The 288,358-nt window shown below is 45.7% G+C and overlaps 4 protein-coding genes across 8 annotated transcripts in view; 3 read left to right on the top strand and 1 right to left on the bottom strand.

Annotated features, from left to right (window-relative positions):
• The first annotated feature begins 50,842 nt into the window (after positions 1-50,842).
• FCHSD2 (FCH and double SH3 domains 2) lies at positions 50,843-191,371 on the top strand. Of its 5 annotated transcripts, none has more exons than XM_081909754.1 (20): positions 50,843-51,159; positions 56,157-56,254; positions 79,861-79,906; positions 113,905-113,981; positions 116,448-116,592; positions 120,928-121,061; positions 121,352-121,406; positions 122,460-122,588; positions 143,504-143,626; positions 145,908-146,003; positions 157,875-157,991; positions 160,224-160,328; positions 170,601-170,762; positions 178,593-178,727; positions 180,399-180,482; positions 180,648-180,825; positions 182,767-182,987; positions 185,859-185,988; positions 186,733-186,818; positions 189,253-191,371. In XM_081909754.1, exons 1-20 carry the CDS (start codon positions 51,139-51,141, stop codon positions 189,331-189,333), a joined length of 2,223 nt encoding a protein of 740 aa, XP_081765880.1. In that variant the 5' UTR covers positions 50,843-51,138; the 3' UTR covers positions 189,334-191,371. The 5 variants fall into 5 exon arrangements, with proteins under 5 accessions (XP_081765880.1, XP_081765879.1, XP_081765878.1 ...); XM_081909753.1 differs by having other exon boundaries at positions 186,727-186,818; XM_081909752.1 differs by lacking the exon at positions 50,843-51,159 and adding an exon at positions 55,911-56,013 and having other exon boundaries at positions 180,399-180,476; positions 186,727-186,818.
• An 18,454-nt stretch (positions 191,372-209,825) lies between these two features.
• RPS3 (ribosomal protein S3) lies at positions 209,826-218,179 on the top strand. The gene is made up of 7 exons (XM_081910160.1): positions 209,826-209,977; positions 211,327-211,457; positions 213,286-213,379; positions 214,608-214,702; positions 215,435-215,622; positions 217,220-217,416; positions 218,107-218,179. The coding sequence occupies exons 1-6, from the start codon at positions 209,948-209,950 to the stop codon at positions 217,411-217,413; spliced, it is 732 nt and encodes a 243-aa protein (XP_081766286.1). The 5' UTR covers positions 209,826-209,947; the 3' UTR covers positions 217,414-217,416; positions 218,107-218,179.
• A 3,625-nt stretch (positions 218,180-221,804) lies between these two features.
• SERPINH1 (serpin family H member 1) lies at positions 221,805-236,667 on the bottom strand (the record flags this gene model as incomplete). The annotated part of the gene is given in 7 exon segments (XM_081909902.1): positions 221,805-223,256; positions 224,575-224,807; positions 226,301-226,399; positions 227,594-228,246; positions 236,336-236,463; positions 236,466-236,516; positions 236,518-236,667. Coding segments are annotated over 7 exon segments (1,617 nt in total). The 3' UTR covers positions 221,805-222,953.
• A 42,235-nt stretch (positions 236,668-278,902) lies between these two features.
• Positions 278,903-288,358, top strand: part of GDPD5 (glycerophosphodiester phosphodiesterase domain containing 5) — a 168,276-nt gene continuing 158,820 nt past the window's right edge. Inside the window, exon 1 of the mRNA XM_081910244.1 lies at positions 278,903-279,697. The gene's annotated coding sequence lies outside the window, so the exon portion shown is untranslated. The remainder of the gene's footprint in view (positions 279,698-288,358) is intronic.

Here is a 288,358-nt window from a genome sequence, read left to right as displayed (position 1 = left end):
AGAAGTGAATATTGTTTTTATTTGGCAAACAGATGAAGAACCTCTTATATCTCTCTTTTTATTTATTTTCCCTTTTCTATTTCTCTGCCTCCCACTTTCGTGTTTTTATTGTATGTATATAAAAGCCTTGGTTTGGTTTTAAAAAGGGAGAAAGATACTAAGTTTTGTGTTTTTCTCTGTAAACATTAATAAAAAAATGATTAAAAATTGGTTGCACCAAACTGGATTTATTTTTTTTTAAATGGGAAGAATACTTTGGAAAACAGAAAGAAACCATTCCTAGCGGTGCTTGATCTATAACCTAGAACTCCACTAATTTATAATATGATCAGGGGATGTCCAGGTAGTTTAAAGCAAGGCTGCTATATAAGAGCCTGAATCATTCCCAAAATTCTGCGGGTGCAGAATGCCGCAGCGAGACTTATGGGGTCTTCGCTGCGAGATCACATTCATCCGGTGCTATACCAGCTGCACTGGCTCCCGGTGGAGCACAGGATCAGGTTTAAGATGCTGGTTTTAACCTTCAAAGCCCTATACGGCCCAGGACCCTCGTACCTACGGGACCGCCTCTCCTGGTATGTCCCACAGAGGAACTTACGGCAGTGGCGTAGCGTGGGTTGTCAGCACCCGGGGCAAGGCAAGTAATTTGCACCCCCTAACCCGTGGATTTGCGCCCCCTAACCCATGGATTTGCGCCCCCTAACCCTAACCCCCAGATGTTGCACCCGGGGCGGCCGGCCCCCCTGCACCCCCTACGCTATGCCACTGACTTACGGTCTTCAAATAAAAACATCTTGAAGGTCCCAGGCCACAGAGAGGTTAGGCTGGCCTCAACTAGAGCCAGGGCTTTTTTGGCTGCGGCTCCAACCTGGTGGAACGCTCTGTCACAAGAGACTAGGGCCCTGTGGGACTTGACATCTTTCTGCAGGGCCTGCAAGACAGAGCTGTTCCACCAGGCCTTTGGTCAGGGCACAGCCTGACTCCCTCCTTTGGCAATCTTTACAAAACTTTAGTTTATGGTTGCCATCAATTTTGATTTTAATTAATTTTTATAATGTTTTTATAATGTTGCACTACTTTAGTGTTGTTAGGCGCCCTGAGCCCGGCTTCGGCTGGGGAGGGCAGGATATAAATAAAAAATTTTATTATTATTATTATTAAATGAGCCTCTTCCATATGTACCTTAAGTATGCATACAAACTCAATCACAGAATTGTAGACTTGGAAGGGACCCTGAGAAACATCTACGTAGTCCAACCCTCTGCAATACAGGAATCTCAACTAGATCATACATGACAGGTGGCCATCCAACCTCTGCTTAGGAAGGAGAGTCCACCATCTCCCAAGGGAGACCATTCCACTGTGGAATTGCTCTTTACTGTCAGAAAGTTTTTCCTGATGTTTAGTCAGAATCTCCTTTCTCGTAACTTGAAGCCATTGGTTCGATTCCTACCCTTCAGGGCAGGAGAAAACAGGTTTGCTCCATCCTCCATGTGGCTGCCCTTGATATATTTGTAAATAATAATAATAATATTTATACCCCACCCATCTTGCTGTGTTTCCCCAACCACTCTAGGCAGCACCCAACAGAATATTAAAAACACAAGAAAACATCAAACATTAAAAACTTCCCTAAACAGGGCGGCCTTCAGGTGTCTTCTAAAAGTCAGATAGAGTCATACCTCATGTCATGTCCGCTTCATGTTACGTTCTTTGAGGGTACGTCCCGCGGCAACACAGAAGTACCGGAAAGGGTTACTTCTGGGTTTCACTGCTCGCGCATGCGCAGAAGCGCAAACTTACGTCATGCACATGCGCAGAAGCGGCGAATCGCAACCCACGCGTGCGCAGTCACGCTGCTGCAGGTTGCGCTCTTTTCATGTTCCGAACGGGCCTCCGGAACGGATCCCGTTCGCAACCAGAGGTACCACTGTAGTTGTTTACTTCCTTGACATCTGATGGGAGGGTGCCGCCACCGAGAAGGCCCTCTGCCTGGTTCCCTGTAACCTCACTTCTTGCAGGGAGGGAACCGCCAGAAGGACCTCAGAGCTGAGCCTCAGTGTCCAGGCAGAATGATGGGGGTGGAGATGCTCCTTCAGTCTACTGGGTTGAGGCTGTTTAGGGCTTGAACGATCAGCACCAACACTTTTAATTGTGCTCGGAAACGTACTGGGAGCCAATGTAGGTCCGGTGTTATAAGGTCTCAGCGGCCACTCCCAGTCACCAGTCTCGCTCTCCAGTGTGGTGAGAGCCAGTGTGGTGTAGTGGTTAAGAGCGGTAGTCTCGTAATCTGGGGAACCAGGTTCGCGTTCCTGCTCCTCCACATGCAGCTGCTGGGTGACCTTGGGCCAGTCACACTTCTCTGAAGTCTCTCAGCCCCACTCACCTCACAGAGTGTTTGTTGTGGGGGAGGAATGGAAAGGAGAATGTGAGCCGCTTTGAGACTCCTTAAAGGGAGTGAAAGGCGGGATATCAAATCCAAACTCTTCTTTTTCTTCTTCTTCCTATCTCCTGTCAATCTTCTCTTTCCTAGGCTAAACATATCCAGCTCCTTCGACTGTTCCTCATCAGGCTTGGTTTCCAGACCCTTGATCATCTCGGTCGCCCTCCTCTGCACACCTTCCAGCTTGTCAGAATCCTCCTTAAATGGTGGTGTGTCTCAAAGCAATACCGTTCACACATTTCAAGAGTTGCCATATCATCTATCCATTGATCAAGGGGTGGGGAATGGTATTGCCCAGGGGTCAGCAACCTTTTTCAGCCGTGGGTCGGTCCACCGTCCCTCAGACCTTGTGGGGGGCCGGACTATATTTCGAAGAGGGGGGGGATGAATGAATTCCTATGCCCCACAAATAACCCAGAGATGCATTTTAAATAAAAGCACACATTCTACTCATGTAAAAACCACGCTGATTCCCGGACCGTCCGTGGGCTAGACTGAGAAGGCAATTGGGCCAGATCCGGCCCCCGGGCCTTAGGTTGTCTACTCTTGGTATTGCCTTTCCAGGGAATCATAGAATCATAGAGTTGGAAGAGACCACAAGGGCCATCGAGTCCAACCCCCTGCCAAGCAGGAAACCCCATCAGAGCACTCCTGACATATGGTTGTCAAGCCTCTGCTTAAAGACCTCCAAAGAAGGAGACTCCACCACACTCCTTGGCAGCAAATTCCACTGTCGAACAGCTCTTACTGTCAGGAAGTTCTTCCTAATGTTGAGGTGGAATCTTCTTTCTTGTAGTTTGGATCCATTGCTCCGTGTCCGCTTCTCTAGAGCAGCAGAAAACAACCTTTCTCCCTCCTCTATGTGACATCCTTTTATATATTTGAACATGGCTATCATATCACCCCTTAACCTCCTCTTCTCCAGGCTAAACATGCCCAGCTCCCTTAGCCGTTCCTCATAAGGCATCGTTTCCAGGCCTTTGACCATTTTGGTTGCCCTCCTCTGGACACGTTCCAGTTTGTCAGTGTCCTTCTTGAACTGTGGTGCCCAGAACTGGACACAGTACTCCAGGTGAGGTCTGACCAGAGCAGAATACAGTGGCACTATTACTTCCCTTGATCTAGATGCTATACTCCTATTCAGTCTCAACCTTTTGCCAGAAGTAAGGGCTCAAAGAGCCCTTCTACGTCGACCAGCTGTCGAACCCCATATAATTGGCATGTGGTTTCGGATGTGACATTAATTCCACATTAATAATGTAACCCTTTTAATGTGCAACCGGCTTTCTATTCTTTGGACACCATCCAGGGATCGTTTATCACAGGAACAGGAGTTTTAATTTCCCAGGAGCCTCTGCAAAAAGCTTCCCAGCATCTCCCACCACGCTGGCAGAGGCCTCTGCAAGAACTGTGGGGCTTCCCGCTCCCAGAATCCTAAATGTACTTTTGTGGGTTGGAGGGGGGAGGTCAGTCTGGATGACGTCCTGAGTCCCTTCCAATCCTTGGAATCCTTGCCCCAGCAAGGGTTAAAATCTAAGAGAGGAGGTTGCTGAACTGCTCAGACAAGTTTGTGCACAGGTCAGTGACCTTAGCTGGCCCTTGAGTGTCCTCTTCAGAATGAGCTTGGAGGCCTAATAATAATAATAATAATAATTTATTTATACCCCACCCATCTGGCTGGGCCTCCCCAGCCACTCTGGGCAGCTTCCAACCAAATATTAAAATCCAGTAATACATCAAACATTAAAACCTTCCCTAAACAGGGCTGCCTTCAGATGTCTTCTAAATGTCTGGTAGTTGTTTATCTCTTTGACATCTGAAGGGAGGGCGTTCCACAAGGAGGGTGCCACCACCGAGAAGGCCCTCTGCCTGGTTCCCTGTAACCTCACTTCTTGCAGCGAGGGAACTGCCAGAAGGCCCTCGGAGCTGGACCTCAGTGTCCGGGCAGAACGATGGGGGTGGACGCTCTTTCAGGTATATTGGACCGAGCCCATTTAGGGCTTTCAAGGTCAGCACCAACACTTTGAATTGTGCTCGGAAACGTACTGGGAGCCAGTGTAGGTCCTTCAAGACCGGTGTTAGTGGTCTTGGCGGCCGCTCCCAGTCACCAGTCTAGCTACCACATTTTGGATTAGTTGTTGTTTCCAGGTCACCTTTGAAGGTATCCCCATGTAGAGCACATTGCAGTAGTTCAAGCGGGAGATAACCAGAGCATGCACCACTCTGGCGAGACAGTCTGTGGGCAGATAGGTGCTCATGAGTGATGGTGCTCACAATGAGTGAGTCCCCTCACCTGTCCACTGGGTAGAAGAGCAAGGGCCAGAGTTGGGTGTAGGGGCTGAGCTGGAAGCGGCCCGGAAGCTGGAGACACAAAGACCTGCTTGCTCTGTGCTGCATCCAAAGTTGTGTTTTTAATATTTTTGTTGGAGCAGTCCAGAGTGGCAGGGGCCGCACTGTAAGATGGGTAGCATATAAATACAGCGGCACCTCGGTTTCCAAATGTAATCTGTTCCAGAAGACCATTCGAGTCCCGAAACGTTCGAATAAACAAGGCGCAAAAGGCCTGCAAATTTATTTGAGAAAATTGAGAAACGCTCAGCGGAAGCCATTCAACTTCCGAGGCCCGTTCAAAAATGGAAGCATTCCTCTCTACATAGAAGTATTCCTCTATGCGACAACAGCTGCCAGGATGCTCATAGCAAAACATTGGAAAGGGAGAACAATTCCATCAATGAAAGAAAGGCAAATTAAATTTTGTGAATATATAAATCTGGCAAGACTCAGAGCTTTCATAAGGGGACAATCGGACCAGAAATTATTAAACGAATGGGGATGCGCTAAAGAGTATATGAAAAAACATTGTTCTGGAGTAAGCATTTCGGTATATAATGAATGATGCTTTGCAGGGTTAAAGAAAGAGAAAAATGGTGTAAAAAGTATGAAGATAGAGGTAATCTACAGTAGACACAACAACTTAAAAAGAGTAAAAATTCTGAGGTCTTAGAACAAAGGAAGGAAATCAATGTGTATATGTATGTAATGACGAGATTAGAATGATGATATGGTTTTATTTGTACATGTTTGTTTTTGTTTTTTGTGTTCTTTTTTCTCTTGTGTTCTTTTTTTCTTGTTTGTACTGTTTTATTTTGGATTCAATGTTTGTAATTTTTGTTGTAATTTTGCATTGAAAATAAAAAAAATAAATAAACACGGAAGCATTTACTTCCAGTTTTTTGGTGTTTGAATTCAGAAACATTTGTCAACAGAGACATTTGAAAACCGAGGTACCACTGTATTATCATCATCATCATCATCATCAAATCAAATATCTTTAATACGGTCAATGACCAGAAAGCAATCCATAAAAAATATGACATTATAAGTAGTATTGTGCTACAAATAACAGTGGAAATATCGCCATTTCACTGAATTGGTGCTTATATTTATGACCAGGTTTCGACTTTTAAGGTTTTAAGAATTCAATTCAGGTGTCACTACTGTTTATTATCGTTCCTTCGATGTTTACAATTTGAACTCCGTTATTGACATCATTGCTCGTCTTATTCTTGTTGCAATGTAACAGTACTTTGCCACAGGCCTGTTGATTTCGGGCTCTTTGTCAGCTAAGAGGTATCTGATATAGGTGTCGTCTGTCATCATCATCATTGGTGAGGGTCCACCACAGAGAGAGCCCCTTCTGGGGGACAGATATGGAGAGAGAGAGAAAGACAGACAGACAGACAGATAGGGCAGTAAGCAGAGAATGTGGGGTAGCTCCGCCCATCCTTAGTTTAGCCCCACCCACTTTTGACTCCGCCTCTGCTGGCAGTGCTGCCCCCTACAGGGCACCCTGATGCAATGCAGCCCCCAACAGAGAAATAGATGTCCACTTCTGCTTCACACAAAGGTTACGGGGAGATAAAACGCCTTCTCCCTTTTCTGGCAAGTGGTCCGAAAGTGGAGAAAAATAAGAATTAGAAACTAAAACGGGCTAGTTGTGGGTTTCCCCCACATATACTTCCTGGTTAACCAGCAATCCAAGGAGGATAGAAGTTGCTTTTTCTTTTCTTTTTTTTCTTTTAGGGACTTTTCTCAGGAAACTACAAATCAAGTAGCCATCCTGTTTTGCTGGTTTCAAGATTGTGGCAGTTCCTGTTTCTATAGGAGTCCTACAACAGCAATGAATTTGTACTGTGTGAGTTGGGAAACAAGGACTGCGCTAACGGAGCGTGCTCCTCAACCAGGTCAAGTTCAGCTCATCCAGAGTTGTAAAATGAGAAGCACACGTCATGTGCTTTGCAGTGGGTTAGACTAGATGACCCCTTGGGAACCCTTCCAAGTCTATAATTCGACGAACACCTGTGCGTTCATCTTCGCCTGGCTGAGATGTGCCCTTGGACTTGTGCCTCTTGCTTGTCCGGGGTTGTTCCAATGAAAATCCTCATTATTACCTATTTCACATGGCTGTTTATTTCCATACATTTACAATTTTTAATTTATGGATGTTTTGGCTTAAGACAGTGGTTTTCAACCGGTGTGCTGTGGCACCCTGGGGTGCCTTGAAGGATGGTCAGGGGTACCACAAACAGTGGCGTAGCGTGGGTTGTCAGCACCCGGGGCAAGGCAAGTAATTTGCGCCCCCTAACCCATGGATTTGCGCCCCCTAACCCCCAGATGTTGCGCCCGGTGCAGCCGGCCCCCCCCTGCACCCCCCACGCTACGCCACTGACCACAAACAACCCTGCCCCTCTTTCCTTCCCTCCCTGCTGTGATGGCCTCCTCGTCTCTGCCTCACAAAGCCACTTCCGCCCTTCAGAGGCGGAGTTGCGGGCTTCATGGCCCCACCAGGTGTGTGGCGGCTGGAGCCCAGCCCCTGCACGATTGGGGGAATTCCTGTCCGTGTCACCCCCTGGTCACCCAATAGGCTGGCTCTGGGGGCATGGCCTGCCCTATTTAAGGCAGGGTGCAGCCAGGGATCTCCCTCTTTTGCCTCCTACCAGCTGTTCCTGTTTCCCACCCTCCCTCCCTATAAGGTTTTCCTTCCTTGACCTTGCTATGGAGCTTGGTTGGTCGCCGTCGAGGGGCCTGGTAGGAATTTTTCTAGCCACTTGGTTTTTGCCTAAGAAAGGTAAAGGTAAAGGACCCCTGACCATTAGGTCCAGTCGTGGCCAACTCTGGGGTTGCGGCGCTCATCCCACTTTATTGGCCGAGGGAGCCGGCGTACAGCTTCTGGGTCATGTGGCCAGCATGACTAAGCCGCTTCTGGCGAACCAGAGCAGCCCACAGAAACGCTGTTTACCTTCCCACAGGAGTGGTACCTATTGATCTACTTGCACTTTGACGTGCTTCGAACTGCTAGGTTGGCAGGAGCAGGGACCGAGCAACGGGAGCTCACCCCATCACGGGGATTCGAACCGCCAACCTTCTGAGCGGCAAGCCCTAGGCTCTGTGGTTTAACCCACAGCACCTCCCGCGTCCCATGGTTTTCACCTACCTCGTAGCAAATCGTCACAACTTTATTGGTATTGGCGGTTAGGCATTGGTATTGTTCTATAGATGGAAGAGGTGAGGTAGCACCATCACCTGCCCCACATATTGAAGGGTAGTCCGATACAGGATTCTGGTGGGCATGGCTCTGTCCGAAGCCTAGGGAGGTGAGGGCCTAAGGCACGCCCCCTATCGGTGTCCCCGGGGGAGTTCCTAGTTAATGTGCATCAGCAGGACTCCCCCTACTGGTGGTTAACCCTTCCCGGATTTCAAGCGGACGGACTGAAGTCGGATATAGTCGGTTAGGGCCAATGCCTAAGCCAATACCACTCATCACCTGTAACCAATAAAATTGTGACATAATAATAATAATAATAATAATAATAATAATAATAATAATTTATTATTTATACCCCGACCATCTGGCTGGGTTTCCCCATCCACTCTGGGCGACTTCTAACAGAACACTAAAATACAATAACCTATTAAACATTAAAAGCTTTCCTAAAAAGGGCTGCCTTCAGATGTCTTCTAAAAGTCTGGTATCTGTTTTTCTCTTTGACATCTGATGGGAGGGCGTTCCACAGGGCAGGCGCCACCACCGAGAAGGCCCTCTGCCTGGTTCCCTGTAACCTCACTTCTCGCAGGGAGGGAATAGCCAGAAGGCCCTTGGAGCTGCACCTTAGTGTCCAGGCTGAATGCCCTCCCAGCAGATGGGTCAGTTATACTGGACCGAGGCCGTTTAGGGCTTTCAAGATCAGCACCAACACTTTGAATTGTGTTCGGAAACGTATTGGGAGCCAGTGTAGGTCTTTCAAGACCAGTGTTATGTGGTTTCGGCGGCGGCTCCCAGTCACCAGTCTAGCTGCCACATTCCGGATTAGTTGTAATTTCTGGGTCACCTTCAAAGGTGGCCCCACATAGAGCGCATTGCAGTAGTCCAAGCGAGAGATATCTAGAGCAGTGTTTCCCAACCTTTTTTGGGCAAAGGCACACTTGTTTCATGAAAAAAATCTCGAGGCACACCACCATTAGAAAATGTTTTAAAAATTAACTCTGTGCCTATATTGACTATATATAAAGTAACTCTCTTTAATAGGAATCAAATAAACACAAAGAAAGTATTTTATAATTACTTTATTATGAAATAGTAAGTAAACAGAAATATGAAAAATTATAAAATACTTTATTCATTTACCTTTGAGGTTTGTCTCATGAAAGTTGCCTGTTTCTCCGTGTTTTCACGCAGGCGAACAAAATAGTCCGCATTCTGGTTTTGAAGCGAAGGGTGTTTCGTTTGGAGATGGCGTTTAAGTTTGCTTGGGACCATAGCACTGTTAGCTAGCTTTTCACCACACACCACGCACAGTGGAGTTGGTTGGTTTGCATCTCCGGTGAAAGTAAATCCAAATGAAATATAGCTTTCGCTATATTGCCTTGTGCCAGAGAATTTGCTTGAGCTAACCATCTTTGCTTTCTTTTCATGCCCACTCATACTTGGGCTCTCATCTGGCTCCAAATTTTGTTCAGAGTCCAGTTCTTTTCTTTTCAAAAACTTTTCCATCACTGCAGTATCCGGCCATCCAATTGCCACTGACAAACGGATACAGACCCCTTTTTTTTACAGCACAGCTCGCACAAATGTACACGGAACACCCTTTTCGAATTAAAACACACAGTCTCACGAGAGCAAGGAGCAGCGATTTTATATTTTACAAAAAGAAGTCACTAGTCCTCATGGTGACAGGGTGGAAAATATTTAAAAGCAGAACCACCTTGAGGAAGGTGGAGCCATATCACATCCGGGCAGGAGGCCTAAATTGGTGGAACGCTCAGGCCCCACTTATTCAAAGAGGACACCAGGCAACGTCTCAGGGTATTAAGAACCCTGAGCTAGATTAATGTCCCCAAACGTCATGGTTTGTGCCAACCTACTGACACTCCACAAAGCTTCTTAACCATGTTTGTATGGGAAAAAAATGGGGTGCTGCGGCTCTCCCAACCCACTAACTACCAGCATGCTTCAACACAATGCCGCGCGCGGCAAGAGCCCAGGCTTTCTGATCCAAGCCGCTTTCCTTAGCGCTTCCGGGCAAAGCCGAGCACATACTACGAAGCGCCCACACGTGTACGAAAAGTCCTGGCTCAGCCGCGAGTTGGCGCAGGCAGATGCCGTCCTGGAGGCAAAAGCTGTCATGTGGGGATTTTCTTCCTCCCTCCTTTAAATTTGGAACGTACGGCGCGCGCTCCCTTCACGCCTAGGGGGATTCCCCCCTCCCCTTCCCGCTCTCTCTCTCTCCCTCCCTCCTTTGGCGCGCGCTCCCTTTACGCCTAGGGGGATTCCCCCCTCCCCTTCCCGCTCTCTCTCTCTCCCTCCCTCCTTTGGCGCGCGCTCCCTTCACGCCTAGGGGGATTCCCCCCTCCCCTTCCCGCTCTCTCTCTCTCCCTCCCTCCTTTGGCGCGCGCTCCCTTCACGCCTAGGGGGATTCCCCCCTCCCCTTCCCGCTCTCTCTCTCTCCCTCCCTCCTTTTCTCCACCCACACGCCTCCCTTTACGGCTGCTCTGCGCGTGCGCGTTGCTGCGACGCTCTTCCAGTCTTTCCCTGCACCGTGGGAGGTAAGTGCTGGCTCCTGACGCGGGTGCGTGCGGCGCCCCCTCCCCCCCGACCGCCTTCCTCCCACGGCACACCAGGCAACGTCTCGCGGCACACTAGTGTGCCACGGAACACTGGTTGGGAAACACTGATCTAGAGCATACACCACTCTGGCATGCTAATTATTTAGCCCATTAACCTTAATAATTGTGTCATTTGTCTTTATTTCAACTGGGGAGGGGTGCGGGAACTTGTCACGCAAAGGTTTGCACAGCTGTTTGTTGCAGCAGCCCTGGCTATAAGCCCTGCAGGTGAAAGGTGCCTGTGGGGCTGGCTTGGGGGGTGTTTCCCAGGCCCCTGTGGGGCAGTGCAACGAGGCCTCTCTCTTTGGGACGGGGCGGCAACTGTGGCTTCCCAGAGTACACCCAGGAGAGGGGAGAGGAGGCTGAGGGAACCCTCCACAAGGAAGGGTGTTCGGAAAGGAGTGAGGGGCTGCCAGCTCTGCAGGCAAGGGGGGGACAGAACTGGGTTCCTGAACCCCACAGGGGTGCCGCAGAAGGAATGTAGTTGGTCAAGGGAGCCGTGGACCAAAAAAGGTTAAAAACCTCTGGCTTAAGGAGACAAATTGCTAGGTGGTTCCCCACTTCATTTTACAGCCAGAAACAGATTTGCAGAGATATGTCAGCAAGCAGAGGGCTCAATTTGGTGGCTCTGGGTGTGGTTTCTTTCATCCTGCCTTCAAACTTTTGTTTCCCTAATTTGGGTTTGATGCAGAAGAAAAACCCAGGGTGTGAGGTTTTTAGAGGAAGCGTCTCCCAGCGGAAGGGCAAGTGGGTAGCGGAGAAAGGGGTCCCACTTCCTCTTTCCACCAGCTGCCAGGGAAAGAAGAGGCGCCGGAAAGGAGAAACTGGAGGGGGAAATTCAGAGGAACGTCCCTAAGTCATGTTATTAGCAGCTTTGTGCCAACCACCAGAAAGCCAGGCCGTCTGCAGAGTTAAATCTTTTCTCCATCTAGCTCAGTGTCGTTGAGGGCTTTCAAGGTCAGCACCAACACTTTGAATTGTGCTCGGAAACGTATTGGGGACCAGTGAAGATCCTTTAGGACCGGTGTTATGTGGTCCTGGCGCCACTCCCAGTCACCAGTCTAGCTGCTGCATTCTGGATTACTGGTAGTTTCTGGGTCACCTTCAAAGGTAGCCCCACGTAAAGCGCATTGCAGTAGTCCAAGCGGGAGATAACCAGAGCATGCACCACTCTGGCAAGACAGTCTGTGGGCAGGGAGGGTCTCATCCTGCAAACCAGATGAAGCTGGTAGACAGCTGCCCCGGACACAGATTTGACCTGAGCCTCCGTGGACAGCTGTGAGTCCAAAAAGACTCCCAGGCTGCACACCTGGTCCTTCAGGGACACAGTCACCTCATTCATTCAGGACCTCGGATAGTGGTAGTAGCTGACGACAGTCTTATCCATGGGTAGGCAAACTAAGGCCTGGGGGCCGGATCTGGCCCAATCTCCTTCTAAATCCAGCCCACAGACGGTCCAGGAATCAGCGTGTTTTTACAAGAGTAGAATGTGTGCTTTTATTTAAAATGCATCTCTGGGTTATTTGTGGGGCATAGGAATTCGTTCATTATTTTTTCTTTTTCAAAATATAATCCGGCCCTTCACAAGTTCTGAGGGACAGTGGAGCGGCCCCCTGCCGGAAAAGTTTGCTGACCCCCGTTTATTCTTTGTGAATTTCCCTTATCCTCTTAAAACCATACAGGTAGACAGCCCTCACTGCCTTAGATTACTTTGCACTTTGTGAAGAAGTTCTTTCTGTCGTCCGTCCTGAATTGTCAGTTTCACTGAATGTCCCCAAGTTCTGAGAGATGGAGGAAAACTTCTTGCTGTCCACATACTTCTTGTCACTTCCCTTTACCCTACTCCTCTCTTTTTTTCTAAACCAAAGAAACCCCAAACCTCAAATGTCATAACCTTCCCCGCCCCTCATAGCGGGATTATTCCAGCCCCTTGTTTGTTTGTTTTTTGCTTTTTCCTGCCTGCCTGGGAGAGAGAAAATGTGAGTATGCTTACAAAACAGTAGAGGGGCCATTGGACAACAACCTTAAAATAACCATAATTGGCCCCTGCGAAATGATGCGTTTGTTTGTACTCATCCATGACAGGCACTCATTCCAGGCATAAGTTTGTTTGTCGGCCTGTTTGCTTGTAATTTGCAACAACACCTGGAACGTCGAGGTGCAGGATTGAAGTCAGATGAGCATGGTCACGATACATTTCTCCACACCAGTGCTGGATTTACATATAAGCTAAACGGGCTACAGCTTAGGACCCCACTCTCTTGGCCCTCCCCCAAAATTATACTTCTTCTCAATAGTATTTCACTGTCAATACACCTCTTCTTAATTGTATTTCAGTTCAACAATTACTTTGATAAAATACATATTTTGTTATGTGCAAATGGCTTGAGATACCTATTCAAGGTAAAGCACGTAAAAGTCAAGTAGATAAATAGGTACCACTCAGGTGGGAAGGTAAATGGTGTTTCCGTGCGCTGCTCTGGTTCCCTGCTCAAGGGACCCCTGACCATTAGGTCCAGTTGTGGCCAACTCTGGGGTTGTGGCGCTCATCTCGCTTTACTGGCTGTTCTTTTTGTTCTTTTTTTTAAATATATGTGTGCTTATCTGAAATATATATGTATGTATGTATTTGCAATATTTTGCTGATATTTTGTAAGAATTATGTTAAATAAATTACATTTTTTTAAATTAAAAAAAAAAAAGTCCAGTCAAAGTCGACTATGGGGCTTTCAGGCCGAGGGAGCCAGCATTTGTCCACAAACAGCTTTCCGAGTCATGTGGCCAGCATGCCTAAGCCGCTTCTGGCGAACCAGAGCAGCACACGGAAATGCCGTTTACCTTCCCGCCGGAGCAGTACGTATTTATCTACGTCCTACGGTGCGCACCGACCCCTCTCGCTCTCCAGGCTTCAGGCAGCTATCCGCAAGCCTTCAGAGTGCGTCCTCAGCCCCGCAAGCTCCGGGAGCAGCGGCAAGGCTGCATGCAACCTTGCCACCACTCCTGGACCTGTTCTGGGGTCAGGGCAAGCTCGGGTTTACCCTGCCCCAGCCCTGTGGGTAAAAACGAAGCCAAGACAGCGAGCGGGATCCATCCCGCTCGCTGTCTTGGCTTCTGCCAATCCGCGCGCAGCCTTTCCCGGCTGGAGAGGTTGCGCGCGGCTAAAGAGGAAGCCAAGACAGCCAGCGGGATGGATCCCACTAGCTGTCTTGGCTTCTTTGCTCTTTGGGGCTGGGGGGGGGATAACATTTTTCCTTTATTTCTCCCCCTAAAAACTAGGTGCGCCCTATGTTCTGGTGTGCCCTGTGGAGCAAAAAATACGGTAAGTTGAAAGTCCTGCTTGTGACCCCGGAGAGCTGCTGCCTGCCAGTGTAGGCAATGTTGGACTAGATGGACAAATAGTCTGACCTGCGACAATAGATGTTTCCATGTTGGGGAGGCAACCGCTCTGGACGCAGTAGGCTCCTGGCTGGATGCCGGACCTCTCTCCCCAGTTAAAAGCATCAAGTTGCAGGCAGGGATGAAGGAGAAATCTGATTCGTTTCACATTTAAAGGTGAATCTACCTATGCACTTCCTGAAACAAGAGGTGAGCCCAAACACAGGAATCCTTCAGTATCCTCACTTCTCTGATTTTTGCAAGGCAGCTCTCCAGCCAAGTAATGTGTGCAAAAATGCATATGCACCAGGGTAAGGGACACAGGGGGTGCTGTGTGTTAAACCACAGAGCCTAGGGCTTGCCGAACAGAAGGTCGGCGGTTCGAATCCCTGCGACGGGGTGAGCTCCCGTTGCTCGGTCCCTGCTCCTGCCAACCTAGCAGTTCAAAAGCACGTCAAAGTGCAAGTAGATAAATAGGTACCGCTCCAGCGGGAAGGTAAACGGTGTTTCCGTGCGCTGCTCTGGTTCGCCAGAAGCGGCTTGGTCATGCTGGCCACATGACCCGGAAGCTGTACGCCGGCTCCCTCGGCCAATAAAGCGAGATGAGTGCCGCAACCCCAGAGTTGGCCAAGACTGGACCTAATGGTCAGGGGTCCCTTTATCTTTACCCTTTAAGGCATGCATGCAAATAATAGAATCATAGAATCTATCAGGTGCTTAATTTTGGGGTTGTGAGTGTTAGAATTCCAGCCGGTCTCAGAGGTATGTGCCTATCTGTTCAGGCACCGGCTGAATTCTTTAGACCTCCCTCCGGCGACTCCCGGCAGGAATAAGCATACGAGGTCCGTTCCGGCGATTTTCCTCAGGCTGTGAGGAAAACACACCAACTGCTTCTCCTCCTCCCTGTTCCCTGCATATCCCCAGGGAGGGGAATCAGACACAGACAGAAACGTATCTACATGTCTTTATTTGTGTCTTTTAGCAGTCATACAGTAAAGATGTCTGCTCTCTTCAACAAACAGAGAGAAACTCCACCCATGTACTTCCAGCACAGGTCATATGACAAACCCACTGAGCTAACATCCGGTGCTCAGTACAGAATGGACTGCCCCTTTGTTCCCATGGCAACAGTCACAAACTTCCTGTTTGGCTTTCCAGCCACAAGCAGCAGACTTGGCTGCTATAGCCTTTGCTTGCTGCTGCATTGGTGCTTTAGAATAACATACTCCCCCTAAAGTATCAATGCGTGCAGCGAGCAAAGCGTCATCCAGAGAAGAAAACAAACAGTTGTTATACTTATAACATTCCCCTGTTGTTTCAGTTCCACCCTTGGAACTACCCGCCACTGGTTTTACCAATGTACCTCTCTGGTTGTGTGACTTCCAAGGAATGAGTGCTTCTGCATTACCTTGGTTAACAACTCTCTGTTGTGCCTTTGTCTCTGACTCAGACACAGCTTCAATTTGACCTTGGTCGTTTACAACAGCAACAGCTAAGTTAGCAAACTCTTGTGAATACCTCTTTGGTGGTACACCCTTCGTTGCTCTCTCAGACCTACGTAAGAGGTGCTGCTCTTCTTTGATTTCTGGTTCAGCCTCTGAACTCTCTGAAGAACCAGTACTAAGCTTAATCAGTGGTTCATCCTCCTCTTCTGAGGGTTTAGTCATTATCTGAGATTTCCTCTCAATGACCGTGACAACTGAGCTGTCTGAGCTATCGCTGTCATCATCAGTACTACTGAACTCAATAAGATCAAACTCATCATCATCATCATCAGAATCATCTTCACCTCCTGTGGGAAATGTTTGAACAATCACTCTCTCCTGTTCAGGAGCACTCTCTAGACATTTTGTGAGAATCACCTGACCAGATTCAGACAAAATTACTCTGTAGAGACCCTTTTCATAACCCACAAAAATGCCTCTGGCATTCTTTACTCCACCTGGAGCTTCTGTTCTCACATGAGACCCAAAAACCTTGAAATGGGCAACAGAAGGTTTTCTGTGGAACAGTTTCTCAAAAGGAGAACTTCCCAACTCTTTTGAAAACTTTCTCAACCACGTGTAACAGAATGACATTAGCGACTCAGCCCAGTACTCATGTGGCAGATGTGAACTAAGCAATTGCGCTTCCATTCCCTTTTGCAATTCTTTGTTCACCCTAACACAAACACATCTGTTCCAAGCTTCTTCGGAACTAGCAATTTTGTGTCTTATCCCTTTCTTCTTCAGGAACCTCTGGAAATCCTGTAAAAAGAAAATTGGCTTCTCATCTGTGCAAAGACAATCTATGTCAGCATCATGCATATTTTTAACCTTTTCACAAAATTCTTTAAACCTTTCTAAGGCTTCTTTTGGTCTCTCCAAGAGATAAATCCAGACAAAACCTGTAAAAGAATCAACACATATTAGGTAATACTTTGCATTGCCTCTAGACGGTGCTAGAGGACCAATCACATCAGCATACACCCGCTGAAATGCCTTGTCGACCCTCGAGGTCACCAGCTTGGTGTTCTTCTTGGCTACACCTGTAAAAGAGATCATGTTAGAATCACAAGAATTACATTCCATGTAATCACTTTGATCAAAAGTCAACAAATACAGTCCATCTTTCTCTTTGGCAGAAAGATACAACTCTCCATCTTTGTAGATCTCGCAGTTCTCATCATCATAGGACAGTTTTAGTCCCTTCTTGGCAATCTGCGAAACGCTGAGCAGATTAAACTTCAACTCTGGTACCAAATAAACATTGTTTATAGTCAAGTTCAGACTTTTAAGATACACAGTTCCAATCCCGGTGGCTTCCAGCTCTTGACCGTTGGCTAGTTGCACAGCGAAGCTTTGCTTCTTAAACGTAGAAAATAGTCCTCTGTGTCCTGTCATGTGAACCGTCGCGCCCGTGTCTAGGACAAAGAAGTTTCCCACCTCTGGTGTGGCTTTTAGCGACATCAAAGCCTTTGCAGTCTTAGCCTTTGGCTTGGTGTGACCTTTGTCTGACGCCTCAGACTTTGCGGAGCTCGCCTTAGCTCCTCTGTTCTTACGTGGCTTCTTGCAGTACCGCTGAAGATGCCCAGTCTGGTCACAATTGTAGCATCGGACAACGTTTAAAGCTTCGGCGCTTTCTCCAGTAGCAACAGCAGTGGGGGCGTTAGAACTCCGTTCTTGGCTCCCCCTGTCCTTGACTTCCAGGGCGGCAAGTCTGTCATGTTCATTCAGCACGACGGCAAAGACCCTCTCCGACGTGAGATCCGCTGCTGGGAGAGACCCCAGCTGACTGGCAACCGTTTTGTAAGTCCGATTCAGGCTGTTGATCACCATGAAGCAAAACACTTCCTCCTGCAGACGGAAATTGCGTTCCACCATCTGTTGACGCAGAAATTTCATTTCCGCCAGGTGCGCTTGAACATCTCCATCAGGCGCAAGCCTCAGGTTGGTCAGCTTCTCAAAATACAGCAACGCTGAAGAACCTGCATCTCTCTGATGTGTCCTTCTCAGCGTGTCCCAAACATCTTTCGCGTGGTCTAAATCTTGTATGTGGATCAGCTGCGAATCTGACACGCACAGAATTATAGCAGTTCTGGCCTTCACATTCTGTGACTCCCAAGCACGCGTTGGTGCTGCAGGGATGGGGTTCTCAATCACCCCAAACAGTCTCTGATTCTGCAGCAAGGCCTTCATCTTGATTGACCAAGATGCATAATTGTCACTGGTCAGAAGGGGCGGAGAAGGCAAAGCTCCCTTCTTTGCATCCATCTTGAGTCCTTGCATTGACTCTCAAACACAAGCCTCTAAAATCCAATAGCTGGCTTGTTTACACTCTGTGCCACCTGGCAGCTCTAACACTGGCTGCTTTGGAAAGTCCCTTTCCAACAGTTTGTTTTGGGCCTAAGTCATAACAAAACCTTGTTTTTGCCTCTCCGAGGCAAAAGCCTGACTTGTCCAGCCCTCTCGTGAAACTGGCCTTCGTTGCTAAGCAACAGCATTCCTTTTCCTTGAACAGGAAACCACAGGAATGTTTGGAATGGAGAGCTCTCCTCTCTCAGAGCTGTTTTTCCCAAACGTTTCTCCCTCGAAGCAGAGAATAACTCAATCTGCATTCACACTTCTAAGCCCGAAAATTTCATACCTGGGCTCCGTTGCTTGGCTTTCAGATTCTTCTGGTCAGCGTCTGGCTGCAGAGAATCAGCCTTCTCACCTCAGGCTTCCATGGAGGCCACTTCTTGATGCAGAGGTCGATGAAAACAGCAACCATCCTCTGCTACCACTGTTAGAATTCCAGCCGGTCTCAGAGGTATGTGCCTATCTGTTCAGGCACCGGCTGAATTCTTTAGACCTCCCTCCGGCGACTCCCGGCAGGAATAAGCATACGAGGTCCGTTCCGGCAATTTTCCTCAGGCTGTGAGGAAAACACACCAACTGCTTCTCCTCCTCCCTGTTCCCTGCATATCCCCAGGGAGGGGAATCAGACACAGACAGAAACGTATCTACATGTCTTTATTTGTGTCTTTTAGCAGTCATACAGTAAAGATGTCTGCTCTCTTCAACAAACAGAGAGAAACTCCACCCATGTACTTCCAGCACAGGTCATATGACAAACCCACTGAGCTAACATCCGGTGCTCAGTACAGAATGGACTGCCCCTTTGTTCCCATGGCAACAGTCACAAACTTCCTGTTTGGCTTTCCAGCCACAAGCAGCAGACTTGCCTGCTATAGCCTTTGCTTGCTGCTGCATTGGTGCTTTAGAATAACAGTGAGTTCGAGTCCTGCGTTGGGCAAAATACTGTAAGAGCCTGGGAGAAACCAAAACTCACAGATTTGTACATCCTTAGCCATGTGTCAGCTTCCACTATGGCAATCAATCAATCAATCAATCAATCTTCCTCCTGTTCCCCCTCATTTTGAGCCTGGCAACCCCTCAAGACTCATGCATGAGGCTCTTAATCTCATACTGTCTCTACACCTTTTCACATGCAATCTTGCCTAAGATGCACATTTTTTCCACAACACATTTTAAAATGCCATTTTCGCAAATACAACACATTTTTAAATGCCATTTTCGCAAATGCAGAACTGGATTTGAGGTTGAAAGGACGAAAAATGGAGAGAGAGGCTGCATACCCTCCAAATGTCTGTGATGAAAATAGGGACGTCCTATTCCATCATCATAATAACATTAAATATTTAAAAACATTCCTTCACAGAGCTGCCTTCAGATGTCTTCTAAAGGTTGCATAGTTACTTATCTCCTTCAATTGGGGTCGCATAACCATACCCTCCAACATTTCTCAGATGAAATTAGGGACGTCCTACCATACCTTCCAACATTTCTTTGTTAAAAGTAAAGGTAAAGGTACCCCTGACCATTAGGTGTAGTCGTGAATGACTCTGGGGTTGCGGCGCTCATCTTGCTCTATAGGCTGAGGGGCGTTTATCCACAGATAGCTTCAGGGTCATGTGGCCAGCATGACTAAGCCGCTTCTGGTGAACCAGAGCATAGCACAGAAACACCGTTTACCTTCCCGCTGGAGCGGTATCTATTTATCTACTTGCACTGGTGTGCTTTCAAACTGCTAGGTTGGCAGGAGCTGGGACCGAGCAACAGGAGCTCATCCCGTCGCAGGGATTCAAACCGCTGACCTTCTGATCGGCAAGCCCTAGGCTCTGTGGTTTAGATCACAGCGCCACCAGCGTCCCCTTGTTAAAAGTAGGGACATCCTAAGGAAAAGCGGGACATTCTGGCATCAGATCAGAAACTGGGACAGCTTCTGTAAATCCAGGACTGTCCCTGGAAATTGGGGACACTTGGAGGGTCTGAGATTGACCGATTTGCTCATTCCTGATTGCAGGGATCCCTGCTTGAGAACCTAGAAAGCGAATATCAGAGAGCAGAGTAAACGGGTGAGATGGTCTGTCTGCAACCTATTTTGCTCCTAATGCGACTGGCCTTCCCTGTGGTCCAAGCGAGAGCCATTCCCATGTTTTCTGCCGGCTGGCTGCCGCTGCCTTGTCAGCAACGCAGGGGAAACAGGAAAGCTGTACTGCTTAGTAAGGGTCCCGCTGGTGGCTTCTGCTGCTGCTGGCAGGCGCCGGCCCTGCGATGAAATCTGAGCCCTTTGCACATGGATTAAATCCACCAGGAGGCTGCAGAATGCTGTTGCGTCATCCCATTGACTGGCAGGGCCTGATGGTTCCATGCCCTGCGCTGAGGTCACTACTGTTTGTTTGCTTGAGCAGAGGGGCCAGATTGCTTCGCATTTTCACATCCTCACTCGTTTTGTTCCCTCCAGCATTTTGGCGTCGTCCGACATGTCTCCCCCAAAGCCACAATTAACTAAATCAGGGGTCAGCAAACTTACCATCGGTGTCTCCAGCACTGATTGCTTGGTGGGCCAGAGACATAGCTGTCAACGTTTCCCTTTTTTTAAGGGAAATTCCCTTATTCCAAATAGGATTTCCCTTAAAAAAAGGAAAACGTTGACAGTTATGGCCGGAGAGCGGAGGAGCGCGTGCTTCTGGGTCGGAGGAGCACTGGAAATAGCTTGTTCACATGTGCACGGGCCTCCTCTGACCCAGACATGCACCAGAAATAACGCTTGCACATGTGCAAATAATGCTTGCGCATGCATACAAGCTATTACCAGCGCTCCTCCAACCCAGAAGTGGGCAGCCACGCAACACAGCACTGGTAAGAGCGGGCAGCGGGGATCGCCGCTGTCAGGGGTTCAGGAGTGGAGGCACAGGGGAAGGAGGAAGCGGAGAGTGAAGGGGAACAATCCGAGGGCAGTGTAGGTGAGGAAGACAGTGGGGCAAGAGATTCCATGAGCCTGTCCAGTGATTCGGAAGATTCCCAGAAGGGGGCACCCATAGCCAGAGCAAGGGGGTTCCCGGGAGGGAGGCACCAGAAGCAAGGAACCAGCGGTGACTCCCAAAGCAGCAGCTGGAGATCGGGACCAGGTTCTCCACCAGAGCGTAGCGGGGGGGAAGAGTCCCATGTGTCAGGACCGGTTTCCACTCCAGGGGAAAGAGAAGATGAGGCAGGGCTAACCACGCCCCTGTCGCTGAGTGAGGAAATAGAGGGGAAGTCAGATCCAGCGAGCCCCCCCGAAGGGGGAAGCAGTGACAGAAGCAGCGTAACGGTCAGGAGGAAAGTTGCCGGCTGGGCGCACGCGCCAAGTTCAAATGCACAGGCGTGTGTGACAGCTGGGAGCGAGGATTGGGAGCCAGGTCCTAAAGCACGCCGGAGGCAGGGGGAAGAATCCGGGGACTCTTCAGCATCAGAAGAGTCCAGAAAGGGCAACACCCCGGCGGGCAGACGGACCCAGAGGAGAAAGGAGCAAAGGAGGAGGTGGAGCAAGGCTAGGGTCTTGAACTGGTGTCTGGGGGGAGGAGATTCAGACGGAGCTTCAGCGGTCTAGGGTTGAGACGTAGAGCTGCGCGCCGCAGCTTTGGAATCGAAACTGAACCTTAATAAAGACTTTTGTATATAACAAGAACTGGCGTTGGTCCTCTGTGAGCTGGGACCTTGGGTGACAGCCGCGAACCGGATAAATGAGTCCCTCGGGCCTTATCCGGCCCTCGGACCTTAGTTTGGGGACCCCTGAACTAAATGATGAACCCAAATGCACAAGTGGTGCAAGCTGGTTCACTTTTAAACCCAAACAAGGATTGTAGAAATCACACTGTGGGAAAAATTCTGGGAAAGGGACTTGAAGTTTACAGCATGTTATTCTCTGAAGGAGAACTACATGAAAATGATTCACGGATGGTATTTAACGCTGAGGAGGCTTGCTAAGATGTACAGTGGTACCTCGGGTTACAGACGCTTCAGGTTACAGGTGCTTCAGGTCACAGACTCTGCTAACCCAGAAATAGTACCTCAGCTTAAGAACTTTGCTTCAGGATGAGAACAGAAATCGTGCAGCAGCAGCGGGAGGCCCCATTAGCTAAAGTGGTGCTTCAGGTTAAGAACAGTTTCAGGTTAAGAACGGACCTCCCAAACCAATTAAGTTCTTAACCCGAGGTACCACTGTATAAGACTGGGGGAAATATTTCACACAGAACTACGAGGGTGAAAGTTGAACAGACCAGTGGTTGTAAAAATAAATGAAAATTAAATGAAGAATTAACATCGGAATGCTTTATTGACTAATTAAGAAATGCAACATGATACAGTGGTACCTCAGGTTAAGTACATAATTCGTTCCGGAGGTCCGTTCTTAACCTGAAAGCACCACTTTAGCTAATGGGGCCTCCTGCTGCTGCTGCGCCGCTGCTGCACGATTTCTGTTCTCATCCTGAAGCAAAGTTCTTAACCTGAAGCACTATTTCTGGGTTAGCGGAGTCTGTAACCTGAAGTGTATGTAACCTGAAGCGTATGTAACCTGAGGTACCACTGTATTAGATGATCAGCACTTTGCGAAATTCAGAGTATGGGAAGTCACCTAAATATTTGGCATTTATATTTGGCTTTTTTGATTGCATTGTAATTTGGAATGTTTTAATGTGGTTTTTATTGGATTATTAAAATGAAAAACTTAATAAATATTATTTCCCAAAAAAAGATTTATAAGACTGAATCAGATAGGTGCTGGAGATCCAAAGAGGTGGAGGGAAGGTTCTTTCATATGTGGCAGACTTGTAAAAGGGTAAAAGAGCATTGGGGAATGATCCATAATGAATTGAAAAAAATGTTTTAAAGTACTTTCCCCCAAAAACCAAAGTCCTTTCTTTTGGGGATAATTCAGACTGGAATTCCCAGGTGTCAAAAATGGTTCTTTATGTATGACACTAATGCAGCCCGTGTTTTGTTAGCCCCAAAATGGAAAATGAGCGAGGTCCTAACCAAAGAAGAATGGCAACTTAAGTTGACAGAATATGCACAACTTGCAGACATAACATATAGAATGCGAGAACAAGAAGAACACACATTTAAAGAAGATTGGAAAACATATACTGAGTATATGGGAAATAATTGTGTACAACTGAAAACAATGGCAGCATTAAGAGAAATTCAACAGTGTAAATAAGTTTTGATGGATGCAATAATGGAATACTGAATGGTGTAGTTTTTTGTAAACTATTCAGGGATTTATGATATGCAAAAATGAACCATGGAAAGAGAAGAAGGGAAGTTATTGATATCTTCTTGTTGTTGTTTAGTCGTTTAGTCATGTCCGACTCTTCGTGACCCCCTGGACCAGAGCACGCCAGGCACTCCTGTCTTCCACTGCCTCCCGCAGTTTGTTCAAACTCATGCTGGTAGCTTCGAGAACACTGCCCAACCATCTCGTCCTCTGTCGTCCCCTTCTCCTTACGCCCTCCATCTTTCCCAACATCAGGGTCTTTTCCAGGGAGTCTTCTCTTCTCATGAGGTGGCCAAAGTCTTGGAGTCTCCGCTTCAGGATCTGTCCTTCCAGTGAGCACTCAGGGCTGATTTCCTTCAGAATGGATGGGTTTGATCTTCTTGCAGTCCATGGGACTCTCAAGAATCTCCTCCAGCACCAGAATTCAAAAGCATCAATTCTTCGGCGATGTGCCTTCTTTAGGGTCCAGCTCTCACTTCCATACATCACTACTGGGAAAACCATAGCTTTTACTATACGGACCTTTGTTGGCAAGGTGATATCTTAAGGATGTAAAATGAGTATTTTAATTGTAAAACAGAAAATTTAATAAAAATTATATACAACAAAGTAAATAAAACAGCCGAAATCACAAAGTTCCAGGCTGCTTGAAAGTTGGCACACAACCGTGATGTTTTCCGGTTGGCCCAAATAAAGATCTTGTTTTGCTATTAGCAGAAGGAAGGATGATTTAGTCACCTCTAGAGATGCACTCAAGCAATTTCCTGATGTGCAACTTGGGAATCTTTCTGGGACTTGGCAAGGATTGCGATAATGGTGATGATTTCAGCAACACCTATGGGAGGGAGCTCCATAGTTTAATTGTGTGACCTTTCTTTTATCTGGGCTGAATCTTCCAACCTTCAGCTTCATGGCATTTCCAGGAATTCTAGCGTTATGAGAGAGGGAGGAAAAAACGCTTTCTCTGCCCATTTTCTCCCTACCATGTATAATTTTATAAACTTCTATCTTATCAGCTGTTACTCGCCTCTACTCTAAAGTAAAAAGTCCCAGACGCTGTAACCTTTTTCAGAGAGGAGTTGCTGCTTCCCCTCAATCATTTAGGTTGCCCTTTTCTAAACTTTTTCGGACTCTACAATATCCTTTCTGAGGTGTGGCAACCAGAACATTACACAGGATTGCAAATGCGGTCACGGCACAGATTTTCACAACGGAAATGCGATATTGAGAGTTCTATTTTGGCTGAGCCTGGGTAGCTCAGTTGGTTAAGAGCATAGTGCTGAGGTTGCAGGTTCGATTTCCGTATAGGAAAGCTGTGATTCAATTATGTTGTTGTTTAGTTGTTTAGTCATTTCCGCCTCTTCGTGACCCCCTGGACCAGAGCACGCCAGGCACTCCTGTCTTCCACTGCCGCCCTGCAGTTTGGTCAAACTCATGCTGGTAGCTTCAAGAACACTGTTCACCCATCTCGTCCTCTGTCGTCCCCTTCTCCCGGCATCAGGGTCTTTTCCAGGGAGTCTTCTCTTCTCATGAGGTGGCCAAAGTATTGGAGCCTCAGCTTCAGGATCTGTCCTTCCAGTGAGCACTCAGGGCTGATTTCCTTCAGAATGGAGAGGTTTGATCTTCTTGCAGTCCATGGGACTCTCAAGAGTCTCCTCCAGTACCATAATTCAAAAGCATCAATTCTTCGTCCAGCTCTCACTTCCATACATCACTACTGGGAAAACCATAGCTTGAACTATATGGACCTTTGTCAGCAAGGCGATGTCTCTGCTTTTTAAGATGCTGTCTAGGTTTGTCACTGCTTTTCTCCCAAGAAGCAGGCGTCTTTTAATTTCGTGGCTGCTGTCACCATCTGCAGTGATCATGGAGCCCAAGAAAGTGAAATCTCTCACTGCCTCCATTTCTTCCCCTTTTATTTGCCAGGAGGTGATGAGCTCAGTGGCCATGATCTTAGTTTTTTTGATGTTGAGCTTCAGACCATATTTTGCAATTTGATTGTACGATGGCCCAAAGGTCTCATTCCTGGTCCATCACCGGGCCCCATGACTTCTAAAGCTGCTGGCGGCTCGAGTTGATTGGGAGCTGTAGCACAAAACATCTGTGGAACTCCACGCATGTAGAATCATAGAATCATAGAGTTGGAAGAGACCACAAGGGCCATCGAGTCCAACCCCCTGCCAAGCAGGAAACACCATCAGAGCACTCCTGACATATGGTTGTCAAGCCTCTGCTTAAAGACCTCCAAAGAAGGAGACTCCACCACACTCCTTGGCAGCAAATTCCACTGTCGAACAGCTCTCACTGTCAGGAAGTTCTTCCTAATGTTTAGGTGGAATCTTCTTTCTTGTAGTTTGGATCCATTGCTCCATCTCCGCTTCTCTGGAGCAGCAGAAAACAACCTTTCTCCCTCCTCTATGTGACATCCTTTTATATATTTGAACATGGCTATCATATCACCCCTTAACCTCCTCTTCTCCAGGCTAAACATGCCCAGCTCCCTTAGCCGTTCCTCATAAGGCATCGTTTCCAGACCTTTGACCATTATGGTTGCCCTCCTCTGGACACGTTCCAGTTTGTCAGTGTCCTTCTTGAACTGTGGTGCCCAGAACTGGACACAGTACTCCAGGTGAGGTCTGACCAGAGCAGAATACAGTGGCACTATTACTTCCCTTGATCTAGATGCTATACTCCTATTGATGCAGCCCAGAATTGCATTGGCTTTTTTAGCTGCCGCGTCACACTGTTGGCTCATGTCAAGTTTGTGGTCAACCAAGACTCCTAGATCCTTTTCACATGTACTGCTCTCAATGTTTTCAGAGGTATGTCCTTCATTCCACATCTTTCAGAGGATGCTGAAGACGCACCTCTTAAGCCTGGCTTTTGACACTTGAGGTGTACATTTTTAGAAATCACCTTATTTTTTTTAATTATTTTAAAATACTTTTTCAAATAATGTCACCCACCCTGCTACCCTACGGTGAAGGCAGGTAATAAAAAAATAAATAAGTGGTATGTATGAGGACAGGTCTCTGTTCTGATGAATTAATAATTGTAATAATAAATAATAATTTTTTTTATTTATACCCCGCCCTTCCTGGTTCAAAAAAACCAGGCTCAGGGCGGCTAACAACAAATTTAAAACACTTAATTGATGCAACAACAAAAAACAGCATAAAATATAGTATAAAACGTAAGTAACAATAAATTCAGAATTCAAAAATCGATTTAGGGGGGAAATCCATCCAATAAACATTAGATGATCACCAGGGCTAGCTGGCTAAATTTGTCCTATTTGGGCCAGCGAGGAGACCAGGGGAGAATTAGCTGTGGGATCCCAGAGCGGGGAATCTTCATAAAAAGGGCAGGGGGAGAGAAGGAAGGGAAATAAAATATCAGGATAAGTTCAAATTGAAAGCCAGGCGGAATAGCTGTGTTTTACAGGCCCTGTGGAAGGAAGTTAAATCCTGAAGGGCCCTGGTCTCGTGGGACAGAGCATTCCACCAGGTCGGAGCCATCACTGAGAAGGCCCTGGCCCTGGTAGAGGATAGTCTGACTTCTTTAGGGTCCGGGACCTCTAAACTATGATTATTCATGGACCTTAAGGTCCTCTGCAGGGCAGACCAGGAGAGGTGGTCCTGTAAATACTCTAATCCCGTAAATAATCTAAGTATATTAAGTCCACTGATCATCACGCCCTCTGGCTCACCCTTTGGGAATGAATGATGATATTGTGGGTTTGGATGATGCCCTGCCTCCCTCCCGAAACTTGGGCTCCTGTAGTCAGTGAAGAAGAGGAGTTTGGATTTGATATCCCGCCTTTCACTCCCCTTAAGGAGTCTCAAAGCAGCTAACATTCTCCTTTCCCTTCCTCCCCCACAACAAACACTCTGTGAGGTGAGTGGGGCTGAGAGACTTCAGAGAAGTGTGACTGGCCCAAGGTCACCCAGCAGCTGCATGTGGAGGAGCGGGGAAGCGAACCCGCTTCACCAGATTACGAGTCCACCGCTCTTAACCACTACACCACACTGGTGAGGGTCAGAATCAAATAAAGCAGTTGTTCATGACTGGTGGTCTGCATAACATACCCAGGGGGTCTGTGGCACATACCCGTCAACTGTCCAGGACATCTCATTTGCAAGAGCACGGCACCCCAAAACAGGCGAGATTGCTGCTAGGCGAGCATCTTGCGTGCATTTTTGGGGCACCGTGCTCTCGAGTGGGTCATGCAACTTACGACGATGGAACGCGTCTCAGTTTTGCGCTAGGACACAAATTGGAGGGTAGGTGGCACCGTGAACATAACAAAAAATACCACGGGGATACCCACATATTCAACAGTAGTGGGTCCATGGCTTTGGTTTTTTGAAAAACAGGGGGGCTGCAGTACTTAGCAAAGTGGGAATAGAGGACAGGGGCATAGCACTGTTTGCCTGTGCCCGGGGCAGATGTGTCTGCATGTGATCCAGGCAGGGGCAGAGCTGGCCACTGAGGTAAGACCTCTCATCAGCTCCCCAAAAGAATGAGCAGCCACCCAGGTCACTTTGTGTCTTCCCTACTGCGGGGAGATGTATTTCCATTCAAATTACAGTAAAGCCTTGGTTCTCAAACTTAATCCGTTCCGGAAGTCCGTTCCAAAACCAAAGCGTTCCAAAACCAAGGCGCGCTTTCCCATAGAAAGTAATGCAAAATGGATTAATTCGTTCCAGACTTTTAAAAACAACCCCTAAAACGGCAATCTAACATGAATTTTACGATCTAACAAGACCACTGATCCATAAAACGAAAGCAATAAACAATGTACTGCAGTCACACAATCAATCCATCAGTAGCTGAACTGTCACAAAAACAAAACAAAAAAGCCACAAAAACGCAAAATAAATAGCAAAAACAGACAGACCTCAACGTAGCACTCAAAACGGAAGTGTAACACTCAAAATGGAGCACGTTCGGCTTCCAAAAAAAGTTCACAAACCGGAACACTTAATTTCCGGGTTTGCAGTGTTTGGTTTCCGAGTTGTTTGAGTACCAAGGCGTTTGAGAACCAAGGCACCACTGTATTGCAATTAACTTCGTGGCTAAATATACAAACAACCATACGCCATTGATAATTGCAGACCTCTTTTTTTCCAAATCGGGTGGGTGGGAGGGATGGAAATCCTTCTTTTGTGACCACCCACCCCCTGCCTCGCTGTCCCAACCTTGAGTAAACCTGACTTGATAGGTCCATGAAAGACTTAGTAGGACAACTCCCAGGACTGGAATGTAGCAGCTGAAGGACAGAACCTCTTTGGAAAAAGAAAAGGAGGGGGGTGTGCTGCTTGTCAAAAAGGCATATACACCTGCGCAGAAATCCCAGAGGCCTGCAGTGAGCATCTGGGTGAATACTACACATGAAGGAAGAAATAAAAGCATTGGGCATCATTTGTGCTGGGGTCAGTGGCGTAGCGTGGGTTGTCAGTACCCGGGGCAAGGCAAGTAATTTGCACCCCCTAACCCGTGGATTTGCGCCCCCTAACCCTAACCCCAAATGTTGCACCCGGTGCGGCCGGCCCCCCATGCACCCCCCACGCTACGCCACTGGCTGGGGTTGTGGTCCAAAGAATGTACAGAGCCCCAGGTTGCCGAAGGATGGTGTAAATGACGCTTTCTTGAAACAAATTGCTGCTGCTTCTTGGGAGTTGTGTTTTTTTTTACTATCTATTCTTTATTGATTAAAAGATTTGCATGTCTATACAAACATTATGCATCACCTTGCCAACATAGGTCCATATAATTCAAGCTATGGTTTTCCCAGTAGTGATGTATGCAAGTGAGAGCTGGACCATAAAGAAGACTGATCGCCGAAGAATGGATGCTTTTGAATTCTGGTGCTGGAGGAGACTCTTGAGAGTCCCATGGACTGCAAGAAGATCAAACTGATCCATTCTGAAGGGAATCAGCCCTGAGTGCTCACTGGAAGGACAGATCGTGAAGCTGAGGCTCCAAGACTTTGGCCACCTCATGAGAAGAGAAGACTCCCTGGAAAAGACCCTGATGTTGGGAAAGATGGAGGGCACAAGGAGAAGGGGACAGCAGAGGACGAGATGGTTGGACAGTGTTCTGGAAGCTACCAGCATGAGTTGGACCAAACTGCGGGAGGCAGTGGAAGACAGGAGTGCCTGGCGTGCTCTGGTCCAGGGGGTCACGAAGAGTCGGACATGACTAAACAACTAAACAACAACAACAAACATTATGTACTATCTCTTAACAGGTAAAAAAAAGAAAATTATAGAAAATAGAAATCTTATAACAAAGATAAGAAACAAATAAATCAATTTTTTTTTAAAAAAGAGACAAAGTTATTTACATAGTAAATATACCGTTTGATATAACATTCTTTTTTACACAGGTTTACATTGTATAATAGGACTCAGCTTCTTGGGAGTTCTGTTGTAAACAAAACCTGGCCTTCTTCCCTTATGGGGTATCCAAGAGCCCATATAGAGTCCTTACGTAGGTTCCCTATTTGTAGGAGAAAATAACAGAGGCCAACCAGAGAATATTGAGAAGCAAAGCAGCTAGTAAGCCTGAACTTTATTAAAGCTGTTGCAAAAGGGTGCTCCCCTCACATGCAGGAGAAGGAGGAGGACCCAGAAGAAAGGTGTGCCTGCCCTTATATAGACAATTTAAATTCCCTGCCCTGGAGCTCAAGACCACCCCTCCATACATCATACATGCATGACAGAAAAGGTGGTCTACAACAGAAATTTGAACATTGTTTTTCCTGTCTGCCAGGTTATCTGAGAATGCCTTATCTGATTGCCTTTCCTGGTAGTCTGCCCATTCCTTTAAGATGGTGATTACCCAATTCCTGTAACAAGGAAGGTTTTTTTACCTCCTCCCTCCTTGCAGAGAAACATTTGGTCGGCTTGGGAGTCAAAATGGTTTCAGGACTATCTTCCTGTGCTGCTTCAGACATGTGGTTTATATATTTATGTACGTGCTTGCATGGTACATTTATGAATATTTACTATATATCTAGGGACGCGGGTGGCGCTGTGGGTTAAACCACAGAGCCTAGGACTTGCCAATCAGAAGGTCGGCAGTTCGAATCCCCATGACGGGGTGAGCTCCCGTTGCTCGCTCCCTGCTCCTGCCAACTTAGCAGTTCGAAAGCACGTCACAGTGCAAGTAGATAAATAGGTACCGCTCCAGCGGGAAGGTAAACAGTGTTTCTGTGCACTGCTCTGGTTCGCCAGAAGCAGCTTAGTCATGCTGGCCACATGACCCGGAAGCTGTACGCCGGCTCCCTTGGCCAATAAAGCGAGATGAGCACCGCAACCCCAGAGTCGGTCACGACTGGACCTAATGGTCAGGGGTCCCTTTATCTTTACCCTTTAAGGCATGCATGCAAATAATAGAATCATAGAATCTATCAGATGCTTAATCTCGGGGTTGTGAGTTCGAGTCCTGAGTTGGGCAAAATAAGAGCCTGGGAGAAACCAAAACTCACAGATTTGTACATCCTTAGCCATGTGTCAGCTTCCACTATGGCAATCAATCAATCAATCAATCAATCAATCGTCCTCCTGTTCCCCCTCATTTTGAGCCTGGCAACTCCTCAAGAGTCATGCATGAGGCTCTTAATCTCATACTGTCTCTACACCTTTTCACATGCAATCTTGCCTAAGATGCACATTTTTTCCTTGGCCAATAAAGCGAGATGAGCGCTGCAACCCCAGAGTCGGTCACAAGTGGACCTAATGGTCAGGGGTCCCCTTTACCTTACTATATATCTAAGACCTTAAAATTCTTATAACAATATGTATGAGCAGTAATGGGGCCTTCCAGCTACCCTGAGATATGCTGGAAAAGAAACTCGGCTAAGCATGGATCCTGTAACAAATTCCTGACATGCCTTGCAAAACGACCCCCTCTTTCAGCAGGTGGAGAAAGGAGAGAGGGGGTCATTCCTTGATTGGACCCAAAACAAGTAAGGAAGATTTGGGGTTGACATACTGGCAACAGCCGGGTTGCAAAAAGTTACAAACAGGAATGCGACGCATCTAGGGCAGTTTTGGTGTGCAAATCTTCGCAGATGCTTCACGCACAATTAACTATGTGAAATATGCTTCTGGAGGCGGGGGGGGGGGGAATTCTCCAGGTGCTACTCAGCTTTCGTTGCACCAGCTGTTTGAATGCGGAAAAATGGATCCTCAAAGTGGAAGATCTCCAGTTCTTGGGCAATGTGTTTAGTATCAGCACAGGAAGTTTTGCATTGCCATAGTTACGTAATAGGTTTACACCCCCACCCACAACGTATTTGTTCTGTCTGTTGTAAGGATCCCAGAAGTCTGCTCCGTAAGAGCAGGATGAATCAGTCTTTTCCATGAGTGTCTATTTTATATTGTTGGTGTTTTGACCATCATGGTCATATCAAAGTGTTGGTGCTGACTTTTAAAGCCCTAAGCGGCCTCAGCTCAGTATACCTGAAGGAGCGCCTCCACCTCCATCGTTCGGCCCGGACACTGAGGTCCAGTGCTGAGGGCCTTCTGGCGGTTCCCTCGCTGCGAGAAGCCAAGTTACAGGGAACCAGACAAAGGGCCTTCTCGGTGGTGGCACCCTCCCTGTGGAACGCCCTCCCACCAGATGTCAAAGAGAACAACTACCAGACTTTTAGAAGACATCTGAAGGCAGTCCTGTTTAGGGAAGCTTTTAATGTTGAATAGGTTATTGTATTTTAGTGTTCTGTTGGAAGCTGCCCAGAGTGGCTGGGGAGGCAGAGAGTATAAATAATAAATTATTATTATTATTATTATTATTATTATTATTATATCAGCCATGTCACAGTCCGGTCTACGGGAGATCGAAGTCCCAGCTGAGGATGTTGGGACTGGGGACAAGATGGCGGGGTGGGAGCAGGAACGAGAGTCCAGAAGCCAGGGGTCCGAAGGTCAGGAAGCAGGGAGTTACGAAGTCAGGGGTCCAAGGGTCGAGAAGAAAGGAGTCACGAAGCCAAGGTCCGAGGATTAGGAAGCAAGAAGCCAAACGCAGCAAGGCAGGAAGCGTGTTGCTGTGGCAAAGAGCCCTAGGGAAATGCTGACCTTATATCCCTTCCCGGCTCTAGCCACCAGGTGCTGTGAGTTACCAAGTGGCCTCACCTGTGCGCCTTGCCTCTCCAGAACAAACTTAGGAAGGCCCTGGTCCTGCGAAGCCCTACTGGTCACAGGGCCCGGCTCCTGCATGCACTCTTGACAAGCCACAGAAAAATAACAACATATACCAGTGCAATATTGAAAAACAGCATTTACCAAAATGTCATCACATTATTAATAATAATAATAATAAGGTTAAAAAAGAATAAAACAAACCATATATTAAAATGCAAACGGTTAGGAGAGCTAATACATTTAAAAGCATCCAGATAAATTTGAAAATCAAATGATCCAATTAAATCAACGCAATTTGGCACATTCGTCTCAGCAAGATTTATCCTTCGCTCTTGGGCTACCCCTGCAAATCTTGTAATGTCGTCTGTCACCAGTTTGTCAGAATCAGACAACAAATACGGAATGTTTGCTTGATCATCAATATCAGGTTTCTTATTTAACAACTGCAGAATAAACTTTGCCTGTGGTTCAGAATGCAAGGGACGGTATAGTAAATAATGATAAAGATCTTCAACTGCATGGGCAGCACATAGGTGCTGTTCTACCAGATTCTTTCCATCAAGTCCTTCTAAATATCAGTTTTCCTGCTGTTTTTCATGTTATTGGTTGATGTTTTTTGGTACATCGCTTTGAGACAATTGTGTAGAAGGCGGTTAATAAACGGATGGTGATTATCACAATAAATTCTGATCCTAGTTTATTTGCCACAGAGGTCTGGCGAAATGTAGCTTGTGTAATAAGCCAAGCAGCTTACAAGACGCTCTGGCTTCTTCCAACAGCTCAGGGACCTATACAAACCCAAAATTCTCCAGGAATGAGGAAGTTACTGGAGGAGGATAACGAAAGCTTTGCTGGTAAACATTAGGATGAGCGTGCCGAACCTCTCTGCAACTACTGTACTGGAATCATCATGTTAATTATTCTTTCCAGGCCATGTCTGAGATAGGAGTTTGCACCAGGGTCACAGTCACAGACGAAGCGGTTTAGTCCTGCTGGTCACATGATCCGGAAAAGCTCTCTGCAGCCAATAAAGTGAGATGAGCATTGCAACCCCAGAGTCGGTCATGACTGGACCTAATGGTCAGGGGTCCCTCCCCCCCCCCCCAAGAATATTTATTAAGATTTTCAATAATAATACAATAAAAGTCAAAAAGTAAAAAAAAAATAATAATGACAAAAATACAAAAATAAAAATAATAATTAAAAAAAGATAAAATTTCCATTTACTTATTTTTCGTTAACTTATTTCCCAGACCTCCTCATACCTCCCTTTTTTGTATTCCAATTCAAATTATTAGTTCAGCAAATCCTTATTAATAAATTTTAACCTATTTCTAAATCCTTCCCCCCCCCCCATATTTATCTTAAAGCATTGCAGCTGGAAACCACTTAATTTCTATCCGACATCCTTCTAACATTCATTAATTTTGCAATATTTCTGTAAATAGTCTTTAAATTTCTTCCAATCTTCTTCCACCGACTCTTCTCCCTGGTCTCGGATTCTGCCAGTCATTTCAGCCAGTCCCATATAATCCATCATCTTCGTCTGCCATTCTTCCAGAGTGGGTAAATCCTGTGTCTTCCAGTACTTTGCGACGAGTATTCTTGCTGCTGTTGTAGCATACATAAATAAAGTTCTATCCTTCTTTGGCACCAATTGTCCGACCATGCCCAGGAGAAAGGCCTCTGGTTTCTTCAGGAAGGTATATTTAAATACCTTTTTCATTTCATTATAAATCATTTCCCAGAAAGCCTTAATCCTTGGGCACGTCCACCAAAGGTGAAAGTAAACAGGGGTCCCTTTACCTTTACCTTAGGGTGGACAGCACTGGCGACGAGTTTATGGAACCAGGAGGGCAGTGGCCTGAAAAGGCTTAGGAAACCACTGCTCTAACATTTAAGTGATGTGCCACTAAACATGGATGGAGCAATACACATATTACACAAGGCAGGAATCTTCCTGCGCTTGTTAACCATGGCAGGTCGCTGGCGCCGCAATGCCATTTGCAGACCGAATATGCCACCTCTGTTTCTCAGTGGATTAATAAGTAACAGGGAACTTGTTGGGGCAGATTTCTCTGTTGTTAAGGAAAGGTTTGGATGTCCAGGCTGTTGTTGCCTGGCCAGAGATTTTTATAATGCTAAACATCAGGCAGAGATGTCTCTAGCTCACTTGCAGTACATGTGAAAAGGATCTAGGGGTCTTGGTGGATCACAAGCTCATGAGTCAACAGCGTGATGCAGCAGCAAAAAAACTTAATGCTATTCTAGGCTGCATCAACAGGAGTATAGTGTCCAGATCAAGGGAAGGTATAAAGGTAAAGGTAAAGGGACCCCCGACCATTAAATCCAGTTGCGGATGACTCTGGGGTTGTGGCGCTCATGTCTTTTTTTTTATAATAATTTTTAATGATTTTCAAAACAGACAACAAACAAAACAAAAAAAACAAACACACCTCAAAAGACAAATACATACAAATAAAATTTGACTTCCCCTTACCTCCCTTTAACTGCATCCTTATTTTACCATTTTTTAGCAACCCTTCAATCAATTCTAATTAACTCTCTTTAGATTTTCTTAACATTATCATTTACAGCTGTAGTTCTCTGTTTCTTACCCCTTAACATCTTATCAGTCCACAATTTTACAACAATTTTTAAGATATACTTTAAATTTTCCCCAATCCTCCTCCACTGTCTCTTTCCTCTGGTCGCGGATTCTGCCGGTCATCTCTGCCAGTCCCATAAATTCAGTCACCTTCGTCTGCCATTCTTCCAGAGTAGGTAGTTCTTGCATCTTCCAATACTTTGCCAACAGGATTCTTGCTGCTGTAGTTGCATACATAAAGAATGTCCTATCCTTCTTTGGTACCAATTGGCCGACCATGCCCAAGAGAAAAGCCTCTGGTTTCTTTGCAAATGTCCACTTAAGGACTTTCTTAATTTCATTATAGATCATTTCCCAGTAGGCCTTAATCTTTGGGCAGGTCCACCAAAGGTGATAGAAAGTTCCTTCAGATTCCTTACATTTCCAGCAATTATTATTGGGCAAATGATAGATCTTTGCAAGCTTGACTGGGGTCATGTACCACCTGTAGATCATTTTCATTATGTTCTCTTTCAAGGCACTACATGCCGTAAACTTAATACCGGCGGTGCTCATGTCGCTTTATTGGCCAAGGGAGCTGGCGTGCAGCTTCCGGGTCATGTGGCCAGCAGGACTAAGCCACTTCTAGCAAACCAGAGCAACGCATGGAAACACCGTTCACCTATTTATCTACTTGCACTTTGCCGTGCTTTTGAACTGCTAGGTTGGCAGGAGCAGGGACTGAGAAATGGGAGCTCACCCCATCGCGGGGATTCGAACCGCCGACCTTCTGATCTGCAAGCCCTAGGCTCTGTGGTGTAACCCATAGTGCCATCCGCGTCCCAAGGGAAGGTATAGTACCACTCTATTCTGCCTTGGTCAGACCACACCAGGAGTCTTGTGTCCAGTTCCGCACAACACACTTTAAGGATATTGACAAGCTGGAACGTGTGGAAGAGGCAACCCAGATGATCAAGGGTCTGGAAATCAAGCATTATGAGGAACGGTTGACGGAGCTGGGTATGTTTAGCCTGAAGAGACTGACAGGAGATATGATAGCGAACAGATTGAGGTTGAATCCTGACAGGACAGAAGTATTGTTTTTGGGGGACAGGAGGCGGGCGGGTGTGGAGGACTCCCTGGTCCTGAATGGGGTAACTGTGCCCCCGAAGGACCAGGTGTGCAGCCTGGGAGTCAATTCTGTGTCCAGGGCAGCTGTTTATCAGCTTCATCTGGTACGCAGGATGAGACCCTCCTTGCCCGCAGACTGTCTCGCCAGAGTGGTGCATGCTCTAGTTATCTCTTGCTTGGACTACTGCAATGCGCTCTACGTGGGGCTACCTTTGAAGGTGACCCAGAAACTACAACTAATCCAGAATGCGGCAGCTAGACTGGTGACTGGGAGCAGTCACCAAGATCACATAACACCGGTATTGAAAGTCCTACATTGGCTCCCAGTAGGTTTCCGAGCACAATTCAAAGTGTTGGTGCTGACCTTGAAAGCCCTAAACGGCCTTGGCCCAGTAGACCTGAAGGAGCAGCTCCACCCCCATCGTTCAGCCCAGACACTAAGGTCCAGTGCCGAGGGCCTTCTGGCGGTTCCCTCCCTGCGAGAAGCGAAGTTACAGAGAACCAGGCAAAGGGCACCCTCCCGCCAGATGTCAAAGAGAACAACAACTACCAGACTTCTAGAAGACATCTGAAGGCAGCCCTGTTTAGGGAAGCTTTTAAGGTTTGATGCATTACTGTATTTTATTATTTTGTTGGAAGCCCCCTGGGTGGGGTATAAATAATAAATTATTATTATTAGTATTATTATTATTATTATTATTATTATTATTATTATTGCCATCTTCAAATATCTCAAGGGCTGTCCCATGGAAGACTGAGCAGCTTGTTTTCTCCTGTTGTGGAAGGCAGGACTTGAACCCATGGCCTCAAGTTACAAGAGAGGAGATTCTGGCCAAACATAAGGGAAAACTTCCTGAAAGTAAGAGCTGCTCAACAGTGGAATGGTCTCTCTCTGGAGGTTGTGGATTCTCCTTCCTTGGGGGTTTTTAAGCAGAGGTTGGATGGCCATCTGTCATGGATGCTTTGGTTGATATTCCTGCATTGCAGGGGGTTGGACTAGATGACCCTGGGGGGTCCCTTCCCACTCTGCAATTCTATTAATCTAGAATTTCTCCTGATGGGAGCAAAATGATTCATTTAAACCTGGGTTTGCTCCGCTCATTTGGAAGGGCAGGGCTCATGTTCCTGATAGTGCTGTGCTAAAATACCTTCCTTGTGTTTCTTTCTACCGTTCTCCATCAATGGAAGACAAAAGAAATTGCATTTGAAAACGATCAAAGCTAATATAGGCTTAGAGTTGACAATTGCTGGAGACGCGGTTCAGTTAAAGCTGATTTTATACGTATCTCTTGTCTGCAGCTCCAAATCTTTTGGAAAACAGTGTAGAATTATTTGATGTCATATACCTTTGGAACCTAAAGCCTTCCTGCTTAGATATCATTTTGGAAAACGATTTATAAATAGCAATTAATCTTCTGAAAGCTTCAAGAATAATGACTGCTAAGACTTGGGGGAAGGCATACAGAATACGAATTGCTTAAAAAAGGTCTGGTCCATTGTAACACTGATTAAGTTAGAATACTACCAAAAAAATTCATGTAATAAGTTTATAGAAAAATAGGTGCTCTTTGTAATGATTAGTTTAATGACAACATTCAGTCCTGTGTGATTTTAATCTAGTCTAATGGTATCTTATTTGACAAACAAGGTTACTTTTTGATCTCTTCGATGTATTAATGGTAAAAGAAAACTATCAAAGGGAAGAAGAAAAGGCTGGTGAAATTCTCAAGCGAGACATGCAGCAATCGTAACCTGCATTAGGCTCAAAATGCCAATTTATGCAGCTCTGCACATTTTCAGTGTGCTTTGCGCTCTATCCTGAACTTGACAGCCACAGAATGAGCACAAGGGGATGTAAGCTGGCAGTAGGAGTGTCTCTGTGCTGTGTGATCTGAAGGAAGCCACAGTTGCTCCTACAAACAACGAGCCTTCAGTGCTGGCTGACTCAGACAAGGGGAAAACCCAGGCTTTTGTGCTGGGAGTTCAGGGAGCCCATTCATCCCACGCAGAAGCCATGCCAAAGCATTGTACATTGCAATGCACGATGCCTCCTGGCAGGGAAAAGGATGCAATTCAATCCGACTGAAAATCGCAGGGAGGAGGAAGAAAAGACGGCTTCCTTTGGGAGTATTGATTGGAGACAGAATTAAAGCCTTCCTTTTCTCTGGGTGTTTCTTTGGGGTTTGAATCACTTCTTCTAGGAACGCATTGTTCATCATTGGACAGCCTTAAGAAATATCCCCCCCACACACACACACAACAACAACAACTACCAGACTTTTAGAAGACATCTGAAGGCAGCTTTTAATGTTTGATGCATTACTGTATTTTAATATTTTGTTGGAAGCCGCCCAGAGTGGCTGGGAAAGCCCAGCACAATGGGTGGGGTATAAATATTATTATTATTATTATTATTATTATTATTATTATTATTATTATTATTATTATTACTGCTACTACTACTACTACTATTATTCTTACAATGTTTTATTATTTATACCCTGCCCATCTGGCTGGGTTTTCCCAGCCACTCTGGGCAGCTTCCAGCAAAATATTAAAAACACTATAATTAATCAAATATTAAAAGCGTCAGATGTCTTCTAAAAGTCAGATAGTTGCTTATTTCCTTGACATCTGATGGGAGGGCGTTTCACAGGGCAGGTGCCACCACTGGGTGGCTCCCAATCAAGTGTTAAAAGCAATACAGCATTAAATATTAAAAACTTCCCCAAACAGGGCTGCCCAGATGTCTTTTAAAGATAAGATAGCTGCTTATTTCTTTGACATCTGATGGGAGGGTGTTCCACAGGGCTGGTGCCACTACCGAGAAGGCCCTCTGTCTGGTTCCCTTTAGCTTTGCTTCTCGCAATGAGGGAACCGCCAGAAGGCCCTCGGAGCTCGACCTCAGTGTCCGGGCAGAACGATGGAGGTGGAGATGCTCCTTCAGGTTTACTGGGCTGAGGCTGTTTAGGGTTTTAAAGGTCAGCACCAACACTTTGAATTGTGCTCAGAAACGTACTGGGAGCCAGTGTAGGTCTTTCAGGACCGGTGTGATGTGGTCTCGGCAGCCGCTCCCAGTCACCCGTCATTCTGGATTAGTTGTAGTTTCTGGGTCACCTTCAAATGTAGCCCCACGTAGAGCGCAAGCGGGAGATAACCAGAGCATGCACTCAAGGCCAGACATGGCTTCCCCCAATGAAGGAGCCTGTTGTGGGGTGCCTGGTTGCGCCCCCTAAAAAAAATGCACCGGTGGCTACGGCTCCCAGCCCTGCAAGCTACGCCAGTGGCTCCGAGGGAGCATCCCATTTGCTCTCCTTGGCTACTGCTGGCGGCCTCCTCCCTTGGGCAGCTCATAGCAGCTGCTGCAGAGCGGACAAGGAGGAGGAGAGGCTGGCAATGCCAAGGCCCAGCCCTGCGTAGAGCACCGGCTCTGAGGAGCAGGCAGAGGGCACAGGAGGGCCGCGTTTGCCTATGCCTGCTATATATATATATATTAAAGATTTTTATTAAAGTTTCAAAAATTATATAAAAACAAAACAAAACAATAATACAAACAGACAAAAGTAAAAACAAGTATAATTTCAATCCCTTATTTTCTTATAACTTACTTCCCCGACTTCCTCATACCTCCCCTTTCTGTATTCCAATTTCTAATTTATTAATTCAGCAAATCCTTTCCTTTAATTTTCATTTAATTTTTGGCCTTTCTTTTCTTTTTCCTTATCCATAACAGCTGGAAACCACATAATTTCTAAACCAACGTCATTCTAACATTCATTAATTTTGCAATGTTTCTGAAGATAGTCCTTAAATTTCTTCCAATCTTCTTCCGCTGTCTCTCTCCCCTGGTCTCGGATTCTGCCAGTCATTTCTGCCATATGGCAGAAATGCCTATGCCTGCTTTAAAACAAAACAGTTAAGAGTTAGACTTCTGCTAGCATCGCAGTTCCGTCGGATTTGGCTCCCTGCCCACTTTCTCTGGAAGTTCTATACAGGGCCGGATTTAGGTTTGCTGAGGCCCTAAGCTATTGAAGGTAACGGGGCCCTTTATATGTCCAGCTGTCCTTTGTCAGCAACAAATTGTCGCTGTTTTTGATGTTGAATATATGCTATACGGTAATGTATGGAACTGATAGCTATCTAAAGCATTTGCACACAACAAAAAGTTTTTTATCTTACATTTTGGAAATGTACGTCCAGTTGTTTTTTCCTTTGATTTTTTTTGGGGCCCCCCAAGAGAGTGGGGCCCTTGTTTAGCTTATACATAAATCCCGCCCTGGTTCTATATCTGAGTGAGGAATGGCAGCATCTCACCGCCAGCACGCAGCTAGATAAATGCACGCCACAGCCTGCCACTTCACGCACCGCAGCCACCCGTGACATATTGTGAACTGCTGAAAGCATATTGCATGGCAATTACACCGTCTAGTATATTTTTAACTAGAAGCAGCAACACCCTCTCGGCTCTTAAATCAAGGCAGGGTGTTCCACACCAGATGCATCATCGCGCAACAAGAAAGAGCCTGTAGGAATGGGAAGGAAGAAGAACGTGCCTGCAGTTGCTGATGACGTTCGGTCTCCGAGCTCACAGTATATTTTCATCCGCATGCCAGTGTATTTTCATCCATGAGCTTACGCCATCTCGCACGGGGAAAGGTAGATGCAAGACGAACAAGTTCCTTGTGATCTTTGGGCCAAATCTCACAGTCCTTTGCATCCTGGCCAAGGTGCCTTATTATGCAAGCAATTATTATTATTTAGAATTTTTATTGCAAATACAGTGGTACCTCGGGTTAAGTACTTAATTCATTCCGTAGGTCTGTTCTTAACCTGAAACTGTTCTTGACCTGAAGCACCACTTTAGCTAATGGGGCCTCCTGCTGCCGCCGCGCCGCCAGAGCACGATTTCTGTTCTCATCCTGAAGCAAAGTTCTTAACCCGAGGTAATATTGCTGGGTTAGCGGAGTCTGTAACCTGAAGCGTCTGTAACCCGAGGTACCACTGTATAGATATGTGTGTGTGTGTGTGTGTGTGTGTGTGTATATATATGTTTCCCCTTTTCCATTCACGAGGTCATTCTAGACACAGTCAATTTTTTACATTAGAACTTCATCTTTCTAAATAACCATTCAAGCATTTCCATTCCTTCTGGACTGTATTCATTGGCTTTAATCTTATTATATCCATCAATTTGGCCAGTACCAAATATTCACATAATTTACATAACCATTCCTCTTTGGTCGGTACCTGGTTACCCTTCCAGTACTTAGCCACCAGGATTCTCGCTGCAGATGTCTCGTACAGAAAGCATTTAGTATTTTCTCTAGAAATATCACTATTCAATATTCCCAAAAGGTATGTTTCTGGTCTTTAACTATGTGAAGTTCTTCGTAACTTTTTTATTTCTTCATGGATCATGTCCCAGAACTTTCTGATTTCTGGACATGTCCACCACATATGGTAGAAGGTTCCAATCTGCTTTGTGCATCTCCAACACTTATTACTAAGCAATGTCAGGGATCCTTTACCTTTACTGCACACTTTAGCATATGCATTTTTTAAAACATCACTTGTGTGGGGAACAGCATTTCTGAAAAATGCAAATTCCACAGGACAGCTGTCTGCCTGCTCACATTTCGTTTGGGAAAGTGTTGATTTGGCAGGTTCGCCTTTTAAATGGAAACTTTCTCCTTCAACCCTCAAGAGAAGAATAGCCGGGCAAATGCCAGGCAGGACGTCACATTCAGAGAGGTGAATAATAATATTATTAATAATAATAATAATAATAATTTTTTATTCATACCCCACTCTCCCCTGCCAGAGTCAGGCTCAGGGCAGCTAACATCATAAAACTAACACAGTATACAAAGAACATAAAAAAGGCAATCAATTAATTAAATGCATCTTAAAACTAGTTCAGAACAAATTAAAATCTGGACAGATGGCAGTCCATGGGTAAAATTGAGAGTGGTTAATATTCTCCAGGGCCAAATGTGAACCAAAGAGATAGTCCACCTGATCTAGGATTCTGTTTTCATTTCCCATCTATCTGCGGTTCTACCTCTCCCAAGCCAAACATTTAAAAACCCATGAGAGATCTACGACTGGCAGCTGGCGCTGTGTTGCAGATGTTTCCCATGGAGACTAATCCCGCTACCAACACCCAAGGAACATAAATATTATGAGTCAAAGAGTTAACAGCCAAGCTAGCAGGACGCATGAACGGAATTGCTGGCACTCCGGCAGGCTTGAAATAGTAATAAAGAACAAAGGGGGGGCTTTCCAGGCTGTTAATATTTTCGGGTGAGATTCCATCGCATGCCGGCAAATTTGGTTCCTGCAATTATGGTCTATGGGGTGTTAGGGTTGGGGGGCTCATCAGCCTGGGAAGGTAGCCCAGATTGTACCCAAGAACACCTGTTGTTGTTGTTTAGTCATTTAGTCATCTCCGACTCTTCGTGACACCCCGGACCAGAGCATGCCAGGCACTCCTGTCTTCCACTGCCTCCTGCAATTTGGTCAAACTCATGCTGGTAGCTTCGAGAACACTGTCCACCCATCTCGTCCTCTGTCGTCCCCTTCTCCTTGTGCCCTCCATCTTTCCCAACATCAGGGTCTTTTCCAGGGAGCCTTCTCTTCTCATGAGGTGGCCAAAGTATTGGAGCCTCAGCTTCAGGATCTGTCCTTCCAGTGAGCACTCAGGGCTGATTTCCTTCAGAATGGATAGATTTGATCTTCTTGCAGTCCATGGGATTCTCAAGAGTCTCCTCCAGCACTACAATTCAAAAGCATCAATTCTTCGGCGATCAGCCTTCTTTATGGTCCAGCTCTCACTTCCATACATCTCTACTGGGAAAACCATAGCTTTTGCTATACGAACCTTTGTTGGCAAGGTGATGTCTCTACTTTTTAAGATGCTGTCTAGGTTTGTCACTGCTTTTCTCCCAAGAAGCAGGGGTCTTTTAATTTCGTGGCTGCTGTCACCATCTGCAGTGATCATGGAGCCCAAGAAAGTGAAATCTCTCACTGCCTCCATTTCTTCCCCCTGAAACATACCTTTTCCAGGAACCGCAGCCAGGGTTTTTTTCCTTCTCAGCCTCAGTTTCCTCTATGTAAAATGGGAGCAACAACCTAAACCACAGCACTGAGGAATGTGGCAGAATGGCTATTCGAGCACGTCATTCTTTCTGCGTCCAGCTGACATGTCGACACATTTTTTTATGATGGTCTCCCCCTTTATTTAAAAAAACACCACCAGGCAGGGGTCATGTGATGAGAAGCCATCCCAAAGGTACAGATTGTCCTGCCGTGGATATGAACAGGCAGCAATGGTTTCACCTGATGGATGCCTGCCTGTTAAAGAGATGCCTAAGTTTGCAGTGGTGTGGAGACCACACTAGCATCAGAAGAAAGTTGAATCCGTAAGGTTCAACACTTTCCCAATCCAGTGCTCCTTCAATACGATCTCATTTTGCCCTTCGGAAATATACTTTCCTGGCCTTTGGTTTGTGGGAGCAGCTCTCCCTCGTGTGGCGAGAACCAAAACAACAAGGAAAGAGATGGGGGGGGGAGGGATGCGGAGCAGCTTGCACAAAACAGCAAACCATACTTTGGGCAGAATACTTAAGCTAACAGCTTTCCCAAATCATCATCATCCCACCATTGATCCAAGCAGTTCAAGGTGGCATACTTTTGTGTTTCTTTGGCGATCCCTCGTAGCCAAGTAAGATTGTCTTCCATAAACACAGTCTTAACAGTGAGTCCGTAAGTGACTGTGGAGGCCAATTCTGGATCCACACGTCCTTCCACAGTGGGGACATTGGTTTCCTGGCGGGAGTTGATCACGGTGCGGGTTTGCCAAGCGTGCTTTCCTCTTACCACGTTTCTCCCTTGCGTCCTGAGTTCGAGTATCTTCAGAGCCCATGACACCTTTGGTAAAAGCTGTTCTCCAATTGAAGCGCTCGCAGGCCAGGGTTTCCCAAATAAGTGTTTCCCAAATGAAAATAATGAATGAAATAAGTGTTTCCCAGATGAAAATAATGAACAGAGTTGGGGCAATAACACCACCCTGTTTAACACCTGATCCCACTGTGAATGGTTCACTTTGAGAGCCATTGTTGTCTGCGATTGTTGCTGTCATATTATCATGGAGGAGCCGAAGGATGTTCACAAATTTATCTGGGTAGCCAATTTTCAGAAGGACAGTCCACAGGGAATTACGATTTATAGTGTCAAGGGACTTAGTCAGGTCAATAAACACCATATACAAGGCTTGGTTTTGCTCTCTGCATTTTGCTTGAAGCAGAAGAAGAAGAAGAAGAGGAGGAGGAGAAGAAGAGGAGTAGTAGTTTGGATTTGATATCCCGCTTTATCACTACCCAAAGGAGTCTCAAAGCGGCTAACATTCTCCTTTCCCTTCCTCCCCCACAATAAACACTCTGTGAGGTGAGTGGGGCTGAGAGACTTCACAGAAGTGTGACTGGCCCAAGGTCACCCAGCAGCTGCAGGTGGAGGAGCGGAGACGCGAACCCAGTTCCCCAGATTACGAGACTACCGCTTTTAACCACAACACCACACTGGCCCTCCAGTGTGAGCGCACATCTCCCCCAATGTGAGATAGTGTTTTGCCTCTCCTCTATCTGAGCCCGTTCTAGGAGCGCAGGAAGCTGCCTTAGATCAGGTCAACAATTTGAAACACTAAAATGTTTCTAAAATGATGATTTAAAGAGAGACTGGGCCCCTCCAGATACCCCCTTTATTGTGCATTCATGAGGATTTGCACTCTTGATGGTCTAGGAGCCGGTTATACATGTTCCCGCTTTCAACACATCTGAAAACATCTCAGGGCGGACAGGCTCCTGACCATTGCACACCCTATAGCTGTGACGTCAACATATGAGAGTTCTGGAGGTGAAATAGTTAAACAGGTTACCCAATCAGAACCCAGGGGGTGGAGTCAGAGGGACTATAAAACCAGCTCTGGGAGGGGTGAAGGGGGGAGTTCGTTGGGAGCTGGGTGGTTGGAGTGGGAGTGAATTGGGATAGAGTCTGTGGGTAGGTTGAGTTAGTGTAGAGAAATAAGCTGAGTCAGGAACAGTTAGGAGCTAGGAAGACGAGTAAATATCTGAGAGGTGGTTTAGTGAGTGAGAGCAGGTAGCGGAAGTTATAGGTCTGGATAGGCACCCCATAAATGTAATTGACCGATACCGTTTATGAAACCACATGCTTGTTAAATTGCAATAAATAAACAGAAGTTTATGTTCCAGTTTAAACCCTGACTGGACTCAGTATTGTACCAGGTAGGGCCTGGGTGGTGGCAGTGAGAAATAAAGTGGTGGCACAGGGATCAATAGACGGTGAAATGTCCAGGGACCCTGTGTGATCGCCACAATAGCTTCCTGCTGAATCCTGCAACTTCTCAAAACACAACTGCCCTGGTTTACGTTTTGTCCCGTTTCTGTTTTGCACTAGTGTAAGAGCATCCCTCGGTATGCAGGTGGCACTGTGGGTTAAACCACAGAGCTTAGAGCTTGCTCATCAGAAGGTCGGCGGTTCAAATCCCCGCGACGGGGTGAGCTCCCGTTGCTTAGTCCCTGCTCCTGTCAACCTAGCATTTCGAAAGCACGTCAAAGTGCAAGTAGATAAATAGGTGGGAAGGTAAATGACGTTTCCGTGTGCTGCTCTGGTTCGCCAGAAGCGGCTTAGTCATGCTGGCCACATGACCCGGAAACTGTACACTGGCTCCCTCGGCCATTAAAGCGAGATGAGCACTGCAACCCCAGAGTCGGTCACGACTGGACCTAATGGTCAGGGGTCCCTTTACCTTTAAGAGCATCCCTCCAAATAGAAACAACACTGGAGAAGCATCGCAGAACTAATAAAGAGGAATGGTGTGTGGACTGACCAGTAGAAATCCACCATTCATGAAATGGGTGACATGTTGCAGACTCTCCCCCCTGCAAAAAATCCCCACTCATCTAGAGGGGCTCATCTTTGGTGTCTTTTCAACTCCAGACAAGATCCAACCAGTCTAGCCTGTGACTTGTTCTTCTCCTACACCTAAGAAGACACAGCCTCCAGCCAGGTGAGGAGGGCAAAGTCCGCTCCTCCTTCTGGAAGCCTCACTAAGTAAGAGGTTCACTCGTCACACTGGAAGCGACTGAAAATACTACCTTTTTGCATACACAAAACTGCACCGTCAGTGTTGCTGTGTTATAGCAGCCGTGTGGGTACAGCTGCAGGTGAGGGTACAGATGTAGTGGTGGGGCTGGTGGCAAGGCGGTGCAAGAGCAGGCACAGGATGAGGCAGGGGCATCAGGAAGTTTTGCTTATAGTGCCAAAATGCCGCAGAGTGGCCCTGGTAGAAATCCCTGCCTTTAGAGAGCTGGCATGTAGCCTGCACAGGGAGAATCATAGCACACAACAATAACTACTAGTTATGGGGAGGCCATAATAGAGTTCTAATAGAGTTCTGTCAAGAGAACGAGCTGGTCCTCACAAACATGCCGATGTTGAGAAAGATGGAGGGCACATGGAGAAGGGGACGACAGAGGACGAGATGGTTGGATAGTGTTCTCGAAGCTACCAGCATGAGTTTGACCGAACTGCGGGAGGCAGTGGAAGACAGGAGTGCCTGGCGTGCTCTGGTCCATGGGGTCACGAAGAGTCGGACACGACTAAATGGCTAAACAAGAACAAATGGGGAGGCCTCTTAACTTTTTGCTCAAGGATTACTGTTCATTAATAATCAAAGTTGTTTTATGTGTGTTAAATCAATCACAGTTGTAATTCTACTTCGTCACATTCCCATTTTGCAGATGAGAGTGCAAGGCACTGGACCTCAGGCAGAGATGGGACCTGAAACCAGGTCCATTCCTGCCTCCGCCACTTTCCGCTGGGCTACAGCAGCTTTTTGGAGGAAACAGCCCGTTCTTTATCCATCTTCCCACTCCTAAGGAACAACTTGCCCTTTCAAGCCAGGGATTGCTTTAATTGTGTATAAAACCATCAATTGATCTGTTGAGTCCATTATCTTATGGAGTTGCTCTTCGCAGCTTTGCCAGCAGGCAACTGAGGATTCAATGCCTCTTATTGTATTTTATCATTGGCTGGTGATCTACAAAAGATTCTTTAAAAGGCTGCCAAACAGAAGTCTACAAGCCACCGCGGGCAATGACGGGCAGAAATACACAAATACAATCATTTTTGTTTTGCTGTTAAGAGAAGAAAAAAGACATGGTGGGAAATTCTGACAGCTAGCAATTTTGACGACGAAACCAAAGAAATAACCCTGGCAACACATGCCCCCTAGTGGCAAAGAGACCAAGATGATAAAAGATCTGGTTTTGTTAGGCAAGGTTGGAATAAAACAGGGGTCAGCAAACTTTTTCAGCAGGGGGCCGGTCCACTGTCCCTCAGACCTTATGGGGGGCCAGAGTATTTTTTGGGGGGGGGAATGAACAAATTCCTATGCCCTGCAAATAACTCAGAGATGCATTTTAAATAAAAGGGAACATTCTACTCATGTAAAAACACACTAATTCCCAGACTGTCCGCAGGACGGATTTAGAAGGCAATTGGGCTGGATATGGCCCCCGGGCCTTAGTTTGCCTACCCATGGAATAAAAGGTAAAGAACCCCTGATAGTTAAGTACAGTCACGAACGACTCTGGGTTTGCAGTGCTCATCTCGCTTTACTGGCCAAGGGAGCTGACGTTTGTCTGCAGTTTTTCCAGGTCATGTGGCCAGCATGACCAAGCCACTTCTGGCACACTGAAACACCGTTTACCTTCCCAATTTATCAGTGGTACCTATTTATCAACTTGCAGTTTGACGTGCTTTTGAACTGCTAGGTTGGCAGGAGCAGGGACCGAGCAATGGGAGCTCACCCCGTCACAGGGATTCGAACCGCTGACCTTCTGATCGGCAAGTCCTAGGCTCTGTGGTTTAGACCACGGCACCACCCGCGTCCCATTAAGGCTGGAATAGTCATTTATAATTAGTACTTTGTAAGAACTGGATTACCTATCCATTCTTAAGGAAATCAGCCCTGGACAGATCCTGAAGCTGAGGCTCCAATACTCTGGCCACCTCATGAGAAGAGAAGACTCCCTGGAAAAGACCCTGATGCTGGGAAAGATGGAGGGCACAAGGAGAAGGGGACGGCAGAGGACGAGATGGTGGGACAGTGTTCTCGAAGCTACCAGCATGAGTTTGACCAAGCTGCGGGAGGCAGTGGAAGACAGGAGTGCCTGGCGTGCTCTGGTCCAGGGGGTCACGAAGAGTCGGACATGACTAAACAACAAGAACTGGAATGGTCAAGTCCCATTTATAGTTGCCAGCTCCTAGGGGCCGAGATACTTGCGCCCCCCCCCAATAAAATATTTGAGAGAGCTGCCCCAATAAAATATTTGAGAGTAGATACAGCTAAGGTTGCACTGCCTTGTTTATTTAAAGAGAAGGACCATGCATGCAAAATCCTTGACATCGTCATGTAGGGCTGGGGATTCCACTGCCTTAAAATCTGAAAGCCACTGTGGTGTAGTAGTTAGAGCAGTGGTTCTCAAACAAGAAGCATATTGGGAAACAAAAATTAAAAAACACCTACTGCTTGATTTATATCACAGAACACAACTACTTTATAATATGATCAAGGGACATCCAGGAGGTATAAAACCATACAGCGACATAAGAATATGAATCATCCCCCAAATATAATTATAAATGAGCCACTTGCATAATGAAGTATGTACACAAACTCAATGAGAGATGTGAGCTTTCTTTTGCAGGGTAATCTCATTTATTAGGTCTAATTTTGAGACAAACACACTCCTATCTCCTCATCAATACATAGAAACCTTTCTCTTTTCTGATCTTTCATATTTGTCAGAGTTGAAAATCCTTGTTCACAACAATATGCTGTGGAGAACTGTAGAATAGGCAATGCTACTGCTCTCATTTGAAAAGATATATATATCCATATTCTGCAAATTTATTTTTTTCTTATACTATCCTATATGACACTGAAATGTTTCTTTGGTGGTCCTTGAATCTTCCCACCACACTTGTCGTTCTCTCCTGCCACACCAATGTGGCATGCCATATTCTTTGAGAACCACTGGGTTAGTGTGTGGAACTAGGAGCTAAAGGGACCCCTGAGCATTAGGTCCAGTAGTGGCTGACTCTGGGGTTGCGGTGCTCATCTTGCTCTATTGGCCGAGGAAGCCGGCGTACAGCTTCCAGGTCACGTGGCCAGCATGACTAAGCCGCTTCTGGCGAACCAGAGCAGCACACGGAAACGCCGTTTACCTTCCTGCCAGAGCGGTACCTATTTATCTACTTGCACTTTTACGTGCTTTCGAACTGCTAGGTGACAGGAGCAGGGACCGAGCAACGGGAGCTCACCCCGTCGCAGGGATTCGAACCGCCAAATTCTCACTTTGCCTTGAAGTTTGCTGGGTGACCTTGGGCAAGCCTAAGCTACTTAACAGTGTGGTTGTGAGAATAAAGCGAGGGTAACTATGTACACCACTATGAGTTCCTTGAACGAGCAATCTAGAAATACCGTAAGAAGCCTTGGAGAGCAGGCTGTGCACAATCTGTTCACTCTGCATCCAGCACACCTCCATCACTGGTTTTGGGGTGCGGGACACATGTACGTTGGCCATACCCCATTGTTTCTTATGACCTACTGCATTTTTAAAGCGTTAACCCCCCCCAATCCTCAGCTCTGATCTGAATTACGAAAAATAATGACTTTTATTTTAAATTGAACCTGAGTCTACAGCCTCAGTATAAGGCAGCTTGCCATGAACGCATCAAGGCTTACTACTACGCACCGGATGACCGAATTTCCAGGCAATTGCTCCAGCAGCGGGACCCCAATCCGACCACACGTGCATATAGGATCTGCAAATGTATCTCGCTTGCGCCTCGACGCATTCGCGGCGTCTTTCCGCTAGGGGGCAGCAACAGCTAAGCCGGCTCTCTCTATTTAAGCACGCTCACACGCGCCAGCCAATAGGGAGGCGGGGCAGCGTCGGCGCGCGCGCGCCTTCACCGCCCACTTAATCCGCCTGTCAGTCAAATCAGAGCGCCCCGCTTAAGCCCCGCCCCTTAAGACTCTCCCGTGTTTCCCCGCCCCTTTCTCTTCCCCGTGTTTAGGTGGTCGTCTGAATAAGCGGGATGCGGGGCTGGCTTGGAAAGACATCCCCCCTTTTTGGGAAGGAGAGAATGAAACGGAGACGGAAAGCATTCGCGTTCTCTCTATCCCCCCGTGCCGCCATCCCTCCCTCCCCCCACGTTGTCACGGATGTGAAGCGCGGCGGGTTCTCCTTCACACGTGCGAGGCGATGAAAAGCCGGTCCCGCCTCCGTCACACCGATACGCGCGAAGAGGCCACTCCTTAAAATAAATAAAAAACCTATTTTTTTGTCCCCTCAGTGAGGCGGGCGGGAGCGCGCGCGCCTCATTTCCCGCCTGTCAGGCCGCCGCCGCCTCCTCCTCCCGCTTCCCTCACAGTCGGTGAGGGAACCCGTATCCCGCTCCTCGCCTCTTCTCCCCCGACAAATCTCTCTTTCTTTCTCCTCACGCCCCCCCCCAAGCCATTACTCGCTCCCCTCAGGTCCACACGGAAAGGAGGCGCGAGCGCGCGCACTCCGTTAGCTGAGCGGCGGCGGCGCCTCAGTTAGAAGACCCCGTCGCCGCCGTCGCCGCCTTTTATAACCTCGCCTTCTCGTGCGTCTCCCGCGCGCGCCCCCGACGCGAGGTCTTTCTGCCTCGCGCCAAGCTCCTCCCACCTCTCGCCTGAAAGGCGGCGGCGGCGGCGGCGCGGGAAAGGGAGGGCCGAAAGCCGCGCCCCCTTTTCTTCCTCCCGCCCCCTCCCCGGCGCCGTAGCCACGCCCACCGCTCGCCCTCCCTCTCTCTCCGCCCTGGCCACGCCCACCCGCAGCTCCCTCCCTCTCTCTCTCTCTCTCTCGCTTTCTGCCTCTGCCGCAGAGAGAGCGAGACGCGCCGGGGACCGAGCTGGGCCGGCTTCGCCTCCTCCTCCGCCTCCTCCTCCTCCGCCTCTCGCGCCGCCGCCGACCGTTGCCTGCTCCCCTCCCCCTCCAGCTCCCCTCAGCAGACCCGCCGCCGCCGCCGCCGTTTGGGGCGGGGAAGGGATTGATGTGGAGGCCGAGAGCGGCAGCGCCGCCGCCTCCGCCATGCAGCCCCCGCCGAGGAAGGTGAGGAGGAAAGGGGGGGGGAGTTGGAGGGGCAGGCCCTGCGGGGGGGGGGGGACGGGACTGAGGTAAAAATGAAAACCGGGGTGGGGGGGGAGGAGGAAGGAGGAGAGGTGCTGCCCCCTCAAAGGCGGGGGGGGGGGAAAGGCTGAATTGAGGGAGGGGGCTCTGAGTTGAGGAGGGGGGATGCAGAGAGAAAGACAGCCTTGGTTGCAAAAAGAGGGGGGGCGGGTGCGTAGTGATGTGTGGGGAGGGAAAGGGGAGCGAAGGAGGGGGGTGGTCCGTGCTTTATAGAGGTTTAGCGTGGGGGGGGGGAAGGAGAGGGTCGTTGGAGGCCCCGTGGGGGGGGGGGTGGTTAGGATTTTGGGAGGGTGTGTATATGTGTGTGTTATAAATGTGTTGCATTTGGGGGGTGGGGGGTGGCACCCACCGCAGCAGGGGCTGCAGAGGTGTCGCCTGCGGAACTGGATTTCAGGGTGCGGGGCATGGCAGGGTTGGCTGTGGGGGGTGGAGGGGGCAGCAGACAGGGACTTTTGATGGTGGAAGGGGGGGTCTATTAGCTGTCAGGCAGGCTGCAGGAGCCTCTGAATCGGGATGCAGGTGGAAGGGATGCTTGGTGTCGTCGGCTGGAGTGCAAAGCCATAGGCTTTCTATTTTGGCGGGGGGGGGGTGGCATCTTGGGGGAACAGGAAAGGAGGGTTGCAAAGGTGCTATTTGTGTGTCTGCTTGGGCTGCAGAGCTTCTTGTGGCAAAGGTAGCACAGGGCAGGGTGGTGCAGAAGACAGGCATGTGGTTGGGTCTCTTTCCATGAATTGAGGCTTTTTTTTTAAGGGGGAGGTACAGTGCAACTTGTGAATGTGAGCAAAGGTTGCTAGATATATTACTGAGGACCAAAGGGGGACTGGTGGAAGGTAGGTTGCTGTTCCACACGAAGCGTTTTGGAGGTTGGATTCAGACTGCAGTGGGTGGCGGTTGGTAGCAAGTTGCCCTGGGGCATGGAATTAGTGGGGCCCAAGGGTGCTGTTGACATGCTGAGATTTGGGGTGTGTTGAGTGTCGGATGGGATAGTGCCATGCAGGCTACCTAAAGGTAAGGGGCCGTTGGCACAGTGAAGGGGGCACGGGGCTTTGCAGCAGTGCCACATGCTTGCAGCAGAGTTGGTGGAGAGCAGTGTGTAATTGGGATGGTTATAATGGCAAGGGAACTCAGTACAGGCAACAAGCAGTTATGGGGTGCTGAAGAGGTGGAGAAAATAGTTGCAGTGAGAGCTGTAGGGATTTTGAGGGTAGGTTGCAGAGGAATGGGAATCGTGGCAGAATATGATTGTTAGGGAGGCAAGTTTGCATCAAAAGTGTCTGAAGGCTGTGGTGGTCAGCTATTTGGTCTGTTTGGTGAATGTTTGGGGGTCAGGTTGCTTGTAAGGGGGCAGGTGGCCTGCCTTGGTTAGATATGGGGCTAAGTGCAATTTCTGGTGGATGCTGGCTGTCATAGGAAGTTGGGAACAGACTGGGTTAAATAGGAATGATCTGCACTGCAGAGAGCAGGGGGAGTGGAAGGTAGGATTCTGGTATAAGAGGACTAAGATCCTGATCAAAATAGCTATATGGATGCTTGATTTGCTGTGAGTACTGTGAGATTGGAAGGCTGCTGCTGTTTTAGGATCATGTGGGATCACACAGACCGGGCCACAAAAAGCTGTGCAGTGGATGCTAGCAGGGGTTGTAGCTTCGTTGTAAAGCACCTTCATTGCATGTGCAAGGCCTCAGAAGTTTGCTTACAGGTACCGGTAATTGGCCAGGAGGCCTGCAAAAGACCTTGGACAGCTGCTGTTCATTTGAGAGCATATGTACAGTGCCAAATAGACTAGCAGGATACCGAGGCAGCTCCTTAGGGATATGGGATGCATGAGCAAAGTTTGGTGACTTTGTGGTGGCGGGGAAAAGAGGAACTGAGTGTGGATGACAGCATTAGAGAATAAAGAATCATTGTGGTGTCAGGTGTCCTAAAGTTGACTTTGACTACATTGGGATGTTAGGAGGTTGGTCAGCTGTTTGCATTGCAGTCATATGATTCAAGAGCTCTGGTAGGTCAGGACAGCACCATGCTAAAGCCTCTAAAGAAATAAGAGAGGGTTGTAGATTCCTTTCTTTTGTAGTGCTTTTGCAGCATCTCTGGTGTTGACACCCAGTGGTGGGGATAATCACTTTGAGAACCTGGGCAGTGAGTTACAGAAGGACTATTAATAGCAATTCAGTCTACAGGACACAGATGAGGGTGGGTGGAGTTAACCATTTGTGATATAAAAGGGGGAATGAGTAAGTCTCAAGAACTTAGGAGCCTGGATAGATCAGACCAAGACCCAATCTAGTCTAGCATTCTGTTTTCACAGAACTATGCACTGTGTGAAGAAGTACTTCATGTTGTATATCCTGAATCTTGATAATCAGCTTAATTGCAAAGCCCTGAGTTCTGGTATTATCAGACAGCATGTTTAATGTGATGCATGGGATTGCGGATAAAAAAAAATTCAAATATTGCTTTTGGTAGTGTTAGGAGTGGGGTATAGTGCTGTAAGAGTTGAGGACGTTACCCTTGAGATCTCGGGGCCTGTTTACTAGAACTCTGTAAAGAGCTGCATATATATGTTTGTGTGTTTAAAATGGAACTTGGATGCGACCGAATATATTGGAGAGTGTGTGTGTGTGTGTGTTTGAACTGTGTAAAACAAAAAGCCTGAACTCCTCAGTGCATCAAGATAGCATTTTACGTTTGGGGGAGGGAAGAAGGATGCTTTTCTCTGCCCCTCTCTGTTGTTTTGAGGGTGGACTTGGCCAGGAAGCAGAGTTTATGTTAAAGGCCATTCTAGTTTCCACTCTGTTTATATTGCATGCAAGTTTATGCATTGTGCACTGTGTTTCAATTTCACAAGGGGATTTTATCTCCATTCCATGGGTTAAGGCAGCTATGCTTGATGAATTTATTTTTCGTGCTGTTTGGATAAAATTCAAACATGTTCAGCTTTTTGGTTTTTTTAAAAAAGAATACTGGATTCCCCGTTTGTTTAAAAGTACTAAGTCTTGGCTAACTGGGCATAAAAGCTTGCCTCAGTTGTGTTTTTCTAGGATTGGGGCATTCTTGTTGCTGGGGGAATATTTTCAGGGTTGGGATTGCCAGAAGAGGGGGAGGTGAGATTTCTGTTGCCTAGTGGATAAGATGGGAAGATTGCTTTTGCTTGAGGGAAGGTCCGTTTCCCTGTTTTTGTTCTTTTTCTTTCTTTCAGAAGAGTTGTGTTTTTTCTCTATATAATGATCTGGCTCAACATGATGCTAAAAGCAAAAAGGGTTAAAAGGTTTGAGCCTGTGTCTTTTAAAAAATGTTTGTGAATTTCTGTGGTGATGCCTGTAACGAGTCAGTCCAACCCCTGTCATGCTGCTAAGCGGCAGCTTGAAAAACACACGATCTCAACATGATGTATTGTTACGACACAAAGGTATATTTGACTGCTATATTCAGAAAACATCATTAAGGATGTTGGACTCTCGACTGAGATAACTGCATTTAAAGGTTGATGTTACATGGAGTCAACCAATGTGAACTTTAGTTGCATCAGTTGCACTGTTCCACAAATCTAATTAATAATAGTAATAATAATATATCTCTGAATACTAGTTGCTGGGAATCACAGCTGGGAGATATGTTAAACCCACATCCAGCTTGCAGGCTTCCCAGGGGCATCTTGTCAGCTATCCTGAGAACAAGATGCTGAACTAGATGGACCATGGACCACTGGCCAAGTTCAGCAGATTCATCCTGTGTTCTGGTGTTCTCCTTAAACATCCTGAGTTTGGGAGTGCTTTGCCTCTTTCCCCTCAGTATTTGCACTCTTGCTCCAAGCACTACAGAGCTGAATCTCTTGTTGCAAGTGGGTCCGTGCTTCGATGTTTAGAGAGAAGTGAACATATTGCTTGCAGTAGCAGGAAGCAGTGAGTGGCTGTGGGTATGAAAGTTTAAATTCGATACAGTGTTTAGAAGAGAGAAAAAAAGGACTCACGTAATTCACATTATCTGCATTTTAAGAATAATTTTGAGAAATGTTTCAGTAAGTTTTTTTGCACCTTGGAATTCTGAGCACCCTCTCCCTCCTTTTTTGTTTTTTTGCCAACTTCATGTGTGACCTGACTGCAAGGTGACATCTCAGTAGCTCAAGAGACTGAGTTCTCTTGATTGTTTGACTGTTTAGCAATCTGAAAACTTTGCTTGCGATACCATCCAAAGGCAAAGTTTTTTGCATTGTGCCAGCTTGAGATATTCAAAATAGGATATGCAAATGACTTTACTTTGGCAAATGGTATGAATTTAAAAACTCGCCGATGTTAGTTTGCTACAGTTGTCAAATTACAAAATGAGAATATTGTGGATTAGGGATCCATAAATTTTAGGTTGGCTCACTAGTTGGCCATTATTTGCCTTTACTTCTAACTTGTTCTCAAGCTCCATAGTACATCCTGGGGTAGCTTGGCTGAGTGGGAGAAAAGATTCGGAAAAAGAAAGAGGGGAGTTTTCTGTAATACCAGATTTGGGTAAAATTGTGAGAAACATGTGCCTTTCTGCCTTCTTCAGAGCTCACTGCAATAGAGAAGTGGCTCCTACTCTTCCTTAGTGGTGGTGAGGTGCTTTCCATGCTAACATTTGGTCTGCTTGCTTCAAATCTCAGCATGACATGAGACCTCCTCAGAGAAAATTCAGAGGGAGGGGTATGTTTGCTACATGGTGCCTTCCAGGAGTGTAGACCATATAAACAGATTGGTGGAGGGCATGCTGCCTATTCTACAGAGTTTGGAACTGCAGTGTTTAGAAGTAAGCAAAAACATGTCGCTGTTCTTGGAGCTTGTAATATGAAATAACATGTTCCAGAATTTAGCATCTTGAGAACCAACTTTACAAGAAGAAAACAGATTTTAAATTACACCTTTCGCTATATGTCTTTTTTATTTTTTAAGGTGAAAATCACTCAAGAGCTCAAACTTATCCAGGCTGAACAGATGACAAAAATTCAAGCCAAACATCAGGCAGAATGTGACTTACTTGAAGATATGAGGTAAGGCTACAACAAACACTCCCAGATTCCTTTCAGAGCTCCTTTTTGGAAGAACATTTGGGTTACAAAACTCCGGGAACTGACGATGGAATTTCCTCTTGGATTTCCTGCTTTTAGACTCTTAAAGCATTGACACAGCTGGAAATTATAACTGGAACTAACACAATGCATACTTGCTCAGTTTGAAAGAGGGGTGGTTATAAATATGTGTCATGAACAATCCAGGTCCTTTTGGCAATCTTCTTCTTATAGAAAGCTCTCCGATGCTTCCTAGATTTACCTTACAAATGTTTGGGTGTGGTAATTCACCTAAATTGCATTTAACTAACTTTTCTGAATTCAGCCTTTATGCAACTGTCCTTTATGTTGATCATTACAAAATTCGTTTATAACCTGATCTTAAAGAGGAATTTCTTGTTCTTAGTGTTTATGCATTTTATTGTCAAAGCAACTATGGGGAGTAATGTGTATCTGAGAAGCATCTGGAGAAAGAATCAATGGCTCCATTTAGAGACCATTGATTTCTAGGATGGACATGTTGAGGAATATTTAAATGTCAATAAACCTGTAGCTGCCCTTTCCCTCTCAGTACTGTGTTTCACTAACTGCAAATTCAAAAAGATTACCTAGGCTTACATATCAGCACATAGAAAAGGTGGAAGAGACAGATTAGAAAGTGTCGGCTTGATAAAGTCCTATAATCTGACAGTACTTCTGTATCACTGAAATTCTTCTAAAAAGCTCCATAGTCTATGAAGATCATTATCTTAACTAGTTAAACTTGCTTTTTATGGGAAAGATTGCAGCATATGGTATGTAAAAATAGCGAGTATGCATTCTTGGTGAAATAAAACTTTAGTTAACCACGGTCAGGTTGATTTGAGTAGGTTGTTTATAGGCATTACACTTTATGACTGTGGCACTTGGTTGCAAGTCCAGGAACTCTTCTCTCAATACTTTCTATAACATGACACTGTAAAGTTGTGATATCTAGAATATGTAATCATAGGGTCATCTAGTCCAGCCCTTGCAGTGCCGGAATCTTTTGTCCAAGGTGGGGCTTGAACCCACAACCTGGGAGTCTCTGACTGAGCCATCCCAAGCAAATATGTCTATTGTAATATAATATATAGTAAGTAATTGTTAAGACCTGAGCAGGGCAGTCTATAGTTTCATGAGGGATGTAGCTGCAACTACACTACCACCTGCAAACAAATTCTCTCCTTGGGGGGGGGGGGTCCTCCACGTTTTACATGGAATGGCTGTGTAGAATTTCTAATATGATAAATTGGGGTAACTTGCATTCAAAATTTCAGATATGCCCCTAAAACCTGGGTATTTGTAAACTCAGGCTTACATTCTGAATAGTTCTTTTCTATGTTAGTTTCTGAAGCATTGCAGTGCAAGATAAGGAGGAAGATAACAGGTGCAACTACATAGAGAACATCTGTAATAGAGAATTCTTTACCAGTGCTGATCTGCAAAGTTTTTCAGTTTTAGTTTATGAAAAGGATGTGCAGCTGGCCTGCCGTTGTGGTGGTTGGAGTTTGATCTCTTCACTATAGCAATCAAAGGTTCAAGGTTCTTCGGAAATAACAAGACCGTACAGCATAGGATCTGGCCCCTTTCCAGTTTTGCTCGCTTCAAAAGCCTTCGGCAGGTTGAAGAAATCCATCCAGCATATGAGTGTTGGGGAACCTCTGACCTGCTGGGTGCAGCAGCAGCTAATATTCTTCCAATATTTGTCAACCATCCTTGCCCTCTTCATGTGTTATAACTAGTACGCATCTCTTCCCCAAGACTGAGGGACAATCACAGTCAGTCAAACTTGCACAATCTCATACAAATCCAGTTGTGAAACTTCTGTAGGGAAACAAGTATCCTGCCTAATAACTGCTAGATCTTACAACAATTCATGCATTAAAGTGAAACAGGCAGACACTAACCAAATGGTTCATCTGCTTTAGACTGTAGCTACCTCTTTAAAAACAACAGCAGCAACAACAACAGAGACCTGGGCAACAGCAAACCTTGTCTTTCTGGTGGGTAGAATCAGATGCCCACTGGAATCCAGATGGGGTGATTTAGTTATATTTTGAAGTTCTCTTAAGATTCACTAAACTTTAGAGTGTACTGTTAATTAAGTGCCAGCACACTCTCCTCTTTTTTTCTCATCTAACTTGTTAAATATGAGCTGAAAAATCTGTTGTCTGCCGACAGCCAATTTTAAGATTCTGTTCTGTTACTGTTGAAAGATATTTGTAAATGCCTGAAACATAAGTGATCTGATTTTTCCAACTGTGCTTCAGTTGTTGTGTGTTCCCATTCTGGCTGTGATAATGTCCATTCCTGATCATAAAGTTTTTGGACTGCTTAAAAAAATTATTTTGTAATTTTGGTGTCAAATATGCACTGCAAATTATTGCAGAATAATTGGCACTTCTACACTTAAATGTAACTAGCAATTCAGAGTCAGCACTGATTATTCAAAGCAAGTAGAATTAAGGGGTTCTCTTAGCAGAACAGAGGTACATGGATGGACAAAAGCACATATCTGATTTAACATACAAAGGACTGTTCCCTTCTGCATGTGGTAGTTTTGTTTCTACAGTAAGTCTATTGCTCTTGTTATTATTGGGTTAATAATTAGGGGTCATATTATACACAGATGGTGAATGCACAAGGGTTCAGGTTCATTCTTGGGCTCTGGTCATTGCGGCCTGGGTTCGTGTTTGGGCTCTGGCGTGGGCAGTCTGGGGTCCGTTTCAGGCTCTGGCATGGGCGGCCTGGGTTCAGGATCTGGCTCTGCCCTAATTTCTTAATTTGGGGTTCAAGAAAATAGGGATTGTTGGTATTATTCATGGGGGCATCTTATACATGGAAAAATACGGTACCTAAAAATTAAAATTCAAATAGCTCCTAATGAATGGATTTCTGCACCTATTGAGCAATGGAGGGTGATAATTTATGTTCTTCAGCAACTGAGATAGCAATAGAGGTGACAGAATGTTGCAGCGTGGATAGTATCTTTTCTGGGTTCCTGCCATTCCGTCCCCCCTCCACCCAGTTTTATGGCAAACACTCTCCCCCCCCCCTGATTATTCAACAGGCTTTGGCTGTTGAGCTGGAGTGGGGGCTTTTGCAAATTTTGAAGTTCCATTTGTGTGTGTGTGTGTGTGTGTGGTGCCATTTTTGACTACATAAGAAGTGGCACTTGGGAGAATTGGGAGCTCTGTTATCATAGATGATGTGCAACTGAACTTGATAAATGAGCTGTGTTCTTAAAACTGCTATACAAGTTACTAATTCGTGCTTTAGCAAATGTGATTAGTAAGACAGAACATTCTACAAATGTGCACACTTTTTTTCTTAACTCCTGCAATTTGTTTGGGGAAATGGAGGTCCCTTCAGAGGTTACAGATCTTTTTCTGAACTAGCTTCTTTTGCAGTTGCCTTCTATAATGTAAATACACAAGGAAAATGTTTTGTTTTAAACATGAATCTTAATTTACTGTGCACTGTAGTTTGCAGGATTTTTTAGTAACTAGCCACATGGCATATTGTTGTGGAATAGATGACTTCTTTTGACTCTTACTGTGCTGTCCCAGATTTGACTTGGTGTTCAGAACTGTGTTTGTAAAAGAGTGATGTTTATTTTTAACCACCTTGCTTGTACAAAAAGTGAAAGTAATCTGATGCTGGAACTTGAAGTGATACAAGCATGGAGGTGTGGATTTGGCAGGGTGGCTCATCTTCACAGAGGGACAGAAGGTTGCTTGTCTCAGGAGTATGTGTCATGGCTTGTTTATAGATGAGCCAACACTCTCTATTATGCACTAAAGCTCGCATTTAATAATGTGCTCCAAGATGAATTCAGTTCCTTCTAGCATTTCTCAGCGGCCACTTTGCTGTAAACCACACCCAAATTAAAAACACAAAAAGCCCACAGATTAATATATTAAGTCCCCAGCAGCTTCAGATCACAGTTAAAATGTATAAATTAGAATGGGTTACCCATGCCATCCGCCGGAAGAAAACGTCTACTAAAACTGCCATGTCTTCAACAGCCGGTGAAAGAGCCAGGCAGACCTTTCTCCAAATGCATCCTAAAAAGTGGGGGCTTTTTGGGAGAAGACCTGGCCTGAGCGTAACTGCTTGAAAGAAAGGCTGGAAAATGAGGCCTTCCAGCTTTAAATAAGGAGGTGCCTTCAACAGGTGGTATTCCTTTAGGATACGCAGGCCCCGCAGCTTAGTCCTAGCATTTGCTCTCTCTGCAAGGCTTGGACCTTTAATAATTCACTATAGTACAGTTGCATCTTAAGTACTTTTAACTTGGGTGATTTCAACCATATGTGGTTGAAGGCTGGTGACTGAAAATCCCACAAGTTAAACGCAATCAAGGCAGAGAGCTTAAAAGCTTTTTTGTGCTGGTAAAACCTGATGCAGAAAGAGCTTTTTAGCTCTCTGCCTTGCTTTGAAGGACAGGGAGGGAGGGCAAGGCCTTCTCGGCGCGCTGCCTGCAGCTGCCCCAGGATGCTCACTGGGGAGTCCCCCCCCCAAGGGTTTAGATATACATTATATAATTTTATTTGTATGCTGCTTTTCCATGGTTCAAGCCATGCTCAAGGCGGCTTACAACATGAAGAAGCACATAATTACAACATAAACTATCCAAAAACACACAACCAAATTGAACAATTTCCACATAAATCATAATATCTAAAAAAACAAACAAACATCAGTAACAGCAACAAACTTCCCTAAGCAATACCTGAGTCCAAGAGTCTGTTTATCGGCCTGTGTTTTGTCACTGGAGTCAGTCTGGGTCCTGCCATATGCATACTCATAGCCATATGCATTTTTGCATATAAGTGCAACCCTTGGAACCAAACACCTGCATAAGATACTGCACAGTATTCTGTCCTTGAACACTGAGATAAAACTAGTGGTGTTGGCTACAGCCACACAATTAAGAACTTGCCCAGCATTCTGTTTCCAGCAGAGGCAAGCCAGAGGCTTCTGTAAGTTCATCAGATTGTATGAAACTGATAACTGTCTCCAGCATCTGGCAATCATAAATTAAGCATGTTACCTTCAGAACATTAGGGTTCTTTTCAGCTATCCTGGCCAGAGCTATTGATAAAAAGACACATCTTCCATTGATTTCTCTATTTCTTTTCAAAACAAACTGGCTGACTTAATGCCAACCACTGAAATCCACCCACCACTTCCTGAAGCTCTCCTGGCTTTACCATGTCTTCAGAGGAAGGGAGTTGGTAAGCACGAAATAGCCACATGAAAGACAGAACACACCCACTGCAAATAAGATTCACTTCTGTACTGATTCTTCATGAGGCATTGCCTGAACAGAGGTGTTATTATTGAAGCTTTCTTACTGATAATGTGTTGTTTTTTTTACCACTGACTTACTGCCTATCTTTTTCACTCTATGAATTGAGCTAATGGGGGGGGGGGTTTGGGTTGCATGTATGTGTTTTGCCAGTACTGGAATTGAATAATAGTAAAATTGAAAGGAACCAAGGCACAATTTGGCCATCCAGTTATGTAACTTGTGACCCATCACACCAAATGGAAGGTAGGGCACACGGTGGGTCAGTAAACATTTTGTTCTTGCTGCCCATCTGGAACTAAAATGCCAGGGGGATTGCCAGGCATCTGACACATAGCCCAATATACGGCTGGCTTGCAGCTTGGTAGGTGACAAATTGTGTAAGACCCACCTACCGTACCCTCTGCCCAAATGCAGGGCCATCCACCCACCAGCCTAATAAAGCTCAGCTCCCTTACCATCTTTCCACTAATTTTGTTGGCATCCATCTGTCTCCAGAGAGAATGGAGTGTACTTTGGGGGGTGAAGTCAAACCACTGCATTAGTAGTACTGAAGTGACCTCCCCGAGGCACAAGCTTGGGCATTGTGTCTGGAGGTCCTGCGAGGCCCAGACAACAAAATCTCCCTCCCAGCCTCGCTGTGTGGTCCAAAGCAGAACAATACATTTGGTACCAGCTTAGCTGCAGGAGTTGCTGGAATGAGGGGTGCAGAAACCACCTTCTTGACCATTGGACCCACTATCGGTCTTGTCTACGCAATCCACCAGAGCCTGTCTTTGAATGCAGGGATATTCCTTAACTCACTGAGGGTTTAAGATTCATTGGCTACACTCACCTGGTTTAGCCCGCCAGTCAAAGCTATAATTTACTATGTACTAAGGTAAAAGGTAATGGACCCCTGGACAGTTAAGTCCAGTCAAAGGCGACTATGGGGTGCAGCGCTCATCTTGCTTCAAGTCGAGGGAGCCAGCGTTTGTCTGCAGATAGCTTTCTGGCTCATGTGGCCAGCATGACTAAACCACTGCCAATCATTCTCAAAAGACATAAAAGCTTGGTGAGTTATCCTTCCATCTTTTATGTCACTGCAAAAAAAAAGTGTAGATAAAGAATACTTGGTTATGTGGTTTCTATCCAACAAATATCTCAGTAGGAGGGAGGAATAGGTTAAAGTAGCGTATCTAAATTTGGGAAGAGGGAAGAGCTTAGTCCTACAGAAGTCTGAAATTATGGGGTGAAATCAGAAGATGCTACATACTGTTAACTCAGGTATTGTAAGATAGTTATTCTAGGGCAGCAAATCATGTTTTGATTATTGGGTATATGTCTTAAATTGAATAACTGAGTATAGCCTGTCATTGATGATGTACCTACCAAAACATAAAAGCATCAAAGCAGAAACATTATTTCATTACATTGTTGTAACAATGTGTTAGTTAACAAGTGACACAGATTCCAAGCACTAATTAGAGAAATATGTTCAAGAAATAGACTTCAAAATCAAGATGCCTATTTGACATAGACTGTGGCATTGTAGAGACTCAGCATGGGAATAAAAAGTTATTGAATTCAATTTTCTCTTAATGTATAGAAATTGAAGAACAGGGCGAGAAAGGGGTACTTGGAGAAAAACTCCGACAAATAAAATGTGCTTTGAATAACTGTAATTCACATCTTCTTTAACACATATCCTAGCAGCTACAACTTGGTTTACCATGTGAAAAGGATCAGAGGTGAACATATAAGGTCTTCTGCTCTTTGAGTAAGGTAAAGGGACCCCTGACCATTAGGTCCAGTCATGGCCAACTCTGGGGTTGTGGCGCTCATCTTGCTTTATTGGCCGAGGGAGTCGGCGTACAGCTTCTGGGTCATGTGGCCAGCATGACTAAGCTGCTTCTGGCAAACCAGAGCAGCGCACAGAAATGCCGTTTACCTTCCCGCCGAAGCGGTACCTATTTATCTACTTGTTTTTTTGAACTGCTAGGTTGGCAGGAGCTCTTTGAGTAGATGTTAGTAAAAAAGCAACTCTTTCCACTAATCAAAGTCATGGCTCTAGAAAGAATTATTAAGACTGATCAGATTTCTAGGCTCTCTTTGCACTGAAGGTTTTTCAAATACTATTGATGTTTACCTTGTCCTGTTTCCAGACACCAGCAATCTAAATTTCCTTTCCTTTTAAACTTTCCAGTTACAAGAAAAGCTTCTGAGTCTGCCTTCCAGCTTTAGCATTTTTTGTTTACTGTAGAAGAGACTGCCTTGTGTTCGGAATGCACCTGAGCATATAGTGGAAATCTTAAAAGCAAATACGTTCAGCTAGCAGGCACAACTTAATGTCTTGCGTGAGCCATAGAATACAGCATGTACAGCAAATATGATAAACCGGGATCTGTGATCAGGAATCTGGTTAGAGGAAAGAGGGAGGAAATTGAGAAATGCAATACTTAGTGGCTGAGTTGTGAGACTATAGCTTGCTGTTTGATTTGCATCTCTTTCAAAGCAAATGCTTTAACAATATTGAGCAGGGGAAATGTTATATAGAAAGGACATGAATGCATAGTATGGACAAAGCTCTGGATTTTGCTTCTTTTTGAAGGAATTAAATTCAAAGTGTTGGTGCCTTTCAGTCGTACTCTTATTACAACAGACAGGTAATTTTTGAAAAACAGATAATATTTCCTAGGTTTCTTTCCTTGGGGGCACCTAATACAGTTTCTGCCACTCCTTCATTCTCCACCATAATTATTTTCTTACTAATGCCAGGTCTTTTTTTAAAAAAAAAAAAATCCCAAAACACTCTTGAAAGAAAATCCAGCTACATCTAGCAATTAATCTTCATTAGAGTTACCAGGCTATTTTATATTGTAAACCACTTTGTGATCTTGGGATGAAGAGCAGTATAGACATGTAATAAACAAGCAAAGAAACAAACATTTTACTTATTTGCTGGTAGCCTCTAGACTGTTCTTTGTGCCAGAGTTTGTGAGTCCAACCGCTTTCCCTACTAGCCGTAGGATATTTGGAACAGTAGTAGTTTCAGGGGTGAGATCATCCAGCATTTCTTTCTATTATTACTAGAACTTTCTAGCTAAGGTCTTATAGACACATGCTAGTCACAACCCTCCGTGTAACTTCAACACCATTGGCATCTCAAGTTCTCTGAAAGACATGTTGCTAGTTTGCTTTTCATGAAGCTGTTTAGTTTTGAAATGGAGCAATATTTAGATCACACATGTTGCCATTTGTTTGTTTTATTTATTGATTAAATTAGTATATCACCCTTCATCGGCAGATTCTCAGGGCTGTTCACAGCGTAATGCAATATAAAAGCACAAAATACACAATAAAAACAGGGACAGAAAAGCACAAACCAATAACCCCTCTCCCCTCCACCCATACAGTATGCATACTGGATCCGTTTCAGTCGGGACTTAGGCCTGGGTTTGGCACAGAAACTGCTTTGGTCATCCTGTATGATGACTTCTGTTGGGGGGAGACAAAGGAAATGTATCCCTGTTACCGGTAATTCTCCTCAACATCTCAGTGGCTTTTCATACCATCAACCATGCTATCCTTCTGGAGCAGCTGTCCTACTTTGCAGGGTTGTGGGATGGCACTGTGTTGTGGTGGTTCCAGTCCTACTTGGATGCCCATTTCCACAGGGCGACGCTTGCCGAGTGCTACGTGGCCCCATGGAGCCTTCAATGTGAGGTTGCTCAGGGTTCAGTTTTATCCCCCATATTGTTTAACATCGACAAGAAACCGCTAAGTGGGGTCATCCAGAGTTTTCGAGCCTGTTGTCAGCAATATGCTGATGACACACAGCTCTGCTTCTCATCTACATCTGAAGGGGGGCAGTGGAAGTGCTGGACCATTGTCTTGTCTCAGTAATGGCCTGGATGAGAGCCAACAAACTGAAGCTCAATCCAGAAAAGACTGAGGTACTGTTAGTGGGTAGTTCCCTAGACCGGATGGATGGGAGGTTGCCTGCTCTTGATGGGGAGCAGATACGTAGTTTAGGGTACTTTGGGATCCATTACTGTTGTTTGAGGCACAGGTGGCCTTGGTGACATGAAGAGCCTTCCATCAGCTTTGGCTGGTGGCCCAGCTACGCCCCTATCTGGGCAGGGATAGCCTAGCCTCTGTCATCCATGTTGACTTCTAGGTTAGATTACTACAATATGTAATATGTGGGGCTGTCTCTAAATACAGTCCAGAAACTTAGGTTGGTGAAGATTTACATTAATCTTGTCTCTGGAAAATTCTGTATCCCCTAATACAGTGGTACCTTGCAAGACGAATGCCTCGTAAGACGAAAAACTCGCAAGACGAAAGAGTTTTTCGTTTTTTGAGTTGCTTCGCAAGACGAATTTTCCTATGGGCTTGCTTCGCAAGACAAAAACGTCTTGCAAGTTTGTTTCCTTTTTCTTAAAACCGTTAATACCCAGGGTGCATTGCTTGAAGAGGTGCAGTTCCGTGCTTCGCAAGACAAAAAATTCACAAGACGAAAAAACTCGCAGAACGAATTGATTTCGTCTTGCGAGGTACCACTGTATAGTCTTGGGAGATTTAGTAGATTAACTTTGAATGCAGTGACATTTTAGCCAATATTTCGAACTATCGGTTGGATCCCAAGAACCATGAGTGGCATTCCATTTGTGAATGAGGCATCCCTGCCCCTTCCCTCCTGGCTGTACAAATATGGGGCAGCATTTTTGCTAGTATGTACAAGGGTTAATGCTCAGGTAAGAGGATTTCCTGTTCCCCCATTAATTTCTCTGGAGGGTTTTGGGGGAACCACAGAATTATTTTAAAGGGGTATCGGGGGATGAAAGGGGGAGATAATTCCATTGTCGCACCAGCACAAGATTTTTCCTTCACAATCTGCTGAGCGCTATATTGAATACAACCCATGGTTTCAACTAGCATGTTAGATTTTCTGAGTTGAGTCCAAACCGTTGCCCTGGGGATCAGTGAATAAAATAGATGGCCTTGGCAACCTGGCACACAACACCCTCCAACCTGGCACACAACACCCTTTTTAAGAAAAGATATACATTTACTTTGACGTGTATAACTAATATGTCATACGCATCGTTAACAATGATGGGGTCCAACCCTTCTTACTGGCAAGTTTAAATGTTGGTTGCAAATTTCCATAGTGGATATTACAGTGTTTCTTGCTATAATTCCTATAGATTTTTATCTTGCTTTGACTACAGAATACCAAAGAGCCAGCCTTTTGTTTATCTGTGACATAAATTGGCACCATGTGGTGTAGTATATCCATAAAATGGGTGATGTATAGGTGACATGTTCAAAGATTATGATAACACGAGGGGACAGATATCACGAGGTTCTGCTTTTTCATTGATGTGTTTGTGAAGCTTGCAGCTGCTTCAGATAGAATTGTGTGTCAGGCTAAAACTGCACCATACCGGTATGCTTTTGGTATGTGCCATGGAATGCTTTGACTTCATGAAACAGTACCTTCTTTTATCATCTGCAAATCCAAACATCAGTGAGCACTGTGACCTTGACTGCGTGTCTTAGCTGTAACACCTTTGCAAATATCAAAATTCAGTTCTATGTCCATACAACTGTTCTTTCTTTTCTAAAGTCATGTGACTCCACCAGAGTACACAAACATTGGATCACGAGTGTAAGCTACTGCAGCTTAAAATTTCCATTCCTCCCAAGACCTGAACAGATATTGCTTGGTTATCACTTTGCAAGCTCATACTTCTGCTGTATTGTAGATCTGTGAGATATAATGTCCAGAAGGGGTGAGCAATGAGGTGGTCAAGTTGTGGAAGACTCCAGATTGTTTGTGTGGGCAATGAACACAAAGGGATTTCATAGAGCTCCAAAATGATCTCTTGAAACGCTGTGAGCAGGCAGGACAATGGCAAATGTCATTCAGTGAAAGCTTAATGCGATGCACACTGGGACAAAAATTCTTCTTGCAACTATACACAGATATAGACTGAGTTGATGGTGGCTAAGCAGGAAAAGAGGTCTTGGGGTAATGGGAACAGCAGCTGTGAAAGGCAGATTCCACACTGAGCATCATTAGCAAGATCAAAAATAAACCCACATTGCAATGCCTTTATATAAAGGTATATCATGTTCACTCTTAGAATATTGTTTACAGTTCTGGTTGCTACACCTTGAAAAGCTTGAGAGGGCTATCATGCTCATGTCCTGCTTTTGGTTGGGTGCTGAGAAGAAGATGCTAGACTGCATACTGTGTTATTTTTCCAATATTCTTCCCACCTATGCTTTCTGGGATGGCAGTGGATGTGTTGTGCATGCAAAATCCTCCAAGTTCACAAAGTGCATCAGACCAATGCTCCACGTCACCCAGGTTCGGTACAAGAAGCTGGGTTTTGCTTTATGAGCTGTCAACCCTTTGGGTCCCTCCTATATTTGGAAGCTGCCCTCCTCTATGTGTTCCGTTGTGATCTTGACCTCTCAACTTTGCATCAAGCTTGTATTATGGGGTATCCTGCAGTTCTGGCACTCCTTCTGGAGATTTGCCAGTAAACTCAAGCACTTCCCAGAAGTGCTGCAACACATTTTTATTTGCACTGGCATTTATAATTGGAAGGTCATTCTAATTCTGATGCTATCTTAGTACATTAATAGGTGTATCTGATGGTTCGCTGTGGACACAGGAGGTTCCTGAATCACAATGAGTGATGACATTACTTCCTTGGAGGAAAGAGCTGCTTTTATGCTCGACTCAGAAAGGGATACAGGAGTTTGCGTGCAACTCTGTTCCAGGGTTGCAGGTCTTCACTACCAGAGGAGGCACTTGATAGTTTGACCAAGTAGTCAGGCAGCTGTTGAATTCTCTGCTGGAACTGGTGAGATAGTGGTTGCAAAATTCACATGCTTGCTCAAATAAACTTTATATGTTCTTAAGGATGCTCAGACTTTTTGTTAACTCTCAGGATTGAGTGGAGCTTTAACAGAAAATACCTCTTCAATGGTTTTGCCAGTTAATAAAGGCTACCCAGTGGCTGTTTTCCACTGTTAAATATGTTGGTGGTACATGAGTCTCCAAGTCTTGTAGGGTACAGGTAGCCTACTTTGGAGTCCAGACATTGAGTTGAGTTCATCTGGTGATATATATATATATTCGATATGTGAAGAGATAACCCATTGGATTGTTGTATCAGCATTCTTGTTTAGAGGGACAGCACTAGCTATTGCCTGCTAATTCCTGGAAATATGAAAGAGGATTGATTTTGTAGAAATTACTTGTACTACTTTTGTTCTTTGTTCAGTAAAAAATTAATTAAAGGGTAGCTTAATACTGTCTAGACCAGTGGTGGCCAAACTTGGTCCTCCAGCTGTTTGGGACTACAGTTCCCATCATCCCTGACCACTGGTTCTGTTAGCTGGGGATGATGGGAGTTGTAGTCCCAAAACAGCTGGAGGGCCAGGTTTGGTCATCACTGGTCTAGATGAAGTAATTACCAACAGCAAAAGCCAGTCAGGGCTTTTATGATGTATTTCTAGCATATTTGTCGTCGTATATATAAAATCGTATATAAAATTGAGCACATGTGTTACTAGCAGCTTTCATTTTAATGCAAGCAATTCTATGATTACCTTCTTCCATAGCTACCCCGCCCTGCCCCTCCCCCCTGGGAAAAACCACCAGTCTTGGTACTCCATTGTGTCTAGGATGAAATGTTCTTCTAAGCATTTGATGTACTCCAGTGTCTTTCTGACGAAAGCAGAATTGCTGCCTAGGATTTACTACTTCTATTGCTAAGGGAATTCTAGATGCCCCAATCTGATTTTTTTTAAAGCTTTGTTGCCAATAGCAACACATTGTAATCCTTTACAGTATGTGGCTTTTCCATTTTTAAAACAGTTACACAGACTAGAATATTTTTCCTCTTGGTGTCTACATATATATATTCATGCTGCTGGGGTTAAAAGGTTTTATATAGAACTTACAAGTCCTAAATAGTTATGGTGTCAGGACAATAGAATCTGACTTCTGCATGCAAAATCTTGGGTGACACAGTTTCTGTGCTAAAACGAGACGTCGTTTAATTGCTTCTAGTAAAGCTATAAAGCCAAGTTTACAATTTCACAGTGTCGTAACTGACTGCCACCTGTCCTGCATTGTTGCATATGGCTTTTGGTCAGTAATAAATGACAGCCAGGTAGGAAGAATAGATGTTTCGTACTGGTTGAACCTTTGTGTTAAACCACAGTGTAAAGACAATGGTTAGTGAAAGAGCTGTCAGTCCCCATGTTAATTGACCATCTTTAGTTTTATTTTTCCAAGGAACTAAACGGGAAACCCTCCGTGGCAGAAAGATTTACATAATAGCCTTTATAGGGGTAGTTGCTTTTTAGAATTTGGGGCAGTAGAGTGAACACAGTGTGTCAAAGACAGGACTTCATTTCCCAACTTAAGATGTAAGTGGCTGGACCTCTTGAAACTAGATGGTTTTTATTATGTATAATGGTCTAATACTAAATTATGTATAATGGTCTAATACTAAAACAAAAAAAATTCCTTCCAGTAGCACCTTAAAGACCAACTAAGTTAGTTCTTGGTATGAGCTTTCGTGTGCATGCACACTTCTTTCGTGTGCATGCACACGAAAGCTCATACCAAGAACTAACTTAGTTGGTCTTTAAGGTGCTACTGGAAGGAATTTTTTTTGTTTTGACTATGGCAGACCAACACGGCTACCTATCCGTAACTGGTCTAATACTAAATATCTATAGGTAATCAAAGGAAAACAACGTATCTTCCTCTTGGCAGCAGAGAAAGCAGCTGCGTGCACTATTAAAGTGTTTTATTCTTTGGAACCTGAGGCAGTCTAGGTTATATAATAGTCCTTGCATAACAGAACATGAACCAACAGGAAGGAAATATTATTTCTCAATGTAGATTTTTTGTTTGCATTTACAACCTGGCAAAACTTTACATATGAAAAATCAACATGACCTTTGAAACATAGGACCAGAAGGAAAATAATTTTCTGCATTACGTTTAAAGCTTGTCCTGTGCCTCTGAAGAATCTTGGAAGCATTTTCAAATGTTAATGGCGTAAAAGAATTAAAGAAGCAGAATCTGCGCATTCAAAAGCGCAGAGGGTGACATCCAGAAATGAAGCCGCAGCCAAGTGGTAAAACAGCAGGCTAGAGGAATGGCTGCTTGTCAGCAGTGAGATTCACTTGTTCCGGTTCCAGGCAACCGGAAATATTTTGCCAAAACGTTGCAAAACAACAAATAATCCCAAAGTTTGTTTGTTTATTTGTTTTAAAACTGCCTTTTGCTTTTGGAGCCTTGAGTTTCAGGCGTTCTCTGCCCTGCTAACCTTTTCATAAGCATAAGCTGAAGTTCCCAGGCATTTTGCTCAAGCTGAGAGCCAAGGGCTTAACATTGGAGAAGTTTCTTGTCAAATACTGCAACATTCATGGTCAAATAATAGAAACTGACAAAAAAAAAACCAACACTGTTTAATGTGGGGGTGTAGCAAAACGCAATAGTGTGCAAAGGCTTTCCTGCAGAAATGGTTTGTGGGTGCCTGTTGAAACTTGCGCAGTCAATTGCATATACATTCGTTGAGGGATACAGGTGAGCTGCACTGGTAGAAACAGCACTTTTGAGATTTAAGGACCAGTTCATGCATGCATACCATGTCTTACAGTCAGAGCTTGAAGGCTTGCAAGCCAGCGTGTAAACTCACGCCATCAAAATACCGCATCTGATGGTGCTGTCTCTGCTGTCTGTTTTGTAATGGCTCATAAGCAGTGCTTTTTTCTGGGGGGACACAGGGGTACACATACCCCTAAACATTTTGTGAATCTAAATTTGGCCTCATTGAGGGGGCAGTGTTTCAGTATGAGTAGGAAAATGAGAGTACCCCTAAACACTTTTTTTAAAAAGAAAAAAAGCACTGCTCATAAGCAAACTCAGGTCATCAAATGACGTGTAAAGTAACCCTAATAAAGCTGGAATAGCCCTTGGTGTTGTATTCAGTGGTCCACAATTTGCGGTCACCTAGATTTTACTCCTCCCCAGCTCAGTTTGAACCCTTGTGCCTGCTCTACACAGCGTGTCACATCATTTTCATCACATCAGTTTGGTATTGGAGAATGGCTTAGGATCCCAAGAATGTTTCAGAAAGTGGAGGCATCGTCAACTATAAGGGACGATGTGGCTCTTTATTAGGCCATTTATTTATGGATTGAGCATATATCTCTTCCATGCGGTTTCTTGAAAATCTGTCGTGTGGGGGAGATTGCAGGAAGTGGGAGGCAGACTGAAAAAGACCGTGTCAGGGCCTGCCTCAGTTGTACTGTCGTCGTCACCCCCCAGCAACACAGGGGGATCCACCATCTACTACCATGTGGGGCAGATCCTGCTATGTCCCCCCCCCCCACTTTAATATACTACTGTTGTGTATATAATTGAATGTTATTTGAAAGCTGTCTTGATTGGATTTAGATTCAGAAAGGCGGGAGATAATGTTCATAAATAAGGTTTTAAAAGAAAACTTGGATAAGTAGCTTTTAAAGTGCATGATGAGAGTGATGGCAGAATGGCAGCTAATGTTGGAAAAATTAGACCTGGAGACTTTGAGTCACTGGAAAAGCTTCATCCTTTTGAAAACAAGTGGCAGCACAGATATAGGAGAAGCTTCTCTTTGCTAGCAAGTCATATATTTACCCATGTTTTATTGCCGTACAATTGTAAATGAAACAAAGGTTTTTTTCTTCAGTTTCCTTCGTTGGATGTTATAGTAAAGCCGGGTGGAAAAGTCCACATGTCTTAAAAGAATAAATTCCTTTTTATATTTGCTGGACAGGTGTAGTACTTACTTTTCCTGAACTCTGACTCAGAGCATTATGTACATGTGTGATAAACTTTAAAAAAGACTGCCTGCACTCAGCCTTGTATAAAAGTCTTGAGGGACCATGGAGAATAACTAAAGGGGAAAAGTTACAGATAGGTAGTCTGTTGGTCTGCCATAGTCAAAACAAAAAAATTCCTTCCAGTAGCACCTTAAAGACCAACTAAGTTAGTTCTTGGTATGAGCTTTCGTGTGCATGCACACTTCTTCAGATATCTCAAGAATTGTGCATGCACACGAAAGCTCATACCAAGAACTTAGTTGGTCTTTAAGGTGCTACTAAAGGGGAAAAGATAGCATTGGACAACTGGCGAAAACTGTGAGCAGACTCCGGCAGCCCCAGCAGGTATTTGACACTGGACTGTACAGATGGCTGTCTTGCATTCACCAGTTGAATACAAAACTAGAATCAGATTGTGTACCAGAGCACTTGAAAGATTCTCCTTGTCCAATGAGGTTCTTCCACACTGTTAGTATACCTGAGAAGATCACCACAATCACAATCTTGTTCATTTTGAAGTCTGGGTACTCTGCTTCCACGAACATGCTCCTTTCTATTACCATTCAATGCCTTTATTAGCTTTTGGCCCCCGCTCCACCGTAACTTTCTAAACCTTTACCATCCCAGCCTGCTTCCTGCATTGAATTTCAGTTTCTCTTCAGTTTGAAAGCTACAAGGGTGATAGAAAGAGGATGTGCTGGCAGGTGTGCCAAATTTAGTTTGAGTCTTCATGATCTTCTGAGAATCATTAGAAGAAGTCTGTTTCTCTGAGTTCAAATGCACCAGCTCCCTAAGATAATGAGAGGGTTTAATCTGACTCCGTGCATTGACATAGGAAAAGGAAACAAAGTAAAGAATGCAATTGGTAGGCACTTAAATACTTTTTAAACAAAACAGGTAGTATTTACATATCACAATCTACTTTCACAATTATTGGCAGCGAGAACTGCCAATGGTACAGTCTTAGCTTGGGCTTTTTTTCCTGTGCCACACATGCCAAAAAATAGTTGGCCAATTGTGTTATGCGGTAAATGGTAAATTTAAATAGTAATTAGTAATTATTTTAAGCAAAACAAAATCATACTGCCTTTCCCTCCTGCAGTGTGAACTTCCTTAAAGAGCCTTTATAACTGTAAATTTTATAAATTATAACTTGTGACAGTTCTTGGTACAAGGCAGAAAGCTGATTTATAAACGCTGTATTAAAACAGACTCAAAGCCACAAAGCTGTCATCTAGCTCTAGCTCTCTGAAGCTAGTCTTTTCTGTTCATTTAAGCAACACTTTGCTGCATCTTGACTTAAGATCTTGCAGTGGCATTGCTTTATAAAGGCATCCATTTCAAGATGGTGTGGAGAATATTATTTGTTAATCAGGGCTATAAACTAGCTCGCCAGTTGCAGCAAACAATATATAAGGAGGCTACATACTGTCGGCAGTGGTACGTTTATTGCAGATCTTCTGAAACTGGAGCTGTTCATGAACCTGCCAAGTTCTGTCAAGTGTGTGTGTGTATGTACGTACGTACGTACACACACACACACACACACACACACACACACTGCTTGCTTGTTTTGGTATAAGGAGGAAGAACTCTTTTAAAAGCCAGACCACATAATACTAGTTTCCTCCACAGTTATGTATAGAGGAGGAACTAATGTATCCCCCTCTCACCAGCTTTAGGTGATTCCCATGGGTACTGTTGCTAGCCTTTCTGTTCCCCTGGAAAGTCCAAAATGTATATTTGAACGTATAAACTACACTTATATGAAGCATAGTGCAGCTAGCTAGCAGCCCTTAAAAGGAAGAGAGAGAGAGAGAGAGAATGAATTGTTGGCTTCCATCATTCCATTCCCATTGGATTGAAAAAGCTTCCCCTAACTCTTGTGTATGCTTTTTCTCAATGCTTCCTTTGTCCTTCCCTAGTATTTTATTTGTAGAAAGAGGCAGGGGGATCCAGAATAATGAATGGTGGGGACAGCAAGAAACTTTGGGTCAACCATCTTATTATGCAACAGATTTTTAACCAATGTCAGAAATTCAGATATATAAGCTTGGCGCCAAATAGCTCCTTAAAACCAGTGTTATAGTTGCCAAAATGGAACACCTAGTTGCCATTTTTGGGCCAGAAGGCCCGAAAACCGCGTATTTCAATGCAACTTTTTGGTTCCTGAAATTCATTCTGATCATGCAGATAAAATATGATGGATGGAATTCTACAGGATGTGTTGCTAGTGTGTGAAAATAGTCAAAATCCGAGGATCCCCAGGCATGCATCTCCAGATGGTGGAGACTTCAGGCGACATCTTGGTGCCTGGGCGTCTTCACTTGGTCGCAAGTGACCAATAGCTGCGTGCAAAATGCGCCTGGTGAATTTCAAACACTGCTTTTAACTGCACATTAGGAAGTCATCCAGTGTGAATGGGTCTGTTGTTAATTGTCTGTCTGGACGCATGCATAGATATCTCCCTTTCCCAATGTAATAGCAGGGACTGGTTAGAAGTGCACCAGAAATGTCCTGACTATTGTGCTCTCTAACCTTGGCTCATGCCTTTTTGCTATCCCCTATGTCCATTCTACACCAGTCTCCTGACATGGCTAATACTTCTACCGTATTTCTATCCCCACCCCTTCCCTTTTATTGATTCTAGGAGTTCCCCTGGTTTTGAAGTCTTTGCTGCTTTGAGAAGAGAGCATGGTGGAATCTCCCTTTTAGGGCAGAACTGTCAAACTCATGGCTGCCTGTTTTCTGTTAGCAACCAACAGAGCGCACAAGACAGAGACTCAAGCTCTTGTTTTGAAGTTTACCTGGGGCTACATAAATTATATTTACCAAGCGCTTGGCAGGCTGCAGTACAAGACCGGCATGTTACAACTGAGGCCCCGCGGGGTTCGCTGGCTTGGCAGATCTGCCCCAGGAGCCATCCTTTGTCTAGCAAATCTTAATGGGGCAGTAACAAGAAGGCCAAGAACGTGACAGTCTCACTTAATTTCAAATGAATGAGTTGTATATTAAATGCCCATCTGAAGAATTTGCAGAGGAAACCAATTTTGTACCAAAAATGACATCTCTCCCCAACCCCTGGTTGACATAGGTTAACTGTTACACGTATTCTGATTCCAAAGTAAAGCCTTTTAAAGCATTTACATGTTTGTTTTCTATCTTGGCGAGCACTTGAGAGGCAGGTGGATTGTTGGGGGCAAGAAAAGATGCATTGCGGAGTCATGAGGACCTGATGTACCGTAACTGTGGGAGAATATATGGCTGCTGCACATCACCCTACCCAAAGGCCATTGCTAATTTTTGCCCAGCCCTGATTCCTGTGTGAGCAGCTTCTTCTGATGTCTGCATATTGTCACATTTTACTCTGCACCCAAGAAACCTAGGAGGTTGCTTTTTAAAGGAGGCATACGACAGGTACATGATTTTTATGCTCGTGCAAAGGTGTTTCCTGGCCCTGAGTTTAGGAGGATAAATGTGAACTTAAATCAGCATATAAAAAAAAGCATTTTCCCCACCTTGGTCATCTAAAACAAAACCTTTTGCTTTTTCTATGTGCTCTTATAGAAAAAATGAAGGTAAACATTGGACGCATGCTGCATAAATACCTCTGATAGGACAAGGTTTCCTTACTTGAAAGATTTCTTGAAAACACCAGCTTCTGCCTCAGAGACAAGGTCGGAGGGAATGCAGTTTACCATCTTTAGCCTTCTTTTGTAGCAATTATTAATGTCTAAGTCATGCATATAAAACAGCAGTTATGAATACATGTGCGTAATGCATAACAGATGGGGGAGGGGGTTGTGCAAGCAAATAGGCTCTTTCCAGGATTTTAATGAGTGCTACAGAAGGCTTTTGTTAATATATAATGCCAAACATTCACTACTAGAATGCTGGTGAACGAACAAGCCCCCTCCCCTCTCTTGAATTAAACTGTTAAATCTGAAATTCTTGACATTGTACAAATGTGGAATGTCAGATTACTCAAGATAAGACAGTAAATGTTTTAGATCAGTGACTTTTTCCCCTACTGCTAGCAGAGGTTCTTTACTCTTGGGAAATCTGACTCTTTAAATCTTGTTTCTCTTGATGTCTGGTAATAAACGTCTAGATGTCATCAGAGGGTTCCTGTATAAACTGTCCTGAGGTGGGGGGAAAAAAGCTTTGTATATGTCTGTTTAGGGATGTCAGTAACACAGCTGGAGAGAACACAATTCCTGAAAACATAAAAGGCTGGTACTGTCAATCTCCAGTATTGCTTCTTCCTAAGTCAATTCTTTGCAAAGAGAGAATAAAATGCAATAGCTAGTTCATGCTGCAATTAAATATTGGGGGCGAGAGAGGCTTTTCCTGTACGTTAGAATAGCGTTGCTATAAAGCAAGATTTCTAACATACTGCTTGATAATGATCACAGGGGACAAAAAGAAAGTTTTTAATCATTGTAGTGCGTTCTGTGCAACTTAGTGTATCTGCTGTCACAAGAGACAGGAGCCTTTTATTTGAACTGGGTGCAAAGCAAACTAATTTGAGGTTGCTTGAGGAGTAGAGAGCCTATTGCTATAAAATGGATTAAGATGACAAAAAAAATCAGTTTCTGCTTCAGCTGTTGACTAATTTGGAATGCAGAAAAAAATTAGTCTATTTGTACAACATAACTTAGTTTTGTTTTTGTTTTTTACTCTGTTCTGTAATTTTCGAAAGGTAAAATGCTGCCTTTATTGGCATTTCTAACAGATGTTGGCTGTTCTGTATCTTAAAAGCTGCTTGACTCTTTCACAAAGTAGCATGAGCAATGCTCATAGTTGCTGTATTCGTTCCTGCAATAGAGCTTCAAGTTATCTTGAAGGGAGTATCATACAAAGCAGACTTCTATGAGAGGAAGCAACTATGAATTGAACTTATGTTTCAAGTCAGCTTCTTAGGGGGAAATCCTCAAGGCTTTATCACTACTGTTAGTTTATGCTTGGGGGGGGGGAACAAAAGTTTTAAGCTAAACTGTGAGCCATAGCTTAATGCAATTGCACAAATTTGCATATTTCTGCAACTCCTGCTCTCGCATAATTTATCACGGTTTTGCTAATCAGAGGGAGGGGCAAGGGCTTTGAAAAATTTCACAGATTTTAGCAGTCAGAAACGTGCTTTAAAAAAAAAAAACAAGCCGAGATTATGAATAATAACTCCATGCTAAACACTGTATTCTGTACGCTTGCAGAATTGCAGGAAACACACGGCCTTGACTAAAGCCTGAATGTGTACACCTAAATCTTCTTTAAAAATGAACAAAGGGAAACATTTTTATTTAAAGCTAATAAAAATATTGGAAAGAAAGAATTGGTTTGAATATTTTCATTTGAAGTATATAAAAAGGTAGGTCAGTAACTTACTTGGTTTGAAAAATTGTTAGTATAATTACAGGTGACTCAGAAGGAGTTATCTAAATTTTATGTGGTTTAATGGAGAAGGAAAAGAATGAAAATGCATTATTTGAAAGCCGAATGATCAAATTATTGTCAAGTAGTGATTAATGAAAATATAGAGAGAAAATTTTAATAATATTAATTTATTATTATTATCAATACCCGCCCATCTGATCAGCTCCCAACGGAATATTAAAAACACAATAAAATATCATACATTAAAATTTTCCCTAAACAGGGCTGCCTTTAGATGTCTCCTGAAAGTCCGATAGTTGTTTATTTCCTTGACATCTGATGGGAGGGCATTCCACAGGGCGGGCGCCACTACCGAGAAGGCCCTCTGCCTGGTTCCCTGCAACCTCACTTTTCACAGTGAGGGAACCGCCAGAAGGTCCTCAGAGCTGGACCTGCGTGTCCGATGGGGGTGCAGACTCTCCTTCAGGTATACTGGGCCGAGGCCGTTTAGGGCTTTGAAGGTCACCACCAACACTTGAATTTTGCTCAGAAATGTACTGGGAGCCAATGCAGGTCTTTCAGAACCAGTGTTATGTGATCTCAATTAAAAATCTTAATCTCAACATGACTAAGTTAAATAAATAAGGATGCACTTGTGTTAGAGATGTGCTGAACCAATACCATATGGCTTTCCAGGTGGGCATGTAGAAATATTCAACAGCTCTGAAAGAAATCTGTCAAAATTATTAAGAATTGCCATGTGTGAATTTATTAATACCATTAAGGCTATTACATGGTTATAATGAGGACCTGGTACCTAAAAGATAACAAATTCCTACGGCTTGAAGAAAGCTTGTGTGGAGCTGAAACACATCTGTTAAAAATGGAATATATTTTCATGGAAATAGTGCTCTGTTGGTAGAGCATGAGGCTCTTAATTTCATGATTGTGGGTTCAAGTCCCATTGCACGGGGTTGGACTAGATGATCTTTGGTCCCTTTCAACTGCAATTCTGTGGTTTTAAGTTTCTGGTATAATGTAATATTAATGGGTTATTTTATATAGAGCATATGATTTATAACCATTATTGACTGACTAAAACAATAAGAAAATACTGGGGGGGGGGTTTAATCTCAGTTTTCAGTTACATGGTCTTTATGTTATTTCTCTATTGAGAGTTTCCTTTTAAGTAGATTATATATATTTCATTCTGGTGTTGCTTTTATGACCAAGAATTTTTAAATATATCTTGGAATGTTCAGGTTATTACTTGACAAAACCTTTACTGAATTTGCTGAAAAGTAGAAAACTGATAAAATAGACACCAATAAGGAATGAATGTCTTTTCACCTCTCAACTAGGACTTGTTCATTACAAGGAATAGATTTGTAAATTGACATGCAGATTTTCAGTCTGCATTTAAAGAAAGCCGTCCTGATGCCCTAGAGAGTGATTTAATTTATTTTAACTTGAAACCTTTGAAATTGCTAGGCTTGCTTGATATTTATTTGTAGTTTGCTACTAATGAACTTAGGAAATGGAAAAAAATCCTCAGAAAAAAATGAAGCACTGGGAAATTTTCCATTTCACTTCACTGACAGTAAGGGGATCTATGCCAATGTGACTGAAGCAGGGCATTTCTTTGAGAGGGGATGAGAGTCTTGCACTTGGAAAAACTGGCCAAACTTGCTAAGGATAGAACTGGAACAATTCCTTTCAAAAAGCCTAGGTGTGGCTCAGCTGGGCTGGTTGAAATATCTTGTGGCATCCCCAAGAACTGTCCTCCACTTGAGACTGAAGTGCTTTTGAACCCATAAGCTGCAGTTGCCCGATAATGTTTTAACCATTGAACAGTTCATCGTCCGTGTGTTTTCTTGCCAGGGCAAACCCACAGTAAACTGAGCTTATGCAGAACTTAATTTTAAAGTGCATCAGTTGCATTTGCCCTCTAATACTCTCTGTTTTGATGACATTTCCTTCATGTTTCTTGTAGGATATTCAGTCAGAAGAAGGCTGCAATTGAGAGAGAATATGCCCAGGTAAGTCACAGAATAACTCTGTGCTGATTGTCTGAGGACTGGCAAAGTGTCTCTTTTCCTCTGCTCTAAGTCTCCTGCTCCCCTCCCATCCAACCAAAAAAAGCCCGTCCTGGTGACATGGCCACTGCCAACAAGGCAGACCCAGAAAAGGTAGCAGCGGCCCCACAAAAATTAGGTACAGTGGTGCCCCGCAAGACGAAATTAATTCGTTCCGCAATTTTTGTCGTCTAGCGAATTTTTCGTCTTGCGAAGCACGAAATCCCATAGGAATGCATTGAAAATCAATTAATGCGTTCCTATGGTCAAAAAAGGTCTAAACAAAGCCAAATTTGGTACAACAACAGTTTATTAACTGCTCTTTAAAGTCACACATACTGTAAAGAGCAGTTCAAAAACTGAAGGGAAAATAAATTAACTTTATAAACAAAACATGTCTTTGTTTTTAGACGTCGCGAGACGTTTTCGTCTTGCGAAGCAAGCCCATAGGGGAAATTCGTCTTGCGAGGCAAATCGAAAACGGAAAAACCTTTCGTCTAGCGAGTTTTTTGTCTTGCGAGGCATTCGTCTTGCGAGGTACCACTGTACAGAGAAACTTAACTAACCTCCACATTCCTGGCAGTAGGAATGTTTTTGTTGTATACAGGGTCTTGCTGATGATCTGTTCCCTCCCCTCAGGTGTGAGACATTTGGGGTTCCTTCTTCCAGTGCACTTAAGACAGGGATCGGCAACCCAAGGCCCATGGGCCGGTAGCTGCCCACAAGGCTCGTCTAACTGACCCATGGCGACCCCCCTGCCTGCTCTTACCAGTGTGGTGCGGGGACCAACTTCCGGGTTGATGGCGCCTGTGCGCACGAGTGCTCCTCCGTCCCGGATGTGCACCGGAAATAGTGTGTGCGCACACATGCGGGATGGAGAAGCGTCTGGCGCCCGTGCGCATGTGCACAGACTATTTCTGGTGCTCTTCCAGGTCAGAGTAGCTCCGGAAATAGTGTACGCGCACGGGTGCTCCTCTGACCCGGAAGAGCGTGCATGTGCGCACGCTCCGGCCCATCCTCTGATGGACGGAGCGTCAACCAGCCCACCCTCCGATTAAGGTTGCTGGCCTCTGACTTAAGAGCTGGGAAAGAGACTTGGGAGTCTTTGTGCTACAAGGCTGGGTTTGCATAACGCGGCCCTGCCTTCAGTGTTCTGCACATTGTACTCTATTCTTAGTACACTTATTGCGTGATCCAGTGTGGTGCCATTGAATGGCTTTGGACCTCTGAAACCTAGCGATAAATCTCCTTCACCGTGAAGTCCCTAAATAGCTTTGAGAAATGCAGGGTCTGCCTCATTAAAACAGAAATAGGGGCACTCTTCTCAGGCTCTCTTAAGAAGATGAAGTTCATGAGAAATTGGATATCCTTTGCACATTATATCCCACGTGAACAATAAATAATACCAACAGCATTACTAAAAATGCTGCACGGATGCACACATTTAACTATTCTGGTTTAACTTGGTGCAACAGAACTATTCATGTGCCTGCAAGTGTCTGTGTTTCGCTGGCATGCTGACCATCAGCTCGTTAGGCGAATTCGGACACTAAATAAAAACATTTTCTATTCTGTCTGTCTGCAACATGTCTGAAATTCATTTTCATTATTTCTGACAAGGAATACATGTATAATGCCTGCTGGTCGCAGTTCTGTCAGACTTGTCACATTTTCCCCCCTTTGTGTCTCCCCTTCTGCTATCTTACGGTCTGTCAATTACCAAACATTTATCTTCAGTTGTTGGTTGTTTGAAGGCAGGGGAAGAGTTATTGAGGGGAAATGTAGCTTGCCAATAAATTTTGAGTGGCATGTTGAAGACCACAAGCAGCGAAGAACAGACCTCATCGTGAAACATTTGGCTTCAGCGAGTCCCTCTTACTGCCCCTTCCGCCGGACAGAATTAGTAACCTTTTTTCTTGCTCTTCAGAAAATGAAATGGTACAGAAGAAATAAACTGCTTTGTGTGAGTTCTTTGGTGCTGTGCCAACCGTGTCTTGTTGGAAACAAAGAAATGACAGTGTTTTGTCATTTAAGTCCTATAATAAAACATACTGAATTGCAAAGGCTGTACTCTTTTCATGGTCAAAAATGTGTCGATTGAAGGAACATGCGCCAGAATTTCTGAGCAGTAGGAGACCTTGAAGCGGATTGAAACATGAATTGGATGGAATAGGTCCATCCTTCAGGCATAGGTGTTTGTGTATAGTCCTGCTGGGGCCCTTTTCTGTAGCAGTAGTTAAACTATAAAGTTGGCCATGGTTACCATACATTTAGTACAAATTAAGCCAGACTTTTATTGACCATCCTAAGGACGCCCCTGATTTAGTGAGCAGGACTTTACAGGAGACCCCACCAGATGCATTGGGCGGCTTTGAACAGTGCTTTTTTTCTTAGTCTAGGGAATATAAGGGGCATAGTGAACTCCTTAAAGCCTGTTTCCACTCACTGCAGTGCTAGAAGCAGTGCTTTCAGTTGCAGAGAAATCCAGAAAGTGTTGACAGCTAAAGAAAACAGAGAGAATGTTTAAGTTAAATCTGTTGTAAATGATTATTCAGTGTATAAGGTCCTAAGTGTACAGTAGCTGACTTGTTTGGCTTCGAGCAGATAAAAAGCCTTCTATCAGCCCAGCTCTCCAGCCTTACCCTCCCAAGGAAAGAAAGGGGGGGAGAGCGGAAATGTAAGGGTGGCCAAGTCGACTCAGGAAAGTGGCCTGTGCCAGCTGCCAAGTAATAAAAAGGCAGGCTCCTAATTTGACAAATATTTGCTACCTGCAGAGAGAAGTTCCTGTAGGGCCAAAGGTAGCGGGTTATATTTGGCTGACCATCGTGACGGCTGCAGTGCTGCATCTGCCATTGTCATAATTATCTTAAGCAATTCAGGTTCAAATTCCCATTCCTCACCTGAAGTCTAAACATTCACTTGGATAGCCTTATTTCATTAACGAAGCTAGAAACCCCCCCTTTTTTTGCAATTAATGCTGGAGGGAGCATGCAATATAATTGAGATCTGAATCCACTAGTGTGACTTAAGGCTGCAAATTCTACACAGTTCCTAGGAGCTTTTCTTATTGGGAATTTCCTCTTGGTCAATGTGCGTGAGATTATAGTGCGAGGCAAGTTAAGACCTGGGTTGCTGTCCAGACAAGAAAAATACTTACTGAATGAAAGTATTGGATTTAAGTTAAAACCCACCTTCTGCATCTTTCAGTTACAGGACTTTACTGAACTTGTTGGCATAATGGTAGTGCAGCCCATCATGTCATCTCAGTCTAGTAGAACTTGCATTCTCCAGCTTTTCATGGATCCTTTAAGAGTGCTTTTACAGGATAGGTACACACATCCATTGCCCAGTGATCTGAGGACCACTCGGCCTTGGCTTTGTTTGAACATATTGCATAGAGTGGCATCAATTTCATGTGGATACCCATTTGGACATCTAGAAAACTTAAAAAACTCATATATTTAACTTAAGATGCATGTCCTGGTGGTTACTGTATCTTTAATGTGAACTGATTATAGTTTTTTTTATTACTGTTAGTTTTATTTATATTTTATATATTTTTTCTTTCTTAAATTTCCAAATAATAAAGGGGTGTGTGCTTGGTGCTTAATATTATAAAATTAAAAGTCCAAATTCTGTGCAGTGGGGTGTTACATTTTTGCAGCCTGAACTATTGTGTCTTGCCTATTGGACACAAGTTTGTCTTCTGCTAATGTCACAAGGAACAAAACAGAGCATTGCAGACTTCCACTAGGACCTGTTTGGCGTGTCCTTCCCCAGGGTGTTCTGAGATTTCACTAAGCACTTTGAATATTGTCATAACTTTCTCTATAGCCTTAAGGTCCTTCTTTTTTCTTTTAAAAAAGATTATACCCTAATTTGAAGGAGTGCTGCATTTAGTGATAAGGTTTAAACTCCAGTTCAGATGGCCAAAAGACTGACTGCCGTGAGCAATGCGATCTTATTTAGCCACTACAATGGGGTAAAGGAAATATGCTTAGATTTTTCCTCCCCTTTCGTAATTTCTGTGCTATGAAGTCATCTGTTAAGGGTTTTAAATTGTGTGTGAAAGATCATGGTTCAGATTCCAGGGACTGGTGAACTTCCTGTGCAAATGTTATTTTGTTCAGTGTAAGAGAGATAACATATAGCTTAATGTCTCCTGCACTAAACAAAATATTTCATACCAAATTTAAAACCCTTAACAGATGATTTCATTATAACTCTGCTGGTTAATTGCAAACTATAGAGAAAGAAATCATGCATACACTGACTTTAGGAACGACTGGCTGAAAGTCACACATTCATTTCACAAAATGATAAGCCCTCCCAGTGGGTTATTATTTGGGTAAAAGCTGACTGAAGTTGGACTCTAGCGCCGTCCAGAGGGCCAAAGGTTCCTCATCGCTGACATACAGTGGTGCCTCGCAAGACGAAATTAATCCGTTCCGTGAGGCTCTTCGTTTTTGTCTTGCGAAGCAAGCCCATTGACAGCTTAGCGGATTAGCGCTATTAGCGGTTTAGCGGCTTTCAGCGATCAGCTGTTAAGCGGCTTAGCGGCTTAGGAAAATGGGGGGGAGGGGAAAAAAACCGCAGGAACTCGCAAGACATTTTCGTCTTGCGAAGCAAGCCCATAGGGAAATTCGTTTTGCGAAGCGTCTCCAAAACGGAAAACCCTTTCGTCTAGCGCGTTTTCCGTCTTGCGAGGCGTTCGTCTTGCGGGGCACCACTGTAGTAAGTTGCGAGCTTAATGTATATGTAATGACCAAAACAGTTCTTCGATTTTAACTTCAGCGTGCTTTTTGCTCATGAGGAGTGAAACACATACAGTGGTGCCCCGCAAGACGAACGCCTCGCAAGGCGGAAAACCCGCTAGACGAAAGGGTTTTCCGTTTTGGAGGCGCTTCGCAAAACGAATTCCCCTATGGGCTTGCTTCGCAAGACGAAAAAAATCTTGCATCCCCCTGCGGGTTTTTTTTCGCTTTTTTCACCCTTTTCTTAAGCCGCTAAGCCGCTTATCAGCTGTTCCGCTGATAAGCCGCTTAACAGCTGATCGCTGGAAGCCGCTTGACAGCTGTAGCGCTAATCCACTAAGCTCTCAATGGGCTTGCTTCGCAAGACGAAAAAACCACTAGACGAAGAGAATTGCCTAACGAATTCTTTTCGTCTATCGAGGCACCACTGTATTTTAAAGAGTCACTTTATATGTTGCATGTCGCCCTTTTACAGAAGTCAGAATGGCGCATGTAAGACTTCCTTTTCCCTTCAGTAGTGCCCAGTCTCTTCCCACATGGAGAAACATTAATGGACTAATGTGAGATCTGAACTTCCAATAGTGAGCAAACTCCACTCTCTCCGAGTAGTTTGGTTTTGGCTTATTGCTTTGACAGAGCTGTAGGGAATCTGAAATATTTTCAGTCTCTTGGTAACAAGACACCGGTTTAATTACTCAGGTTTCCTTATCCACAATGGCTAGATAACAGTCTTCCTTGGCGATGAGATATAGAAGGTAGCCTCAGTTCCAAGGTTTATCTTGTAAGTTCACACTCAGCTTTGTACAGGAAGAAGGGTTCGATTTCCTTGTCTCTAAAATGTAAGGCCCTTAGTACAATCACGGGAACACCCTTGCCCAACAGCATATTATTATTATTGTTGTTGTTGTTGTTGTTTAGTCGTGTCCGACTCTTCGTGACCCCATGGACCAGAGCACGCCAGGCACTGTCCTTCCAGTGAGCACTTGGGGCTGATTTCCTTAAGAATGGATCGGTTTGATCTTCTTGCAGTCCTTGGGACCCTCAAGAGTCTCCTCCAGCACCATAATTCAAAAGCATAAATTCTTCGGCGATCGGCCTTCTTTGTGGTCCAGCTCTCACTTCCATACATACAGCATATTATAGGACAGGACAAATCTGTGATGGAGAAGCAGGGCGTGCAGGCAAAGTCCCCTCCTGGAGATCTGTCTCTTATCAAAGCCTGTGTGTTGTCCTAAGCCGGGAGAGTACAATTGCAAATTCACACCATCCCTCAACGGAGGAGATGGATAACTATGACATCTCACTGATTTTAAAAGCCTATCTGTGGCCTTCTGTTGGCATTCAAGCTGCCACTTCTTTCAAAATCACCCCATTGCAACATCTGGAAATTCAGCAGAAGCTCAGTTTGTGTAATGAGATTCCTTTAATGGCAGTTGAAGATGGTAACCAAGTTATTGAGAGAGAATCAAGAGTGAGTAGACTTTAATTAAATATCACATTGGCCACAAGCCCAGAAGCAGCGCTTGGATAAAAGGAGGTGTGTTTGTGAGATACAGGCTGAGTGAATACTTATTTTTTTGCTTTATTTATTGCCATTGGCTTCAAGATACTCATGCAGTGCAGATGTTCAGTCTGTATACAGGTACAGGAGGAGTATTATTGCCAATTATTGGTATCGGTTCTTCTTTTTAAAAGAAGTTTGCCCTGAGGTTACTTTTTTTTTTATATGGAGGAGACAAAAATCTCCATACAAGCATAGCTGTATAGACAAAAAGCTGTCTATCCCCGTGTGTGCATGTTGTGTGGACTCTGCACAGGAAAATTCCTGAAACCCCCTGACAATTCCTTAAGGGCATAAGAGGTAAGGAGAAAACGTGACAGTTCCCTCCATTGCCACCTGCTCACTTCTTGAAAAAAACGGAGTGATGCAACACTGGAGTCATATGAGATTGCAGATCCTTCTTTATGAAGTGGAAAATTGAGTTTTCTATTCCATTATCATCCATTAAATTTCTGTATTGCCCCTTCATATGAGGATCACAGGACCATTTGCAATATAAAAAAACAGAAGTACCGTATTTTTTGCTCTATAAGACTCACTTTTTCCCTCCTAAAAAGTAAGGGGAAATGTGTGGGCGTCTTATGGAGCGAATGCAGACTGTGCAGCTATCCCAGGAGCCAAAACAGCAAGAGGGGTCGCTGCTTTCACTGTGCAGCGATCCCTCTTGCTGTTCTGGCTTCTGGGATTCAGAATAATTTTTTTCTTGTTTTCCTCCTCCAAAAACTAGGTGCGTCTTGTGGTCTGGTGCGTCTTTTAGAGCAAAAAATACAGTACATAACATAGTAACAAACAGAAACACACGTGCACACAAAGTTTAAAAGGCCACAGATTGTTTAATTAGCCAAAGGCCTGGGAGAAGAGGGATGCTTTTGCCTGGCACCTAAAGATATGTAATGAAGGCACCAGGAGGGTCTCCCTAGGGAGAGCATTCCACAAATGGGAGCCATTGCAGAAAAGGCCTGCTCTCGTGTTGCCGCCCTCCAGGCCTCTTGTGGTAGAGGCACATGAAGAAGGACCTCCGATGATGATCACAGGATCTGGGTCAGTTTTCTAGCTCGTGTAAGAAGAGCTGTGTGTCTGTGTTTTCCTGAATGCTTGAGGTTACTATGTTCCAATCATGGGATGAGTTTTCTCAGAGTGTGTCCCAGCAAACTGTTTGTAAGGAAATGGTCCTCAGATTAGCTTTCGTAGCTTCCTTTACTTTCTCCATTCTATTGACAAATCTCTGCAGCGCCCTCTTCTCCGTTTAGAGTCTTCCCATTCACAGTTTCCTGTTATTGATGGGACTTCTCTATCACACTGGAGTGCTGAGCTAGTGACTCAGGGAAGGAAGTGGATAGTGTTGTCCTGAGATGATCAGTGTAAGCATATACAGTGGTACCTCAGGTTAATTTGTTCCGGAGGTTCGTATTTAACCTGAAACTGTTCTTAACCTGAAGCACCACTTTAGCTAATGGGGCCTCCTGCTGCTGCCGTGCTGCGCCGCGCCGCCAGAGCACGATTTCTGTTCTCATCCTGAAGCAAAGTTCTTAACCTGAAGCACTATTTCTGGGTTAGTGGAGTCTGTAATCCTGAAGCGTATGTAACCTGAAGCGTATGTAACCTGAGGTACCACTGTATTTAGGGAAACCACTAAGTGTGCTATTGGCATCAGCAGCTTGGGAATCTCTGTTTTGATTTATTTCAAGGCAAATTTCTAAATCTTACAGTTGTAGTGATCTATTTGAAAATCTTTGGGCAATACCAGATGAAATCTCTGAAGTCAGAAAAGTGATTCAAGGACATGCCGATTGAGATACAGTATGTTCCAGTAAAGGAGGGTAGCTGAATGCAAAATTTCCTTATGGATTCATGTCCGCATGACCTAGTGACAGTCAGTGGCTTAGACCTACCCTCCATGAGTCAGTTCTGTCAATCATGGAGGCTTACTTGATGCTTGTAATGATAGGGGCTAGTCTGAACTTTCTACATGCTTTATTTCTATGGATCATGGCATTTGTGCACCCGGCATGAGTTTAATATAAAATATACAGCTCATGAACTATATGCGACTTGACCTGGAAAGAACAATTAACATCCTGATCCACAATAGTTGCAAAAAAAGAAAAAAAGATCAGCATACTAATCCTTGTATGTTCCAGAAAGGTTTAATTATCACTCTCCTGCAAGCAGAAACCGGACTTCATAGAGATAATGAAAACGTTTTAAGGTGACTTAGTGATTCAGGAACTGTAAAGGTGAAGTTCTGGTGTTCACAAAATTAAGGCCATGTCCTCTTCACTTCAAACTCACCTTACTAAAGACAATGGTGAGCTAGAATGAATAAACAACAGTTCCAAAGACGTATGTGTTACGTTATTCTCTTACTAAGAAACCCCCTCCCCTATCCATAGAAGTTAGAGTCAAAGTAAACCCCCCCCCCTCCATTTAATAATTGCTAGTCAGCACACAGACAGAAGCTACCTTTGAAGGGGACCCGGAAACTACAACTAATCCAGAATGCGACAGCCAGACTGGTGACTGGGAGCGGCCGCCGAGACCATATAACATCAGTCTTGAAAGAGCTACACTGGCTCCCAGTACGTTTCCGAGCACAATTCAAAGTGTTGGTGCTGACCTTGAAAGCCTTAAACGGCCTCGGTCCTGTATACCTGAAAGAGCATTTCCACCTCCATCGTTCTGCCCGGACACTGAGGTCCAGCTCCGAGGGCCTTCTGGCGGTTCCTTTGAGAAGCCAAGTTACAGGGAACCAGGCAGAGGGCCTTCTCGGTAGTGGCACCTGTGGAACGCCCTCCCACCAGATGTCAAAGAGAAAAAACAACTACCAAACTTTTAGAAGACATCTGAAGGCAGCCCTGTTTAGGGAAGCTTTTAATGTTTAATAGGTTATTGTATTTTAGTGTTTTGCTGGAAGCCGCCCAGAGTGGCTATGGAAACCCAGCCAGATGGGGCGGGGTATAAATAATAAACTATTGTTGTTGTTGTTTTGTTGTTGTTGTTGTTGTTGTTGTTGTTGTTATTATTATTATTATTATTATTATTATTATTACTACTACTACTACTCTCAGCCACCTCCACTCATACAGCAGAAGGCAGCGATAGCCTAGCAGGCTTTCAAAGAAGATTAGACAAATTCATTGAGGTGAGGGCTACTTGCCATGATGGCTACACTCTGCCTCCACAGCTGGAGCCAGTAATGCTTCTGAAATCCAGTTTCTGGAAACGGCAGGAGGGGAGTGGGCCCTTGTTCTCAGATCTAGCCTGCCAGATTCCCACAGGCATCTGGCCGGCCACTGTGAGAACAGGATGCTGGACAAGATGGGCCCTTGGTCTGATCCAGCAAACCCTTCTTATGTTAAGATGTGACGAAAGCTCTAAATGAAATCTATAAGGACTCTGACAATTAACTTGGCTTTTTTAAAAGAAAAAAAACAAATCTGAACTTAAACCTGCCTTGGGGTTTATTTCCCCCATTTCCTGCCAGCCATTCTAAGAAATGTGTTTTCAGTGTAATCCTGGAAATACTTTGTTTCCTCCTGCTTTGTAACTTTGAATAAAGGAGCATGAGGCTGTTAGAACTGCGGACCGAAAAAAGAAAAGCCCGGTTTTCGTGAAACAGCCTTTGTGGAGAGAAGAGATTTTCCTCCTCTTGGCACATCTTTCCGGGAGACGAGACACTGTCTGGCTTAGCAACTGCTGCTGGCTGTTTTTGTTAAGATGCAGAGCTAGTGTAGTAACTCATGAGCGGAAAAACAAAACCCAAGTGAGAGCTGTCCTTCAGTTGCTGTGTGGTAAGAGCTAGGTTGCATGCCATTAAATTAAACTGGTAATTTGCTATTTCCCAAGTGCCGTTTGCCCGTGAAGGAAATTGTCTGGGGACACCTTTCCTTTCAATTCCTTCTTGCGGCTTCTCTGCCCAACTAGGCATTCCCCTGTTATCTTCCCATATTAGTTATGGAAGCCTCAATTCCAAAGACTTAACCGTACGAAGAGAGTGCAGCTCCGTCCAGAGCAGCCCATCTTCCCACCTTCCAGACTCATAAACGCCTCTGTAGTTTCAGGATTCAGCTGCAGTTTATTGGTTCACATCCAGCCCATCACCACCTCCAAGAACTGGTCTGGCACTTCAACCTCATCTCTTGATTCAGTTGGAGTAGAGAGAGAAATCTGGTGTCATCTGCATGTTGATAATACCAGATCTCCTGATGACAGCTTCCAGTGGTTTCAGGTAGATGTAGAATAGCATAGGGGGCAAGACCGAAGCCTTCAGGATCCAACAGACCAGTTTCCATGGCACTGAACAGTCCCACACACACCACATGCCCCTTGGGTGACCAAGGCTTTTCCTGTGCAATGACTGGGCATGAAGTCAGACTGAAACTGTTTCAGATCATCTGTTTCCTTCATACAAGCCTGAAGCTGGGCTACCACCACCTGTGCCCTCCAAAGAAGATATTTGTCACACCCTCCAAAGAGGATATTTGGCATTTCTGGGTTCAGAGAAATTATCTTAAGGAGGGGACGTGCCACCACCTCCTTCAAGGCAGATGACACAGTACCTCTGTCTCCTCTAGTGAAGCATCACTCACTCCCAGGACCAACCAGTCAGTCCCCTTTGGCTAGCTCTAAGAAGTTGCCATGGGTCAGGAAGGCAGGTGTTCAGCTGCACTTCCCAACATGATGTTGTCGTTTAGTCGTGTACGACTCTTCCTGACCCCCTGGACCAGAGCACGCCGGGCACTCCTGTCTTCCACTGCCTCCCGCAGTTTGGTCAAACTCATGCTGGTAGCTTTGAGAACACTGTCCAGACATCTCGTCCTCTGTCGTCCCCTTCTCCTTGCGCCCTCCATCTTTCCCAGCATCAGGGTCTTTTCCAGGGAGTCTTCTCTTCTCATGAGGTGGTCAAAGTCTTGGAGCCTCAGCTTCAGGATCTGTCCTTCCAGTGAGCGCTCAGGGCTGATTTCCTTCAGAATGGATCGGTTTGATCTTCTTGCAGTCCATGGGACTCTCAAGAGTCTCCTCCAGCACCATAATTCAAAGGCATAAATTCTTCGGCGATCAGCCTTCTTTATGGTCCAGCTCTCACTTCCACTTCCCAACATACCTCTGCCATATCCAAATATCTTGGGGGAGTTGAGTTTTCAGAGAACTCTGTTTTTTAACAAATCCTGCTCTCCACCTTCAGAAAGATTTTGAATTGAAATTCCATTTAATGTCAGTGCTATAGAATTCTGTTTGCGTGGGAATTTTGAAAATGTACAGTTTTCCTGTTTTCCAGTATGAACTATATTAAATCTTGTCTGCTAAGCTTGATATTTCGAATTTGTGGGTGATAGTCATTCCACCCATGTGTGGAACAGGCATCCCTGAGTGGGAAGAGTTCTCAAGAGTTAAGGAACTTTCCAGAGCAGAGGCAGGAAAGTCTCATAACAGGTGTCAGAAAAAGATTTTTTCCTTCTTTATTCAGGGTAGGCTTTTTTGTTTAATTTATTTAATATTGGCTGGAGTCCAAATAATGGAGCAACTAATTCTGTACTCGGGAGGGGCAGTTGGACCTGTGTGTGGAATGTTTGATCTGGTGTGTGGGGCTCTTGTGGCATTGAAATCTAAAAGTCCTCCATTTTCGCACCTGATGATGACTGGCATTGTAGTCTGTTCTTAGTGAAAGGGCTGCATATATATATCAGCCAAAGGTACTTAAGTTTTTACACTGTCCTTGAGTGAGATCCTTCAGAATTGGCTCTCAGCCACTGATTATCATAACTTCAGTTTTGTCATCATTTACTGGAAATTCAGGAAATTAAAGAGCACTTTGCTGCTTTTACTGCTGACCAGTAATTCATCATCTTAAAAATCAACATGCCAGTAAGCAGCAAAAGATTTCATTCAACCTCCTTATTTTACTTTTATTGACCAATGCGTTCTCTCTCTAGGCACTTCAGTTTGTCATTTTGAACATGGGTTTATTGGTTCCTTTTATTTTTTTTTTTGCCAAATTATTTTGTGCTTGTGTGCTCAAATAATACTCCAGGGTATCTGGTTTCCTATATAGCATTACAGTGGTACCTCTGGTTACATACGCTTCAGGTTACATACGCTTCAGGTTACAGACTCCGCTAACCCAGAAATAGTACCTCAGGTTAAGAACTTTGCTTCAGGATGAGAACAGAAATCGTGCTCCGGCGGCACGGCGGCAGCAGGAGGCCCCATTAGCTAAAGTGGTGCTTCAGGTTAAGAACAGTTTCAGGGTAAGAATGGACCTCCGGAACGAATTAAGTACTTAACCCGAGGTACCACTGTATATACTTCTTGTTGAGAAGGCAAGTCCAGAGACTCCTCAAGAACACAGGAAGTTTTACATTTGAGTGTACACCATTTATCAGTGATGACTGTGTTGGGTTCCCCGAATTAATGCGGAATACGTTACAGTTGCATTAATACAGTTACATTAATACAGAATTAATGCGGAATACGTACACCTGGGGGACGCAGGTGGCGCTGTGGGTTAAAGCCTCAGTGCCTAGGACTTGCCGATCGAAAGGTCAGCGGTTCGAATCCCTGCGGCGGGGTGCGCTCCCGCTGCTCGGTCCCAGCGCCTGCCAACCTAGCAGTTCGAAAGCACCTCCGGGTGCAAGTAGATAAATAGGGACCGCTTACCAGCGGGAAGGTAAACGGCGTTTCCGTGTGCGGCTCTGGCTCGCCAGAGCAGCGATGTCACGCTGGCCACGTGACCCGGAAGTGTCTCCGGACAGCGCTGGCCCCTGGCCTCTTAAGTGAGATGGGCGCACAACCCCAGAGTCTGTCAAGACTGGCCTGTACGGGCAGGGGTACCTTTACCTTTACCTTTATACCTTTACCTTTTACGTTACAGTTGGAATTGGTAGGCTTGAGAATAGGTTGACTCTGCAGAACTATTATGTGTCTAGGTCCTTGGGCCTTTTTCAGCCTAAGGGTCATATTCATAGGAAACTTTTCAGGGGGCTGAATGCCTTTGGTTGGACCACAGGTAAAACTGGAGACAGCAATGGATGGGACTTCTGCCTTTGTACATTAGGCAACATTCCTGCCACTCCAAAATGTCAGAGGGCTGTGCCATTCAGATATGCCATGTGCATGCACACATATATCCAAGCAAGGAGGAAGCATCACTGTTCAATGACACATACCAGCCAGGCAAAAGTTCCTTCTCCTCCTCCTCCTTCATACCCCCCCCCCCCATGACTGGGTTGCCGCAGCTACTCTGGGCAGCTTCCAACATATATAAAATAATAATAATAATTTATTATTTATACCCCACCCATCTGGCTGGGCTTCCCCAACCACTCTGGCCGGCTTCCAACAAAATATCAAAATACCGTAATGCATCAAACATTAAAAGCTTCCCTAAACAGGGCTGCCTTCAGATGTCTTCTAAAAGTCTGGTAGTTGTTCTTCTCTTTGACATCTGGTGGGAGGGTGTTCCACAGGGCGGGTGCCACTACCGAGAAGGCCCTCTGCCTGCTTCCCTGTAGCTTCACTTCTCACAGAGAGGGAGATCCTCGCTTCAGGATTTCATTGTCTGGGCTGGATGATAGGGGTGGAGACGCCTGGAGGACCACATCTAGGTCGAAGGTTCCCCACCACTCTTCTAGGATATATATGCCTGTTGAAAATGTGAGCAATGATAGTGATATCTGCAGCCTGCCAGTTCTTGTTGCTCCTCACATGTGGCCTGACAGACACTGGCATACTCATAGAGGCTTGGCAAAATTGTAATTCTGAAAGGAAGGCAAGTAAGGGAGGAGTTGAAATGAACCAAAGGAAAATTGTCCAACCCCCTGCCAGGCCAGCCTCCACAAATAAACCTACACACCGCTGTAATTACCAGATAGCAGGTAACGTTGCACGCATTTATATTTTTGCATCACTAAGCATATGCTATAAATATTTACATGTTGTTTTGTTTAGTCATTTAGTCGTGTCCGACACTTCGTGACCCCATGGACCAGAGCACGCCAGGCACTCCTGTCTTCCACTGCCTCCCGCAGTTTGGTCAAACTCATGCTGGTAGCTTCGAGAACACTGTCCAGCCATCTCGTCCTCTGTCGTCCCCTTCTCCTTGTGCCCTCCATCTTTCCCAACATCAGGGTCTTTTCCAGGGAGTCTTCTCTTCTCATGAGGTGGCCAAAGTATTGGAGCCTGAGCTTCAGGATCTGTCCTTCCAGTGAGCACTCAGGGCTGATTTCCTTCAGAATGGAGAGGTTTGATCTTCTTGCATTCCATGGGACTCTCAAGAGTCTCCTCCAGCACCATAATTCAAAAGCATCCATTCTTCGGCGATCAGCCTTCTTTATGGTCCAGCTCTCACTTCCATACATCACTACTGGGAAAACCATAGCTTTTACTATAGGGGTTCCTAAATTATATAAAATCTTTGGAAATGCTCTTGATAATCATGAAACAGAGCTTTCGAGATGTGTAGCAGAATTTGTTTCCCGCAGCTTCAGCACCACTTTTGACCTGTATTAACATGTCTTCTAGAGCAGTGTTTTTCAACCACTGTTCCGCGGCACACTAGTGTGCCGCAAGATGTTGCCTGGTGTGCCGTGGGAAAAATTGAAAAGTTCGAAAGATTTAAAAATAAAGTATTTTATAATTTTCCATATTTCTGTTTACTTACTATTTCATAATAAAGTAATTATAAAATACTTTCTTTGTGTTTATTTGAATCCTATTCAAGAGAATTACTTTATATATAGTCAATATAGGCACAGAGTTAAATTTTTTAACATTTTCTAATGGTGGTGAGCCTCGTGATTTTTTTCATGAAACAAGTGTGCCTTTGCCCAAAAAAGGTCGAAAAACACTGTTCTAGAGGTAGCACATCTTCTGTTTTGATCTCCCTCCCTCTCCCTCTCTTGCCCACCTCTCTTTCTGATTGTGCCACGCTGCTGGGGAACAGCAGGAGAAAGGGGGACTTGGGGAGTGATTTGCGAGTAAGTTAATTTTGCCCTCTTACACTTCGGCACACACGTCGGCAGGCAGGCCTGCACGCTCTCTTCCCCTCTCTCGCTCCTTTCCTCCCCTTTGGGGGAACAGGCAGAGAGGGAAATCCTGGTTTGTTTTTCCACATGACTGGGAAACAATCGCTCTTTCCACATGGACCCCTTCTCCCATTCCTGGGAAAATAGCAGGGAATAGTGGCTATTTGCATAATCGTCTTTAGTACTATTGTGGGCGGGCTCTGGGTGCCAGTGTGGAGGAGCAGACTGGCCACCTGTCCAGAACAAATGAACTTAGCCTTTGTGCAACGTTTATCTCTGTTTCCACAGTGTTATTTCTGCGTAATGAATAACTTGATTAAAATATTATAAAACTAATCACTCAGTAAATGCTTGTGTTGGGTTTTTAATCCCCCCTTTCAAGGGAGCGAAGGAATTTCCTACTTCTATGCTAACACAATGATATTTTGAAGGTCCTCTCTGACATAGTTTTATAACTGCCTTTGTGAAATTATCCTCATGAATATTAATTAGCGGTGTGGGAATTGTGGGGGGGGGGGGAGAAACCCCTCCAAACTTCAAAATGTTTTCTATAAATTAAATGTTGTCCAGTGTCCAGTGTTTGCTAATGGTCCAGTTCACCTATGCAGAACAATTAAATGATGATGATGATGATGATTTATAATAATAATAATAATAGAAAATGGGAAAAGAGAAAGTTGCTGGTAACCAATTATGGAAGATGATAAACTTCACTGATACTTCATTGCAGGAAGTTACATGAACCTCAGAAAATGCTGGATATGAATAAAATTTCTATTTAGAAAATAGAAATAAAATAGAAATAAAAATACCTACTAAATGCATCCATTTATTTATTTTTTTTAACCTCCTTGTAAGAGGCATGTGTAATGTTCCCCATGTGCTTATTTGGCTAAGAGTGGGCTTACGAAGCTAGATCCGTTTGTACCTCTTTATAAAATGTAATGTATTTTGATAAAGCAATATTTGTTGTTAGTTGCTTTGTGCACGGTTTTGTTGTTGTTGTTGTTGTTTACTGTGGGGGGCGCATTAAAATAGAAACTATACCATTTGACTGCATGGATTTTCACCGCATCATTCTGACCTCTCTATGTAGCCCCTGTTTGGTTTAGTCATTAACCCTCTTAAGAATGATAAAATGTTGCTGATCTTCAAAGCTGAATAACTGCATTACTTCTTGCCAAAGTATATTAAGACATCAAGTTGAAATCCAAATACAAGGACTGTTTATATTTAAAGAGGTATACTATAATATATCTAGCCAGCCCTTTCTCTCACATTAATATAATTTTATCTGTGTGTACATGTACATGCACATGTAACACCCAGTATGTAAGGGTTAATTCATGTCACTAGATTACACTCGTTAGCTGACTTCCTATGAACTGACTTCATTAGTAAGTATGTTGGAGAAGCTCTTGAAAGGACACAAAAGTTCTATCTAATGCATGATGTTTTTGTCACCACTTCCTGATATAATTGTGGAATGGTTATGCCTTGATGTGTCTCAGGTTAATACACTTTTATGATAAGGCAGCTTTTTAAGAGCTGCCTTTTGTACTTAGATAATGAAGGGTTTGCAGTAGCATAAGCAATTGTTTGACATGGTTCCTACAAATGGTACAGTGTCTCCCACTTTTTCCGATAAAATTGCTTCATGAATGTTTAAATAGAACATCTCTTTCTGGGATATAGATTTTTGTCCTTGTTTCTGGCCTGGAATAACAGAGCATCCAAACTGAGATCGTTAGAGATGCAGGAGATAAAAATATAGGGGTCTTTGTATTATACCAGGATTCAGGCCAAAGAGTTGTATACTGGATCTGACAGCGATCAGGATGGCACACTTTTGGCAGGCAGGGGAAAATATTACTGAGAGAGAAGCTCTGTGGATCCTGGTTGGTGACAAACCAATGCTTTGAGCAGGAATAACTCACTCAGTGCCTTCCAGATCTTAGACTACAGCTCCCATTAACCTTGACCTCTGTGGTGGCTGGTGCTGCTGGGACAAACCTGGAGGGCACCATGTTGACTACCCCTGTTTTAGAATCAAATGATTCCATCCAGCTGCTTTGTTTAAAATTCTGGCAGCTAATTAGAAGCTTCTGAGTCTTCTCCAAGAGCTCCAAATAATAATAATAATAATAATAATAATAATAATAATAATAATATAATATATTATTTATACCCCGCCCATCTGGCTGAGTTTCCCCAACAACTCTGGCTGGCTTCCAATCAAGTGTTAAAAACAATACAGCGTTAAATATTAAAAACTTCCCTAAACAGGGCTGCCATCAGATGTCTTTTAAAGATAGGATAGCTGCTTATTTCCTTCACATCTGAAGGGAGGGCGTTCCAGAGGGCGGGCGCCACTACCGAGAAGGCCCTCTGCCTGCTTCCCTGTAACCTTGCTTCTCGCAATGAGGGGACCGCCAGAAGGCCCTCGGTGCTGGATCTCAGTGTCCGGGCAGAACGATGGGGGTGGAGATGCTTCTTCAGGTATACAGGACCGAGGCCGTTTAGGGCTTTAAAGGTCAGCACCAATACTTTGAATCGTGCTCGGAAACGTACTGGGAGCAAATGCAGATCTCTCAGAACCAGTGTTATGTGGTCCCAGTGGCCACTCCCAGTCACCAGTCTAGCTGCCGCATTCTGGATTAATTGCAGTTTCCAGGTCACCTTCAAAGGTAGCCCAACATAGAGCGCATTGCAATAATCCATGCAGGAGATAACTAGAGCATGCACCACTCTGGCGAGACAGTCTGTGGGCAGGTAGGGTCTCAACCTGCGTACCAGGTGGAGCTGGTAGACAGCTGCCCTGGACACAGAATTGACCTGCACCCCCATGGACAGCTGTGAGTCCAAAATGACTCCCAGGTTGCGCACCTGGTCCTTCAGGGGCACAGTTACCCCATTCAGGACCAGGGAGTCCTGAATGTAAAACACATTGCCGCAGGAGGAAGTCAATGTGGTGCTCTCCAGCCTCTGGAATCCCTGTCTATTGAGCTGCAGAAACCAACTCCTGAGCATAGGAACATCTAGCTATAGTACTGTATTTCTGTCTTGTTGAGATTTAGCTTCTGCTTTTTGTTCCTCACCCACCCAGTCCATTTCTGAACACAAGCATGTTATTTAGGGAGGTCTTCAGCAGAAGAACTTCTCTTCTCAGGGTGCATATGTTTTGGTTGTTTCCATTTTTTTGAGATTTGAGAGTTGCTCTGTGTTGCTTTAGGAATGCTTCTGCTTTTATGAAGTGGTATTTTCTGGTGTGGTTTAATAATTTTTGTGAATTTGTTTTGTATCTTGTATTGTTGCAAGGCGCATTTGAGTTTTTTGGGGGGGATGGGAAGTAAGATGCAAGTTTTAAAAATAGATATAGTTAAGTAAACAAGTGGCAACTGAGGACTGGCTGACGCATAAGTGAGTCCGTAATATCTATGTTTGTCTTTAAGGTGGCACAGGACTCCTAGTTTATTTGCCACAGTGGAATAACCTCGATATCATCTTCTAGAAACGGTTACAAATTGTTAGATTACTTCCCCAAAGGTAAAAACCTGGCTACCTGGTGTGCGCACATTCAGGGACTAGAAAAATCTGAAAGCGGTCATCTGAGTATGTCTCCCTTGAGTACCCTGAAGACATAAGAGATTTTCGTGATATCTAAAAATCTGACATTTCCTAATGTTTTGCATGAGGAATGACTAATTTTCTGAGCCTGGATGGCTGAATTTTCCCCACCTCTGTCATGATGATATTACCCTCTCTTCCCAGCATTCATCATCATCGACTTTTGTTGCACTAGCCATAGGCCATGGCATCATTCAGAAAAAAATAACAAAAGGAAAAACAGCAATAACCATAAAAATCATCAGGCACCACACATACAATATAAACCACGGTCACAACTACTAAGATTGTTTGTTGCATAAACTAGAATAGCAGAAGATTCTCTAGTAAAATGTGCCAAATTAAATACCCAAATCCCCTTTGCAGTTGATCACTATTTTATCTCTCCCCAGCAGCTTTTCCAGGAAGACCCTGGAATTATCCCAGACTCAGTACGCTTACAGTTCATATAATATTAAAACTGTAGAGTTGGAAGGGACTCCAAGGGTCATCTAGTCCAACCCCCAGCAGTGCAGGAATCTTTTGCCTAACATGGGGCTTGAACCCTTGACCCTGAGGTTAAGAGCCTCAGGCTCTACCAGTTGAGCTATCACAGTTTGTTTAGCCAAGGACCATCAGATTAAAAACTATGCCAGGATTCTAAAATGAAAAGCCGTGTACATGTATGCATGCTGGTTTCAATCCAGCAGGCGTTCTTTCCTTTGCAAAGTGAAATTTACCCCAGAGGCCTTGGGATAATCTCTCATTTTTGAATGGGAGAAGTGCCCTTTAAGGTAAGTGAGCACATGCCTCTTCTTTGACTCTGCCACCCCAGATTAGACTTTAGCCCTCTTGGTTCCTGATGGGAGGGAGCCGTGTCAGGTAAGAAGCGGTGCAGCTTGATCTCCTATTCTGGGCTACAGAGGGATGGCAGGGGCCAAGGTAACCCAGAAGGATGCATAATGTGGCCCCTGGGCCTGAAGGTTACCCACCTTGGGACCTTAGGGTGAAGGATGGGCACAAAATAGAAACATATTCATAATCCCAGAGACATCACTTTGCCAACAAAGGTCCGTATATTTAAAGCTATGTGATGTATGGAAGTGAGAGCTGGACCATAAAGAAGGCTGATCGCCGAAAAATTGATGCTTTTGAATTCTGGTGCTGGAGGAGACTCTTGAGAGTCCCATGGACTGCAAGAAGATGAAACCTCTCCATCCTGAAGGAAATCAGCCCTGAGTGCTCACTGGAAGGACAGATCCTGAAGCTGAGGCTCCATTACTTTGGCCACCTCATGAGAAGAGAAGACTCTCTGGAAAAGAACCTGATGTTGGGAAAGATGGAGGGCGCAAGGAGAAGGGGACGACAGAGGATGAGATGGTTGGACAGTGTTCTCGAAGCTACCAGCATGAGTTTGACCAAACTGCGGTAGGCAGTGGAAGACAGGAGTGCCTGGCGTACTCTGGTCCAGGGGGTCACGAAGAGGCGGACACGACTAAACGACTAAACAACAACAACAATTCATAATCCCTGGTTTAGTTGTCTTTTAGGCTTGCCTCTGTTATTAAACCAAACGCCAAGCAAGAGCAAGCCAATATTTCCAAAACAGCCATGAATGCAAGCTTAAGCTGTGCAAGTGTGTTCTGTTGTAAAACTAGATTTCGTAAAAGGCGAAAGATTTATACAATAAAACAATAAAAGTGATATATAGGTGGTATTTAACTCCGAGCAGATTAGCAAAGAAGTATAAATCTGAATCTGAGGTGTGCTGGAAATGCAAAGAAGTAGAAGGAACATTTTGTCATATGTGGTGGGCATGCAGAGTAGTCAAAGAATATTGGGAAATGATATGCAATGAGATGAAAACAATGTTTTAAAGAACATTCCACCCCAAACCAGAGGCATTCAACTGTATAATGTGTAATAAAGAAATAGGATTGGGGGAAATTAAATTAAATGGGTTGGGTTTTTTCAGAATATGCAGAAACTATGGGAAAATTAAAAGAACCATGGAAGGGGAAGAAGTGAAGTCAATTAATGTGGATATTTAATGGTGGAAATGTATATTCTAAAACTTTTTTAAATTTTTAAATTTTTATTTTTGAACTAGAGTTTGGAAGCATTGTTTTCTATACAGCTTAAACAAAAAGCACCTTAGTACTTTCAAAAATAATGCAAACTTTGTTAGGTGATGAAACATATAGCCCAACACTGATGGGTTAAATTTGACACCCATATGGAAAAAATAAAGGAAGGAAATCCACAGTTAGAGCAGGGTGTTGTACTTTCCTCAGCCACCAGCTGTGGAAAGCATGGTGGTATCACCCTTTCAGCTGTTGCTTTTTATGCCATTTAATTGTAAGGTCAGCTTTCTTAAAAAGCACCCTATGGTCAGTTCGGTATGTGAATAAAATGTTATTTTGATTTGTCTTTGCAGTTAGCGCAGAGCGCAGCTGACTTTGCAACTTGAAATGATAAATATTTTCAGACACACTTTGCCAGTATTTTGACACCTAACAATTCTATATCCTTGGGTGTTAAAGCTCGTTACCTTTGGAACTTGAATGCAAACACATCTGCAGTGATTACAAGTCTATCAGGTATTCAGTAATGTGGGGAAAACAAAGGAGGCATTTTCTATTTTAAGAGAACCTCAGGGTTGCATTGGCCACAGCTCTTTTAAAAGGAATCTTTTTAAAGTTGCTCAACTCTCGCTTTGGACTAACATAGCTCAAATACTTGAGCTGTTACAGTGTATTTTTATAAGCACGTCCTCTAATCATGTATGAGATGAAGGGAGCTTTTAAAGGAGCTTTTAAATATATTTTAAATTTGTTTCAGTGGAATTGGAGGGGAAACACTTGGGTTTCAGGGGGTGTATGAGATGCCTTCACACCGTTGCTTAGACATATTTGTCTAGAAAGAACGCAGATTAGAAAAAGCACAGATAAAAAGGAGTCAGTATTTTAAATATCAGAGTCAAGAAATAAGTGAAAATCTTACGCAAATGGTTAAGCACAAACTTCATCTAATCCAGTGTAAAGCTCCAATTGGGTAGCATATAAACATCTGGCAAACAACAAGGTGTCAGCCTTTACTACCTGAATACCACCATCTTTTTGGTAATATGTTGGCTTGGTTAAAAATCTCTCTCTCTCTCTCTCTCTCTCTCTCTCTCTCTCTCTCTCTCTCTCTCTCTCTCTCACACACACACACACACACACACACACACACGAAATGAGCAGCTTTCCACATAGTATTGATTTGTGATATGACCACTTTAAGGTATGGCATGAGAGGCTGGGTGTTAGGATTAGCAGTTCTCCCCCAGTATGAGGAGGAACCATCCTTTCCCTGGCCATGGTTCTAGGATGATTTGATGGGCATCCACATCAAAGATGGTTCTGATGCTTTCTAGTGTCCTGAATCCCCACACTGAGCAGATACCAACCTGTAAGGCATGGAGTACCAAAAGGAGAAAGCTGCTTTTTGTAGCATTAGGTTGACATTCTTCATCAGTCCCCTATGAAGTTGCTCAACAATACATGTATCTGCAGTTGGACTTCAAATCAATATACCGTGTTTTTTGCTCTATAAGACTCACTTTTTCCCTCCTAAAAAGTAAGGGGAAATGTGTGTGCGTCTTACGGAGCGAATGCAGGCTGCGCAGCTGTCCCAGAAGTCAGAACAGCAAGAGGGATTGCTGCGTTCACTGCGCAGCGATCCCTCTTGCTGTTCTGGCTTCTGAGATTCAGTATATTTTTTTCTTGTTTTCCTCCTCCGAAAACTAGGTGCGTCTTATAGAGTGAAAAATACGGTACTTCCCTTTTTTACTTGCTCCTTAAAAAGGAGGGAGCAATGTATGTCACAGCAAATGATTCATCTAAAGGAGTTGTTTTTGGAGGATTTGAGAGACTTTCCATGATTTGCAAGAATGAACTGGAGGACATTGACAGGATGATTCCTCCCTCTGGATCTGACAGGTATGGTCTTCAGAGACTTCTGCATCCTAAGGGAAGGGGTTGTCCCACCCTCTAGATCTGATCTGATTTGCCTCTGTCTACAATAGACTGAGTATTTTATTGCTGTGGCTTAGTTTGGCCACTGTGCGCAGGACTTAGGTTAGTGTGGATTCTGTTCGAATTCTGAAGCAAGAATATTACTGTTCTTCATTAAATTTATGTATCGTCCTTCATCCGAAGATCATGTCTGATACCAGAAGCAAGAACAGAAGTACATTCAGAACATAAGAACATAGAGACAGGGATGAAAGGATGGCCAGCAAACATCAGCCAAGCAAGAGGACAGGCAGAAAAGAAAGCTAGGAAAGTCGGTGTTAAAAAGAAATGTAAAATACCATGCTGATGAAAAACAGAAGCTAAGGGTTCCTTTCACAGGCTAGCAGCAAGTCTTCTCTGAAGGCAGAAGTGGTTGAGCCATCTAAGGGGTAGGAGCTCAGCTGAATAGGATGGAAGAAGGAATGATTCAATATTCTCAACAAAGTCTCACTCACCACTGCTTAGTCCCTTGATCCTGACACATACTTCTGGGAAACTGCACTTCATCTTTCCCCCCTTTTTGGTAGTAGTTTTCATTTAATTTAAACTAGAATTTAATTTAAGACAGAATAGACTTCCATTCTCATCTGGGTGGGCATTCTGAGGTGCCTGGAGGAAGGGTGAATTCTGAGGCAGTTGAAAAGTGTGGAAAAGTAAAGGCACTGATGACTTGATAAGGGATTAATGCTCAATGTGTGTCATGTTCTGTGTCTGGCCTCAGTTTCCCATCTGGCCAGAAGATGTGGCTTTACCAGAGTCCTTAGATGTGGAAGGTGCCCCCTGATGTGTTCCTTGCCCTTACACACTAAGAGACAGTGACTGCAAAATTGGGCAATGGCCCTTAGCTGGAGTGGGATTAACTCCAGGTCCAGACTAGCCAGCTTTCAGAAGACAACAGCTCTCTTTGGGGAGTTCTAGCCAACACCTGCCACAGTTACCTTTGTATCTATTACCTTGCCTGTTGTGATCTGGCACAGTCTATTTTCACCATGTCACTCTTATCAATGAAAGGACACTAGACAATGCTGAACGGATTGTCTCCATTTGTACGCTTGCCGACACTCTCAAAGAAACCCTAAAAGATTACAGAGGCCAGAATTACCTTTGCAGAAGCCATGCTGTTTCTGCCTTGGCAAGGCACTTTCTTCCATTTGCTTCCTGTGTCTATCCTTAATCGTTCTTTCCACCCATTTTCCTGGAGCAGACATTAAGATAACCAGCTGGTGGTTTCTTGGATTCCCTCTGGGTCCCTTTATCAGAAGGGTATCACAATGCCCACTTTCCAGTCCTCTGGTCCAGAGACTGATCTTAAAGGCAAGTTACTTTTCCCTCATTTCTTTATTTTCACATTTTAGGTCTTTGAGAACTCTAACCCAGACTCAGGTTTTAATTTGCCAGCAAAGCCTAGAACTTCATCTCTTGCCACCACTCCTTGCCTCAGTTCTGCAATACTTTCCTTCCTGAGAAAAAAACAAAAAAAATTCCTTCCAGTAGCACCTTAAAGACCAACTAAGTTAGTTCTTGGTATGAGCTTTCGTGTGCATGCACACTTCTTCAGATACACTGAAACAGAAGTCACCAGACCCTTCTATATAGTGAGAAGGTGGGGAGGGGTATTACTCAGAAGGGTGGTGGGAATGGGTGATTGGCAGATAGCTGTGATGAGCCTGTTGACGACTCTTAACGACTGCAATAGGTCTTACAGGAACAGGAAAAAGCAAGGGGTGAGAAGGTGAAAAATGGCTTTGTCATGTATAATGAGATAAGAATCCAATGTCTTTGTTCAGACCAGGTCTCTCCATGGTTTTAAGTTTGGTAATAAGTTGCAATTCAGCAGCTTCTCTTTCCAGTCTATTTCTGAAATTCCTTTGTAGTAAAACAGCTACTTTGAGATCTTGTATAGAATGTCCTGGGAGATTGAAGTGTTCTCCTACTGGTTTCTCTGTCTTGTGATTCCTGATGTCAGAAATTCCTGATGTGAGAAAGTTAGTTCAATGCCAGGAGTACAGTGGTACCTCGGGTTACATACGCTTCAGGTTACAGACGCTTCAGGTTACACACTCTGCTAACCCAGAAATAGTGCTTCAGGATAAGAACAGAAATCGGGCTCCGGTGGCGCGGCGGCAGCAGGAGGAGGCCCCATTAGCTAAAGTGGTGCTTCAGGTTAAGAACAGTTTCAGGTTAAGAACAGATCTCCGGAACGAATTAAGTACTTAACCCGAGGTACCTCTGTATTGTTCTTGATGAGAGGCTGTGTCTAAGACAGTGGTTCACCTAAAGTCACTCTCTGTTCATGGTTGAGGTGCTAGTTCAGGGGTCAGCAAACTTTTTCAGCAGGGTCCACTGTCCCTCAGACCTTGTGGGGGGCCGGACTATATTTGGTGGGGGGGTGAGAAGAAAAACGAATTCCTATGCCCCACAAATAACCCAGAGATGCATTTTAAATAAAAGGACACATTTTACTCATGTAAAAACACCAGGCAGGCCCCACAAATAATCCAGAGATGCATTTTAAATAAAAGCACACATTCTACTCATGTAAAAACATGCTGATTCCCAGACCGTCCGCAGGCGATTGGGCCGGATCCGGCCTCCGGACCTTAGCTGGCCTACCCATGTGCTAGATGAACCAGGGACTTAGTAGCATGTGTCTCAGTTGCTACACTAAACCTGTTCTGGGAGAATGTGGCCCCACATGCATGCAGCACATAGGGATCAGAGCTCCCCTGGACCAGTCAAGGATACTGTTAACCAAACCAAGAAATAACCATTAATTTGGCTAGCTTGTATGTACTGTGTGATACAGCAAAGTGTTCAGCATTTAATGATAGGTATTTATCACTGGACTTTGGAACAGCACACAGAGTTACAGCAATGCTCTCATTTAATACAATGCAAAGAGAAGACAAAGCAAAAAATATTCCACCCACTTTTATATTTGTTTAGGGCTATTATGGAAGCAGTGTCTTGCAGAAAAGGATATCCGGAAAAGAAGTATGGAGGGGGAAATCTTCTTTATTTTGCAGTGTAGATGTTATGTGAGAGATCTGGAGCACTTTATAATAAAACTTTAAAAGGTTTCCCTGTGGAAAGGCGCAAGGCCAAATGTATCAGATTTATAATAGTTGACAGCATGGCTATTTTCCAAGTCTTGTTCAATGACCTTCCCACTGCCCCCCTGGAGAGGGGCTTGTTTTCCTCACACTACCATCAAAGCTAACTCCCCCCTTCATATTCTTTAATAAAAGGAATGATTGCATTTGGAACCACAGCGTGGTTCACCTGTTCCATTTTCATAACCCATATTTGGACTTGTTTGCATTTTTAAAAGAACTGCCCGTAATGCGATCAACTGATTAAGACAATCAACATGGCTGGATTGGGTAGCGCAACAGTACAACTCTCTCACTGGTTCTGCCCCTGGCATTCACAAACTAAGAGTGGCTCCATGTGGTAGCATCCCTTTTGTTTTGTTTTTTAAAGTAATATTTATTAAAATTTCAAAAAAATACAAAAATAAGAAAAAGATAATAAAACAAAAAATACAAAATACTGAAAAATAAAAACAATTAAAAACAAATCAATTTTCCCATAACTTATCTTTCATTTACTTGTTTCCTTGACCTCCTCACACCTCCCTTTTTTGTATTCTAGTTCAGTTAGTTAATTCAGCAAATCCTTTCCATCTTTGTTTTTATCTTAATCATTTATCTTAATATATTGTAACTTTGCATTCTCACCTGTTAACAACCCATTTTTACATACTCCTTTATAACATTACTGCTAAAACCACATAACTTCATTCCAGCATCCTTCTAACATTCCTTAATTTTACAATGTTTCTGTAGATAGTCTTTAAATTTCTTCCAACCTTCTTCTACCGATTCTTCTCCCTGGTCTCGGATTCTGCCAGTCATTTCCGCCAGTTCCATATAATCCATCACCTTCATCTGCCATTCTTCCTTGGTGGGCATCCCTTTTGAACCCAGGTGCAACTATGAATGGACTTCCTTGGAAGGTGGTGGACTCTCCTTCCCTGAAGGTCTTTAAACAGAGCTTGGGTGGCCATTTCCCAGGGATTCTTTAGCTGTGATTCTCGCATCTGCAAGGGGTTGGACTAAATGGCCTCTGGGCTTCATTCCAGCTCTACCGTTCTCTGTGTGCGCATCAAACAAAAAGCCCAGCCCGTGAACTTCTTAAGTGGGACCATTGGAGCTCCAGTCCGTTTTCGTGCAGCTTCCACCACCATCTCGTAACTCTTTCCTTTTATTACCTGCCTTGGTCCTACTTGCAGAGAAATGGCGGGGAGCCTGGGAAGATAAGCTTGAAATCATAATAGGCTGTGACAGGAGGGCTTCTCTTTGCAACAGCAGGTATGGCTGGAACCTCTGTCGGAGAACTCCAGGGTCTAGACATGAGAGGCTCTCTTGCTTAAGAGTTTGGCTGTGCAGTAAGCCTGTTCCTGGCAGTAGCAGGGCATTGAGTGGAGCAAAGCCGCCAGTCTGGTGATCCTACTGGTTCAAGCACACTGCCCAACCCCATCTAATTAAACAGCTCTGTCAGGGGCAGGGGCCTCAGCATACAAGACACCTCTAGTTCTTGCACTGCCCCACTTCACTGAGGATTGCATGATGGAGTTCACCTGCGTGCCAATTTACTTTCAGCAGAAAGCTAAGAGTCCTGGCATAACTTTTGCCTTCAGTCCTTGTTAGTGATGCATTCTCACAGCTATGCAGCTACATGCAAAGGAATACGCAGTTAAACACCAGTGCTTTGCTTTTTGTGGACACGGGTGGCGCTGTGGGTTAAACCACAGAGCCTAGGACTTGCTGATCAGAAGGTCGGCGGTTCGAATCCCCATGATGGGGTGAGCTCCCGTTGCTCGGTCCCTGCTCCTGCCAACCTAGCAGTTTGAAAGCATGAAGTGCAAGTAGATAAATAGGTACCACTCCGGTGGGAAGGTAAACGGCGTTTCTGTGCGCTGCTCTGGTTCGCCAGAAGCGGCTTAGTCATGCTGGCCACATGACCCAGAAGCTGTACGCCGGCTCCCTCGGCCAATAAAGCGAGATGAGCGCCGCAACCCCAGAGTCGGCCACGACTGGACCTAATGGTCAGGGATCCCTTTACCTTTACCTAAAGTTTGTTGTTGTTGTTTCATTTTATAACGTATATAACGTATATAAATCAGAGAGAACACTTGAAGCAGCAGTGCTTTACTGTTCCTTTAAAACAATGAAACCTCTAACCAATTGTTCAGATAATTGTGTGGGTTTTTTGTGGTGCAGGATTTCATACTGTTGCATTTCATGTTATATTTGTTACTCTATTGCAATAGCATCTGCAGTTATTTGCAAGGTTTTTAAAATATCCATTAGTAACTCGTAATGGAGGAAACAATATTGCACTGTGTGTGGAGAGTGAGAAAACATTTCTTGAAGTTTTATCTTGGAATGTAGAATATTGTTACTTCTGTAGAAAGAAGGCATTGAAAGAAGCATCATTCCAGCATTTGCAAAGTGGTGATGGATTTGAAATTCACATTTATCTAATGGACATCAGCCCATAATTTTGTGATAGGCAGCTTTATAAAATAGCCCCTTAAAAGAAAAATTAGTTAAGACTTTGAAGAATAACTACAAATGTAGTGGCTATACATATACATGGGACGCGGGTGGCGCTGTGGGTAAAACCTCAGTGCCTAGGACTTGCCGATCGTATGGTCGGCGGTTCGATTCCCCGCAGCGGGGTGCGCTCCCGTCGTTCGGTCCCAGCGCCTGCCAACCTAGCAGTTCGAAAGCACCCCCGGGTGCAAGTAGATAAATAGGGACCGCTTACCAGCGGGAAGGTAAACGGCGTTTCCATGTGCTGGGCTGGCTTGCCAGATGCAGCTTGTCACGCTGGCCACGTGACCCGGAAGTGTCTGCGGACAGCGCTGGCTCCCGGCCTATAGAGTGAGATGAGCGCACAAGCCTAGAGTCTGGCAAGACTGGCCTGTACTGGCAGGGGTACCTTTACCTTTACCTTTATACATATACATGTAAATTCACTCAACTAGAACTAGGACATTTTTACAAAATGCATTAAGCTGGATTTGGAAGAGTGACTGCTAACCAGCAATTTGGTTGTGCTTATTACATCAGATTTGCCAGCTGTAAATTGGATAATATTCAGTAAGCATCTCTTTCTCTTCATGATCTGTTTGCAGTTCTCATATTTTGGGATGATGTGCACCCAGAGCACATATTGGAGCTTTCTATGGAATGTTGACATTTAAAAGTTGTTTTATGGTTTGTAATCTGTAGAATAAATGAATTGTATGTTTTTAATCGGTTGTGAGTTGCCTTGGAAGGATTTAGTCCTAGAAAGGAAAAGACAATAAATTGAAGATATACTTTTAAAACTTGCCTAGAGAGTTTTGGGGAAAGCTTGTTGTTGTTTAGTCATTTAGTCATGACCCCATAGACCAGAGCACGCCAGGCACTCCTGTCTTCCACTGCCTCCCGCAATTTGGTCAAACTCATGCTGGTAGCTTCGAGAACACTGTCCCACCATCTTGTCCTCTGTCGTCCCCTTCTCCTTGTGCCCTCCATCTTTCCCAACATCAGGGTCTTTTCCGGGGAGTCTTCTCTTCTCATGAGGTGGCCAAAGTCTTGGAGCCTCAGCTTCAGGATCTGTCCTTCCAGTGAGCACTCAGGGCTGATTTCCTTCAGAATGGATCGGTTTGATCTTCTTGCAGTCCATGGGATTTTCAAGAGTCTCCTCCAGACCATAATTCAAAAGCATCAATTCTTCGGCGATCAGCCTTCTTTATGGTCCAGCTCTCACTTCCATACATCACTACTGGGAAAACCATAGCTTTTACTATACGGACCTTTGTTGGCAAGGTGATGTCTCTGCTTTTTAAGATGCTGTCTAGGTTTGTCATTGCTTTTCTCCCAAGAAGCAGGCATCTTTTAATTTCGTGGCTGCTGTCACGACAGCTTTTCTGGGAAAGCTTAGGGTAGAATATTGCCAGTGCCTTGTATTTGCCCTTGAGAGTGTTCACTATAGCTCTGACCTGATGCTCACTTCTTTGAACAATTTGACCACCATATAATTCAAGATTGTCAGTTGACTGGAGCAGGCAGCCTGGTCTATTTCTGTGCCTTTTAACAGCAGCCTGTTCTGTGAAAAGCACCGGGTGAATCTTTTAATGGCATTATTATCAACTAATAACTTCAGCTAAAGGCACAAGAGCAGACGCCTGGCCAAAAGTTGGCAAGCCTTGCTTTTACACATTCTCCCTCTCGAATTGTATCAGGTTTTCTTTAATTCTGGGGAATGGGAAATTTTCGTGGATAAGGTTTAACTATTTGAAACATTAAATAGTTCGGAACTGTTTCCCATTTTGCCAGAACATGCAAATGCAAGGAGGAAAACCAGAAAAATATGGGTGTTGGTGCTACAGGAGAACAACAGTAAAAACCGATATGGCCATGCTCTTTTGTATTCTGCAGTAGGGTTAAGTGATCCCTGAATATACTTTAAAGATGACCTTTTAATATCCTGGGTATGGAGTCCTTAACTGATGCAGCAGTTACTTCTGCCTGTGATAAAATTGCTAAGTGCACTGAAGCAGCTCAGCTAGGCTGGGGCAGAGCATTCTGCAATTTAAATTCCAGTCAGAGGATGGCTTGGTTGCGTCGAACAAAATGCATTATCTGGACCAGATAATTTTTCCTTAACAGTGGGGAAAGTTCATCACTACTTCCTCATCTTCTCTCAGATTAGCCTTATTAGGCTGTAAAGGTGGAATATAAAAGCACAGGCTAGAAAGGGGAGAGCTCACTAATTGCATAGGAGGATATTTTCAGAGGAGCTGGCCTTTGGTACTCTTAAATTTCTGCTTGACAGATCCATTGATCTTCAGCTTCCTCTCCCTCTTCCCTTTGTAATGGTATATTATGTGAAAGTTTAAGAATAATATCAGAGTACTATGCATAGAGAGGAACAAATATATTTTCTTATGACTAGTGTAGAAGAGACCATGATTTCTTCTGCTGTGAGTTTATAAAATCTTTACCTGCTCGTTGAAAGGAAAAAAAGGTGGGGCAAGATAAGAAATAAAAAGCTGAGTTAAAACACATGCACATCATTTGTGCGCGCACAGTCCATTTGCCTATGTGGACATCACTCCCAAGCCCGGAAACAGGGTGGAGAGGGTGAGAGAGGAAAAGGAGCTGGGGAGCATGTGAATGCAGTGAAGGGGCAATCCATCAACTGGGGGAGGGCCGGCTGGCACCCTAAAATATTTTATTGGGGGCCCAAGAGCCCTAGGCCCCTAGGAGTTGGTTTCCTTGCCCACGATGGCTTCCAAAGAGCTGCGGAAGAGCCCTAGCCCAAGCAGAGAGGCTGCAACTGCAGAAATTATCCCTGGAGTCAGGTCTAAAGAGGGAGTATGGTGGGGGGAAACAAAGAGTTAAAGGATGAAAAAAAAATCCTCTTTATCCTTCCATTTTTCCTTTCCATTTTTCAAAGGCTTTTCACAGGCCTCATCTTGTTAATTATATATTCATGTGAGTATCTAAATGCAAACGATGTGGCTGCTTGCTACTCTGCCAATACAATTTCTCCATTTGCTTTGTTCAACAATCTAGGAATCGCCTTGCAGGCAAGCAGGCAAGCAAGCCATGGACTGTTTCTCCAAAGCTTGTTTAGTTTTGCCAACATCTGCAGTGAGGTGGCCAAGCACACCATGGAATATTAGGGGGTCCAAAGGTTAGGCAACAGTACCTTTTAATTTCTGCGTAGGAATTTAAAAAAACCCACCCCAGATTTTTTAGCCCGAATCTTTACAGTTGGACTAATTGTCATATGTACAATAATGGGATTTTGCCTTCATTTAAATGTTGCAACCACGACTGTTTGAATTAAAAGGTTGCCAAGTGACCCACAAGCAAGTACTGAGCGCACTCCTAAGCCTCATGCTCTATGTAACTGTGCCAAAGGTTAAACTATTGGTAGATTTCCCAGTTGGAGCCAAACAGTGTTGGTCTTTGTCTTGGGGACCTTTTGAGAGGAGAAGCAGCAAGTGTCCTTGAGAACAGAACAAGGAGGACCTTATATTATACGCTTACTGCAAATACAAACCCACTGTATTAGTCTTCACTGGAAAAGAGATGCTTTTGCTGCCATTTATGGCTACGTATGTGAGATCCCACCCACCAACCCCAAAAATGTGCAGGCCTTTTGACAATTTGGGTGAATGACAGAATTTTTATCTAGGTTCAGTAGTGCAGAGTATTAGCTGGGTATTGGTAAAATCACAATATGTTCTTTTCAACTCTATTGCAAGAGATCATGACTGGTCTCGCAATACTTCAGTTGCGTTCGTGTCCACAGTAGTTGTGATAGTAATTTTCTGGGGTCTCCCACATCTAGGCGCCTTGGTCTTTCTGTTGTACCGTATTGGCTTCATGTCATCTTCCCAATTCCTTGACAACATTCCCGCAAACCACTAAAAAAATTGGTCAAACAACCATGGCACAAACAGAGTTGTGGAGGGGAATGGATATAAAAAATCCAGTAATAAATCCTTATTAGGCCAGTCCTTTACAGTATATTTTAATGTAAGTCAAATACGTTTCAACAGAAGGTCTTCAACAGTTGCCTAATATAACATCAGAAAAACTAAACAAAACTGGTTTTTAAAGGAACTTAAAGTCAGAATAAGCAATCATGCATAAAAAAACAGGATAACAATATTCACCGCTGAAGAGTCAAAGAAGGGGGAAGTAAAGCATTTACTTCAGATTTCCATTATAAGCAGCCTTCCTGGGTAAACTGAAAAATGTCAACAATCACTCATTAAATTAATTTTAAAATCTGCAGCCACAAAAATGAATCTCCACAAAACTTATTGAAGTGTTATTTATGGATACAATCTTTTACAGGCCAATTATTAAAACCTACAACCAAATTTAACTTCATTCAAGCCTTTAGTGTATATGTGAAACCTTTTCCTGCTTCAACCATAAGTACTTTATATAAAGGCTGTGTTACCTAATAGCCATACACTACTTACATACATAGGTATGGCGCCATAGGGTGGCGCTGTGGGTTAAACCACAGAGCCTAGGGCTTGCCGATCAGAAGGTTGGCGGTTCGAATCCCCGTGACGGTGAGCTCCCGTTGCTCGGTCCCTGCTCCTGCCAATCTAGCAGTTTGAAAACACGTCAAAGTGCAAGTAGATAAATAGGTACCGCTCCGGCGGGAAGGTAAACGGGGTTTCCGTGCACTGCTCTGGTTCGCCAGAAGCGGCTTAGTCATGCTGGCCACATGACCCGGAAGCTGTACGCCGGCTCCCTCGGCCAATAAAGCAAGATGAGCGCCGCAACCCCAGAGTCGGCCATGACTGGACCTAATGGTCAGGGGTCCCTTTACCTTTACCTTTTACCTACATACATATGCTACATATAATTCTTTTATTGAAATAGTTGGATTTCTTAAACACTAGTAGTAATAAAATAGCGTTAAATACACAGCTAAAATTGCCACTGATGCTCTTCAGGAAAATCTCTCTACAAGGTTACCAACTTCATTGAAATTGACGGCAAAAAGCAGTCTTAGGAGTGACAGGCATAAACACAAGCCACTTTGGGGCATAGGCTTCTGTGAAACAAATGCAGCAACACATGCTTTCATGCTACCAGTATTTAACTCCTGTCGTGAATGTGCGCCATGAAGCATCTTAGTAGCCATCACTGCTGTGATCCATGAGGGTATGCTATGCAATTCTTTGAGAGTGTAGATTTGTTTTGGGTTGCTGGCCCTGTTGGGAATTCAAATAGAGGGAATTCAACACCTCCTGAAAAACCACATTTAATATTTTGGAGAAATGCCAAGAGTCCAAATTCATTTGTAAATAATTCTTTCTCTCTCTCTCTCTCTCTCTCTCTCTCTCTCTCTCTCTCTTAAACAGGGCATTCAGAAATTGGCTAGTCAGTACTTAAAGAAAGAGTGGCCTGGAATAAAAGCTGATGATCGACATGACTTCAGGTAATGCCAGCAAGTTCACTTGCGTTGCCGACGGCATTCCGTGCATAAGATCAAATGCTCTTTATTTTCTTACAGATATTCTATATGGACTTGTATCCCAACTTGGCTTCTGTGGGGAGGAGCCAACCCCAGAGCAAAATTCAGGAGCAAAGGATGCCCCTGCTGGTGGAAGCAGGGACAACATTCACTCATCCCCCCTTCCCCCTACTTGCATCCTCTGAAAACTGCTCCAGATTTTGGTGACCCTCCAGAATAGTGGGAGGAGCTGTGGTGTGGGGCAGGAATTGAAGAACTTCTCTCCCACCCATCCACCCCATCGTGTCAGCAAAGTCTCTGCTGCATCAAAACCTTTTGTGCATTGAATGAGCCCTTTGTCAGAGGCTAAATTTGAATTGAAGCTATTGAAATAACAGTGGTGCCTCGCAAGACGAAAAGAATCCGTTCCGCGAGTCTCTTCGTCTTGCGGTTTTTTCGTCTTGCGAAGCAAGCCCATTAGCGGCTTAGCGGATTAGCGCTATTAGCGGCTTAGTGGGCTTAGCGGATCAGCTGTTAAGCGGCTTAGCGGATCAGCTGTTAAGCGGCTTAGCGGATCAGCTGATAAGCGGCTTAGCGGCTTGGGAAAAAGGGGGGGAGGGGGAAAAAACCGCAGCAACTCGCAAGACATTTTCGTCTTGCGAAGCAAGCCCATAGGAAATTCGTTTTGCGAAGCACCTCCAAAACGGAAAACCCTTTCGTCTAGCGGGTTTTCCGTCTTGCGGGGCACCACTGTATGAAGTTCCCGTGGCTCATAAAGTTCTGGGCCTAATTCAAAGTGCTGGCTTTGGCCCAGAAAGCCTTAAATTGCTCAGGGCTGCAATACCTCAAGGGCTGCCTCTCCTCATATCAACCGACCTGGACTCTGCAATCATCGTCTGAGGCTGTTTTTTGAGGGCTCTCGGAGAAGTCCAGAGGGCAGCAAAACGAGAATAGGCCTTTTCTGTGTTGGCTCCCTGCTTGTGGAATGCTCCCCGCCCCCCAGGATCCAATGGATCCAAACTACAAGAAAGAAGATTCCACCTAAACATTAGGAAGAACTTCCTGACAGTAAGAGCTGTTCGACAGTGGAATTTGCTGCCAAGGAGTGTGGTGGAGTCTCCTTCTTTGGAAGGGCTTTAAGCAGAGGCTTGACAGCCATATGTCAGGTGTGCTCTGATGGTGTTTCCTGCTTGGCAGGGGGTTGGACTCGATGGCCCTTGTGGTCTCTTCCAACTCTAGGATTCTATGAACCCTTTTGAAAATCTCTACACAAAGGGAGATTTACATAGAGAGGAGAGTGAGTGCTGTGCTTTGCAACCTCAAGAGTGGAGAGAACACTTTCCCCTGTAAAATATCAGAATTATCGTGGGGTTGAAACAACTTCCCTGTAAGGAAAGGTTGCAGCTTTTTAGTACAGGGGAAAAGGCAAATAAGATGTAGATACAGTAGAGGGCATGTAAACATAGACATATTTGTCTCTCTCGTATTTGTCCAGGAAAAGGCACAGTTGTTGCTGCAGCTGAAGCTGGTGATGGGCACTTTTTGAAGCTCCTGCATCTCATGGGCAGAGATGGCTCCTAGGGCACTGTCTCCTTCAAAGTGCTGCACACCACACCCTCATGCAAGAATATGCCAACTACAGGGGCGCCGACTTATAAAAAATATTGGGAGGGCCCAAGACCTCCAAACCGCTGCTGCTGGGGGAACGAAAGGGGCGAGCCCCGGGCTGCCCCGACCTTAAGTGAACCTGTGAGGGCCCGCCCTTTGCGGCAGCCGATTGGCTGCCGCCGTGGGCGGTGAATATTAATGAGCTAGGGGGAATCCCCGCTTCTCTGACGCCAGCCCCGCGAGATTGTTGATGGGTCGAGAGCCCGCAACCCCACCCCCTCTCTAGATTGGGAGTGGCTTTGTTTTAACTCATTACTGAATGTATTTTAAAAGGTAACTATCGTCAAACAAGGAAAATAAAAAATACCAACATAATTTTGTGATTTTACAAAGCATAATATAACTAATAATTTTCTTAAATTATTGGGGGGCGGAGCCCCCCCAAACGAATTTTTGAGGGGGCTCGGGCCCCCTCAGGCCCCATGGAGTCGGCGCCTATGGCCAACTACCCCCTGGATCCACCTGCTCATTCCTCCCCCACCCTTTCACGGCTAAGCCAGGAAGGGCAAGGGTCAAGAGAGCAAGTAGTGGGATGGACAGCCAGAGTCGCTTTATCCCCATTGTCAGGCCTCAATAACTGAAACTGATTCCACAGACTCGAGTAAGACACCTCACCAAAGACAGGATTTCAGCAGCATGAAGATGAGCGATTTGTCCTCAAATTGCCTAGCAAGCTTATCACAGCAGGCCTTTGATGGTTCCAACAGCCCATTAACTGGCGCAAGTGATACCAACCTTCTCTCTCTCTCTCTCTCTCTCTCCTTTTTTGTTTTTGTATTTTAGGAGCATGTATCCAGTGTGGAAATCGTTTCTTGAAGGCACAGTGCAAGTGGCTCAATCCAGACTCAATATCTGTGAAAATTACAAGAACCTAATTTCTGAACCTGCCAGGGCAGTCAAGTGTTTTAAAGAACAGCAGCTGAAGAAGGTATTGTCCTAACAGTTCGTCCGATGTTTCAAACGTTTGTGTTCCAGGGTGCAGATTTGGAGAGAGAGGAGTGAGGGGAGAGATGTACCCCCCACTCAGGTTATTTTGTTAAGTGTGTTTCATCTGAGGCAAAGGGGCTTAGCGATTGAGCCAGATGACCTTGAGGCTTGTCTCAACTCTACCGCTCTTGAGATGATGTACACAGATGCTTTCTGTTGAAGTTAAAACTGAGTTTCTTTTTTTCTGAAGCAACAAAGTACCATCGTGTGCCTTGTATTTTAGCTGAAATAGCTGGGGGAGAACAGGCATCACAGCTTGGTTTCTCAATGAAATCAAATACATCCCGTGCCGCTGCAAAAAAATCTATGAAAAATAAGCATCTTTGGAGGTAGCTTTGAACTTTTCCCAGTTAGTCTGGGGTAGGCTTTGAATTTAAGGTGTGGTACCTTTTTAAAATGTTTGAGGAATTATTGAAGGATCTAAGGGTGTAGCGGAAATCGAGATGATTCAGCCACATCCTGTAAAGGCATCCCAGGCAGCTGGCCAGAAAAATCAGTACAGAGGCAACCTTGTGCCTTAATACACAAAGGGGGCTATTCTGATTAAAGGAGGCAAATGTTACTTTTCCTTTTTTTTTCCTTTCCTTTTCCTCTTTTTTTGAGAAATGATTCAGTAGCTGAAGGGTCAATCTCCTAGCTTTGTAGCAATATATTTCATGTATGTGTACCTGAAACATGTCCAGTGTGAAAGGTACCAATTCATCAGTTTAGATACTAATCTTCAGCTGGTTTTAAAGTGACATCGTGGCAATTAATTTTGGGTAAATGGGTTGCAGGTCAGTGTTAGGATAGAACTTAATGTATTTTCTGGCATATAAGACTACTTTTTAACCCAGGAAAATCTTCTCAAAAGTTGGGGGTCGTCTTATACGCCGGCTACAGCAGCAACTCCACACCAAAGGACAAAACGAGAGTAAATTAAATCAGAGGACACCAAGCTCTATAAATGAAGCAGAAATACGCTTGAAAATTGGCCCAAGGTGCCTCCCCAATCACCAGCAACAGAATGACCCTAACCGCTCCCGGTAGTAGACCACGTGGTCCAAAATGGCAGCCTCGCGTTGCCCCAGCAGCTAGACATGTGGCCCAAGCAGCCCCCGAGTAAAATAAAAGGAAAGGCTCACAACAAAGGCAGGGAACCAGTAACAGCATTAAGCGCACCCCCGGCCACTGGGAAGTGGAGCGGATTTCCGAGCCGGACTGGAGACTGGTTTTGTTTGTTTTTAAATTTTTATTTGCTGTATGTTGGAAGAGGGGTAGTCTTATACGACAAGTATATCCCAAACTCTATATTTTAACTGGAAAAGTTGGAGGTCGTCTTATACGCCCAGTCGTCTTATACGCCGGAAAATACGGTAGTTCAAAACCATGTCTCGCTAATTTAACTGCATCTCACAGGGTAAAACAGCTTTGGGGAAAGGGCAGTGGAGAGGTGACAGGAGAAGACTATTTAATTCTTCCTCCAATCCCTGCTTTTCTCCTTCAAATCACCCCTGAAGCTGCTTCTCGCCTCTGCTCGGTTCTAGATGCATGTGTGGAAGAATAATCATGTCCTGAACTTGTGCACATGTGTGTAAATGCAGTTGAAAAGCAGCAACTGGGAGAAGCTTATCATCCCTCTTTGTTTCAGTTCAAGTCACATCCTCCCAAATAAGCAGCTGCCTGGGTTTTGTTCAAAAGCATTTGTGTGTATTGTGTGTTTTAGTCCTATGTTTTTCTTCCTTTTTTTAGTTTTATTTATTTATTAACATTCTTATGTTACATCAGTAAAAACATTATCATATTACATTACAAGGCTTATTATAATTTTCAGCATGTATACAAAGTTTATTTACAAAGTTTATATACCTAAAGAAAAAACACAAAGACAAAAAACTATTCCAAAAATCATATATGCACCAACACTTTGGACTTCCTGTCTATCCCGTTGTATACTCCTTTTTTACAAATGAATGTACTCTTATTATGGTACATTTCTTTACATTTTATCTAATACATTCCTATATCAATATGTACCCTTGGTCTTATTTCTCAACTCAGTCTCTCTCCAGCGTCAATCGAATGCTAGCATAGATAGTGAACCTTTACTGTGTTTTTGAACGTATATCTTATATCTATCCCACTTTTCCATAAATTTTTGTTTTGAATTGCCTCTCAGGCTGTTTGTCAGCAGCGCCATTTCAGCAAATTCTTGTAGCTTGTTATGCCAATCCGTTATTGTCAGGACTTTTTAGTCCTAAATCTTGGGTGTACTTGTGCACCAGTGCAGCAGCTTCTTAAAGAATGCAGCACTTAATTTACATGTGTTGGACAGGTCCGTTTTAAGCCCTGTGCGCATCAGTATAGAAGTATGAGTTGTCTTAACCAAAGGTTTTTGTATCCCGGCTCACCCTACCCACTTCTTTCTTTATGTTGGTTGGTTTAAAATATTTACATGCTGCCCTTAATTATCAAATTCCAGGATGGTTTACGGAATGTATTAAAACAGTGTATATTAAAACAACAACTGGGAACATCACAGCAAAGAAATGAGCGCAGTAGAGAAATCTAAAAACAGAAAGATAGGTCTGTAACAGATGTCAGAACACAGTTGAGATGGGCGCTTGTCATGCTTCAGGGGGGAAGGAATGCCAAAGGCTGAGTGTCACAGCAAAGAGGCCACAGGATGTTCAGATGCAGGTGACAGAACAACCAGGAGGGTTTGATGCGTAGATCTCAAGGGTACAGGACAAGGTGCTCCCTCAGATAAGCAGGCCTCTAGCTAATTAGCACCTTGTGCTTCAACCTGGCCTGGTAATATTCTGGCAGCCAGTGTGGCTGTATGAGGACAAGCTTCTGGTAGGCTGCACCATGTAGTAACCTATCCACTGAGTTCTGCAGTTTCTGGACTACCCTGAAGCAAAACTCCCCAGAGAGCACATTGCAGTAGTCAATCTCAAGGTTAATATTGCCGTCCTTGTCCGGCAAAGACTGTAACTGGCACATCAGCCGAAGCTGGTAGACAGCTCTCCTAGGCCCTCCTCCTCTTCCGATTTATCAAAAGACATTCTCATATAAATAGCAGATCTGAAATTAATTATTGTACTTGTTCCCTGTATCCGCAACGGTGAGGTCACAAGAAGTGGCATCTATTCGTTGCTTCGCTCGCATTCTGCAAAATTGGTGTTGTAATTTTTCCAAGAAAGATCAATGAAAATTTGGAGACCATTGTCATAGATCTGGAGAGACTGCAAATGGTAGCTGAACGTTCCAAACGTGACTTAAGCGCACATTTCTTTGTGTGTGTGTGTGTGTGTGTTATGCAGGGAGAGCTGCTGTCTATAACACACACATTGCGTGCCATGTAGGATCTGTAACACTCAAAAATCAGCACGTCACAAAAATAACTCTTATATGAGAATTTCCCTTGGGAAGATTTATGTTCTGGAGTAAGAGCCATTCTTTGAGCTGAACTTACTGAGAGTCAAGGTAACCTAGTCACACATACACAGGAATCCAAGGTAAACCAATGGTCCCTCTCCACAGATGGTGCCCTACCTGGTGCTCCAGGGATGATCTCAAATAATGTTTGATGGAGAAACTCATCCCCCTGTGTGTGGGGTCCCTGAAAATGGAGTTGTTTTTCTGGCTATTATAGCTGGCGGTGATCAGTACAAAAAAAATTCCTTCCAGTAGCACCTTAAAGACCAACTAAGTTAGTTCTTGGTATGAGCTTTCGTGTGCATGCACACTTCTTCAGATACACAACAAGAAGAAGTGTGCATGCACACGAAAGCTCATACCAAGAACTGACTTAGTTGGTCTTTAAGGTGCTACTGGAAGGATTTTTTTTTTGTTTTGACTATGGCAGACCAACACGGCTACCTATCTGTAACTGGTGATCAGTAGAACACCTTCTCTTCAGTGCTCTTTAAAAAACCATTTATCCCAGTGGCCATTACAGCATCTATGGCCACGCTCCCATGGAGTAAGTGCAATTACTTGCTATGTTGGCAGTGCAATTACTTGCTATGTGCTGAGCATCTGTTAAACCTTTTTGCCTGCGTCATCTTCCCAAGTATAACAGTTTGCACTGGCCGCGGTTACAGTCTGCAATGTTCCCATAGTAGACAATGTCAGCTTGCAGCCGCATGTACAGAATACGAATACTCTGTGTCAATATGTTCAGAATGGAAGGTTTTGTTGTTGTTGTTTTGAATTAGGGATACAGTAGTTCTATTTTGATGATGATAGCAATAATAGTTTTTCCTCTCTTGTGTGTTCTTTTTTTGTTCAGTGTGTGGACCAGCTGACCAGAATCCAGGCCGAATTGCAAGAGACGGTCAAAGATTTAGCTAAGGGCAAGAAGAAGTACTTCGAAACAGAGCAGATGGCTCATGCTGTCCGTGAAAAGGCCGATATTGAGGCCAAGTATGTAACGACGTGTCTGCAGTTCCTGCGCCTAAATGTGTTTAAAATAGCTTTATGTAATGCACCCTGCTTCAATATTAGTGATGTAATTCAAGCCTGTAAACAGGCACTCTGCTGGTCACCTTTAGAATCGAATCCAGTCGTTAGGAAAGAGTTGTCTCCATTTTCTCCAGTGCTGTGTCTATGTTACATCCATATTGGGGAAGATAAGCATCTTCAAATGAGCTGCTTTCTTAATGTAATGCCTGTTCTAGACATCTGCTGATCGATTGTCTTACTTTCGTTCACAGGTCTAAACTTAGTCTTTTTCAGTCAAGGATAAGCTTACAGAAAGCAAGTGTAAAGGTGAGTGTTGCACATTATAATTCTAGGGATATATTGGGTCTAGAGGGTGAGCTAGAAATATCCCTAAAGCAGAGCCTCATTAAACTGGCCAAACTGTGACCAGGGCGGGCTTGTTTTCTAGTTGCAAGTGTAACAGTACATTAGAATCCATTCAGAACAACCCAGGAATTTGAAGTTCTTAAGCATTTCTCATCAGCATCAAGATATAGCTGTCTATAATCTGTGAGAACTTTTTCCATCTCTGCCACAAGTGCAACTCTGACCTCTTCCCAGAGGAGGAAATACTGCCCAGTGCCAAACCCTTCCCACCTGCTGGGTTTAGCAAGCAGGGTTTTAGCAGAGCTCTTGGCTTTGGCCAGTTAGCCTGTTTACTTGATTATATTTAATATGGTCTTGTTTTGCTTACCTCATTGTGTACAGCAAAGTGTCTCCTGTAGCTACTTTGCCAGCCCAGTTAGAATGCTTATGGCAGGCCATGTTTTTTTTTTGCACTGAGAACATTCTGTAATAGACAATTTGCAGAAGGCAAAAGGGCAAAGACTCAGATTCCATCTCAGATTATAGCAGTGGCAGGCAATTCTTCTTGTTGTTATGCAGTACTTAAGCAACCTTCATAAAATATATTATTTATGTTCCTTACTAGAGCCATTTAGGGGTAGTGTGATGCATCGTTGTCCCCAATAAAGTTAAAATCTCCACCAGTGACATTAAGTAACCCACTATGTCACAAGCTTAGCCTTTCGTTTATATTGTGGGGATAATGATCTGCTCTGTGGGGTTGTTAGTAAAAGAACATACACGAAGTGTTTCGAGCCCTCAATACTTAGCGCATAAATGACAAGTAGTATATATTTGTACCCTGCTTATTTTATTTCAGAATTGTGTATCTAATTAGATACCTATTCTAGTCCATAAAGAATTGCAGCAGGTATCATTGGAAAGATATACTGGGCTGTTAAGCTTCATTCTCTTACTGCTTCACAATGTTAAACTTTCATGTCTTAATCATTGCTCATCATTTGTTTACCAACTAATTTTGTTTTATTGATATAGTTAAAAGCACGACGGTCTGAGTGTAATTCCAAAGCTACTCACGCGAGGAATGACTACCTTCTCACTTTAGCAGCCGCGAATGCACACCAAGATCGCTACTATCAGACAGACCTAGTAAATATTATGAAGGTAATGGCAGATAAAATTTAGTCAAATAATTTATATTTCCCCCTCTGTGTTACAGATTCTGTTATATGATACAATGCTGGAATAATATAAGAGCGTTATTGCTTTGCACTTAAGTTCATGCTGTGTTTTAAGATTTTGGAAAATTCAGAAATATTTCTATGCTTCCTTACTGTGTAATACCAGCCAAATAAAGCTGTAACTATGTTTAAACACTGTCATGTTACAAACCCCCTAGATGATGAGTAGAGAAAATGGGTCAGTTCATATATCAGACCGTGCCTGTATGTGTTACTGAAGTCAGAGTATGATGTTTGACTTGATAGCTTGGTTTATGGTCATCCGTAAACCAGCACTGGAAATCATAGTTGGATTTTACAGGCCATTGTCGGTGCTGAGAAGATCGTTGGTGAAAGCAGGTAAACCCCTCCAAGTCACTTTTGGATAGTGTGCATTTGAAAGCTCAGGCCATGATTTGGGTCCTAAACCTATGGTTAGTGCTTGGTGTTAATGTCTGAATTGAGCCAGTGTGGAACGTGATGCATCGCTGAATGTTGAATTGGTGCACATTGAGTATTCTGCAGCCTGAATCTAAAGAACTAGGGAATTAGTTCTGCTTGCTCAGAGAGCCTTAGGACTTGTGGTTACCCCTTTACCATGCTGAGTGGTGTCCCAAAGGCGCTTGTGGTCTGAATGGCATGAATGCCACACTGAGAGAGGGCACTCCACTGGGCATGCACAAACCTTTTGAGCACACACAAACAGCATTTTTTAAAATCTCAGTCTGGTTTTTAATGTATGTCCGTAAAATGGTGTTAAATGACTGAGCTTTTCCTACCCTGTCCCCAGTTGTCAGCTGTCCGGTGGTAGATTTGAATTGATCTTTTCTAAACAGTCTGGAGATTCTCCACAGTCTGCAGCATCTATTACCATCCCCACCCCTGGACCAAAAAACCCTGTGCAGTAGTAATAGTGGGCTTTGAAGCAATGTATGGCTTATTAGAGGGACGCGGGTGGCTCTGTGGATTAAACCACAGAGCCTAGGACTTGCCGATCAGAAGGTCGGCGGTTCGAATCCCCGCGACGGGGTGAGCTCCCGTTGCTCAGTCTCTGCTCCTGCCAACCTGATTTGGTGCCTTTTTCCATAACTGACTACACAGCTGGGATAATATCCAAGGTAGAATGAAATTGTTTGGGCAGCAGTGGTGCCTAAACAGCTTCTTGGCAAATAATGTTGCTATCTCAACAGCTCGGTCCCCTTGCTGCCTTTGCTTTTGGATCCTCACTTGGCAAGTGTCCTGCTGGTGTTCCCTTTAGGTTGTACGTATAATTGCGGGACGCGGGTGGCGCTGTGGGTTAAACCACAGAGCCTAGGACTTGCTAATCAGAAGGTCGGCGGTTCGAATCCCCGAGACGGGGTGAGCTCCCGTTGCTCAGTCCCAGCTCCTGCCAACCTAGCAGTTCGAAAGCACGTCAAAGTGCAAGTAGATAAATAGGTACTGCTCCGGCGGGAAGGTAAACGGTGTTTCCGTGCGCTGCTCTGGTTCGCCAGAAGCAGCTTAGTCATGCTGGCCACATGACCCGGAAGCTGTACACCGGCTCCCTCGGCCAATAAAGCGAGATGAGCGCCGCAACCCCAGAGTCAGCCATGACTGGACCTAACGGTCTGGGGTACCTTTACCTTTACTATGGCTTATTTATAGAACAATGATAGATCAGAATGAGAAAGGTTTTTGCAGGATCTTCGTAATATATTTGGCTGGCAGGGGTTTAGTTTGGGGAACAAAGTTTGTCCCTGACCAGTCTGCTGTTAACTAAATAGCAGTTCATCTAGCGATAGAGAAGCAACAACATTGCAAGAAAAATCCGCAGAGCCAAGGCATGCAGGGCTAAATGAATGTATTCTGCTTTTGGTTTCTCTACCGCTATTAGAGAATGATAGCCGCCTTTTGGACCTGGAGGCTAGATGGATCATTGGACTGCAAAACCTGACACTGAAAAGATTCGATGAATAGCTGGACTTGGTCACTTAGGTCCAGACTGCATTTGAATGGAGCCGGGGGGGTCAATATAAAGTGGCACAGGGCCTTCCCTGCATACACAATCCTTCTGTGTTTCTTTTATTGTTGTCAGCCGCTCTGAGCCCAGCTTTGGCTGGGGAGGGCGGGATATAAATAAAATTTTATTATTTTTATTATTCCTATTATTCTGCAGTTTTTTCCCAGCAGCACATAAACTGGGATAGCACAGTTGGTAGAGCATGAGACCCTTAATCTCAAGGCCATGGGTTTGAGCCCCAGGTGGGGCAGAAAGCTTCCTGCGTTGCCAGTGGGCGGTGGGTGCTGTCCTTTAAAGCCCTAACTGGCCTCGGCCCAGTATAACTGAAGGAGCGTCTCCACCCCCATTGTTCAGCCCGGACACTGAGGTCCAGCGCCGAGGGCCTTCTGGCGGTTCCCTCACTGCGAGAAGCCAATTACAGGGAACCAGGCAGAGGGCCTTCTCAGTAGTGACACCCGCCCTGTGGAACGCCCTCCCACCAGATATCAAATAGAAAACCAACTACAGTGCTACCTCGGGTTACATACACCTCAGGTTTCAGACTCCCCTAACCCAAAAATAGTGCTTCAGGTTAAGAACTTTGCTTCAGGATGAGAACAGAAATCGTGCTCCAGCGGCGCGGCGGCAGCAGGAGGCCCCATTAGCTAAAGTGGTGCTTCAGGTTAAGAACAGTTTCAGGTTAAGAACAGACCTCCAGAACGAATTAAGTACTTAACCCGAGGTACCACTGTACCAGACTTTTAGAAGACATCGGAAGGCAGCCCTGTTTAGGGAAGCTTTTAATGTTTAATAGATTATTGTATTTTAATATTTTGTTGGAAGCTGCCCAGAGTGGCTGGGGAAGCCCAGCCAGATGGGTGGGGTATAAATTTATTATTATTATTATTATTATTATTATTATTATTATTATTATTATTATTAGGCTCACTTCCAACTCTACAATTCTATGATTTTTACCAGCTGGGCCAGTACAGTCTTAGAAGATTTCGGAGACTTTTGCCCCCTGATCACTATTGAGCTTCTGCATTTGTGAACCAGGCCTTATACTGGGTTTAGGACAAAGCCTGCTGCCTGCCTTCCCCGCTGCCCCAGAAGCTCAAATCTCAGCGGCGTCACTAATGACTACCCTTCTGCGCACAGACCTTATAGTGAGCCCCTGTGTGCATTTTGGTGGTGCCTGTGCAGGAGCCGTTGCTTGGACTTTGTCTTGAGGGTGAAATATGAGAACTGAGATGGGCACTCTTAAATCCCCAGACAGACAACTGTGCAGTGTGCTTTTCAAAATGCCATTTTAATTATTAATACAGTCTGGGAGGATGATCCAAAAATCAATTTAATGTCACTTTTCCTGGAGACCCTCCATGCCTCTTAATTTCTTAAATTATTTACGTTCTCTCTCTCTCTCTCTCTCTCTCTCTCTCTCTCTCTCTCTCTCTCTCTCACACACACACACACACACACACACACCACTTTGGCACAGCAGAGCATGATGTAATTTTAGTTCTGTCATACATATTTGGAATACAAATGTGCTGGACCAAAAAAGAAGAAAATCCAATGATCTGGTCGGATTAGTAATTTGAAGCCCAGGATGAGCTTTCAAGGCACTTTGATTTGCAATATCCTTAAATCATAGCTAAGCTGACATGTTGTTGTTTTTATTCTAGCCTGTGCTTGTCTTCTTAAGTTTCATACAAATAATTCTATAACCTCAGCACCAAATACTTGAGCATATCTGATTTCCAATGAGCAATTTGTCTAGCATCATATGACCCGTGGCAATATTTGTGTCTTCAGAGAATTTCTTTGGAAGTAGACATTTATTTATTTATTAAATTTCAATGCTACCTTTCGTTCAAGGATCACAGGGCAGTTTACAATATAAAAACACCAAAATACACAACAACAAACAAATAAATAACCCTCCCACAAACACTGTTTAAAAGGCTATAGATTGTTTAATTAGCCAAAGGCTTCAGGGAAGAGGAATGTTTTCATCTAGGTCATCAACCTTTTCCAGCCGTGGGCCGGTCCACTGTCCCTCAGACCATATGGTGAGCCGGACTATATTTTGAAGAAAAAAATGAACAAATTCCTATGCCCCACAAATAACCCAGAGATGCATTTTTTTAAAAAGCACACATTCTACTCAGGTAAAAACACCAGGCAGGCCCCACAAATAACCCAGAGATGCATTTTAAATAAAAGCACACATTCTGCTCGTGTAAAAACACGCTGATTCATCAACCGTCCGCAGGCCGGATTAAGAAGGCAATTGGGCCGCATCCGGCCCACAGGCCTTAGGTTGCCTACCCCTAGTCTAGTGCCTAAAGGTCTATAATGAAGGTGCCAGGCGATCTTTCATGGGGAAAGCATGCCACAAACAAGGAGCCACTGCAGAAAAGGCCTGTTCTTGTGTTGCCACTCTCCAGACCTCTCGTGTAGGGGGACACATGAAGAAAGGCCTCAGGAGATGGTTGCCAGGTCTAGGTCGGTTCATATGGGGAGAAGTGGTCTTTGAGGTGGTGTGGTCCTGAACCTTGACAGTAATGTTGCTTGTACTTTATGCAGAAATGCCCCACACTTACACCTAGAATGCAGAAATTCAGCTAAATTTCCGAAATGCAACTTTCCCCAATACAGTGGTACCTTGGTTTAAGAACTTAATCCATTCCGGAAGTCCATTCTGAAACCAAAGCGTTCTTAAACCAAGGCGTGCTTTCTCATAGCAGTGGGGGGACTCAATTTACAAATGGAACACACTCAACAGGAGCGGAACATGTTCTGCTTCCAAGGCAAAGTTCACAAACCAAAACACCTACTTCCGGGTTTGCCGCGTTCTTAATCCAAGTTGTTCATAAACTAAGCTGTTCTCAAACCAAGGTACCACTATACAGTGGTACCTCGGGTTAAGTACTTAATTCGTTCCGGAGGTCCGTTCTTAACCTGAAACTGTTCTAAACCTGAAGCACCACTTTAGCTAATGGGGCTTCCTGCTGCCGCCGCGCCACCGAAGCACGATTTCTGTTCTCATCCTGAAGCAAAGTTCTTAACCTGAAGCACTATTTCTGGGTTAGCGGAGTCTGTAACCTGAAGCGTATGTAACCCGAGGTACCACCATATATCGAAATGAGGCTGGGAGATCAATGGCAAAATGAATGCTTTGTATGCAGAAGAACCCAGGTGCAGTTTGTGGCATCTCTTGATTAAAAGAATATGGGCGAAGTCTCCACCTGACGGAGCTATAGCCAGCAAGAGTAGGCGGTCTGCACTGGTCTACCGCAGCATCATTTGTTCATATGAGCCAGGAGGGCAAAGAAGGAAGCATGGAAACTGTTTGATGAAGATGCACAAAACTAGCCATCAGAGAAGGGGAGGGAAATGTTGAGACCCACGTTACATCATAACAACATGGTGTCTGTGGTAGCAGGCGGGGGCTGCTGCAGAAATTCTTAGTGATCAGAAAGATCTCTAGGAACCCTTAACGTTGTATCTTGCTTTACCTGGTCATTTCACTTCTTGGGAGATAAACTTTGCCAAAAGCTCCCAGGGTTGCTCTTGCGTCCACTCAGACCTTGAAGACAACGGGGTCCGGACTCTCCCCTCTTTCAGATTTGTGCAATCTCCAGTGTGCAATCAAGAACACCTTGTACTGTCCCAAACTTTGGAAACTTGGGAACAAAACAGATTTGGCACAGCATGTTTTTCCTTTGTTACAAAAGGATCCATGGGAGGGCTGCTAATTTTGACTGAAGGACCAGCACTGGGGGGGGAGGAGAAGGGAGAAGAAGCAGAATGTTTAGCCCTCTGCGGCCCCTGCTACTTAATGCCTCCATGTGCAGCCCCAAATTGCTGTCAGCGGCCTTTTTGCTAAATGAAAATCCCTGACATTATTTCAAGATGTTTTTGCATTTTGCGCCATTGAATTACAATTATTTGATTCTAACCCCTGTGTTTCTCAACGGTGATTTTGCACGTTCTCTCTCTTTGTCAGATTATTTTTTCCAAGTGCAGGAATTTGTGCCGTGGTTCTTTCCTATCGGAGGGGCAGCTGCCCACTGATCTGTTTGACAGTGTGCTTGTTTGATGCCTGACTTGTTTTGCTGGAACGGATCCAGTTCAGAGATTGTACACGTTAATTGCCACTGACTTGAGGTTTTCTGAGGAGATGCTTCTGTTGATGCCTCTGCCATTGCTGTGACCTTGCCATTGTACAGATGGGTTGTGATTTTCCTTGAAAGCTTGCTATCCCATTCTTTATCATTTTCCGAAACTGTTGGGGGAGGTTAAACGCAGTGCAGGCTTCATTCCTGGGGTGGGGTAGTATAAGAATCTGCATTGTTGCACTCAGGCCTAGGCTGCGGGATCTATCGTCTTGTGCCATGTCCTGAACATCTCAGTTTTCACAGTTGCACTGGAAGTCTTGGAAATGTGTCCTTGATTGCTGCTAAAGGTTAAAACAGAATCTGAGGGGATGTTGCTGCCGTCTCGAGACAATGACGGCTGCCTCTTGTTGGACCCAGCCTCCTAATCCCTACGGAATTATTCTCCCTTGGATGTCAGCTGGGTGTTATTTCTCCATTCGATGTACAGTATTTACTGGTCCAGGGCCGCGGGTGGCACTATGGTCTAAACTACTGAGCCTAGGGCTTGCTGATCAGAAGGTTGGCGGTTCAAATCCCCGCGAGGGGGTGAGCTCCTGTTGCTCGGTCCCTGCTCCTGCCTACCTAGCAGTTCAAAAGCAAGTAGATAAATAGGTACCACTCTGGCGGGAAGGTAAACGGTGTTTCCGTGAACTGCTCTGGTTCGCCAGAAGCATCTTAGTCATGCTGGCCATGACCCGGAAGCTGTCTGTGGACAAATGCTGGCTCCCTCGGCCAGTAAAGCGAGATGAGCAGCGCAACCCCAGAGTCGTTCACAACTGGACTTAACTGTCAGGGGTCCCTTTACCTTTACCTTACTTATTGGTCCAGACTATAAGGACCTTGTACTTCTTGTGCTTCTGTATTCTGAGAAGGTGAAGATTTTGTGTGCGTAAAATCTGCTGCTCACCTCTTGGAAGGAAAATGGATCCTGTGACATCAGTGTGTGTGTGTGTGTGTGTGTAATGCCCCCTTTCTCATTACAGTGAGCTACAAATGAGGCCCTAGAATACACAATCACAGTATCCTTCAGATGCATGTCTCTCATGAATCCAGGGTAGTCTTTTGTTTCCACAACTGTTCCAGGCAGAGGACTTCGCAGCTCCGATAGCGGTCAGAGAACTGCCTAAAGACTTCTGGTTATGGGGCTGCATATAGCTGTGATTAATAAATACATTAAAAGTGATGGTGTGATATGACTAGAGAGTGTTGGACTTCAGCCAGGGAGACCAGGCTTCAGGTCTTGGCTTATCCATAAAACTCCATATATATCTCAGCCTAACTTACTGCACAGGGTTGTTGTCGATCGGAGGACTGTGTGCATTGCCCTGGAATCCTTGAAAGAAGAGCAAGGTCCCAATAAACAATAAACAAATATACAATAGTTACAGGTAGGTAGCCACGTTGGTCTGCCATAGTCGAAACAAAATAAAATAAAATTCCTTCCAGTAGCACCTTAGAGACCAACTAAGTTAGTTATTGGTATGAGCTTTCGTGTGCATGCACACTTCTTCAGATACCTTTTTATTTTATTTTATTTATTTTAAATGAACAATAAAAGTCAAGTGCTGCTATAACAGCTGCCCTAACACTCCTGCAGTTTTCACTGGTAAAGAAAGCACTGTCATAATCGGTGTGGAATGGGGCTCAGCTAGTATTTTTAGCTCTGTTTTACTTGGATAACCCAATTCGGGTTGCAGTAGGGAGAGAACTGCCTTCTATCCAAACCTTAAAAAAAATAAAAACAGTAAATTTTGTTTAGCACAGGCATAAAATATCAGCACTACTTCTGAACTCCCAGCAGAAACTGTGTATGTGTGTTGCAGTGTATCGACTTGAGAGATATCATAGAAAAGGCTTTGCATATGGCAGGTGTCCAAAGCAAATAAGCTTATTAATTATATTTTCCTGGAAAATGTTTGCTTAAGTATTTCTCCCCACACCCACCCAAGAATATGTTAAAGCAAGCCCTGTGCAGAAGAACTGTCTCCACAAGGTTTTTAAACATGCTCGAAATAGTATCTCACATGAGTCTTTTTTGAATTTTTTTTTTGATTGAAAGTGAGAAAAATACATAATTATATGTGCACTAAATGTGAGTCTTTGGGACACAGGTGGCGCTGTGGGTTAAAGCCTCAGCGCCTAGGACTTGCCGATCGAAAGGTCGGCGGTTCGAATCCCTGCTGCGGGGTGCGCTCCCGCTGCTCAGTCCCAGCGCCTGCCAACCTAGCAGTTCGAAAGCACCTCCGGGTGCAAGTAGATAAATAGGGACCGCTTACCAGCGGGAAGGTAAACGGCGTTTCCGTGTGCAGCTCTGGCTCGCCAGAGCAGCGATGTCACATTGGCCATGTGACCCGGAAGTGTCTGCGGACAGCGCTGGCCCCTGGCCTCTTAAGTGAGATGGGCGCACAACCCCAGAGTCTGTCAAGACTGGCCCGTACGGGCAGGGGTACCTTTACCTTTACCTTTAAATGTGAGTCTTTATACTTAGCTGTGCATAAAATCCCGGATTTACAGTTGTTTTGGTGAATTATGCTGTAGGTCTCATAAATCACATTTCAGACAATGGGTTGTATCCCATGTTGCTGTGGCGCCAGTGGAACCGACTTCTACTTGCGCAGCGGCGCTTACCCTCTCCAGATGGGGGGACCCTCTGGAGCAGATTTGGGGTGACGTGTGGGAGGCAGCAGGGGAGGGAAAAATCCTGTTGTCTTAGCAAGGCTTGGCTCACGCAGAACTGGTTACAACCTAATGCTTGTGTTGAAGAAAGTGACAAAAAGAACCTGTGATGGTCTGCATAACATGGAGCTGCTTAGAGACTTTGATTGACGAAATTACCACCAAATCTGGGGGGTGGGGAACCATTATTGTGAACTTAACAGGTTGTGTCACAAGTCAGATTTTCTACATAGTCTTGTAGCCCCCCTCCCCAAAGTATGTACTATTAATCTTGTTTCGATTTTTTTAAAAAACGAGAAGGATAGCCCAGACCTTTTGAGATACAGTCATAGCTCAGGTTGAAGTAGCTTCAGAATGAGTATTTTCAGGCTGCGCTCCGCGGTGACCCGGAAGTAATAGAGTGTGTTCCACATGCGCGGAAGCGGTGAATCTCAACGCGCGGGCGCAGGTTGCGTTCGCTTCAAGATGCGAACGGGGCTCTGGAACGGATCCCGTTCGCCTCCAGAAGTACCACTGTATCTTAGAGAGGTTGCCCGATTTATTCCTCTCCCTTTCTGTTTGGCAGCTTGCAAAATCCCCTGTCTTCCTTCCGCTCCCTATTGATTTATCTCTCTGCTTTTGTTTGTGGCATTTTAGGGGTGATGCGCAATGTTGGCTCCCCAGGGGGAGTGGGAACCTTAAGCTGCAGGTTCTTTGTGCATTCTAGACAGAGGACAGCTTACAGACAGACCGTGAGGTAGTCTCAGCTTGGTCAGGGAGGTTCCTTTGGGGTGTTTGCCTCACAATACAGTGGATGCTCCGGTTGCGAACATGATCCATGTGGGAAGCACATTCACAATCCGCAGCGTTCGCAACCTGCAGCGCCGCATCTGCGCCCACGCGGTTCGCAATTTAGTGCTTCTCCGCATGCGCAAGCGCTGAAACCCGGAAGTACTTCCAGGTTTGGCACAGTGCGCAACCCGAAATCATGCGACCCGATGCGTCTGTAACCCGAGGTATGACTGTAGTTTCTAGATACTGGAATTCAGGGCTCCTTGAATATACTGTATGTGCCCAGATGTTGTAACAAATATAGGAAGAGGCCGTCTTGGTACCCCAGCTGTCAAGTTCTTTCCCCACAGAGGCTTGTTAGAGCTGCTTTTGGGGCACATGGGCCTTTTGGTCTGGAATGACTTTGAGCAGCTTCATCAAGTGATGGAAAAATGCAGGCCTAAATGTTTCCTAGTTATAGTGGTTACTTTTTGTGTGCTTTGGGTGTTTCGTTTCTTTGACAAGGGTGGAATTGAATTCATATGTTTAGGTACGCAGCCTTGAGGGTGAGTAAGAAGGGAGGTGAGTTTAGGTGTGGGTGCATTTGCAAAACGGGGGGAAAAGAAAGGCCATCTCCATGTGTACTTTTTGGTGCAGCCCACCATGTGCTGAAAGTTCAGTGTCCTCCTCCTTGTTCTAGAACCCTGCCTCCCTCCCTCCCTCCCTTAAAAGACAGTGTCACAAAAGACCTTTTTGCCTTTTCCAAAGCCCTGCACTCAAGAAAATGAGAACTGACATCAGCCAGTCCCATCTGTGTTTGCTTCCAGAATCATGCCTTAACCTTTAGTAAGACGAGCAGCGCTTTGGAGAGCTGGGTTCTGTTTGGTACTAGATGAAAGGTGAACAAGGTCTGACTGCAGAATGTTGGAACCAGCTCCTTTGAGATGTGCCAAGGTGGAAGAAGGCTGCAGGCCAGCCACTGCAAAGTTAAAGCACTGTAGAGTTAAACTTTCATAACATCTTAAAAGAAAAATGGTGGTGTGTTGGCTTCTGGTGGCTAAAGAATAAGAGGGAAGCTGTCTCAAGGAATTCTTTGCATTTTTACATACTGTGAACTCCTGAAGTTGTGGCGGTGTTTCCCCAATCAGATGCTTTCTCTTTCCTCTCCATACTGTTCAAATCTTCCTCTGTCTCTAAATCAAAAGACGATGAGCAAGTTCATAGTACTTCATTCCCTTGGGACATCCATGCAGTCCAAAAGAAAGCAGTAACCAAATAGTTTTAATTTTGTTGTGGGCTTAGTCTGTGTGTGGTTTTAGACAAGCCCCAGTTCCTCACTGCCCTCCTGTTAAAGGCTGCATCCAGCAGTCTCTCTGCTTCTCATCTTTTCTGGGTTAGCGAGCTTCTCCTGAAGGGAAGGAACTTGTTCCTGGAGAGCCAGCAGCTCATTTCTCATTGGATTTTTATGCAACAGGGAGATAGCTGTATATGTGACATACAGTAAAAAGAAAGAAAGATAATAACCTGGAAATCCCCCACATGCCTTGCTTGCATCTCACTAACATACAGTAATTAATTTTCTAATTTTAATTGCTCTATTTAGAGGGAGGGTTAAATCAAGGAAAGGAGGGGCAGAGGAGCGTGCCCTGAACTCATTTGTCTGTCAGCTCAGGTTTTTAAACTGTGTAATACATACTGCAGTCCTTTTCACAAGCCCCTGGGATTTGGTGGTACATAAAACAAATTATTTAAAAATAAATAAAATAGATTCACTGTAAATCTTCAATGGATGATATATTTCCCCTTTCCCAAAGGGGTGTTTAAAACACACACACACACACACGTGTGTCATCTTCTCCATTTCATTTCTTCTCTTTAGCCTCTGCTGTGACAGCCCCTGTTCCCTTACTCAGTCACAGCTTGGTGGCATAACGTATTCTTTCATTTCTCCCCGATGTGCAGATTTCAGAATTTATTAACTACTTCTACATTGCCCTGCATCTATCTATCTGTCTATCTTATCTTTTTAAAATTCAGCCCAGCCGGTAGGAGTTCATGGTTATTTCTCGCAGCAGTTTTGGCATTGATTTCACAAAGGCGGTTTTGTTGTTCTTTGCGTTCCTGAATGTTGAAGGAAGCCCGTGTGAAACCCCCTGCCCTGGATATGAGAGCAGATTGCTGATAACCGGGTGATTGCATCAGTCTTGTGGCATGCCTTTCAAAAAGACCCATGTGATTTGTCAAACAGGTCATTTCTAGACCTTAGCCTTTTATAATGTGTCCTCACCACTATTGCTACCATATCCCTACCCATCTTTTGTATATCTCTTTTCTCCTAAGAGGCAAAATATTGTATTTGGTCTCCTCGATCTGTCTGAAACAATTAGGGGAGAGGCTGTTCTTGGCTTGGCTGCTTGCTTGTATAGAAGCCTGGAGCAAACACCCCATTTTGCCTCCTCATTGATCTGCCCCTAATGTTAGTTTGTAAGTTAAAAGATTCCAGATCAGAATGATATTCCAGAACTGTTCCCCAGTGAAAGACAGAGCAGCTATCAGGATTAAAGATAGGGCTAGAAACATGTTTTGAAAGGTGAGAAATATCCAGTAATACAGCTTTGCTAGCATTGCAGACTCTGATCAGTACTGGACACGGTGTAAAACATCTGAGTGAAACAGATTCTCCCTAGTGGATTTCGAGAGAAGGGAAATGGCTTGGTCAAGAGACAGGATAGCTCTTCAAGGCTGAAGGAAGTGCGAGAGAGAGAGAGAGAGAGAGAGAGAGAGAGAGAGAGAGAGAGAGAGAGAGAGAGGTGGTGGATGGATGGAACAAAAGAGACTGAAAATTGTATTGCTATTTATACCTATAAATTGGTTAAAAAAGACCATCTTGGGTGCCTTTTTGTCGCTTAACATTTTACCAAGCAGAGGAAATTTCAGAAAAGAACACCTATTGCTTTTTACTGTCCCTAGATTTTCAGTTCTTCACACATCTGTACTTCCTGTCAATCTACTGTCAAACCAGCTTCAGTGTCCTTGTATTCATTTACAAAGCCTTGAGCAACTTAGGTCTGGGTTGCCTTAGGCACCACCAGAACCCAGAACAGCTCTATCACTGAAATCACCTGTAGGAGCATCACTGTTTGACTACAGTGGGTGAAGCTCATTTGACATCAGCATGAAACTGAGCCTTCCGTGTGGTTAGCCCCTCTTGTGGACTGCTCTTCCAGTAGAGATTCACCAAGCGCCTTCTGTGTTAACCCTCAAATGCTAGCTTTGCCACCAGGCGACACTTAAGGAAAACGTTTTCCATGCTATCTTGTGATCTACTGTAATTTTTGTGTGTGTGTTTTTAATTGTATTATAAATCTATGTCTTAAGATCATTTTATGACACTATTCAGAGGTATGTATGATTGCAGCAATTTCTCTGATGGTGTGCATGTCACCCACACAAAGGTCTCTTATTCTGAAATGATAGAGCTAGATAAAAGCTTGCTTGAGTGCTTTTAAGGATGCGGGTGGCGCTGTGGGTTAAACCACAGAGCCTAGGGCTTGCTGATCAGAAGGTCAGCAGTTCGAATCCCCACGACGGGGTGAGCTCCCGTTGCTCGGTCCCTGCTCCTGCCAACCTAGCAGTTCGAAAGCACGTCAAAGTGCAAGTAGATCAATAGGTACTGCTCCGGTGGGAAGGTAAACGGCGTTTCCGTGCGCTGCTCTGGTTTGCCACAAGCGGCGTAGTCATACTGGCCACATGACCCGGAAGCTGTACGCCGGCTCCCTCGGCCAGTAAAGAGAGATGAGCACCGCAACCCCAGAGTCGGTCACGACTGGACTTAATGGTCAGGGGTCCCTTTACCTTTACCTAAAGTTTGTTGTTATTTCATTTTATAATGTATATAAATCAGAGAGAACACTTATGAAGCAGCAGTGCTTTACTGTTCCTTTAAAACAATGAAACCTCTAACCAATTGTGCAGATAATTGTATGGGTGACAGGGTGAGCTCCTGTTGTTCGGTCCCTGCTCCTGCCAACCTAGCAGTTCGAAAGCACGTCAAAGTGCAAGTAGATAAATAGGTACCGCTCTGGCGGGAAGGTAAACGGCATTTCTGTGTGCTGCTCTGGTTCGCCAGAAGCGGCTTAGTCCTGCTGGTCACGTGACCCGGAAGCTGTATGCCGGCTCCCTCGGCCAGTAAAGTGAGATGAGTGCCGCAACCCCAGAGTCGGCCACGATTGGACCTAATGGTCAGGGGTCCCTTTACTTTTAGAGTGCTTTAGGTATGGGATAGCCCGTCTTACGAACTAAATGATTGCTGGAGTCCCTTGCAACTGTGTTTCCCTAAAACTCTAAACTTTTGAAATACCTTAAAATGCTTGAGAGGAAATAGTATGGTCTCCAAAAGAATCCCACCTATGGTGCAGTCTGTGACTAGATGCACACTTTTTAAAAGTCTTGATTGTTTGAAGACACTTGAGGTTGAAATATCTCTAAAAGCTGAAGCAAGTATTTGTTTTAGTTTGGGCCACAAACATGCCAGTTCAAAGTGCTCTAATCTTTCCATTATAAGGCACTCTTTTCAGTTGCCCAGAAATTGACTGTCCATGCTCAAACTTTCCATAACAAATATCTACCATTAGGCTGAACTGCTTGAGTTTTCTGCCAAAAAACAACTAAAATTCTAGCTTGGGTGGGGAGAAGAGTAGATACCTAGTAAGTGATGTGTGAGGCTTTTGGTTTGCTGCAGGGAGTAGCGTCTAAAATATGTAACAAATACACTTTTGCTAAGAGACCGAATTGCTGTGGAATGCAGCTACTAGCAATGAGCTTTTCCTGTTCATCCTTCCTAAAAAAAGAAAATGTTGCCCCCGCCTCATATTTTCTGCTAGTCAGAGTGTTGCTGCTGATCTCAGCAGAGTTAAGGTATGTTAAGTTCATTATTAATGTCCAGAAACTGTTAAACTGGAAATTCCATTAAATACAAAAATTGTCCTAAGCAGTAACAGTTCCGTTGACATGGTAATAAGATCAAGACAGTGTTTTTCAGGATTATAAATCTTTTCCTTCTAGTTATTTGAGCGGCTTTCTCACTGTGTAGTTTGCCAGGCCAGTCTTAGGCTGGTGTTGCACCACTACAGCAACACATGGTGCTGTAGCCATCCCATGTTGTGTCCCTACCCAAGTATAACGGTAAAGGGACCCCTGACCACTAGGTCCAGTCATGGTTGACTCTGGGGTTGCGGCACTCTTCTTGCTTTACTGGCCGAGGGAGCCGGCGTACAGCTTCCGGGTCATGTGGCCAGCATGACTAAGCCGCTTCTAGCGAACCAGAGCAGCACACGGAAACGCCGTTTACCTTCCCACCAGAGCGGTACCTATTTATCTACTTGCACTCTGACGTGCTTTCGAAGTGCTAGGTTGGCAGGAGCAGGGACCGAGCAACGGGAGCTCACCCCGTTGCGGGGATTCGAACTGCCGACCTTCTGATTGGCAAGTCCTAGGCTCTGTGGTTTAACCCATAGCGCCACCCGCGTCCCCTCCGCCCAAGTATAATTTGGACAAAAAGCGGGTTATAGGGACAGAATGAGAGAAGCAGGCAGAACCAGGGGCTTCTAAAACCCTAGCACAAAGTTGTGCATGAGTGCTGAGGCTCATCCCCAAGGAGAGTCAGCACAATAAAGGCTTGTGTGGTACCATTTTTTGCAGGACGTTGGATCATTTTACACCAGTGCAGGTATGAAAATACATATATGAAGCAATAGGTCCTGGAGAGTAAAAGATACAAGACAGATTCCTTTTTCGTGAGCGTTCTTATGGTGTGTGTTTGCCAGTTAACAATTAGAGAACATTATTTTTCTCTTAATCCAGGGTTTTTCTGTAACTTGAAAGCTTGCATGCTCTTAAAAGGAATATGTTTGTTTGATTAAATATATATATATAGAACATTTGACCATGTGATGCCACTTTGTCCATTGGGAGAAGAAGGTAGTTCTTCCCTTGGCACTGGAAGCAGAATCATGCACAGGGCAGTATGAATTCTAGGATTGTCCCTGTGATTCTAAGACTTTATAACAGAACTGCTATCCTGTGCATAGTTCTTCTGCTGCTGTTGAAGATTTGAGCAGGAACTTTTCCTGTGTCAAGGAGGAAAAGCTAGAAAACACATTAAAACAGCATTTGAAGTCGTGATAAAACAGTACAAGTCCCACTGGAATTTCAGCCTGCTGTTAAAAAAAGAAACACCTGCCATTTCTCTTGAAGCTGTTGGTTTCACTTCCTGAAAGTCCTATGGATTTTTGAAACCCCAAACCACTGATGATTGGTTCTGTCTCAGATTTAGGAAGCAGGTAGTTGATGCGGTTAATATTATACCACTTGATGAAGCTCTTATCTTCCTTAAACTCTTAGTCTTCCTCTAAATGAGTCTGTAGATCAGCAGTTGTTTTAAAACCAAATAGTGCTCACGTACTGGGGTGGGAGGTGGGGAATCCAACTAAGTTAGCTAATACATTTGCTTTGCTAATGTTTACTTCTTCAGTCATTTTTACAAGAAATTGTTCATGACATAAGATAAACTTCTTGTTGCTTAGTCATTTAGTCGTGTCCGGCTCTTTGTGACCCCATGGACCAGAGCACGCCAGGCACTCCTGTCTTCCACTGCCTCCCACAGTTTGGACAAACTCATGTTGGTAGTTACAGATAGGTAGCCGTGTTGGTCTGCCATAGTCAAAACAAAAAAGATTCCTTCCAGTAGCACCTTAAAGACCAACTAAGTTAGTTCTTGGTATGAGCTTTCGTGTGCATGCACACTTCTTCAGATACCTGTTGGTAGCTTCGAGAACACTGTTCAACCATCTCTGTGGTCCCCTTCTCCTTGTGCCCTCCATCTTTCCCAACATCAGGGTCTTTTCCAGGGAGTCTTCTCTTCTCCTGAGGTGGCCAAAGTATTGGAGCCTCAGCTTCAGGATCTGTCATTCCATTGAGCACTCAGGGCTGATTTCCTTAAGAATGGATATGTTTGATCTACTTGCAGTCCATGGGACTCTCAAGTCCATGGGACTCTTCTTCATGGATCACTGCCTTGCTGTGGCGAAGGGGCTTGAATAACTCAGAGAAGCTATGAGCTATGCTGTGCGGGGCCACCCAAGATGGACAGGTCATAGTGGAGAGTTTTGACCAAACATGATCCACCTGGAGCAGGCACCAGCAAGCCACTCCAGTATCCATGCCAAGAAAACTCCATGGACAAAGACAACAGGCATATAAGCTAAACTAGATACTTTTAAATGACATAGTCAATGGGCTGTGCCTTGCAATAATCTCTTCCACTGCCCTAGAAGCTTCTGTCTATTGCAGGTCTCTGATTCTATTACGTCTCTAAGCATGCACCTTCCCCCCCTATATAAATAATAGAATCATAGGGTTGGAAGGGACCTTGAGAGTCATCTAGTCCAACCCTTTGCAATGCAGGAATCTCAACTGAAGCTTCTGTGACAGACGGCCATCCAACCTCTGCTGCCACTGTCCACCAATCATTCCTAAGGGGAAAGTGTGTTTGAGATGCCATCATGGTGATGTGAACTCCCATAGCCTCAGCACATCCTGGCATGTATGCAGAGAAGCCTCTTTGTGGGGGTGCCCAGTTACTTAGATGCACACAGGTGCTGCATCCCCAGAGGTTCATGCAGTGCACATACAATGCGCCTCCAACCCACTCTCTGTTGCAGCCCTCATAATGACCATCAATATTATTATTATTATTATTATTATTATTATTATTATTATTATTATTATTATTTTATACCCCACACATCTGGCTGGGTTTGCCCAGCCACTCTGGGCGGCTTCCACCAAATATTAAAAACAATACAGCATCAGACATTAAAAACTTCCATAAAGAGGGCTGCCTTCAGTTGTCTTTTAAAAGTAAAATAGTTGTTCATTTCCTTGACATCTGATGGGAGGGCGTTCCACAAGGCAGGCGCCTGAGAAGGCCCTCTGCCTGGTTCCTTGTAGCCTCACTTCTCGCAGGGAGGGAACTGCCAGAAGGCCCTCGGAGCTGGACCTCAGGACTGGACGATGGGGGTGGAGACGCTCCTTCAGGTATACAGGACTTCCTTCAGCCCTCTGCCTTTTGTTATATAATATGAATGTTTTTGTGGCCAGTCAAAATCAGCCATTACAACCCTGATGGAAGTGTGATATATATTACATTATGCCTATTCACACATGGTTAGCTTTTTCCTTTCTGAGCACTTCTAGGATTTGCACTTAGCAAGTACGTTTATTTTGCTCCTAAGGCGCTCCTTACCATGGCTGTATACTTGCTTCATATCTCTTGCTTGCTGTGAATTAAAAAATTGTTTGAGTCCCTGCTTTATCTCAGCTGGTTACAATTAAAGCAGTCGTTCAGTTCATAGAATCATAGAATCATAGAGTTGGAAGAGACCACAAGGGCCATCGAGTCCAACCCCCTGCCAAGCAGGAAACACCATCAGAGCACTCCTGACATATGGTTGTCAAGCCTCTGCTTAAAGACCTCCAAAGAAGGAGACTCCACCACACTCCTTGGCAGCAAATTCCACTGTCGAACAGCTCTTACTGTCAGGAAGCTCTTCCTAATGTTTAGGTGGAATCTTCTTTCTTGTACTTTGGAACCATTGCTCCGTGTCTGCTTCTCTGGAGCAGCAGGAAACAACCTTTCTCCCTCCTCTATGTGACATCCTTTTATATATTTGAACATGGCTATCATATCACCCCTTAACCTCCTCTTCTCCAGGCTAAACATGCCCAGCTCCCTTAGCCGTTCCTCATAAGGCATCGTTTCCAGGCCTTTGACCATTTTGGTTGCCCTCCTCTGGACACGTTCCAGTTTGTCAGTGTCCTTCTTGAACTGTGGTGCCCAGAACTGGACACAGTACTCCAGGTGAGGTCTGACCAGAGCAGAATAGAGTGGCACGATTACTTCCCTTAATCTAGATGCTATACTCCTATTGATGCAGCCCAGAATTGCATTGAATGTCAGCATGAATGTTCTCCTGTTTAATTAACTTCTCGCATGATCCAGGGATGTGTTGACAACCACTTTACACCGAACCTGAGAGATACCAACATCTTTAAATGCAGTAGGTGAAATGAGAAAGCTGCAAACATGCTAGCTACGGATAATTCTCTTGCATATCTAGAAATAGCACTGCATACATTTTCACTTTGACAACCTCCGGTAATTCTCTGCAAAGTGGCAGAAGCTATCGCAATGGGCATAGGACTAAGTGAGAGAGTCAATTTTATTGTATATAGCCAAAGGCCTTTACAATGGACGACAGAGAATAAAAGGGAAAAATTTCCTCTAAAATCATACAATGTAACCTGTAGCAGTTTACAACATAAAAAGGAAATTTACAACATTAGATTTTAAAACTGGAGTGCATTCACATAGCTGGAACGGAGCTCTTTGGCTGCCGGCGCAAATTTGGCTACCAGGTGTGTAATATATAGATGTTTCTCTGCTAGGAGTTCAACTGTCACTTCCTGTGTGGATTAAACCTGGAAGCCAGTTTGGTGCAGATAGCATGTGATGACCTCTACCTGATTGTATCCATATATACATTTGCGATCCATATGGGGAATTTCCCGATATCTCCCCTCTAAATATGCCAAGGAATCTTAGTTCTACAAAGGCCCTGCATAGTTATGGGAAGGTCAGAGTCTGAAGGTAATGGGACCTTGATCTTAATTTGGGGGTACTGAGTTAGAGGAACAGGTGGCAATGATGGAACAGGTCAATTCTGTATCCAGGGCAGCTGTCTACCAACTCCACCTGGTACGCAGGCTGAGACCCTACCTGCCCGCGGACTGTCTCGCCAGAGTGGTGCATGCTCTAGTTATCTCCCGCTTGGACTACTGCAATGCGCTCTACGTGGGGCTACCTTTGAAGGTGACTCGGAAACTACAACTAATCCAGAATGCGGCAGCTAGACTGGTGACTGGGGGCAGCCGCCGAGACCACATAACACCGGTCTTGAAAGACCTACATTGGCTCCCAGTACGTTTCCGAGCACAATTCAAAGTGCTGGTGTTGACCTTTAAAGCCCTAAACGGCCTCGGCCCAGTATACCTGAAGGAGCGTCTCCACCCCCATCGTTCTGCCCGGACGCTGAGGTCCAGCGCCGAGGGCCTTCTGGCGGTTCCCTCATTACGAGAAGCAAAGCTACAGGGAACCAGGCAGAGGGCCTTCTCGGTAGTGGCACCCGCCTTGTGGAACGCCCTCCAATCAGATGTCAAAGTGATAAATAACTACCTTACTTTCAGAAGACATCTTAAGGCAGCCCTGTTCAGGGAAGTTTTTAATCTGTGATATTTTAGTGTATTTCTGGTTTTTGTGGAAGCCGCCCAGAGTGGCTGGGGAAACCCAGCCAGATGGGCGGGGTACAAATAATAAATTATTATTATTATTATTATTATTGCTGTCTTGGTTGGCATCCTGGTCAAAAATCCAATTTCTAAGGCCATGTGATTAAGGGGTTTTCTTTTTCAGAAGGTCGGCGGTTCGAATCCCTGTGACAGGGTGAGCTCCCATTGCTCTGTCCCAGCTCCTGCCAACTTAGCATTTCAAATGCACACCAGTGCAAATAAATAGGTACCGTTGTGGGGGGAAGGTAAATGGTGTTTCCGTACGCTCTGGTTTCCATCACGGTGTCCCATTGCACCATAAGCGGTTTAGTCCTGCTGGCCACATGACCCAGAAAGCTGTCTGTGGACAAATGCCGGCTCCCTCGGCCTGAAAGCAAAATGAGCGCCGCAACCACCTTGGACTGGACTTAACTGTCCAGGGGTCCCTTACCTATTACTTTCTGTGACTAGTCAACTACAATTTATTAGCAATTAGAGTACCCTTAAATATTATTACTCTTTCAAGTAAAAGCATTTGTTAAGAAAGCAACATGGTTAATCGAATAGGAATTGTGTGTTTTTTGCAGAGACAATGACCTCTGTGGATGAAATGCAGCCTTTCTAAGCTAAATATATTATTCAGGCCTCAATATATGTTATAGGTACATCTCCTTTGTGAAAATGCAAAAAAGTGTTTTTATTAGCCCCTGTTGGCTTTTGGAATACTCTTTAGTGCCAGCTAGTGGGAATAGATAGCAATTTCAGTTCTGTTTCGGCATGCTTATGAGCCCAAGATGACCAAGAATGAAGGTGAATAAATGCATTTTATTTAGATAGCGGATATTCACTCCACCAGATGAGCATGAATACTGTAGTAATTTTTTTGCTTCTGTTTTAATGCAGGCTCTTGATGGGAATGTATGTGATCACCTTAAGGATTATTTAATGGCATTCAGCAGGACTGAATTAGAAGTATGCCAAGCTGTACAAAGCACATTCCAGTTTCTTTTGGAAACTTCCAGTCGGGTAAGTTTTTCAGCAAACTAGTTTTTTTGTCTGTTTTCCAAAATAGTTGTGACAGGGTGGGACCTGTGACTTTTTTTTGAAAATGGGAGGAGCCTGAAGTGGTCATAACCAGGGAAGTAGAATACTGCACCACCACAATGTTAATACTAGCTACCATGAAAAGGGTGATGAGGACGGAGAGGCCAGCATTAAGGAGATGACCAGCGCTTCGTAAGGTAGTGATGTAACGCTTGATAGTGAGCTTTAAATGCAGGAAGTCTGAGGTTCTGTCCGTGGTGGCAGGGCTGAGAGACATGTCTTCCTGCAACACAGGATAACTGCTGCCAACCAGATTAAGCGCTGGCTGGCTGGCACAGTGGCCTGAATCTATATAAGGCAGTTTCATATACCTGGGAATAATTTGGGGCAAAAACCTGACACCGCCACCCCCTACTCCATTTCTTACAACAGGGATGTCCAACAGGTCGATCGCGATCTGCTGGTAGCTCCCTGCAAGGTTTTGGTGGATTGCAGTCAATTGCTGGCTCCCTTTCGTTAGCGGTGGTAAAATCCAGCCCAACTTTGACCTGAACCCCTTAAAAAAGGGACTTTCCTCCCTTAAAAAAGTCAACAACTTTGCCCTGAACCCTTAAAAAGGGGGACTTTCCTCCCTAAAAAAAACCCTCAAGAGCTTTGACCTGAACCCCCCAAAAATGGGGTAGATCACTGCCATTTTTTTATTCTGTGAGTAGATTGCAGTCTCTTAGGAGTTGGCCGTCCCTGTCTTACAACAATAGCATTATCCCTTTGATTTGGAGCTCTGCACTGTTATCAAAGTTGGCCTGGAATCCTCCAAGTATAGTTTAAAAGCAGTTACAAGTTCTGTAACTGTTTACAATGCAGTTACAATGCTGCTTGAGGAATATTTTGCAGCATTGGTTTTTCCTAGGGTATGTTTATATAGTCTCCCTTAGCTGGCAGTTTCAATCCATCAAATGGATTTATCCATTATGCATCACCTGCTCTGTCCAATCACCTCTGCACAGGACTGTAGTGTTGTACAGGCCACTCAGTCCAACTGGAGGAACCCATATAAAACTTTATCTGCCTTGCATTTGATACTGATGTGGTTGATCCACCCTTGCTGTCTGTTTGGATATCCCAAGCTCGTGATGGTTTAATCTGGCTTCTCTTGTCTCTTCATAAGCTTTCTGATACTACATTTCACTCTTAATGTTCTGCGGTTTCTAAAAATATAGATATAAATAACATACACTTACAACTCCAACCCAATTTGTAGAGCTTTAAGAATTAAAATACACCCTGATAAAGGTGGCGTACACTATTGAGCAGGTGGCTGCTTTGGATTCTGGGATCATATATGCGTTCTTAAGTTTTCTGAATAACGTTCCCGTTTAAGATCAATATGCATTCCAGCCATCAGGCATCTACAGATCCTGTATACATTGCAATTGCATACAAATTGAGAGCCAGTGTGGTGTAGTGGTTAAGAGCGGTAGACTCGTAATCTGGTGAACCGGGTTCGCTTCCCCACTCTTCCACATGCAGCTGGTGGGTGACCTTGGGCCAGTCACACTTCTCTGAAGTCTCTCAGCCCCACTCACCTCACAGAGTGTTTGTTGTGGGGGAGGAAGGGAAAGGAGATTGTTAGCCGCTTTGAGACTCCTGAAGGGGAGTGATAAAGCAGGAGATCAAATCCAAACTCCTCTTCTTCTTCTTCAATTGCAAATTGCCAGTTTGCTGCTGGGCCAGGTTTGAGGCATTTACATTAATTTAAAAAAGCCCGAATCAACTTGGACCCAGAGTACCTTAAGGATGGCCTGGTTCCAAAAGCTCCAACTTGAAAGGCTGAGATCCTGTGAACACCTCTTGTGTTTTCCCTTGTGGCCCCCCAAGGTTCAGCTGGTCTTCACTCAGGGCCAAACTTTCAATGTGGCAGGCCCAGCTCTTTTGAACCCCCTACCACTAGAGGTTGGGCAGGAACCGTGTCTCCCTTTCTGCAAATGTCCTGTGAAAACTTTGTTTGTTTAGACAGGCCTTTACAAAATGGATTTTTTTAAAAAATCCAGTAAGTATTCATTGATGTTTTATTGGTATTTTAAATGATGCTCTTACAGCATCTTTGTTGATTTCGTTTTAAATGTTGTACTGCACCTTGCAGAACTTCTGGTGTTGGCTTAACTATTGCAGTGTTACAGTTTCTTCAGTTTTTCTGTCTCACACATTCTCTCTTTAATATCAGGGATTAAATGCCTGTAAATGTATTCATTGTCTCTTTCAGGTAGTGCGAGATTACAATTTTCAGCTGTTCTTGCAAGAGAACTCCGTATTTCATAAACCGCAGTCCTTCCAGTTCCAGCCTTGTGACAGTGACACCGTAAGGGCATTTTAAAAAATACATTAATTCCACTCCTTTGTTCAATGCTTTGAATGAGCCACAATCCAGGGAAGCCGCTTTTGTAAGGGGAACAAGATCTACGTGCAAATAAATTGCCGTGTGCAGTTGTCTGCATGGGCATCACCCAAGAAATTCTAAAATCCATACTTCTGCAGGGAGAAACACACTGATGTGCTGTCCAAGAGTTTTGCAACCTCGCATAGCCTTTTAAGCCTTTCTTCAGCAGACAGGGAACACTGGACTGTGACTCAGGTGTGCTAAGGTGTGCTGAGTCAGGTGTGCTAAGCCTGTTAAAAGGAGTGGGCTGAAGTGCACGTAGTTGCTTTGGACAACAGCAAAATTTATTGAGTGCTACCTCTTTTCAAGAGACGCGGGTGGCGCTGTGGGTTAAACCACAGAGCCTAGGGCTTGCCGATCGGAAGGTTGGCAGTTCGAATCCCCGTGACGGGGTGAGCTCCTGTTGCTTGGTCCCTGCTCCTGCCAACCTACCACTTCAAAAGCACACCGAAAAGTACAAGTAGATAAACAGGTACCGTTCCGGCGGGAAGGTAAACGGCGTTTCCATGCACTGCTCTGGTTTCGCCAGAAGCGGCTTAGTCATGCTGGCCACATGACCCGGAAAAACTGTCTGTGGACAAACGCCGGCTCCCTCGACCAGTAAAACGAGATGAGAACCCCAGAGTCGTTCGTGGCTGGACTTAACTGTCAGGGGTCCTATACCTTTCTTCCCCTTTTCAAACATTCAGATCGCATGAGTGGTGGGAGATTGGGATTATACCAACCTACCCCACTCAAGGTGTATCTTCCTCACCCGATACTTCACATTCAACTTAATATATCCGTAGGGACCTTGGTGTCTAGAGCCCAGCACGAGTCCTCCCTGTTGACCCCACATAAAACTGAGTTGTACAATTGATTGCATTCTATTCATGCCATTCCCTATGTAGATATGAAGTCGAACATGCAAATGTTGTATGGGGTGAATGCATGATGAAAGGTGAGGCCGGATGGCGCAGTCCCATCCCCTGGGGTGGAATATGAAGCTTATTAAAACATCTGCTCATTTAGACACATTTTTAGAGTATGGTAGCGGAAGGTCTGGGACGTGGGTGGCGCTGTGGGTTAAACCACAGAACCTAGGACTTGCCGATCAGAAGGTCGAAGGTTTGAATCCCCACGACGGGGTGAGCTCCCATTGCTCGGTCCCTGCTCCTGCCAACCTAGCAGTTCAAAAGCACATCAAAGTGCAAGTAGATAAATAGGTACTGCTCTGGCAGGAAGGTAAACGGCATTTCCGTGCGCTGCTCTGGTTCGCCAGAAGCAGCTTAGTCATGCTGACCACATGACCCGGAAGCTGTACGCCGGCTCCCTCGGCCAATAAAGCGAGATGAGCGCCACAACCCCAGAGTCGGCCACGACTGGACCTAATGGTCAGGGGTCCCTTTCCCTTTACCTTAGCAGAGGGTCTAATTCATCTTTGCAACTGTACAACAAAGCTCTGTAACCGATCCCAGTGTTTGCCTTGTGTGTTTTCCTTGTGTGTGGTCAGCCCTTGCTTATTGCCCTTTTTTTAAAGGTTTTAGGTCCTCAAAAAAGCTTCCTAAATTAATTATTTTATCTTGAGAATAATTTGTAAATACAGGGGAAGCTGGGAGGGGTTTGCTAAAAATTTTATCATGTTTTAAGAAATGGTTGATAATGGCAAAAAAAATTTTCCAAATCGTACTGTCTCCCCAAATATTTGCAGAGGTTCACATTAAGCAAATAGCTCACCAGGTGGCTAAAGAGCAGTTTTCTATGCTTCTTACACCAAGGTAATAGAAAGTACCAATATAAGCAATGTGTAAGTTTTTTTTTTTAAAAAAGTCATTTCTTTTTGCAGATTTTTGATAAACCATAGTTAGCAAGGGGGAAGGAATCTGTGCTGTATTAGGGGAAAGGCAGATAAAACTGGGTAAGCCTTGTTAAAAACAACAGACTTGCCCTTGAAATTCAGATGTTTTCTAACTTCATCCTCAACAAAAGATAAGTTAATTTTATATCTCTGACTTCTCCAGTACATTGTTTACATCAAGTCCAAGGGTATATAAAAGGCAGTGGGCTGAGTTTTCCCTGACTAACCATATTTGCCTAATTGTGTTTGCCTTGCAGTTCTAACTGGTGTGTGTGTGTATGTGTTTGTGTGTGTGTGTGTTTTGTCCTTGTGCAACCTTTGACATTCAGAGTTTTAATGCCGTTCAGCTGGTGGATATTGAGCCTTCACCTGTCAGTGCTCTGAGAATGACCTTGGTAGAGGTATATGGCAGCATCTGCTCTCACCATTTACTGTCTCGTGATATTGCTGATATGCATGATGACAAGGACTGTTATGGTGCAATCTGCTTCCATGCATAAAGTGACAAACAAATGCATAACGTGTTAAAAACCAGATTCCTACTGTCAAGATCTCAGAACTGAACTAATTTCTCGGAGGCCTGCTTTACTTTACTGGACCAAACAGCGCACAATTTATAATAATTCAGAATTTTGGCGTGAGATGCCAATGCACCATCTGATATCTAGAGTAGCTTTACATAATCCTGTGACCAGAAGTGCCCCCTTCAGCTCCATGTTCCCTTCTGGGAAAGCAGAATAAAACTATGGGTATCTTACCATACTCTTGATTTCAGTTAAACTAATTAAGATATTTATATGTAATTTTTCTGCCTTAATTGCTAAAGCGCCCAAGGCAGCATACTTCAGCAGCAGCAGCAGCAGCGAACAAATACTATTAATATAGCAGAGTACAGTAGACAAAAATAATTCATCTTCTAGGACATCCTTCCCCAAACTGCTGCCCTCCAGATGAACTACAACTTCTGTCATCTCCCAGTATGTTTCCGAGCACAATTCAAAGCGTTGGTGCTGACCTTTAAAGCCCTAAACGGCCTCGGTCCAGCATACCTGAAAAAGCGTCTCCACTCACATTGTTCAGCCTGGACACTGAGATCCAGCTCCGAGGGCCTTCTGGAGGTTCTCTCACTGCGAGAAGCCACATTACAGGGAACCAGGCAGAGGGCCTTCTCGGTAGTGGCACCCTCCCTGTGGAACACCCTCCCATCAGATGTCAAAGAGAACAACAACTACCAGACTTTTAGAAGACATCTGAAGGCAGCCCTGTTTAGGGAAGCTTTTAATGTTTGATGCATTATTGCATTTTGATATTTTGTTGGAAGCCGCCCAGAGTGGCTGGGGAAGCCCAGCCAGAAGAGCGGGGTATAAATATATTATTATTATTATTATTATTATTATTATTATTATTATTATTATTATTATCCCTGACCGTTGCCCATGTTGGCTGGGGTCAGTGCCAGTTGTAGTGCAAGACATCTGGAGGGCACCAGATTGAGGAAGGCTGCCCAAGGGATTAAAATACCTTCAGCTGTGGCCAAAAGCCATCTTGAACAATAGTCATTGAGTGGTCCCTGAATGCATTAAAGAAGGAGCTGAGCAGAGCCCCTGGCGCAAGGTATTGCGCAGAAAATGCCCTCTTAGGCACCCCAGTTAACTTCATCTTTGAAGGTACAATGAGATACAGAAAGCCCGCGTAAATAACTTGTCCTAATCATCAGGTGCCAGGTAAAGGATTGGGTACTCAGCTCAGTTAGCCCCCACCCCAAAAAATGCAGAAGCTTTAAACTGTAGTGTAGGCTCCATTATTGGGCCAGTACAAATGTATTCAGATACAGTACTTGGTTTGTTTTTTTCTTTGGTTTTCATTATACTGAAGTTGACATAAAAGCAAAACAAGCTTTGTCTTGCTTTTCCAAAAATGCGTGTCGTCAAATTGGATCCAGGAAACTGATAGTGGGGTCCTTATTTCTGTCAGTCCACATAGCCGATGTTTCATTTTTGGCCATTTTACTTTCCTACTAAATTTCATCCCGCAAGGCAGTCTTTGGATAATACTCAAAACCAGGAAATCTATATTTGTCTACTCGTTAACAATCCTTGAAGCAGGGGGTAAAAATATGAAACTGTTATGCATTTTAGTCACTTCATTTCCATTTTGTGTTGGAGCTGTTCGGCGCAATTAGCTTTTTCATGGGATATGCATGATTGTTTTCAATGGGCAAGCTGTGCAGTGAACATTACGAAGTAATCTGCTGACCTGAACTAAAATCAAGACTCCCCCCCCCCCCGATCCAATGACTAATTTTTCAATCAAATAAATAGTTCAACAGAACTTGGGTGCCTCTTCCTTGAGAGGTTTCAGTTGCTTAACTACAGAGCGGGGAGAGATAGGGGCATATGCAGTCTAACATTTATAGCTGTTAAACTATATTTTTCTGCTTGGAATAATTCAGCATGTTTTCAGGATGCAAGTGAGAAGCCGGCTATCTCTTGGGAGGGTTAGTAAAGTCGCCTACCCAGTATAACACCTTCAGCCACCAAATACATGTAAAAGGGGATCAGTAATAGAGGCAGGTGATGCTCCTGCTGCCGACAGAGGGTTGTTGCTTGTTTTACCATACAGCTTCTGATCCAGCCCACTGTACAACAGCAAGCAGAAGGTGAAATTTCAATACACAGCCATTCTCAACTTGCCGGATTATCCCATTCACTTTGCACAAGGCAGGTGTATCCCCAGTTTACACTCCTAAAAGATTATCTGCAAACATTTGTATAGTACTGGGACTCGGTAAAGAATTGAGAACCTGCCCTGGTCCCGTAAATTACTGGCTATGGAACATTGGGTTCCCACCCAACCGTCGGGCCACCCTTTGCAGGAGGACAGTAGATCACGTTTGAATGTTGTGGTGAAAGCTACACAATCCAGGACAGGCTAAAGGAGAATCTGAATGTTGTGATTAAAATGGAGAAGATTTTGTCTTGAGGCCGAGGTTAGGGAATTCGGGGGTGGAGGCATAGCAAATAACAGAAGACAGTGGGAAGAGCAATGGAGGGGAACAAAAATGGGCAAGATCAGAGGCTTATGGGAGGCGGCTTTAACTTAGCAATGGGGGGTGAGTGGGGTTTAATCAAATTTTGTTAAAAGCAAATGGACTAAAATCAAATCCGAACCACAAAGCTGTCAGGAGGCAAGGTAAACTTCTTAATCAGAAGTTTCCCCAAACTGCAGTGCACAGAGAAACTTACTATCAAGCTCACTAATGCATAGATAAGCATATTTGCCACAGCATGGCAAAATATAGGAGGAAATTTGCTAGCTCTTTATGTTTCCTGATTGGAAATGGAGGCCCCTTCCTCAAACAGCATGTGATCCTGTGAGAAAATGCAATAAACAACTAAATCTACTGCCAAGATAATGGCCCCAAAGAGCTGGAACAATTTTTTTTAAAGCAGTTCTTTCCTGTTTTTGCCAAGTTGCTGCCTGTGACATTATATTCTGTACATTGGAGGTTGACTGCGTTAACCTTGGGGTATTGCAAAATTCACTCATGCCTGATTCATTCCAGCCGATATGCAGAGTGATGGTCAGTGCTGAAGGGTAGAATTCTAGCTGGTACTAAATACTACAGGTTTTATTTACTTATTTATTAAATTTATATCTCACCCTTCCTCTGAAAGGAACCCAGAACAGTGAACACCACGTGATAAAGCAATAAGCCCATATTTAAAGCACCTTAAAAGCAATCCCGATACAGATTGGAAAAGATATTAGCTTAAAGCAAGCTTCCTCAACCTCGGCCCTTCAGATGTTTGTGAGACTACAATTCCCAGCGTCCCTGACCACTGATCCTGCTAGCTAGGGATCATGGGAGTTGTAGGCCAAAAACATCAGGAGGGCCAAGGTTGGGGAAGCCTGGCTTAAAGGCTTGCTGAAAGAGGTGTCCAGTAGGCTGCAAGTTTCCTTGGAGTGGCAGATCAGAATCCACATGTTATTTCACATTCTGACCTAAAAGTGGGTCACACCAATGGCACCCCACAATTTTTGGGTGTTTTTTTTTTTAAGCAAGAGGGTAAAAAGGGTAAGGAAATAAAACATGCAGAAAGAAAGACGAGTACAAAGAAACAAACGGTGAATGTGTAGGTTAATTTCTTCTTGCAGATACTGTGGGACCCCAGGTCTGAAACGGTTGAAAGCTATATCACTCTCACCCTTTGAGAAAACCTGCCGCAAATGAAAAACAGGACTGTAAAGTGAGAGCCATTCTTCTCTCCGAACTTCCTTTAGGGTTTTCCGAAACTCCTGGGAAGGCGGTGAATAGATAAGGCAGAACAAAAATAGTATTATTAACAAAGTTGGGTATTTGTGCAGGGGCATGAGTCACTTCATTCTGTGGGACCCAACAGGCTTGTGAACACCCCCATTTAGAAAGTGAACTTTTTTTCTTCTCCTCCTCTTTGCAGTCTTCCTTAGACAATCAAGGAGTCTGTAGTTATGTGCCAAGAGCCTTTCAAAGATGCTTCTCTCCCCGTTCCCGCATCCCGCCTCGGAACTGGGGATGCTTTAACAGGAACCTTTCTTCTGCTTCTATTTAAACATCTGCGTGTTGCATGTGAGAAGTGCTAGATTCTAACACAGCTGCTGTGGTAGTTGGCTTGTCTGCACAGAACGAAGAATTGTTGGGAGTCTTTGTGCAAGTTTTCACACTGCATGTGAGCGCTATTAACAGAAGAATACATTATCCCGCAGTGCTTTTAGAGACCCCTCTAAAGTAAAAACGGTACAGCGAGTAGTCCTACAACTAAAGTAAAAATAAAATAAGCCACAATAAATCCAGACTGAAAACGAGAAAGAGGGGCATCAGGGTGGTAAATTCAACTGTGCCTTTTTAAAAGGCAGAAGTCTGTGAACCCTAAATCGTGCATATTCTCCTGCTCTCAGTGGTTGGGCCCTACAGTGGTGAGCTATAGAAATCTCGCCCCATGTCTGTCCAAAGCAATGACTGAGTTGTTTTGTTGCACTTTGTGTATGGTAGCTGGCATGCAATAAATGCTCATTTCTGTTGGGAGTTTTCTGATTTTTACAATGATCAGCTAGGCATTCCCTTTGCAGCTCTAATGAGAGCCTAGCATGTTGCTGGTTTTTTTAGACTTTGAGCCGTTCCTCTCTCAGACTCCTCGCCATTTATGAGAAAATAGGTGAGAAATCAGGTTTTCTCCTGAATAAGCAGTCAAGCTTGCAACCCAGTCCATCAATACATATTTGACCCAGTCTTTCTGCCTTTCTGTAAGGCAGGTGCGGTGCTTCTGATGGGGAACAGAGTCTAGAGATTCTGAAATACAGGCTGTGGCCTGGTTCTCAAAGACAGAAGTTGAGGTTGGGCTGAGCAACTTCGGACTGGTGGAATGCTCTTCTGCGCGCGCGCGCACACACACACACACACAAATAAATAAATAAATAAAATCTATGCAAATAGGAAAGTAGCTTGATAGGGGAATGGCTTGGCTAACATAAGAACATAGGGAGAGCCTGCTGTATCAGGCCAATGGCCCAGTGTAGTCCAGCATCCTGTTCTCACATTGGCCAACTAGATGCCTGTGGGAAACAAGGGAGAAGACTATTGGCAAAACCTATTGGTGTTTCGCAACTTTCCGACTAGTTACAGGACCTTAGACAGACCTAGCAGAGTAACGCAGAATCCACAGAAGCAATTGGCAACTTGGCTGCAGACAGGATAGACAAAGCAGGAATCAGGAACTTGTAGTTAGTTAGGTGTTTATTATATACAGTGGACTATTTACAGGAACAGAACAGAACACGGATCTTTAGCTAACTCTCTCATACACGACTCACAACTCTCAACCTCCAACTCCTACACTCAAACTCGTACTACTGAACTAACACATTCCAGTTAGTAGGCTGTTAATCATGACTCCCTTGAGAGAGCTTGACCAATCATGGAGCTGTCTCCATGCCTCTGTATCACCAGGCAGACTCACTCCTCCACATTGCCTTGGCTGTCTGCCAAACCCTAATTGACTCTGTGTGAGTATCTGCACGTATTCAGATTCCCAACAAAGACCACCATCATTTTGGTGGCCCTTTTCTGAGCTTTTTACAACTCCACAATATCCTTTTTGAGATGAGATGACCAGAACTATACCCAAATGCAGCCGCACCATAGATTATAAAATGTGATATTGGCAGTTTTATTATTATTGAGGAGCGTTTCATTATGAAACCCTGACAAAGGCCCAGTTACTATTTGTAAGTTCTACACAATTGCCTGTAGTTCTTTGATCTAATCTGTTTGAGAATCAATATGTTAGTTACTAACCTGGCTGGTAGTTGTCGGCTTGCAGTGGGTCCAGAGGCCAGCTGGCTAGCCCTAGCTGGGTCGTCTCCTTCTAGCCATCCCACTGCGAAGACCCATCAGCCTCTGCTCCGACGTAAATCAGCAACCCAGGCTTCAAAGCCAGGGCACACTATATTAGCAGAGCAAACTGCACACACAGAATAGGCGTGAGGCTTGTGGAAGTATACTACAACTACGAATTTATTAATCATAAATCAGGACAAAGAAACATGTCGTCTCTCTCTTTGTCTTCTCGGCAAAAGAATCAAAAGCAAAAACTATACACACAACGGAAGTTCGCAGCAAACTGTGCTGGAATGTGAACAGACATGTGACAAGTAATAATCCCGTGTTTGCTCCTTAAGGTGGAGTGGAATTTTCCAACAGTTTTGTCAAGCAGCCAAGCTGGTCTTTGGCTGAAGATGCTGTTAATGTTCATATCCGGGATCCCTAAACAGCATCTCACATTACGTTATAATGTCGTGGTCCCCAGTTTAGATTCTACTTTAGTGCTCCAGGCACAATTTCTGGCTTCCCTTGTTGCTGTTTGAGCAAACCATGTCATTTTTTGGCACCACTTCCTATCTCATGACGCCTGTCCATTCCCCTGCCTCCTTTTTTGATAGACAGTTATTCTACCACTTCTTAGGAGTAACACTCTTTTCAGGTAGGGTTCATCTGGCTAGATGGTTGCGCCACGGGACGGCTGATATTGTGCCATTTGGTATACTCGAGTGCTCTCTTTTGCTTTCAAAGGCTGAAGGGTTTTTCAGAGCGCTTTCGCTGCAAGTCTCAAGGCAGAAAGTGAATCTATAATTAGCTCCGCTTTTTGGACTGTTGTTTGTCCTTTCAGGCCAAAATGGGGGAGGGTTTGTTTTCTTCCCCCTGGATGGAGTTGGAACTAAGATCCCGTAATAAACATTGGCACCATCTCAGCAAATACACACCCTTGCTGGAATTCAGTTAGTGTGACTGAAGCCTATATGAGCTTGTAGCCCACGCAAAAAAAGAGGGGCATTTCAAGAACTGTTGGAATTCTTACGTCAAGCAGGCCACAGCTGAATAACAATGGAATAGACCATTATGTGTCCTGTGTTTCGAGGCAGAAACATGTTGTTCCTAGCAAGTGAGCTGGCACAACATACCAGATTAAGCCATACCCACCAAAGTTTTCCCTGGAGCTAGAGAAATTTTCCTCATGGTGCACAAGACATGTGATTGGTTGGTTGAAATAAATGGTCCAGCAAAATCTATAATCTTACAGAATAATAGGATTGATGAGCAGATCATGCAATTTTCTTGGTGGGACACTTCAAATAACCCAAGAATCTTACGGCGCTGAACCAATGTGTTGGCATTATGGCAACTGAATACCATCCATTCCAGCAGAAACAACCAGCACAGCTACCCTTCAGGAAATGTATTGGCATGGTTTCTATTTTATTTCAGAGACAAGCCATATTTTCTTTGGCAGCTGACACTCAAAAGTGGCACACATCCTTTGTTGGCATCTGTCTGTCTTAAGAGTGTGCCTCTTAAGTGACAGCACTGAACTAGATGAACCCAAAGGTCTGGCTTGTGGCTTCCTATGTAGGTGGTGAGAGAACTGAAGTCTTCTACAGTCGGGCCCCTTCTCCTTGTGCCCTCCATCTTTCCCAGCATCAGGGTCTTTTCCAGGGAGTCTTCTCTTCTCATGAGGTGGCCAAAGTACTGGAGCCTCAGCTTCAGGATCTGTCCTTCCAGTGAGCACTCAGGGCTGATTTCCTTCAGAATGGAGAGGCTTGATCTTCTTGCAGTCCATGGGACTCTCAAGAGTCTCCTCCAGCACCAGAATTCAAAAGTATCCATTCTTCGGTGATCCATGGACAAAGACAACAGGTATAAAACATTAAGAAGCACCTTGAAGACCAACTAAGTTAGTTCTTGGTATGAGCTTTCGTGTGCATGCACACTTCTTCAGATACACTGAAGCTCTTCAGATGCACACGAAAGCTCATACCAAGAACTAACTTAGTTGGTCTTTAAGGTGCTACTGGAAGGAATTTTTTTTGTTTTGACTATGGCAGACCAACACGGCTACCTATCTGTAAGAAAAATTAATTAGTGGAACAACAGGGACACTAGTTGAAAGTTACCAGAAATACCTAAACTACCCTAGTGATGCAGTGGGTCCATGTGTCTGGCTGTTAACCAGAAGGGTGGTAGTTCAAGCCCACCCAGGGATGGCTGGGGGCTGGATTACTTCATTGCAGGGGGTTGTACTAGATGCCCCCCCTCCAACTCTGCAATCCTGTGATTCTATCAATTTAGTTCTGAGACCTTTTAAAAAAAAAAAAAAAAAGGAATAAAAATATCTGCCTGGTACTGAAAATATAAAAAGGTATCCCAAGCAAGCCTCCCTGGCCAGGAGTGGGGGGGGGGGGAGAGATCCACTGGTGGGGTGGATAAGTGTGGGAAATGTCTGCTCCCCAGCCGACAACATCCGTTGCTTAGGGGAGAGTTAGGGGATTTCTTATAGAACCTTTAAAGAGGAGACTGGAGCCATTCGTAAGTGTAGTTTGAAGGATTCAAGTGGTAGCTCTTGGATTTTTTTCCCAATAGACGTAAAAGTCCCTATTCCCAGGGAAAGAGGTAATGGGCACAATCTTCCTGCTTTAGAAGAACGTGCTTTTTTGCATCTCTGCAAGATGCTCTGATGAAAGAGAAGGGAGGAAACCGGCAACTGTTACAGTGGAGAGGATTGCCTCTCCTCAACCTCTGGACCACTTGTACTTTATATGGTTCTTTGGATGATTGAGACCTTTTCCGTTCTGTGACGTGCAGGAGCTCAGGGTTGAATGCATATCCCTTTATCATCCAGCCCACCCCGAACACCCCCGCCGTCGGCTTTTGCAAAACGTGGTTGTCCCATCATAGGACCGTTGCCTGTGATGCGAGAACCGTCCTGTAATGGTGCAAGTAAAGCATTGCATGCGCTTGTCAGCTGCTGGTAATTTCTGGGGTGGGAGTGCGGATCAATACCTTGCTTTTGCCTCGATTAAATGCATGGGCTAGTTTGGTAAGTATTCTGGGTCTTTGTGAAATCACCTTTTGTTCATGTGTTCACCAATCTTGTGAAAGCTTATGAAACATTGGGAAACGCAATGCAGAATAAAGTTTAGATCTCAGTTAGATCTCAGCCGCCAAATTCCCTCTTTGCCTGAGGCATTTCATCTGCTCTTTGTTTGGTTCCTCTGCTTCAGAAATTTATCGTATTAAAGATAATTCATTTTCACTTTACAGCAGCCTCTTTTTTAAAAAAAGAACACAACCCGATCTTGCTTTTGAAAAGCATTAAAGAGCAAATTACACTGGTTTCAGTTTTTTTCATTTCCCCCATGACAAAACTCATGGACAGACAGCAGGGCTTTTTCTGTGTTTGAAATTTGCTTGTTATGTTCAGCTTCATATAACAAGAATCTGGGAAAAGCCCTTTTGCGAAGTCTTGTAAGTGAGTTAAATAACATTTTTTGGATTGCTACATAAACGAGGATGTCACAGGTGGGAAGGCCAGGCCTAGGAAATCCCCTCACTCACTTTCCTTTCTTGTATGTGTGTGTTTCAGAGTCGACAACTGGAATCTGAGACCGGAACGACAGAAGAGCACAGTCTGAACAAGGAAGCCCGAAAATGGGCGACGCGTGTGGCGAGAGAGCACAAAAACATTATTCACAGTCAACGGGTGGGTTGAAAACAAATAAGATTATTGGCGGCTTCTTGCCTGTCCTGTTCATCCAGCCACCTTGGTGAAGGATTACACCACTCATTCCATTTCACAGCATCTGTCATTCCATGAGGAAAGGAAACAGCTTCCTTGGTATACCGTATTTTTCGCTCCATAAGGCGCACTGGACCATAGGGCGCACCTAGTTTTTAGCCTGTCCGCTTCTCCCAGAGCTCCTCTTTAGCCGCGCGCAACCTCTCCCTGCCGGAGGGCTTGCGCGCGGCTATGGCACAAGCCAAGACAGTGAGCGGGATGGATCCTGCTCGCTGTTTTGGCTTCCTCTTTAGCTGCACACAACCTCTCCAACTGGGAGAGGCTGTGCGGGGCTAAAGAAGCCATAGCCACCTGCAGCCTCTCCCTGCCGGAGGGGCTGCATGCGGCTATCCCTAAAGCCTTCCAAGCGCAGCACAAGTTCCCGCTCTGCTCCTCAGGCTTCGGGTTCCTTTTGCTGAAGCCAGGAGAGCAAGACTCTCCTGGCTTCAGCAAAAGGAACCCGAAGCCTCCAGAACGCAGCAGGAACTCGCGCTGAGCTCCGAAGGCTTCAGGCGGCTATCCCTGAAGCCTGGAGAATGAGAGGGGTCGGTGCGCACCGATGCCTCTCACTGTCCAGGCTTCAACAACAGCAACGCAAAGCCTCCAGAGTGCGGAGGGAGCGCTCCCTCTGTGTTTCGGAGGCTTCGCGTTGCTATTTGCTGAAGCCAAGGAGCCTGCATTCGCTCCATAGGATGCACACACATTTCCCCTTAATTTTTGGAGGGGAAAAAGTGTGTCCTATAGAGCGAAAAATACGGTATATATTCCATCCTATAGCATCCCACGTAACTCTGGCTTTGGCCTTGTTTGCACTGAGTTCTTTGTTCCACATTGTCCCAGTAGATCACCTTGTTCTTCAAAGTGCTTTAACTGGGATGTGTGATAATTAACAGATGATAATTACTCTCAGTCATGTTGGCCATGTTTTAAAGGGGCTTGCCTTTGCCAGAGTTGTCTCGTTTGTTTATTAGTTGTGTGCTGCCACACTACGCTGCAACGTTACCTTGCCAAGATGTTTCGTTTTTAAAAGCAGTCCAAATTAAGAGGTCTCTAGTTCATTTGCAAATCTATGTCCTTGTCAGCTCGCACCAGGAAGGCCTATATGACATTTAGGATTGTGAGAGAAGTGGTTCTCCTTTTGATTTTTCAAGCCCCTAATTTGTGTAGCTTCCAAGTAGCTTCAGGAAACATTACGTGGCACTACCTGTATGAGAAAAAAAGGTAGTTCTCTAAATTTGCAAAGCAGTAGCTTTATACTGGTATAAATCTCAATTCTGTTCGGACTCAATTATACTTGTATGTGTTGTTACACACACATTTGTTTTAAAAAGAAACCTACAAGGTTTGGTTTTTATGTAAGACAGACAACATGGGTAAAAACTTTTTTTCTGCTGCTCCAGAGAAGCTGACACGGAGCAATGGATCCAAACTACAAGAAAGAAGATTCCACCTAAACATTAGGAAGAACTTCCTGACAGTAAGAGCTGTTTGACAGTGGAATTTGCTGCCAAGGAGTGTGGTGGAGTCTTCTTCTTTGGAGGTCTTTAAGCAGAGGCTTGACAACCATATGTCAGGAGTGCTCTGATGGTGTTTCCGGCTTGGCAGGGGATTGGACTCAATGGCCATTGTGGTCTCTTCCAACTCTATGATTCTATGATTCTATGTCTGGTGAATAATAATAATAATAATAATTTATTTGTATCCCACTCTCTCCTGCTGAGGCTGGGCTCAGAGCGCTAACATCATAACAACACAATATGCATAAAAACAGACATCAATTAATTAAAATACCTCTTAAAATTAATTCAGACAAATTAAAATCTGGGCAGGTGGCAATTATCAGGTTGGAATTGAGGGTGGTTGATACTTGCCAGGGCCAACTGTTTCCACTGATCATGCAAGGACCTGTGAGCGGGTTGTGGGCCTCCTTCGGGCTCGTTTTATACAAAGGAAAGTAAATCAAACTGCATAAGGGAGAGCAGCGAAGAATTCTCTTCTTCCTATTTGTAAATCAGGATGGAGGTCCGCCTGTTAAAGCCTTGCAAAGGGAGAGCTTCTGCGCGAGGTTTGAAGTGACGCCTCATATCCCTTCCAGAAACAACAGTTCAATTAAAAACACACCAAATGTTTTCCCCCTCCCCTTCCTGTTTTTGGCAGACTCTGGAAGAATTAGAATGCCACGGGTCTGTGGTGTCTGAGCAGAGCCGAGCAGAACTGGAACAGAAGATAGATGAAGCCAGAGAGAACATCCGCAAAGCCGAGGTGAGAGGAATGTTAGCTCCAGCCTTATCTCTGATGGTGTAGGGCAGTGGCTCAGATTGCAGCAGCTAGTGGGTTGTCTTGCCCCAGTGGTACATTTATTTTTTTAGCTGTTTTCTCGTGTGTGCAGCAGCTTAAAACATGCAAAAGGGTTCCTAAAATCTGTTTTAGATTGATAAAAGGCAGAATAAACATGAGGCTGTGAGGAGAGGAAATAGCTCTCTTCCCCCCCCCAACCCCCCCCCCCCAAACTGGGCAGTGTTGTGTTAAGGGTATGGTCACTGATTCAAGACACCTGTTGGCAAAAACAAGAACTGATGCTGCCAGGTTTCTTGGCTGAATGGGCTGCAGTAATTAAAGCAGCCGAGGGGAGGACTCCAATTACGTCAGTGATGTTAACTCCCAGGTAGTTTTGACAACTCCTCCATCTCCAACTCCTTGAAAGATTCCATCAACGGTGTCTCTGAAAAAATTTACACATTCCTTGGGAAGACAGGCAAACTAATGCCAGTGTACTGGAAGAAGTAAAGATCACCAGTGTTGAAGTAATGATTCTTCAACATCAACTTTGTTGGACTGGTCATGTTGTGCGGATGCCTGATGATTGTCTTCCAAAGCAACTACTCTATTCCAAACTTAAAAATGGAAAGTGTGATGCTGGTGGTCAACAAAAGAGGTTCAAAGACTCTCTCTAGGCAAATCTTTAAAAATGTAATATAAACACTGACAACTGGGAAACACTGGCCTGCGAGCGCTCCAGTTGGAGAACAGCCTTTACCAAAGGTGTCAGGGGCTTTGAAGACACTCGAACTCAGGACGCAAGGGAGAAACGTGCTAGGAGGAAGGCACGCTTGGCAAATCCACACTGTGATCAACTCCCGCCCGGAAACCAATGTCCCCACTGTGGAAGGATGTGTGGACCCGGAATTGGCCTCCACAGTCACTTACGGACTGATTGTTAAAACTGTGTCTATGGAAGACAATCTTACTCGGCTATGAGTGATCGCCAAAGAAGAAGATTGGGTACAAACTGCTACTGGAAAGGAACCTTTTTTTTAAAAAAAACCAACAACTTCCCCATGCTTTACCACCTAACATTTATCTGAGTCGAGTCTGTGTCTTGCCAGAAACAGTTTTCTTTTAACTGATCCTCAGTCATGCTTTGCATGTGCCGTCCTCTCTGAAATCCTGCAGCCTTTGTCTGTGTGTGTGTGTTGCATCTTAGTGCCTGGGCCTATCTTTCAGCCTCCTGGTGTTGGCATATTTTTTGCTGCTAACTTTTCACCTCAGTGCTGACGTCGGCGTGGTTTTCAGCACATATTAATAGAGTCTAAAATTAACCTAGTCTGTTTTGGGGAGAAAATGAGGAAATCAATGAGAAAATGATTTCACACCTTCTTCAGTAAGGCAAAGCAGCTGCTGCTGACATGTGCCTTAGTGCAGAAAACCTTTGTGAGGGAGGAGGAGAGTGCAAAAGTATTGAATGTTGACTTTTCCCCTCAAAAAAGAACGTAAGGGCCCTGCTTGGAACAGACCAAAGAATCTGGTTCCACATGCTGCCAAGAAGCCCATAAGCAGGTCAGAAAACAAGGGTTTCTTTTTACTATTTTTGCAAATTGTGAACATCCACCATGCCTCTGTTTCTTTTCTCTCTCTTTTTGGCATCTGTCTCGAGACACAATGCAGTGCACCTCCAGGGGTGAAGTCCAACTACTGGAGAATCACAGCGACTGCTGTGGCTGTAGAGACTGGTAGCTCGTAACTGCTGCCTCCTGCGTTGTTTTTGCTGCTTTAACAGCACGAAAGTGACCTCTCTGGAATTCAAGCCTGGGCAGTGTGTCTGGAGGTCCTGGGCTGCCCAGACAACAAGACCCACCTCTCGGCCCCACTGATGAGGTCCAAAGGAGAGCAGGACATTTGGCACCAGCTTGGCTGCAGGAGTTGCTGGAAGGAGGCGTACAAGGCCTCAGAGACTCCACTCTGGATTTGTGTAGAGTTGACTCCTTAGCCTTTTCTTCTCCCAAAGATGTCCCATAAGGCAGCTAGTAGGGGTTTACTCCCATAGCCTTTCTCAGGAATGGGTATAGCTGCAAGGCAGCAGAGGTTTAGCTTCAGAGTTTTCCTTCTCTTAGGTGGGCTCGCTTCCCAGGTGGATGAGCCCCATCTCCCCCACATTCCTCTCTATATCATGTGCAGAAACTGCCTTCTTGACTGTGGGACCCACTCTTGGTCTCATCCACTCAATCTGCCTGTCTTCACATACAGGGGAAGTCCCTAACTCACTGAGGGTTTGAGACCCTCACCTGGTTTAGCTGGCCAGTCGAAGCTGGGCTGTGGTCTTACCTCTCTTCAATACATTACTGTGGTACCTCGGGTTACATACGCTTCAGGTTACAGACTCCGCTAACCCAGAAATAGTGCTTCAGGTTAAGAACTTTGCTTCAGGATGAGAACAGAAATCGTGCTCCGGTGGCGTGGCAGCAGCTGGAGGCCCCATTAGCTAAAGTGGTGCTTCAGGTTAAGAACAGTTTCAGATTAAGTACGGACCTCCGGAATGAATTAAGTACTTAACCCGAGGTACCACTGTACTGCTTTTTATCTTCCAGTGTAGCTCATGGTTTCTGTGGCAGCCCCTTTTTGTTGCATGAGTTTTGGGAGTGTACAATGATAAAAATGCTGTATGCTGGGTAAACCTTATTTGTGTTATAATAAATGGGTTTCCACCAAAGCTGTCATGGGTTACCTGCTAACTTGTGGAACAAGTAAATATTTGTAAGGGGAAATGGCTGGAAAAATCCACTACAGCACTTGCAAAACAGCTGCTAGTAGCTGTTTATGGTTGGACTTTATTTCGTTTCTGCATAGTGCTGTTTTTCTGCATGGATCTGCTCAGAGAAAATAATGAACTGTCCTGCTTTTTGGGAACTACTTTGCTTCCCGTAGTTTAATATTTAGGCAAACCCAGGCTTAACAGAATTTCAGGTGTTATTTTTCCGCTAGTAAATCATCTCCTAAGAATGTTGAACTGAGTCATGTTCCTGGTCAATTATGTTCAGAGACGCACATGCCTAAAATTAGATGTCCAATCGCACCAAAGCCATAATGCTGCTTTTATGAAATCTGCTTTTAAAACATTCCGAAGAGCCTTGCTGCATTAAGTAGCTAAAAATGATGTGCTCACCTGTACATTGATGGGGGAGTGTTGCTTTGCAAAGCTTCTTTGATCAGAAGCTAAGGAGTAGCATTGGGTTAATTGACTTGGCTATGTTGATTTTTCACTAAATTCCAGAATATAATGACAGTTAACATTTCCTGTGAATGGTGACCTTCCCCAAACTTGGATACAAATTATAGCATTGATGCAAAAGTAACTAAACTAACATCACCCACCAGATTATAGAAGGCCTGGCAAAATCTTGCCCGGAGACTGCTTTTTAAAAAACAAACACCCTCTGTTACTGCTTATGCATAAGTATACATTGTGCAACATTCACTTAGCAATCTTGTGTGTATCCGTATATTTTAATAAATCACTAAGTGCAGGAAGCCAGTTCATGTTTTTTCCCCAGATAATCACTTCAGAAAACTGAAGAGCTCTGCTGTGCTGTTCTATCCCTGCTCCGGCTTCTGGAAGTTATCCGTGTAGCTTTTGCAGACATCAGCATCTCTTTCCAGCTCTGGGAAACAGTTTCCCCTCGCCTGAACGTTTGCCATCGCATATCTGCCCCACAGCACTGCTGGAACAGGCCTTCAGCACCTATTTTGCTGTTTTGTGCTGATGTGCTGGAATAGACAATGGAATATTGTGTCCTAAGGACTTGAATCAGCTGGTGCAGTAGTTTTTAGCATTCACTTGCAATGCAGGGTTGGGTCAACCTGCAGTCCTCAGCCTACCATATTTTTTGCTCTATAGGACGCACTTTTCCCCCTCCAAAAATTAAGGGGAAATGCGTGTGCGTCCTATGGAGCGAATGCAGGCTCCTTGGCTTCAGCGATAACAACGTGAAGCCTCCGAAGCACAGAGGGAGTGCTCCCTCCATGCTCCGGAGGCTTTGCGTTGCTTTCGCTGAAGCCTGGAGAGCGAGAGGGGTCGGTGCGCACAGACCCCTCTCGCTCTCCAGGCTTCAGGGATAGCCATCTGAAGCCTCCAGAGTGCAGCGGGAGTTCCTGCTGCGCTCCGGAGGCCTCGGGTTCCTTTTGCTGAAGTCAGGAGAGCAAGACTCTCCTGGCTTCAGCAGAGAGAGAGAGCTGCGCAGTGCCCCTTCAGCGAAGTGGGAGGAGAAATGGAAGGGGCTCCATTTCTCCTGCCGCTTCACTGAAGGGGCGCTGAGCAGAGAGGGGGAGATTTATTTTTTCCTGTTCTCCCCCTCTAAAACAAGGTGCGTCCTATGGTCGGGTGCATCCTATAGAGCGAAAAATACGGTAATTCCAAACGCAGCCTGCAAGCGATTGGTTCAGGCTTGTGGCAACAGCAGCCTGTCCATTGCCCCACAGCTTTCTGGGCAGGAAGGTAGAGATGCGGAAAGAAAAGGGTGTGGGGACACACTGGCCGCTGTGATCTGTGGCAGGTTATCCTCCAGGGAAGGTTGCTGCTGTTGTTCTCTTATCCTTAGTCTTTTCCACTGAAACCTCTGAGGAGACCCACAATGCAAGGAGCTTAGTTGTATCAGAGGTTATGCAGTAACAAGGTGAATAACAGATTTTATGAAAGCCCATTTGTGTAGGAGAAAAAGAGGCCACCTTATTGCAAGTCAGGTCAGTCCATCTAGCCCAGTGCTGACTGCACTGACAGGCAGTGACTCCGAGGGGTTTCAGGTGAAAAGATTACCCGAGGATAGAAAGTTGTGACAAATAGTGTGTTAAACTAAGACTTTAGGAAATCAGACTGGGGAGGTCTAATTTATTGTAGACAATGAAATTCAGTTTTTCATTTTGATTGTAAGTGGAAGAGGGTAGACTAGAAATGCTGAAGTTGAGAATCTCCCCACCCCTTTGCGAGCTCATTCTCCTCTTACTTCATGAAAGGTAAAAAGTAATTATTAATGTTACAAGTTCTGTCCAAAAATGTTTCATCTTAACAGGTTAGGATGCAATGTAACTATTGTCACTGTTTTCCTTTCCTTCTGGAACATATTTTTCTGCTTCTGTTGCAAACTCATGATTCTGAGAATTATGCTGACAGGAAAGGACAGTTTAAACAGTTTCCTTGTAACGTGCTTCATTATTTTAACTCATTACCCTGAGGCTTGCCTAATAACAGGAAAGAGAGAGAGGCCCCATATTAGACCAGTGTGTGCTCACCTTGAACTGGCTCCACAACCTCTAATCTGGTCCGAATTCAGGATGATGCTGATACCAGGGCTGTCTTAAGCATATGCGGTGCTGGGGTACAAAGATCCGCCTGGTGCCCCCTCCCCGGTTGCCCAGTCCGAGGCACGCAGGAGAGTGGAGCCAACCGGCCACCTCAGCATCTCGCTGGCTCGGTCGCGCCAATCTCACGGTGCAGAGCCGCCCACAGCAGAAGAGTCCGCCGCGGCACTCCGACCAACGGGTGAGCTCTTCCCCAGACTCAACTCTCAGGCCCCAGACTCTCAGCCTGGTGCCCCTGAGAGTCCAGCACCCAGGTGCCCCGCACCCCTAGTGCCTATGGGTAAGATGGCCCTGGCTTATACTTTAAAGCAAGTTTGGGGAAACTGTGACCCACCAGAGTCATTGGGTCGCAGTTCCCACCTCACTGACCGTTGGCCAAGCTTAGCAGGGGCTGATGGGAGTTGGAGTCTTAGCAACATTTAGGTGGGCACAGATACCCCCCTCCTTTCTTTAAAGCTTTAATTGGCCTTGTCCCGATATATTTGAAGGGCGTGCCTTCACCAGTATGATCCTTCCCACTATTTGAGATCTGAGGATGTATCTGTGTTCAGGCTTGCTCGGCTGGAGCATACAACGGGCAGCGCTTTCTCTGTGGTTGTTCCCACGCTCTGGGTTGCCATCTTTGGTGAGAGATGTGGGTGACCTCACAGTTTTTTAGCTTTCAGTGGAGGCTGTTTCTTTTTTTAAACAATCCTGCTGCCAACACTACGGCTTCCGCTGGTGGAGCTTGCATTTTTACACTGGGGTTTTATACAGATTGTGCCACGTCGTAAGGGGTGTTAAAAACTGTGTTTCTGTGGTGAAAGTGCGTTGGTTCTTCCCCACCTAAGGTACCACTTCTCCTAGTAGATTATCAGTCTTGCGCATGCACAGAAGAGACCGGCCACGTTCTCAGCCTGCGGCAGCTCCCCTTAACATGGTCCCTGGGTCAAGATGCACATGCAGTGGTATCTTACTGCTTCCTTGTTTCCTCTTCCTGCCTTCGATTGGATCCTTGGTGTCAGGTGACTGCCTCCAGAACATTAAAGGGAGGCAGAGGGGCAGTTGGGATACAGGGAACCTCCGAAAATCTTGTGAAGCAGTTCCTCTTCCTGCGGTGGGGAAAGCCACACCTCCAGTGGGGAAGAGGGGAAGGGACCAGAAGATGTTGCTGGGAGCCCCAGCGCCGCACCTCGTCAGTCTGAGGGTGGGGAAAGCCACACCTCTGGGGTAAGGAAGGGGAAAGGGCTAGAGGATGCTGGTGGGAGCCTCAGCACCACTCCTTGCCAAGTCGGCCAGGAGGGAAGCATGCTTCTTCCGTCGCCCACCTTGCGCAGAGGTGTAAAACACAAAGAAGGAAGGAAAAGGCTGGGGGTGGCTAAGCTCTTGTGTTGGGGGAGGACCCGGAAACGACCACTCCCGGATTCTGCTATCGATTGAGGCAGACATGAACTTGTGGTTCTGCACCGTAAATAGTTTTGCTTAAAACCTGTAAAAGACAGGTCAGAGTCCTGACTGGTTACTCGCGAGCAACCACCACTGCCATCTGACACTCGGCATTTTAATACAAGTTGAAGGCAAACGGTGTGCGGGCACGCGTTCGCTGCCGCATGAGAGAATTTTGATTTTTCGTTTGAGAAATTTGCCCGTGAGAATCGGCATCTGTGGCATTAAATCATTAATCCGATGGTTCGATGATAAGCAACATTGCCTGAGCGGCTGCGACGCAGAAACCTTTTCCTGGTTCAGTAGCCGTGCTCTTTCCCACAGAAACGCTGCCCTGAACTCTTGCTCCCATCATCCACTCCCCTATTCCCTCCTTCCAGTCCTTAATAGGAGTATAACCTGTTTTTTTTCCTGGTGTATTCCAGTGCCTTTTAGGTTGCTGTTCTTGTTGAAAAATACATGCTTGTCACTGTCAGGCCTTGCAAATTGGGGTCACTGAAGTGGGAACCTCTCTCCCCCACCCCCTCCGATTCAAGGACAGGCTACTATGAAGTCTGCTTCCCACGGAACGTTCAAGCGATGCTGGATTGGTCTCATGAGTCACTTCCTTGTCTAAATCACCACATGGAAAGAGTTGTTGTTGTTGTTTCCTACTATTTCTGGAAGAGATGGTGAGCACTGGCAAGCTGCTCCCAAACCAGCAGTATACCTTTAACCCTTATGCAGACATCCTGCCGCCACGTGTCAGATTTGATGAGGATCATGCCCCGCCTCACCTGACATCCATGAACGGGTGCTCCTCAATCCTGTAGTGAAGATCACACAAATAGGGTCCTCTTTTGATAACCTCTAGACTTCTTGTCCCATGTGAAGTCCAACATGTAGGTATACAGGGTAGAGGACCAAGGCAACTTTTGGTGCATCGTATATGGAGTGGTGAAGGGACGTGGGTGGCGCTGTGGGTTAAACCGCTGAGCCTCTAGGGCTTGCTGATCGGATGGTCGGCAGTTCGAATCCCCACGATGGGGTGAGCTCCCGTTGCTCGGTCCCTGCTCCTGCCAACCTAGCAGTTTGAAAGCACGTCAAAGTGCAAATAGATAAGTACCTCTCCTGTGGGAAGGTAAATGGCGTTTCCGTGTGCTGCTCTGGTTTCGCCAGAAGCGGCTTAGTCATGCTGGCCACATGACCTGGAAGCTGTACGCCGGCTCCCTCGGCCAATAAAGCAAGATGGGTGCCGCAACCCTAGAGTCAGCCACAACTGGACCTAATGGTCAGGGGTCCCTTTACCTTTATATGGGGTGGGGGGGATATCTGCGTGGGGCTTGGGCTTTTGTTAATGGTGGTGGTGTGTTGTAGGGTTCACAGTTTGCTCTCTGTGGGAACCCTTCGTTTTTATTTCGTAGATAAATAAAGGTAGTATATAGGGAGTGTCAACAACACTTACACAACATTCATCAAGGAAAGAACACTGAGGTTTTCTGGAATAGCATTTCTGTTGACATACAATGGTTGTCTCACTTTCCGGAAACAATTGAAGACATTTTTGTTCCTACAGGCTTTCCCTGTCGGATGAATGGGTCCTTACCGTGTGTCCACTTGCTAGGGTTTTAGTCTTGTTTTAAATGTATTTGTTGCTTTTGTGTTTTTAACTCCTGTGTGTAAATCACCTTGAGATGGTGTTTTAGAAGGCAATGAATGAATGAATGAATGAATGAATGAATGAATTGTGGCAATAATTTTTTTCTCAAGAGGTTGGGCTATTGTGGGCAAGATGGCCCAAACACTGCCCACCCAACAATAACATTGCAGTAAATGTCCTATTTTCGCAGTCCTTTTCTGGGCCACTTCTGGGCCATCTCTTTGAACTTTGGGCATATTTGGGAGACGAGAAACTTCAGGTCCTTCCCGACTGCTTTGCCGTATTTAAAGTTTCCAAAGAGATGGTTGTAGTACTGGCAGTGAGCAATGAGATGGGTACAGTAATGTGTGGAAATTGTTCCTTAGTCTTTGCGTTTGAAAAGCAAGGGATGTTTGCTCTCTTCTTCTTTCCTTCTAGTTTCCGAAGCTTTTAACACTTTGCTTTAAGGTTTTGACAGCATTTGAAACTGCCTTACATTGAAATCAGGCTATTTGTCCATCTAGCCAAGTAATGGCAGCTGCTCTCCACGGTCTCAGGCACAGAGAGAGAGGTCTTTCCCAGCCCTGCTATAGAGTTCCTTTTAGCTGGGACGTACCAGAGATTCAACACAGACCCTCTGTATGCAAATCATGTTCTTAACCACTGAACTGAAGCCCCCAAACCACCAGCAGATCTCAGAATTCTGAGCTTGTATTATTCAGCTTTTATTTTTCTATATGCAGGGGGGGTTGCACAGAGCTATTTTTTAAGTGCTACCTTCAAACAAAACAACAACTGATAGTAAATGTGTAAGTCCAAAAGGGTGGCTGTGATCATGTATGTGCAGAGTTGTGATCTGTACATCAGCCCCGGCACACACTGTTTTATTTGTATTGTAACATACTTTTGAATCATATGATGAAGGGCAATCTAGAAATCATTTTCTGAATAAATAGAATATTTTGGCAAATGCTTCCATAACTCTGTACAGATGCAGCAGAATGAAATTTATTTATTAGATTTCTATTGCTCCCCATCTCCCTTTAGTTGAGATTTCTGCATTGCCAGGGGGGTGGACCGGATGACCCTCTGGGCCCCTCGTAACTCTGCAACTCTGTGATTCCCAAAGGAGCCCACAGTGGCAAGCAACCAAGCAGGAGAACAAAACAATAAATAAAAGACTTATTTAAATCAGCCCTTTAAAAGCAGTCACACACCCTTGCAGCTAATCATTTCAAGATTACCAGGGACAGACTCTTTTAGCCATCAATTGCCTGAATAAACAGGAGTGTTTTTAAATTCCTCCTGAATGCTAATAATGAGGGAGGCAAGTGCAGCTCACCAAGGAGTGTGTATTCCACAAAAGGTGGAAATGCCACCATTAAGGCTCTGTTACGGGTCGGTGCCACTCAGCACAGGCACCGAAGGCAGGACCTTTGCTGCTGCTCGAAGGGCCCAAAATAGTGGGTGGGAGGGAGAACAACTCTTTTAGGTACCGTATTTTTTGCTCGATAAGTCTCACTTTTTTCCCTCCTAAAAAGTAAGGGGAAATGTGTGTGCATCTTATGGAGCGAATGCAGGCTGCGCAGCTATCCCAGAAACCAGAACAGCAAGAGGGATTTCTGCTTTCACTGCGCAGCGATCCCTCTTGCTGTTCTGGCTTCTGAGATTCAGAATATTTTTTTTCTTGTTTTCCTCCTCCCAAAACTGGGTGCGTCTTGTGGTCTGATGCATCTTATAGAGCGAAAAATACGGTACTTCATACAAAACCAGATCTTCTTGCTGACGTCCGTCTTCCTCAAGCAAGTGCCTCAGGAAGTGCAAGGAGCCTAATTGCTTTCTCTTTTCCCTTCCACCAACAGATAATAAAGCTGAAAGCAGAAGCTCGACTCGACCTTCTGAAGCAGATTGGGGTTTCAGTGGACACCTGGCTAAAAAGTGCAATGAATCAAGTCATGGAGGAACTGGAGAATGAGAGATGGGCCAGCCTCCCCACGGTGGCCAATAACGGCTCTTCGCACTTGGTACGTTCCTCTTTGTGACGTTTGCCTTTCCTCCCTCTTTCCTTTTGACCCCTTAGTTACAGTCATGCATCCCCGCGGTGCATCTGCGTCTCCTCTGGTACTGCTTAAGTGGAACAGATAATTGCGGGTTGTCAGTGGGTGTTAGAAACCATCAGAGGTGGCTGTTTCTAACTTCAGTCCAGCAGATCTGTGAGTGCATATTCCAAATCAAAGTGGAATAGAGCGCCACACCAATAACAGGAAAGATGGAAGAGGGCTGAGCCAAAAGGTGTGATTTTGAGTATTGATGTGTTTTGGCTATCTCTATACCAGGAGGATTTATACGGCTAGTAGCTAGGTGGCCAACTGCATCTCCTTTTAATATATCATATGTTGCACAATCTGCAGAACGGAAGACGGAGTTTACTCAGTGAGGCTGTTTGTTTCCTCAGCAATCTGTGAGTGGCCCTCCCAAGAGCTTAGCCTTGATCTCCCCCAAAACGGGGCTTTCCTCCTCCCTAAAAAAAGCTCAAAAGATCACTGCCAGTTTTTAATTCTGTGTGTAGATCGCAGTCTCTTGGGAGTTGGCCACCCCTGGCTTAGCGCATCTGCTCCAATGCAGCCTAGCATTTCGGAGTCCAGACAAAGGTTTCACAAGAAACTGCAAACTGTCAGCATCACCCTTGAGCCAGTGCCACCAACTGGACTCATCCACTTCAGCCCCGACTGGGCTAGGCGAGCTGGGTAGCACTTCCAGAGACCACCTTCTGCACAGGAACAGGTCAAAGTGCTGTGGACTCACAGCTTAGAGTTGTGAGCACCAGATTCACTTCCACAAGTAGACAGTCGTCACACAGCAGAGTATAGCAGAGTCTAGCAGAGTATATAAACAACTCGGAGAGCAGCTCTGTAGAATATCTTCTTTATTCTGTCTACAACTACTATACAACTATATACAGAGCTTAATGAGGTCTAAGCATAAATGAATGCTGCACTACACTGAGTGTCTGCAGCTGCTCTTAGCAGCAACCTTATCTCTAGACACGATCTGTAACACTCAGTCTCTCTCTCTCCGACACACTGACTGACTGGCTGACTTGACTTGGTGCTGGAGTAGAATAAGTAGAGAGCAGAACACTGCGCCTCCTCTCTGGAGAGTCAGCAGAGATCATCAGGAGATTCTTGGATATGGGAGGGGTGAAATCTCTAGTCCAGACAACGGTTTCACAAGAAACTGCAAACCACAGGCACATTGCTAAGTAATCCCCGTGAGGGGCATTTTTGTGGGAGAGATGGGTGCAAGAGAGAATAAGCACTCCTGCCCACTGACCAAGTCAGTGCTTCTTTCCTCACCTCCCTTCCTGCCACATTCCTATTATATCTGCTGTGAATCACTCTGGAAACCCCACAAGGGTCCAATGGGTTCTCTCAGCACCGTCCCTGAGAGCTTTATTTCTGTAGATGGTTATAATCAGAATTGCAAACCAAGGTCTACATTCAAGCGGCCGTTGCAACTGGTATCAAGGTGCACATTCCCCCCCCCTTAAATTTATATTACACCATTCCTCAAAAGAGCTCAAGGTGACGCGTGTCACTCTCATGCCTTTCCTCACAGCAACCCTACGAGGGCAGGTTGGGACTGTCTCAAGGTGACTCACATGGCTGAATGGGAGCTGTGAACCCTGGTCTCCCAGCTCCTGTGTCAGATACACAGCCCCCTTACACCACACTGGCTTGACAGGGCAATATTTGGGGGCGGGGGGAAGAAAGCCACTTTCTTCCAAGGAGCTTACAGTATACATTTTGATGGTTGGGGGATTGGAAAGGATGCAGAGGCTAGGCTCAAGAGGAATGTGAATGCACACAAATGAATTTAAGTGAATTTGGGCTTTGTTTCTGCTGGGAAGAGGCCTGGGGGGATTAAGCCTTAGATCTCTTTTCACCACCACGCAGAAAAAGAAACATCTCATTCCTCCAAGCTGCTTTCCCCCTCCCTCCTTTCACTTGGCTCCCCGCTTCCCTTCCTGTTGCAAATCCTGGATTCTCCCCAACTCCCTTCGTCTGCCCAGTGCAGCATGCCAGCAGTTGGAACGGCATCTATAGCCGTTGCCAGTCTCTGACAAACTGGCAGATGCTGGAGTGTGGGAGGATAAAATCTAATTTCCATTTCCCCCCTTTGACACACACTCCCTCTAGCCAGCTTCCTGGCTTGCCCTTGGCATGCTGAAGTTAGCTAGAAGCTGGCATTTTCTTACAGCAGTTAAAGGTGCGAGTTTCCGAAACAAAAATACCTAACTGTCTCATTCTTGTTCTCTGTTGTACATTCCCTAGGGGCACGTGCGATTAAAAAAATGACAACAGCAAAGCTATTTCTGCCATTCCTTACCAAACGTTGCTTAGCAAAGGCACATTTGTGTTCTTTGCATTTGCAGACGCATTTTTTTCAAGCAGTTATTGACAGCTGTGTGCCGAACAAATTCTAAATAAGAGAATAGCGTCCCACAAGCAGCTTGAAAGTTCAATATTTAGCCTGTCAAAATGCTTACTAAAGAATCAGTTTCAAGAGGGGTAGCAGTGTTAGGCTGTTGCAACAGCAACTAAAAGATGGCGTTTTACAAGCCAGCAAACTTATGGCATAAGCGTTCATGGACTATAGTCCAAGATTGTATGCTATTACAGAATCCATTTCCCAGTAAGATACTCCTTTGGCCTGCCTTTGTTATTTAATCCGTAGAGGGGGATGATCTGACTGCAAAAAAACAGCCCATGTAGTCACTTTAGGCAGCAAAAACTTTTCAATGCGCCACTGAAGCAACACGAGACCTGATGGATTTGAAGATCCCTTGCAGAAAGCGCTGGCGCTCTCCAATGGATCACGTTGGAACAGTTGTCTCAGGGCAGGAAAGCCTCATGCGTCATTGATCCAAGTTGTGCAGACAGCAGCTTTTGTAATTGCATGTTACCTTTGCTAATGCCACCGAGGCCCCTTCGTTCTTCATCTGCAGGTTGTGCAGAGAATTCGTCAGTAAGTCATTTTACTGTAGGCTCACTTTGAGGAAGCAGTGAAGGCTGGTGGGTTAGGCCCTGCCACCACTTTCCAAGCTGGGCTGCTGCCAAGTTCTGCGGCTGCAGCCAGGGCTCGTTCGCACCTCACTACTTTAGCGGAATGGCACCTAGAGGATGTAGCAGGAGAGGCGTGGAATTGTCCCAGTTGCTGATGCTTACTGTGTGTAGCAGATTGCTGCGGACAGCCAACTTTCCCATATAGGTAAAGGTAAAGGGACCCCTGACCATTAGGTCCAGTTGTGGCCGACTCTGGGGTTGCGGCGCTCATCTCGCTTTACTGGCAGAGGGAGCCGGCACACAACTTCCAGGTCATGTGGCCAGCAGGACTAAGCCGCTTCTGGCGAACCAGAGCAGCACACGGAAACGCCGTTTACCTTCCCGCCGGAGCGGTACCTATTTATCTAATTGCATTTTGACGTGCTTTTGAAGTGCTAGGTTGGCAGGAACTGCTAGGTTGGCAGTTTCCCATATACTTGCACAGAAATGTAGGACAGGAGAGGATTGCCCTTTATGAACACATAGGTTCTTGCAGGGGCCGCAGGTGGCGCTGTGGGTTAAAGCCTCAGTGCCTAGGACTTGCCGATCGAAAGGTTGGCGGTTCGAATCCCTGCGGCGGGGTGCGCTCCCGCTGCTCGGTCCCAGCGCCTGCCAACCTAGCAGTTCGAAAGCACCTCCGGGTGCAAGTAGATAAATAGGGACCGCTTACCAGCGGGAAGGTAAACGGCGTTTCCGTGTGCGGCTCTGGCTCGCCAGAGCAGCGATGTCACGCTGGCCACGTGACCCGGAAGTGTCTCCGGACAGCGCTGGCCCCTGGCCTCTTAAGTGAGATGGGCGCACAACCCCAGAGTCTGTCAAGACTGGCCCGTACGGGCAGGGGTACCTTTACCTTTACCTTTAGGTTCTTGCAGATTCGTTTTAGAAAGATCAAAAGATCCAATTAGAGCATCAAGCATACACAGATTGGTTATTCACAATTTTGAATGTGGTTTCGCAATTTTTCCACAATAATAACTTCCTCCTCCCGCTCTCAAAAATTACAATTTATTCCAATTCTAGTTTTCCTATATCCTGAATACTGCTTGTTCTGCTTTGCACATTGCACATTTAAGCACCTCTCCCCCACCCTCCTCAAAATGTTTGCCATTCACAAATGAGCATGTTTTTAAATGAATGATACCCAAAATTACTCATACTCTGAAAAGACAATTGAAATAAATGAACTCAAGTCTATTCATTTTGGTGGTTCTCTAAGGCTGTTCATGACTTCAGGTAGCTATCACCCTGCGTTTTTAATTATAACAAAGGTGTCTGTAGGCGCAGTCTGGTTGTGTTCCACGTTTTATAGGACTACAAGCTGCTGAACTGGCAATAGCAATTGCAGCAGAGTGGAGCCAGCTTCTAGCTTGTGACATTTACAGGCTGCCAGCAGTTGCATTGCACATTAAAAAATAAATAAATGCAGGCTTCCAATTGGTTGTTGTTTTAAAAAAAACATTTTTGGTTTAGAATCTTAAACTTTCAGTAGAATGTCCAGTACATACACTTCCTATTCAATTACATCCTGCTAGCATTCTTTGATTTATTGATTTATTTCCTAAAATGTTTATTCTGCTTCAATGTGATGTTTTCGAAGCGTGAGGGGGCACTGGGGACTTGTTTACGCTTTGCAGGTTGGCATTTCTTTGACATTCTTCTTGGGATTCCAGCTTCCCTGTGCAGGAGCAGTGGCTTCCAGGCTGTTTTGGAGCTGTGCATATGCTTTGCTGACATCCCATTGCTTAGCCTCACTTGATCAAATACAGTTGTACTGTTTTGGAACAGCTTAGTTCCTGAACATTTTGGCTCCCAAACGCCGCAAACCCGGAGGTGACTGTTTTTGGAAGCTGAACATCTGATGGGGCTTCTGCGGCTTCTGGTTGGCTGCAGGAGCTTCCTGCAGCCAATCGGAAGACGTGCTTTGGTTTCCGAACATTTTGGAAGTCAAACGGACATCCAGAATGGATTCCGTTTGACTTCCAAGGTACGACTATGCTCATGTGCACAGAGAGCCACTTCATAATGTCCAGATGTGACTCTTAAAAAATAATCATCATCATTTTTACTAGGTTTTAGAATACAAAATTATTTAAAATTTCAAATACATAACCATATACAGAGATTCCTCCGAATCTCAGGACTTACCCCCTCCCTGGAATCCCGTTTTAAACATTTAAAACTGCTTCTTCTTCTTCCGCACTCTAACTATTATATCAATTCATATTTTCCATGATAATTATTACACTACAAGTGAGATCAAAATCCTGCCTCTTGCCACACCTCTTTCTTCACTTACCTGGTGACTATTTATGGAATTGGGAGATAGGCCTACCAGAGCTAACCCTGCTGCTTGGTTTGCAGATTTACTTTTCCCTTGCATGAAATACAAAGGATTCAAGAGGCAGCAAATGTTGTCACCCCTAGTTTCTGAAGTAACAATTGTACATGCAACACCTTGGAGGCCGGTTAAATCTTTTTGGACAACTGCATTGCAAGCTGCTCAGCATAGGTGATTGTGTAAAAGGGCCCTAAATTGCTGCGGAATCCAGACTCTTATTTGTTTTCCCACAAATTCATGTAAACCGGAAAGAGTCTCTTGGTTTAAAAAGGAGATCTCCAGGTCCAGGACTTCCTGGCCTGAAGCTTCTCAGGCATTTAGGGTCCATAAATCCATTGGATAATCTGATTGTCAATTGCCTCTTCATGTGGAAACTGAGGAGTAATTAACATACTGTTGTCTTAAGGCCATATGGGTTACAAAACGTGAAAGTGCTAGAAGTTTTGACCCTAAGGGCTTAGGATGTGAAAGAATGGAGCATGCCTCCAGTTTTCAATTCAAGTCATGTTGTAAGTCCTCCCAGATATCAGAGGTTTGGGAAGCGCTGGCATAAGGACCAGACCGCTGGAACACCAAAAGATAGGAAATGCAAAATAGAGCCATTTCAGTTTGCTGGCAGCACTCTGCACTGTCTGTTGTCAGCAGTCACATTCCGTTCCTTTGAGGATGCCGAGCCAGGATTGTCTGGAGAGAGTTGTTTCCAGGATTTTTCGATTGATGGGAGAGAAAGAGGAGATTCCTGACTCTCTTTGTGCTACAGCCTCTCCCTGCGTACAAAAAAACTACCGTATTTTTCGCTCTATAGGATGCACCCAACCATAGGACGCACCTTGTTTTAGAGGGGGAGAACAAGGGAAAAAAATCTCCCCCTCTGCTCAGCGCCCCTTCAGCGAAGCAGCAGGAGAAACAGAGCCCCTTCCATTTCTCCTCCCGCTTTGCTGAAGGGGCACTGCACAGCTCTCCCTCTCTGCTGAAGCCAGGAGAGTCTTGCTCTCCCAGCTTCAGCAAAAGGAACCCAAAGCCTCCGGAGCGCAGCGCAAGTTCCCACTGCGCTCCAAAGGCTTCAGGCGGCTATCCCTGAAGCCTGGCGAGCGAGAGGGATCGGTGGGCACCGACCCCTCTCGCTCTCCAGGCTTCAGCGAAAGCAACACGAAGCCTCCAGAGCGCGGAGGGAGCGCTCCCTCTGCGCTTCGGAGGCTTCGCGTTGCTATCGCTGAAGCCAAGGAGCCTGCATTCGCTCCATAGGACGCACACACATTTCCCCTTAATTTTGGGAGGAGGAAAACTGCGTCCTATAGAGCGAAAAATACGGTAATGCTTTTCTCCATGGATGGTCAAACTGAGACATGGCTGGTACTGCAAGCTACTCGGGGCTTCCGAACAGGAGGTGGAAGATTCACGTGCGTGGCAATCGGAAAGGTTTGCCATCCACAAAGTAGCGCAGCTGCTTCTGTACATAGAAGAGGGAAGGAGAGAGACACACAGAGTGAATTTCCATAGGAGGGAAGGATCACACAGGCCAACTTGTCGGTCGCTTTCTAACTCATTCATGGAGAAAAAACAAAAAAAATTCCTTCCAGTAGCACCTTAAAGACCAACTAAGTTAGTTCTTGGTATGAGCTTTTGTGTGCATGCACACTTCTTCAGATACACACTGAATGCATGCACACGAAAGCTCATACCAAGAACTAACTTAGTTGGTCTTTAAGGTGCTACTGGAAGGAATTTTTTTTGTTTTGACTATGGCAGACCAACACGGCTACCTATCTGTAACTCATTCATGGAGGCAAAGCAATTCACACCTTTTTTGATTTGGTGCTTTTTTTCATAACTGACTTCACAGCTGGGATAATATCCAAGGTACAATGAAATTGTTTGGGCAGCAGTGGTGCCTAAATGGCTTCTTGGCAAATAATGTTGCTATCTCAACAGCTCGGTCCCCTTGCTGCCTTTGCTTTTGGATCCTCACTTGGCAAGTGTCCTGCTGGTGTTCCCTTTAGGTTGTAGGTATAATTGTGGGATGCGGGTGGCACTGTAGGTTAAACCACAGAGCCTAGGGCTTGCGAATCAGAAGGTCGGCAGTTCGAATCCCCGAGACAGGGTGAGTTCCCGTTGCTCGGTCCCTGCTCCTGCCAACCTAGCAGTTCAAAAGCACGTCAAAGTGCAAGTAGATAAATAGGTACTGCTCTGACAGGAAGGTAAATGGCATTTCCATGCGCTGCTCTGGTTCGCCAGAAGCAGCTTAGTCATGCTGGCCACATGACCCGGAAGCTGTACGCCGGCTCCCACGGCCAGTAAAGCAAGATGAGCGCCGCAACCCCAGAGTTGGCCACGACTGGACCTAATGGTCAGGGGTCCCTTTACCTTATAATTGTGACAGGTTTTTCCTCTTCCAATCTCTCTCCTATTAGCTAAATGTTGACATGGAAAAGGAGGAAGGGGAAGAGCTAGAAGATGGCATGGATGCTTTCGATGACAGCAGCTCCAGTCCTTCTGGTACGCTCAGAAACTACCCGTTGACCTGCAAAGTTGTTTACTCGTACAAGGTATGTAAAAGGGTGGGATCTTGTTGTGAGTCGAGGACCCGCCACCCAAATAATAATAATAATAATAATAATAATAATAATAATAATAATAATAATTTATACCCCGCCCATCTGGCTGGGTTTCCCCAGCCACTCTGGGCAGCTTCCAACAAAGCACTAAAATACAATAACCTATTAAAGATTCAAAGCTTCCCTAAACAGGGCTGCCTTCAGATGTCTTTTAAAAGTTTGGTAGTTATTTTTCTCTTTGACATCTGATGGGTGGGTGCCGCTACCGAGAAGGCCCTCTGCCTGGTTCCCTGTAACTTGGCTTCTCGCAGTGAGGGAACTGCCAGAAGGCCCTCAGCGCTGGACCTCAGTGTCCGGGCAGAACGATGGGGGTGGAGACACTCCTTCAGGTATACTGGACCGCATAGGATTGTAATATGACACAAAGACACATTATTTTTGGTTAATGGCCAAAATAAGGCCACAACTTTATTGGCTGCAGCATGTGAGTAGTATTGGCTTAGGCATTGGATAAAACAGCAATACATGACTCCACCCTGCTCAGCAGGGAGTCATTTCAGGGTTAACAACCAATGGGAGGAGCTTGTTGATGCAAATACAACTGGAAGCTTCCCCATGACATCACCAGGGGTCGTGCCATGGCCCTAGCCACCAGCAGGGCATTGGACAGGATCCACGACCGCTGGATTCCTTTAACGGAATACCCAAATCCACTTGCGTTTGGAGGAAGGGACTGTTTTGCACCGGCTCTGGCCCCTTTCAGAGGAGCAGCTCCTGAATGTGCTGCTCAGGGGCTACCTTTCAACGCAGTTCCCAAAGAGATTTCCAAAAGTGAGAAAAGCCATAGTCGTTTTTTGGTTCTACGCTATAGAGAATGAGGAACATAGAGCTCCATTTCATAGCGTGGCTTCAAATCCAGAGCACACATCGAGGCAGAGGGACCAAAGATTGGCATATAAACAGATCAGATTTTTAAAAATCATTTTTATTTGATTTTACAAATATAAAATTATAACAATCCAAATGCATATCCATATATAGAGATTACTCTGAATCTCGCGACTTCCCCCCCAACCCCTTCCATGGGTCCTATTATCAACATTTACAACTGCATATTATTCCATACTCTATATTTTATGTCAATCCAAATTATCTATGGTATCTGCTACATTACAAGTGATATTAAAACCCTGCTAATGCTTCCATCTGCTTGCAGTGGTCTCCTAGATACGTTATAAATTTTCCCCATCCTTTTTTAAAGTTTTTGTCCTCTTGGTTCCTGAGTTTTCCAGTCAGCTTTGCCATTTCAGCATAGTCCATCAGCTTAGCTTGCCATTCCTCTCTGGTAGGACCTTCCATCTCTGGCAGATTTTATTATTATTTTTTTAATGACCAGGTTACAAATACAAGGCGAATTTGGGGGGCATGCGCATCCTGAGGAAATAAGTTTCTAGGAAGCGTGATAATTAACTGCACCTGGTTAATACGCGAGAAGGTACTCTTTCAGTTGCGAATAGATTTCAAGACATCGCTTGACGGCTGCTTCAACCAGGGAGTGGCATCCTTGATTCTTCCCCTGCTACGATTGACCCATTACAAGTTGCGTTTTCCTGAGCCTTAGTATCTATATGACAAGATATTTATCGCCCTCCTTCACCACAGGCTTCCCAACCAGACGAGTTAACCATTGAGGAACATGAAGTTTTGGAAGTTATTGAAGATGGAGATATGGAAGATTGGGTAAAGGTATCATTTTGCTTTTCCTGTCGTTGTGGCATGTTGAAAGGGCCGTGGCGGGTGGTAGGTTGCCCCTATTTTAACGGAAAAGGAAGACAGAAAGGTGTATATATTTATGTTCCTCCATCCATTTGCCCCCTTCTCTTAAGCCTTTCATTTTCTCAACTCCCGCAGGCACGGAATAAGTCTGGCCACGTGGGCTATGTCCCAGAGAAGTACCTGCAGTTCCCAACTTCCAACAGTCTCCTGAGCATGTTGCAATCACTGGCGGCGTTGGACAGTCGGTCTCACACTTCTAGTAATTCAACGGAAGCCGAGCTGGTCTCAGGAAGCCTCAACGGAGACTCCAGCGGTGAGTGCCAGCAACTTCTGGTGTTTTGCAATGAGCTCCAGTCCTTCAGGTGGCGAACGTTTATTCCCTAAGTTTTGAGTCGCACTCTTTCCTACTCAAAGGCAGTTTGCAGAGTGATGAAAACATGCCGTAGATAAATGGAAGCAATGTTTAAGAACAAATTTGTTTGTTGAAAGGTAAGTGGTACACAACACTATCAAACCTATAGTGACGTAAATCCAACTGACAATAACACCCACAACTTAACTGGCTGTGTTTAACTATAGAAATTCTTTATACATCATATAAACATACGTCTTTTCACATTATCAAATTAAGTAGATGCAATTAAAGAGCAGGGACACGGGTGGCGCTGTGGATTAAACCACAGAGCCTAGGACTTGCTGATCAGAAGGCCGGCGGTTCAAATCCCCACGACGGGGTGAGCTCCCGTTGCTCGGTCCCTGCTCCTGCCAACCTAGCAGTTCGAAAGCACGTCAAAGTGCAAGTAGATAAATAGGCACCACTCCAGCGGGAAGGTAAACGGTGTTTTCGTGTTCTGCTCTGGTTCGCCAGAAGCAGCTTAGTCATGCTGGCCACATGACCCGCAAGATGTACGCTGGCTCCCTCGGCCAATAAAGCGAGATGAGCGCCGCAACCCCAGAGTCGGTCACAACTGGACCTAATGGTCAGGGGTCCCTTTACTTTTACCTTTTAATTAAAGACCAACATTTGAATAGGAAATACAAATAGATCAGTTCTTATATATGTAATGTCCAAATAGAAGCTTTTTTGTGTTCCACGTATGTCTTTACAAATACAAGCGTCAGACGCAACAACTTTAAGGAGCAGTACTTGCAATAAATGAACTTTTTCTTTGTAATGTTCCGCATATGCCTTTGCAAAGTATAGTTGCATACAGCCGAGCATACTATGCTGATGAGGCCCAGCAGGGTGAAACAAGGTATTATTCCAGGAACCCTTGTCTTAACCTCTTTCGTCTGATACCTGCATACAGCAACTGCATACAACAACTATACTTTGCAAAGGCCCAGCCAGTTGCATTGTGGGCGTTATTGAAAGATAAATGGTAGCCCAGATGATCCGTAAACCTCTCTCACAAGCACCACTATTGTCCAGCTTTTGTCACCAGTGGAAAACTTGCCTGTTTAATATACGACTCCAAACTGATCGTTTTAGCCTGCTGCTTGAATATTTTTGTTGTGTTCTGTAACCCGTTCTGGGATCATAAACTAATGAAGGGCAGGATAGAAATTGAAGTACAGTGGTACCTCTGGTTACGTACTTAATTCGTTCCAGAGGTCCGTTCTTAACCTGAAGCACCACTTTAGCTAATGGGGCCTCCCGCTGCCACCGCGCTGCCTGAGCACGATTTCTGTTCTCATCCTGCAGCAAAGTTCTTAACCCGAGGTACTATTTCTGGGTTAGCGGAGTCTGTAACCTGAAGTATATGTAACCTGAAGCATATGTAACCCGAGGTACCACTGTAGTAAGTAAATAACAAAACGGGCACATTCAGCCACTTACAACACTGCTTTTTACATATGACACACACACCCCAAGTCATACAGTGGTACCTCGGGTTAAGTACTTAATTCGTTCTGGAGGTCCATTCTTAACCTGAAACTGTTCTTAACCTGAAGCACCATTTTACCTAATGGGGGGTCTCCTGCTGCTGCCGCGCCGCCGGAGCACAATTTCTGTTCTCATCCTGCAGCAAAGTTCTTAACCCGAGGTACTATTTCTGGGTTAGTGGAGTCTGTAACCTGAAGTGTATGTAACCTGAAGCATATGTAACCCGAGGTACCATTGTGCTGGGAAAAGCTCCAGTAGCCACCCTTAGGATACCAGCAGAAACTGATCTAGGAAGCACATTCAGCTAAAACACGTTTCGAACCTTGTCAGATTCTTGTATCGTGACATTTGCCATTTCTTTCCCAGTATGTTTTGTAAAAGCACTTTATGATTACGAGGGGCAGACAGACGACGAACTTTCCTTCCCGGAGGGAGCGATCATCCGGATCTTGAACAAAGAAAACCAGGACGACGATGGCTTCTGGGAAGGGGAGTTCAACGGATGTGTCGGGGTCTTCCCATCCGTACTAGTAGAAGAGCTAACCGCCTCGGAAAATGGAGAGATTCAGTGCGTTGTGGATGCTCAGGTATGGGAAGAATTTTGCCCGTGTCCTGAATGGGCATACATGGGACTGGACAAAGGCTTGGTCAGCCACAATATAATCAGCAATTGCCACATTTCCCCTGTTTCACTAGACAGTTGTGCTTTTCAGAGAGTGCCCTTAACACTTTAACAAAGGCAGGCAAATATCTGGGAGCTAATCTCTTCCTCTGCTAGCTCAGGAGCCAGGTGGCATACTGCTTTAACACTGGCAAACTTTGATTGCTGGATTTGTCGAAAAGGTCTGTTTGCAGCATTCTGCACAATGACATGTCCAGCAGAGGTGTCATATTTGAAAGAAGCTCCACCTACATGTGTGCGTCACCATCGGGGGAACAGAGGTACACAGCCAAAGCAGCAGGGTTCCATCCCGTTCATCTTGGCAAGTTGCAAAGCCCTTCCTGATTCCAGAAAGAGCTTGCATGGAAATCCCTCTCCTAAAACAAAAGTTCCTCCCCGCCCCCACTCATTTTAGCAGGGGATCCCATGTAAACCCGTTTCTGAACCCCTGCTAAAAAAAGAAGGGGGGGAGTCTTCATTTTAACAGGTGATACCAATGCAAATGTTCTGTGAGCCACCCAGAGTGGCTGCGAAAACCCAGCCAGATGGGTGAGGAATATATATTAAAATTGTTGCTGTTATTGTTAATAACAACAACAACACCACCTTCCTGATCCAGGAAGCGGTTTGCATCAGAATTGCCTGCTGAAAATGGGGGAGAGGCTTTGTTTTAGCAGTGGGTTGCAAGGTGCTTTCAAATCCTGAATGTCATTGTGACATCAAGTGATGGACAGATGGACAGCTCCCCCCACCAATCAAATTTGACCTGTGGCGCCAGCCCCGATGATAATCTGGCCTGTGGAGCCAAAAAGGTTTCCCATGCCTGCTCTTCAAGGACGAGACCACATTGTGGGCCGACAGAACAAGTAGGGATCACCTCTGTGCTCCTTAGTGGTTGTAAGTGCTCATCAAAACCCTGGGATCCCTTTGTGGAAGTTGTAACAGCCACCTGATCCTAACTTTCCCCCTATGATTCGGGGCAGTAGCTGCTTGTGAGATCTTTAAATGCCAGTGTAAATGGGAGGTTTTTGGAGAATTGCAAACGAAGGCCCCAGCCCTCAGCTTTCTTTGCCCGAGACCATTTAATATTAATCGTGCTTCGAACATTGGCAAAGGTTAACAGCAGATGTTGCACAAAGAATGAAAGGAGTGGTGAGGGGCAAAAAGGAAATAAGAGGCAGAAGAAGGAAGTTCCCCGTCTCCTTCCTGTAATTAATCTCTGTGTGGTACATTGAGAGATCAAACAGAGCTTGGCAGCAGGAGAATTGCCAGTCCTTGCCGTTCCAGCCTAGTGCGTTCATTTCTGACAAATGCGCCTTCATTTTGGGGTAGTGAGTCAACTTTTTATTGTTGAACTTGCTTCCTTGCTTTCTTTTACATTAAAAACCTCTTTCCTTTGTTTGTTTGTTGCCTCCTCTTTCTCCAAGGAGCGAAGGGTGATGCATGAGGGGCTATTCCTGTGTGGCGGCATGGGCTGAAAACACACCCAGTGAACTTCGCGGCCTTTATCTTTTACACCACTTCGACCGCTTTGCACTATGAAGCAACCCATGCATTTGTGTTTTTTAAAAAAGAATAGTCAAGCGGGGATTCGAACTCGGATCCCCGCTGTAGCACATTGATTCTGTAAACCACGCACGTGGCAAATGCGTGCTTTTGGCCACTTGCATCTTTCAGTTACACGCCACGGAACTGGACTTGGCTGCAACTCCATGCTGCATTTACACACATGAGGGCAGACACTCCTTTGGCACTGCTTAATTGGTGGAGAGGCCTGTAGCCCAGAGCTCTGTGGGTTCTCTGGTACACAGGGAGATTTCAATGAGCAAGGAGCTTTGGGGGAACCTCTGCAAATGCCATGTAGATGTGCCCATGAAACTATCTCCAGCTGCGATCTCCCTCAAGAGGTCTACAGGAACCCTCCTGGCCTCCCTAAAATTGCTTTATTCCGTTCTGCTTTTTAGTGTAGATTTTTCCAGCTTGATATTTTATATCTCTGCTGTTTTTTAAGTATTTTTTGCTCTGTAAGACACACCTGACCATAAGACGCACCTAGTTTTTAGAGGGGGAAAGCAAGAAAAAAAATATTCTGCGCAGAGCATGTAAGTGGCTCTCGCTTTCTTGCTTTAAACCCTTCCGTCCCTCCTCCTGCTTCGCTGAGAAGCCAGCAGAGCAAGAGCGATAGCTGCACAGTGCCTCTTCTGCTGGCTTCCCAGCAAAGCGGACGAGGGACGAAAGGGAGCCCTTACAAGGGAGTGCTGAGCAGAGCCTCGGATCAGCTTTTGCAGGCTTTTCCCCGAGGTGGGAGAAGGGACTGATGGGCTGCCCTCTGTCCCTCCTCGGGGAAAAGCCTCCAAGAGCCACACACACGCTCCATGCGGCTCTTTGAAGCGGAGCGCTGAGCAGAGCCTCCTGCCTGCATTCGCACACACATTTCCCCTTACATTTTAGGAGGGCGAAAGTGCGTCTTATGGAGCAAAAAATACGGTAATCTCAATTTCAGTGTCTTACTTTTAAATTTGTTTTCAGTGCATTGGGTTTTTTAAAAAAAAAATGTTATGCTTTTGTTTACATATGCTTTTGTTTACATAATCAGTCTTTATTCATAAATAACAAAACATTTTTGCCAGTCGCAGAATTACGGTGAATGAATGAATGCTTCTATTCCTGTTGTTTGAACTGGTTTGTTAAGATAACCCTGAAAAGAGCCTACTATGCAGGCGCGACTCTTTGTAGGCGGAAACTACCCGGTTTACTTTGTCGCAGCTCTTCCTACTGTTTATTCCTTGCATTGCAGGTATCTCCATCTCCAGCGCCCCAGAATTCTCTGGCGCCACTGCCGCTCTACGACCAGCCTCCAACCAGTCCTTTCCACAGCCCTGATAAGAGAAGCTCCCAGTATTTCCCAAGGTCTCCAACGACAAATGGTAAGAGAGATGAAAGCTCTAGCGTTAAGATGAAAGCCTGGGTGTCTCTGTGTACCCTGCATGAGAGAATAGCCAAATTTTGTAAGGTGATGGAGCAGGTTTAATGTAAGGTTGTAGCAGGGAGCAATGCAAACCACTGGGGTTTGCACTTCTGACTTTTCAAAGTCCTGCATACACCAGGAGCTGGGGCAGCAGCGGCAGTGGATAACCAGAAAATAAAGACTCTCAGAATGTTAAATTTTGAATGAGGTGTTGTTCTCTTATGTGGCCACACAGAAAACACACATCCCTGAAGTTCGTGAATCTCCATTGCAAAAGAAAAAAGTCCCCCCAAAATTAATGTTCTTACACAAGGCTTGAAATCCCAAAGTTCTCCACTCAGTATATGTCAGTGGGGCAGCCTATGTGACCGATTTCGTCTAGAAGCAAATATTGTCAAGGACTGGCTGGGCGAGGAGGAATGGTGGGAGAAGAGGAAGGCAGTCCCTTCCCAGCAGAGTTTAAGACTGCTGGGAAAACAGCCGGACGGGGAGGTGACTAAGGGGGAAGTGGGAGGCACAGATCGTCAGTTCTGGCAACTGCTTTACAGGGGCCAGTCTTGCCCGTAGCTTTATCTGTTCGTATTCTGTTTCCTTGAATAAAGGATCAGCTTTGCTGCTCGTCTCTGTGCTGACCTGCAGCTGCACCAGTCCTGACATAAGTTTGTTTTTGTTTTGTTTCTCTTCCCACCCCCACCAATTTCAGAAAACAGCTACCCTGCAAACTCTCCTGGATTCTCTCAGCCGCCACGACCTCTTCCCGAAAGCACTTCGTATGGCAAACTGAGACCAGTAAGTTTTCCAAACGCACCGCAGAGCTATAGAAATTGAGTGTTGTTGCTTTGACTGCGGCCAAACACAAACTGGCTTAGAAACAGTTTGCTGCACGCTGCACCTTTGGGCAGAACTTTGTCATTACATTTCATTGGTGGCCAGCCTGAGATACGGTTGCCATGGGTAGCTGAGTCTTCTTGGATAAGAGGCTTGTAAGCTTGGTTGTGGCACAGGGTGAGACCCGTTCTCCTCTGTTCCTCTACTTCCTGCTCCCCAGTACAGTGGTGCCTCGCAAGACGAAAAGAATCCGTTCCGTGAGTCTCTTCGTCTTGCGGTTTTTTCGTCTTATCAAAGCAAGCCCATTAGCGGATTAGCGCTATTAGCGGCTTAGCGGATCAGCTGTTAAGCGGCTTAGCGGATCAGCTGGTAAGCGGCTTAGCGGATCAGCTGTTAAGCGGCTTAGCGGCTTAGCGGATCAGCTGTTAAGCGGCTTAGCGGCTTGGGGAAAAGGGGGGGAGGGAAATAAACCCGCAGGAACTCGCAAGACATTTTCGTCTTGCGAAGCAAGCCCATAGGAAATTCGTTTTGCGAAGCACCTCCAAAACGGAAAACCCTTTCGTCTAGCGGGTTTTCCGTCTTGCAAGGCATTTGTCTTGCGGGGCACCACTGTACAGTAGACCAGAGAGCAAGTGATTCCAGACTAATTGTCGTGGTGCCAGTGGCGCAGTCCTGTGACTCCACGGGGCTCAGGAACCTTGCAAGATTTTTGAGTGCTGGCAGGGGGCTTGTGCAGGAAGTGGTATATAATGGCAGGACTATGTTCTTCCTGCCCTCCCTCCCCATCAAGGCTGTGCTGCAGCAGTCGAGCAGATCCCAGGGGCGAGGGTAGAAGAGGAGTTTGGTGGCGGATCACCCTCTTTCCACGATGCGATGCTGAGAGGCATCCAATCTTTCACACCCCAAATGTGGAAGGCCTTAGATGCATGAAGAACCTAAGAAGAGCCACGCTAAGTCAGACCACAGATCTAGCTAGCCCAGTATGCTCTTTCCAACAGGGGTTGGCTGCCTGCTTGCATAAAAACCCAGAAGGGACACGGGTGGCGCTGTGGGTTAAACCACAGAGCCTAGGACTTGCCAATCAGAAGGTCAGCAGTTCGAATCCCCGCGACAGGGTGAGCTTCCGTTGCTCGGTCCCTGCTCCTGCCAACCTAGCAGTTCGAAAGCACGTCAAAGTGCAAGTAGATAGATAGGTACCACTCCGGCGGGAAGGTAAACGGCATTTCCGTGCGCTGCTCTGGTTCACCAGAAGTGGCTTAGTCATGCTGGCCACATGACCCGGAAGCTGTACGTCGGCTCCCTCGGCCAATAAAGCGAGATGAGCGTCGCAACCCCAGAGTCGGTCACGACTGGACCTAATGGTCAGGGGTCCCTAGACCATTACCTTTGAGGCATAGCAGCAGTAGTCCTGTTGCTATGGCCACAGCATCTCATGTTCAGAAGCAGACTGAATAGATGGAGGCTCCGTTTAGCTCTCCCGGCACGATAGGCAAAGCATCTCATAACTTTACCCTTGATTTGTGGCACCCTTTGCCACCGCTGCTGTAAATAAGGAAGTGCACCACCAGCAAAATAGGGAGATAGCCACCAAGATCTTTGCTGAGCACCCCAACCAGCGGCAGCTTGTGGTGGAGGGAGCTATTGATGGCTAGTAGCCGTGATGGCTGGGCTCTGCCTCCAGGGTTGGAGGCAGCAATGCTTCTGAATACAAGTTGCTGGAAACCGCAGGAGGGGAGAAGAGAGCTCTTGCGCTGGCCTTCTTGCAGGTTTTCCACATGCACCTGGTCGGCCACTGGGAGAGCAGGATGCTGGTCTAGGTGGGCCATAACACTGGTCTTGAAAGACCTACATTGGCTCCTAGTACGTTTCCGAGCACAGTTCAACGTGTTGGTGTTGACCTTCAAAGCCCTAAAAAGCCTTGGCCCAGTAGACCTGAAGGAGCATCTTCACCCCCATCGTTCAGCCCAGACACTGAGGTCCAGCGCCGAGGGCCTCCTGGCAGTTCCCTCGCTGAGAGAAGTGAGGTTACGGGGAACCAGGCAGAGGGCCTTCTCGGTGGTGGCACCTGCCCTTTGGAACACCCTCCCACCAGATGTCAAAGAGAAAAATAACTACCAAACTTTTAGACATCTGAAGGCAGACCTTTTCAGGGACGTTTTTAATGTGTGACACTCTGATGTATTTTTAATCTTTGTTGGAAGCTGCCCAGAGTGGCTGGGAAAACCAAGCCAGATAGGCGGGGTACGAATAATAAATTTATTTATTATTATTATTATTATTATTATTATTATTATTATTATCCAGCAGGCTCTTCTGTTCTTAAACTGCATGCATGAGGACCATGGTTGGCTCTGTGCTCAGTTTGGTTTCTCACGCTCGATTTTGACTGTTTCAGGTGCGAGCTGCCCCTCCCCCTCCCACGCAGCATCGCAGGCCGACAGAGAAGATTGAGGATGTTGAAATCACCTTGGTGTGACCAGCGGGGACGAATTGCGCAGTAGTGCTACAATCAAGGCCAAATGTTGGCGATGTTTGGTCAGCTCTCATTCTTGGGCACCTTTGCATGATGATGATGATGATGGAAGAGACTTTTTTTAAAAAGACTTGAGGAGAAGCGGGAGGATTCTCCGGGGCCACTGACGTGGCGGTGGCCCCTTCTTCCCACGGTCATTAATATTTTGTGCCTTTTAATTTGTTGCTGTTTGGTTCCACTTTATATATCTGCCATCCTTACTCCTTTAGCACAAAAAGCAAGCAGAGGAACGCCTTTGCAGCTGAAAAGCTGGCCGTCTCAGTTTCCGGCGGAGGCTTCTGGGAGCGCCCCATTCCGTGCTGCTTACAGCCGGTCTACAGATCGCAGCTTCCCTTGCGGCAACCGTTCTGCAGGTTGACTCTTCCCCATAACTGCTGCAGCGTGTAGCACCACGAATTAAGGTCCCCTTCCTCGTCGCATCAGACACCTTGAGACCTCTTGACGAGGGAAATGGGGGCGATTTTAAGCAGTGCTTGCGAGCTGCGGCAGGAACAGAAAGTCACTGCAGGACTACATTTCTGCAAGGTGGAAGCAGGGCATGTAGGCCAGCCCATAGTCTTGCATACATAAACCATGTGCATTAGTACAGTATATTACTGTTGCCATAGGAATGTGTCAAAAAAAAAATTCTTTTTTCCTATTCAAGTAGCGTTACTTATCTGATTAGGTTTATTAATCAGAATGTATGGGCTAGAGGAGGGGATGCACACAAGTGTAAGTTAATGGAGAGGCTGGCTCCTCTCTCCCCCCTCCTCTCTCTTTCTCTCCCCTGCCCCGAACAAAAGATGAAACAAACAAAAAAAAAACCCCAATCCTACATCTAAAGAAAAGCACTGCAGATCCTATTGGGGTTAATTACTTCCGCGCGCACCTCTTTCCGTAATTAACCGCGAAACCCCAGCGCTGAACATTCCTTTTGTATTGATATTTATGCGGTGCATTTAGTAATAGAGTATCTACTACTACAGAAATGCTGACTTAGTAGCAACGACATGTTTTTCTTAGGGTAAAACTGAATAAGCAGGATTCTCACCGTAGAGCTGGAACTAGCTGTTCATTTCCTCTTTGAGAGGGTTTCCCCCACCCACCCAAACCCACCGCCCTCCCCTCCTTGTGTACTTGTGTCTCTCCTGGTCCCAGTCCTTGCTCTGTAGTTTGCTCTCTTGACATTAGCAGTATCCTTTGGACACTGGAACATCTGGCTAGAGTGAAGAAGTTTTAAATGTTTAGAATATTGACGTGTGGTGTCTAGCTTTAGCTTTGGGTAGTGCTAGCTCAGAACGCCGCGCCAAGCCCAACGGCCAGCCTCAGACCCAGGGGGCAGCGGCGATGTCGGCTGGATGGAGACGGACAGCCCTTTGATTTCTCCTCCTCACCCCCAACGGCGTTGAAAGAGGCCCAGCGGCGCCGTTGCCGCCTCCCGCCTGCAGCACTCGTTTTGCTTGTCCAGCTCTCGCCTCTGTTCCAAAAGGCTTTCGAATAATCTCCCCACCCCCAGCCAGCTCTGCAAAAAAATCTGAAAAACCTCCTTGGCAGAGGAAATGGCACCGGGTCAAAAGAAATCGAAAACAAGGCCTCCGTCTTGCCTCTCTCTCTCTCTCTCCCCCCGCACTTGGGACTTGGGGCAGGGGAATGGCAACCTTGCCCTCCCCAAATCAAGCTCAAAAATCCATCCCTGGGGTCTTGCCATCTCCGTCACCCCACTTTTGAGGGCGGAGAGCGGAAAGTAGATGTTCTTGGGCGTGGCGGAGAGGCCCCTTCCAAACCCCGGTTTCTCTGAGCGAAAGCCGCTTGCGACTTACAAGAGAGGTGGTCGTTTTGTAGTTGAATAACAGTCAAATAAGGGGGAGGAAAAGTATTTCGGGTGGAATTAGTCTCTGAGGGGCAATACTCAAGAGGGAAAAGGAAGAAGGGGCAACCATTTGAATCAAATTCCATCCCAAGTCGTTTCCAACCAAAGGGCTGGGATATATATATTTTTTTTAAAAAACCACCTACAGAAATGTTCTTGGAGCTGAAACGTCAGTCCTGTCGAAAGAGCTCTTGTATGTTCATTCTCCAACCAACCACCCCAGACCCCTGCAAAGCGAGTAAAACCTAGAATCCGTTTCCGCACTTTGTTGCCTAATGGAGTACATCTTCCTTTTTTTTTCTCTTCCTTTTTTAATTCCGTGGCTGCATTTCGTGAAACCGTTTGGCGAGATTTTCATCTTAAAACTTTGCACAAATAATCTTGGCTGGGTCTCTGGACATATGACTGTTTTTGCCAATTTTTTAATTTCCCTTTCGTTTGGTTGGCCTGAGCAAGGGAGGAGCTGTTTGAAGCCTAATAGCGCCTTCGGCAGTAATTGCCAAATATCTGGCAGATTTCCTGTGAAGAATTTTTGGGGGGAGGGGGTGGGGGGTTGCAGGGGGGTGCTAATTCTGTCCTGTTGATCTGTTTGAGGTCTTTTAAAAAAAATGTTTATCAAACTTATTCTTAAGTTTTTTTAAAAAAACAACACAAATCCAATTTTTTAAAGAGCTGTACTGCATACATTTTAAAATGCTTCATGAAAAACGTTGCCAATAATATCAACATGTTCCATTTGGTTGGCCAGTTTCCCCGCATATTTTTTTGTGTGTGTTACCCAGACTCTCAAAATTCAGAAAGTGTTATTTAAAAAAAAATCTTCTTAGTTATATTTTAAAAATATTTTCTGTAAGAGCTGCTAATTTTTATTTAAAAAATAAAAGTTGTAAAAATACACCTCCTTTTTAAACTTCATACAGGGCATGCAATAGAACATATCACTGTGTACACCGACAGTACACTTGAAAGCAGAACTTTGAATGCTTTCTTTATATTGGCTGTAAAACTTTGTATTTATTATGTATAAAATGTTGAATAATAAAAAGTGGCTTTAAATCATGGGGTGTGGCTTAGTGCATATTGAATGCTGAGGCATTGCCTTTCATCAAGCTTGAACAAGTGGGGCACTTTTATAAAGGGATTTAGGGTGGTGCTGTGGGTTAAACCACAGAGCCTAGGACTTGCTAATCAGAAGGTCGGCGGTTCGAATCCCCGCGATGGGGTGAGCTCCCGTTGCTCGGTCCCTGCTCCTGCCAACCTAGCAGTTTGAAAGCACGTCAAAGTGCAAGTAGATAAATAGCTAACGCTCTGCCGGGAAGGTAAACGGCGTTTCCATGTGCTGCTCTGGTTCGCCAGAAGCGGCTTAGTCATGCTGGCCACATGACCCGGAAGCTGTACGCCGGCTCCCTCGGCCAATAAAGCGATATGAGCGCCGCAACCCCAGAGTCGGTCACGACTGGACCTAATGGTCAGGGGTCCCTTTACCTTTACCTATAAACCTGAATGTCGGCAGCTGTCTTACCCTGAATCGGACCTTTGGCCCATCTCAGTTCAGTATTGCCTTGACTGATCGGCATTGGCTCTCCAGGGTCTCGGACAGAGGCTCTTGGGGTGACTTACAGATCAATACGATCAAGAATCGTAGAGGCAGGAAGCATCTTGAGAGTCATCTAGTAAAAACAAAACCATCAACCAAAGCAATGTCCAGTTCTTCCACTTCATCATCCATACATTTCAATCTCACACATACACACACGCTTGTTTGATATACATCCTCAATATTACAATGCTCATAGAATTTTAGGAAGGACGCGGGTGGCGCTGTGGGTTAAATCACAGAGCCTAGGGCTTGCCGATTAGAAGGTCGGTGGTTCGAATCCCCGTGACGGGGTGAGCTCCCGTTGCTCGGTCCCTGCTCCTGCCAACCTAGCAGTTCGAAAGCACAAAGTGCAAGTAGATAAATAGGTACCGCTCCAGCGGGAAGGTAAACGGCATTTCTGTATCTGCTGCTCTGGTTCGCCAGAAGTGGCTTAGTCATGCCAGCCACATGACCCGGAAGCAGCACGTTTAAGTGAGCAAGGTCCCAACCAAAGAGAACTAGCAACTTCAATTGACAGAATGTGTGCAACTTGCAGATTTAACGTCTAGAATAGGCCTAGGGAAACTCGGCCCTCCGGATGTTTTTGGGACTACAATTCCCATCATCCCTGACCACTGGTCCTGTTAGCTAGGGATGATGGGAGTTGGAGTCCCAAAACAGCTGGAGGGCCCAGTTTGCCTATGCCTGATCTAGAATAAGATAGCAAGAAAAACATACGTTTAAGGAAGATTGGAAAACATCGAAAATATACGGCTGAAAACGCTGGCAGCACTAAGATAAGTAATTTTTGATGGATGTAGAAGTGGGAAATTGATTTGAATGGTCACAGTAAAATATGAAGGGATGTATGCTATGTAAAATGAACCATGGAAAGAGAAGAAGGGGGAAGCCATTGGATATTTTAAAGTTCTTAAAACGTTTATTTGAAATTGTAAAACAGAAAATTTAATAAAAATTACCATCATTGAAATAGCACGGGTACAATTCAGGCATTGTTACACGTGGAAAACCTGGACCGATGAGCTGAGTAAAGAGACCAAAATGGCTGGGGAGGGGGGAAGAGCACATAGTGTGGGGCAGACCCTAATATTTGTTTGTTTGTTTATACCCTGGCCAGAGCCGGGCTCAGGGCAGCTAATACTAGTAAAATTACAATAAAAACATGGGGGGGGGGGAAACCCCAATTTAAAATACAGGTTAAAATACAATTTAATATGCAGCCTGGAGGTGCATGTTGCGTGGATCACTGTGGCCAGATCAGGGCACTGGGGGATATGGCAGATGAGCTGCTTTTCCTGCATGGTAAGAATTGTGCAGTTTGGAAACTGGCAAAATTGGGTATAAATCTTACAGGACACTGCAAAATGACTGTGTGAAAGAGAGAGATCTTTGCCTGTTATCTACACAGCAGGAACCGTGAGATGCTGAAGATGTGTTTGCAAAGGTGAGCTGCTCCTACCAGTCCCCAGCATTAAACCCATTATATCCCTGCCTTAAACAAAGGCCTTCTGCTTCCATAAGCTGATTGTTCATAGAACTGTAGAGCTGGAACGGACCCCAATAGTCATCTAGTTAATGGGTAGGCAAACTAAGGCCCGGGGGCCGGATCCAGCCCAATCGCCTTCTCAACCCGGCCCAGGAATCAGCATGTTTTCACATTAGTAGAATGTGTGCTTTTATTTAAAATGCAGCTCTGGGTTATTTGTGGGGCATAGGAATTCATTCATTTTTATTTTTATTTTCAAAATATAATCCGGCCCCCCACAAGCTCTGAGGGACAGCGGACCGGCCCCCTGCTGAAAAAGTTTGCTGACCCCTGATCTAGTTAGTACAACCCCTTGCAAGGCAGGGATGTCAACATTCAGCCCCCCATCCAAACTGAAACCATACCGGACACTGCTTTGCTCTGCAAATGTGCTAGCAGTTTTATTCCACCACCCATCAGCAGATTGAACTTTGTTAAACTTCAGTAGGAACAGAGCGGCGATGTGCAGACACACATTTTTGGCCGATTAGGGAGAATTTGCGCTAATTAATCAAGGGGGAAGGAACGGAGGAGGAGGCATCTGGGACTAACTGCAAGCCTTAACAAGTATTAATTGCTTCTTTTAAAATCTTCTGAACTAGCCAGGTAAAAATCAATGGCAAGGATCCAATTAAAAAATTGTTCTGAGCCCGAGGATTAATTTCATTCTGAGGCATCAAGTGTATTGAATTTTCCCAAAAGCGGGAAAATGTTTTATTTGGTGAACAGAAGCAAAGTTGCCATTTTAGGTGGTGTTCTTTCCCCTGGCTGAAGTTTACTTTCAGAAGGTTTAATAATAAAAGTGGGGTTCTTTCCTTAGAGACGCTTGCTATAATCCCCTAAAACTCTGTTCATATGTTTGATTGTGCAGCCATTGCAAAGCAAGAGACATAAAACAAAACACGTTGCATAGTTAAAGTAATTATTAAAACTATAATTCATTCATTCATTCAATTTATATTTTTTATAATATAACTTATCACTTATACAATCTTTTTAGACTTCCATCAGCACCTCTGATGACCCACCATTTTAACCACTTCTTATGCATTTCTTAACTTTATATTTCCTTTACATCTCTTAACAAATCATCCTCCTCCTTGTCCATTTTTGCAATACTTCCAATAATACTCCTCACAAAACTTGCAAACCTACAAACGTCGTCTGGTCTTCACAAATACTTTTCAAATAGTCCATAAATTTATTCCAGTCTTCCGTGAATTTCTGGTCTTGCCGGTTTCGAATCCTTCCTGTTAGTTTATCTAGTTCTGCATAGTCCATTAACTTCATCCTCCATTCTTCAATCGTCGGTAACTCTTCTTGCTTCCATTTTTGGGCCAATAATATTCTTGCTGCTGTTATTGCATATAAAAAGAGCTTACATTCCTTTCTATTTATGTCACTCCCCACAATGCCCAATAAAAATGCTTCTGGTTTCTTTATAAATGTATATTTCAACATTTTTTTCAACTCATTACATATCATCTCCCAGAAGCATTTCACCTTTTTACATTCCCACCACATGTGATTAAATGTTCCCTCTTTTTCTTTACATTTACATTCATTCAATTTATATGCCGCCCTTTAAGCAAAAGATCCCAGGGCAGTGTGCAACATTAGAAACACAGTACAAAACATCAGTGATAAAAATATAATAAAAACATAGTAAAAAGTATACAGACTGACAGCCTAACAATAAAATAGTCATCATAATGGCAGCCCATTCCCCCCCCCCCGCCTTTAAAGGCCATAGATTATTTAACAGTCATAGGCCTGGGCAAAGAGGAATGTTTTCACCTGGCGCGGGGAGCCACTACCGAAAAGGCCTGTTCTCTTGTACGAACTAGACATTCTGTCCAATTAAAAATTTGCTCCACTGAAGGATTTAACTCACCATCCCTGCAAACCTTTCCATTTTAATTTGCCACTCTTGAAAGCAAAACAGGCCACCTTTTGAGAAACACTAGTGCTCCCTATTTAAAGTACCAAATCGATCTGTCAGATGAGATATTGCTGGAGAAAATAAGAAAATATTCCTTTATGCCATGGGAGCAGCGAGAACACCAATTGCCAAGAATTGGGAAAAATAAATAATCCTGACCAAAAAAAAATGGCAAGACAAATTATTTGATTATCGTATTTTTTGCTCTATAAGACTCACTTTTTCCCTCCTAAAAAGTAAGGGGAAATGTGTGTGCGTCTTATGGAGCGAATGCAGGCTGCGCAGCTATCCCAGAAGCCAGAACAGCAAGAGGGATTGCTGCTTTCACTGCGCAGCGATCCCTCTTGCTGTTCTGACTTCTGAGATTCAGAATATTTTTTTTCTTGTTTTCCTCCTCCAAAAACTAGGTGCGTCTTGTGGTCTGGTGCATCTTATAGAGCGAAAAATACGGTATATTGAATTGGCCAGATTGACAGAGGCAATCAGGGGTCAAACCAAGCAAAAATTCCAAAAAGAATGGGTAAAATACAGAGACTGTCTTAAGAAGTAGTCCTCTCAAATTAATACTTGGACTTGTTTCCATTAACGTCTACAAAATAATTAAGTTAAAAACAGAAAGAAAAAGGTAATGAGGAACTAAAAAGGAGACAGTTTACCAAAAACGATAAAAGAACCGTGTTGAGGATGAAGTAAGTCAATTGGAAGAAAAGAACTGAAATGTGTGTGTGTGTGTAATTGACAATTACAGTATAGGGATGCGAGTGGTGCTATGGGTTAAACCACAGAGCCTAGGACTTGCCGATCGGAGGGTCGGGGGTTCAAATCCCCGCGACAGGGTGAGCTCCCGTTGCTCGGTCCCAGCTCCTGCCAACCTAGCAGTTCGAAAGCACGTCAAAGTGCAAGTAGATAAATAGGTACCACTCTGGCGGGAAGGAAAACGGTGTTTCTGTGCGCTGCTCTGGTTGGCCAGAAGCGGCTTAGTTCTGCTGGCCACATGACCCGGAAGCTGTACACCGGCTCCCTCGGCCAGTAAAGCGAGATGAGTGCCGCAACCCCAGAGTCGGCCACGACTAGACCCAATGGTCAGCGGTCCCTTTACCCTTTACCTTTGTATAAGTTTTCGTACGTAATCATGTTTTATTTGTACTTTTTTTGTTTTGTGTCTTCTTCTTGTTTGGGAAGAAGAAAGAGTCGCTACCAGAGAGGAATGGCAAACCAAGCTCCTGGACTACGCCGAAATGGCAAAACTGACCAGAAAGCTCAGGAGCCGAGAAGACAAAGACTTTACGAAAGAATGGGAGAAATTTATAATTTATTTAGGAGACCACAGTCAGCAGATGAACACCTTAGCAGGATTTTAATGACACTTGTAACGTAGCAAATATCATGGACGTTATGGAGAGATATTTAAAAATGGATTATGAAATAATATGCAGTGGAAAATGTTGACAATAAGTCCCATGGAGAGGATAGTGGGAAGCATGGAGATTCAGAGAAATCTATCTGTGGGACTGAATGTAGGTATGTTTGTATATATTTAAGGATTGTATGAAATGTATGTTTGTATGCTTGTATATTCACAATATGTGTGTATTAATGCTGAATTATTTTAACAATAAAAACTTTTCAAAATTGAAAAAATCTATCTTAATGTGAATATTTACTTGGTATTGTTATAATAGGAGGAAAACAAGGGGAAAAAAATATTCTGAATCTCAGAAGCCAGAACAGCAAGAGGGATCGCTGCGCAGTGAAAGCAGCAATCCCTCTTGCTGTTCTGGCTTCTGGGATAGCTGCGCAGCCTGCATTCGCTCCATAAGACGCACACACATTTCCCTTTACTTTTTAGGAGGGAAAAAGTGAGTCTTATGGAGCAAAAAATACGGTAATCTGTTTGTGGCATCATGCTAGTCCTGCATACCCAAAGCTATTTCCAAACACCTCTATGAAAAATGGGAAAATCCACCCTCAGAACAACCAGCAAAACCCAAATTATTTGACTGCTGCTATTTTGCTAAAGAGGAACTTCTCTTTTTTTAATGCTCAAAGTCTGGAGGACAAAAGACCTCGGAAGGGCAAGAACTCACCTTGTTCCCACAAGCTGCGGAAGGCTTCAGAGTCCGTCCTCAGAGCTATTTCTGGAGCTTTTACAAACCCCAGAAGGGCTGGAACAACGAAGAGGGTTATAAACCAAAAGAAAGCAGGCGTGCTAAAACACCGGGTGATTAATGCCTGTGGTCCGAAATGCTAAATTGCTGCCTCCCCAGAATTACTTTTGCATTACCAAATGCAAAGTTAGCTGTTTATTTAAAAGGATTTGCTTTACTCAAATGCTGTCCATTACAGGAGACCAAAAAGTAGTGAGCACTTGCAGGATCAATAGAAAGCACTTTATAAATTTGAGGCTGGATCCCCAATAAAACCACGGTTTTTCTTTAAAAAGCAAACAAACCACCACTGCTGCAATGTGTAATCAATTAACTGGTTGTTTTTAAAATTAAAACTGATCAATTTCAATATATATATATTTTGAAAAGCATCTCCGATTAGTTGGGCAGCAGATAACTCTGTGTCTGCATTTCTGAGCAACTTACTATTAAAAATATCTAAGTAGTATACAAAAATCGTGATTTTTTTGGGAATATTTATTTTTAAATCTTATTATGATTTATGTGGAAATCGTTAAATTTTTGTACTTTTTGATGTATTTTACCAATTTTTTATGGCTGCTTTTGTAATGGTGTAATTTATTTCCACGTTGTAAGCTGCTTTGACATGTTTTTTGTGGTATAACCAGCCTCATCTAACCAACATGCTTAAGTCTAATTAATGCATGAAGGGGTTAAAGCCACAGAGTAAGCTGTCCTGCCAGGCTTGGCTAGGTCACACACCCCCTCACCTTGCGAGGAAGATAAAAAGTCTATGGTTATACTTTCAGTCTGCCAGAGAATTTCAGAAGGTGAAGAGGCTTTGAGCTGATTGCTGCAGCTCAGACTGCATGACTTTCACAAGCCACTCTTGAGTTCCTATACCAATAATTTAGGAAACTAAACCAAGTTTTACGGCCTGTGTTTTCTGACTGATGTGTGGAAAAGCGCATGAACCTGACCTTTGAAGCGTTTGTAAGTAAATCAAATAACTTAGCAAATGTGTGGTCTTTTTCTGTGGTAAGGAAAGAGGGGAACTTTGGAAGGTACTTGGTCATATTTTAAAAGTCTAACAGCCTGTATTTCCATGTTTTATTTTGTTGCATATTTTGTGATTCTACATCTCTTCGGCGGTTCTCTCACTAAAAACTTGGATCCTGGCATCCAGGAATTCTCCTTTTAGGCCTATTTTCCCCCCTTGCCACCAATAGTTTTAAGAATGGAAGGGCGGCTTGCAAATAAAATGACGGTGTTGTTGATCTCCAGGAAGCTGGGGGAAGGATCCAGGTACGAACAGGAGGAAAGTTGTTGTCTTTTTGCAAACAAGAGATTTGCTTCCCCAGCAGCACTTCACTCCAAAGAGGTTGTTTTCTTTTTCTCTTTTTTAATTTTAATGCACCACTAAATTATTGAAGTGACGGGTGTGTAAACATAGGAAAGGAAGAGGACAGAAAGAACAAGGAGCGATTTAGTCTGCATTTGTTCCGCTCTTTACACTTTAATGAAGCGGCTGCATTTAGCATTCGCCTGGGTTAACCCAAGGACTGGAAAGCAGGGAGTGTTGCTCCCTTTGAGGACAGCTGAGTGGGGGTTCAGAAGCATGGCAAACAGGTTTCTTCTATTTGTCCCCGTGTCTAACGCTAATACTCCCAGGAACCTCACCAAAATGCTGGAGAGGAACTTAATTAATTCTGAAGGTCCGTTCTTAACCTGAAACTGTTCTTAACCTGAGGTACCACTTTAGCTAATGGGGCCTCCCACTGCTGCCGTGCGATTGCTGTTCTCATCCTGAAGCAAAGTTCTTAACCCAAGGTACTATTTCTGGGTTAGCGGAGTCTGTAACCTGAAGCGTCTGTAACCTGAGGTAACACTGTACGTAAATTCGGAACTGAGCTTCATGCAGACGCAGTCTCTGATTGCTTGGGGAAAGCCCTGGAAAGTAGGGGGGACTTGGGCAGCTGTGGGGCGGTGTAAACCTTCATGCTTCATGGGGGCAAGACTTGCTGGCGATGAGTTGCTGTGCTCATTAGGTCTGGCATTTCTGCTCAGACCATTTTGGCTAATGAAGAGTTAACTCCCATTGCTCAGTGTGATTTATTGCTGGCTCACTCCTGACCCTAAGTGTGGCTTCCTGTGTTCCTATGTGCTGGGAGATTCAAGTAAGAAACTGGAGGTTAGAGGGATGGCAAGTCCCACGCGTCTATCCCTTATTCCTCCTAAAATCCGAGTCTAATCGAGTATGCACTAGTACAGTGGTACCTCAGGTTAAGTACTTAATTCGTTCTGGAGGTCCGTTCTTAACCTGAAACTGTTCTTAACCTGAAGCACCACTTTAGCTAATGGGGCCACCGCACCGCCGGAGCACGATTTCTGTTCTCATCCTGAATCAAAGTTCTTAACCCGAGGTCATATTTCTGGGTTAGCGGAGTCTGTAACCTGAAGCGTATGTAACCTGAGGTACCACTGTACAAGTTTTTTTTCCCAGTGAACCTGCTGCCTCTGAAGCCAAGAGGCAGGTTGGCAAGTGTGATGCAACAGCAAGAATTATGACCCCTTGTCATTTCTGCGGAAGGGAACATTTCTGCTGCAGATGGTCTGGGCAGATAGGCAGCCTGGCCGTTGAGACGCAGAGGCGCTTTGCCAGATGAGGTTGTTTCCAAGAAGGAATAATAATAATAAAAGACATGCCACATATATATAGTCAAGAGTCAGCATCCGCCGAATGTTCGCATGATTTAGGAGGAAGCAGAAAAGCAGGTTGCTTAAAAAGCAGAACAAGTTATAAACTGAAACGTTGGCAGAAACAAAAAAGGCGATGATAGGATGTCCGGCCTGGAGGACAGATGTGACTCTATGAATTTCCAGAAAGGGCAGCTGTGTCATCTCCTTGTGGAGAAAACATCTAAGAGTCTTGTGCCATCTCAAAGATCAACAAATTGGTGGCTGCATAATAAGCTTTTCTGCACTCGAGCCCACTATGGTCAGATGCAGGAGGAAGTTAAATCATGGCTGGCCTTTATTCCAAGGGTGGAGGAAAGAATCACATGGTGGGAGTTGAATGGCAATGAGATGCAAAAGTTACACTCCGTGATCATTAGAGCTAAAGTGAATCAGAATCGGAAGAATCTTTATTTGCATCAGTCACTGTTGTTGTTCAGTCGTTTAGTTGTGTCCGACTCTTTGTGACCCCCTGGACCAGAGCACACGAGGCACTCCTGTCTTCCACTGCCTCCCACAGTTTGGTCAAACTCATGCTGGTAGCTTCGAGAACACTGTCCCACCATCTCGTCCTCTGTCGTCCCCTTCTCCTTGCGCCCTCCATCTTTCCCAACATCAGGTTCTTTTCCAGAGAGTCTTCTCTTCTCATGAGGTGGCCAAAGTATTGGAGCCTCAGCTTCAGGATCTGTCCTTCCAGTGAGCACTCAGGGCTGATTTCCTTCAGAATGGATCGGTTTGATCTTCTTGCAGTCCATGGGACTCTCAAGAGTCTCCTCCAGCACCAGAATTCAAAAGCATCCATTCTTCGGCGATCAGCCTTCTTTTGGGTCCAGCTCTCGCTTCCATACATCACTACTGGGAAAACCAGAGCTTTAACTATACGGACCTTTGTCAGCAAGGTGATGCCTCTGCTTTTTAAGATGCTGTCTAGGTTTGTCATCACTTTTCTCCCAAAGAGCAAATATCTTTTAATTTTGTGACTACTGTCACCATCTGCAGTGATCATGGAGCCCAAGAAAGTAAAATCTCTCGCTGCCTCCATTTCTTCCCCTTCTATTTGCCAGGAGGTGATGGGACCAGTGGCCATGATCTTCGTTTTTTTGATGTTGAGCTTCAGACCATATTTTGCGCTCTCCTCTTTCACCCTCATTAAAAGGTTCTTTAATTCCTCCTCACTTTCTGCCATCAAGGTTGTGTCATCTGCATATCTGAGGTTGTTGATGTTTCTTCCGGCAATCTTAATTCTGGCTTGGGATTCATCCAGCCCAGCCTTTTGCATGATGAATTCTGCATATAGAAGAAGAAGAAGAGTTTGGATTTGATATCCCGCCTTTCACTCCCTTTTTAAGGAGTCTCAAAGCGGCTAACATTCTCCTTTCCCTTCCTCCCCCACAACAAACACTCTGTGAGGTGAGTGGGGCTGAGAGACTTCAGAGAAGTGTGACTGGCCCAAGATCACCCAGCAGCTGCATGTGGAGGAGCGGAGACGCGAACCCGGTTCCCCAGATTAGAGACTACCGCTCTTAACCACTACACCAGACTGGCTTAAATAAGCAGGGAGACAATATACAGCCTTGCCGTACTCCTTTCCCAATTTTGAACTAATCAGCCACTAGCCATAGCAATAAAATAAAATACAATGTGCTGAAGTTAGAGGTAAAAGCTTAACTATACAAAATACTTTCTGGAGGTTTACATCAATAATCATGAACCTTATTCTAATTTTCCCTAATTTTTTTGATCTGCTAATGAGAAAGGACACAGCAGCAACAGTTGAGCAATCCAGCATGGATAGTAATAGAGGGGTAATAACCTCACTCCTCAAATCTTTATAAAGAGTGCAAGCTAGGAGCACGAGCCACAGACTTCAATACTGCCACCTCGACATGGGACATAACTGTTTTTCCAGCGGAATTTTTTGAAAGCACAATATATTTACGTAGCACATTTAATCTTGCGCAAGTGAAAGCACGTCGGTATTTTGAAATTTGCAAATAGGGTGGCAATGTATCAAAATGACTAGGTGGAAAACAATCATACCGTGGACAAAATTTCCTTATGGTGGCCAAATTATTCTGTCGCTCAATATCATATAGGTGCTGTCTAATTAAATTATTTAGAGCTAAAGCGTATGATGAGTTCCTGATTAGGTGTGGTGTAGTGGTTAAGAGTGGTAGACTTGTAATCTGGGGAACTGGGTTCGCGTCTCCGCTCCTCCACATGCAGCTGCTGGGTGACCTTGAGCCAGTCACACTTCTCTGAAGTCTCTCAGCCCCACTCACCTCACAGAGTGTTTGTTGTGGGGGAGGAAGGGAAAGGAGAATGTGAGCCGCTTTGAGACTCCTTCGGGTAGTGATAAAGCGGGATATCAAATCCAAACTCCTCCTCCTCCTCCTCCTCCTCCTCCTCCTCCTCCTCCTCCTCCTCCTCCTCCTCCTCCTCCTCTTCTTCTTCTTCTTCTTCTTCTTCTTCTTCTTCTTCTTCTTCTTCTAGATTCAAATCTGGGAAAATGTGAATGGCATGTTTCTCTATTTTCTGTGCTTATACAGTGGTACCTCAGGTTAAGTACTTAATTCGTTCTTGAGGTCCGTTCTTAATCCGAAACTGTTCTTAACCTGAAGCAACACTTTAGCAACATTCCTGCTGCCGTCGCGCCGCTGCTACACGATTTCTGTTCTCATCCTGAAGCAAAGTTCTTAACCCGAGGTATTATTTCTGGGTTAGCGGAGTCTGTAACCTGAAGCGTATGTAACCCGAGGTACCTCTGTACTGCATTTTTAAAGATTTGCTTTGAGAGTGTCTTTAAATAGAGTAGTTGCTTTGGGAGACGATCATCAGGCATCTGAACCACACGACCAGTCCAACGAAGTTGATGTTGAGGAATTGTTTTGAAGAAGGTGCTGTCGGGGATTGAACCCCAGGGACCTTCTGCATGCAGAGCAGGTGTCCTGCCAACTGAGCTGGGGGCGCTTCCTTTGAAAGCAAGAACCCTGCCTTCCCGGATGTGCTCAAACTGCTACAATCCACTACACGTAGCGGCTTTCTGCAGAGACCTCTTTCTCGGCAAACAAAGCTGGGTCTGTGTTGCAGCCGTCTTTGCTTTGGCAGCAGAGAAATCAAGGCAGCCTCGCATGAATATTCGCGTGGTCCACATAAGAAGGTCTGAAGGGGGACTGTGCTCTGCTTGTTTGCCCTTGCTGGGGACAGGATACGAGCCTGTAATTATCTGCGCTTTGTGTTTTTGCCTCCTTGACCTTCTCCTCTTGCTTCGGCCGCAGCCGACAACCAAGGAAAGCAGCCGTTTATTTACTATATACTGTATTCGTTGTTTATAAGAGAAGAGCCCGGTGGACTCTTGCTATGATTATTAACTCTCTACCCTTCAAACAGGGGTTATGAATGGAAATCTTCCCTTTTAGGAAGGCACAACTCCTCTCTCTCTCTCTCTCTCTCTCTCTCTCTCTCTCTCTCTCTCTCTCTCTCTCTCTCTCTCTCTCTCCAATGTCCACCTCCATCGTTCAGCCCAGACACTGAGGTCCAGCGCTGAGGACCTTCTGGCGGTTCCCTCCCTGCGAGAAGCGAGGTTACAGGGAACCAGGCAGAGGGCCTTCTCGGTGGTGGCTCCCGCCCTGTGGAACGCCCTCCCATCAGATGGGACTTTAGAAGACATCTGAAGGCAGCCCTGTTTAGGGAAGTTTTTAATGTTTGATGTTTTATTGTGTCTTTAATCTTTTGGGAGTCTTCTCTTCTCATGAGGTGGCCAAAGTCTTGGAGCCTCAGCTTCAGGATCCGTCCTTCCAGTGAGCCCTCAGGGCTGATTTCCTTCAGAATGGAGAGGTTTGATCTTCTTGCAGTCCATGGGCCTCAAGGATGAAAACATTAGCAGGATTTTAATCTCTTGTAATGTAACAAATACTATGGACAATATGGATAGATTTAAAATATAGATTATGAAATCATGTGCAGTTGAAAACGTTGCCAATAGGACCAACAGAGGGGATGGGGCAAAGTCTCGAGATTCAGATAAATCTCTTTGTATGGATATGTATTTGGTTTTGTTATAAATTTATACAGTGGTACCTCGGGTTAAGAACTTAATTTGTCCTGGAGGTCTGTTCTTAACCTGAAACTGTTCTTAACCTGAAGCACCACTTTAGCTAATGGGGCCTCCTGCTGCCGCCACGCCACAATTTCTGTTCTCATCCTAAAGCAAAGTTCTTAACCCGAGGTACTATTTCTGGGTTAGCAGGTTCTGTAACCTGAAGTGCCTGTAACCTGAAGCATCTGTAACCCGAGTTACCACTGTATGTGTAAAATCAAATAAAAACGATAATTAAAAAAAAATCCCACCTTTACCGCCCAGGACCTCAAGGTGGTCCACAAAGCTCTCTCCTCATTTAATCCTCACAGCAACCCTGTGAGGTCGGTTGGGCTGAGAACCAGTGCAGGCCACCCAGTGAGTTTCAACTTGGCTCAGTGGAGGATTTGAACCCTGGTCCTAGTCCGACACTCTAACCACTACACCACACTGTCTCTCAAACTACAGTTCCCGACATTCTTTGAGGGAAGCCATGGCTGTTTCAGGTGCCATTATGATGCTTTTTTTTTTGCAGAAGAGTCCTGAAGTTGCATCTTCTCACAGCTTCATTTATAGGGCTTTAGTCACGGTGTGGCAGTGCCCCAAAGGGCCACAACAAATGTGATAATGTGTACCCCTGTAAATCCTTGAGTCGGCCTCTAATAGAGAAGTTATGGTAGCCTGTTACTTTATGAAACATGATTTTGCAAGTTGCCAACCCCCCCAAATTGGGGCAGAAATACAGCTAATATGTCAACCACAAAGATACAGCTCAAAGCTAGAACATAAGTTGCTACATGGTGCAAATGGCTACACGTAACACAGGTTCCCAACATGCACACTAACACAATGTAACAGAACACGGTGGGAATCAGAACTTAATCAGCAGAAATTGCCAGTGCTTACTGCGCATGTAGGGACGCGGGTGGCGCTGTGGGTAAAACCTCAGTGCCTAGGACTTACCGATCGTATGGTCGGCAGTTCGAATCCCCGCAGCAGGGTGAGCTCCTGTCTTTCGGTCCCATCTCCTGCCCACCTAGCAGTTCGAGAACACCCCTAAGTGCAAGTAGATAAATAGGTACCGCTTTAAAGCGGGAAGGTAAACGGCGTTTCCGTGTACTGCGCTGGTGCTGGCTCGCTAGAGCAGCTTTGTCATGCTGGCCACGTGACCCGGAAGTGTCTGCGGACAGCACTGGCCCCTGGCCTCTTAAGTGAGATGGGCACGCAACCCTAGAGTCGGACACGACTGGCCCGTACGGACAGGGGTACTTTTACCTTTACCTTTTTAATGTGCATGTGTATTAAACATAAAATGAGGTAATGATGTATACGATTGGTGAAAATTGAAATGCTGTTTGAAATATCACTGCCTGGACCACCGGGCGGGGTTGCAGTTGTAATAAACGAAAATCTGCCCTTATTCCTTGACGGGGGACACAAGAGCCCTTATAGAGTCCTTTGCAGGTTCTCCATCGGTTAGAGAAAATAGCAGAGGCCAACCAGAGAATATTGAGAAGCAAAGCAGCTAGGAAGCCTGATCTTTATTGAATTGTTGCAACAGGGTGTCCCCTTCACACGCAGAAGGAGGAGGACCCTGAACCAAGGTGTGTCCGCCCTTATATAGACATTTTAAATTGCTCGCCCTGGAGTTCAAAACCACCCCCAGACAATCATACCTACATCACAGAAAGGGTGGTCTACAACAGAAATCCGAGTGCGTTGTTTACCTCCTGTCTGGCAAGTTACCTGTTAATGCTTACTTGATTGGATACCCTGGGAAGCCTGGCCAGTCTTTTGTAATGATACTTAGTTCCTGAGCCAGGTCACAGGCTCACCCTATTCATACACAGACATACCCTTAAGACAGAGTTTGTGAATGAAAAGACAATAGGGAGGCTTTTCCATTTTCCTTTGACTTTGCAGAGAAATCATTTGGTCAGTTTGGGAGTCAAAATGGTTTCAGGGCTGTTTTCCTGTGCTGCTTCAGACATGTGGTTTTTATATTTATGTACGTGTTTGCTTGGTACATTTACGAACATTTATTATCTATAAAAGACCTTAATTTTTTTATTTCACAGTTTTGCGGAACAATCCGACTGTAACCTATTGTTTTGTAATAATCACCGCTGGACTCCTAACTCCTCAAGTTTCTAAGTTTTATTGGCGTAAACTCAGGAGACAAGCCATTTTCTGGTTTACAACAACAGGAGTGACGATTTCAGCTGAAAGGGAGGAGGAATCAATTGGACCACAGAACCAGTGACAATTGTGGACGATGGTGAGCTGCCAGTGGCTCACATTCTCTCCTATGTGTGACCTTGCTGGCTCAGCACATGTCTGATGTTCAAGACCAACAATTGGCTGTACATCACTAAAGGTTTGTGGGCCTCTTGTCTTCTAGGAAATCTTCTCTCTCGATTGTCCTCTCATTGAGGAAGCCCCATATCAGCTTCTAAGGAAGCACAGACTCCACCTGCCTCCTTGGAAAATGTGTCTATCTTAGGCTAAGCAAAGCATGTGTCTTATTCTGCAGGAAGGGACTGCCCCACTGTGGTCATATCTAGAAATTTTCTTTTTTTAAAAAAAGATACATGGAATCATAGAATTGCAGAGCTGGAAGAGTTCCAGAGCAGTTTTGGAAACTCAGGTGTAGAAGCTAATCGCCAAATGGCACCTTAAACCTAGGTTATGGTCAGCACAATGAAATGCCTAGGCACCAATTGTTTTTTTTTTTTACAATGAAATTTATTATTATTAGTCATTTCATTTCTATACCGCCTTATATTTTAAAGGAAAAAATAAATCTCAAAGTGGTTTACAACACATCACAACATCAAATAAAACAATCCGGAATGAAACTTATTCAAGCTTCAAGGAAAATATTTCAGATCCTTCTCTAAATAAATAAAATAATTAATAATTTTTTATTTATACCCTGCCCTTCCCGGTTCAGAAAACCAGGCTCAGGGCGGCTAACAACAAATTTAAAACCCTTAATTGTAAAAGCAGCATAAAATATAGTATAAAAACATGAATAAAATAAAATTCAAAAATTCAATTGGGGGGAAATCCATCTAGTAAGCATTAGATAGTCACCAGGGCTAGCTGGCTGAATTGGTCCTACTTGGGCCAGCGAGGAGGCCAGGGGAGAATTAGCTGTGGGGTCTCAGAGCGGGTGATCTTCATAAAAGGGGAGGGAAGAGAAGGGAAGGGAAATAAACGATCAGGCTGAATTCAAATTGAAAGCCAGGCGGAATAGCTCTGTCTTACAGGCCCTGTGGAAGGAAGTGAAATCCTGAAGGACCCTGGTTACATGGGACAGAGCGTTCCATCAGGTCGGAGCCATCACTGAGAAGGCCCTGGCCCTGGTGGAGTATAATCTGTCTTCCTTAGGGCCCGGGACCTCTAAACTTTGATTATTCACTGCGGGGCATACCAGGAGTCAAAGATAGATTAGCCCCTTGTTGCTTCTTTAAACTCCATGTAGCTCAGTATTGTCTGCACTGGCCGGAAGCAGCTTTCTGGGGGTTTCAGGCCGGGCTCTCTCCTCCCACCCCTACCTGAAATTGTTGAAAACAGATGTTGAGAACAGGAAAAACAGATGCTGTACTAGTGGAGCGACAGCCTTTCCTCTTATTGCATCAGGCCACCTGCTCCAAAATACTCTGGAGGCGGCCAGTCAGATGCCAATGCAAGAACATGAACAGCTTCTCCATTGCTGGCTGGCTGGCACTTATAGGTAGACTGCCTCTGTTCCTGGAGGTTTCATTTGCCTTTTGTTGTTGTTTAGTCGTTTAGTCGTGTCCGACTCCACGGACCAGAGCACGCCAGGCACTCCTGTCTTCCACTGCCTCCCGCAGTTTGGTCAAACTCATGCTGGTAGCTTCGAGAACACTGTCCAACCATCTCATCCTCTGTCGTCCCCTTCTCCTTGGGCCCTCCATCTTTCCCAACATCAGGGTCTTTTCCAGGGAGTCTTCTCTTCTCATGAGGTGGCCAAAGTATTGGAGCCTCAGCTTCAGGATCTGTCCTTCCAGTGAGCACTCAGGGCTGATTTCCTTCAGAATGGAGAGGTTTGATCTTCTTGCAGTCCATGGGACTCTCAAGAGTCTCCTCCATCACCATAATTCAAAAGCATCAATTCTTCGGCAATCAGCCTTCTTTATGGTCCAGCTCTCACTTCCATACATCACTACTGGGAAAACCAGAGCTTTAACTATACGGACCTTTGTTGGCAAGGTGATGTCTCTGCTTTTTAAGATGCTGTCTAGGTTTGCCTGTTAGCCCTTCATATTCTTTTATATGGCCATACTTCCCTCAAGTGACTAATGCGCACAGCTATGTGCGCTGCTGTGAATTATCTTTGCGCTCCTTTAACAATATTTCACTCCTCGACCCCGCAAAGTCTGGCCAAACTCCTTTTAATTTGGGTAAAAAAAAAAAACAGAAAGACTACATTTCCCATGATGCACTCTTGCTGTGACCACCGCGGACCAATGGGAAGCAGCGAAGGGACGCGACGAAATCCCGCATGCGCCACGAGCCGCGCTGCGAAGGGACGTCGACTACGTTTCCCAGCATGCGGAGCGGCTCCCCCACGTGACATCCGGGAGCCAACCGAGAGCCGCCTGCCTGCCCTATAATCCTCCGCGGCGGCGGAAGCGGCCTCTTTTCGCCCGGGCTGCTCGGCTCAAGATGGCGGTGCAGATCTCCAAGAAGCGAAAGGTGAGGGAGCCCGGGGGCCGGTGCGGAGCCGCGGGGACGGGAGCCGGGAAATGAGGCTGGGATGAGGAGCAGAGGGCCGAGCTGTGGGCTTTGAGGTCTCCGGAGGTGCCGGCGGCGGGGCGAGACCGGCGGATGGACGTGGATTGAGGCCGGTCTCCCGGCTGGGCCTGGCTTGAAGAACATGGCGGCAAGGCAGAGGCCGGGTGGGCCCTGGACAGGCCGGGCTGGGGGAGAAGAGAAGGCCGCTCCAGGCCCTCAAAGGTTTGCCCAGGAGAACACAGGACCCTGCGCCATGCCCCGCTTAGGCCATTGGTCTGCCTGGGCCTATATTGCCCGCACTGGCTGGCAGCAGCTCTCCAGGTTTTGGGGAAGGGGGACCTTCAAAAAGGCGCCTGGGGGTTGAGCCTGGAGGCTTCTGCCCGCAACGCAGGTGCTTTCGCTGTTGAGTGCGAATAAATGGCTTTCTTTAATGCAAAAAGAATAAGAAGCTGCATTCTAGTGCCAAACTCCTGTTCCCAAATAAAAAGGAAGGATCTATCACTCTATGTAGTCTCAGCTGGATGCCCTTCGGGACCATTAAAGCACCAGTATCTCGGTGACTGGCATTTTTGGCAAGGATGCTACTTTTCCACGTGGAGGTTCTGGGGGGCTGTCAGGGCTAAGAGCAATTGCTAGGTTTGTCCCCGGAAACTAAATAAAGTGCTGGAGGACCAGGAGTTTTTGCAGGAAGAGGGGACTTATTGCAGGAGTGCATTCTGTTTTGGCGTCATTAATGCATTATTTTCCTATTGTATGCAGCTGCCTAGTAGGCAGTGCTCTGACAGGGTAGTACGTTGCCTTCGATCACAGTAGACAAAAGTACAAGGTTTTGGCTAAACGTTTTCTTTTAAAAAGTGGCAACCCAGTTTTATGGACGGCAGGATCAAGAAATTTGTGTGTGTGTGCCCCCATCTACATTGTACATGCAAGCAGGATCATACCACAGTCGCAGCTTCCCCCAAAGCATCCTGGAACTAATTTGTTAAGGGTTCTGAGAGTTGATAGGACACCCCTATTCTCCCGTAGAAAACTACAGTTCCCGGTTTCCTGCGAAGAGGGATGAATTGGTAAACCACTCTGGGAAGTGTAACTACATCACTTGGGTGGTTCTTAATCCAATCCATCTCCATTCTGGGTGAAGTTTTGAGCCTTTTGGTTGTGCTTCACATGCACTGGGCAGGATTGGTGCACATCAGGCTCAGCAGATAGTAACTGCTTGTCGATTATTATTATTTTTTAAACGAGACTTTTCCCTCGGGGTTTGCAGGGTTAAACTGCTGCTGGCTTCTCATCTGTTTTGCTCTTTGTAGTTTGTGGCTGATGGTATCTTCAAAGCTGAACTGAATGAATTCCTGACTCGGGAGCTGGCTGAAGATGGCTACTCTGGTGTGGAGGTCAGAGTTACCCCAACCAGGACAGAAATCATCATCCTTGCAACCAGGTGACTTGCATCTACGTGTCTGGTGGTGGGCGAACAACTCTGCTGCTGCAATAACTCTAAAGTCTGGTGGTGTGTTTATGTTGGGTGGTTTGACTGAATCCAGGAGGCAATTGAAATATTGAAGCCAGTACCTACTACAGACATGTATACACTGCAGGAATATTGGGTGGGTCTGTAAATGTACGGCTCATGTATTTGAAAACCATCAAAGTTTGGGGTGGAATATAGGAAGCTACCTTTTACCAAGCCAACCATTGGATCATCTAACCCTGTATTGTCGACACTGACTGGCAGAGGTTTTCCAGGGTTTAAGACAGAGAATATCCCTGGCCCTACGTGGAAATACTAGGGGTTGAACCTGAGACCTTCTTTATGCATAACACATGATCTGCCACTGCAGCCCCTCTTCTGCATTTTTACCATCTACTGCATTCCTGTTGAATAGGAATGGTTTCTTCTTGAATGTTTGAGTTGGATAAGAAGAGTTGCTGTGGTTTGCATGGTTTCCCTATATTGCTCTGTACAAGCAGACAGCTTGCTTTGTATTCCTCACCCTTTTCGAAAACCACGGGTGCAGGAGCCACTTGGACTCACTTGGTCATAGATCCAGATTCAGACAATACTTTTCCATGAACTGCAGGGTGAAATACTGGTCTAGATTGCCTTCTGCATGTTGATGCCCTCTGACTGTTGTAGACGACTGTTATCCTGGTCCCTGACATTTGGTCATGCTGGTTGAGGCTGATTGGCTGAGGTTGTGATCCGTGAGGGTAAAGGTAAAGGTACCCCTGCCCGTACGGGCCAGTCTTGACAGACTCTGGGGTTGTGCGCCCATCTCACTTAAGAGGCCAGGGGCCAGCGCTGTCCGGAGACACATCCGGGTCACATGGCCAGTGTGACATCGCTGCTCTGGCGAGCCAGAGCTGCACACGGAAACACCGTTTACCTTCCCGCTGGTAAGCGGTCCCTATTTATCTACTTGCACCCGGAGGTGCTTTCGAACTGCTAGGTTGGCAGGCGCTGGGACCGAGCAGCGGGAGCGCACCCCGCCGCAGGGATTCGAACCGCCGACCTTTCGATCGGCAAGTCCTAGGCGCTGAGGCTTTAACCCACAGCGCCACCTGCGTCCCTCCGTGAGGGTAGGGGTGGCCTAAGTACCGCTGTACCTGGAAATCTAACCCAGGTTGGGTCAAACAACATGTTTCTAGCATTTTCAGGATTTTTTGCAGCAAAAATTAATGAGGGATTCATTGGTTTTACGTGTAGCTTAGTTCCTTTTTTTTAAATGTGTGGTTTTGTAGTTTTAATTCATTTTATGTTGGAAATACTATTGTCCTTCCTGTTAATGGGTCAGGGACTGTATAATAAAATTGATTTAATTAAGAGCTGGGCCTCCATTGCATTTGCTGCAAATGATTTGGTGTGGAAAAACAATGGCAGACCCTTCCAACCTGCGTGTTGACCCAAGGGCTACTTTTTGCTAAGAAAGAGTCATGGCCAGTTGTAAATGCACAGCCTGATGTAACTGGGAACAACTCACCCCTCCCTCCATATCAGCCTACATACACATGATCAGCACCTTCAGTTTAACATCTCTTAATGTGTTAAACTCTGGCAGTGTCAGAGTTAGGACGAGACAAATGGTTGCCTTTACACACTGTTTCTAAAAGGGGAAAAACCTGCTGGATCAGGCAACCTGCCTCTTACATTCTCAGTGCTGATAACTCCTCGAGTACCCCATGTTATTTCAGCGATTTCAAAATGTAGACTAAAATATCTGAACATCTTAAGTGAGGACTTAATGCCTTGCCTTTGCTCCTTCTTTCAGAACTCAGAATGTTCTGGGCGAGAAAGGGCGCCGTATTCGTGAGCTGACTGCTGTTGTCCAGAAGCGGTTTGGCTTTCCCGAAGGAAGCGTTGAGGTAACGGCTGCCCCAGTTTTCACTCTCTGCTTATTGTGTGCCAAGTTCCCCCTTCAGTGATGATCTGATGACGAGTCAGAAATGGCCACCCCCCTGCTCAGAGTAAACAGCACAGCGCCACGTTCTGTGGTGCTGTGTGTGGGTGCTTGGGCAAAGGTGTCCTGTTCATTGGATGATCTTGAGGCATTTGTCTGAGAAGGGCGAGTCAAGGTTTGGGGAGTATTTCCTCAAACTGGTTTCGATTTATTGATCTAGGCTGATGTGATTGTAACGCTACGAGAATGGGGTTGTTTTTCAGAGACGAGCAGCCTTGTCTAGCCAGCCACCCTTCCTCCAGTTGTCAGTGGTCCACAACTTCTATCAGTCCAGTATGGCAAGAGGTTGTGTTTGGTGGAAGCTGGATCCCAAAACATCTGGAGGGTTGCAGGAGGCTAGGTTGGAGCATTAGCTGAAAAGGCCAGAGGCTTCAAATCTGGGTGGATGAGGGTTAAAATTAGCAAAGTCCCTAACCATGATCAGAATTGTGAATCTAAAACAAATTTGCAAACTTAATTACCCTTTCAAGTTTCAGTTAACTGCTGGACTCGCCAAACAGCTATGTTAACCATTAGTGAGCTGTACAAAGCTGTAAGAATCTACTTTTATGCAACAACCATGCTAACTGGGGGTGCTGGGAATTGTAGTTCAAAACATTTGGAAGGTGCTGGGCTGTGTTAAGAGAAGTTCTCAGCTGTTAGCTTCCCAGCTAGTGCTGTGTTTCCATCTCTTCCATATATGGCCCTCTTACTATTAATTTCTTTTTAAGTTTTTAGCCCCTTTGCCCCTTCTGTGCTTGGCATGTCTGGAATGATGCTTTTGCCCAGTATTGGCCAAACAGGTTGAGTCACCTGGTTGAGCTTTCCGTAGACACTTTCCACCCTTGGAAGCGTCTCAACGGTGGCGTCTCCAAGTTGGCCAACGGTTCTGGAACCAAACTGGCTTTTAAAACTCATTTTCATGATACTGCACAAGGCAGAGCGTAAGTGGGCCCTGCACTGAAAACTGGTGTGTTTATGGGATGCCTTGGCTCAGCCTGCGGAGCGGAGGAGAACACCTTAAGGTCATGTAAGTATTTCCAGAGAGTTCGTGAGTGCAAATTGAAGATGAGCATGTAAAGCAACAGAGTGCCTGCAAGCCTAAACTTTGCAAAAATAAAAAATGGACAAAATATTCCTGCTTTCTTTTCCAGCTGTACGCTGAGAAGGTGGCCACGAGAGGGCTGTGCGCCATTGCTCAAGCAGAGTCGCTGCGTTACAAGCTTCTGGGGGGCCTTGCCGTCCGTAGGTAAGCAAGCAACACTCCGTCTAATCATTTTGCAATTGCTTTTAGAAAACTGGAGTTTTAATTGTGCCTCTGCAGAAGTTTATAATCAACACATTGGGCTGAATAAGTCCCACCTTAACGCACCTTAAAGTTCCCCTCATCTCTGCACTGGTGCAGTTGCTGCTTTCTCTTCTGCGTAATGGGCAAAATTATTAATGTAGCATGATGTTTCAGAGGTGGAGAAGACAAGTCATTGCCCTGCAGAGCTTGCAATCTGATGTTCAATATAGGGAAAGGGAGAGCAGAGTGGGGAGACCCTGACCCAGGCAAGTTTATGCCACAACGAATTTGCGAGATTCTTGTTTCTACTTGAGCTAACTTGCCTTGCCAGATTCCCCCAAAGTATGGTCTCTTCCTTGAGCGTTGTTGAATGGCAACCTTTGTAAGAAAGGAAAGAAAAAAAACCCTTCAGTGATGATACGATGACGAGTCAGAAACGGCCGCCATCCTGCTTGGAGTAAACCGCTCGGTGCCACGTTCTGTGGCGCTGTGCTTGGGTACTCCCAACAGAGGCGTCCTGTTCATTGGATGATCTTGAGGCATTTGTCTGAGAAGGGAATGTTGCGGATGAAGTCCAGTGTTGGAAGTCTATGGGGATGGGGGGTGGCTTGTCCTGCTTAACTTGATAATAAAGCAGTAGATCAGAGGAGAATGCCCAGCACAGTTCAACGGAGAGTTTTCCTTCTCTTCTAGGGCGTGTTATGGTGTCCTCCGCTTCATCATGGAGAGTGGAGCCAAGGGCTGCGAAGTGGTGGTGTCGGGAAAGCTCCGTGGCCAGCGAGCCAAGTCCATGAAATTCGTGGATGGCCTGATGATCCACAGCGGAGACCCCGTCAACTACTACGTCGACACGGCTGTCCGCCACGTCCTCCTCAGGCAGGGTGAGTGGGGGGGGCAGGCAATCTCTCAGGCAGCCCCCAGTTGGCTTCCTTGTTCCTAAAAAGATTCTGGGCCTTCTGTAACCCCTGGCTGCTTCGTAGTCTAGCTGGGCTGGTTCTCACGTTGCGTCAAGCCATGGTTTGGCAGTAGGTCAGAATCGGGGAACCTTCTTTGGCTCTTCCCAGCCTCCTTGAGTGTTCTCTTCTGGAGGGCCACGTGCCAGCAGTGCAGGGGGCCAGAGACAAAAAGTGGGAAGAACAACTGATGTTGTTACCTCTGCACAGTCTGGGAACTTCTGTGTACTCTTAACATAGGGCCCTAAGGAAGTCAGATTAGCCTCAACCAGAGCCCAGGGCCATTTCAACACTGGCTCCGGCCTGGTGGAACGCTCTGTCTCATGAGACCAGGGCCCTGTGGGATCTGATTTCTTTCCGCAGGGCCTGCAAAACAGAGCTGTTCCGCCTGGCCTTTGGCTTGGAATCTATTTGATTTCCTCTTTCTTTTTTCCTTTCTCCTCCTGTGATGGAACTCCTGTTTGGGGACTTCCCAGGCTTTTTTCCGGCCCATGTAGGGCCAGTCTGGATAGTTAGCCTTGGTGAAGATTTTGACGTTTTCATCCCCAAAAAAGTTTTGATTTGAGTTTCCATTGAAATGAGGCTGTGTTTTAATGTTGTATTTTAATCTTGTTTTTAAGTTGTATTTCAATCAATCTGTTTTTGTATCGGTTGTTAGCCGCCCTGAGCCTGGTCTTGGCTGGGGAGGGCGGGGTATAAATAAAATTTATTATTATTATATCCCTTTCTACCCTGAATCCAGGGGAACAAGGAGCAGCCACGGCCAGTGAAGGGTGTGGTCTGGGGAAAGAAATCCCAGGGGCGAGATACAGAGGACAGCATTTGGACCTAATGTTTCAGACACATGCACTAGATGACTGAGCCTTCAAGGACCTTTGGGCTTATTGGTACCCCTTCTTCCTTGGTTTGAGGCAAACCAAAGTTTGCTGTCTTGTAATAGCTTGCACCTGTCTTGCTAACAGTGCTTTAAAACCTCATTTCTTATCTTAGCTTGGTAAAAATAATAAAGTTGTTATTATACAATAGTTGCTGGTTGGGACAAAATTGCACACTGGGTTGCCTCAAGCCTAGGGAAGCCATGTGTTGAGGGGGGAGCACTGAACCTGTAACTCCTTGAAAGCTCAGTTTCACGGCCTGTGAACCAGCCTGCAGAAGTGTCTCGAGAATCTTTTCTGGCTTGTTTCTCTATTTTCATGCAGAGTTGTGAGAGGTGCCCAAGGACAATGTTCTGAAACACCAAACCCCCCCAATACTGTGAGAGGGGAATTGCCTGCTTGGTCTCTCTCTCTGCAAAGACTAAGACCAGGCATAGGCAAACTTGGCCCTCCAGATGTTTTGGGACTACAACTCCCATGATCCCTAGCTAACAGGACCAGTGGTCAGGGATGGTGGGAGTTGTAGTCCAAAACATCTGGAGGGCCGGGTTTGCCTATGCCCAAGACAGAATGAAGGCCTAGGCTGTGGGTGGCAGAGGAAAAACTCTGCCCAGGCTGCTTTTCTTGACAGTGTCTCCTTGTTACTCCAGGTGTGCTGGGCATTAAAGTGAAAATCATGCTTCCCTGGGACCCAAGCGGGAAAATTGGCCCCAAGAAGCCCTTGCCAGACCACGTCAGCATCGTGGAGCCCAAGGAGGAGATCTTGCCCACCACCCCCATCTCGGAGCAGAAAGGCACAAAGCCAGAACAGCCCCCCATGCCGCAGCCCGTCCCCACGGCATAAGGGGTGAGTCGCTTTGCTTTATTCCTCACGGGTTTTGGGGAGAAAACGTTGGGGGTGAGCCGCAGTGTAAATAATAATAATTAAGAATTTATTATTTATACCCCGCCCATCTGGCTGGGCTTCCCCAGGCATTCTGGGTGGCTTCCAACAAAATATTAAAATACAATAATGCATCAAACATTAAAAGCTTCCCTAAACAGGGCTGCCTTTAGATGTCTTCCAAAAGTCTGGTAGTAGTTCTCTTTGACATCTGGTGGGAGGGTGTTCCACAGGGCGGGTGCCACTACCGAGAAGGCCCTTGGCACTGGACCTCAGTGTCCGCTTAGAATGATGGGGGTGGAGATGCTCCTTCAGGTATACTGGACCAGAGGCCGTTTAGGGCTTTCAAGGTCAGCACCAACACTTTGAATTGTGCTCGGAAACGTACTGCACTTCTTGGCTGCATGTTGCTGCTAGTGTTTGGTAGAGGGCAATCAGTGTATTTAATGCTTTATAACTGCAGCCCACCAGATGTTGCAGGACTACAACTCCTATCATCCCTCACCACTGGCTTTGTTGGCTCATGGGAGCAGGAGTCCGTCAACCTCTGGAGAGCTTTACAGGGATAAAACAACACAGGCTGTTGCCCCAGGGATTGTGTTCATGGTATGGGTATTAGCTCCCCACTCACTAATTCTTCGGTTTCTGTTGCAGGTTTAAAAACATCTGGAACAAAGAGTTTGGTGTCTTGTACAAATATCTCTTTAATAAAATCAGAAAAAGACAACATGCTGGAGGTTGTTTCTGTTACCTGCTCTCCTTCCTTTTTTTTTGCCCGCTCTGGGAGCTAAATCCTGGCCAACCAATACCTGAAACTTTCTAGTTTTGTTCCCTGTTGATACCCCAGCTCAGATTTAACCATTGAGTCACCCATGTGTTCAAAAGGTTCTATGAACAATCTCATTAGTACCAACCTCGATCTTGTGATTTTGCTCTCCCCCATTGCTTACAGCTGCTGTTGAGTTGCTGCCCCTTTTTCTGTAGCTCTTTGAGATTCCAACCAACCAGAAATTGCATTCTAGCCGTGTCCCAGCGCTGTTTATGTGCTGATGTCACTAGCTCAAGCAAAGTCCATTGGAGGAGTGCTTCCTAGATGTTAGCAACACGGGCAATCCTAGCTCATTGAGATCAATGTATGAATCAAAGCAATTTCTTAATCCTTTTGCAGGGATCCCTGTAAAACCGATAGCAGCAGAGAAGGGGTGGGAAACCTGAATTAGTCTTGACTCCCCAGCGAAACAACTGCTGCCATTTTGACTTGACACTCATTCTCTTGCAGCAAAGTGTCTGTGTGGAATGCGCTTGTTCAAGGTGCCAACTAGCCAGTCATGCCTTAGTTCATGCAGGTCTGGCTGAACATCCTGCCTGATTTTCGGTCTGCATTGTGTGACCGCTGAGCGTGCTCTGTTCTCATTGGCGTGTTTTCCGCTTCTAATTTATTCCTTTTTGTATTTCTGTCCCCCAAGCCTCCTGACACCTCCCTTATTGTGGGGGGATAGTACTATTTTGCTATGGAAGGATTTGCATGGGCAGAGGAGGAGGTGTGTGCTATTTTCACACCCCACCCAGGCAGGTGTTGCCATCGCTAGGCAGATCCTGAGACTGGCTGAGAACCCCTTGACTTGCTTAAGGCTAGCAGGTGAGGCGAGATCGAAGCCAAGCACACTCCGCAGATAGCTTTTGTGTGTGGTGCAGTATCTAGTACCCCAGCACAACAAAGCTGAAACTGTGCCTGGAAGTCTCAAAAGCTGCTGCCCAGCCTGTCCCAAGTCTTCCCTTGATTGGGGCTGCTGCCTTGCGTCCCTTCCCTCGATAGGGCAGCCCAATGCTTTGTGCACAAGTGGGGGGGGGGTGGCGTTCAGCACATGAACCATGTATTGTATGCAATTCAGTCCCACAGGAAATAAGTTGCTGCCAACGGGGATTAAGAAAAATTCATGGTGTATAAGGTTCTTGCCTCCTGTCAAAAAAAACACCCAGAAAAGCCTCAATTCCTTGTGTGCTTTTTTCCACTTGGCTAAAATGTGTCCTTGAATTGTGGCAAGACCTTTGGATGGGTTGGGTCCTGTGTGGGTGTGTGGCTGTATACAGAAATGCTTTTTTGTTTTTCTGTGAAAGCCAGACCTGTTGCTTCACTCAAACACAAAGTTTCCCTTGAGGTCAGGTGTCCCTCTGGATCATGGTTAGGCAAACTAAAGCCTGGGGGCTGGATCCGGCCCAATCGCCTTTTAAATCTGGCCTGCGTGAGGAGATTTCACCCCTCCCATATCCAAGAATCTCCTGAGATCTCTGCTGATTCTCCAGAGAGGAGGAGCAGTGTTCTGCTTTCTACTTATTCTACTCCAGCACCAGGTTAGTGTGTTGGAGAGAGAGAGAGACTGAGTGTTAGAGATCGTGTGTATAGATAAGGTTGATGCTAGGAGCAGCTGCAGACTCAGTGTAGTGCAGCATTCATTTATGCTTAGAACCCATTTAGCTCTGTATATAGTTGTATAGTAGTTGTAGATAGAATAAAGAAGGTATTTTACAGAGCTGCTCTCCCAGTCGTTTATATACTCTGCTATACTCTACTGTGCGACGACTGTCTTCTTGTGGAAGTGAATCCGGTGCTCACAACTCTAAGCTGTGAGTCCACAGCACTTTGACCTGTTCCTGTCCAGAAGGTGGTCTCGGGAAGTGCTACCCAGCTCGCCTAGCCCAGTCGGGGTTGAAGTGGATGAGTCCAGTTAGTGGCACTGGCTCAGGGGTGATGCTGACACTGCGGACGGTCCAGGAATGTTTTTACATGAGTAGAATGTGTCCTTTTATTTAAAATGTATCTGGGTTATTTGTGGGGCATAGGAATTCGTTCATCCCCCCCCCCAATATAGTCCGGCCCCCCCACAAGGTCTGAGGGACAGTGGACCGGCCCCCTGCTGAAAAAGTTTGCTGACCCCTGTGTCTGGATGAAAATTCCAGGAAGCATCAATGCTTCTGAACACCACTAGCTAGAAACCAGTTTTGCTCTTGCTCTCGAATCCAGACTTTCCCATAACGGGCACCTGGTTGTCCACAGAGGACAGGATGCTAGAACACACATGTAGCTCAGTTGGTAGAGCATGAGACTCATAATCCCAGGGTTGTGGGTTTGAGCCTCACATTGAGCCAAAGGATTCCCTGCATTGCAGGCGGTTTTACGATGACCCTAAGTGTCCTTAGGTTCTTAAGGTTGTTCACCTGTGCTGTAAAGTAAGTTAGTGTGAATAATGCATGTGAGAGCTGAGATCCAAGCTTCAGGCTTGAGATTTTTAAAAAGGTGTGGGACTAAACTTCTAAGGGAAACTGCAATTAAAATGTCAACTAGAATCAGGAACAGAACAGCCTGGCTGGCTTGGATTGATTGCCTAGTTTAGTTCCCAGATGCCAATGGTGTCTCCCAAGAAGCATACGATGGTACCTTGGTTGTCAAACTTAATCCTTTCAGGGAGTCCATTCAAAAACCAAGGCGCAGTTTCCGATTGGCTGCTGGACCTTCCTGCACTCAAATCTGAAGCTGCGTCGGACTTTCGGCTTCCAAAGAATGTTTGTAAACCGGAACACATCCGGGTTTTCGGCATTTGATAGCCAAAACGTATGTGAACCAAGGTACAACTGTAGTGGGTCATCTTGGGAGTGGTGGGTGATGAGGAAAAAGGTGTTGGTGGCAGCTGCCCGTGGCAGGTCCTATGAAACGGGGTTGAGGGGCCTGCTATCTTGACGCTGGACTCAAAACTCATCAGCCCCAGCTGCCATGACACATAGTGAAGAACGATGGGTGTTTAGTGTGTCGGTTTATGGAGCGACAAAGCATCAGCTTTGCACATAGATGGCTTCAGTTAAGGCCAGCGGAGAATGCTGGGGAGCTGCTGCCAACCCGTGTAGGCAGTACTGAGCTAGCTGGACCACTGGCCTAAGCAGGAAGCATCTTCCTATGTCCATCCCCCTGTTGTCATGGGCTTTGAAGACAAACTCAGGACGCAAGGGAGAAACGTGCTAGGAGGAAGGCACACTTGGCAAATCCACACCGTGATCAACTCCCACCCAGAAACCAATGTCCCCACTGTGGAAGGATGTGTGGATCCAGAATTGGCCTCCATAGTCACTTACGGACTCCCTGTTAAGACCGTGTTTATGGAAGACAATCTTACTCGGCTACAAGGGATCGCCAAAGAAGAATAAACTGCATCGACACACAGTATTCATAGATCTGTAAGAAATATGGGAAATATGGCCTGTGTTGGAAATCTCGTAGGACCTGCAAGCCTCGAGAGTTTGATGACTTATGTATAGGGCAAGAGCCACCCTCCTGCCAAATTCAAGGGCTTTAGGACGAGTCACCGAAAAATATTTTATTGCAAAAAAATCGTACGACAAAGGTTTTGTGCGACCATAGAAAATAAAGGCATCTGATACTTGCATTCACATAACACAATCATCTCACAATTGCGCTTTGCCCTGTTCTCTTCCCCACCCAGACCCTCTTCCCAAAGTGTATAATAGCACCAGGATTCAGTGTGTGAATTGTTCACTGTAAGGCCCATGTTTTGTGTCCATTGCCCTGCGCCCACCCCCCTCTGGGCTTATTCTTGGCATTCTATCTTTGTTTTGCACCCCAAATGCTTCCTTGCCTTACTACGCAAAGGGCCAACAGTTGCCAACGTTAACTCCGGTAAAAGGGAATGTTAACAGTGGGGAGCCTTTGCACAAAGGGAGAAAAAGAAATGGGAAGGTTAATGGCAAGGTTAAGGTAAAAAGATAAAACAAGGCACCCATCGCCAATGCAAACTTCAGCTGCTCATTCCTTCAATGATGGATGTAGCCTCTTAGGAGGAAAAGCACCAGTTAGTGACTTGGGGGACATTACAGGAGTTGAGAGGGACATGGTTGTCTGGAAACACAACTGGGGACCAAAGTGGTTTTTTATGTAACCCATCACAAAGAACCGAAATCCTTTTTCCACTTCAGAAAATGTCCCAACTAAAAACAAACTGGGCTTTTCAGCTGACAAAAGGATGCACTAATGAGAAATCCTTTTAATTCACCCCTCCCAATGACTAGTTGGTCTTATAAGTAACGGGTACGAACTCAGAATTTCACCTATTAGTGATCAAATATTGCGTGTAGCTGGTTGTACCCCTGTTTCACATTCAACAGCAGCAAAAACACCTGCAAATTAAAAGGATCTCTCACCGGGCAATGGATGCCACTCATGAACAACGGAATTTGGGAACTGTTTCCCTCTGTGGTGCCAGGGCAGGTCTTAAGAGGATAAGGTGTAAAGCTTCAAAAAGTGGTTTCTCGTGGAGATGGCTCACTGGGCTTGCTTCTCCCTGACCCAAACTCCCCGCTGTTTTACGACCTCCAATATTTTTTTAGTGAGTTAATGGCATGGGTGCACCGGTTTGTAGAAGATAAACCATATTCCCCCCATTTTAAAAAAATAAAACGCAACCCAACGCGAATGGCATATTTGGGCTCACACACTACAATTCATCACGCATCTTGTCTCCTTTAGGCCTCACTAGTCGGCCAATGAAAAGAATGGAGTTGGTCTTATTGTCTTTGATCAGGAAGAAGAACGGGTGATCTGCGTAGAAGAGCTTTGGGTTTTTCATCTCTTCCCGGGCGTAGATGTCGCCTTCAAAGGGGTTCCCTTCTGTGTCCCACTCGAGGGCTGCAGCGTGGAAGACGTTGGAGAGGTAGAGATCCTTCTTGCCCGAAATCTTAGAGAGGTCGGCCTTGTTTTTGTCAACGGCTTCTGTTAGGCCAAGATCAGCCAAGTGTTTCTGGAAAACGAGGGCACATATATATGATATTCTAATGGATTGTTGAATATTGCTTTACAGTGGTACCTCGGTTTATGAACTTAATCCGTTCCGGAAGTCCATTCTTAAACCAAAGCGTTCTTAAACCCAGGCATGCTTTCCTATAGCAGCAGGGGACTCAGTTTACAAATGGAACACACTCAGCAGGAAGTGGAACATGTTCTGCTTCCAAGGCAAAGTTCACAAACCAAAACACCTACTTTCGGATTTACAGCGTTCTTAATCCAAGTTGTTCATCAACTAAGCTGTTCTCAAGGCAAGGTACCAATGTATTTGACCTGTTGTTACTGTTACTTTTTTTGTATTGGATCGGACTCTTACTACATGTGTGATCTTTGCTGTTTGATTCATCATTTCTTCAGCTTATAAACCACCTTGTTCACAGTAATATACAAAGGCGGTATACAAATTATATATATTTAAAAACAATGCAATTAGTCAGATGTTTTCCAATACACATTCCCTTGGTAATCGACTTCCCTTCCACCCTTCCATGGTTTCCTCACATTATCTATTACTGCTGCATATTATAATTATTTGATACCTTCTTTCCTCCATCATATTCTCAGAGTAACTTTTACAGATGAGCTTACTCCAAATCTGCTAGCATTTTAACACACACACACACACACACACACACACACACACACACACACACACAGAGACAGAGAGACAGAGTGTTGTACCTTGGAAGTCGAACGGAATCTGTTCCAGAGGTCCATTCGACTTCCGAAACCAAAGCACGGCTTCTAATTGGCTGCAGGAGCTTCCTCAAAAGCCGCACCGAAAACCAAGGTACGGCTGTTATATAATCTACAAATGTTTTCCAATCCTCCTTGAAGGCTGTCTTGTCCTGTCCTCCAGTTTTATGAGTTTAACTTGCAAATTCGGCATACAGTGGTACCTCGGGTTAAGTACTTAATTCGTTCCAGAGATCCGTTTAACCTGAAACCGTTCTTAACCTGAAGCACCACTTTAGCTAATGGGGCCTCCCGCTGCTGCCGTGCGATTTCTGTTCTCATCCTGAAGCAAAGTTCTTAAGCCGAGGTACTATTTCTGGGTTAGCGGAGTCTGTAACCTGAAGGGTATGTAACCTGAAGCGTATGTAACCCAAGGTACCACTGTACTCCCATCCATTTCAACTTCTGCCCTTCTTTCATATGCCACTTGGGGGCATCAAGTACCCTCCTCACAGCAGTAGTCGCATACAGAGAGCGATTCCTTTGCTCCTATTAGTGTACAAATGAAAAGCGAGATGCAACGCAATGGCGGTACTCACATGCAGATCGTGGCTGACTTCCAGGCTGACTTTGGGCAGGGAGATGGCGACGGCTCGCTGCTTCATCTTCCCCAGCCAGACCTTCAGCTGTTCCCGGGTCAGCAGCTTCTCCAGCCTCTCCAGCGGCTCCACGTGGTTGGGCATGATGAAGATCATGCTGGACAGCTTGTGCGCCAGAGGCATCTCCACCATCTGCAGGTTCTCCGCCTCATCATTGAAATAGTTGTACAGCCCTGCGGAAACAAAGGGGAATGAGTCAGCGGCTGCAGGGAGACAGGCAAGGGGTGAAGCAGGCAAGTGCGCAGCGGCACATCGATGCAGACTGCACTATTCTTTTCTGCCAATTATTTTTATAGGGGTTTCTATGGAGGCAAGGCAAGGGAGGCGGGTGGCGCTGTGGGTTAAACCACAGAGTCTAGGACTTGCTGATCAGAAGGTTGGCGGTTCAAATCCCCACGACGGGGTGAGCTCCCGTTGCTCGGTCCCTGCTCCTGCCAACCTAGCAGTTCGAAAGCACATCAAAGTGCAAGTAGATAAATAGGTACCACTCCAGCAGGAAGGTAAATGGCGTTTCCGTGCGCTGCTCTGGTTCGCCAGAAGCGGCTTAGTCATGCTGGGCACATGACCCGGAAGCTGTACGCTGGCTCCCTCGGCCAATAAAGCGGGATGAGCGCCGCAACCCCAGAGTCGGCCACAACTGGACCTAATGGTCAGGGGTCCCTTTACCTTTACCTTTATGGAAGCAAGGCCAAACAGTACCAAGAACAAGGAAAAAAATTAAGCAACTAAAGAGCAGTCATGCCACTTAGGAGCAAGATTAGGGCTGGCCGATGTCTGTTTTTCAACATCGTGATAGTTCACCAGCTAAACATCACAATATAAACCACTTTTAAACGCCATCTCCAACTCCTCGAAAGATTCCATCAATGGTGTCTCCTAAAACATCACTTGGGAAGACAGGTGAACTAATGCCAGTGTACTGGAAGAAGCAAAGATCACCAGTGTTGAAGCAATGATTCTTCAACATCAATTTCGTTGGACTGGTCATGTTGTGAGGATGACTGATGATTGTCTGCCAAAGCAACTACTCTATTTTGAACTTAAAAATGGAAAGCGTAATGCTGGTGGTCAACAAAAGAGGTTTAGAGACTCTCTCAAGGCAAATCTTTAAAAATGTAGTACAAACACTGACAACTGGGAAACACTGGCCTGCGAGCGCTCCAGTTGGAGAACAGCCTTTACCAAAGGTGTCATGGGCTTTGAAGACATTCGAACTCAGGACGCAACAGAGAAATGTGCTAAGAGGAAGGCACGCTTGGCAATCCACACCGTGGTCAACTCCCGCCCAGAAACCAATGTCCCCACTGTGGAAGGACATGTGGATCCAGAATTGGCCTCCACAATCACTTACGGACTCACTGTTAATATCGTGTTTATGGAAGACAATCTCACTTGGCTACGAGGGATCGCCAGGAAGAAGAAGACTATGACTGCATTGATGGCATGTTCCAGAAGATACCCACAAAACACCCATCTGGAGGGACCCTACATTCCATCTTACTTGGCTACAAGGGATCGCCAAAGACACTGATATATCACGAAGTGTGAAATAAGGATGGAGCCACGCAGAGGCGAACGGGGCCACGTCCTGGAAAGTGTTAGCAGTCTAAAACTGAAGCTTTTCCAGCCAAGAATGAGGCTGGCCTCCTTTTCCAGGCTCTCTTACCGGTGCGGTGCATCATGGGAATGCCAACCGTGTAGGAACGCGTCACCATAAATCCACGATTGTCCACCATCTTGTGATGGAACCTTTCATCCCAGTGAGCTGCGGAAGCAAAGAGATGAAGCAAGGCCGGTTAACAGCAGGACGGACTGGTTTGTTGTATCTCATACATCTGATTCAATCGCGCGCGCCCCTCCGGCCACAATTCAAAGAACACACAGCCTGTTTCTTGCTTTGTAGCTGCGGTTTCAGGCGTTTCAAGAAGCCAAACCCAGAAACAAGGAACTTGCACAAAACACAGCTACCGGCATTTTGACTGGCACTTGCAGGCAATGCTATTTAACACTATTTATTCTGTGCCGTCTTTACATTAGCAGGCCAAATCCAGGGTGCTGATATTAATACACAAGCCCTTAGCAGCTTGGGATCGAGGTATTTATGAGTGCCTCTCCCCGGGCCAGCCAGCTTGCACCCTGAATGGATGCCCTTTCAACAATAGGTGTTGCTCACTGAATGGTGACTCAGAACAGGGCCTTCTCTGTTGTGGCACCCACAGTTATGCAACTCCTTTCCCCTAAAAGGAACTAAATGCGACCACGCTGTTGACGTCTCGTTCTTGCATGTGCCCAAAGCCCACATTGAGAATACAGTGGTACCTCAGGTTAAGTACTTAATTTGTTCCAGAGGTCCATTCTTAACCTGAAACCGTTCTTAACCTGAAGCACCACTTTTGCTAATGGGGCCTCCAGCTGCTGCTGCGCCGCCGGAGCACGATTTCTGTTCTCATCCTGAAGCAAAGTTCTTAACCCGAGGTACTATTTCTGGGCAGCGGAGTCTGTAACCTGAAGTGTATGCAACCCGAGGTACCATTGTATTGCCAATCTCTCATTACAGCCCTTTACCAATTGATTGATATTCCTCTGTGTCTGATACTTTCACTATATCTTCCATTTTATTTATATTATTACGGTTATCTTAACGCTGTCAGCGTTTTCAGCAGTACACCATTATTTCCCATATATTCAGTAAACGTTTTCCAACCTCTAAATGCATGTTGTTCATGTTCTCTTATTCTACATGTTAAGCCTCAAAGCTGCGTATATTCTGTCAACTTGAGTGGCCATTCTTCTTTGGTTGGGACCTTGTTTGTTTTCCATTTCAGAAACCCTTGGTTTCATCCAGTAGGGCTCTTCCTGCTAGATGAACAATTCCACCACTCCTATCTGGACCCCACATGCTCAGCAAGAGCTCAGGGCTTGCACCCCAAAACCACCCTCTCCGCCGGCTTCCACTTACGCTTGAAGAACATGGCGTTGACGATGAGGGCTCCGTCCGTCTTCTCCACGTCCTTGGTGACCTCGGGCAGCTTGCCGTCGGTGGTCTGGGAGGCCCACTCGTTGATGGACTTGAGGGCGCTCCGCTTGTCCCGGAAGTTGATCTTGGAGTGCTCGTAGTTGTAGTGCTTCTTGCTGCTCTTGACGAAGTCGTCGGCGAAGCTGATGGAGCTGGGGCCGTAGAGGCGGCTGCCCATCTTCCAGGTGACGTTGCGGGCCGTGGAGTTGCTGACCTCGCTCAAGAGCTCCGAGAGGCCGCTGTGGACGTAGTCGTCGTTCAGCTTGTCGGCGCTGAGCAGCGCCTTGGCCTGCGAGGCCGTGGTGGCCTTGCCGCCCAGGGACACCAGCCCGAGAGAAGATGCCACCACCACCGGAGACACCAAGATGTTCTCCATGTTCTTCTCCTTGGCCATGGCGTGGTAGAGGTTGAAGGCCAGGGTGGCGCTGCGGTCGGCCAGGGCGGCCGCCTTGTCGCTCAGCTTCTTGTCTCCGGGAGAAGCCTTCTTCTCGCTCTTCTTCTTGTCCTCCGGGGGAACGGCAAGGACCAAGGCACAGAGCGCAAGGAGTCTGATCATCCACATGGTGGCTGCCATGGACGCTGGGAACCAGCTGAGCCTGCAAGGAAACAGAAGGCAAGGATCAGTGAGGCTGAGCCGTCCCGTTTCCCTGTTCCTTCTCCAACCAGGAGACGTATTCTATGGGTGAAGAAAACCACCAGCGCTGGAAGGGCCTATGTAGTGAATGGATATGGCTAAGTGGCAGGTGGGTGTAGGGCCAATCAAGGAGTTTAGTGATCTGACATGGTCTTTTCTTCCTGCCTGTGTTTACTTCCCCTCTATCTCATTAAAGCTATGGTTTTCCCAGTATGGAAGTATGGAAGTGAGAGCTGGACCATAAAGAAGGCTGATTGCCGAAGAATGGATGCTTTTGAACTCTGGTGCTGCAGGAGACTCTTGAGAGTCCCATGGACTGCAAGAATATCAAACTTATCCATTCTTAAGGAAATCAGCCCTGAGTGCTGACTGGAAGGACAGATCCTGAAGCTGAGGCTCCAAGACTTTGGCCACCATGCAGCTATCTGCACTTCCTTGTAGGACCACGAGAGGGAGCTTTTGGATTCTGAGAAAGTTTGAGTATTTAACGGTCATCCCCCACCCCAAAAAATCGTATCACAATCTTATTCTTCCCTTTAATTAAAAATGTGATATATCCACTACTCTCCCTGCACCTGAAAAGGCTTCGTTTCAGTATGCAAAAAAATAAAAAAATTTAAAAAAATCTGCACCAGCCGTTATTCTGGGAAATACCATTTTTTTTATTTATAAGACTCACCTTTTCCCTCCTAAAAAGTAAGGGTGTGTGTGTGTGCGTCTTACGGAGCGAATGCAGGCTGCGCAGCTATCCCAGAATCCAGAACAGCAAGAGGGATTGCTGCTTTCGCTGTGCAGCGATCCCTCTTGTTGTTCTGGCTTCTGAAATTCAGAATATTTTTTTTCTTGTTTTCCTCCTCCAAAAACTAGGTGCACCTTATGGTCTGCTGCGCCTTATAGAGCGAAAATTCGGTACTTCTGGCTGAATGGTGTTATTTATTTATTTTAATCCCAGAGCACAGACTCAGGCAGCAAGGCAACGGGCAGCCTCTCCCAGAGGGAGGAGAGATTCTCTTGTGACTCCACATCAGGGCTAACTGTGAATGTTCCCACTAAAACATCTGTACCACATCTGTCCCAAATCCAATCTCTGGCTACATCCCATAATCTACGACCGCTCGTGACGCTAGGTGAGGCCGATAGGACTTGGAGTCCAGCGACATGAGGACACCAGCCTTAAGGAAGGCTGGAACGGGTTGTTAAACGCTTTGGATTTGTCCAAATTGGCTAAGTGCCTCAATGGTGCAGTATTAATAGCAGCAATTTTAATGTTGAACAGACCACTGTATTTTAATACAGCCGCCCAGAGTGGCTGGGGAAACCCAGCCAGATGGGCACGGTATAAATAAATTATTATTACTATTATTATTCCGTGTGTTGCTCTGGTTACAGTGTTCTGCTGCACCAGAAGTGGCTTAGTCTTGCTGGCCACATGACCCGGAAAACCTGTCTGTGGACAAACGCCGGCTCCCTTGGCCAATAAAGCGAGATGAGCGTCGCAACCCCAGAGTCATCTGCGACTGGACTTAACTGTCAGGGATCCTTTACCTTTTCCTATTATTATTATTGTTATTATTATTATTATTCCGCTTTTCAGCAATCTGGTGCTCTCCATGGGATCTTAGCGCTCTAGAAGGGACCCAGGGGTCATCTAGTCCCACCCCCTGCAATGCAGGAATCTCAGGTCAAGCATCCATGACAGATGAGCATCCAACCTCTGCTTTAAAAGGAAGGAACGTCCAAAACATCAGATGTTCCAAAACCCCTGGAAGGCACCAGATTGGCAAGGGCCAGTTCAGACAAAACTCTTGTTGAGCTTCCACTCTGCTCCCAATTCTGAATTTTTCTTCCCTGATCCCATCTGGCAGGTAGCCAGGACCTCATCCAGCTGCGCTCTGTGGCACTATGCCAAGGGTGGGGTCTGAGCTATGTCCTCTTCATGCAGCAGAATAAACCACAGCGAAGGAAGTGGGAGAAGCCATTTCCCCCCCTCCCCCCCCCGGGACATTCCATGCAGAAAGCGGGGGGCGGGGGGAGAGAGCCACGCAGGCAAAACGGAAGCAATAGGCGCTCTGCAATTAACTCCTGGAAATAGCACAGCTTTCCACCGTGGGGTCAAATTATAGTTCCGAGCAATGCAGATAGTTTAAAAAGGTCTTTTGGTGGCGGTGGTTTGGAGGGAGCAGGGATGGAGATAAAAAAACACAAAGGCTTTTAAAACCAGACGTCTTCTTTCTTGCTAGATATATTCTGATCTGGTTAGAACCAGTCCCTGGTTAGATCTGGCGGAACAGGATCTGCAACGTCCACTTTGCGAAAGACACAGCCTGGAGCAGCGGTTCTCAACCTGTGGGTCCCCAGATGTTGTTGGACTACAACTCCCATCGTCCCTGAACTCCGGCCTTGCTAGCTAGGGGTGATGGGAGTTGTAGTCTAACATCTGGGGACCCACAGGTTGAGAAAGAATGGCCTGGAAAGTCACTTTGGATCTCATAGTACTGTAGAGCTGGGATTATTATTAAGGCAGTCCTGTTCAGGGAAGTGTTTAACGTATGACATATTAGTGTATTTTTGGTCTATGTGGAAGCCGCCGAGAGGGTCTGGGGAAACCCAGCCAGATGGGCGGGGTACAAATGATTTATTATTATTATTATTATTGCCCAACATGGAGATCAAACCCATGACCCCGAGCTTAAGAGTTTCATCGTCTTTCCCAATGTGTCTTGAGCAGCTGGTGCTTTTGCAGCTATGCTCCAGCAGCATATTCGGCAGTAACAAATCCCCTACGACGGCTGTAGCTTCGGCCAGCAAAGATTTACTCCTCTGTAGTCCGCATGGCTAACACTCCCAAACTGCAGCAAAAGCTGGACTTCAGCGGTTAAGCAAACAACGTTAGCGGTTTGGATATGACAGACAGGGCCTATAGGGGAACCTCTGGCCCTCTATATGATTGTGCCAATTATAATGATGAGTTGTAATTTGAAACATCTGGAGCAGGAATGGTGACATCTTCCAGATGCTGGTAGACTCCATCTCCCAGCAGCCAGCGGTCAAGGAAGATGGGATATGTCGTCCAAAAACATTGGAGGGCAAAAAGTTTTGCTACAGAAGCAAAGTAATTGACTGCTGGGGTTAAACTGCTTGTCTTTGAGAACGTTAAGAGTGAGCTCGCCCGGAGTTGCCAGACTTAAGAGCTCTCAATCTCCAACATACTCTCCTGGTCTGCCCCGCAGAGGACCTTAAGGTCCACAAATGGCAACATTTTGGAGGTCCCAAGTCGCAAGGTGGTTAGGTTTGTCTCGACTAGGGCCAGGGCCTTTTCAGCACTGGCCCTGACTTGGTGGAACGCTCTGTCACAAGAGACCAGGGCCCTGCGGGACTTGACATCTTTCCGCAGGGCCTGCAAGACAGAGCTGTTCCGCCTGGCCTTTGGTTTGGACTCAGTCTGACCCTTATGTTTCCCTCCCCTTAAGGTTTTGATTTATGGGCTACTATTAAAATGAGGCTGCATTTTAAATTGTATTTTAACACATATTTTAAATTGCTTCCCCCCCCCCATTCTGTTTTTATTGTAATTTTACTGGTGTTAGCCGCCCTGAGCTCGGCTCTGGCCGGGGTATAAAAAAATTATTATTATTATTATTATTATTATTATTATTATTATTATTATTAACAGCTCTGCAGCCAAGGAGGAGGAAGATACAGGAAAGTTTCTACGCTTGTTCGTCACCTGGGTCTGCAGAGCTGTTAAGACCTTCTCTGGGTTGTGAACTGACAACCCAATTATTTTCAGACCTGCCGCTCCACCATCCACAAGGTTTTCAGAAAGAAGGCGCTGTCGAGGCTCTATATCAGGTTCCCAGCAAATAAAAGCGTTTTAACTCTCAAAAAGGTGATTTTAGCTTAAACAGGGTTTAACAAAAAGGTGATTTTAGCTTAAATAAGCATTAGGTGGAACTGAGTGATGCAGTGACCTGATCAAGGGGGTTGTTGAAAAAATTTTTTTTGCAAAAGGCAGCACTCTTTCAATTGAAAAAGCAATTTTTTTGGCGTTTTTTTTTATTGGAAAAACAATTTTCGTGGTTAAAAAAAAAAGCTTTACAATTTTCGGGGTATTCTGGTTTTTACTTTTTGAAATATGGCAACCCTATAGGAACTGCTGGGCCAAGCTAGCTATTTTGGATGCTTTTCCTGGACCAGGTTACCCTGTCTCAGGGCAAGACAGAAGGCTTAAGGCTTCAAACCTATCACTCTAACCCAGGTTCCTTAAAAGCTACAGGGCGCTAGCTTTTAGGCGTTATTTCATTTTGGATGTGTGGTGTGACAAGTGTGGAGGGTTTTTGTTTTGTGTTTGTTGTTCTTCTAAAGATACCTTGGAACTTTCTCTTAGTGTGGTCAACGTTTGGCTTTTTCATTCTGAAAAAAAACAAGACAAATCAGGCAGTTCCCTCAAGGATCCGAGAACATTTGCACAGAACAGATCAACAGGATGCTTTAAAAATTACAGTTTACATGTCGGCGGGCCAGGAAGGAGGACGGAATCAGAGGACGCTGCTAGTTAGGAGGTTTGGAGCGGTTCCTTTAATTGCAGGAAACAACTTTCTAGACCTCACCATTCCAAACGGACTTTGAAATCAGAAGGGGACCAATCACAGAGCAACGTGGCTGCCCCTCTGGAATTCCTGCCTGCAAGCCAATGCCTGGGCGGTCCTCCTTCTTGCTGTTTTGCATAGCCCCTCCCACTTCCACATGGCATAATGTGGATAGGGCTTCCAAGAAAGAGGGAGGGGCCTCAGGGCCAGGTGGGCGGGGCCAGCAGCTGTGGAACTCCCTGGGACCATAGATATGCGGGAAAAAGAATTTGGGTGCCCTAATTGAGCAACCCTCCTCCCTTTCTGAACCCAACTGATGGTGCTTCGAGAGCAGTTTGTGAGATTTGGGGTTGGCAGTCCTGGGATTTCAACTTTTTTTCAATCCACCCTTTAGGAAATTAGTTAGCTACCAGCTTTGGAATGTTAAATATGCAATTATAAGCATTTTAGGAAACCGGTTAGCTACCAGCTGTGGAATGCAAAATATGGGTAGAGCTTGTGTTTGCCACGCACTTGAATCTTAAAATGCTGGTGCTTTTCCTCTACTGGTGCAGCCAGTTACCTGGGAGACCAGGGTTCAAATCTCCACTCAGTCATAAAAAGGTTCCTTGGAGCATTTAAAAAGGTGTGGCAGAAATGAAAGAAATATGTATCATGTTCCAGAAGTGTGCTAAAACATTCCCCAAGCGAATGGGCAGGCTGGAAAATGCACAAATCGACCTCTGGCAGCGCATAAAATCAACACTGCATCCTTTGCAGTGTTCCCTCAGCGCTACACATAATGAAGCCCCTCCTATGTCCCTGACTGCCCCCACACGCCACGTAAGCAAGCCGAGGCAAGACCAGACACCGAGAGAGTTAGCAATGGTATGCCGTATCTAAACCAAAGCCAGGCGCAGTCTGCACAAATTACCCCTCGTCAAAAAAGCATCTCAGAAAAATATCGCCCACAGTTTATTCGGATGCATTGCAAAATTGGGGCTTTCGTGGAATTTGGTTTATTTTGGCAAAACATTTTAAATGGAGTGACCGGGGATGGGGAGACAGAGATGCTGACCTGTTCAAAACACACCCATCAAAATGTAAGCCATTGTCCTAAATCTCCTTGCTAAGCTGTTGAGACTTTTCCAGGAGGGCCGGACACTCATTTTTAAAGATAACCATTTTTGCATTCTGCGTTGGATTTCAGAGTTTGCACGCGAAACGTGACAGCATTTCTCGGGTTACCAAAAGATCCGACCCTCAAAAGTTAAAAAACAAAACAGATTCTGGGTTTGCAGACAAAGAAACTGTTATGTCACAGCAACTGCATTTTAGCAAAGAGGTAACATTTTGTTAGGTGTACATGAGAGCACAATGCACCTTTTTGAACTTGACTTTCTTTTACCTTTCCAAGCTTGGCTTATCGGGGGAACTCTGGGTTCCCACGGCAAAAAGGGAGGATGGGTTTACACTTCTCGTTTCATATCATAGGCGCCCTCCACCACATTGGACCTGAAACAAGTCTGTCCGCTATGATTCTGGAACACCTACCTTTTGTATTTATTCATCCAGAGAGACAAGGGATGAACCGTATGGAATTATTTTTGGAGATTCCAAACCACAAACCCTTTACACTGACCAAGATGCTAATTCTGCTCTCTTTTGGGGGGACTTAACCCCCCCCCCAAAGTTAGTGGGGCTTGCAGCTTTTAGCTGTCCCTTGCAAGGCACTGATGATGACAACAGGTTTTAAAATATATAGCTATTAAGGGCACATTAAGTGAAAGGAGCTGCTGCCTCCTTGTTCTGTTTTCTGGGTGCATTTGGTTGTTTTCTGCGGGAAGCAAGATATTGGACTCCAAAGGACTTTTGAATCTGATCCAAAAGCAGGTCTATTCCTACCTTTTAAGGCACTTAAACTTCTCTCATGTGTTTAGCGTTGGTGAAATTTGTACCCTCTCTGCCTCTTTCCACTTCTTCTGCCATCCCCAAATATTTAGTGGGTGCCTGCCACTCCAACCCACATTTGAGACCTTTGGGCATCAGGGTGGGAGTGGGGAATAACTCAACATTTAACCTGGAACACCCTCCCCCAATCTAGGCACTGAACGCAAAGTATAGTACCACATCGCTACCACCAAAAAAACAAACATCCCTTCTATGGGGCCAGGCTTGTATAATCGGGAGCATCCTTCCCCCACCCCTGCTACTGTTTTTCCCCCGCGGGAGGGACGGGGGTACATTTCCTCCAGCAATCTTTCCATGCAGTCAGCAGCAGCCGCGAGGAAACCGGAGCAGGCTTAATCCTGCCGGCAAAAGTTGCAGCCAACTAGCTCGCAAGGCCCAGGAATAGCGCTTGGAGGAGGGAGAGAGAGACGGGGCGGAGGCGGCAGCTGCTGCTCCCCACAAGGAAAAGGGCGATCTCGCGATCCTCCCTGCTCCGCCTGCTCTCCAGGAGATCCCGGGGGTCCCTCTCGGCATCCGCTCTCCAAAGCCGGGTCCTAAAGCGAGCGGGCGCACGGGCATTACGCGCGCCCTGCAGAGCGCACGGCGAGGCGCATCCTAGAGCGCAAGATGCGCCCCACTTGCGTTGTAGTCCAACAACATCTGGGGACCCACAAGTTGAGAACAGCTGGACTAGATCAACCTTGGCCTCTCTGGCTACATCACTGTCAGGAGCCCCCACCTAAAGCATTTCATTGTACAGCCTGGATAACTCAATTTGGATAGAGCCTGGTGCTGACAGTGTCAAGGTTGCAGGTTCGATCCCTGACTGGGACAGCTGCATATTCGTATTTTCAGGGGGTTGGACTAAATGATCCCCAGGGTTCCCCCCAACTCTACAATTCTGTGATCCTGAATGCGGAGCCCGGAGGCGTTGCATGAAAAAGCCACCTTCCCCAAATAAGGAGAGCTCGACGGCTCACCGACGCGTCTCAAAGGTCCCGCCTGGTGGCGACGGAGGGGGTTTCTTTTGAGCGCACCCCCCAAAAGCCGGCAGAGTCAAAAGAATCAGCTACAAAAGGAATCCAGCTTTGCGAAAAGGAAAGGAAACTGTCCCCCCTACGCCCCAGCGAAGTTCAAATCCAAGATCAGCGCCACCCTGAGCCTTAATCCGAATTCACGCCTGGGGCAAGCGGGGGCTAAGGAGGCCACCCCGGCGCGGGCCGTTCTCCTGCCAAAGCCTCGGGACCACGACGGCACGGCTTCTCCCAGCGGGGCTTGCGCAGGAGAACCACCCGCAGGGAACGGACGCCTCGCCGTCCGCAAAGGGAGAGTCGCTTTCCCAAGCAGGGCAGGCTTTCCAAAAAGGGAAACTCCCCAAACCGGCCTTAAGGAAGATTCGCGCTTCCTTGGGAAGAAGTCCCGCCGAAGGTCAAGGGGCTTACTCCCGAGTAAGCGGGCACTCGCCACGCGCGCAAGCCGCGCCGGGCTCCCCGAGAGTTGCGCAAAAAGTCTCCAAAAGGGGCCCCCGCTCACCTCGGAGATGGCGCTCGGGCGGCGGAAGGAAAGCCGGGCTTCTCTTTGCGCTTTCTGCGACGCGGCGGCCCGGAGGAGGGGGCTATATAAGCCCGCGAGAGAAACTTCTGGAAAGTTGTGATGGGTGGGGGGAGGAAAAAGCGCTCTCCAGCTGCGTCTTTGCGGCAAAGGATGGCCCCCCCCGTCCCAAGCAGCGCTCTTCTCTCTGCCCCTCCTGCTGCTCCCTCCCGGCCCTGCAGGGTCCTATAGAGAGTCCCGTTTCCAGGCGCACAGACGTCGCTCTGTCTCCTTTTCCCTCCCACGTCCTTTAAGCTCTCGCTGCAGTTCGGCATGAGAAGCGAAGGGTTTTTTTGAAACGCTGCAAACGTGAGCTGTTCTCCCTTCCACCCACCACCTCAACCCCGGTCCTAAGTGGAAAGGCAAGGCAGGAGAAAAGAATGGATTTTATGCATGTGCTGGTAGAGTTGGGTCACCAAGTCCAACTTCCTGAAATGCAGGAATCTTTTTGCCCAACGTGGAAGAAGAAGAAGAAGAAGAAGAAGAAGAAGAAGAAGAAGAAGAAGAAGAGAAGGAAGGAAGGAAGGAATTGCACCCACTTGACTCGGTTGCCTCAGCCACTCTGGGAGGCTCCCCCAAAAATATTAAAAACACAATACAACATCAACCATTAAAAACTTCCCGATACAGGGCTGCCTTCAGATGTCTTCTAAAGCTTACATGGTTACAGTGGTACCTCGGGTTAGATACGCTTCAGGTTACATACGCTTCAAATTACAGGCTCCGCTAACCCAGAAATATTACCTCGGGTTAAGAACTTTGCTTCAGGATGAGAATAGAAATCGTGCTCCAGCGGCATGGCAGCAGCAGGAGGTCCCATTAGCTAAAGTGGTGCTTCAGGTTAAGAACAGTTTCAGGTTAAGAACAGACCTCCAGAACAAATTAAGTTCTTAACCCGAGGTACCGCTGTACTCATCTCTTTGACATCTGATGGGAGGGCGTTCCACAGGGCAGGCGCCACCACCAAGAAGGCCCTCTGCCTGGTTCCCTGCTGCAACCTCACAGTGAGGGAACCGCCAGAAGGCCCTCACAGCTGGAGCTCAGGGTCTGGGCCAAATGAAGGGGGTGGAGACGCTCCTTCAGGTATACTAGGCCGGGACTGTTTAGGGCTTTAAAGGTCAGCACCAGCCCTTTGAATTGTGCTTGGAAACGTACTGGGAGCCAATGTAGGTCTTCCAGGACCGGTGTTATGTGGTCCCGGCAGCCACTCCCAGTCACCAGTCTAGTTGCCGCATTCTGGGTTAGTTGTAGTTTCCAAGTCACCTTCAAAGGTAGCCCCACGTAGAGTGCATTGCAGTAGTCCAAGCAGGAGATAGCCTGAGCATGTACCAGCCAGATATTCGCCAGGAGAGAATGTGTTCCAGTTAAAGCAGGGCTTCTCAGAGGGTGTGGAGCATCACACAAGTGTGGCAGGAAGATTCAAGCACACTCAAAGACACATTTAAGCATTAAAAGACTTACCGGTATCTCGCAGTTTCCAGTGAATTTCTCTATCACTTTCTTTACTGCAAAACTATTGTTTTGGGACATGGGTTTGTTGTGCAGGACCTCCCAATCACCTATACAGTGGTACCTCTGGTTACGTACTTAATTCGTTCCGGAGGTCCGTTCCTAACCTGAAACTGTTCTTAACCTGAAGCACCACTTTAGCTAATGGAGCCTCCTGCTGACGGAGCACGATTTCTGTTCTCATCCTGAAGCAAAGTTCTTAACCCAAGGTACTATTTCTGGGTTAGCGGAGTCTGTAACCTGAAGCGTATGTAACCTGAAGTGTATGTAACCCGAGGTACCACTATAATTGTGGCAGCCTGAATTTGCCAAAGACACTGACAGTCTGGGAAGGGACCTGCGTTATAAACTATTGCTTCATAGGGTTCGATTTCTTTTGTAAACTGCATTGCATTTGTTTTTCTTTTTGGATGGGAACCGGTGCATGGATACTTGAAGCCAATGAATTAAATGAATCTGCCCTCAGATGAACTGAGAGCAAAATCTCCATATATCTCCCTCATCTAGTCTCCAACCAGCCTTTGCTAATGGGCATTACGGCAGATGAGAGAGACAGGAATGCTTCCTCACACCCCTCCTATTGCCCATCTTTTGTGTCCAGCTGCGAGCGAAATAGCTTGTTTAATCTGTTCCCCATAATAACCGTCTATTACATCGGAGGCAGCACATGGAGCGCACAAAAACACAGTCATCTGGAAGCAGAACGACAGAACTCCAGAAGGTAGACAGGATAGTAAGGTCATGCAGAGGAAGAGGACCGTGATCCTGATTCCAAAAAAAACAACAACAACCCCACAACCCACCCCAAGCTGTTCATGCAGCAAAACAACAATAGCAACACTGGGATTTGTCGGGGTTTTCCTTTTCCGCAGGGGAGAGAACCTCACGGGGGAAAGTTCCTGCCTGGCGCATGAGTTCTGTATCCCTGGTTCGGCTTTTCCCCAGGCATGCAGGTTTCCCAACGTAATGGAGTTTTCGGCATGGGGGAGCATTTGATCACATGACACCCGCTCCCAACCGGTCCCAGGAAGACTGTGCCACATGCATTATGGGAAGTTCGGAATAATAATAATAATAATAATAATAATAATAATAATAATAATAAATTTTATTTATATCCCGCCCTCCCCAGCCGAAGCTGGGCTCAGGGCGGCTAACAACAATCAAAATAGTCCAACATTCTAAAAACATTCATTATAAAATTAATTAAAATCAAATTAATGGCAACCATCAAGCAAAATTCTGTGCAGGTTGCCAGAGGAGGGGGTCAGGCTGCGCCCTGACCAAAGGCCTGGTGGAACAGCTCTGTCTTGCAGGCCCTGCGGAAAGATGTCAGGTCCCGCAGGGCCCTAGTCTCTTGTGACAGAGCGTTCCACCAGATTGGAGCCGCGGCCGAGAAAGCCCTGGCTCTAGTTGAGGCCAGCCTAACCTCTCTGTGGCTTGGGATCTTTAGGATGTTTTTATTTGCAGACCGTAAATTTCTCTGTGGGACATACCCGGAGAGGCGGTCCCGTAGGTACTACGTAGATTAGCCTGGAAGTTGGACGAGAGCTTTATTCTCTCCCCAACAAAACCAGGAACAGGATTTAGCTGTGATGAGATCACGCTTTAGGTCCTTGCTCAGCTCTGCAAGAATTGAATCTAGGAAGTTTCTGGCCCCATCCTAATGCAATTAGGTCCAATCGCGGCATTGCCACCTTGGGACGCTTCCAGACTCTTGCTCTCTTCAGGTTGGCTTCAATCCTGCACCGCTAAATTTGGGTGGCGTGATTGGAGGATTTCTGCAACAAGCCTACTTTCCCCCAAAGATCAGACTCTTTGCGATAGGAAAAGTGATTGGGGTGCTACGTGGGAGAAGGGGTGGGGCAACCCTTGTTTTGATGCAGCATCGTCAAACCTCCCCACGAACAAGTCAGGATGAATGTTCATTAAATAGCCAGCCGCATCTACGATACGATAATCTTTATTGTCATTGTCCCATACAGAACAATGAAACTGAAAAAATCTACATCAGACATTCAAAAACCAACAAGCCTGCTATCCCAGCTATCCCGACCTGGTTAGTCCCTAAAAACTCTGATACCCCATAATTGAATACAATATACTCACATAGAGACTACCTTACACTGCATTTAAAACCAAAATCGTATTTGAATAGAAACTGTTTCTCAGGCGGCCAGTCCTAGTCTTTATGACCCTGGACCTTCTTCCAGAAGGCAGAAGCTGAAAGAGATCATTTCTGGGGTGCGCACTATCCTGCACTATCTCTGCAGCTTTCTTTCTCTAATCTCCTTGTGCACAAATCAAGATGGATGATCCATTCACAGGGTCTTCTGGAAGGACCCTAATTGACTCTTTCCTACCCAATGTGATTGGGGAGTGAAGTATAGGTGGGTTCCCACAAGGCAAGACACAGCAATAACAGCAAGAACCTTCATTGAACTACATAACTGGGAAACAAAGCAACTGCTTATATACTTTCCTGAAAGCCTGGGCCACTCCCACTCTCAACGTGATTGGCTATCTAAACTTCCAAGCTGCGAATCACGACTCAAGTGTTCAAGGGCCAATGGCAGAGGCCCAAATCCTGAAATGTTCTGTGATTGGACATCGTGTATCGAATCAGAACACAGGAGCTCAGCATCCTTAGTCCAGACTCAAGCTCAGGCAAAAACTGATCACTGAATACATAATAGGGAGCCCCTTGTCAATGGAATCAGATGGAATGATACCCGCCGGAGGGGTGGGTATCATTCCATCTGAACAGGGTGTTTGTGTCTCCACACTCACAAGCCCACCTTGATAGAGGGAAGGTCTGCAGCTCAGTTGCGGAGAACATGTTTTGTGGGTGCAACAACAACAACAGCTTTGGCTTCAGTGGCTGCCGTTCAGTGCAGACAATACCAGTCTAGATGAGCCACAATCTGACATGGCCTTCAGGTCGCTTCCCATGGCTTCTTCAGGAATGCCATTTCCCCCCCTAGCAAAAATCCTTTTTTCTTTTTTTTCTTATGCTACCTGATATTTCTTTCTGCCTAGGAACACTGAGGGCATGTAAGGACATCTCTCCCTCTTTTCGAGCTATTTTTGATAAGCGCAACTCCAAGCTCTGCATGCAGAACCAGACATGGATGCTGTTAGTCTCCAGTGCTTCCCCCCACTTTGAAACCAGGGAAGAGAAATATCGATCTGAGCTTGAATCCACCTTTTCTCTGCAAAACACTCGCAGGCAATGGAGCCGAATATTCTGAGACTGGTGTATGAGACAGCCCCTGGGTAGATGAAGCCAGGCATTGTATTGCTATTCTGTAAACTGTATGAAACAGCTAGGCATTCCTATTGAGAATCCTTTTTCATGGTGGATGCTACACTCAGTGATGTGGCTGAGATGCAATATCTGCTGTCTTGGTTTCAACAGGGCTAAATCGGAACAAACCACAGTCGACGGGAAAACCAATTGCCTAAGAGGAAGAAATTGGGGAAAACCAATTGCTGGAGGAAGACTGGAAGAAATTTAAAGACTATCTACTGAAACATTGTAAAATTGCTGAATATTAGAAAGATGTTGGAATGAAGTTATGTGGTTTTAGCAGAAATGTTATAAAGGTTTAGGAAAAAACAGACTGTTAATTGGTGAAAGGAGGGAAAGTAAAGTTACATTATATTAAGATAAATTACAGGACAAAAATTGGAAAAGATGGAAAGGATTTGCTGAAATAGTTAACCGAACTAGAATACAAAAAAGGGAGGTGTGAGGAGGTCAAGGAAACAAGCAAATGAAAGATAAGTTATGGGAAGATTTGCTGTGTTTTTTAATGGATTTATTTTTTTTCTTTTTTTCTTTCTTTTTTCCTTATTGTGATGTGTTGTTTTGTTTTTGTTTAATATGGTGTTTTTACTTTTTCTTTTTGTAACCTTTAAAACTTTAATAAATATTATTTTTTAAAAAAGGAAACCCAATTGCCTTTTTGTTCCAATTCAGCGCTAAGGATAAGGTTTCCCCAGGGGAGAGCAGTAGGGCAAAACGTAAGTGTGGTGGCACAGCAATAAAATTGCCAGCACCTTTTGCAAAGCTAAGCAGGGTCAGGTACGAACTGGGTGAGCTTCCTGAATTGCAGGGGGTTAGACTAGATCAGTGTTTCCCAACCTTGGGTCTCCAGCTGTTTTTGGACTACAACTCCCATCATCCCTTGCTAGCAAGACCAATGGTAAGGGATGATGGGAATTGTAGTCCAACAGCAGCTGGAGACCCAAGGTTGGGAAACACTGGACTAGATGACTCTCTGGGTCCCTTCCAACTCTACAATTCTGCCGTGTGCATTCCCCCTCTCCGAGATTTAAGATTCTGTTTTTAAACTACGGTTTGCCACAGAGCCTAGGGCTTGCCAATCAGAAGGTCGGCGGTTCGAATCCCCGCGACGGGGTGAGCTCCTGTTGTTTGGTCCCTGCTCCTGCCAACCTAGCAGTTCGAAAGCACACCAGTGCAAGTAGATAAATAGGTACCACTCCAGCGGGAAGGTAAACGGCGTTTCCGTGCGCTGCTCTGCTTTGCCAGAAGTGGCTTAGTCATGCTGGCCACATGACCCGGAAGCTGTATACCGGCTCCCTTGGCCAGTAAAGAGAGATGAGCACCGCAACCCCAGAGTCGGCCACGACTGGACCTAATGGTCAGGAGTCCCTTTACCTTTTGCTTATTGTACAGGTCATGTGTTTTACATTTATGTGTAATTCTTAGAAATAATTTAAGCTGATATGTTTCCATTTGGGTACCATCTATATTGGGTTGTCTTATTAATAAATCTAGACAAACCTAGACAGCATCTTAAAAAGCAGAGACATCATCTTGCCAACAAAGGTCCGTATAGTTAAAGCTCTGGTTTTCCTAGTTGTGATGTATGGAAGTGAGAGCTGGACCATAAAGAAGACTGATCACCCAAGAATGGATGCTTTTGAATTCTGGTGCTGGAGGAGACTCTTGAGAGTCCCATGGACTGCAAGAAGATCAAACCTATCCATTCTGAAGGAAATCAGCCCTGAGTGCTCACTGGAAGGACAGATCCTGAAGCTGAGGCTCCAATATTTTGGCCACCTCATGAGATGAGAAGACTCCCTGGAAAAGACCCTGATGTTGGGAAAGATGGAGGGCAGAAGGAGAAGGGGACGACAGAGGATGAGATGGTGGGACAGTGTTCTCGAAGCTACCAGCATGAGTCTGACCAAACTGTGGGAGGCAGTGGAAGACAAGAGTGCCTGGCGTGCTCTGGTCCAGGGGGTCACGAAGAGTCGGACACGACTAAATGACTAAACAACAACCACAAATTAATAAATCTGGAACAGGAATTTAGACGCAACCGACTACAGCTACCCCCCCAACCCCCTTCTTCTTCTTCTTCTTCTTCTTCTTCTTCTTCTTCTTCTTCTTCTTCTCTCTCTGTCTTTTTAAAAAAAACTTTGCTCTGCAAATTTCTGGTGCAATCGCCTGAAATCTGAGAAATCTGAAGGGGTGTGGCTTTGCAGCTCTGCATCTCCCAGCCTCTACCCCCACCCACTGCCACGCTGGACAGTTTGCCGCAAGCCAAGGGAGAACTGGAGCTGGGGGAAGGGGGGGCGACGTACGTTTGTGAAAGCATGGAGGCAGAAGTCTCTTTCTCTAATGACAGGCCTCAGTTGCCAAAGGACCCATCTCCTCCTACAGCACATGCCAAGAGACGCAAATAAGCAAATTCCTGCTGCATGCACAGCTCCATCTTGCAACGAAACAGCTCCCAGGATCATCTGCAGTGCTTATTCTTAATTTTTGCCATTGCTCTCTTTGCCATTGCCCAGTTCTGTTTCTGGATCAGCAACGAAAGCTCCAGGAATTCTAGGATGTGGTTGTGTTAGTGCTGGGGTGGCCAGCCTGATTATTTTATCCCCTGTGGCTGCCGCTGTGCTGTGTTTACCTTGCATACAGTCAGACTTTAATTATTGCTATCTGTACTTTTTGAATTTGTCTTTCCCCTGGTGGCACCGCTGCCTGCGATGGAAGACGCTTCATGCATCTGATGAAGGGGACCACAGTCTACGAAAAGCTTATGCCACCATGAATTTGATCATCTTTAGGGACGCGGGTGGCGCTGTGGTTTAAACCACAGAGCCTAGGACTTACCGATCAGAAGGTCGGAGGTTCGAATCCCCGCGACAGGGTGAGCTCCCGTTGCTCTGTCCCTGTTCCTGCCAACCTAGCAGTTCGAAAGCACATCAAAGTGCAAGTAGATCAATAGGTACTACTGTGGCGGGAAGGTAAATGGCGTTTCCGTGCGCTGCTCTGGTTCGCCAGAAGCGGCTTAGTCATGTTGGTCACATGACCTGGAAGCTGTACGCCAGCTCCCTTGGCCAATAAGCGAGATGAGCGCTGCAACCCCAGAGTCGTCTGCTACTGGACCTAATGGTCAGGGGTCCCTTTACCTTTATCTAGGGTACTGCAAAGCTCTCTGTCGTTTTGACTCAAGAGGCAGGGATCAGAAAGCTTTTTCAGCAGGAGGCCAGTCCACTGTCCCTCAGACCTTGGGGGGGGCGGACTATATTTTGAAAAAGCGATTGGGCTGGATCTGGGCCCTGGGCCTTAGTTGGCCTGCCTACCCATGCAATAGAGCCTCTGTAACTGACTAGTACCTGCTTGCTTCTCACTGTCCGGCAGCGCAGAAGGCAATTCGTAGTCTCTTGCCAATGCGCCCCAGAGGAAATTCCTCCTGTGCTTCCAAATGAATACAAAATGCTATTATTCTGTGCAGAAGACTCCAGCCTGGGTAATGCCGGCTAGGCAAATTCCCCCAATCCAATTGCAAAGGGTGATGCTTAATTCAGCTGATCTAGGGACTGAGCCAAGCGACACGTGTGAATCCAAATTGTGGCCTTCAACACCAAACTGTGGCCTCCTCTGCCTGTCACCCAGCTGAGCTCAGTTTCTTCCACATGCTCATTGCGATCTCTGCGTCTTGGCACCCGGCCCATGAGAACAGGAAGGGTTCCCAATTCTCACCACCCACGTGCTGCAGAAATGGAAGGCCAGGAAGCGGATGCTTGCTTTAGCGGACCCTCCAGATGTTGGACTACAATTCCCATAATCCCTTTGGTCGGGGGAACTGGCACTGTTACAGGTTCACACAACATCTGTTCTGCATTAGTAACAACTCAATCTTTCAGTACAGCAACTTCGGAACTCCCTGCCTATTGATGTCAGGCCTTTATTGTACTCTTTTCGGCACCTGCTAAAAGCATTATTGCTGATCAGAAGGTTGGTGGTTCGAATCCCCGCGACGGGGTGAGCTCCCGTTGCTCGGTCCCTGCTCCTGCCAACCTAGCAGTTCGAAAGCACACCAGTGCAAGTAGATAAATAGGTACCGCTCCGGCGGGAAGGTAAACAGCATTTCTGTGCACTGTTCTGGTTCGCCAGAAGCGGCTTAGTCATGCTAAGTCATGACCCGGAAACTGTACGCTGGCTCCCTCGGCCAGTAAAGCGAGATGAGCGCCGCAACCCCAGAGTCGGTCACGACTGGACCTAATGGTCAGGGGTCCATTTACCTTTACCTAGTTGTTAAGAATGTTGGTGCGAGTTTTAATCCAGTGCTGAGGAGCACGAAGCCTCTTTCAGGCTGAACTTCCAGGAGAAAAAAGTCAGGCTAAGTGATGACAACTGGGTCAGAATTGAGGAACTGGTCGGCCAAAATTATATAAGTCCAGAGCTACATTCCAGAGGCCAGTCCTGAGCATTTTGCCAGTATTCTTGGGATGGCATTGATCTTTTTCTGGGCGAAAAAGAAATCACAGGGATGGCTATCAGGAACTGCACACAGTGTTTAATTTAGCCCAACACAAATTCTCCCTGTTGAGAAAATTGCCTGTTTCCTTTGCACATTTATGTAATGCTCCTGCTTTGTATAGATATACAATTTAGACTTCAATCCCCCACAGAGGCAGAGAGATGATTGTCTAGAAAATTCTGGGAGTCGGCATGATGCAACTCTGGAAAAATATTGCCAAGCGATGTCGGCTAAAAGAAACGCAGATGTCGGGAGTCCTGGCCGGCAGCTGTGAGAGAATCTCCTCCACAACGCTCCTCCCTCTTCCCTCCCTTCTTAGGATTTGTGCTTCCAAGCTGGGAATGCTGTGAGTTTGGGGAATGTCTCTTCTCAAAGCTGCATTTAAGAGTCAGGCAGAACACTGTGTTCATTCTGGGGCTAAGATTCAGCTACACTTTTTTTCCTCCTCTCAGAAAAGAGCAGCCAGAATGATCAAGGGGACACAGCGGCTCCTCTACAAAGTACGTTTGCAGCGTTTAGGACTTTTACATTTAAAGAAACGGCAAATAAGGGTTGATATAACAGAAGTTTATGAAAATTACTCATGACCTGGAGAAATAAAGGAAAGTTTTCCTCCCTCTGTCACAACAGTCGAACTCGTGGGCAAGAAGGTCAGTGTTGGAAGATTCGGGGCAGAGAAAAGAAAGGGGTGCTTCAAAACTGTACATAGTTTATCTGTAGAGCTCAATCCCAATGTTGGAGGCTATTGACGGCTGCCAACCTGGGTGGTTTTAAAGAGGATTCGACAAATTCAAGGGTTTATGATTGCGGATAGCCAGGCTCTGCCTCCACAGCAGCCAATATAGTAGTTGCTGGAAAGCACAGGAGGGGAAATAATAATAATAATCAAATATCTTTAATACTGTCAATGACCAGTATTCGAGTCTCAAGAAAAGAGCTGATCGACGGCACCTATATCAGACAACTCTTAGCTGACAAAGAGCCCGAAAACAACAGGCATGTGGCAAAGTACTGTTACATTGCAACAAGAATAAGACGAGCAATGATGTCAACAACGGAGTTCAAATTGTAAACATCGAAGGAACGATAATAGACAGTAGTGACACCTGAATTGAATTCTTAAAACCTTAAAAGTCGAAACCTGGTCATAAATATAAGCACTAATTGAAATGGCCATGTTTCCACTGTTATTTGTAGCACAATACTACTTTTTTATAATAATAATAATAATAATAATAATAATCATAATCATAATAATTTTTATTTACCGTATTTTTCACTCCATAAGACACACTTTTTTCCTCTTAAAAGCTAAGGGGAAATGGCTGTGCGTCTTATGGAGCGAATGTGTGGTCCCTGGGGCTGGGGGGCGGGGAAACTGGGCTTCCCCCACCAGCCACACAAGCTCCTTAGCAGCTCTGGGGTAGCCCGCAAAGCGTCCGCAGGGCAGCAAGGAGCCTTCATCCCGCTGCCCTGCGGAGGCTTCGTGTGGCTATCCCTGGCTTTTGCGGGAGGTGGGGGAAGGGACAGTGCACGGATCTGTCCCTTCCACCACCTCCTGCAAAAGCCAGGGATAGCCACGTTCCCTTTAAAGAGTGCGCGGCTCTTGCGGGGCTCTCTTACTCCCCCCACCTCCCTTTAAAGAGCCGCACAGTGTGTGTGTGTGGTTTCCTCCTTGGGGAAAAGCCTGCAAGCGCCGCACACACGCGGCTCGTGAAAGGGAGCGTTGAGCAGAGCCTGGGATGCATACAGGCTCTGCTCAGCGCTCCCTTTAAATAATATTGTTTTTCTTGAATCCCCCCTCTAAAAACTAGGTGCGCCTTATGGTCAGGTGTGTCTTATGGAGCAAAAAATACGGTATATCCCGCCCTCCCTAGCCGAAGCCGGGCTCAGAGCGGCTAACAACAATAAAAGTAACACGGTTTACGTAAAATCACAATCAAATAATTGAAATACATTCTAAAATCAATTCATTCTAAAATCAATTCAGAATCAAATTAATGGCAACCATTGGATTACCAAAGGAGCGGGTCAGAGTGTGCCTTGGCCAAAGGCCTGGTGGAACAGCTCCGTCTTGCAGCTCTGCAGATATTCCCAAAATTTTGCTAGCAGGCTTTCCGTTGGGACCTGGCTGGCCACTGTAAAAACAGGATGCTGGACAGCTGCATTAACATGTGACTCCAAAATTTCAGGTCCCACCCCTCAAATCTCATATCAAAGTTCAGTGCTAGTCTTGTGTTGTGAACCCTGTGTTTCATGTTGCTCCCAAACTGAGTCATTGACACAGCAAATCGGAGTAGTAGTAGTAGAAGTAGTAATAATAATAATAATATTTTTTTATTTATATCCCGCCCATCTGGTTGGGTTTCCCCAGCCACTGTGGGCGGCTTCCAAACAAAGAAAAAAAATACATTAAAATGTCACATTTTAAAAACTTCCCTGAAGAGGGCTGCCTTCAGATGTCTTCTGAATGTCAGGTAGTTGTTTATCTCTTTGACTTCTGATGGGAGGGCGTTCCACAGAGCAGGCGCCACCACCAAGCAGGCCCTCTGCCTGGTTCCCTGTAGCTTTGCTTCTTGCAATGAGGGAACTGCCAGAAGGCCCTCGGAGCTGGACTTCAGCATCCGGGCAGTGATGGGGGTGGAGATGCTCCTTCAGGTTGACTGGGCCTTTGAGGCCGTTTAGGGCATTCAAGGTCAGCACCAACACTTTGAATTGTGCTCGGAAACGTACTGGGAGCCAATGTAGGTCTTTCAAGACCGGTGTTTTGTGGTCTCAGCGGCCGCCCCTGGTCACCAGTCTAGCTGCCACATTCTGGATTGTAGTTTCCGTGTCACCTTCAAAGGTAGCCCCACATAGAGCACATTGCAGTAGTCCAAGCAGGAGATAACCAAAGCACGCACCACTCTGGCGAGACACTCTGCGTACCAGGTGGAGCTGATAAACAGCCGCCCTGGACACAGAACTGACCTGCGCCTCCATGAGCAGCTGTGAGTCCAACATGACTCCCAGGCTGTGCACCTGGTCCTTCAGAGGCACAGTTGCCCCATTCAGGACCAGAAGAGAGTCCTCCACACCCACCCACCCCCTGTCCCCCCAAAACAGCACTTCTGTCTTGTCAGAATTCAACCTCATGTGCACTTTTCGAACCACCGTTTGCAGGCTGCACCAGTTTTAGACGGGGTGGGGCTTCCTTCTGTGATTCAGCCCCACTTGCGGTTTCTAAGCCATCAAATGATTTTTCCAAAAAGCGTTCCTGGAGGGCAGCCTTTCGTCATCTTCCTGAAATGCTTCTAACAGGGTCTCCTCCTCCTCGCCGTGCCTGAACATGAAGGATCAAGCTGCCTTTAGAAGGAAACATCTTGCCTGGAGACACTCGGCTCTGTGTGACTCAGCTCGGCTGCGAAGCATTTCACACTCTGCTGTCAAACCGAGCTAGAGTTTCCCAGCCCTCCCTGGGTCAGCAAAACAAAAAGCGTTAAGGCTTTAAATTGCCATTGGAAACGTTCTAACAGTTTGGATGAGTCTCAAGTTTGGTTCGGTTACGCCGTCTCCTCAGGGCCTGAGGTGAGGCACTTTGCTATTTCAGTGGACAGGTCCCCCATCTATCCCTGGAAACAAATAGCCAGACCACTGTAGCCCAGAGCTGGCTGTGGCTGATGGGCTTTGTAGTCCAAAACATCTGGCTGGAGAAGACCGTCCTACAGTAGCCCACTTGATGTTGTTTAGTCGTTTAGTCGTGTCCAGCTTTTCGTGACCCCCTGGACCAGAGCACGCCAGGCACTCCTGTCTTCCACTGCCTACCGCAGTTTGGTCAAACTCATGCTGGTAGCTTCGAGAACACTGTCCAACCATCTCGTCCTCCGTCATCCCCTTCTCCTTGTGCCCTCCATCTTTCCCAGCATCAGGGTCTTTTCCAGGGAGTCTTCTCTTCTCATGAGGTGACCAAAGTATTGGAGCCTCAGCTTCAGGATCTGTTCTTAGAGTTCTGTCAAGAGAACAAGCTGGTCATCACAAACATGCTTTTCCAACAACACAAGAGACACATGGACATCACCAGATGGGCAGCATTGAAATCAGATTGATTATATTCTCTGCAGCCAAAGATGGAGAAGCTCTATACAGTCAGCAAAAACAAGACCTGGAGCTGACTGTGGCTCAGATCATCAGCTTCTTATAGCAAAATTGAAGCTTAAACTGAAGAAAGTAGGAAAAACCACTGGGCCAGTAAGATACAATCTAAGCCAAATCCCTTATGAATACACAGTGGAAGTGTGGAACAGGTTTAAGGATTTAGATTTGGTGGACAGAGTGCCTGAAGAACTATGGATGGAGGCTCGTAACATTATACAGGAGGCAGCAACTAAAACCATCCCAATGAAAAGACAGCAAATGGCAATGTGAAACATGCAAGTTGAGACATATTTAGCCGAGATAAATACATCTTGCTTTGTGGAAGCAGAAGAGGCAGGAAGGCAAGATCAGGAGACATTAGCGCTGATTTGGGATGTACGCCTAGACAGTGAGTCTGACAAATGGCTGCTCTAATTTGTCCCTCTTTTCTTCAGTTAGCAAGACCATTCTTCCAGGTTAGCCACACCAAGCAGGCTCAGTTCAGGGGGGAAATGTCAGCGCTTTTTCAGGGATTAGCAATTTGCTGCGACTAGCACCAATGCCAGGGTTTTCGGGAGCCTACTGGAAGTCACAGAATCACAGAATCGTAGAACGGTATAAAATTATTATTATTATTATTATTATTGACGAGTTCAGGGAAGTTTTTAACATGTGACATTTTAATGTATTTTTAATCTTTGTTGGAAGCTGCCCAGAGTGGCTGGGGAAACCCAGCCAGATGGGCAGGGCACAAATAATAAATTATTATTATTATTATTATTATTATTATTATTATTATTATTATTATTATTGTTATTATTAACTTAATCAAAATGTCTTTCAATATGATTTGCAACAGGAGCAGAAAATCTGCAACAGGAGCAGAAATTCTGATTTTAAGAAATTGTATTAAATTATAGTAATTCGGTTTGATTTGTGATAATTTGGAAAATCACACAAATAAATAAAACCCCCAAAATTTATACCCCACAACAACCCTGTGAGGTTGGTCAGGCTAAGAGACAGGGACAGACTCGAAAGTCATACTCAGCAAGCTTCACGGCTGAGTGGGGATTTGAACCCAGGTCTCCCAGGGTTGGTGTTTGTTTGTTTGTTTGTTTTGCAACCCTTGTTCCAACTTATTAGCACCCCTCATTTGGGGAATTTGAAAGTTGAAAATTTCAACATGCACAAATGATGGAAGAAAATATTGCAGGAAAATTATTAAGCAGAATTACTGGCGCTCATCCTGTATAAATCCACCACTAGGGCAATTCATTATTATTGAGTCAATAACACACTGCAGAAGGACGCCTGGCATTGGCGCTATAATTCCCCCCAGGAGCCCAGTAGCACTAAGCCCCCCTGCCCTTGAGTCTATTCATTTCATTCTATCTCACTTCCTATCCCTGTTATTTCCCTCCTCTAAAAAAAACCCCTTTCTGATTCCAGGCTCGGATTCCGGGCACCTGTGTGGGAATTCTAGCGCGGTGCACCCACACTCAGTTTCTTTTCCTTGCAGGTTAATACGGGGTGTGTCCTGTTCATTTCAGAGGGGAAAATAATCCCAACCATTCATCATGGCCGCTACAGTTCTCCCCCCAGGCACCCAGAGGTACTACAACTCCCACCCTTTTCCTGCCCCCCAAACAGCTTGGCTCTGTTCATTTCATCCCTTCACCATTGGGAATTCTAGACTCTTGGAGCTCCTGTTTCCCCCCTGATTTCCGGTTTGAGTCCTGAGGACAGATGAATGGATAATAAACTCTTATTTGAAAGCCAAGGCGGGGGAGACTGCAGAAAACATGCATCTGAGCAGACTCACCGTGGATCTTCAGGATTTTAGACGCAATCTCTCCCAGTCCTACTTGGAGTTGTCAGGGATTGAACATGAGATCTTCGGACAGGGCCGGATTTAGGTTTGATGAGGCCCTAAGCTACTTGAAGGTAATGGGGCCCTTGATATGTCCACCTGTCCTTTCTCAACAACAAATTGCCACTGTTTTTCACGTTGAATAGATGCTATATGGTGATTTATGGACCTAATAGGTATCTCAAGCCATTTACACATAACAGTCCATGCAGAATGACGGCACCCTATATATAGAAAGGAGCAAACCAGTGATATTTTAGGGAGCAGGCTAGCAGGCGGGGCCCATGACTCACATTATAGGAGCCTACACAACACAAAACACTGTTGCTGTGTGTAGGTTTTATTTTATTTGTTTTTTATCTTATATTTTGGAAATGTACATCGAGTTTTTTTCCTTTAAATTTTTGGGGGCCCCCCAAGAAATTGGGGCCCTAAGCTATAGCTTGTTTAGCTTATACAGTGGTACCTTGGGTTACATATGCTTCAGGTTACAGACTCCGCTAACCCAGAAATAGTGCTTCAGGTTAAGAACTTTTCTTCAGGATGAGAACAGAAATCGTGCTCTGGCGGCATGGCGGCAGCGGGAGGCCCCATTAGCTAAAGTGGTGCTTCAGGTTAAGAACAGTTTCAGGTTAAGAACAGACCTCTGGAACGAATTAAGTACTTAACCAGAGGTACCACTGTACGTAAATCCAGCACTGCCTTTGGACTGCAAACATAAGCTTTTTCCAGCGAGCCATGACCCTTCCATTCCCTCTGCCCATGCAGAATAGTACCATGTCATCACTGACAGCCTTGAAGTTCAGCTGACCACATCAGGAACGGATAGTATTTCTGTAGGGGAGAAAGTGTTCAGAGAGCAAAATAATTCTGCATCCAGTCATTCTATTAATAAAGCTGACCTAAGAGGAGACTTCCCTTTTCTAAAAAAACAAAAACAAAAACGAGTGTTAAATTGCTCCCAAGGCAGAGATGTGTGTCTGCCAGCAGGTGGCGAAACGTCACCGTTTCTAAAACACTTTCCTGCAAGGGTAGCAGTTAGAAATGCAGTGCACGCCTTTCCCCAATATAGGTTGCATGAACCAGTGCCAGATTTTTTGTTGTTGTTGTTTAGTCGTTTAGTCGTGTCCGACTCTTCATGACCCCCAGGACCAGAGCATGCCAGGTACTCCTGTCTTCCACTGCCTTCCTCAGTTTGGTCAAACTCATGCTGGTAGCTTCAAGAACACTGTCCAACCATCCTGTCCTCTCGTCCTCCCCTTCTCCTTGGGCCCTCCATCTTTCCCAGCATCAGGATCTTTTCCAGGGAGTCTTCTCTTCTTATGAGGTGGCCAAAGTATTGGAGCCTCAGCTTCAGGATCTGTCCTTCCAGTGAGCACTCAGGGCTGATTTCCTTCAGAATGGAGAGGTTTGATCTTCTTGCAGTCCATGGGACTCTCAAGAGTCTCCTCCAGCACCAGAATTCAAAAGCATCCATTCTTCGGCGATCAGCCTTCTTTATGGTCCAGCTCTCACTTCCATACATCACTACTGGGAAAACCAGAGCTTTACGTATAAGCTAAACAAGCTATAGCTTAAGGCCCCACTCTCTTGGGGGCCTCCACAAAAATTTAAAGGAAAAAAAGCTGCCTGTACATTTCCAAAATATAAGATAAAAAACAAATAAAATAAAACCTACGTACAGCAACAGTGTTTTGCGTTGTGTAGGCTCCTATGATGTAAGTCATGGGCCTCACCTGCTAGCATGCTCCCTCAAATATCACTGGTTTGCTCCTTTCTATATACAGTGGTACCTCAGGTTACAGACGCTTCAGGTTACAGACACTTCAGGTTACAGACTCTGCTAACCCAGAAATAGTACCTTGGGTTAAGAACTTTGCTTCAGGATGAGAACTGAAATCGCACAGCGGCAGCGGGAGGCCCCATTAGCTAAAGTGGTACCTCAGGTTAGGAACAGTTTCAGGTTAAGAACGGACCTCCAGAATGAATTAAGTTCTTAACCTGAGGTACCACTGTACAGGTACCACTGTGCAGTGCTACCTTGGTTCTCAAACTTAATCCGTTCTGGAAGTCCATTCCAAAACCAAGGGGCGCTTTCCCACAGAAAGTAATGCAAAACGGATTAATCCGTTCCAGACTTTTATAAACAACCCCTAAAACAGCAATTTAACCTGACTTTTGCTATCTGACCAGACCATTGATCCATAAAATGAAAGCAATAATCAATGTAAAGGTAAAGGTAAAGGTACCCCTGCCTGTACGGGCCAGTCTTGACAGACTCTGGGGTTGTGCGCCCATCTCACTTAAGAGGCCAGGGGCCAGCGCTGTCCGGAGACACTTCCGGGTCACGTGGCCAGTGTGACAAAGCTGCATCTGGCGAGCCAGAGCCGCACACGGAAACGCCGTTTACCTTCCCGCTGGTAAGCGGTCCCTATTTATCTACTTGCACCCGGAGGTGCTTTCGAACTGCTAGGTTGGCAGGCGCTGGGACCGAGCAGTGGGAGCGCACCCCGCCGCAGGGATTCGAACCACCGACCTTTCGATCGGCAAGTCCTAGGCGCTGAGGCTTTAACCCACAGCGCCACCTGCGTCCCAATAATCAATGTACTGTACTATAAAATAAATAAAACAATATTGTAGATGATAAAAAAATTAAAATTAAAAAAATTTCTTACCTGCATTTCTTACCTGTTAGGTCCATAAATTACCATCTAGCTTATATTCAACACAAAAATCAGTATCAGTTTGTTGTTGACAAAGGACAGCTGGACATTTGAAGCTGGACATTACCTTCAGTAGCTTAGGGCCTCATCAAACCTGTATCTGTCCCTGAATGCACACATGCCCCCAAAATAGGTTGCAGGAACCAAAATTTATTCAGGCATCCTCTCCTGGGCCCAGTTACCTGAGGAACAACAGCAGGAACATAAAGAGATGTTCATAGCAATGCAGAGAAGGGGCCAGGTGTCCATCTTTACAGAGGGCAGTTCTCTCTACCCGATGGGCCATCAGAGGTTTGTTGGGAAATAGTCTATTTTTGAAACGAGGCTGTTATCAACATTTGGATCTCTGCTTTGACCCCACTGAAATTGTGATTCATTTATTTATTTTACCCAAAATATAGCCTCTCAGTCACAGGCTATACAGTCTTAAAATTGGGTCAGAAGGAATATTTGCAGATGTAAACAGACAAGAACATTGGCAGGATTATTGTAATAACCTGCAGTTTCGTAAGCGTATACAGTGGTACCTTGGGTTACAGACGCTTCAGGTAACAGATGCTTCAGGTTACAGACTCCGCTAACCCAGAAATAGTACCTCAGGTTAAGAACTTTGCTTCAGGGTGAGAACAGAAATCGTGCTCCAGTGGCACGGCAGCAGCAGGAGGCCCCATTAGCTAAAGTGGTGCTTCAGGTTAAGAACAGTTTCAGGTTAAGAACGGACCTCCGGAACGAATTAAGTACTTATCCCAAGGTGCCACTGTATATGTGAAGTACAGTGTAACTCTGGTTGTGAACAGGATCCGTTCTGGAGCACCGTTTGCAACATGAGCAGAACACAACCCACGTCTGCGTGTGCGCAGGTCGTGATTTGCTGCCTCTGCGCATGCGCATGATGTCACTTTGAGCGTCTGCGCATGCGCGAGCGGCAAAACCCGGAAGTAACCCTTCCCGGTGCTTCCGGGTTGCCGCAGGACGCAGTCTGAAAAGACGTAACCTGAACTGAACGTAACAAGAGGTATGACTGTAGATGAATAAATGAGCAAATTTAGTTAATTTGGATATGCATAAGATATTAAAGGGACGCGAGTGGCGCTGTGGGTTAAACCACAGAGCTTATGACTTGCCGATCAGAAGGTTGGCGGTTCAAATCCCCACGACGGGGTGAGCTCCCGTTGCTCAGTCCCTACTCCTGCCAACCTAGCAGTTCGAAAGCACGTCAAAGTGCAAGTAGATAAATAGGTACCATTCTTGCAGGAAGGTAAACGGCGTTTCCGTGCGCTGCTCTGGTTCCCCAGAAGCGGCTTAGTCATGCTGGCCACATGACCCGGAAGCTGTACGCCGGCTCTCTCGGCCAATAAAGCGAAATGAGCGCCGCAACCCCAGAGTTGGCCATGAATTTACCTAATGGTCAGACTTTACCTTTACCTAAGATATTAAAAAGAAACTTTAGGAACTGCACAAAGGGGGGAGGGGAAGGAAGTCGAGTTTTGAGATGTTGAAATGATTGTAAAATGAGTGAAATGTATAAAACTGAAAAGCAGAGAAAAAGAAAAAAGAATCCTGTCAGCAGGAGTTCCCGTTCTGAGACGGAAGAGGGAGGTGAGCAGAGAGAGAAAGTGAAAAAGAAAGAGAGGAAAAAAAAATTTGGACCAGGGCTGTATCTGCCTCAATGAGCCAGAAATATAAATCTCCTGTTGCATTCTAGAGCCCGGGTGATTTCCAGGAGCGAGTTATGTGCTAATCTTGGGAGGCCGCAGATGAGGAAACTTAAGTCAGCAGTTCTGCTTGCTAAGGACTTCGGGGCAAATGCCAGGGCCTCATTTCGGAGAGGAAGCAGGAGATTCTTCAAGCACCAGGGACCTAGATTGTGGGTGGCAGAATTCCTCCGTTATTGCCTGCATATTGCGAATACTTCTCATCGCTGCTGTTGGGAAGCAAGACAGGTATTTTGTTTTCCCCATTGTGTTGAATGGATTCTATCTTGCCCCTCTCCTTCCCTATGGCACAGTGTATTTGTGCATACATATTCTCTTCAACGAAAGTTACTCTACTCAGAGACCCGGCACGACTGTGGTCCAAAACATCAGGAGGCTGCCACCTTTGGCAGAGCTGGTTTTAAGGTAAGGTAAGCAGTGCCCAGTATTTCGTATTTTCGTATTGCCGTATTTTCGTATAAGCTAAACAAGCTATACAGTGGTACCTCGGGTTAAGTACTTAATTCGTTCCGGAGGTCCGTACTTAACCTGAAACTGTTCTTAACCTGAAGCACCACTTTAGCTTATGGGGCCTCCTGCTGCCGCCGCACCGCCAGAGCATGATTTGTGTTCTCATCCTGAAGCAAAGTTCTTAACCTGAAGCACTATTTCTGGGTTAGCGGAGTCTGTAACCTGAAGCGTATGCAATCTGAAGCGTATGTAACCTGAGGTACCACTGTAGATTAGGGCTCCACTCTCTTGGGGGCCCCCCAAAAATATAAAGGGGGGAAAAACTGGATGCACATTTCCAAAATATAAGATAATAAACAAATCAAATAAAACCTACATACAGCAACAGTGTTTTGTAGCCTCCTATGATGTAAGTCATGGGCCCCACCTGCTAGCCTGCTCCCTAAAATATCACTCGTTTGCTCCTTTCTATATATAGGGTGCCTACATTCTGCATTGGGATGCGGGTGGCGCTGTGGGCTAAACCACAGAGCCTAGGACTTGCTGATCAGAAGGTCGGCGGTTCGAATCCCCGTGACAGAGTGAGCTCCTGTTTTTCGGGCCCTGCTGCTGCCAACCTAGCAGTTCGAAAACACGTCATGTGCAAGTAGATAAATAGGGACCGCTTCGGCGGGAAGGTAAACGGCGTTTCCATGTGCTGCTCTGGTTCGCCAGAAGCGGCTTAGTCATGCGGACAAACGCCGGCTCCCTCGGCCTATAGAGAAAGATGAGCACACAACCCCAGAGTCAGTCATGACTGGACGTAATGGTCAGGGTTCCCTTTTTACGTTCTGCATGGCGACATGTGCAAATGGCTTGAGATACCTATTAGGTCCATAAATTACCATAGAACATATATTCAATAAAAAAACAATTTGTTGTTGACAAAGGACAGCTGGACATATAAAGGGTCCTATCACCTTCAGTAGCTTAGGGCCTCATCAAACCTAAATCCAGCCCTGGCAGTGCCATATTTTGAAGAGCAAAAAAGAGGACACATTTGCCGACTTCTGCTTTTAACAATGGATCGCTATGAAGACTCTCATTTTACCTACCCATTAAAAAGAGCCTTATTATTTTATATTTTACCTACCCATTAAAATTGCCTTATTATGCCCTGGAAAAAGAGGACATATGGCAACCACGTAGCCAGAGGAAAGAGCTGGCCACGAAGGAACCTGAATTAAGGCGGTGATACACTCTTCCATTTAGGGCATAATCAGGCAATTTTGGGATGCATCTACTTTGCTTTTTTTGCGCTGACAATTACGCATCTATTTTTATCCCCTTTTTTAGTCTTTCCCAGGTCCTGAAACAGAGCCTTTGTGTGATGCTCAAAATCAGAGCTTTGTGGAACCGGAGCAAAAACCAGGAGAGCTGCTAACATTTCAGACTTCAAAAGACACGGAGAGGAACAAAGGCAGCTAATCTACCTCCTTGCTGAAACTCTTTAAGATTTGCCTGCCCCTCGCCAGTCAGGGGTGGTTATTTTGTTTTGCAGTGTTCCTACCTGCTGGGAAGAGTTGAATTTTGCAAATAGAGTCTAATCCAGGCTTGCGCTCTCTCTCTTTCTCTCTCTCTGAGCTTACATAACTGTTCAGGGCGTTCGATTTTTTACAGTTGCGGGTGCCCCAGCTTTCACCCTAGAACAGCAAACCAGCTTTCTAATTAAGTACACGCTGAACAAGGCGGGCAATTACACACAGATAAGCAGATGAGTCAAATTAGCTGTCTGCCTTGTGGGCCTGGAGCTGCACACAAACACACACACACACACACAGTGTCCAGAGCTGGTGGGTTGTGCAAACCGCTAGTCTGAACGATTCTTTTTATAGGCTAGGGGGTGCTGGGTTTATGGAACGAAGAGGGCCCCCCAAAAGTTTGGGAAGCTCTGCGTTCGTCTATATACTGACCATTCCTTCTAATCAGTTTAGGGGTACATGTTAAACAGTCTTTTATTCTGCATTCATCCTGATTTGCTTTTGGGACATCTGCACATCTTCCTCTTGGCCATTCATTCAAGCCCCACGCTTCAGTGCCTTTCCCTAAAGGTAAATGTAAAGGGACCCCAGACCGTTAGGTCCAGTCATGGCCGACTCTGGGGTTGCGGCGCTCATCTCGCTTTACTGGCCGAGGGAGCCGGCGTACAGCTTCCAGGTCATGTGGCAAGCATGACTAAGCTGCTTCTGGTGAACCAGAGCAGTGCATGGAAATGCCATTTACCTTCCCGCTGGAGCAGTACCTATTTATCTACTTGCACTTTGACGTGCTTTAGAACTGCTAGGTTGGCAGGAGCAGGGACTAAGCAACAGGAGCTCACCCTGTCGCAGGGTTTTACATGAGTAGAATGTGTCCTTTTATTTAAAATGCATCTCTGGGTTATTTGTGGGGCATATTTTATTTTTTTCAAAAAATAGTCCGGCCCCCACAAGGTCTGAGGGACAGTGGACCGGCCCCCTGCTGAAAAAGATTGCTGACCCCCTGCTCTAGAGGCACAGAGCTCTTCAACCCACTGAGGTCCAGCTCTGAGGGCCTTCTGGCGCTTCCCTCATTGCGAGAAGTGAGGTTACAGGGAACCAGGCAGAAGGCCTTCTCGGTAGTGGCGCCCACCCTGTGGAACCTTCAGATGTGAAGGAAATAAGCAGCTATCTTATATTTAAAAGACATCTGAAGGCAGCCCTGTTTAGGGAAGTTTTTAACATTTAATGCTGTATTGTTTTTAACACTCGATTGGGAGCTGCCCAGAGTGGCTGGGGAAACTCAGCCAGATGGGCAGGGTATACATAATAAATTATTATTATTATTATTATTATTATTATTATTATTATTATTCAAAATGTGTAAACCCGAATTCCCCATACACCCTTTAATGCCTGCTGCCAAACTCATCTGGAGACCCCAGACCATCTTTGCCCCTTACTCATTGCAGAAGTCCTTTCCTGGGAAGAAGAGACCTTTCCCCTTGGGATGCACACACACTTGGGCTGCCGAGTCTCATGTCCTATAAAAGGCTGGGATTAAACACCCGCCTGCTGCAGAATTTGACCCCCTGTGACCTGCCAGACTTTGCCGAGGTAAACCCCAGTCAGCTGATGTATCTCTGCACACTCATTAAAGGAATTATTTTCTGCTGACATTCAGTCGGTGGCTGGGGGGAGAGAGAGAGAGAATGGGGAATTCAGAGAGGTGGGAGAGAGGCAGTGGAAACAGCAGGATTGGTTTTATGTAAGCAGGAATTAAAAATGGTTTTCAAGAGAGCACAGAAAGGATAGACATTCCCCGCGTGTTTCCTGTTTACCTGGTGGTCTGATCCCTAATGAAGCAGAGTTTAAATCCAGTGGCGTAGCGTGGGTTGTCAGCACCCGGGGCAAGGCAAGTAATTTGCACCCCCTAACCGGTGGATTTGTGCCCCCTAACCCTAACCCCCAGATGTTGTGCCCGGTGCGGCCGGCCCCCCCTGCACCCCCACGCTACGCCACTGTATAAATCCCTGGATGGTTTTTGTCCCCCCCTTTTTTTTTAGTTGACTCCGAACCGCAATTACGCGATGATGTCTTTGATCCACGTGTTTCCATCTGCCAGACATGCATGCTGGATGTTCTTTGTGACAGCCTCTGCAGTGATGCTCCTGAAGGCCTGCTCCGCCCGACCTATTTATCGAGCATCCTTGCACCAAGTTTGCTCGGAGGTTAAACCGGGGCTTGTTCCAGCTGAATTCTGCAATGGGGCAGAGGAGGAGGAGGAAACTGGGGGCCAGTGCGGCCCTTTGGACTGGTTGCAAGCAATGAAGCAGGGAGGCAGCGGCCAGCTGAGGTTTCGGGGGCAACACCCCATTTATCCTATTGCACGAGAGTCCAAGAGTGAAACTCATCACACACCTTTTGCAACGTTTCAGGTTGAGGGAGCCAACAAGCTGAGCTGATTCTGCAGCACCTGGCAGGAGCCGCTATGGGGCACGCTCTCTCTTCCTCTGCCCTCCCCACCGCTCTCTCCTCCAACCACCAGCCAGCCTTCAGACTCCCAACTCCCACCAGCCAACGCACCCGGGGAGGACTTTGGTAATCTTGTGTCCTCTGGCAAGCCCCAAATTCAGCACCCCCGAATTGATCTTCTCAATTTTGTGCTCCCTTGCCTCGCCGCCCTGGGCAGAAACTGCCCGCACTTCCCCAAATCCGGTGCTGAGCCCAGGAAAGCTGCCCTGAGCAGGACTGACGCTTCATTCCACATGGCTGGCTTTCGACGCCCTGGAAACGGGTGTCAGTTCTGAGCAAGCAGCCCAGTGACACAAAGGCCATCGCTTGACAGGTCCGCTGCCCGCCTACTGACAGCCAGGAGAGAACCGGCAAGGGCCATTGCCGATGAATTTGACAGGTTCGTGCCATCAAAGCCGAGGCAAGCTTGCTTTTTAAAATGCTTGGTAAAGGGGTCCAGATCAGGAAAAGGAACAGGGAATTGAAATCTTTCACATATTTTAATATTGTGTTGGAAGCTGCCCAGAGTGGCTGGGGAAGCCCAGCCAGATGGGCGGGGTATCAATAATAAATTATTATTATTGGAAGACACAAGATTTGCCCACCTTGGAAGAATGGCAGATGCAACTGATAGACTACATGGAACTGGCAGAAATGACTGGCAGAATCCGAGACATGGGAGAAGAACAAACAGAAGAAGATTGGAAGAAATTTAAAGACTATCTGCAAAAACATTGTAAACTTTTTGAATGTTAAAGCGATGCAGGATATAGAGATAGTGCGGCATTAGTGACAAAGTTGAAAGGAATGTGCAAAGATGTTTTATAAGTAACAAGTAAAGAAATACAGCAAAATTTATCAATGATGGGGGATTAGAAGATAAGTGGATAGCAGCGGTAATGGTTAATTTTAAAAGAAATTAAGCAACATTAAAATCAGTCAAAATAGTGGAAGAGTTTGCTGAAACTAAATTGGAAATTGGAATACAGAAAAGAGAGGTGTGAGGAAGTCGGGAAAGTAAGGTACATGAAATTAAGAATTGAACATATATTTTTGTTTGATTTTTAATGTGTTATATTGTTTATTGCCTGTTATTGTGTTGTTTTGTTTTGTTTGTTATGATAAAATTTGTTGAAACCTTAATAAAAATTAAAATAAATAAATAAATAAATTATTACTACTACTACTACTACTACTACTACAGAATTCTAGAATTGTAGAGTTGGAAGGCGGGTCCCAGGGTCATCTAGTCCAACCCCCTGCAATACAGATGAATCTCAACTAAAGCATCCAGGACAGATGGCCGAGGCAACCACGATTTTGTGGAGGGTGGAGGTAGTTCAGTTTTCTTCTTCCTTGGCGATCGCTCGTAGCCGAGTAAGATTATCTTCCATGAAGACAGTCTTAACAGTGAGTCCGTAAGTGACTGTGGAGGCCAATTCTGGATCCACACATCCTTCCACAGTGGGGACATTGGTTTCCAGACAGAAGTTGATCATGGTGTGGATTTGCCAAGCGTGCCTTCCTCTTAGCACGTTTCTCCCTCGCGTCCTGAGTTTGAGTGTCTTCAAAGCCTGTGACACCTTTGGTAAAGGCTGTTCTCCAACTGGAGCGCTTGCAGACCAGTGTTTCCCAATTGTCAGTGTTTATGCTACATTTTTAAAGATTTGCCTTGAGAGAGTCTTTGAACCTCTTTTGTTGACCACCAGCATTACGCTTTCCATTTTTAAGTTCAGAATAGAGTAGTTGCTTTGGAAGACGATCATCAGGTATCCTCACAACATGACCAGTCCAATGAAGTTGATGTTGAAGAATCATTGCTTCAAACCTGGTGATGTTTGCTTCTTCCAGTACACTGGCATTAGTTTGCCTGTCTTCCCAAGTGATGCGTGTCACAACATTGACAAAGGGATGACAGAGGACGAGATGGTTGGACGGTGTTCTCGAAGCTACCAGCATGAGTTTGACCAAACTGCGGGAGGCAGTGGAAGACAGGAAGAAGAGTTTGGATTTGATATCCCGCTTTATCACTGCCCTAAGGAGTCTCAAAGTGGCTAACATTCTCCTTTCCCTTCCTCCCCCACAACAAACACTCTGTGAGGTTAGTGGGGCTGAGAGACTTCAGAGAAGTGTGACTGGCCCAAGGTCACCCAGCAGCTGCATGTGGGGGAGCGGGGAAGCGAACCCGGTTCACCAGATTACGAGTCCACCACTCTTAACCACTACACCACACTGGCTCTCAGGAGTGCCTGGCGTGCTCTGGTCCATGGGGTCACAAAGAGTCGGAAATGACTAAACAACTAAACAACAACAACAACAGCATGCCCATTCCGTTTATCATGTCACCTCTTCCTTGCCTTTTTCTAGTCTAGACTAAGAAGTCCCCAATACTGCTTTGCAACCTTTCTTCACAGCTCCTAGCTCTGCTTACTGGGGCTGATGGGAATTGTAGTCCAAAGATATCTGGAGTGTGCTCTGTTGAGGGCGGCTTCCTTTAGCCGTGGGGACTCGGGGGTGATGGTTGAGTCACACGCGACACCAGCAAATTCCTCACTTTGGCTCCCAGAGGCTTGGGACCTCTCGGCTTAATTTCTGATGTTTCATAATTAAACTGGCACGGCAAATTATGAAAATGCAATTGGCAAATGCGAGAGAGAACTTGTGGCTTAACACTCTTCAGCTCCGTTCAAGATCAAACAGCTTGAAGCCCGGAAGTGAAGAGGCTGCAGCTCAATCAAGCTTTGCATGGATGAGTTTCCAGGTTCAATTCCATTAATAAACAGGCAGAAATAACAACAACAAAAATTATTATTATTATTATTATTATTAAAATATATCCATTATTATTATTAATACTAAAACGTACAAAAATTTAGACGACATACAAATGCAAATTTCTTTTTCAAAGATTGTGTGTGATGCTTTGTTCTTCATAAGTACTGTTTTATTCATATTACTAGTACTATTGTCTTTTCTTTTCTTTTCTTTTCTTTTCTTTTCTTTTCTTTTCTTTCTCAGGACAACTTCAAAGGATCTACTCGTTCCCGGCATATGGAGGTAAAGATGGGAGAATTCCCTGCCACCCTATTATTAAACGTTCCCAGCTAGAAAAAAGCACAGGGAAATCTCATTCGTGCAACAGAGCACTCAGAACACATATCACATGATACGTCTCCAAGCCTGCTTGCAAATAACATCTTTTGTCCACCAGCTGGACCATCAGAGGCATCTTGTAAAAAACAGAACGGGTCTGTGAAGCAGGCAAGACAAAACATGCCATTTAGGTTTCCTTCCACCGCAGCTTTTGTAATCTACCACTTTACAGGCCAATTAAAGTTTTCAGGAAGATGGGCCGTGTTATGTACTGAGTTGAATAGGATCCAAAATGCAGCAGTCTGATTGGTCCTAGAACAATAGGATCCAAAATACAGCAGTCTGATTGGTCCTAGAACAATAGGACCCAGAATGCAGCAGTCTGATTGGTCCACAGGAGCCACCCAATCCAGCTCCAGGTGGAAGTGAATCCGCAACCTGATTGGCCTATAGGAGAATTCCAGAATTAGCCAATCACGTGGGGCCCATTGTGTAAATAATGTATATAAAGCAGATACTTTGAGGGGACTTTCATTCCTCCTCACCACTATGAGCTGAATAAAGAGCATGAAATCCACTCTTGTCTCTGAGTATATTTCAGGCCGTCTTGGTGTAATACAGCCTTCCCCATGCTGATGTCGTTGGACTACAACTCCCATCATCCCCAGTCAGCAAGGTCCATGCTAAGGGATGATGGGAGTTGTAGTCCAACATCTGGAGACCTTTGGGTACCACATCTCTGAAATGAGTTCGATGGACCAGTGGTCTGACTTGGTCTAAGACAGCTTCCTGCGTCCCTGGAGATGCCAGGATTCGAACATGGAGACTTCTGGATTCCAAGCAAGTGTTCTACAACTGAGTGGTCGACTTTCCTGAGACACTGCAAGCACACTGCAAGTCAGAACTATTTTAATATTTGACATGCTGGAAGGGTGGACTTGCAACACTTCTCTTATCCCTGCACCATTTAGTTTTGCTCCTGTAATTATTATCCTATTTTATTTTCTTGCAGAGGGCAAAATACCCAACTGATGGATTAATGTGCCTTTTTTTAAAAAAAACAACAACCCTGCAATTAATGAGCTAGCGGATTCTTTGTGGGAACGGCTTGCAGCCCTTAAAAACCAGCTGGTCCAGGAAAGTTCATGGCACCCATTGAGGCCAGATTTATGTCACCAATGCCAGGGTGTTCCCTTGTATTTGGTCACAAGGTACGGATTGCAAAAGGGACATTTTTGAACATGAGCTAATGTCTAGCAGAAACCAAGGAGTTGCGACACGCTTTCTGCTGTTTGTGCAAAAGCCAGTAACTGCTGGCTAACTGCACTAAGAAAAAGCGTGACAACGGCGAGGAAGTACCGTATTTTTCGCTCTATAAGACGCACCAGACCACAAGACGCACCTAGTTTTTGGAGGAGAAAAACAAGGAAAAAAATATTCTGAATCTCAGAAGCCAGAACAGCAAGAGAGATCGCTGCGCAGCGAAAGCAGCAATCCCTCTTCCTGTTCTGGCTTCTGGGATAGCTGCGCAGCCTGCAACCGCTCCATAAGATGCACACACATTTCCCCTTACTTCTTAGGAGGGAAAAAGTGAGTCTTATAGAGCAAAAAATACGGTAATTAGAGGAAGCAAGGAAGGAGTGCTTAGATTGGATGCACAGCAGCCAAGAGACTGGCAGATGAATCAGAAAGTCCTTCCTTCAGATCTTGTCTCTGCCAAGAGGCACTAGAATCCACTGAATGAATTACTTTACATAAGCTGCTCCCAGCTCAACATGCAATTTGGAGAAAATAGCAATTGAGGACCAAGCTTACAGGGCCGTTGTGAGGATATTGCATGTGAAACACTCTTCGACTGAAAAATACTAAGAACGGTCAACTCCTCCTCACTGACGGTTCTCCCGGGTCTTTAGCGCAAGTAGATTTTCAGTAAGTGAAACTTTCCCTCCCCTTTGCATTTGTTATGTGGCTTTCGATGGTGGTAAAGGTAAAGGGACCCCTGACCATTAGGTCCAGTCGCAGACGACTCTGGGGTTGCGGCACTCATCTCGCTTTACTGGCTGAGGGAGCCGGCGTACAGCTTCCGGGTCATGTGGCCAGCATGACTAAACCGCTTCTGGCGAACCAGAGCAGCGCACGGAAACACCGTTTACCTTCCCGCCGGAGTGGGACCTATTTATCTACTTGCACTTTGACGTGCTTTCGAACTGCTAGGTTGGCAGGAGCAGGGATTGAGCAACGGGAGCTCACCCCGTCGCGGGGATTTGAACCGCTGACCTTCTGATTGGTAAGTCCTAGAGGCTCAGTGGTTTAACCCACAGTGCCACCAGCCTCCCTTTCAATGGTGGTAGGAGAGCAGAATTTTGACAGACGTGACTGCACCCGCACCAAATCTCAGCGCTGGAGAAAGCTTCGTCGGTTGAACTTCAGCCTGTCATACATTTCTTAAAAGGACAGGAAGCCTGCTAGATACATAATGGCAGCCTGTGATCCCGGGGGGAATCTATTTCTCACATCAGGATATTGCATTCTGTATTCCAAATGAGATGAAATGAAGGGTCCCTCCAGATGAGTGTTTTGTGGATATCTTCTGCAACATGCCATTGATGCAGTCAAAGTCTTCTTCTCCTTTGGCGATCCCTCGTAGCCGAGTAAGATTGTCTTCCATAAATATGGTTTTAACAGTGACTGTGGAGGCCAATTCTGGATCCACATGTCCTTCCACAGTGGGGACATTGGTTCCCGGACGGGAGTTGATCACGGTGTGGATTTGCCAAGCGTGCCTTCCTCTTAACACTTTTCTCCCTTGTGTCCTGAGTTCGAGCGCCTTCAGAGCCCATGACACCTTTGGTAAAGGCTGTTCTCCAACTGGAGCACTCGCAGGCCAGTGTTTCCCAATTGTTGTTGTTTATACTACATTTTTAAAAATTTGCCTAGAGAGAGTCTTTGAACCTCTTTTGTTGACCACCAGCGTTACGCTTTCCATTTTTAAGTTCAGAATAGAGTAACTGCTTTGGAAGACGATCATCAGGCATCCGCACAACATAACCAGTCCGATGAAGTTGATGTTGAAGAATCATCACTTCAACATGGGTGATCTTTGCTTCTTCAAGTACACTGGCATTAGTTTGCTTGTCTTCCCAAGTGATGTGTAATTTTTATAGGAGACACCGTTGATGGAATCTTTTGAGGAAATGGTGTTTATAAGTGGTTCATGTTTCACAAGCATACAACAAGGTTGGTGGTACCATAGCTTTGTAAACAAGCATTTTGGTTTCCCTACGAATGTCCTGGTCATAGTGCATTAGTGCTGGATGTACAGTGGTACCTCGGGTTACATACGCTTCAGGTTGCATACGCTTCAGGTTACAGACTCCACTGACCCAGGAAATAGTACCTCGGGTTAAGAACTTTGCTTCAGGATGAGAACAGAAATCATGCTTTGGCGGCGCAGCAGCAGCATGAGACCCCATTAGCTAAAGTGGTACATCAGGTTAAGAACAGTTTCAGGTTAAGAACGGACCTCCGGAACGAATTAAGTACGTAACCAGAGGTACCACTGTATAATGGAGCATCTGCACGCATTCTGCTTTGTTAGTTGTTCTGCGTTGCTTCCCCAGCGGAGGGGAACTCTTGCACTATAGCACAACAATAACAGCAGCAAGGGAACAAGCGCAGAATATTTGTCATAGGAAAAGTGGCAGGATTTCAGCAGAAAGCCGCTAGGAATGCATGGATTGAGAACGAAGCTGAGTGTCTGTCCCTAAACTTTTGCAGGCGCAAACAGTATTTGAAGTGGGATCGTGTATAACTGCCCCAACGCCCTCAAGAGTGCAAATCATAACCGCATAATAAAAAAAATACTTTTATATGCACAAAGATGTAAAAGACTCATCTTTTCCAACAATGGAGGAATGACTGTTAAAATGATTGGACTTAGCCGAGATGGAGAAATGGACATGTTTAAGCAGAGAAAAATCATTGTTAAAGATTGGAAACCTCTTGCCGACTTTTTGCATGAAAAAGAAAATGAATTAAGGACATTTGGGCTTGAAGATGAGGTTGGTTTATAGAAAGTGGTTTTGATAGGTGTAATATTGGAGTGGATGAGGCGAATAACATTTATAAATAGCTGATAGACAATGAATTAGGTCTTTATTTTCCTTCTCTCTCTCTCTCTCTCTCTCTCTCTCTCTCTCTCTCTCTCTCTCTCTCTCTCTTTCTTCACTTTCTTCCTTCTCTTTCCTGTCAATCTTTCTCTCCTCCTTTCTCGCTCTCTCTCTTTTTCTAGGTTGTGCTTTTATCTAGATTAACACCTTACTTTTGATAAAAAAGATATTTCATAATAATTTCTGCATACCTATTTCTAAATTCCAATGAATTCTATTTTTTGAAAAAGAGTGCAAATCACAACCACACATGGATGTTTGGGTGGGTCCTAATCCTGGCCCAAGATATTGTCTGTGCACATGTAGTGGAAGAAAGAGCTGCTGTCTTTTATTCATTTATCATTATTTATTTCATACAAATTTATACACTGCTTGTTTGCAAAAAGCCTCAAAGCGGTGTACGAAAGGTTGTGGTTGTTGTTTTTTGTAGCCACGGTGCTTGTGCTTTTGGTAAACATTGGTTTGCCAGGCAGATGCCTACAGGTGACAATACCTATTACCAGGCATATTACTGAATAGAAAATTTGTTGAGTTTTTTTTTAGTTTTGGCCAAAGTTGTTGAGCTATTTCTGAGGGAAATCAGCATAAACGACATGGGAGATATGGGTTGCCATACGTACGTGAGATATACTCGGAGTTGAGAGTGGATTTCATGCTCTTTATTCAGCTCATAGTGGTGAGGAGGAATGGAAGTTCCCCCAGAATGTCTGCTTTATATACATTATTTACACAATGGGCCCCACGTGATTGGCTAATTCCGGGATTCTCCTGTAGGCCAATCAGGTCTCGGATTCACTTCCACCTGGAGCTGGATTGGGTGGCTCCTGTGGACCAATCAGACTGCTGCATTCTGAATCCTATTGTTCTAGGACCAATCAGACTGCTGCATTCTGAATCCTATTGTTCTAGGACCAATCAGACTGCTGCATTCTGGACCCTATTGTTCTAGGACCAATCAGGCTGCTGCATTTTGAATCCTATTGTTCTAGGACCAATCAGACTGCTGCATTTTGGATCCTATTCAACTCAGTACATAACAGTATGGATTTCCCCGGACATTTTGCTTGCGGCTGCAGTATTCCGGATGCCTGGCGACCCTATCTTCTGCTGATTTCTGAAGATGAAGGTCTTGCTGAAGGCACAAGGACAGGACAGTGTCCCCGCAAACCCGCTCTCGTTCGCTCCTTGCATGCATGCTCAGGTTTCCCTGTTTATGTCCCAACCAAGAGAACAACCTTGCTTTGTTTGCAAAGATCCGGAATTGCCGATTGAGGTGGTTGGGATGAAACCCGACTCAATGGCAAAGCAAATGCCATTAAACATTTAGAAAGGAGATGGTGCAGTTTCGCCCTGCCTTGCCAACCAGCCTTCTTCTCCTGTTCAGGGTTGAGATCAGTTAGAAGATAGCGCCTGTGCTGTTTATATTTAATTGCTCTGAATTTCCTTTGAAATTGCAGAGGGCTTGAAGGATTTAATTGGCAGGGCCGAGTAAAAGTGGATGTTTACTCCCTAGTTCCAAAGCGAAATTATATATTTTTCCAAGTGAGAAATGTTTACAGGAAGCCTCGTTGTTTATGTGACCGAGGAAATCCGTAATTGGAAATTGCTGAGCCAGGGCTGGTCATCCTGAATTTTTGCAACTCTCTCTGTGTGTGGAGAAGGAATTTCTAAAACACTACCGGTCTCTCAGGTGAGGTTGAGAGCCACAACCCGATAGTCGCCTTTGACTGGAGTTAACCATCCAGGGGTCCTTTACCTTTTTCCAAGGACAGTCCCGGAATCACAAAAACCACCCTGGCTCCTGATTTCATCCTTGGTAAAGGTAAAGGGACCCCTGACCATTAGATCCAGTCGCGGACGACTCTGGGGTTGCGGCGCTCATCTTGCTTTATTGGCCGACGGAGCCGGCGTACAGCTTCTGGGTCATGTGGCCAGCAGGACTAAGCCGCTTATGGCGAACCAGAGCAGCACATGGAAACGCCGTTTACCTTCTTGCCGGAGCGGTACCTATTTATCTACTTGCACTTTGATGTGCTTTCAAACTGCTAGGTTGGCAGAAGCAGGGACCGAGCAACGGGAGCTCACCCCGTCGTGGGGATTCAAACCAGCGACCTTCCGATCAGCAAGCCCAAGAGGCTCAGTGGTTTAGACCACAGACCCCCCTCCACCAACATCAGCTTTGTGCATCTGTGTCTATTTTTGCCCCTTTCTAAAATTTATTTATTGGTGTGTGTGTGTGTGTGTTTTTCCTTTTTGTAAATCTACCAAAGGATGAAATAAAATAAAACCAGGATAAAGGGGTTTTCTCAGTACAGTGCTACCTCGGGTTACAGATGCTTCAGGTTACAGACTCCGCTAACCCAGCAATATTACCTCGGGTTAAGAACTTTGCTTCAGAATGAGAACAGAAATCGTGCTCCGGCGGCGCGGCAGCAGCGAGAGGCTCCATTAGCTAAAGTGGTGCTTCAGGTTAAGAACAGTTTCAGGTTAAGAATGGATCTCCAGAACGAATGGTGTTCTTAACCCAAAGTACCACTGTACATTTTTGAAGGCTATGGGCTCTGTGTCCTGTTGCTGAAATGGTCCTGAAAATGGTGGCAGGGGGGATGGGACAAAAATGTTTGTGTGTGTGTGTGTGTGTGTTAAGAAGGGCCAGTTGGTGGGGAATGAGAAATGTCCTTATTTTCATCTGAGGAATGTTTGGAGAGCATGTGACTTCTCTCCAGACAGGCAGAATGTGGTACATGTGATATTTAGCGCAATACCCTGGAAACTCCCATCACCTCTGCTGGTTTTCAGTCTGCAAAACTGTTTCTGCAGCTTATTATTTAGTTGCTTTTATGGGCTTCTCCCCAGAAAGATGTACAGAAATGAAGGCCAGTTGTACCTCCAGCTTAGAGTTGTCAACTTTCTTTATTGACTCTGCTCCTGTGCCTTTGACAGCAGCGTAGAAGTTAAGCAAGCAAACCTTTGCCCTTCCTTCCTTCCTTCCTTCCTTCCTTCCTTCCTTCCTTCCTTCCTTCCTTCCTTCCTTCTTCGTAGCCAAGTAAGATTGTCTTCATAAACATGGTTTTAACAATGAGTCCGTAAGGGACTCTGGAGGCCAATTCTGGATCCACACATCCTTCCACAGTGGGGACACATGTTTCCGGGCGGGAGTTGATCACGGTGTTTTCCTCTTAGCATGTTTCTCCCTTGCGTCCTGAGTTCGAGTGTCTTCAAAGCCCATGACACCTTTGGTAAAGGCTGTTCTCCAACTGGAGCGCTCGCAGGCGCTTGCACGTTCCTATGACTCTTGTGAGTGAAGCTTTTACTTCTCTCCCTGCTGAGAAAACTGCCAATAGCTTAATTTCTGCATCACACAGCTGGATAAAAGATCCAGGAAAAACCGTTGGCAGTCAGACACATCCCATTTGGAAGGTGTAAGAAGGAAGGAGTGTTTTTTGATGAGCAAGGCTGGAACTCACAAGCCAATAGTCCCACTGGGATGTGCTTGATAAAATGTGAGATATCTATGTAGCTTGTCCCATTAACTGCATTTGGGTTCAGTTCCCAGTCATTGCTGATTCCACTCTGGTTCTCTAATGGCTTTAAAACATCTCTCTGTTTACAGCTGCGCTGTAACTCCTGTAAATATTTAACTTGGGCAAAAAAGACAAGACAAAAAAAAAATCATGGAAAAGGAGAACAGCTCCTCTGCTTTAAAGAAAGCAATAGGCTTAGCTGCTCTCCTTAGCCATGAGGACTAAAACCTCGGCGTATTCGATGTGATGGAATACCAGATTGCAGGATGTTTTCCCGACCCTGGAAGCAGCCAGAGAGTGCCACAACCAACAGACACGGTAGATACTTTCCCAGTATTAATCAATAATGGCTAAGAGCTTGTTATTCATTAAAACCTGGACGCCATGCTCCCGGACATCAATCAATCCCTTTCATAGGCCTCTCTTTACAGTCGCATTCTTGATAAGTGATCTCTTGGGTTAATATGTTTTTTTGTTCCCAAGGGAGTCACGGAGCCTATGCATTCTCTATTTCCGTATCTTATTCGCAGGCCGTTCGGATGGAGTGACTCTCCCAACAACACGCTACTGACTCGGACCTTGTTTGCTGAACAAAAGGCCTCTTATTCCGCCGCCGGATCACATTCCTGCTTATCTCGGTGCCATGCTCTCCTCGGCCAAAAGTTCTGGAGCTGTGCTCGCCTGGCGATGCCACGATGCTTCAGGTTGGTCCGCCGCACAAACTCAGGCCCGATAGAAGTCCGGTGGATAAAATTTCTTGACTGGTGCAATTCGGGTTGCTGTCGTCTGCACATTTTAAAATCTCTATCCTACTGTTCAGCAAGCTGGATCACTATTTTGATTTATTTATTAAATGCAGCTTGTAATTTGTTTTTTTAAAAAGATTCAGACAAACCACAGGGAGCAGCAAGAGCAGCAGCAATAATAATAAAAAGCAGCAATAAAGAAAACAGCGGGAGTGCGATAAATTATCCATGAAAAGTTCTGCAAAATCAGATTGTCTTCATTGAAAGCTGAAAAGCTGAAACCTAGATGCTGCTTATAAGAATATAAAGTTCACGTCACCTGTGTCTCTGAGCAGTGAGAGGGGTTCCAAACACTCGCCAAGCAGGGTCAATCGTGTCTTTAGGATAAATGCTTTTATTACACATGTATACAACCTAGCAGTTCGAAAGCACACCAGTGCAAGTAGATAAATAGGTACCGCTCCGGCGGGAAGGTAAACAGAGTTTCTGTGTGCTGCTCTGGTTTGCCAGAAGCGGCTTAGTCATGCTGGCCACATGAGCCGGAAGCTGTCTGCGGACAAACGTCGGCTCCCTCGGCCTATAGAGTGAGATGAGCGCCGCAACCCCAGAGTCGGCCACGACTGGACCTAATGGTCAGGGGTCCCTTTACCTTTACCTTTTACAACCTGAGCATGAGATGCAGGAGCTCAGAGCATTAACACCTCAACAGATCTTAATTCTCCATTAGTTACAACTTTGGATCTAGCACAGAGCACGCAGGTCTCTGTGTCTCCCGCTTCCTGCCTGCTTCCGGCTCAGCTCTCACAAAAAGCTCTAGCTATTGTTCTCCTATACGGCAGGTGATATCTGGTTTTCAACTTTGTGATATATCACCAGCTAAACATCACAATATTCTGATGTACTGATATATCGCAATGGAAGGGAGAGGGTGGCGCTGTGGTCTAAACCACTGAGCCTCTTGGGCTTGCCGATTGGAAGGTCGGCGGTTCTAATCCCCGCGACAGAGTGAGCTCCCGTTGTTCAGTCCCAGCTCCTGCCAACCTAGCAGTTCGAAAGCACACCAGCGCAAGTAGATAAACAGGTACCGCTGCGGCAGGAAGGTAAACGGTGATTTCATGCGCTCTGGTTTCCATTACGGTGTCTCGTTGCACCAGAAGCGTTTAGTCCTGTTGGTCACATGACCTGGAAAGCTGTCTGTGGACAAATGCCGGCTCCCTTGGCCTGAAAGCGAGATGAGCGCTGCAACCCCATAGTCGCCTTTGACTGGACTTAACTGTCCAGGGGTTCTTTACCTATACCACAATGCCTGAAATAAAGATGGAGCTATGTAGAGGCATCGGCTGGCTTCATGGTTTTTTTGTGATTTTTGCACAGCACACACACACATCTTGATTTGCGATATATTGCCAGGTCAAAAATTGTGAAACCGATAATCATGATATGGACTTCAAACCAGTTTTGGACGATATATTGCCTAGCCCTAATAGTAGGTAGGAGGGTCTGCTAATTCACTGTATCTCTTCTAACCTTGCTCATTCTTTTGGGATGTTGATGAGTATACTTAAGTGACAAGGCCACTGTCATATAAAGAAATTTGTCTGACTAGTTCGGCAGCCTTCTGTCTCAGATTCGAACCCTCATTGGGCCTGAAGAACTGGAAGAGATAGGGAAAACAGCCCCAAATCTTACACCGGGCGCTTCGTACCCCTCACTCTGGAATATAATGGATAAAATCATCCATAATTTGAGATTTCGACAAGGATCAGAGTCCCCAGAGACTTTTCGTAAGATTTGGAATTCTTTTAGGACACGTGCAGCGGAACCATCATTTCTCGTCACAAACCTCGCAAATCTGGGACTAGACTTGATAATCTGATAATCGGGGGCAACTCAGAGATGGGAGGGGTACAAATAATAAAATTAAAATTACTGTTCTGTAGATAACACTGATAGTCTTTACTTGGACTTTGTTATTTTAGCCCACGTGCAATCGTACTCATTCTACGTGCCTATTCAACAGTTTAGTTTTTCATCTTTTTTATTTCCGTCTGGTGTTATAACACTTCTTTCTGTTTTATATACCATTGCAAAATGAAATATTAATTTTAAAAAAGCTTTTCTAAAAAAGCCCCTAGTAATTGAAAGGGATTCAGGGCATAATCCAGACTGACCCTGCCACCAGACCCACAACATCAGTGATAAATATAGCTGGGATACCTCAGCTAGTAGAGTGTAATAATAATAATAATAATAATAATAATACCCTGCCCATCTGGCTGGGGTTCCCCAGCCACTCTGGGCGGCTTACAGCATAAATAAAACATAGTAAAATAATCAAACATTAAAAACTTCCCAATACACGGCTGCCTTCGGATGATACAGTGGTATCTCTGGATACGAAAGGGATCCATTCTGGAGCCCTGTTTGCATCCTGGAGTAAACGTTTTGCCGCTTCCGCGCATGCGCGTGATGTCATTTTGAGCGTCTGCGCATGCGCGAGCGGCGAAACCCGGAAGTAGCACGCTCCGTTACTTCTGGGTCGCCGCGGAGCGCAACTCGAAAATATTCATCCCGAAGCTACTTCAACCTGAGGTATGACTGTACAGTGGTACCTCAGGTTACAGACGCTTCAGGTTACAGACTCTGCTAACCCAGAAATAGTACCCCGGGTTAAGAACTTTGCTTCAGGATGAGAACAGAAATCGTGCGGCGGCAGCGGGAGGCCCCATTAGCTAAAGTGGTACCTTAGATTAAGAACAGTTTCAGGCAAAGAACGGACCTCCAGAACGAATTAAGTTCTTAATCTGAGGTGCCACTGTAGTTCTTTATCTCCTTGGCATCTGAAGGGAGGGAAATTCCACAGGGAGGTGCTACTACCGAGAAGGCCTTCTTCATGAAACTCTTAACCTCTAGGCTGTGGGTTTGAGGCCCATGTTGCGCAAGAGATTCCTGCCTTGCAGGGACTTGTACTAAATGACCCCTGATTCCAACACTACAATGCGATGAATAATAAAATGGAAGAAAACACACATAGATATCAACAACACAGACGTTAGCCTGGAGATTTTGCAGGGCAGTGTGTGTGCGTTTCACAGAGCGCCTCCCGGGCTCCCCTGACACCTCGCGCAAGGTGATCTGCCGCTGCACATGGTGCGCTCCGGAGGCTGCGACGGCTGCTGAGCGAGGCAAGGCGGCCGAAGCGCTGATCCTATTATCCGCCTGCTGTCGCTGGAGAGAGCGACGGAAATTCTCCCATTGTGTTTGTGGTAATTGCTTTGCCTGCAGTCAGGAGCAGGCGGTCTGAGCAGCCACAGGGTGCCCAAGCCGCAGGGCGAGAGGAACCGGCTGAAAATGCCAGGGCACCAGCTGAGCACTGTTTGCGCATGGGCTGCGGTGTGGTGCTGTGCATGTAAGCAGGCTGCTCAGGCCCGGCCCAAGACCCTTTCAGCCCTCACAGCTGCTGCTGCATCGTGGCAAGATGGTTGCACCATCCATTTAAAGCTTCGCCCAAGGGGTCCTGGGAACTGTAGTTTGTTAAGGGTAGCTCCGTGAGGGGTGAACTACAGTTCCCAAGATTCTTTAGGGGACGCCTTGGCTGTTAAAAGTGGTACGTATGTGCTTTAAATCGTACGTACAGTGCACATGTGAGTGAGTTTGTAGTAGTAGTAGTACAGTGGTACTTCGGGTTAAGTATTTAATTCGTTCCGGAGGTCCGTTCTTAACCTGAAACTGTTCTTAACCTGAAGCACCACTTTAGCTAATGGGGCCTCCTGCTGCTGCCACGCCACCGGAGCATGATTTCTGTTCTCATACTGAAGCAAAGTTCTTAACTTGAGGTAATATTTCTGGGTTAGCGGAGTCTGTAACCTGAAGGGTATGTAACCCGAGGTACCACTGTAGTAGTAGTAGTAGTAGTAGTAGTAATAATAATAATTTATTTAAACTGCACGCATCTGGCTGGGTTTCCCCAGCCACTCTGGGCAGCTCCCAACAGAATTAAAAGCATAATAAAATATCAAACATTAAAAACTTCCCTAAACAGGGCTGCCTTCAGATGTCTTCTAAAAGTCAGATAGTTGTTTACAGTGGTACCTCGGGTTAAGAACTTAATTCGTTCTGGAGGTGCGTTCTTAACCTGAAACTGTTCTTAACCTGAAGCACCACTTTAGCTAATGGGGCCTCCCGCTGTTCTGTTCTTATCCTGAAGCAAAGTTCTTAACCTGAGGTACTATTTCTGGGTTAGCGGAGTCTGTAACCTGAAGCGTCTGTAACCTGATGTACCACTGTATTTCCTTGACGTCTCATGGGAGGGCATTCCACAGGGCAGGTGCCACCACCGAGACGGCCCTCTGTCTGGTTCCCTCTAACCTCACTTCTCGCAGGGAGGGAACCACCAGAAGGCCCTCGGCGCTGGACCTCAGTGTCTGGGCTGAATGATGGGGGTGGAGACGCTCCTTCAGGTCTACCAGGCCTTTGAGGCCGTTTAGGGCTTTCAAGGTCAGCACCATATGTTGGATTTCCTTGGCTGCTACCAGGTGCTTCAGAAATATTATTTCCTTCTTCAAAAGTCTGTTTTGGCAACCCAGCCCAGCTGGCAGACTTGATGCGACATCTGACAGAGCTTATTCCGCTTCGCTGGAAAGAAAAGGCCTGTAGGGGGAAGGGTTGCAGTCCAATGGTAGAGCATCTGTCTCACATGCCACGGATTTCAGGTTCAGCTCCTGGCATCTACTGGTAGGGAATGTCAAGATCTGAAAACCCTGGAGAGCCTCTGCCAATCAGTGCAGGTTATATGGGGCAAGGTGGACCAGTGATGATCTGACTTGGTATATCCCTGGATTCCTAAAGCAATTAGGCTCATCCTAGGGCGGTGGTGTGGTGTAGTGGTTAGAGTGTAAGCCTAGGACCTAGGCTGACCTTGGGTGACCTTGCGCCAGTCGCTGCTCTTCAGCCTAACACTGCTGTAAAGGACAGGATCCGCTCCCTGTTTCTGATATGCTGCAGATTCCGAACCTTTTGAGTTATCTCTTCGCCTCGAAACCTGTAAAGAAAACAATGCAAAGAAAATATGGAGGAAGACAGAATTAAGGTTATCAGTTTGTGTACTGAACTGCCTTAAGCCTGTGTTGTTGTTGTTGTTGTTTTTCTGCCCGAACACTGAGGTCCAGCTCTGAGGGCCTTCTGGCAGTTCCCTCACTGCGAGAAGCAAAGCTACAGGGAACCAGGCAGAGGGCCTTCTCGGTGGTGGCACCCGCCCTGTGGAACGCCCTCCCACCAGATGTCAAAGAGAAAAACAACTACCAGACTTTTAGAAGACATCTGAAGGCAGCCCTATTTAGGGAAGCTTTTAATGTTTAATAAACTATTGTATTTTAATATTCTGTTGAAAGCCACCCAGAGTGGCTGGGGAAACCCAGCCAGATGGGCGGGGTATAAATAATAAATTATTATTATTATTATTATTATTATTATTAACAATAATAATATCTCACCTTTTCTGCAGACCAGGACTCAAGGCGTCTTAACCAGAATAAACCAGCACAGATACAATAAAAAAGCCTAAAAACCTAGGCTGGCCAGTGCTGGCAATACTGAGCTAAGCGGCTACACAAAGCTTCCTGCGTTCCCCAGCTGAACTCATCATCTTTCCATGCTACAGGGATGAATGCTGGGAGATGTTTGAAAAATAGGTGCTGGGGCTGATCCCTGGGAAGCAGCAAAAGCTCGCTTACTGTAGTAACCCTTTCCTCTCTGGATGCATGCAGGTTTTGTTAAGTTGTGGGTGAACATATCAGACGACACAGCAATTCTACAAACAGCTCTTGTTTATTCACAGGCCAGAACAGAACTGAACTGAAGGGTTCAGCCAGCCTGCTTATATAGAGCTGGGGGTTAAACCACTGAGCCTAGGGCTTGCCAATCAGAAAGTCAGTGGCTTGAATCCCTGCGACGGGGTGAGCTCCCGTTGCTCGGTCCCTGCTCCTGCCCACCTAGCAGTTCGAAAGCACGTCAAAGTGCAAGTAGAAAAATAGGTACCACTCCGGCGGGAAGGTAAACGGCATTTCCGTGCACTGCTCTGGTTCGCCAGAAGCGGCTTAGTCATGCTGGCCACATGACCTGGAAGCTGTACGCCGGCTCCCTTGGCCAATAAAGCGAGATGAGCACTGCAACCGCAGAGTCGATCACGACTGGACCTAATGGTCAGGGGTCCCTTTACCTTTTTACAAAGCAACAGTAACAACTTTCTGTAACTATCCAATCACTGAAGGTCACTTTCAATCCCTTATTTGCATATGTGGACCTGAGTGAAAACTGTCTACGGTATACCCCTGCTGGCCCAGGGTGAGAACATAACAGTACATAACAGTTTTAATAGAAGCCAACTCCCACGGGTTGAGGTCCCTTCGGCTGCCCAATAAAATATTTGGAGGGGACAGCTCCCCCCCACAGTTAATAGGCATTGCCATTCAAATAGTGTGCGTGCGCCGTGTCTTGTGATCGATTATGTGGGGTGGGGCTTAGGCTTACCTGCCCCCCCAATATTTTATTCAAGTTGCGCCCCCCCCCCGTTTAATAATATAAGATCCCGGGGCCAGTGGCGTAGCGTGGGGGGTGCAGGGTGGGCCGGCCGCACCGGGGCGCAACATCTGGAGGTTAGGGTTAGGGGGCGCAAATCCACGGGTTAGGGGGCTCAAATTACTTGCCTTGCCCCGGGTGCTGACAACCCACGCTACGCCACTGCCAGGGGCTGAATGCTGCTGGAAACCAAACGCTTCCCTACCTGGCTGAGACCGGAAAGCGAACGGTTCCCAAACCAAAAGGTGCCGGGGCTGAAGGCTGGGTCTCCCCGAACTCTCTGCCTGCCGTGACCCTTTCCTGGCTGAAAACGGGCCAAAATCACCTTCCCGCCGGGGAGAAAGAAAGGTCCCGGGGCTGAACTGCGTTATAGTCCCCGCTTTCCTGGCTGGCTGCGTGGCTGGGCGGGTCCGGGCGCGGAGAGCTCCGCCTCTGCTTCCTCCTTCGCCTCGCTCGTCTTCGGGCGCCCGGGTTGGAGCAGACGCCGTTCTCTCGGCCGTCCTGGAAGCCCGCTGGCTCGGAGCCGCGATGACCCAGCCCGGGGCTACTCGAGCCGGGTAGCCGAAGCGCCGCCAAGCCGGCCGGGATTAGGAGAAGCGGGAGAAGGGAGAAAGAGGGAGGAGGAGGGCGCACGGCTGGGGCGCCTTGGAGAGCTCGCTTTTGTTCCGCTCCTTGGCGCTGCGGCAACTCCGCCGCCGCCGCCTGCCCGGAGCGCAGAGCCTCGGGGGGGAAAGAGAGAGAAGCAAGAGACGGGCCCGGCCGCTCCCTGTCCTTCCCCGGCTCTGGGTCCCGCAGGGCCGCCGCTGCGCGGGAGAGGAACACAGCAGAGTCCGGCCAAGGGTCGCTTGCGCCCGGCGCGCCTCGCCTCGCCTCTCCAAAGGCACCGAGGTGCCGCCGCCGCCGCCGAGGTTACACAAGCGCGCCCAGGGAGCAGGAAGGCGCCGAGGCAGCCCCACAAGTGCCCGCCGGAGCCGGGGCGTTTCTCGACCGAGGCGAGCCAAGGTAAGCGCGGCGCCTCTCCGGGACGCCCAGGCGCGGTTTGCGCGCCCCTTCCCCAAAAATCCGGCGCGCCGGGGACTCCTCGCGCTCAGGCTCTTTGCGCGCTCGGGGAGGTGGGCTGGGTTGGGGAGGGGGCGCTTTATGGGGTCTGTGGAATCGAGCCTCGCAATATTTGTTTTCAACCCCGGTGTTAGTGGCTTGCCCTGGAGCGCAGAAGAAGCGCTCCTTAACGCGCGGCTTGGATACGCGCAAGTGTGAGGTTCTTCGGGTTATCAACTTGCCCGGGTGGTTCTGCTCCTGTGGCTTTGAGAGGAGCTCGGCCGGGGTAGCCTGCTAAGCGCTGGAGGCGGAATTGTGCCGGTGTAGCCACGGAAGCAAGGTTAAAAGTTGGCAACCCTAGGAGTGGCTGCGGATCTCATTTCAACTCCGTTCTATCTATGCAAGTTTGCTGGTAGGCAGGTACAGCTGCCTTCGGTGGGGCTTACTCCGAAGTAAGTAGGGCATGCATAGGAATGCATTCTCAGGTGCATTTTTTGTTAAACAAAACAGGAGAGAGATCACCCAACTTCCTGTATCTTGTTATTCCTTGCCGCTGGTCTTTGGGTTGTGGTGGGCTATATGCATTGTTTGTGTTTATATGTGAATTATCCTCTCTGAGAGGGGCTGTACTGAAGATGGTGCCACCTCCCTTGAGTAAAGCGATCGACTACTTTTCATTCCTCTAAGTCTCTTGTGCTGTGTTGGTTGCACGGGAGGTAGATGTTCATCAGGTGCAGCTCACCCTCTTCCTTACCCCCTCAGATCCCAATACCCTGGCGGGGAAAACCTTTCCTAGTTGAACTTCTGCTGGGAGAAAAAAAGTGGCAACCCATCCTCTTTGGCACGGGGTGGGGGTAGCGGGCTGCACCATTTAAATGAATGAACGAACGTAGGTCAAAGATCTCTGGCTCCTCATTGCCCAAATCTACAATGTAAGTGCTTTGGGGCTAGGACTTGTTGTCTCTGACCACATCTGCTCTGTACCTTTAAAGCACTACGCTACTGCTTTAAGCAGTCATGGCATCCCCCAAAGAATCCTGGGAACTGTAGTTTGCTGAGGCTACAAAGAGGTGTAAAGAGACCCCCTATTCCCCTCACAGAGCTATATAATTTGCAGAGAGGTTTAGCCGGCAGTCCCTTCTCCCAGGGAACTCTGGGAGTTGTAGCTCTGTGAGGGGAATAGGGGTCTTCCACCAAGGCGTACCACTCTTGACAAACTACACTTCCCAGAATGCTTTGGGGGAAGCCCTGGCTGTGGTAAAAGAGGGCTCTAAAAATTATGGAGCGGCTGTGGCCTCTGTTTATGCTACCGTGAAGCAGGGATGAACGGAGCTCTGGAAGCAAATTCCTAGGGTTCAGGAGGTTCTTTGGCCACACCCTGTTCTTTCCTTCTAACTGTATGGCTGCTTCCAGGTGATCTGTGCATTGTGCGTTTATCCTGATACGTTCGCAGGGAGGTTAGACGAAGTTGCATCAAACAAGTGTTGTTCCACCTTTTTTGCTGCATTTCCCCATCACTTCCGTAATAGCAAAAAAGAAAAAAGGACAATCTTTTTGTGGAGGGAAGCGGGTTTGTGTGCGAGGCCTCCCAATTGAATATAACTGCTCAACCTGACTGTCCCATTCTGTGATTGGTTCCTTGCCCGCCTTCCCCTGCCTTGAAAATAACAACAGTCTGCAAGCCCCTAACATCTTTTTCACCCTCTGGTGCTTGGGAGCTGTTTGTTGATTTATTTTTCTATTTCTGGCCTCCCTTTTGTGCTTCATCCTACAGTCACCTGCCCAGGTGGGTTACATAAACTGAAACGCAATCACGACATTGTTGTTGTTTAGTCGTTTAGTCGTGTCTGACTCTTCATGACCCCCTGGCACTCCTGTCTTCCACTGCCTCCCGCAGTTTGGTCAAACTCATGCTAGTAGCTTCGAGAACACTGTCCAGCCATCTCGTCCTCTGTCGTCCCCTTCTCCTTGTGCCCTCCATCTTTCCCAACATCAGGGTCTTTTCCAGGGAGTCTTCTCTTCTCATGAGGTGGCCAAAGTCTTGGAGCCTCAGCTTCAGGATCTGTCCTTCCAGTGAGCACTCAGAGCTGCTTTCCTTCAGAATGGATCGGTTTGATCTTCTTGCCGTCCATGGGACTCTCAAGAGTCTCCTCCAGCACCAAAATAATAATAATCAACAAATGATTATTATGATGATGAAATAAATGATTATTTCATAATAATCAACAAATGGGAAAATAGAAATGTTGGGGTTCTAGCAAAAAGTGCCAAGCGGATCTGACGAGTGTGAGATCCACTCATGCTTTGGGTAAGGGACCATGTGTCAGGGATAGGGAAGCTCTGGCCTTGTGGCCCTCAAGGCCACGCTCCGTCCTCAGCCCTGCCTCTTCTCTCCACACAATTTCTTGAGTGTTTTCTCTTGTCCTTGCACTCTGAGGATGATATTCCTTGTTTGCCTGGATGGAGAATAGGGATGGATGCATGAGAAAATTTCTTGCTCCTCCCACTTTTGCTTCTAGCCCTGCCCACCTGCATGTGGCCCCTGAAAGCTTGCCTAGGAAGGAAGGCGGCCCCTGGGCTGTTCCGAAGGCTTGCAGATAGCAGCCTGCAGCCCGAAGCCTGGGGAGCGCAGCGCTGCGCACCCCAGGCTTCAGGCAGCTATCCGCAGCGCTTCCCACCACTCCCGGACCTGTTCTGGGGGCTGGGGTCGGGGGAAGCTCAGGCTTTTTTCCCTTTATTTCCCCCCCCCCCAAAAAAAACCTAGGTGTGCCCTATGGTCCAGTGCGCCCTATAGAGCGAAAAATACGGTAGTTCATACGCCTCCCTCATCTTCCTGCTCCCTTCTGCCAAAGCGTTTTGGAACTGGCTTGCCATTAAAACTGATGCTCAGCGTGTCCAGGGTTGTAGCGGAATGTGTATTTTTGAAGTTAATGTTTCCCCGACGTCTTGGACGAGCGTCTCTTGGCTCGCTCGGCTGACTTCGTTCCACTCATGCCATAAATCTCTGCTTCACTTAATTTAGGACGGAACTATTTGTCTCTCTTCTCCCCCGGCACTCCCTGGTCGAATCCGGACAGGAGAGGTGGCCGCGATGGTCTCACCCTCTACCCAAAAGGCCACATCTGCCTATAGCGTTTCCACAGTGACCTGTGCAAATCCCTCGTGGGAATTTGCACAGAAGTCTTGAGGCAAATGTGCGATCATCCTTGCGGGGAGCTGATGTTTCCATGCCAGCGGGAATATCCCAAGCTCAAAAGAGATCTCCCTTGACATTTGTTAGTGCAATTTATTTTCCTGTTAGCTACCCTGTCTGCCTTCCCCAACTTGGTGCCCTCCAGATGTTCTATTATCGATCACGTCAATATCCCAACTTTCCCCCAAGGACCTCAAGCACATGGTTCTCCCTCCTGCCCATTGCACCCCCTTACGACAATCCTGCGAGGTAGGTTAGGCTTAGAGGCATGGTCTGGCCCAAGGACACGCTCAAAGAGCTTTCTACCGCTGAGTGAGGATTTCAACCCTGGTCTCCCTGTGGGTTAACCACAGAGCCTAGGACTTGCTGATCAGAAGGTCGGCGGTTCGAATCCCTGTTGACGGGGTGAGCTCCCGTTGCTCGGTCCCTGCTCCTGCCAAGCTAGCAGTTCGAAAGCACGTCAAAGTGCAAGTAGATAAATAGGTACCACTCTGGCGGGAAGGTACCGTATTTTTTGCCCCATAGGACGCACTTTTTCCCCTCCCAAAATGATGGGGAAATGTGTGTGCGTCCTATAGGGCGAATGCAGGCTTTCGCTGAAGCTATCCGCAAGGCTTGCAAGCCCGGGAGTTCCTGTGGGCTCACAAGGCTTGCGGGCAGCAGCCTGCAGCCCCGGCGAGTGTCCACAAGCCTTGCGCACCGGGCGTGCGGTCCCGCCGGGCGCGCGAGGCTTGGGGCGGCAGCCTGCAGCCCGAAGCACGCAGAGCCCTCTGGAGGGTGCCCCGTACTTCGGGCAGGCGTGTGAAAGGGTTGGGGCGGCAGCCGCGGCTGGGGGAGGAAATATATATTTTTTATTCATTCCCCCCCCAAAAAAAACTAGGTGCGTCCTATGGGCCGGTGCGCCCTATAGGACGAAAAATACGGTAAATGGTGTTTCCGTGCGCTGCTCTGGTTCGCCAGAAGCGGCTTAGTCCTGCTGGCCACATGACCCGGAAGCTGTACGCCGGCTCCCTCCGCCAATAAAGCGAGATGAGCGCTGCAACCCCAGAGTTGGCCACGACTGGACCTAATGGTCAGGGGTCCCTTTACCTTTACCTTACTCCCAGGTCTGAGTCTGACACTGCCCTACACTGGCGCTGTTCCTGTTTTGAACTACGGCTCCCACCTTCATCTTGAACCGGCATGGCTGTGTGCTGCCAGCACTGTTCGAAATTAGCCAGGCGCGTTTTGCACCTGGCTTTCGACCCGGGAGCCAGTGGCTGATAAGTCGGTTGGAAAACACGCCTGGTGAATTTCGAACGCTGCTCTGCTTCTCCACCCCAGCCACAACGTTTTGTAAAAGTCAAAACATTTGGTTTGTGTTTCTTTTAAAATTTCTGCTTGACACCTAAATAGAACTTAAAGCAGTCTTCCTCAGATTTCTTTGGGGGTGTTTTGTTGTTTAGTCGTTGAGTCATGTCCGACTCTTCGTGACGCCAGACACTTCTGTCTTCCACTGCCTCCCGCAGTTGGGTCAAACTCATGCTGGTAGCTTCAAAAACACTGTCCAACCATCTCGTCCTCTGTCGTCCCCTTCTCCTTGTGGCCTCCATCTTTCCCAACATCAGGGTCTTTTCCAGGAGTCTTCTCTTCTCATGAGGTGGCCAAAGTCTTGGAGCCTCAGCTTCAGGATATGTCCTTCCAGCGAGCACTCAGGGCTGATTTCCTTCAGAATGGATCAGTTTGATCTTCTTGCAGTCCATGGGACTCTCCAGAGTCTCCTCCAGCACCAGAATTCAAAAGCATCAATTCTTCGGCAATCAGCCTTCTTTATGGTCCAGCTCTCACTTCCATACATTACTGGGAAAACCATAGCTTTCACTATACGGGCCTTTGTTGGCAAGGTGATGTCTTTGCTTTTTAAGATGCTGTGTAGGTTTTTCATTGCTTTTCTCCCAAGAAGCAGGCGTCTTTTAATTTTGTGACTGCTGTCACCATCTGCAGTGATCATGGAGCCCAAGAAAGTAAAATCTCTCACTGCCTCCATTTCTTCCCCTTCTATTTGCCAGGAGGTGGTGGGACCAGTGGCCATGATCTTCGTTTTTTTGATGTTGAGCTTCAAACCATATTTTGGGCTCTCCTCTTTCACCCTCAATAAAAGGTTCTTTAATTCCTCCTCACTTTCTGCCATCGAGGTTGTGTCATTTGCATATCTGAGGTTGTTGATATTTCTTCCGGCAATCTTAATTCCGGCTATGCATTCATCCAGCCCAGTCTTTCGCATGCTGAATTCTTCATATAAGTTAAATAAGCAGGGAGGCAATATATAGCCTTGCCGTACTCCTTTCCCAATTTAGAACCAATCAGTTGTTCCATATCCAGTTCTAACTGTAGAGATTTCTCAGGAGACAGATGTTGGGGGTGTTATCTGTACGGATATCTTGGACCACCTGAGCAAGATTAATGGCACCTCATCAGCCTAGCCAGGAGGAGTGGGCTGGGTCAACGCGAGCAATTAAGAGCCTTCCTTAATGTCTTAATAAGCCTGATTGCTAGGACAAGCTGGTGGCACCATGGAGGTGTTACAGCTGAAAGCGCCTTCAGATCTGAGCACTTCTCTCTCAGGGCAGGAGGGAGGGAGATGTTGGCAAAGGTGGGACCTGTGTGCTGGTTCTGCGGACGGTGAAGGGATGTGATTTATGCCAAAGCCCCCTCCGGAGCAGAGGGTGGCAGCTACTCCAGGTTCCAGGCCGAATAATGTTGCAAGGAATCTCTCTTTTAATGTGGCAGCCCCTGTCCCTCTGGAACTCCCTGCCACTTGATATTACGCCTGTGCTTTTATTGCCCTGGTTTCGATGCCTGCCAAAAACCTTATCGTTTGGGCATGCCTGATGAGACATGCTGTTATATTGTGTACACCAGTTTCTTCTTTTGAACTGACAATTTTATCTATGTTTTGAGCTCCCGCCCCCCGCTGTCTTACTGGCAAAGAGGTCGGCTTTCGCTTGCATTAAAGAATCAGCTTGCCTCTTCCGCAACAGGACCCCTTTGCAGAGAAATTGGGCAGCCAGGCTCCATTTGCAGGCGCCTGTCGCTCCCATGCCCTCGACCCTATGCGTATTTCTACTGGAGGTTTCCGAGCTCGCCTGGGAGCCGTGGAGCGAGCGAGGCAAAGCGAAGTGCTCCACTTGCCTTGTAATGGATTGGAAGAATCCTATTGACACGGTGGATATGAAGGGTTGGGAATGAAGCGTTCCCGAGCTGTCCAAAGGAAATAAAAGAAATCGGATTAATGAGCAGAGGTGGAAAATTAGGAAGGGCCTGCGTGTGCGTGGAGCTGCAGAAAAAAAAATCGTGGCAATGCCTTGCCTTCTTCTCAGGATTCCTTTTCTCATCTGCTCTAAGCCTGTCCTTAAATAACTGCACGGTGGCATCGCGCAGAGAGGGAGAACATTGAACTGTGAGCTTTTAAATCCTCACTTCGGCTAAGCAGAGATTTCCGCCCGCTGGGTGGCCTTTGGTAACTGCTCTCTTTCAGCCTTTTGACCCCCTGTTCATCCATCAGATGGGTGTGAAACTGGACTACCTGATACAGGCATTTAAAAGGTGGCGGAGGACTTGGGAAATGGCTTTGAGCTAACTCCAAATGGGCTTCCCTGCAGGGGAGGGTTTGGGATACAGTGCTAGAAACTCGGATATATATATATATCAGCTTCTTGTCAAATGGCGCCTTAAACCTAGGTTACGGAAGAAACAACAGAATGTCTAGGTGCTATTTCCCCCCCCTTTTTACAATGAAATTTATCCCCCCCCCCCCCGTTTTTAAAAGTATATCTTTATTGATTTAAAGTAAATACATTTATGGGAAAACAAACATACAAGCAAATAATGGAGAAGTCAAACAAACAACCACAACATAATTTTAATTTCTTTCTTTATAAGTTTTATAATTGATTTCAATACAGTGGTACCTCAGGTTACAGACGCTTCAGGTTACAGACTCCGCTAACCCAGAAATAGTGCTTCAGGTTAAGAACTTTGCTTCAGGATGAGAACAGAAATCGTGCTCCGGCGGCGCGGCGGCAGCAGGAGGCCCCATTAGCTAAAGTGGTGCTTCAGGTTGAGAACGGTTTCAGGTTAAGAACGGACCTCCGGAATGAATTAAGTACTTAACCCGAGGTACCACTGTATCGGGAATATAAATTATGCTAGTTAGACTGATTTGTTGTTTCCTACAATGAAATTTATTATGGTAATTATTATTATTATTAATTTCATTTCTATACCGCTTTACATTTTAAAGAAAACCAAAAACAATTTGTGACACATAAAAACACATCAAATCAAGCAATCCTAAATAAAACCAATTCAAGCTTCCAGGAAAATATTTCAGATCCTTCTCTGAGTGACCTTTTGCTTCCCCCATGTTTACCTACTTAATTTATAGGGCTGTGCCATAGCAGAAGGACTCTGGGAAGCCCGTGTGGTGTAGTGGTTAGAGTGTTGGACTAGGACCTGGGAGGTCCGGGTTCAAATCTCCACACTGCCCTGAAGTTCACTGGGCGACCTTGGAATCAGCCACTGCACCTACCTCACAGGGTCGTCGTAGGGATTAACTGAGGAGGGGGGATGTACCCCTTGGAGAAAAAGGTTTGATATAAATGCAATAAATAATCTCTTCTTCTGACCTGCTTAAGGAATCTGGAGGGACCAGCCAGGTGGAGCTGACAGTTGCCAACCTGCCAACCCAGAAATCTCGACGTGGTCGCAATTGGACCCACGTCAGTCGCAAAATGCGCCTAGCTCCTGGCTAGTTTCTAACACTGTTGGGGAACCTGTGATCAGTGTTAGAATTTAGCCAGGTGTCAGGCATGTTTTGCTACTGGCATGGGTCCAATTGTGACCACGTCGTGATCTTTGGGTTGGTGACAGAGGAAAGCAACATGTCTCTTAGGGAAGGATCGGAAATATTTTCCAGTATGTTTCCGAGCACAATTCAAAGTGTTGGTGCTGACCTTTAAAGCCCTAAATGGCCTCGGTCCAGTATACCTGAAGGAGCGTCTCCTCCCCCATCGTTCTGCCCGGACGCTGAGGTCCAGCTCCGAGGGCCTTCTGGCGGTTCCCTCATTGCGAGAAGCAAAGCTACAGGGAACCAGGCAGAGGGCCTTCTCGGTAGTGGCACCCACCCTGTGGAATGCCCTTCCAGCAGATGTCAAAGCGATAAACGACTACCTGACATTCAGAAGACATCTTAAGGCAGCCCTGTTCAGGGAAGTTTTTAACGTGTGATATTTTACTGTATTTTTGGTTTTTATGGAAGCTGCCCAGAGTGGCTGGGGAGGCCCAGCCAGATGGGCGGGGTATAAATAATAAATTATTATTATTATTATTATTATTATTATTATTAAAGCTTGAATTTGTTTTATTTGATGTTTTAATGGGTTGTAAACCAC

This window comes from Podarcis melisellensis, assembly GCF_964234715.1.
Source record: "Podarcis melisellensis genome assembly, chromosome: 4".
Classification (NCBI taxonomy): Eukaryota; Metazoa; Chordata; class Lepidosauria; order Squamata; family Lacertidae; genus Podarcis; species Podarcis melisellensis.
The sequence above is the reverse complement of the archived record's forward strand: the minus strand, read 5'-3'. Positions and strand labels throughout refer to the sequence as shown.

Coding starts and splice junctions, on each gene's coding strand:
- FCHSD2 (XM_081909750.1), top strand. CDS start 55,924: ATGGTGCCTTCCAGGAGTGTAGACCATATAAACAGATTGGTGGAGGGC. Junction 122,589..143,503: donor ACCTAGTAAATATTATGAAG/GTAATGGCAGAT, acceptor GTTTTAATGCAG/GCTCTTGATGGGAATGTATG. Junction 178,728..180,398: donor AAGTTGTTTACTCGTACAAG/GTATGTAAAAGG, acceptor CCTTCACCACAG/GCTTCCCAACCAGACGAGTT.
- RPS3 (XM_081910160.1), top strand. CDS start 209,948: ATGGCGGTGCAGATCTCCAAGAAGCGAAAG. Junction 211,458..213,285: donor ATCATCATCCTTGCAACCAG/GTGACTTGCATC, acceptor TCCTTCTTTCAG/AACTCAGAATGTTCTGGGCG. Junction 215,623..217,219: donor CCACGTCCTCCTCAGGCAGG/GTGAGTGGGGGG, acceptor TTGTTACTCCAG/GTGTGCTGGGCATTAAAGTG.